The sequence below is a fragment of the Typha latifolia genome, chromosome 8, assembly GCF_019914945.1.
Source record: "Typha latifolia isolate L0001 chromosome 8, TyphaL0001v2, whole genome shotgun sequence".
NCBI lineage: Eukaryota > Viridiplantae > Streptophyta > Magnoliopsida > Poales > Typhaceae > Typha > Typha latifolia.
The window spans coordinates 7,481,988-7,724,628 of NC_133093.1; the positions used below are offsets into that span (position 1 = coordinate 7,481,988).

The 242,641-nt window shown below is 35.8% G+C and overlaps 17 protein-coding genes, 3 non-coding genes and 1 pseudogene across 35 annotated transcripts; 7 read left to right on the forward strand and 14 right to left on the reverse strand.

Moving 5' to 3' along the window:
- Positions 1 to 2,390: 2,390 nt before the first annotated feature.
- On the reverse strand, positions 2,391 to 9,467 carry LOC140793745 (glucose-1-phosphate adenylyltransferase small subunit, chloroplastic/amyloplastic). The gene is made up of 9 exons (XM_073145423.1): positions 9,025 to 9,467; positions 7,435 to 7,731; positions 4,837 to 5,106; positions 4,506 to 4,685; positions 3,835 to 3,938; positions 3,618 to 3,729; positions 3,259 to 3,357; positions 3,067 to 3,186; positions 2,391 to 2,735 (listed from the first exon to the last, which is right to left on the reverse strand). Exons 1-9 carry the CDS (start codon positions 9,271 to 9,273, stop codon positions 2,619 to 2,621), a joined length of 1,548 nt encoding a protein of 515 aa, XP_073001524.1. The 5' UTR covers positions 9,274 to 9,467; the 3' UTR covers positions 2,391 to 2,618.
- Positions 9,468 to 24,145: 14,678 nt separating this feature from the next.
- On the reverse strand, positions 24,146 to 25,018 carry LOC140793755 (uncharacterized). The gene is made up of 2 exons (XM_073145438.1): positions 24,571 to 25,018; positions 24,146 to 24,330 (listed from the first exon to the last, which is right to left on the reverse strand). Exons 1-2 carry the CDS (start codon positions 25,016 to 25,018, stop codon positions 24,146 to 24,148), a joined length of 633 nt encoding a protein of 210 aa, XP_073001539.1.
- Positions 25,019 to 25,775: 757 nt separating this feature from the next.
- On the forward strand, positions 25,776 to 27,059 carry LOC140793756 (uncharacterized). Its single transcript, XM_073145440.1, has 4 exons — positions 25,776 to 25,913; positions 26,034 to 26,146; positions 26,222 to 26,552; positions 26,748 to 27,059. The coding sequence occupies exons 1-4, from the start codon at positions 25,776 to 25,778 to the stop codon at positions 27,057 to 27,059; spliced, it is 894 nt and encodes a 297-aa protein (XP_073001541.1).
- A 10,353-nt stretch (positions 27,060 to 37,412) lies between these two features.
- LOC140793325 (uncharacterized) lies at positions 37,413 to 39,726 on the reverse strand. The gene has a single exon (XM_073144739.1). The coding sequence runs from the start codon at positions 39,698 to 39,700 to the stop codon at positions 37,760 to 37,762; it is 1,941 nt and encodes a 646-aa protein (XP_073000840.1). The 5' UTR covers positions 39,701 to 39,726; the 3' UTR covers positions 37,413 to 37,759.
- Positions 39,727 to 41,859: 2,133 nt separating this feature from the next.
- LOC140793268 (uncharacterized) lies at positions 41,860 to 50,848 on the forward strand. Of its 6 annotated transcripts, none has more exons than XM_073144642.1 (23): positions 41,860 to 42,059; positions 42,754 to 43,293; positions 43,639 to 43,747; positions 43,845 to 43,929; positions 44,444 to 44,524; positions 44,667 to 44,801; positions 44,911 to 45,032; positions 45,239 to 45,403; positions 45,489 to 45,594; positions 45,751 to 45,856; positions 45,960 to 46,073; positions 46,284 to 46,456; positions 46,559 to 46,676; positions 47,416 to 47,640; positions 48,364 to 48,554; positions 48,651 to 48,818; positions 48,950 to 49,055; positions 49,177 to 49,314; positions 49,432 to 49,590; positions 49,683 to 49,886; positions 50,000 to 50,194; positions 50,286 to 50,357; positions 50,454 to 50,848. In XM_073144642.1, exons 1-23 carry the CDS (start codon positions 42,009 to 42,011, stop codon positions 50,565 to 50,567), a joined length of 3,477 nt encoding a protein of 1,158 aa, XP_073000743.1. In that variant the 5' UTR covers positions 41,860 to 42,008; the 3' UTR covers positions 50,568 to 50,848. The 6 variants fall into 6 exon arrangements, with proteins under 6 accessions (XP_073000743.1, XP_073000747.1, XP_073000745.1 ...); XM_073144646.1 differs by having other exon boundaries at positions 46,293 to 46,456; XM_073144644.1 differs by having other exon boundaries at positions 45,963 to 46,073.
- A 6,994-nt stretch (positions 50,849 to 57,842) lies between these two features.
- On the reverse strand, positions 57,843 to 71,322 carry LOC140793831 (uncharacterized). Of its 2 annotated transcripts, none has more exons than XM_073145563.1 (5): positions 71,194 to 71,322; positions 70,563 to 70,868; positions 62,743 to 63,983; positions 61,003 to 62,373; positions 57,843 to 58,143 (listed from the first exon to the last, which is right to left on the reverse strand). In XM_073145563.1, exons 1-4 carry the CDS (start codon positions 71,197 to 71,199, stop codon positions 61,014 to 61,016), a joined length of 2,913 nt encoding a protein of 970 aa, XP_073001664.1. In that variant the 5' UTR covers positions 71,200 to 71,322; the 3' UTR covers positions 57,843 to 58,143; positions 61,003 to 61,013. The 2 variants fall into 2 exon arrangements, with proteins under 2 accessions (XP_073001664.1, XP_073001663.1); XM_073145562.1 differs by having other exon boundaries at positions 57,843 to 58,183.
- A 13,598-nt stretch (positions 71,323 to 84,920) lies between these two features.
- On the reverse strand, positions 84,921 to 87,479 carry LOC140793292 (putative 4-hydroxy-4-methyl-2-oxoglutarate aldolase 3). 2 transcript variants are annotated; one of them, XM_073144684.1, is made up of 2 exons: positions 87,339 to 87,479; positions 84,921 to 85,553 (listed from the first exon to the last, which is right to left on the reverse strand). In XM_073144684.1, the coding sequence occupies exon 2, from the start codon at positions 85,537 to 85,539 to the stop codon at positions 85,039 to 85,041; it is 501 nt and encodes a 166-aa protein (XP_073000785.1). In that variant the 5' UTR covers positions 85,540 to 85,553; positions 87,339 to 87,479; the 3' UTR covers positions 84,921 to 85,038. The 2 variants fall into 2 exon arrangements, with proteins under 2 accessions (XP_073000785.1, XP_073000786.1); XM_073144685.1 differs by having other exon boundaries at positions 84,921 to 85,539; positions 87,339 to 87,476.
- Positions 87,480 to 90,290: 2,811 nt separating this feature from the next.
- LOC140793235 (ultraviolet-B receptor UVR8) lies at positions 90,291 to 94,661 on the reverse strand. Its single transcript, XM_073144603.1, has 4 exons — positions 94,250 to 94,661; positions 92,584 to 92,800; positions 91,576 to 91,885; positions 90,291 to 91,198 (listed from the first exon to the last, which is right to left on the reverse strand). The coding sequence occupies exons 1-4, from the start codon at positions 94,573 to 94,575 to the stop codon at positions 90,717 to 90,719; spliced, it is 1,335 nt and encodes a 444-aa protein (XP_073000704.1). The 5' UTR covers positions 94,576 to 94,661; the 3' UTR covers positions 90,291 to 90,716.
- Positions 94,662 to 96,539: 1,878 nt separating this feature from the next.
- LOC140793231 (chlorophyll a-b binding protein 8, chloroplastic) lies at positions 96,540 to 97,800 on the reverse strand. The gene is made up of 3 exons (XM_073144598.1): positions 97,523 to 97,800; positions 97,382 to 97,443; positions 96,540 to 97,289 (listed from the first exon to the last, which is right to left on the reverse strand). The coding sequence occupies exons 1-3, from the start codon at positions 97,667 to 97,669 to the stop codon at positions 96,674 to 96,676; spliced, it is 825 nt and encodes a 274-aa protein (XP_073000699.1). The 5' UTR covers positions 97,670 to 97,800; the 3' UTR covers positions 96,540 to 96,673.
- A 1,333-nt stretch (positions 97,801 to 99,133) lies between these two features.
- On the reverse strand, positions 99,134 to 105,287 carry LOC140793626 (uncharacterized). 2 transcript variants are annotated; one of them, XM_073145214.1, is made up of 8 exons: positions 104,645 to 105,287; positions 103,302 to 103,466; positions 103,009 to 103,104; positions 102,825 to 102,923; positions 101,667 to 101,768; positions 100,946 to 101,083; positions 100,566 to 100,862; positions 99,134 to 99,795 (listed from the first exon to the last, which is right to left on the reverse strand). In XM_073145214.1, exons 1-8 carry the CDS (start codon positions 105,140 to 105,142, stop codon positions 99,508 to 99,510), a joined length of 1,683 nt encoding a protein of 560 aa, XP_073001315.1. In that variant the 5' UTR covers positions 105,143 to 105,287; the 3' UTR covers positions 99,134 to 99,507. The 2 variants fall into 2 exon arrangements, with proteins under 2 accessions (XP_073001315.1, XP_073001316.1); XM_073145215.1 differs by having other exon boundaries at positions 100,572 to 100,862; positions 104,645 to 105,248.
- Positions 105,288 to 106,445: 1,158 nt separating this feature from the next.
- LOC140793625 (phosphatidylinositol/phosphatidylcholine transfer protein SFH13-like) lies at positions 106,446 to 115,510 on the reverse strand. 5 transcript variants are annotated; one of them, XM_073145212.1, is made up of 15 exons: positions 115,315 to 115,510; positions 114,560 to 114,686; positions 114,141 to 114,462; positions 113,767 to 113,866; positions 112,509 to 112,775; positions 112,244 to 112,321; positions 112,070 to 112,171; positions 111,934 to 111,983; positions 111,754 to 111,853; positions 110,997 to 111,095; positions 110,757 to 110,870; positions 110,162 to 110,330; positions 108,626 to 109,005; positions 107,416 to 107,490; positions 106,446 to 106,836 (listed from the first exon to the last, which is right to left on the reverse strand). In XM_073145212.1, exons 2-15 carry the CDS (start codon positions 114,564 to 114,566, stop codon positions 106,816 to 106,818), a joined length of 1,884 nt encoding a protein of 627 aa, XP_073001313.1. In that variant the 5' UTR covers positions 114,567 to 114,686; positions 115,315 to 115,510; the 3' UTR covers positions 106,446 to 106,815. The 5 variants fall into 5 exon arrangements, with proteins under 5 accessions (XP_073001313.1, XP_073001309.1, XP_073001311.1 ...); XM_073145208.1 differs by having other exon boundaries at positions 110,162 to 110,339; XM_073145210.1 differs by lacking the exon at positions 115,315 to 115,510 and adding an exon at positions 114,893 to 115,032 and having other exon boundaries at positions 110,162 to 110,339.
- Positions 115,511 to 122,388: 6,878 nt separating this feature from the next.
- LOC140793371 (elongation factor Ts, mitochondrial) lies at positions 122,389 to 145,660 on the reverse strand. 3 transcript variants are annotated; one of them, XR_012109945.1, is made up of 10 exons: positions 145,312 to 145,658; positions 134,900 to 135,207; positions 134,633 to 134,805; positions 134,142 to 134,231; positions 132,116 to 132,290; positions 127,878 to 128,062; positions 124,768 to 124,893; positions 124,264 to 124,352; positions 122,971 to 123,097; positions 122,389 to 122,747 (listed from the first exon to the last, which is right to left on the reverse strand). XR_012109945.1 is itself a non-coding variant. In XM_073144813.1 (9 exons), the coding sequence occupies exons 2-9, from the start codon at positions 135,186 to 135,188 to the stop codon at positions 123,052 to 123,054; spliced, it is 1,173 nt and encodes a 390-aa protein (XP_073000914.1). In that variant the 5' UTR covers positions 135,189 to 135,207; positions 145,312 to 145,660; the 3' UTR covers positions 122,799 to 123,051. The 3 variants fall into 3 exon arrangements, 2 of the variants coding, with proteins under 2 accessions (XP_073000914.1, XP_073000915.1); XM_073144813.1 differs by lacking the exon at positions 122,389 to 122,747 and having other exon boundaries at positions 122,799 to 123,097; positions 145,312 to 145,660; XM_073144814.1 differs by lacking the exons at positions 122,389 to 122,747; positions 134,633 to 134,805; positions 134,900 to 135,207; positions 145,312 to 145,658 and adding an exon at positions 134,303 to 134,483 and having other exon boundaries at positions 122,799 to 123,097.
- Positions 145,661 to 146,625: 965 nt separating this feature from the next.
- Positions 146,626 to 157,708, forward strand: LOC140793370 (uncharacterized). Its single transcript, XM_073144812.1, has 15 exons — positions 146,626 to 146,817; positions 146,900 to 147,263; positions 150,114 to 150,195; positions 150,297 to 150,400; positions 151,217 to 151,343; positions 151,433 to 151,527; positions 151,826 to 151,949; positions 154,260 to 154,340; positions 154,858 to 154,956; positions 155,033 to 155,218; positions 155,371 to 155,464; positions 155,552 to 155,628; positions 155,709 to 155,780; positions 156,901 to 157,044; positions 157,237 to 157,708. The coding sequence occupies exons 2-15, from the start codon at positions 147,223 to 147,225 to the stop codon at positions 157,429 to 157,431; spliced, it is 1,521 nt and encodes a 506-aa protein (XP_073000913.1). The 5' UTR covers positions 146,626 to 146,817; positions 146,900 to 147,222; the 3' UTR covers positions 157,432 to 157,708.
- Positions 157,709 to 159,601: 1,893 nt separating this feature from the next.
- LOC140793397 (probable calcium-binding protein CML21) lies at positions 159,602 to 169,587 on the forward strand. Of its 2 annotated transcripts, none has more exons than XM_073144855.1 (5): positions 159,602 to 159,827; positions 165,627 to 165,870; positions 167,605 to 167,804; positions 168,435 to 168,609; positions 169,038 to 169,587. In XM_073144855.1, the coding sequence occupies exons 2-5, from the start codon at positions 165,675 to 165,677 to the stop codon at positions 169,133 to 169,135; spliced, it is 669 nt and encodes a 222-aa protein (XP_073000956.1). In that variant the 5' UTR covers positions 159,602 to 159,827; positions 165,627 to 165,674; the 3' UTR covers positions 169,136 to 169,587. The 2 variants fall into 2 exon arrangements, with proteins under 2 accessions (XP_073000956.1, XP_073000958.1); XM_073144857.1 differs by having other exon boundaries at positions 159,666 to 159,827; positions 165,627 to 165,846.
- Positions 169,588 to 169,589: 2 nt separating this feature from the next.
- TRNAM-CAU (transfer RNA methionine (anticodon CAU)) lies at positions 169,590 to 169,661 on the forward strand. Its single transcript has one exon. It is a non-coding gene; the product is annotated as a tRNA-Met (tRNA).
- A 966-nt stretch (positions 169,662 to 170,627) lies between these two features.
- Positions 170,628 to 186,635, reverse strand: LOC140793396 (myb family transcription factor PHL7-like). Its single transcript, XM_073144854.1, has 7 exons — positions 186,294 to 186,635; positions 183,677 to 183,903; positions 177,135 to 177,211; positions 177,003 to 177,045; positions 176,800 to 176,857; positions 172,261 to 172,330; positions 170,628 to 171,475 (listed from the first exon to the last, which is right to left on the reverse strand). The coding sequence occupies exons 2-7, from the start codon at positions 183,891 to 183,893 to the stop codon at positions 170,966 to 170,968; spliced, it is 975 nt and encodes a 324-aa protein (XP_073000955.1). The 5' UTR covers positions 183,894 to 183,903; positions 186,294 to 186,635; the 3' UTR covers positions 170,628 to 170,965.
- A 19,212-nt stretch (positions 186,636 to 205,847) lies between these two features.
- On the reverse strand, positions 205,848 to 210,457 carry LOC140793899 (protein PHR1-LIKE 2-like). Its single transcript, XM_073145668.1, has 6 exons — positions 209,907 to 210,457; positions 208,314 to 208,390; positions 208,134 to 208,188; positions 207,230 to 207,299; positions 207,039 to 207,108; positions 205,848 to 206,428 (listed from the first exon to the last, which is right to left on the reverse strand). Exons 1-6 carry the CDS (start codon positions 210,070 to 210,072, stop codon positions 206,123 to 206,125), a joined length of 744 nt encoding a protein of 247 aa, XP_073001769.1. The 5' UTR covers positions 210,073 to 210,457; the 3' UTR covers positions 205,848 to 206,122.
- A 9,679-nt stretch (positions 210,458 to 220,136) lies between these two features.
- LOC140794531 (small nucleolar RNA R11/Z151) lies at positions 220,137 to 220,227 on the forward strand. Its single transcript, XR_012110145.1, has one exon. It is a non-coding gene; the product is annotated as a small nucleolar RNA R11/Z151 (small nucleolar RNA).
- A 221-nt stretch (positions 220,228 to 220,448) lies between these two features.
- Positions 220,449 to 220,551, forward strand: LOC140794532 (small nucleolar RNA Z152/R70/R12). The gene has a single exon (XR_012110146.1). It is a non-coding gene; the product is annotated as a small nucleolar RNA Z152/R70/R12 (small nucleolar RNA).
- A 1,045-nt stretch (positions 220,552 to 221,596) lies between these two features.
- LOC140793759 (probable ADP-ribosylation factor GTPase-activating protein AGD13) lies at positions 221,597 to 223,084 on the reverse strand (annotated as a pseudogene).
- Positions 223,085 to 226,144: 3,060 nt separating this feature from the next.
- On the reverse strand, positions 226,145 to 238,997 carry LOC140793918 (bifunctional aspartokinase/homoserine dehydrogenase 1, chloroplastic-like). The gene is made up of 19 exons (XM_073145689.1): positions 238,838 to 238,997; positions 238,541 to 238,603; positions 236,226 to 236,293; positions 235,356 to 235,730; positions 234,152 to 234,240; positions 233,774 to 234,077; positions 232,772 to 232,824; positions 232,457 to 232,671; positions 232,283 to 232,370; positions 232,094 to 232,207; positions 231,831 to 231,929; positions 231,480 to 231,674; positions 229,471 to 229,553; positions 227,762 to 227,987; positions 227,487 to 227,632; positions 227,161 to 227,296; positions 226,874 to 226,957; positions 226,705 to 226,797; positions 226,145 to 226,570 (listed from the first exon to the last, which is right to left on the reverse strand). Exons 1-19 carry the CDS (start codon positions 238,921 to 238,923, stop codon positions 226,325 to 226,327), a joined length of 2,763 nt encoding a protein of 920 aa, XP_073001790.1. The 5' UTR covers positions 238,924 to 238,997; the 3' UTR covers positions 226,145 to 226,324.
- Positions 238,998 to 242,641: the final 3,644 nt, after the last annotated feature.

The following is a 242,641-nucleotide window of genomic DNA, read 5'->3' on the forward strand; positions in this document are numbered from 1 at the left end:
TTTATAAAAATAAGTCTAATATTAAATTATTTTTGAGTTAATTTAAATTAATTTTTTTTATTATTTATAAAAATGAGTCTAATAAATTATGTATCCTAAAATATAATTACTCAAAATTATATGCAACAAATGATGATGTTTAAATTGGAAAAAAAAAAAAAGTTAGAGCTACGAGCTATGCAATTGAATATTAATCGTGATCGCGAGGACAGAGAGATCTTGTCAATTGATTTAAATAAAATTAAAGATCCGAATGAACGTGCTTTCTTTCAAAGAAAAAGACAAGAAATTTGTAGAAGAAGCAATATTCATTAAAAAGTTGGAGGTTCATCGCAAGAAGGTGGACACAGTCAAGAAAGAGAAGGTGGCTATGGAACTGGAACCGGTGGCTACGGAACCGGAACCGGTGGCTACGGAGATGACTTACCAGAATATTAAACATCTATTGCTTTTATTATGTTTGGTTAATTTCTGCTTATTTTAGGTAATGTAATTTTGATATTTTTAGTTAATGACATGTAATGCTTATTTCGATGCGTTTAATTAAAAAAGTAGTAATTTAAAATTATTTCTAAAATTATTGAATATTAATCTTATTTTAAAGATCTCGATGAGAGTTTTCTAACCATATATTTTTTTAATAAAAAATAATAACGCTAAAATGATCTATTAAGCAATTTAAAATAGCTAATATAATAATATATATTATATTATTTTATAATATATATGGAGTGCACTGGGCTCTTGCTCTATTTTTGGCTCCATATTTGGAGGAGCAAGCGGAGATGCTCTAAGAGAATATTTCTTATATAAAATGCTGATTCAATCAGCGTTTATCTTAGATTTTTTTTGGTTGGTGAAATCACTATCTCAAAATTCACTAACTTAAAGCTTATATATTTTAAAATTCACCTACCGGGGTATTTATTTGAAAATCGACTTTCTAAGTTATTTAGGAGAAATATAAGAGGTCAACTATTCTAAACATAAACAACTGCTATTCTTCATTATTCTATTTAACCAGCAGGAAATGTTATCATGATCCATGTAATTCTGATAATTTGATTAATTTACTAGCTTTGTCTTAAGTTAACTGATCTCGTTGGCTTTGACTTTTGATTGGGCACACACACGAGTTGAGACTAAAATGTGATTTTAGCGAGTAATCTGGCCGTTGGAGGTAATGTGGTGTGCATGATCGCTAAATAAATATTTATTTATTTATTTTTACTCTTTTAGGGTTAAATATATTTTACTATTATGTATTTATGCTCAAATTATTTTACCGCATGTATTTAAAAAATTCTTAAACTAATTTTTATACTTATGACTAAAGTGGAACTGGTGTCATAACTATTTTAGTAATTTAGTGGCAGTATTTCAGAGAATTGCATATTTTCTCTAGCAAACACAATATGAGTATTTTAGTCATTTTGATGCCTTTCAATTAAATTTAATAGAAAAATTAGCAGCCCCACTTTAATTATTAGTATAAGAACTAGTATAATTTTTTTTAAAATATAGGAAGGGATAAAATAATTTTAGACATAAGTGCATAATAGTAAAATATATTTAATCCTTTATTTTATTACCTTTTCATCTCCCTTCTTGATATGTAATGCCTTTCAAATCTGTGGTAGTTCTTGTTTAGTTTCTAAGAAGTAGATCAACAATTTTCAAGAGTTTTTTTTTTGGTTCTTTCTGTGGTTTTGGGGTTGTCAAATTCAATTAATAGATCATAGAGTTCCAAAGAAAACCCCGTAGTTCATAATAAGTTAAAGAAAAGTTTGACGAAATTAATAATTGTCTAATTAGTAATCACACAATCTCACCATTTGAGTGGGCAGTTTGGTCCTTCCATGCAGAGAAGAAAATAATATTATTATTCCTTTGATTGGATATCATCAGCATCATCATGCACATCCAATTCATCTCATCTTTCACTTCTCTTCCTTGAAGGATAAAGATGTTCATGTGATACTGTCAGAACTCTGAACACAGCAAGAGTAGGTTGGAGATGGCAATAATAACCTACTGAAAGAAAGAGCTCTACAGATCAAAGTGTTAAAGCCTAATAAGAGGCTTTGTAAGTCTTTACATCACTACATAGATTAGATAGATGAATACTATGGAGCTACATAGCTTCAAAAGCACAAATGCAACTATGCACTAGCAAAATAACAAGCATGAATGTAATAATGTCCACATATATCAGAGATGTGGAAGAACACTACATTGCAGAAGATTGTCAGAGGCTAAGGATCATTTCAATTGACCAGGATTGTTAATGGTAGTAGCCACATAGCAATCAAGAGCATATACCCTTTTGCACACTGTAACAGATCTTTTCAATGCTCTAGCTTTAGTGTGCATTTCGCTAAGTCACATGATTCACATTCAAGGCACTTCATAACCAGCATTAAATTTGATACCATGCAAAATAAAGTCAGAAGCCTTATTACATAGTAGAAAGAACAGGTGAATCTGAAAGAGGCCACACTCAGGTCCTCCTTACATCAAAGCACCATAAGCTAGAACGAAAACAAAACTAGTTACATATACCTAGAAAAGGTGAAAAGAGCCGGAGCCGCCTTATTTACATGGTGCTAAAGCTGAGCTCATATGATAGTCCCAGTAGGGATCAACGCATCCTTGATTACCGTGACGATACCACTCTTGATGAAATAGCCATCAGTCTCCCTTGCTGCCTCTTGCACATTATCAGTATTGATGATCTGGAATAGCAAAAGAGGCATTAGAGTGGGTCATTTAACATCTATTTATCAAGCATGCCAGAGTTCATTAGCGAATCAGATGGGATGCAGTGTATGGGAAAAGAGGCTTCACTACTGCAATAGGGGATCATATGAATTACAGGTGAAAAAGAAAAAAAAACTAATGATGATTTTATTATCAGAACTACTTTAGATGATTATAAACACCAAAGTTTTAAAAAAATTCCATTTGTAAAATAGAAAACAGATTTTCTTTTCTTATACAGAAACCATGAATATCAAACAAAGAAATTTAGAAATAGGAGAATTAAGCACTGTGCTGCAGGATTACCATGACATTATCTCCGATACGGGCGTTCTTATCAATAATAGCTCTCTTGACATGAGAATTCTTCCCAATGCCAATTGGAACACTACCTTTTGCAGCTAGGAACCTCTTATCAGCATCAGTCTGGCAACAAACAACGATACATAAATCAACAGCCTTATGTTATTGCTTGTTTGAAATTTGTGAATGCAGTACCTCATAGTAATCAGCTCCCATGAGTAACGAGTCTTCTATTATTGCACCCTCAGAGATACAGGAACGGAGCCCGACCACAGAATGGTGAATCTTGCAATTCTTCAAGCAAGAAAAGATAACATTACACATGTCTTGTCTCAAATCGTATTCAGCAGAATTAATTGTTCTAAAAGAGTGAAAATGAAACTGAAGATAAGTATCTATATAAGAATATAAGCTAATAATAATACAGCATCCATATTCAGAGTTAAGATAATGTTCTACATAGAATAGCCCTAAAAAGATAAAAAGGCTTAGCAGACAAAAGAATTTATCTATTGTACAACTAAAACTACAGAAGTAATGCAAAATCAACTTACTTTAATCACACATCCCTCACCAATAACACTGTCAGTGACATCTGCATCAAGCATCTTAGAAGGTGGTAAATATCGAGCTTGTGTGTAAATTGGAGCGGAACGATCATAAAAGCTGCATACATAATCCAGATTTTTGTTAATGCTAGGTCAGAACTAACAGAGCTAAGTCACATGATCTATTACAAAACACAGTTCTGAAGCCATCTAAGAGATTTACCTGAAATCTGGAACTGGCTTTTTTGTTATTCCCAGATTTGCATTATAAAATGCCTCAATGGTACCAATGTCTTCCCAGTAACCATCGTACAAGTATGCTTGTACCTGTAAATGTTTATGTGCACGAGTATCTGAAGTTAGATGCCCAAAAATGGGACTTTTCAACAACAACCAGTACATAAAAATTGGAATGAACAGTCTAAATGCTACAACTTATTGATGCTTAAAAGCAAATTACATTGCCGTATCGTTTAGGCCACTCAGATTGAGACAATATAGGAAATTAAAATTTTATAAGTACTTTTGGACTTCCCGAACATCTAACTGACGGGTTTCAAAATGATTAGTGGCAGCAGTATCCAATTGAAAAGCCCAGCCAATTGACCGAATATCTAAGATTTTCTTTTAAGCAGAGATAGGAACAAATATTTTAAATGCCAAATAACACAATAACAAAAGAAATCTAACATCTGCTGCATGAGTTGAACTATGAAATCAGAATGTACATGGTTACCAACATCTAAAGAAATAATGATACAACTTCTTGCTGCTCAAAAGCAATCTATTTTGCCATAAACTGTTGTCCTTCCTGAACATGTAATTGACAGGTTTCCAAATAAAGAGTAGCGATAGAAGTATGCAGAAACAAAGCATACAAACTACTGTACGTACCCTCTTGCCAATATTTGTCGCACCAGGAATCACTTCACTTCCAAAGTCATTAGCCCCAGGGAACTTGTCACGAAGTAACTGCAACATTATATCTTTGCTAATCACATAGATACCCATACTAGCGATGTAAGGCATCTCTTTTGCTCTCTCATCATCAAGGCCTAATATAGTGGTATCCACCTGCAAGATAGAGAAATTGAAACAAGGATATCATGATGGACATTTTTTAGATCCTTATCTGTTGCATGGGAAGAATGAGCTACAAGTATTAAAACAACTTAATGACATACTATCCTCGCAGATATCTCAAAGCTTCTTAAATTGTTCTTACCTTCATTGCTTTTAGCTGCTCTCCTTTAGGCTTCTCTGCAAATTCAATTATGCGCCCTTCTTCATCAATTTTCATTAGGCCAAAAGCTGTTGCACGTTTTTCATCCATTGGCAATGCAGCTACAGTGATATCTGCATCTGTTTCTCTATGTGCTTGAATAAACTTCTCATAGTCCATTCGGTATAAATGATCTCCAGCAAGAACTAGATATTCCATAACATTGTGCTCTTCAAAAAGCCACAGATATTGCCTTACAGCATCAGCAGTGCCCTGCAAAACACAATTCAGAAAGAAATGCACTTAGCTATGAAGGTCTCAATATGACAGAAATATAGCTTCTACTGAGAGAATTTGGTTGTGTTTGAAATGACCTATACTTAAGCATCAAGTGACCAACAGCTGAATAAAAATTTCATAAGCATACATGCACATACATACACAGAGTGGGAGAGAGAAGAATTAAGATTTAGGAAAATTTGCATATATAATACTCTGTATGTTAACAAAATTATAGTTTACACTCTACATTTTTACTATTTATAAATCAAGCTCTATAATTTAGCAAATATGTGTAGAAAATACCCTATTGTTAGATTTATTAGTTAAATTTAATCAAATATCTGGGTGAAATTAACTATATTAAAAAAATTACGAGATTACCTTTAATCAAATCATACTAAAGGCATTTTAGTTATTTTATAAAGAATGACATTTTAATTATTTTAGAAATAAAATATCTCTACTTAATAGAATATTCTCACTGTTTTAGTTCAAATTTAACTCATAGTATTTTTCGGATATATTTGCTAAATTATAGGACTTGATTTACAAATGGTGAAAATGTAAGGTGTAAATTATAATTTTGTTAAAAGATAGGATGTTATATGCAAAATTTTCAGAGATTTAAGATAGACTTTTATTTATAGAAATGAAGCGCCATCCCTATTGAAAGAAGGTCAAAATTGGGAATTTCATATTGACCATTCCACTTATTGTGATCTGAATCAATGAAGATGTGTATGGAATTATACAATTGAATTCAATTAACTGTGCAGCAAGTGATGTGACATAGATAATCTTAATAGTGGATATGTTGTTTCAATCATCAATATTAGTCTAGAAGCATCCTGTCCTATTGAATTTTGGTTCAGACAAAAAGCATCGATGCATAAACCTTATCAACATATAAGATATGCTATGACATTTGTATGCATTCTAGAACTTCTTGCTATCCATTTTGCATGCATTTGATGCTTAGGAAGGAGATATCAAGAGGACACTTGGTACATAGCAATGATCTAAAAGGTGGCCACCTATGCAGGTGGCCAAGGGATTGCATAGCATATATGCAGTATGCAAGCAGAAATGTTGATGCATGTAAGCTCAATATTAGTAATCATTAAAATGATACATAATATGCAAAAGAATAGAAGACCTAAATGATAAATATGAAAGATAGAAACCCCTCTCTTCACAATAATTTGTTGTGCAAGGCTAGTAAAAGTTGTAGTTAAAAATTTGACATATTGACTCCAACAAGTCATGTGGAGGTCCTATGCAGCCTAACCCTTTGTGGGATAGAGAAGGAAAAGCAACCACATATGCGGTCGCTATGCGGGTGCTGCATTTTAGGCTGGCAGCTCCGAGACAATTTTAATCTTTAGATCATATAGGATGTTTCTGAAAATTGGGACGTCTTTGATTTTCCACTGGTACCATCGAGTGCCGAATCAATAAAGCCAATTCCATATATATATATGGAATGCATGTATTTCATTGGTTCGCTACAATTTAGACATGAAAAACAACATCTCACAGAGTATTTTCTTTTACAATTTTCTTTTATCTCTTGCACTACTTGAATCAAATGCACCAGTTCATCGTGTGGTAGCCTATGACAGTATAATTTTCCTATATGGTATGATGCATAAGAATATAAGGAATTTGTTAAGAGGCTAAGAAAACAGAGCAGAATGAGATTCCCAGAAGCTTCAAAGCTGCTTCAGTACCAAAACAAATTATTCCTGCTAGCAGACTACAGCAACTTAAGCCTGAATTTGCGGACTCAGTTTTACAACCTGCAACCTTAATTTTGTTGAAGCAATGAAGCATTAGATAGATGAAGCATGATCAGGGTATGAACTCGTTTAATGTATGAAGTTATGTTTGCTGCACTGAGTACTTATAGGTTTAATATAACAAAGAAGTACTTCATTCTGTATGATTATCTTGGTGACCTTGGGCCCTCTATATTGCTCAAATTTGTTGCCACTTACATTATCATGGAATTTTTGGGGAAAGGCTTAGACGGCAAATCCTCTAACAACAGGATCAAACATGCCATCTTTGGCTCTAGAGCGTGACCATTGACTACACGTTGTTTAGTGGGTTATAGATATTTTAGTACATAACCCATATATAAAGAAGATGAGATAGCGTGAACCCCAAAGAAATATCAACATGAACATATAGAGTTAAAAGACTATGTCAACCACAATATTCTCTTTAAAGTTAGGTATATATGTCCTATAATCACTGAATTAACTGGGTGCACTAGTGTTGAGAATAGAAAAAAATTTTGTGCTACCCTTGTAATACCTGAAACCAGTTGGGATTCTCTGGACTCTGTTGTGCAGCAAGAACTTCCACAAAACCTTCATTCTTGTATCCGCCCATGTTACTTCCATAAGCTCGTGATAGATGACGGTTGAGTGAAGCAGAATTAAACTGTGTCAGCACATAAATCTTTGAAATATTACTGTTCAAGCAGTTGCTGACAGGAATATCTATCAGCCTGTAGTTGGCACCTAAGGGAACTGCTGGCTTTGCCCTCTTCTTTGTTAGAGGATACAACCGTGTCCCAGCTCCACCCCCAAGAATTATGCCCAAAACACTCTACAAGGAAAAACAAAAAACATCCCTTGATACTTTCTGTAGTGCAGCTTCAATCAGTTATTAGCAGCTAAAATCAGAAATACGGTTCAAAAAACATCCATTGATAATTTCTGTAACGAGAAGCAATGAATTTATGGATGGTACTTTCATGTGGTAAGCATGACGAAACTAGTAAATGCAGAGACCATACATTAAACGAACATTTTGTGCTTTTGTTATATGAATCTAGGATTCAGATCAACAACTTGTCTACAATGTTCTAACCTAAATCCAGAGAATGTACGAGTTTAATAGGCAGATAAATTGTAGAGTTGCAATCAGATGTCTGCCTTGAATTACGAACACATGCCGGCTTGTGTGTAGTAATCTGGATAGGGCTCCATCCTTTGCTGCCATAGGATACAAAAGGGAAGATGCCCTAATCATGTAAAATCTTCCAATCTTGTTAGGGATGGAACTATGTAAAAGAAGTATTAACTTGGGAAGCCAACGTGAAAATTTACTCTTCAAGAGATCTTTTTTTTTTAACAAGAAGAGTATCATCTAGTCTTCAAGATAACATTAAAAAGAAGGGATATAATAAATTAGATCGATTTCTGTATATCTTAATTAGAACTAAACGAATTCTTTCAATTAATACAGTCATCGATGTCCCATCTATCCTGGACTTGTTTACATCAGGCCAAAAACTTTATATAAAACAATTTGGCAACCATTTTTAGATATTCAATCGTAATATAATATTAATAAGCCTTTCAACCATGCCAGATGAGTAACTTTCTTTTAAATTAAGCAAGGTATACCTTGGCATCTGCAACACTGGTTCTGGATCACTTATTTTAGTGGTGAAAAAAAATCTTACTTAAGACTCATAATTACTTCTAAGATCTACACAGATCAAAATCTAACATCGAAATACATCCAAAAATAAGATTTCATCAACCGCAATTATAGATCTTTTACTGCATTCTGGCAGTAGCTTCTGTTCAGTATCAATCATTTAAACATCAGACAGCTGAAAACGAATTTACCAAAAGTAATTTCGATGTCATCAGCAAAAACCATTGATCCCAACCGGAACTTAAATTCCAAACAGCAAAAAGGAAAAATAAAATATCAAACTTTTTAGCGCAACGGCATCTCAAAAACCCAGATTACTCCGCAAGGCAGAACATTTCTACCAAATCGACCAAATCCACGTCATGATCGTAGGGGAAACCACCAAAAAAATCTCAAAAAGATCAGTAAACTCGAATTTCCTCAAAATTCGGATAGCACAGAGCAAGAACTCACCCGACTGGCGTCGGGATCGAGGCATGTCTGCGAGCTTCGGGAATCGGAGACCGCCTTCGGGGAGACTACGACGGGGGCCGATCTCCGGCGACGCCCGAGCGCCGCCGCCGAGAAGAGGAGCCGCTCACCTGCGACGTGGGAGGAGGAGGATAGCATCGCCGCCTTGGGTCTCCTCCGATCCGAAGAAGGAGACGACAGCGATGGGATTAGGGTTTTAGAGCTCGTCGGCATTCTCGCTGCCATCGCCATTGCTTGGGAGTGAGCTCTGGAGAGAGAGAGAGAGAGACTAGAGAGGAGGTAATTTATCGGCTCTTCGGTTCACGAGGTTATCGCGATCCGAGAAATAAGACCTTCGTGGCCTCACAAAAATGGGCGCTGGAATTGGTCTCAAATTACGCGAATACCCTTCTTCGAAAGAGTTCGGGGGACTTCATTCCGTATATGGAAATAAGATAGTGGACCACTCCATAAAATAAATAATAGTTGTTTCATGCCACCAAAGATATTTATTGGGAAGTGAAACGCTAAATGCTTTGCGTCTCCTCTTAATACACTTGTATTTAATATAATCGGGATTAAAAAAAAATATAAACATTAGTAAAACTATTATTTATAGCATTACCAAAGGCTTTATAATGACAAAAATACCCTTATATTTATTTGTTAGAATGGAAAATAAATATGAAAGTATAGGCATAGTTGTCATTTTACTTTAAGATGAGGTATTTGGGCAAAAAGAAAAAAAATTAATTTTAAAATAGGAAAAAAAGAAATACTCCTGTGCTCGTAGTTTATGTAAATTATATGTATTTTAATATAAAAATAAAATATATTAATTTTAAAACCAAATATCGTCTTTTATCGAAAACAAAAAAAGCAACTTATTTCACGTTTCTCGTGACTTCCCTTTTTAGTTCACGTTGAGTAATGCATTGCTCTAACCAGAAGTAGTAGGAATAACCTTTTTTTATGTAACGTTTCATCGTCACATCCTAGAACAATGAACGTAAGAACGTTTAATGTTTCTCTTTCTATTTCTTTTTAGAAAAAAAATATATATTTTGTTTTTAGAAAAAAAAATCAATGAAAGAGAAACATGTTTTTTTGGAAATTTATATTTTACTCCTTGTTATTCCGTATAAATTCACTTTATTTTCTATAATTTTATTTACGCCACGTTATCCCCTTATAAAATTATAATTATATTCAAACTAAAGCGATTATTTTTTTAACATGTTTAACTATACCAGAAATTGAATTTGAAGATCCTCGTTATAGATCAAGTTATATAGAAATTTGATCACTATTATTGAACATGTAAAATAATATGGATTAGATTTTTAAAATATGGCAAATATATTGAATATATATAATCTTTTATTATAATTTTGTCATTTGAAATTCGATCGGTATTATTTTAATTACTCTGAAAAAATTATCTAATAATTTATAACTTTGTCTCTAGTAATGATCTTCAAATTTGATATCTAGTTTAATCAAATGTGATAGAAAAATTTAATAAAACTTCCCCATTTTTTAAATCTCAAAACTATAATAAAAGAGAAAAAAAAAGAATGTCTTACAAACGTGAGGGCGTCTTTCATACAATAAACACAAAAGGTGGGGTGTAAATTAGAAAATGCATTTGAGACATCGTTCAAACTTGAGAACACAACAACAAGATTAATAAATAAATAGGCCACCAAGGTAGGAGATTAATTTGGTAATGATGCAATTAAAATATAGTATTAGGGGCATTCCAGGACATCCCTCATTTATTCCAAATTCCTAGGAAATGAATTAAATAAAAGAGGGGGCCACTCTTTGACCGCAACTTGATAGCCACGTGTCAAGCAGTGGACGGTGGAAGCGAGATTTTCATGTGTTCCCATCACGTGTGCCGGGGCCCGCACGCTACCTTTGGCACGGCTCGTGTACGGTGGAGAGAGGATCTCGGTTGCATCACCTTTTCCGGATCGTCTGCAGCAAGCGATGCAGGAACCTGCTGCAGGCGTGTATTTGACCGCATTTCCTGCAATCTGATCCGGCGGTTGAACTGGTAAGATGCGGACCTTTCAATTAATTTAGCAGCCAATCTTCTGAGTTATTTTTTTTAAATCCTTTTGATTAATTCACCTTTAAATTCTGTGGTTCGTTGAGCCGTAGAGGGAGCTTTGCGAGTACTTGCAAACCTGGTCGGATTCAATGTGCCTCTTGGGTCATCGCCAGGGACTTCAATGCGTTCTTTTCTATTCATAAGAAGGAGAGCTTCTGCTCCGTGAAGTTAGGGCCAAAGTGCAAGAGGCCTTTGCAAGTTTTGTTAAGAATACAGAGTTACGTGATGTTGATTATGACGGCTTACCATACACGTGGCGCCATATCTGGGTGCACTTAGATCGGATCCTTGTGAATGTTCACCGGCTTGGCGAGCACCCCCTTTGCAAGGTGTATCACTTGGAATGGACAACATTGAACCATGCTCCGATCTTGTTCATGGTGCCTTTGTCTCCTTGCTAGATAGCCTGGTCATTCCAATTTGAGTTAACTGTGGCTGGACTATGAGGATAGTGATCAATGGAGAAAGTGTGGACTAAAAGCTCTCATGGCAATCAACTTCATGCCTTTCATGCATAAGGTTTGCTCAGTTCGGAGTGCCTTCCGCATGTGGAGTATGGATAATGTGGGCAACTTGGAAAATAATCTACAACAAGCTTCTCAGCTTATACTTGATCTTGATCTTGAGAGGAGAGATGCCGATGAATAGCTTGATGAAGATGGATTGACCAACTTCAAATGCTAATACTACCGCAATACCTCTCTCAGTTGTTAGATCAACATCAAGTAGTTGCAACGATCAAGGCTTAAATGGAAGCAAGAGGGCGCTTTGACCTATTTACAACAATCCCCTGGCAACGCAACCATATTCTCAACATCATGAAGGATGATGATTCTTAGGTGCATGAACCGGTATAGAGGTGAACATGGAGTTCACTAACTTCTATCATAAATTCTGGGGACTGGAAAGGGAGCCCAGCCTGGCAAATGAAGGTTGGTCGACACTCCCTACAATCTCTAAGGATGATGCTCAAGCATGATTGCATTAGTTACCAAAGAGGAGAGATCAAGGCGGCGAATGGAGCATGTGATGTGATACGGATCACACTGAGTCATTTCATGTATAGAGCATGTGATTGCGGGGAGGTTGCGTTTGAACGTTCCTTGCGAACGTCTGCATACGTTCGCATCGACAAAGAATGTGAATTGCGCATTCGAATGCGCTCGACTTTATTCGAATGCGATCGGTAAGAATTTAATGTTTCTAGAGTTATTACTTATTAGTTTTGCTTGTTATGTTAGCCTCTTAAGATGTGAATGACAATTTAGGGGATTATTATGAATGAATATTGAATTTTATTCCCTTCCTTTTTTACCCTAACTCTTCTCCCTCCTTTTTTAAGCCCTAGTCGTGTGTCATCTCGGTGCCGGTTACCTCTAATCCTCCTCAACTATCGAGTTCTCCTTCCTTTTTGAGATATCGACCAATTTCTCCCCCATCATCCTTATCCCTTCAACACCACGTGCCACCAAATCTATCACCATTATCACCACTTTTATCACCATCATTACTATCACCTATCATCTCCACCTTCACTGCAATATTGCATATTCTCGCCCCAAGTCAAAATATGAAGGGTGTGAATATAAAAAACATAGATAAAAAATATACGGAATGATCACCACTGTTTCATAATTTTTTGACTACGAGAGAATATTTCTCCTCCGATTGCGCGGATTGCTTCCCTATATCCGATCTTGATCAGAACAGATGCACGATCCATAACAGCATGCCCCCAAGGAGAAGGCACTTGGATCGGACGGGATTTCGATAGAGATTTTCATTTGTTACTGCCATATAATTGAAGAGAGCCTTTGTGAGGCTATTAGATATATTATTTTTCGTTGGCTACTCTTTGGGTGCAAGATTATATGTTGATAGCATTGTGCAATGTAGCAGACAAGGTGATAACCAAGGTATTAGTCGGAAGACTGAAGGACATACTCCCTAAGTTGGTCGGGTTGAAATAAGTTGCATTCATTAAAGGGCGCAACATCATGGATAATACGTTGGCGGCTTAGGAGGTTGCACATTTGATTCTCTATGACAAGAGTAGGCTGCTGATAATGATGGTTAAGATGGACATTGAGAAAGTGTATGGCTAGGTGAGTTGGAAGGCAGTGTTGGGCATGTTCGCACATGGGATTTCTAGCAAGATCGTGTGCCTAGATTTGGGCATGCATTAGCTCGCTAAGGTTCACCATCATCATCAATGGCAAACCGACATATTGGATAAAATTGCATAGAGGTTTTCGGTAAGACGATCCATTATCGTCGTACCTCTTTATACTTATTTCTCAACTTTTATCAAGGCTGGTCAATGACAAGGAACACAGTAGGGATCTTGTTGGCTTCAAAGTTGGACACAAGTAGCTTATGCATTTGTTGTACGCAAATTACCTTCTCATTACGGCCTAGATTCAATGCTATCTATTTATTGGCTTGCTTGGACAGGTTATTCACGTCTCTTGAATCAAAGGATAAAATTTTCAAATTTGCGTTATTTGTCCTTAACTGACTGGAATAGGATTAAGCACAAAGGCTACAGAATACTCTATGCTTTTGTGAGGAAACTATGTTATTCACTGTTATGAACCGACCTTAGCTATCCGATCAAGCTCAGATGCGGAAAATCAGTCAACGCAGTCAAAGAAAAATATTTATTAAATATTCTTCCGTAGTCTAAAAATTATGAAATTAGATAGATTCGTTCTATATCTTCCTGACCTACATTTTTAATATTCATACCATTTGTAGATTCTGACTTCAACTAGGGGAAAAATAGGTCAAGTTACGATAAAGGTGGAGATGACGGGTGATGGTGATGATGGTGCTGATGGAATAAATACAGTGTGCTAATATGGGCTGCTTCAGAGCCTTGTCCAAGTGTGTCTACACTTCATGATGAAGTCTGAGCTATATATCTATTTGGCCATGGGGCTAATTGAGAAGGATTATAAGCTAATCGTGGAGACCAATTCCAAGAAAGCTATTAGAATCCTTCGTGGAGAGGCTAATGCCCATGAAAATGTAGAAGCAGCTAACCAAGTGAAGGGTTATCGTACAGAGGAGGTATTATAGGGGCAAATGACCCAATCCCTTAGTACTATGTAACCTTCTTTCTTGTGATACTCCTTCCATTACAAATGGAAGGGTTTTAGATGTGTATACATCTCCCTTTTTCAAAAAAGAAAGTGTAAATTCTATCAAATATATTGTATTAGAATAAGGAGCTTTGAGGGAGTTAATTTGGGAAGACTTTAAATAGATATGTGTTTAATATAATCAGGTTTAGTTTATAAAGCAGTTGCCCTGCTTATTTAATTATTAAAGTTACATATAGCACTTTGATAGAAAACTATGAATATCAGTGCCAAATCCACGAGAGATATTCATTGGCTAGTAATTGAGTTACAATGAATGTCCGGGTAATTATATTTTTGGAAGCATATGACATTAAAATAGGAGGTAAATAAGTTACAATGAAATGAGAAGGTAATTCCATCTCATCCCATTGTTATGTCTTCTTCTCTACGACGATAACTCTTACTTCTAAGCCATGCTAATCATCTTGTTCTGATTAAATCTGTGCTATCCTCGATTCCCATATTCTACATGTTGATAGTTTCTTTTCCTAACGGTCTTCTAAAGAAACTCAATGCGATACTCAGGAGATGGGATCTTATTTGTCGACCTAAGAAGAATGGCGACCTAGGGGTATATTCTTTCGTTACGATTAACAAAGGTTTGATTTGTAAGACGGCTTAGCGCCTTATTTCATCCTAGGGACTTTGGACTGAGGTATTGACCTAGATATTTTCCACATGTTTCTTTTTAGAATACAACTGTTAAACAATCAGTCTCCTGGTCATGGCAAGCTATACTTGGTGTTCGGCATGTTATCAAGCCTTATATTACATGGGTTATTGGAGATGGTGCAGTTATACCTATTCAGTCCGATACATGGCTTTCGGGGATTGATCTTATTCATGTAGTTGTCCCTCTGAATGTTAGAGTTGTTCGAGATCTTACTACTCTTACAGGAAGCTAGAACCTACCACTTATATTCTCCCTTTTTGACCATATGGTTGCTGAGAAAATTGTGCATCTACTGCCTCCTTATTCCTCTCAGTTTGGAAGCTCACACTAACAAGACTATTTACTACTAGCTCCTCATATCGATTAGTTGCAGACGGGTTCAGAAATTCTTCTACTTCTTCACTGAATCTTAAGGCTATGTGGAAGGCACTTTGGAAGACTAAACTCAACCCTCCTCGAGTCATAGTCTTTTATATGGAGATGCTCAACAAATGCACTGCCCACCAATGAAGCTATGCATGCACGTTGGAGGGGTATGAATGCTAGTTTTACAAGATGCTTTACTGAACCTGAATATGTTCTTCATATACTCTTCGAATGTCCTTATGTCAAAGCTACATGGTTCGGTTTGGGATTTAAATGGCCTACTTATCCCTGTTTTAGCAGTTGGTTAACTGAGGTGCTTAACCATGTTAATATGGAAGCTCTCCCTTCTTTGTTTATCTCAATGTGGTGCATTTGGAAAGAATTCATGATTCATCAGCTATGGAGAATGCAACTTTGTGCTGGGTTGACGCTAATTGGAAGCTTAGTTCGGATGCTGGCGTTGGTGTTCTCTTAAAAGTTAGGTCGCAGATTATAAAGTTGAAGAAATTTATACCGATTTGTGATTCTGCAATTGAGGGTGAAGCCCAAGCTCTCCTTGCTAGCTTATAGCTTATTTTGGATCGTGCACATACAAGCTCTGCTTACCTTTTCACGGATTGCAAAACCGTTGCAGACTCATTCAATTCCTTACCCTTGGATGATATGCCATGGATTATTTGACCATGTATTCGTGAGTTCAAATGGTTCGCTATGCAATGCTCCTCTATATCAGTATATTTTACTTATCAAGCAAACAACGCTCCTCATCATAACTTGGCGTGTGACTCCCTATCATCTAGGAGCTCACAGGTTGATGTAATTCTCGTGCCGCAAGCACATTCTTGACTACGGTCTTTCTCTCAAAAAAAAATAAAAAACTTATATAAGTCAAATTTTGTTAATCCATTTAAGTCCTATAATATATTTGTAACCTGAATAATTGATTTATGATCTAAATAACCTGTTTAAAAATCATATAAACTTATTTAATTATTGAAGTGTGTTCTTATTTAATATTATAACATGTAACTAAATTAGTCATGTTTGTATTGACGTAAAATTGATCCGAATCCGACTACATTTTGACCCAATTGCCATCTCCACTGAGTGACATCTTAATTATGGTGGGCAAGCTTTATCGTCACACCTTTTGCTAGATGTGTATATTTTGGCCTTATTCTAGATAAAGACCATATTTTAGATTTAATATTACTTTAATAAAAACAATACAAATTTAATAGCAGGTTTAAAGTATTTATTAATATAAATGTCTTTCTCCCCACATGGACTATGGGAGACAGAAAAATCATTGTGGTCGCAATTTAACATGCTGAAATTTTCAATATTTTTAAAGATGTAGAAAATTTCGGTGTTTTCTTTCAAGTACGTTTTCTTCGAAGTTCTTGTTAAGTTCCAACATTCCCACGTACTTGAATGGAAATAATGAAAGTTTATGACGTTTTAAAATACCCTAAACTTATGGGCCCACTTCCGTTTTAGCCTAAGCTTCAAACTTGATTAGTTAGTCTTATTTTTTAATTTTTAATTTTATAAATATAAAATTTAGTTTGATACTAAAAAATAAATAAATATATGTTTAGTTACTGAATTATGTTAGAGTTCCTTTAACCAGTTTCGAAAAAATCTCTGAACTCAAAAGCAAACAAGGCATCATTGTTTTTATCTAGGAAATCTAAATCTTTGGGAGTAGGATCATCTCTCTCTTACACAGGGAAGAGAAACCTAAACTAGAACCTTAATTAAAGCACGTTTAAAAAAAATATTTTTTAAATAAAATAATATTAAATTTAGAAAAAAAAAAAGTCTTGAGAAAAGTACAACTGCCTTTCATTTATTTTGGGGTCAAAATCTATGGCAATTTAGTAGATGGAGTTCTGAGTAAATTGGCCGGATGGAGTCTGGAAGAGTTTTCCACATTAATTCCACTCTTAAGTCAATCCATAATTATTGGCTGGCTTCCTCTTGGGCTTTGGATGCTACTATTGATTGGATTTCTAGCATTGCATGATAATTCCTGTGAGAGAAAGGGAGTAGAAGGAGAGGAATACACAACCTATTGGATGAGATAAAACCTGTTGTGCCAAAGCTGATAGATGGTTAGCTATTGAAAATCTCAGAGTGGCCAAAATGACAATGAAATGAATTGTAAGTATGGGCCTTTTGTTATTAAGGAGTTAGACGTTGGGGATAATTCTGAGGAGGATGATTTGATATGGACTCTTGACCCAACTGGCAAACCGTAGACGTTCTCTATATCTAGGGGTGGCAATCGGATCATGATAAGCGGGTTCGAATCGTGTTATATTTGGGTCGGATCAATTTTATTCTAACACAAACAAGACTCGATTATTAAAAGGATTGCATTTGGTAGACACTAACACAATCCATTTATTAAATTGTTACACAACATGACCCGTGTAACCTATTTAATAAATAGGTCGAGTTAACACAACAGGACCCATATAACTCGTTTAATAAACGGGTCATATTAACACAACACGAATAACACTATAATATTTAATTATTTACTATTTTACCTTATATAAAAATTAATATTTACTAATTTACTTGATATAAATAATATATTAGACAATAATCTCTTTTCAACTCAAAATTTGTACAATATAAAAATAATAATTCTAAGCATTAAGACGCTAACCATACATTCAATCTAACACAAATACATTCAATCTATTGTATAATAAACTCGTAGTTATACAAGCCATTAATCCACAAATCGTAACACAAATCCATTTTTTTTATTACAATAGTAACAACAACAACAAACATTAACTAAATTTTAGTCCCAATTTCGACGATGAACTTCCACTCATTCGCATACGGATTGCATTGCTCGATGGCGGAGATCGGAGACAGAGATGGCAGAGATCGAATGGTGGGAGGGTAGGAGTAGGAGAGGTAGATTGAGTGACTGAAAGCAATGATGATGGTGTGAGCGTGGGAGAAGGATGGTAATTCGTCAAAGATCTGAGGAGAGAAGGGCAGTGATGGAGGCAAGGTCGCGGGAGGGAGGATCAAAGGAGATCGGGCCTTGAAATTTCAAAGAGGGTGAGAGGGTGGGAGGCCCATTAAAGATCTAAGGAGGCGATGGTGGAGGCGAATGCCCATCGAAGGAGATCGAGCCTTCAGATTTTGAAGAGGGTGAGAGGACAAGAGGGTGGGAGGCTCGTTAGAGATTCGAGGAGGAAGGACGGCGGTAGAGGAGAGAGGGAACATGGGAGGAGATCGGTGGGCCTTGGGATTTTGAAGAAGGTGTGAGGTGGCTGGTGTGAAACAGTGAGAGTGAGGGTATGAGAGTGAGGTGTGAGAGTTAGGATTATAAAAAGTTTAATATTTATATAGCATTGGGTTAGAGGGTTGGCGGGTTGACCCGAGCTGTATACTTAACGGTCAAATGGGTCAACAGTATAAACTCAAACATAATTTATTTATGAATTAGATTAGGCAAATTGACCCGTTTACAATCCGAAATTAATTAAATTAAATCCACGCCCGATTAAGAGCCGGGTTATTGTGTTCTGCACCCTATGTGGAATTTTTAGGGAATCATATTCTGCACATGGGCTAATGAGCTATGGAGCATGATGGCAAACCAAAGCGGATTACCTATTAGTATAGTCTTCGAGACAATGAAAAAGTATTGGGTCATATAGCAGGGAGATGATGGGTGCAGACTACTAATACATGGCAGCATAGTTTTGGACACTTCGAAAGAAGAGAAACCATATTGTGTTTAAAGGCAGAGAACTCCAACCAAGATCTTGCCTAGAAAATGATCGTAAGTGCTAAAAGTGACTAAGCTTGTGGAAGCTTTGCTCCGCAAGAAGTGTAAGCAAACGAGCTCGAAACCCCGCGAGCTCTATGGCTGGGCGAGACGAGGGGGGAGATGCTCTCCTTCGGCGAGCCTCCTCATCGAAGTCTACCAGCACGTCGGAGCAGCAACCTCCAAAATCGTGGGCTTCGGTAGCTGCAGGTAGGCAAAGTCCTGCATCCAAGGTGGGACATATTCCAGAAGAGGTGATGGCAAAGATCAAATCTAGCCTTGAAGTCTCGGTGGTAATAGACCTAGAGACTCTGGAGAATTGTAGAGCTTGGTGGAAACTATTTCTATTTGGTAGGTTCCTAGGCAGGGGTATACCGCTGGCAAATCTCAAAAGCATTCTCGCCAAATTATGGAATGGCATCGAAGGATTCTCAGTCTCGGATATGGAGGAGGGATTTTATGTGTTCAGGTTTGAGAAACAAGAAGACCTGGACTATGCCCTTACCATGGGCCCTTGGACAATCCTAGGGAAGGTGCTAAACCTCATCCCATGGAGAAACAACTTCAGGCCATCGCCGGCGGCGTTCACGACAGCTCCTGTCTGGATCCAACTTCACAACCTTCCCAAAGAATACTGGGAGTTGGAAGCTTTAGTCCAAGTGGCTACATTCTTTGGCAAACCTTTGAGGGTTGACGAGACAACTCTTGATCACTCTCGAAGTAGATTTGCACGAGTATGCATTGAAGTAGACCTCAGCTGCTCGCTTAAGACTGCTGTGTGGCTTGGACCAAAAGAGGACCAAGTGGAACAAACTTGCTTATATGAAAATGTTCTCAAATTCTGCTATGTTTGCGGTCGCTTAGGCCATAAGATGGAGATGTGCCCAATGTCGCAACTAGGTTCTAACTCAGAGAAGGAGACTTGCCCACATCAGATGCCGCCGAAGCAGCCGACGCAGCCGGCGGAGTCCGGGCCTCATGAAGGTTCAATGGAGGAGCGGAACCCATTGCTTGGTCCATGGTTCACTGTCCAACGTAAAGCCGGAAATAGGGCAGGGCCTAATCAATCTAGAACCACAGGAGCGACAAACAAACCTGCCGGAACAAGGAGGGAGCCGCCTCGTCAATGACCTGGAATGCCTCAACCACAGTATAAGAAAGCTGAAGAAGGTATCTTTAGAGATGTAGGCAAAAGGCAGGAGATACTCCATACCAAGGAAAGAAAAGAAGATCTTCAGAAGATAGGAAGGAAATCTACAAATGATATGGGGGAACCTCGTCAACCTCTGAAAGTTAAGGTTGGCATGGTGCATGAGAAAGTGAACCCTTCTGTTGGGAGAAAAGGAAAATGCAAATTAGACTTGGGGGGCACATCAGCTGGTCAACATCAAGGATATAGCCAAACTCTCCAATTATCTAAGAAGGATATGGCAGACCACTCATCAAAAAGTAGCGGAGGAGGTAATGTGTGTCAATACCAATCGGACACGTTGGAGGGGCAATTAATGTCTAGCTCTGGTGGAGAGCAGCTAGGCAAGGACACGTTCGAAGTAGAAATCCTGGTTCAAGGCCTAGCTTCTGCCATAATTAATGGCCTATCTATAAGATTGGGTACTGGCATGCAATGTGGAACCCGATCCTCTTACGTAAAAACTGTTAAGGCTAGAGTTTCCCACCCAATGCATGCAAAGCTATACCCTGTGGACGTGCACTAGGGAGGCGTTGCTTCCGCCAAATTCAGGCCGACGGAGGAGGTGGCAGACAACCTTGTGACCAAACATGGAGAGATTGTTATGTCGCTTAAGCAAGCTCTCTACCAAGGGAACATCGAGGAGCCCCGGGATATCATGGCAACCGACAAGGAAGCTCTTCAAATGGTGGTGGTGGAGTACACTCCAGCAGGCTGTCCAGAGACTGAAGTAGATAAGATGAAGTAGATAAAAACTTTTAAACTTTTCTTCATATCCTTGCACAAGATAAGACTACATATATATAGTGGTTTACATGACTCTTAGTTATCATATATAACTCTTTAATTTCCATCATCTAGAGAATCCAAAGATTACTATCATTTAAAGACATAGAAAACACCAAGAGTCACCTCAAAATCAAAGCATTTTTCTTGAATTCTACACTAGCCAATTAATCTAATTGACTAGTCAAATGAACTAGCTTAATATTCTATCACTCTCCTCTTAAGCTAGACCATTTCCACGCCAAGTTTCTTCTTCAATTTGGTGAAGGTATCCATCTTGAGAGCTTTGGTGAATATGTCTGCTAATTGATCTTGAGTCTTGCAATACTTGACCTCGATCTCACCATCTTTGACCAAATCTTGAATGAAATGATACTTAACTCGAATATGTTTGCTTCTACTATGGAAGATCGGATTCTTTGTGAGTGCAATTGCTGATTTATTATCATAAAATAAATTTGTGCCTTTTCCTTGTGGATGCTTGAGTTTTTTCAAAATCCACCTTAACCATAATGCTTGACAACTTGCTAATGACAAGGCAATATACTCCGCCTCTGTAGTAGAGAGAGCGACAACATCTTGCTTCTTTGAAGACCATGAGATTACACCGGAGCCGACATTGAAAACATAGTCGGAAGTACTCTTGCTATCGTCGGTGCTTCCACCCCAATCACTATCACAATAACCAACTAAACATGAATTGTTAGTACTTTTGTAAGTAATACCTTCATCAAAGGTACCACTAATAAATCTCAAAATTCTTTTCCCAGCATTCCAATGACATTTTCTTGGCGTTTCCATGAATCTGCTTAAAAGACTAACAGAGTACAAAATATCTGATCTTGTACCTGTTAAGTACATGAGACTACCAACAAGATTTCTATAAAGAGTAGCATCTACAAATTTTTCATCATCTTGCTTGCTTAATTTTAAGCCAACCTTCATTGGTGTGCTTATAGGTGAATCACCTTCCATTCGGAATCTCTTCAAGAGATTCGTTGCATACTTCTTTTTGAGATGAAAATTTTGTCTCCACTTTGTTTAACTTCAATGCTAAGAAAGAAATGTAGAAGTCCCATGTCTGTCATCTCAAATTCATGCATCATGCTTTTCTTGAAAGCTTCACAATAATTTGGACTATTGCTGGTGAAGATCAAATCATCAACATAAATGCATATAATTAAAAACTCACCATGTGTACCTTCTTTGATGTAAAGAGTATGCTCAAATGGACACCTCTTGAATCCATTTTTCAAGAAATATCCATCTATGCGACTATACCATGCCCTTAGTGCTTGCTTTAAGCCATACAAGGCTTTCTTCAACTGGCATACTTTATGCTTTTCACCTTTCTTCACATAGCGTGGAGGTTGATCAATATAGACCTCCTCTTCAAGAACACCATTTAGGAATGCTGATTTGACATCCATTTGATGCACTTTCCATTTATTTTGAGCTGCCAATGCCAAGACCATGTGAATAGTCTCAAGTCGAATAATAGGGACAAAACCTTCGTCGTAGTCAGCACCATACTTTTGATTGTAGCCTTTTGCTACCAATCGGGCCTTGTGCTTCTCAACTTCACATTTTTCATTCAACTTGGTCTTATAGATCCATTTAACACCTATTGGTTTGTGCCCAGTGGGAAGATCTATAAGATCCCAAGTACCAATTTTTGTGATAAAATCAATTTCATGATCCATAGCATGCCTCCATTTTTGTTAGTCTGAAGCCTCCTCAAAAGTGATAGTATCTGCATCAATAAATAGTGCAAAGTTGCTCATATCTTCATATGATACTTCTCTTGCAGCTTCATAGATCTCTCTAATGCTCTTTGTCTTTCTTGGTAGAGACTCCAATGATGAAGATGTTGACGATGACGTGGAAGAAGAAGACTGGAAAGTAGGCGGAGTCCTTTTTTCTTCTCCAAGATCATCACCTTGACTTTCTTCTTCACCTGCAAGAATAGAATATTTTCTTTTCTCTTTTCCATCCCACCCCCAAGATTCTCCTTTATTAAATTTTACATCTCTACTTACAATAACCTTCTTGGTAAGGGGATTAAAGAGTTTATAGGCTTTGGACATTTCAATATAGCCTATAAGAATACATTTTTCAGATTTGTTATCCAATTTCTTCCTCTTTTTTATCAGGCACATGCACATATGCAATGCTTCCAAAAACTCTCAAGTGAGCAATACAAGGCTTGTGTCCACTCCAAGCTTCTTGAGGTGTCATGTCATGCACACTTTTGGAAGTTGCACGATTCAAGAGATAGACTGCACATGCAACGGCTTCGGCCCAAAATGAATTAGGCATCCCTTTTGCCTTTAACATGCTTCTAGCAAGCTCCATAATAGTCTAGTTCTTCCTTCCTGCCACTCCATTTTGTTGTGGTGTATAGCGAGTAGTAACTTGCTGTTTTATACCATGCTCTTTGAAAAAAGAGATAAAATCTTGTGAATTATATTCACCTCCTTGGTCGAAACGCAAAGTTTTTAAGATATATCCACTTTGCTTTTCGACTGAGGTCTTGAATTCTTTAAACTTGTTCAATACATCTCTCTTTTCTTTAAGAAAATAAATCCATCTCTTTCTACTATAATCATCAATGAAGGTAAAGAAATAACGATTATCTCCAATGGATGTTGTGTATAGGGCCACATAGATCGGTATGAATAAGCTCAAGAGGTTTGGATGCTCTCTAAGCTTTTCCACTTGAAAAAGAGTCTTGGTGATGCTTTCCAAGTGCACACCCTTCACATACTTGATTATGTTGATGAATATTTGGCATGCCTCGTACCATATGTTTCTTGCACATGTGAGAAAGAGAGATAAAACTCAAATGATCATACCGGAGATGCCAAAGCCATGACTCATTCTTTATGATGGTGTTGAAGTATGGAAGAACTTTACTTTCTATCTTCAAGGGAAACATCTTGTTTGGTGACATCTTCACTTTGGCTATAAGAATATTGTTCTTGTCCTTGATTTCACATGTGTCTTCCTTGAGGAGAACATTATGACCCTTGGAAAGAAGTTATCCAACACTCAAAAGATTTTGCTTAAGATCTGGAACATAGAAGATATTAGTAATGCATTTGACACCTTTCTTTGTTTTGACAAGAATGTCACCACTCCCTTTGACCGGTAGCTTGTTGTTATCGCCAATGCGAACCTCACTTTGGATAGATTCATCCAAAGTGACAAAAGCACATTTGTTCCCTGTCATGTGGTTACTATAACCACTATCAACGTACCAAATATCATTAATAACATCTTCTTATACATTACAAATAAGAAAGAGAGAACCATTATCCTTATTTTCATCATTTTCTTGAGCATAGTTCGCATCTTTATTTTCTTCCTCGGCAATTTTTTTTCTACACATTCTTTTTATGTGGCCATATTTGCCATGATGATGACATTAGACATTTGCATATCGTCCTCGTCTTCTACCTCTACCTCTAGTTGAAGTAGATGTGAATGTATTATCATTTTCATTTTCTTTGCCTCTTCCTCCATTGTTTCTACCTCTCCCACGGCCAAAATGCCATCCTCCTTTCCCTCTAGAACCTCCTCTCAATGAAACTTGAGATTGAAAGGCTTGCTCTAAGGAAGGAGAATCAAATTGATTCATACGATGTTCATGGGATTGGAGTGATCCCAATAAACTTTCAATGGAGAGAGTATATAAATCTTTAGATTCTTCAATAGCAACAATATTATGCTCATACTTTTTAGTTAAACTTCTAAGAATTTTTTCAACTACTCTTTGGTCTAAAATTTTCTCACCATTACTCCTCAATTGGTTAATAATAGAGATTACCCGATTGAAGTAGTCTTCAACTACTTCGGAGTCCTTCATGTGAAGAGTGCCAAATTCGGCTCGAAGAGTTTGAAGCCGCACCATCTTCACCTTCTCCTCTCTTTTGTAGGACACATTGAGTTATATCCCACGCTTCTTTCACTGTCGACACGGTGGAGATTCGTTCAAAGATTGCCTCGTCCACCACTTGATAAATGAAGAACAATGCCTTCTTGTCCTTCTTGCGAGTCTCCTTTTAACTCATTGAGTTGTTGTGGGGTGAGTGTTGTCACATTCTTTGGCTTAACATAGCCTTTCTCTACAATATCCCATAGATCTTGGGATCCATAGAGAACCTTTATTTGGATACTCCATTGGTTGAAATTCTTTCCGGTGAAGCGAGGAAGTTGGGGTTGCAACAAGCTATTGGAGGCCATTGTATTGTAAGGAAATTTAGCTCTGATACTACTTTGTTAGGAGAAGGTGATGGAAAACTCAAGAGAAGAAGATTGTTCTCTTAACACAAGATGAAGTAGATAAAAACTTTTAAACTTTTTTTCATATCCTTGCACAAGATAAGACCACATATATATAGTGGTTTACATGACTTTTAGATATAATACATGACTCTTAGTTATCATATATAACTCTTTGATTTCCATCATCTAGAGAATCCAAAGATTACTATCATTTAAAGGCATAAAAAATACTAAGAGTCACCTCAAAACCAAAGCATTTTTCTTGAATTCTACACTAGCCAATTAATCTAATTGACTAGTCAAATAGGCTAGCTTAATATTCTAATAGAAACCCATACGAGTTGGGAGGACACGAAGAAGGTGGCCAGATCCCTTGGCTGGACATGGCAATTAGAACGTCGGGTGGCATCATTGTTCTGTGGAAAACAAAGCTTGGCTGGGTGGACATTCTCTTGGTCTCCCGTTATGCTGTCCACTGGGTGCTAACAACTCCCGCTAGTGAAACTGGGCTGTGGATGGCAGTATACGCTAGTAACAATATCTAGGCCCAGAAGTTTCTTTGGGAAGATCTCACCACCATATCCACCCTCTGTATCCCATGGATACTTGGTGGCGACTTCAACGCTTTTCTTTCAACTCAGGAAAAGAAGAGTTCCAAAAAAGTGGAGTTGGGCCCCAAAAGCAAGCAGTTTAAAGCCTTTGTCGAAGTGACCGGGCTTTGCGATCTTGGCTATGAGGGTTTACCGTCCACCTGGTGCAATAACTAAGGGGGCTCAAGCCAGATATGGATTCATCTAGATCGCTTCTTGGTAAATCCGCTTTGGCTTAGCTCTCATCCTCACCACAAGGTTCTTCATCTCGATCGTTCTGCATCAGACCATGCCCCTCTTCTTCTAGCTATCCATCCCCCACTTGGTAGAGTTGCCCGCCCTTTTCGGTTCGAGCTTCACTGGCTTGAGTATGAAGGATGCCGCCTTACTGTGAAGGAAGTTTGGCGCCGCCCAATGCTCATGCAAAAGGTGTCCTATCTGCAATGTGCATTACGTCGCTGGAGTAGGAGTGTGGTAGGCAACCTAGAAGAAAACTTGGCCACCACTAACCAGGATATATCCAAGCTGGAATCTTTGGATGTTGAAGGCCTCTTGAATGAAGATGGATTGGTATCCTTACGAGGCCTATATAACAGGAAATCGGCACTTAGTAGGCAAATCAACTTAAAGTGGCTATAGAGGTCCAGACTCAGGTGGGTGCAAGATAGGGATCGCAATACAAAGTTCTTCCATCTTACAGCTACCATTCGTCGGCGATGAAATAGCATCCCTGGCATTATGTCCCCGACCAAAGAATGAGTCCAGGCTAAAGTTGAGGTAAGCGATAGCTTTACCTCCTTCTTCACCAAGCTGTGGAGCGCCGAGGAGGAAACCACTGTTGATAAACTTTCATGGCCACAGATCTCAACGCTTGTACTTGACGAAGGCCATGCTCTCACTTCTCCGGTTCACCCCGAGGAGATTAAAACAGCCTTATGGAATCTCCCTCGTGGGAAAGCGCCAGGTCCGGACGAACTTCAAGTAGAGGTATACATGCAATTCTGGGACACAATGGGTGACGACCTTACTCAGGCAGTTGAACACTTCTTCTCCATCACCACCCTGCCGAGCCGCTAGGGAAATACCTTTGTCATGCTAGTACCAAAGAAGGACCATCCCACTAAGGTCAAGACTACAGACCCATAGCATTATGTAATGTTGCATACAAGATCATTACGCGAATCCTGGTGGGCAGACTGAAGACAGTGCTCCCAAAGTTGGTCGGTCCAGAACAAGCGGCATTCATGGTGTAACAACCCAATCATAAAAAAAAAATTTGCATGGGCATGACTACTGTGGCCGGCCTCGTGCCCATGCAATGGGGCAGCGTGGGGGAGGTGCCACGCACCCGCCTCGCATCGCCGCAGCTAACCGACTGCGGCCAGCTAGCAGTGGCGGGCCCCAGCGCCGCCGCAGCCATCGGCAACCCCTCCAATCGCCTCTCTTTCTCCCTCTATATATATATCTCTCTTTCTCTCTCTCTCTCTCTCTCTCTCTCTCTCATCAAGGTCTTTGGAAACCGCCGCCGCCACCTCCACGAACGTCGGTGAGCTCTTTCTCCTTCTCTTTCTTCTTCTCTCTTCTTCTCTCTCTCTCTCTCTCTCTCTCTCTCTCTCTCTCTCTCTCTCTCTCTCTCTCTTTTTCTTACTTTGGGCTCGGGCCCGTCGGAGCCGAGCCACCGGCAAGAGGCCGGCAGCTGGCTGGCCACTAGCTGCCGGTGCCCTCCCCGCTGGCCCGGGTCCGCATCTCCCTCCTCTTCCTTCCCTTCTTCTCTTCTGTCCTTCTTCCTTCTTCTTCCTTCTTCTTTTCTTCTTCTTCTTCCTCAGCTGCTTCTCCTCTTCTTATTTTTCTACAACAGTGCTGCGCCAAGCCAGCACTAGTACTAGTGATCCATTATTCTTTTTAATTGTATTATTTATTTACTTAGGTATTTCTGTCTTAATTAATACAAAATAGATTTAGACATTATTTATTTTAATAATAATACATATTCATCATTATGATTATTATTAATTAAATTTTATTGATGATTAATTAGGTTATAAACTATCACACATAAATATAGGTAATACTTATATTTATTTATTTATTTATTTACTTATATGTATATTAGATTAATAGATAGATTTGTAAATTATAATTATTAGATTTATATTCTAATATTCTTATGATATACATTTTAAGTAATTCTATTAATTTATTATATATTGTTATTTTTATAACAAATAGAATACTAGGCTTATGTATTTATTTATTATTTTATAAAGTAATCTCTAATTAATCAAGATATAATTATAGTTAGGTTTTCATCTATATTTTTATTTTTATTTTTATTTGTAATTAAAAATCTAGCTAGTTATAAAGATAAGTAAAAATTTTAAAACCTTCTAAATCATCATATATTACATGAACGGATTTTAATCAGATAAACGGCTAACATCATACTATTTAAATAATTTCAGATTCTGACTCCCCTGTTCAAGATCCCGTGGACTTAGCTATCGAGGCTTGATCATTGTCGTAGCAACGTGAATGAGTGGTTGTTTGGTATTTGCAGTGGTGGTGAGTAGTCTTATCCCCTAGACGCCTTTCTCAAATTATGTTATATTATATATTATGTACATGCATGTTTTGGCCTCCAACATTATTATATGACCTTATCTAGAGATGATTACAGTCGAGCATATTTTATCATGCATCTGATTAGGTTGATTTAGGATATGAGCACATTGGTGATATATAAAGATGATGAGAGATGATTATACTATTATAATGTTATGTCCAGTTGATCTGTAGCATGAGTATGCATGTTATTGATTAGCATGAGTATGCATGTGTTGACTACATGATCGGAGACTATATTGCATTATTTTTCTCTTGATTCCTGTTCCACCTAAATTCCTATTATGCATTGATTTGTTATCGTACTGGATATATGCATATGATCTATCATTTAGAAGGAAAGCATAAAATATAATTGATAGGATAGTTGATAGAAAGCATGAGGATACCCGAGTGGGCGCGAGAGTTAGGACGCGCTTGGTGGATGATTGATCGCTCGACATAGTCACGATCCTATTAGCCTTACGTCCGAGGTCATTAGTCTGTGTGCGCAGCAGACATTCGGACATATGCCGTTCGCTAGGCATATGTGGTGAGTTATCCTCATGATGTTTCTATCAGTTAGAATGGTGCCCGGTCTGGATGGATGTTGATACCCTAGCGGGTGACAGGGTATGGTTATATTTGAGATACTCTTGCGGGTGGCGGAATATGCTCTGAGCCTCCGGGCATGATGTTGAGACTAGGTACCAGGTGTTGACTGTGCACAGTGGTCTAGTATGATGATATTATATCAAGATGTCGGTGATGATTGTAATGTTGAGAAATGCATATGATTTCATTATCATTTGGTTACCTGATTATCGAGTGATCAATATGCATCATATATGGTTGCATTTGATGTCATAGCATGGTCATGGTCGGCATGCATCATGTGTCATATTTGAGAGAGAGAGTTATGATGATGATATGACATGGAGATTTATTTATACATTGTCGAGGATTATATATTTTATTAGTTATGACATGACATGTTATCTTATTTTTATTTATGTATTATTGAGAAATATTCATATACTCATTCATGTCATGATGCTCTTTCTGATTCATATTATCCAGTACATGATTTACTCTCTATTTGGCATCACTGATTCCGAGTAAGGTCTATTCACTGAGTCTTTTGCTCATGACTCTCTTTATTTCTTTTCTAACCCTCTTAGATATGTGGTACGTGATAGCGACTTGAGATATCTTGAGAAGATATTTTAAAGCGATGATGAAGTGAGCTATATATGCGAGACGGTATAGATGATAGTTTATATAGGAATTGAGTTGTAATAGTATTTGATATTTGTACTCTTTTGTATTAGACGATGAATTATATAATACAGGTCAAATCATAGTATAGTCTTATATTAGTCGTTTTAGTTGTATCTTGATGGTTTGTTATGGCCTATGTGAGTCCTGCTAGATTATGTAGTAGTTTAATGTATATTATTATGGACTGGAATATTCATATGTTAACATGTTTATTTGGTTAATAATATGATTTATATGGTGATGGATTATGTGTTCATGGATAGGTTCGCATGTTTTATTTGATGATGTCATGATTATATGTGCACATGAGAGTATTTATGTGTGACGGGCCCCACTCGATTTGTCGCATGCGCCCTGCGTGCTGTGTGGGCGCGTGGGCATCCACATGCCCGTGCTGGGCGAGGGCGTTCCACGTGGCTGGCCAGAGTATCGTTGACAACACCCTGGCGGCATAGGAGGTCGCCCACTCGATGGCTATAGGGCAAGAAGTTCACCGTTGATGATGATCAAACTAGACATGGAGAAGGCATATGACCGTGTTAGCTGGACGACTGCCATGGGTACCCTCCAACGTATGGGATTCCCACCTCGATGGTGCAACTGGATATGGGCATGCATTTCCTCCCCACAGTTTGCCATCCTCATCAATGGCGAACCCATAGAGTGGATCGACCCACAATGGGGTCTTCGGCAGGGCGATCCCATATCACCTTACCTCTTCATTCTAGTGTCGCAAGTTCTTTCGAGCATCTTCAACGAGAGAACGTTGAGAGAGGACCTAAAAGGATTCCAAGTGGGCGATACCAAGTTATCCCACTTATTGTACGCCGATGACTTACTACTAATAGTCTAGGCTACCACCTCCAACGTGGTAACCATCATGGAATGCTTAGAGAGATATTCACTCCTTTCTAGTCAAAGGGTGAACTTTTAAAAATCTGCTGTCTATCTTCCGAGCTAGATATCCCCTACTCAAGCAAAGCAACTCCAAATAACACTTGAATTGCATACTGCAGACTTACCCTTCACTTACCTAGGCGTCCTCATCTCTAGGCGCAGAATCAAGGTGAAGGATCACAAAAGGATAGTGGACCGGGTAGAGAAGAACCTGACTGGGTGGAAAAGAAGCACCCTCTCCACAGCTGGGCGCTGTATGTTGATCAACTTGACTCTGCTAGCCATTCCATCGTATTGGTTAGGTAGTACTTAGCTATTGGATTCAGTTATTGAAGCGATCACCAAGAAGGCGAGAGAGTTCCTCTGGGAAAATGGTCATGACAGCAGAATTCACTTGGTGACCTGGGAAGTGGTAACGCGGCCTAGGGAGGAAGGGGGTTTGGCAATTAGGAACCTTCGTCAAGCTCATACAGCCCATATTGGTAAGCTAGTGTTTAAGGTTCTCAACAAGGCTGACTCTCCATGGGTGAAAATTCTACTCAACAAATATGGAGATTTGGACCTTTGGGATCATAGCTCTACAACGAATGGTTCATGGGTCTGGCGTGCCATCAAGAGGATTGCAAACCAACTTAAATTGGGTTGCAGGAAGCTGATAGGAAATGGATGTAGTACAAGGGCAGCTCTAGAACCATGGTCATCGTCTATTCCATGGAATCGGCAAGCAACCACGATGCACTTGGACCTTCTTGACGGGAACCTTCTAGTTTTCAACCTTATGGACAGTCAATAGTGGCCAGCAGAGTGTATCATAACCCCCGGGGGAGTGGATATAGCTTTTGAGATCTCCTCAAAGCTCGTGGGGAACTCCTCCTTAAAGGACTGCTGGATATGGGGACCAAACCTGCATGGCATCCCTACATCAAAGTCTATCTATGAGTTCCTCCGACAACATCAGTTGGAGAAGTGGGCGGGATGGAAGGCTATCTGGAAATTGCCGATCGCTCTGCGCGTCCAGGCTTTCTGCTAGAAAATGGCATGGGGTCGTCTCCCGACTCGGCACTATATCCACTGCCTACGGATAGGCCAAGAGGAGAAATGTGCGCTCTGTGGTTTGGAGGATGAGACGATCACACACCTTTTCTTTGAGTGCCGCTATAGTTTGGAATGCTGGATTGAGGTAGAGCGCATCTTGGGGAAGTTGAAGCACCGAGTGGAAGCAGGCTGGATTATGTAAAGATGGCATGAGGATAAAGGACAAAATCAATTCACCAAGGCGGTAATTGTCGCAACCATGTGGGTGGTGTGGAAGCAGTGGAATGCCAAGGTCCATGAGTCAAAGGCTAATTGTCCGAGAGCTATTGTGCAGGGGGCTATTCAAATGGCATTGGACTACGCTTCAAAAAATGGCAAAGCAAGTGAGCAGATAGAAAGATTGAGCTTCAGGTGGGCCATGCTAGATAGGGGCTGGCTCAAACTAAACTCAGATGGATGCTATTCTCCCCAATGCTACCAGGCGGGGGTGGGTATCATACTGCGCAATGATCAAGGAACCCTCATAAAGATAGTGTGGGAACCTTGTCCCAGCGTCTCGACATTATATGCGGAGGTATGGGCAATCCATTTTGGGTTGCGACTTATATCCACTAATTGTAAGATAGTGGTAGAGACCGACTCCTTGTGATACGATCTCCCCTTAGGCTAAGGTTCGATCTCTTCAAATTTCTTGATCTGAACTAGATCTGGCACGGAACTTTGAAATAAGATCCCGAAATATGCTACCATTGGATAGACGTGAAATTTTGATATGTTGTAGCCCCAGAAAAGATCTATCTAATACATCTAGTTTTAGGCGAATCTAATGTGGGGATCTTGAGATATCATCCGATTAATGAACAAATGTCAGGGTGGTCTATTTTGGATCCGTGGATGGAGGCACGTGATCCTAGGTGATGGTGGTTGAAGGTGGACCGGCGTTAATGGGGTGGCACCGGTGAAAAGTGGTGGGGGAAGGGTTATGGTTGATGGAAGGGTTAGGGCAAGTGTTGGATAGATTGGAAGAAGGGGGAGGAGAGGGCCACCCCTAAGGGACTAGAGTGATTGGTCGGTCGAGGGAGGTTAGAAGCGGCGTTGCCGGGGATTGAGAAAACGAGAACGAAGAAGACGAAGGAGGCAAGGCAAAACTCAATTTTCAATAATCAATAATGACTTTGGTTATCATCCACATCCTTTTAGAGGCTAACCAACAACTCAAAATTAACCATAATAATACAATTTTCGCCGACCGCATTCGAACACGCCCGACCGCGTTCGAACGCACCACTTCTCTGGATTTGCGAACACGATGCAGACATTCACAGTGCATTTGAACGGGGCGTTCGAACGCACAATGCACACTCTTCACCCACATTCACAAACCCCGTTCACAACCGCATTCGAACTCACTCCACCCGCGTTCGAACGCGACTTACAAGAAACTTATTTTCATGAAAATTAAACACTAAAATATGAAACAAAGACACTCCTAAAGTGACTCTATGCTTGAGACGACATCGGTGAAATTCGAATTGTATCACCTTGGAGGTGGTTCGCTTGCTGTGCATGGAGGCTGCCTGTCCATGGGTAGTTAGGAATATGATTGCGGAATGTAAATCACTTTTAGGTAGATTTCAGGCATACAAAGTGGTTCATGTATTTAAAGAAGCTAATCGAGCTGCTGACTGGGCGGCAACTCTAGGTAAAGAATCATCTACTTGCATTGTATTGGGGCCTTCGTACCCCCTCCCCTAGGCCTCTGTAACCAAATTTTGAGCGACTCTGCGGGCCAATTACTTGGGCAGCGGACGCATAGCTGAATACAGCTCTCCTTCTCAAAAAAAAAAAAAAAAAAAAAAAAGATCTTGCCTAGAAGGACTATTCATTTTGCAGAGGAGTGCAACAACAATGAACGAAAGAGAAATAATCCATATGATAGGAAATTCTTTCCTTGGAGTGGATAGAACTTAACTAAGATGGTGTTGTGACAGGGAAGTAAAGAAGCCCAATGTGGGCTTTGTGGTTCTCATCATGTTGGTGAATATTTTGATAAAGGGACAACCCACCCGGGAACATGAGGAATGTTATAAAAATAATATTAAAAAGAGTATTAGAGGGCAGCTAACTGGGAGACAAACATAGATAAATGAGATTTTCGTTGTATCTGTTATGAATACCTTTGTCCCCATGATTTTTAGGCTATCCTTTAATTTGATATTTCTAAGGCACTTTTTGACTGACTTTTTGTACTAGCTTTTATAACTAGCTGATTTGAAGGAACAATGCCAATTGAATTGAAAGGAGTCACTTATTTTATATACTAGTTTGTCTTCGGTATATCACAAGTTGGTACTAGATTTTTAATCCATCCCATGTCCTAGATTTAGTTGGTAAGTAGGTTTGGGAAAACATTTAGTGGTAACAATGGATTTGATCAAATTGACTTGATCTGGATTTCATAATAACTCTTGAGATCATTCTGTAATGCTATCAAGAGAGATGTAGAGTTTTGACATATCACCTAAATAAAAGCTTAACATGCTTGTATAATTATCTCGATTCAAATTGAGGTGATTATTGTCATGCAAAATTTACCAATTCATAAATTGGTAAAGATTCATAGCTAAAGCTGGATTTAAGTCAAAACCAGTATAAAGATGGACAAGTGACTTCTTAGACTCATTTTAGTATTCTCTAACAAAGATGGAATACTAAAATGAGTCTAAGACAAAAATAGAAAAATAAAAATAATACTAACCTCAAATTATTTTATTCTTTTTATTATTCCTAACACAACTAGTACATTCTAGAGTAACTCTGATTAATAGATTATCCTTGGACATAATAACTCATGACTCTTAATATCTTTACTCTGCATTATGAATCTACTTTAGACCACGCATTGACTTTTAATGCTTCAACAATCGACCCTAGCTCTACTTGGTTTTCTCCTCTTTTTCCTTGTCTTTCCATGTGTCTCTTTGCCGCCATTGACGGCCTTTGCCCTCTCCCTTCCCGTAGCAACGTTGTCTAGGTGGAGGGAAAGGCTTTTTCGCTCCCCTAGCATGAGTGGCGGTGTGGAAGCATTTTATCAACAAACTCAATGTTTCATGTCTTTCCCACCCTTGGAAGTTCATAGGGCTATGAGTCTCATGCTAATTTAGGGCATTTGCGCTTGTAAAACTTGCTTGGGTCGTACTTTATTTGATTTATATTTTTCAATGTATTGAATGTGAGTGATAGGTAGTCATCCCATTTCCTAGGTGAAAGGCGGATGACACTAAGGCAATCTAGTAATTTTAATATGTAAAAAATTTTAAAAATTATTATATATGATGCATACTATATGTTAATATAGTGTATATATATATATATTTTTTAATTGTCTACTAAACATAAAATCTAAACAGAGTCCACTTCCCGCCTCAAATGTGGCCTTCTATTATAGTTACAGTAACGAGGGCAAAGAGCTCATATAAGCTCCTCTCACACGCTTTCCCTTTGATCTGCCCTTGTTTTTCTTCTTCCTCTCAAATCTTGTTGTTCTTCTTCTTCTTCTTCTTCTTCTTCTTCTTCTTCTTCTTCTTCTTCTTCTTCTTCTCATATCTATTTCCCATCCCACCTCTCCTCTTAACTCCCTTAGATCACCAAGCTCTGGAGTCTTTGTGTGCACTCGTTGTTCGCCTTGACATCAATGGCTGTAAGGTTGCTCGTCACTCCAATGCCTGAGGGGGCTGCATGCTTGCCAAGCAGTATGTCTTCTGTCGAACGTATTGATGATCTAAGGGGGAAGCCACCAAAAATGCTTTCAAAATCATGATATATCCTTTGTCTTGCTACTTGCTTTTATCTGTGGCACTATCTACAATAATCAAGTATGGGGCTTGTGTTATCTTATTCCTCCTCTTATTGTATATATTAGGTTGTAACAGTTGATTTAGTCTTGAATTTAATAAAATTACCAGCCAACATACGAGCATTCCCTAGAAAAAAAAAACTTAGTGCTTCTTTCTATTTTGATCTCATTAATGAATAGAGAAATCAATAGAAGTTTCTTCCTCTTCTAATCAAAAGATGACAATTTTATTCCCCTTAATGCATTCACACGGAAAACAACTTTCCACCTTCCAAAGGTTATAAATAACAACTACTACTACTACTAGCTACCACCAAGAACCAAGAATAGCGGTTTGGACTCTTTTGGATATGGGCAGAGAGAGAGAGAGAGAGAGATGAATAATATAAGTTTGATAAAATAAGGTGATGGCAATTCACATGTTTGATAAGATCAATCTCATGTTAATTTTTTTAGTAGTTAAGAGCCACTATATATATTTATATATGTATGTATGTATGTATCTATCTATCTATCTATATGTGTGTGTGTGTGTGTGTTAATATATAAATTTAGGACTCTACGAACGTTGCAGTAGAATATTAAAGTCGTTATCTATCAGTTTAAACTTCTTAAAAAAAGTGGAGAATTTATCATAGCAAGAGATCCTGAGTTAACTTTAATAGTTTTTCAAGTCAATCTCTTGGGCCTATAAAAAATATCAGCTATTATTGATGGATAATGTTAGAATGTAAAAGTAAATACCAAATAAATCCATCATTCTTAAAACAAGTCAAAAGAGGCTCATAAAACAGCATCAAAAGCAATAGTACCTAGTTAGGTAGGGAATCATTTGGTCTCAATGGACAGTTGATAATAATTGAGAAGGAGCATATATACCTCCTCTCAAGAGCCTATTTATACCCCCCAGCAACTCATTTGATATGAATAAAGCTAAAATTCTTCAATTAGAGTCCGAGGCAGCTGTTGAAGAAGACACACAGAAGAAAGTCCCCATGTCATTAGTTTTTGAGCATGAAGGCGGCAGCGACACGATCTTCTACGTGGTTATCATGTGTCTAGCGATCATTTCCATGGTCATCTTCACATCCGTAGATGATCCGACCCACCACCAAAGGCGGTTCACCGCCCATGGGTCGGTGTTTGACGGCGAGGAGGGCCGTCAGTGTGGTGGTTGTGGTAGTGATTTTTGTGTTTGTGGCACTTATCTATATTAGTGCAAGAAGGCAAGATGATCCTTTTAAGAGTGGTTGCTCTTGTTCATATAATGCAGCAGAAAAGATTGAAGTCCTTTTAATTTTTGTTACTGATTTCCTATTTTAATCCTTATGTTATTTTTCATGCACTTATTATGAATAAGATGAGGCTTTGCATGTGGAAATTTGATGTAATATTATCCTTATAATGATATATATCTAATCCATACATTGAATAGTATCAGGTACAGGACAATTAGAAAAGTGGACCAATATTTCCTACGGAAGGACACAATTGATGACTGTTATCATTGGCACTAATTGTGAGGTGGGTGGCATTAATTGTGAGGTGGGTACTGGGTAGTGTTAAGTGAATAGGATGCCCTACCTAATATGGGGATTGTATTACTGGGTAGCAGTTAAATTAAAGACGGTGAGTTACACGTAAATTAATGTACACGCTGAGTAATATACCAACTTAGGATAGAATTCTGGTCGAGGAATTTTGCAGGTAAACATCAATAAAACTGCAGAGCGGCAAACCATGAGCATCAGATCCAAGTATTTTGCAGGTATCCACAATAGAAAGCTAGCTAAGATAAAGCTTCTCCAAAATATTGTATGTCATCTATGTCAGTCGCATAATTATAAGTTTACATAATAGATTTGTTAGACTAACATCCCTCCCTGCATGCCTTGAGGCATGATCAGGTAATGCATGCATTTAACATTGATATTTGAATGACAGCGTCACTCGGTTTGCCCTTGCGAGTTGCGAGTCCAAGTTGTGATCAGACTTTTGTCCATAATATCTGATCATCAAAGTTCTTGATCTCGTATTGATATTTTTTTTTCCATCCAATCGGTACTGATGGACCGAGTGGAACGATGGAGAAGAATCTCTTTCAGCATCAAGCATGAACAGGTTGAATCATTTGGAAGCTCTCCGTTTCTTTCATTTGTGGGAGAAGGATCTCTTTCAGCATCTGATGTATCTCCTTTGCTTGTGGATGTGTTTGATCTCCTACATAAAACACATGGTTCTTCATGTTTACATTGATCTGACTAAAACCAGCAACCTTTTTCACCTTCCTCTCCTTCATCTTCTTCCTCAAAAGCGCCACATCGTTCCATTTACCATGTGACGCGTAGACATTAGCCAGAAGAGTGTATCCCCCTGAGCTTGATAAGTCAAGATCAATAAGCTCCTCGCCTACTTCCTTTGCAATCTCGGCCTCATTGTGCACCCTGCATGCCCCAAGCAATGTCCCCAAGACAACCTCATCCCGCTCTGTAGCAGGCATCTCATCGACCACCGCCTTTGCTTCATCGATGTGTCCAGCTCGGCCTAGTAGGTCTACCAAACACGAGAAGTGCTCGGCCTTTGGCTCAAGATTGTAAGCTCGAGTCATGGAGTCGAATATCTTTCTACCTTTTCCAACTAGGCTTGCATGACTGCAAGCAGATAAAACACCGATAAAGGTGACGCAGTCCGGGAGATATCCATGTTTCAACATCTGCGAAAAGGCCTGCAGTGCATAGTTACCGCATCCATGGTTTGCATAAGCTAGTATCATTGATGTCCATGAGACAACATCCTTACTATCCATTCTCTTGAAAGCAAGCCAAGATGAACATAGATCACCAGCTCTAGAGTACATTGTCACGAGAGCATTGCCAAGTGAAATCTCAGATTGGAAACCAAGTTTAATAGCCAGTCCATGAATTTGACTTGTTTCAGTGATGCACTCACATATGATTAAGAAGCTTGTTAAGGTAGTCTCATTTAGCTTCACTGATGAGTGAAGCATGCAAATGAAAAGCTTTAAAGCTTCTTCTTTATGCTCATTCTTTGCATACCCATCAAGGACAGTATTCCATGTCACGAGATCTCTTGTAGGAATTACGTCAAAGAGTTCCCGTGCCTCATCCATGAGTCCTTCATCAGCATACACTTTAATCATCGCATTCCATGCCGCAATATCCTTCTTCGGCATTTGATCGAAGAATTCTCTAGCTTTAACAATAAATCCATTTCGGCCTAGGCCAGTAATCATCGAAGTCCAAGAAATCTCATTTCTTTGAGGCATCGCTGCAAACAACTCAATCGCCTTATTTGGCTCCTTACTGTTCAAATAACCAAAAATCATTATATTCCAAGAATATAAATTCCGATGCGGCATTCTTTCAAACAAATCCATCGCCTCTCCAACCTGATCATTATCTACATATCCCTTGATCATAGCGGTCCAAGCGACAACATTTCTCTCCGGCATACACTCAAATAGCTTCCGAGCCTCTGATAACAAACCATTCCTCGCATAGCCCAATACCATTGTCGTCCATGACACGACATTCCTCACCGGCATTTCATCGAACAGACGCCTGGCCTCATCGACCCACCCAATCTGGCAATACCCAGACACCAAGCTAGTCCAAGACACTACATTCCTTTCACCCATTTCATCAAACAACTTCTGGGCTTCCTCTATCTGCCCAGATTTGATATACCCATCAACCATCATTGAGTCGATCACGACAGTCCTTTCGGGTACCTGTCGAAACAGCTCCTCAGCTTGCAAGAAGTCGCCGCTTTTGAGATAGAGGTTGATCATGGTGGCGTAGGAGACAACGTCTCGTTGGGGCATTTCATCGAAGCGAGAGCGGGCTTCTTTGATGCCATGGGTTTGAGCGAGATTGGAGAGCAAAATATTAGAGAAGTATATGCCGGAACTTTTCCTTGGGTTTGGATTTGACGGGCGTGGAGGATGGGAAGAGATGAAGCGAAGGAAAAGGCGGGAGTTTTGGAGGAGTGGAAGAGAGAAGCGTCGGAAGCGAAGTAGACGCTTCATTTAATCCAATGTGTACTCCTTGTTAATTTGCTGACTGTTATAACGGGCCTTTTAGTTTTATTTCTGGAAACTTTTAAAATAACACCCTATATTTGCACTATTTTCTGATTAACCCCTTAATTTCCTTATAATTTTTATCTAACACTTTGATTTAACCTAACAATTCCTAAACAGAAGGGTATTAACAATGAAATATTATGTTAAAAATATAAAGAGCGATTTCTAAAATATCAAGATTACATGTTAGAGTAGGGTGATTAACTCTAGAATTTTTATTTTTAATTTGGTGGGGTGGGTTAGAGTGCAGTATGGTTTAGAAAGGCGTTAGCATCATAATTTTTTTTAAAAGTATTTAGTAGTTTAATTAGTAGAGTTAGATAGATCATATAACATAATTAATATCAGTTAATCAAAGGAATGGTAGGGGTGTTATATAAAAATTACTCAAAGATAAGGTGTTACTAAAAAAATAGTAAAAAACTTGAAACTTTCTCTTATTTTTTTCCATTATACACCTTGTATTATGGATTTATTTATTTATTTATTTGCTTTGTGCACTATATTTTAGATATTTGTAATTCTATCCATCTACCTACAAGAGTCTAATTAAAACTAATGAAACGAATTTTCTTAATGTTTTATTATTTTAAGAATACAAAAATAAACTCATATGTTGCATGTTGAAATCATGCCATTAGTTTAGTTTTCTAATCTGAAACAGATCAGGTCGGATCATATCATGTTGAGTTGATTATCTTAACTTAGTTAATTTCTATTCCAGTTGAGTTGTTTATTATTTCAGCTTGTATTAGTTAAGTCATTTGATTAAAATTAAGTCATTGGATTACTCGGTTGAGTCAAGTTAGTTAGGTTTTGTTAAATATGTGGAGTGCAGTCAGATTAGAATATGCATAAATTAATTGACTGAGTCCCTTTATCTCTCTCTCTTACACCTCCTCCCCCTCTCTCAAACTCTAATCGTTAGCTAGCTCTCTAGGGCTAGTCCAACTATAATTCATTATACTCGACCTCTATATATAGAGGGGCCGAGCTTTTTTTTATTATTCATCTAAGCTTATCCAAGCATTGAGGAATAATTAAGTTTAATTATTTTTCTATATCGCATTTACTATTTTATCACACCCATTAGATCATTTTTATCTTTATAGGAGTATATTGTAATCGTAGAACCATTCTAAGCATCCAAATCTTAGCCACCATTTTTCACCATGAGACACCCTACTATACAATCGTCTATCATCACTCTTGGTCGTCCGCCATTCTTTGACGATCGCCATAACATTAGATATTTACCAATCTGTCATATTCTGACCTTTCTTTGCTATTTTATTTATATATTTTCAACCCGACTTTCGATTTACGTAAAATCAAAACTATTATAACTCTAACTTCAAGGCCGCCATACAAATTAGACTAATGACTCTCGGAGAGGTACATTTGTTGGTAATTCATATCCACATTATTCACTATAATGCTTGTGTTATATTCACTAGTAGGTGCAATAGTTGGTTTATAAAGTTTTGCATGATTGTACGGATAGGGTTCAATCTAATCCACTCTATATTTCTATATTTCTGTAAACAAATTAAAATATTATCATAGTTGCCACAACAATCTTTAAAATATCATAATTCCTACTAAAATCTTTTTAACTCTTTGAAAATTAACAATATGGCTAGTTCCTTAAAAGAAATATTCCTAAAAATTATTGGTATTTTTAAAAAGAGTAGAAAGATTTTGGTGACTATTATGATATTTTAAAAATTATAGTGGTAATTCTAATATTCTGAAAGTTTTTAGTGGCAAATATGTAAAAGTCCCAAAATGTTTTAGGGGATTTTAAGCAATTTTACGTACATGGTATTAATTGGTATATACCTACACATATATGTGAAAAATCCAAGACGTTGATCAAGATCAGGAAACAGATCCCGAATCTCGAGGCATGATCCCGATAGTCTCCATTTCAGGCAGCACTTGTCCAAATCGAGACACCAAACGCGCTAAGCTCTGGTAGACCTCCGTAATTTACTCGAAATCCGAGGGCAGTCCTTGCCGAAACATTCAAAATCCTTCCCGAAACTAGCCGTTATACTCTCCCCCACCCTCCTCTTCTCCTTCCACGACCAAATCCCACGTTCCCCACCACAACCTCTCTCTCCTCTCTCAGCTCGAGAGCTCTTAAAAAAAACCCTAATTTCTCTCTTTAGCACGCTCCTCTTTCCTCCAATTTGATCCATTTTCATTTTTCTTCTTCTCCTTCTCTCTCTCTAGAAGAAGAGATTCGATGATGTTCACGGAGGGGCTGGATGAGAAAGCAATCAATTGGGTCAAGCAGGTGGGTAGAAGCCTAGGCCTCCTTGGTTTCGGTAGAGTTAAAGCAAGTTCGAACCTTTTCGTGTTCTGGTTCCTTTCTTGATACCTCAAATTGGTTTTTTTTAAAATTTTTTTTTAATAAAGATGTTAATTTTACGGTTTGTATTTGATACTTTTGGACGGATGTGATCCCTGGATCTTGGCGATATTTGGCTCTCCTATTGACGCTTTGAAATGGATTTGTTGTGAATTTATTCTTTCTTGATCGGTTCTTCAAAGAGTTTTCCGGATTCTTTGTTTGAGTTTTCTTGGGGTCTTTAAAATCTTTTAACATGGAGAGCTCAATTTGAAGTGCTTTTTTTTTTCTTTTCTTTTTTTCTTTTTACTTTTCATCTCTAGGAAGATTGGTTTCCATCGACTTAGTTGTTCGAATGGTAACCTAGTCATTCAAGTCCTCATTTTGGTTTGATTGGAACTATTTATGTTGGTCAGTTAAATAGGATTATTTGGGCCAGTTGAGTATTAGTTTGATTAGTCCTCACTTTCCTTTTTCCAGTTATTACCGTGGTAATAATTATTTACAATTGATTAATTCTGGTGCTTGTCTTGGATTATAATATAAATCTTAATGATTTCTCGATCAATTCATTTTTGAATAAAAATATATGATTGCATACTGATTAATTTAAATTTGCTGCGTTTTTTTTTCTTTGAAGCAGGGCTCAGATGTCGATCAGCAGCCGCGCTCTCCTCTCATTGAGAAATATCCCCTGGATGCCATCTCGAACCAACCCTCGTTGTACAAAAATAACAGCTTCTTGTCGCCGAAAGTATTGCCACCTGTGAAGTTCCATTCCAATTTGCTGGGGCCTCGGTCTAGCCTCTTTGTCGATTCAGATGGAGAAGAGAGCATAGCTTCGGTTCCAGAAGACTACTATGCAAATTATTCCGACGCATTTGAGGAGGAAGGTCTGGGATCTAGTGACTCTGATCTGTTTGAGAAACCAAAGAATAAAAACAATGAGGAAGAGATCACATCCAGAGCAAGTTTAAGCCTTGACTCGGTCAAGGGACCGGTTAGTGGTGCACAGCGGAGTACCTTGGTTCGAGGTCTGTCAAAGGAGAATTTGAGGGTTCAAGTGGAAGCAGTTGATGATACATATCCAGACGGTAAGGTGAATGCCATGCGAATTGGCGACAAAGGTTCCTCCATCTTAGGTGCCATTGCCCAGGACCATGTAACCCAAAATTCTCATGTAATGAGTCACTCTTATCTTTAGCCTTTTCCTTCTTTTTGTCATAGTAACAATTAAATAACTTACCTGGAAGAAGGTTCACAGATACCGTGGCAAGTCCATCACTTGCTTAAACAGCCAGTTGTGTGGATTCCTGATCATTATTTTGGAGCCTTCTCATTCTTGAGTTGTGCACTTGCCGTCTCGATATTGTTGTGACTTGCGAGAAGGCTTGTATAATGATTATAATCATTTTCTACTTTCAGTAGCTGACTGTCCTTTGCTTGTTTTAGCGAGTTTGGACTCTAGAAAAGGTATTCATGAATGATCTAACTGAAGTATATATTTTTTTTTTTTCGAATGTAGGGCCATTTGTTTAATGAGTACATGGCTCAGACGTTTCAAGAACTAGGAACGCCCAGTGCCCCTCCTATTGTGGGAAGTGGGAGAGAAGAAGGTAGCTTGGATATTGAGGGTAAGCAATGTATTGATTTTGCAATTTTACAATGACTTGCAAGATGGTTTTTTTTAATGTGAAACAAAGAAAGAGATAACACTATGATGTCTTACAGCTGAAGCACAATCGAACTTTGGAAAAACTGAGATGCCATCAGAATTGGAAATGAATTCGCAAATGATTGATGAGCTTCCAGCAAGGTATATACATTCATTGACATAGGGATGGATAATAACATGGCAATAGGGCCGAAAATGGGTCAGATAGAATCTGACATAATCCAATTGCCAATCCAAGTTTTGCCGGATATGGGTCAAAAAATTTCTATCCGAATTTGTATCCATATCTGGATAGTCTATGCGGATGCAATATGAGTTGAAAATAGTGTCTAAATCAATATCTGTATACCATATAGTTAGAAATATTTTGAAAATAGTGTTTTACCTTTCTTATATGTTTACTTATTGTGCAAATCCTTGTGGATTCAAAGAATAAATACAGATGTAACTGATGTCCAATCTGTAACTATGTATATACTTCATGGACACGTAACTAAGTTCACTATCCATAGTTGTATCCATATCCAAAAAATATATGGATACAGATATAATTTTACCGTTATTTGATCCGTATCTGATCTATTTCCATACTTACATGGCATCCTCCGCAACTAACATCTTTGTTGTCTTATTTCGATATGAAATGTGGATTTAGGTCAATTGCTGAAGAGGAAGATGTGCACATGTCATCTTGGCAAACCAATTTATCAGCTCAGATGCCAAGCTACACAACCAGGTTTGTTAATTATACCGTGGTGTAAAGGCCCTCCTCTAACACCTTTTCCAACTCTAGAAATCAAAAGGTTTCCTAATTTATTTTTTCAATCCGCATCTACTAATACCTTTTTCTTTATGGGTCTTTCTATCTAATGTAGCAGTGTTCAGAATGCATGGCAAACGTTTGTTGCATATGATGCATGCTTCCGCCTTTGCCTTAATGCATGGGCGAGAAATTGCATGGAGGCTCCAGAATTCCTTCGTGATGAATGCATGGTTCTGCGGAATGCCTTCGGGTATGATATTTCTTGATTGATGCATTACCTATCATAGGAGGTTATATGTTATGTAATTCAGTAATGCTTGTGGTTTTTACTTTCTGAAGATGATCTTGTTAATGAACAGAATACAAAAGTTCCTCCTGCAACCTAGGGGTCAAATGCTTAGTGATGGAAAGTATGTATATGATAAAGAAGGATCTTGTACCATGAAAGGAAGAAAAGTGATTAGAAAGATTGAGGTGGAAGGTGAGGGTCCATGAAACATGAACTTTACCTTTTGACATCCTCCTAGTGATGCCTATGGATTCTCTTAATGCAGTTGTTGCTATACAACTGGATAGAATACTTTTAACTGTTGTCGAGCCTAGAATGTTAAGAGAGTGAATGTGATATACTTCATTTTCTTGCATCTTAGTTGGTGAGTAACCTATCTTTGTCTTTGTTCATAACAGTGAAAAAGGTACGCATTATACCTCAAAGAATGAAGCTTCGGGCCACCTCTTCCTTTAGAACAGCTTATATGCAACTGGGTTCTGAATACGTCAGACATATTTCGAAAACGCTGAAGAGTCACATTAACATGTTGTCATCAACTTCATTTTCAATTGCTCCAGAAGGTTAAAAAATCGATTAACTGCAATACCCTCTCAATATTTACTCATCATTAATTGCCACTACCACTGACAACATGTCATATTGCAGAATCTCTTACATGCTTGCTACAATTAAAGAGCTCCTCTAAAGATGCTCCTGCAGACTCTAGTTCCCCTGTCTACCTGCAGTCTGGGACTGGTGAATCTCACTGCTTGTAAGTCTAGCATAAAAACCTACATTCATGTGCTTGTTTTCTGCAAGAAAATACATCCTAACCATTCTCTTGCCTATATTTCTTTTTACGTTCATTGATATCCATTTTTTGAGATATCTCATATGAAGGAATACTAAGATCCAAATCCTTTTCCAGTTATCCTGAAAGTCAAGGAGATGACCTTTTGATAGAAATTCAAGATGATAGTAGGACTATTCTTGGCCATGCCACAATTCAAGTTTCTTCTTTGTCTGATTGTAACGTATGTACTTCCTCTTCAATCTTTTAACAATTGTCCTTGGGCAACACTTAAAGGCATCAACAAATCCTAATATAATTATTTGTTACATGTTGTTATTATTTAGCAGAGGGAAATTCTCAGGTGGTGCCCTCTATACCTTGAAGATCAAGGATGTGTTGGGAAGGTTCAGCTTTCAACAAATGTATCTATCTCTTCTGACAATTTTGGCTCTACTAAGGTCTGATTGCTTATCTTTTCTTTTCTTCCTCTTTGAATTTTAGTGTGCATGTACATTTGAAATTATTCCATCATGCAACTTTAGCATATATTGTAACTTATAGCGTCCCAGGGTTCTTATGCACTAATGTGGAAGAAGTCATTTGCCACATTAAAGTATATCAACTTAGTGAAACTTTGCACTTAGACATAGTGAATTTTTGTTGAAAAGATGTTGCAGGGTGGTCCAGCTGTGGAAACGCTTGTATATGATCTGGTTCTTGAGGCAGCAATGAGAGCCCAAGATTTCCACCCAAAAAAGTTGCACATAGTTGGTTCATGGATGTGGCTATTGAATGAATTTGCTGATTACTATGGAGTATCTGATTCATATAGAAAGTTGAGGTAAGTCATTATTTACGTCCTGAATGGGTGCGCTTGCTTAGTTGTGGTGACAGTGATAATGTTAAAATTACTGTAACATCTATAATATTGCAACTGTCTCAGGTACCTGTCATGTATTATGAATGTTGCAACACCCACAAAAGACTGTCTGCAGCTTATATATGAGTTGCTTTTGCCAATCATAAAAGCTCGGGGGGATAGATGTCTAACCAGACAGGAGGTACTAATCATTGCAGAAGCCAATTCTTCTCCACTGTGACTGTCAAAGAGAACTTTCTTACAGTTGTAAAAACAATTCAGCTAATAGCTTTTCCATTTATCTCAGGAAAATCAAAATTGTCCTTCCATTACTTTTAAGCATTCCTAAAGTTATTCTTCACCAATAGGCAAATTTTGTTTGAGCCTTCCTGATATGTATAAAAAAATTTATATGGGAACTCCCAAAGAAAAATCTAAAACTTATTAAGATCTTACTAAAGTATTGAAGTCCTTCCCTGATGATTGAAGCTGATTCTTCTCTATCCCAAAGGTTTGAGAAACTATTTTTTGCATTTGTAGAATAGTAAGTGTTCCTTTTAACAATACAATCCATTAATTTAGTGTTACCATTGCTTTGTAGGCTCTTATTTTGATGAAAACAGAAGTAATAAGATAATATCTCCTAATATACACCATCTTATTAATATCTTCATCATACGGAATAATATTTCTATTTGATCATCCACAACGAAACATGTAGAATTTATTTCAATATTAAAATCTTGTAATGAAGTTTAAAATATAACTTTGATGATGTATATTACAAGTTCTCTATATTTCTAATGCTGGAAGATTAGTAGTTGCTGCTATCATTTATTGCAATTTGTCTTTGTATTTTCTGTATCTCAGCTCTTAAGGAAAATTTTTTTGTTGTAACATTAACTTCTTCTAACTGATATTCTTCTGATTTTATTCTGCAGAGAAGCATACTGCTAGATTGTGAAGATCATATTAAGAATCTGCTAGCAATTACTTTTGAAAACTACAAGTCACTAGATGAGCTTTCTGCCACGGGCTTAACTGACTTGTTTGGGCCAGTTTCTGACTCTGCTGCACCATCTCTGGTTCCTGCTGTACAGATATATAGCCTTCTGCATGATATACTCTCCCAGGAAGCCCAAAACATATTAAGAAATTATTTGCAGGTTGCTCTATACGTCTGCAAAAGCAAAATTTTATTCCTATTTTTAAAGTTTTCATCCTTTAGAAAAGCTAATTTATGTAAATTGGTGCTCAGTTACAGAAAAGATTTTCCCTTTTATATGCCATCTTATACTTCATTATTTTTAAGTGTTATCTTCTCTACACTTTCTGTTCACATTATGTATATTTTAATTTCAGGAACTTTCATGAACAACTCTGCTAGGACATTTTTCTATCTTATCAGATTTCTCGAAGCATGCTCACTCTCTTTTTAGCATCATGGAAAGGGACTTTGCCATTAGAAATAACTCTATCTTTTTCATTATATGTTGCTAACTCATCGTAAAGCAATTGAAGGGATTCTTGATGTTTCTTTGGATGTGCTTGGAGTGTCTGGGATATATGTTAGCTTAGTGCACTGAACTTTAATTTACATGGTAGCAATATTCTCTGTTTCCTCTTTATATTTTGACATCTTATTTCATGTTCTAGTCCCAAAGTTAATCAATATTACTCTATCACAAAATTTGCTAGCTCGTACGAAGAAATAAAACTCATGAAGACAAATGTTTCTTAAGTATCAATTACATGAAAAATGCTTATTCCTGAGATAGAATATGTACTCTGTACACCCTCTAACAAATAATATCCTTGAGATATGCTACTTGCTTTAAATCATCCTTCCATTAATAAATGTAAGCAAAACATAGCAATTTTCCTTCCAGACTGCTGCTGCAAAGAGGTGCAGGCGACATATGATAGAGACTGATGAATTCATGTCAGGAAACTCTGATGGACTTCTCATAGATCCTATAACCATATCCACAGCATACCTCAAAATGAAAACATTATGTACAAACATAAGCAAAGAGATTCAAGCAGATATGAAGATTCATAACCAGCATGTACTTCCAAGGTATTGTGTTGTCAGATAGATAAATATGAAGAATTAGTTCTACTTTGATTGATTACCTTCCAAAGTTTATAAGTATTTTCTCTCCTTTGCTCTTAGCTCTATAGATCTGCCAAACATCACAGCTTCCATTTACACTACGGAGCTCTGCAAAAGACTTCGAGGCTTTCTTGCAGCTTGCCCTCCATCTAGGCCTCTTCCGCATGTAGCAGAATTGCTGATTGCAACTTCTGACTTTGAAAGAGATCTTGACTCCTGGAATATCAGGTAACACATACTTTAGTTAATGAACTTCATGGATTTGTCCTATTGAATCATGTAGTGTTACACTTGTGGACCATTAATTGTTTCTAAATAAGTGTTACACCTGCTTTACTACTTTTAATTTTCTGCACCAGGCCTGTTCATGGAGGGGTAGTTTCAAGAGACTTATTCCATAACTATATCATGGTTTGGGTCCAAGATACTAGGCTGCATCTACTTGATCTTTGTAAAGCTGAGAAGGTTCTCTTTCAACTAAAACATAAACATTTTCTTGTTCGCCACTAACCTTCTTAAGTCTATTGAAAATGTGGTGGATCTGTAACAAATGATGGTATTTTTATTTGGATATCATTCTTTTCAGCTACCATGCTCTGTAGAATCAACACATTGTTCAACATCCCCATTTGTCGAGCACATGTACAATCAGATAAGAGAAAGCATAAATGAGTACGAGGTGGTCATCAATAGATGGCCTCAATACTTGATGAGTTTAGAAAGTGTAAGCTATATCTCTTCTTGCTTTAAATAATGCTTTTTGTATTAACTATAATCTTTTATCAATTTCACTTGAATAACGTTTTTTGGGAAAACCAAACAATGTTTGAATCCATTCTAGACTGTTGCTGACGTTGAAAGAGCAATCATGAAGACACTGGAGAAACAATACAGTGATAGCCTAATGCCTCTGAGAGATGGAATTCCAAAGATACTCGAAAAGCAGGTGCAAAAATTCAGAAGAAGACAATCTACATCAACTTATGTTGTACCCAATCAAGTAGGATCCTTCTATCAATACTTCAGTTTGTTCAAGAAAAGAATTATTAATATTAGTAATTCATTTACTTGGCTTCCTTGTTTCTTTGACAGTTGGGAACTTTCCTGAACTCCATCAAAAGGATCCTGGATGTGTTACACTCCAGAGTCGAGAATATTTTGAAATCATGGGCAGCATATTTGACAATTGCTGATGGAAATGCAGTTTTTGGAGAGCAAATGAATGCAATCACTGTTATGTTGAGAAAAAAATACAAGAAGTACCTGCAAGCCATTGTGGAAAAGCTAGTTAGCAATGTCAGGATGACTCAAGATTCTTTACGCACTTATAAAAATCAATTTCAGCATCTTATACCATCACCGATTCTATTTGTGATCAATGCACTAAACTATTTCATCACTGATCTCAGACGCAGGATAACCGAAGCACTAGGCTAAAGAGAATTCTTGAAGAAACAAAAGAGGCTGAGGGAGAAAGTGAGATTCGCGAGAGGATGCAGGTCCTATGCATGCAGATAACTGATTCTGTATGCAATCTGCATGATGTCTTTTCGAGCAGGATCTTTGTCGCAATTTGTCGTGGTTTTTGGAATAGAATGGGACAGGTGAGTGCAAATGCTTTCCGAGGGCAATGCTCAGTCCTCTTTGAAACTTCTTCATGGTTCTAATAATGTATCTCTCTTTGGGTTTCATTAGATTGTGCTGAGCTTTCTTGAGAGCAGAAAGGAGAACAGGATTTGGTATAAAGGATCTGGTTATGCTTTAGGGGTAAGCTAAAAATTTTACATAGAAAAGGAAAGCTACATGCAAACTCCATTGCACTTTGTGTATGAACTTATATCTGAAAGTTGATTTAATACGCAGATTCTAGATGATGCTTTTGCATCAGAAATGCAGAAACTACTAGGGAATTCTCTCCAAGACAAGGACTTGGATCCACCTCAATCAATGATTGATGCGCGGTCAATTCTTTGCTAAAGGCAAACATGCGAACTCCATTGCACTTTGTTGACATTTGCAATCATTGCAGCTGGAAATCTGATTGAAGAACTAATCTGCTCTTCCTGTGCTTCTTGTTTGTGGAGTCTTTGTAGTAGTGCAAATTTTATGTCATTAGTTATTCTTTGTTGTGTATAATGTGTCGATTAATTGGAAAAGAAAAACAAATAAGCGGAACTGCAGATAGATTGTGTTTCTCAAGGAATATCTACTTATAGTTTCATCAAATGACAGTAATTTCTGGGTCATTTCATGTAAAAGTTTGCCAACGTTGTGTTAATATTGCTCCTTTTTTTGAAAAAAAAAATTGATGTTTAATTGTCGAACTTGTAAAGATTAATTTCAGAAATCTGACTGACTAAATTACACACCATTACCATTGGTGATTTTGAGAGAATCTGAACTTTCTTTCATATGCATGGGTTGAGTTGACTGTTTCTTGAGAATTGATTGGATAAGAAGCATTACAGCCACAAGTTGCCGGTACTGAAAGATTCTCTTATTGTAAGACAGATATGTTTCCTTGTTCTAAAATACATCCTCACAAATCATCATCTTTCACTGTAAGCTTCAGTTATGTTCTCCTCCTTGTATTTTCCCCACATATAGAGTATTTAACCAAGCAAGGCCTCCTTCCAGACTTACTCCTTCAAAGAGATCTGTTTTGGGCACTTCTTCAGCCATCGCATGGGCCCGCCGGATAAATACTGAACTTATCAGCGTTTTAATACTAATCTCTTCGGCATTTTACATAAGATGTATTATATGAGAGTGAGGATGATAAGAAAATTTTGTTCTGTATTTATCTTATCCATATATGAATTTAATATTATTCTCTGATTTGTCTGATTGTAATATGATAAACCTCTCTAGTTCATCTCTAGTTTACCAAATTAACGCATAAATACAAATTTAAGAACTAATTTTTTTTATTTCATAAATGTATCCTCAGTAGGAACAAAGCATCAAGAGTTTAATATAAAAAAACTTGAACTTTAGTGCTTTACAACTTACATATATATAATGCTGATAAGTTCAATAATTTTTTGTTAGGACAATAAAATGGCAGCAAACATGTCCGAAGCAAATCCCATTTGGTATAAGTTTAGGGGGTGGAATATTTAGGTAAATAAGTATCCGATGATGTGTAGTTTGGTCAAAACTCCCAAATATAAATTGCAGCAAAATAGAAGATTGTTCTAAGTTTTTCATGGAATAATTCTGAATTTGTAATGGTTGCAAACTAGAAACAATGATGTTATTTTCCGATAGCAACACCCTTTCCTCTTTTTTTGGCGAAAGAAGAAAGCCGCATAAATAGAGCAAACTCAAGAGACTTCTAGTCTGTTGGCCTAAACTTATTTTCATTGTCATCTCAAGAAAAAAAAGTATTTGAACACTTGTCAAAAAGTTTTAACTTCGTCCCCACTGCTGAACACTTATAGTAACTGAGGTTTCTTTGAATAAAAAGTAGGAATTTTTTTGAAAAATCCTATATTATAGACTTGAACCATTATTTCGTGTCCCTAAAGTGGGTTATGTTGATGGATGGATAGTGGTGATGATGATTGACACGGATAAAGGAATAGTGGTGATGAGGGTAGTAACGGTGGATTTGAGAAATGAGAGGGGAAGAGAAGGGAGGAGAGGTCAGCCCTACAGGTCTAGTGAGGTACAACAAACGAGGAGGGAGGGAGGACGACAACTATGGAGAGGATGGCGGCCTAGATTGAGAGATTGAGAGAGGTACAAATTGAGAGAATAGGGAAGGAGGCTAGAGGAGGAAGAAGGTAGAAAAATAGCAATAATCCTAGAGTGGTTGTTCTTATGTTCTGTCTTTCGAAAGCCGTTGGTTGGGCATTCAACCACATGACCCTGATGCTAGAAATTCATTAAAAACAGTAAACAACTAATACTACGATAAATAGGTTTGATCCAATGAATTCAATCTCCCTTGTGAGATGACTCGATTAGGCTCGGATCACATCATTTTATCATAATTCTACCCACTTTGTCCTCAAAATAAAAAATTAGGAAAGCGGTTATCCATGGCCTTGAGTTAAGCTGTCGATGGTCATGGCAACTCCAGCGCGTCTCTATCCACCTAAGGTGGTTTAAGCAACCCCAACATATGCAATAAGTCTTTGTGATACCCAGTTTCGGGTAGCCCTACCATCGATTGCAAAGTGGCGCCAGTTCTTTACTGAGTTCCATCCATCTTCATTTCCTACCCTTCAGACTTGAATTCCAACCACATATAAGTTAAATGTAATTGGACCCAAGCAAAGAGCCATTGAGTGTCTAGCACGACAAACACTCATGAGAGCCAACAACTAAAGATTCAATACCAATATATATTTTTAGAACTTTATGTTACCTCATGACACACACTATCCTCGAAGGGTGGCGTCATCTCTAATCATTACATCAAAGCCTAATAAGATTGGCTCCAGTGCCAACTCAATCTTCTGGACTAGTCGCTCATTTAAGAAGTTATATGTACTTCCAGTATCAATAAGTATTAGTATAACATAATCTTTAATGGTGCCATAAACCAGGATAGTAGTTGTTGCGGCAGATCAGTTATAGGCATGAAAAGAAATTTCAGCATAAACTTTCTCACCATCCTCCATTTGTCCTTGAATAACAATTTCTTTATCTACATATGTCTTCTCTGGTTCAGAATATCATCTTCATTCGCCTCACTTAATAGCATCACCGTCACAACCTCTTAGGCACATTTGTGCCCTGACATGAACTTTTCATCACAATAAAAAATACTACCCTATTGCCCTTTTGCCCTTCGATCTTATACTTAGACTTGAGTGAGACATCGTACAGGGGCCTTTGAAGGTTCTCTATCCTAGTTGTTTGTGGTAGGCTAGTCGGCATGATGGGTGTGGCTAAGGACTATCAATGTGCATCCCTCGCCTTCGGTTCTATCCAGCCTGACCGTGTTGCGTTCCGAAGCTCTCTAAGCTTCTCCTCCATTATTTGGGCTATAAAGAAAGCCTCTTGCAAGGTCTATGGTCGAGTGGCTTTCATGTCGGCTTTTATGTCCCATAGAAGATTGGTCAGGAATGTGCTCTTTAATTGTGAGTTCATCCAAACTTAAACTATCTAGCTAATGCCTTCGAATTTCTCCTAATATGCCCTTACCATAGTGTTTTGGGTGGGCTTGGTGAGGGCATCTTAGAAGTCTTCATAATCGAATGGCCCACACCAAACACATATAGCCTCTGCAAACTCGTTCCAAGACAAGAATAGTTGTGCTTTGTGGAAGACTTAGTACCATCTAATGGCAGTCTCCTCTAGATGAAAAGACGCCAATAAGACATTATGGGTCTCTAGTGTGCGCTGGTACTCAAAGAACTGTTCCGCTTGATAGATCCAATCGTGCAAATCACTCTTTTAAATTGAGAAAAATTGAGGTGCATGGTTTCTTTATAAATTGCAACTTTCTCTTTGTCCTCTAGATGGAACGCCCTTTGTCCTCTATAATTTTCTCTAGCATCTCCAAAAGGAAGATGTTGGGGCATCGATTCTTCAAAATCTACTCATATGTCATCCTCCTCAAAGCGAGTAGCCATTAGTGCTCAATTGCGGTGAATCGCTAGGGCCAATTCAGTCCTTCTCAAATTTAGGGTGGACAACAATGGGCTTCTCATTTGAGCACCCATATATTTTGCATGATCCACTACAGTACTTGCGTTTCCAACAACGTGGCATGCATTAATGTCATTAGTTCGACCAGATCTTGTTGTCAAGTAAGGTAGACGGTGGTGCACCCGTCGATGGACTGGTGATTGGATTCATCTCCTCAAAGGCATTCGCTTCCGCCATGCTGATAAGCCTTCTTGATAGTGGGATGTCATTGATCTCATTGTGGGCATTGGAGTTCGAGGAACGATGGCTCTGATATTAAAATATTATATCCCTGGTTAAGGTGGGTTATGTTAGTGGATGGATGGTGAGGATGATGATAGACACAAAATGAAGAATGGTGGTGATGAGGATAGTAATAGTGAATTTGAGAAATAAGAAGGAAAGAGAATAGAGGAGAGGTCAACCCTAAGGGTCTAGGGTTATAACGAACGAGAGGGGAAGGGAGGATAACGACCTTGGAGAGAAATTGAGAGAGATAAAGATCGAGAGAATAGGGAAGGAGGTTAGAGAAGGAAGAAGGTAGAAAAATTACAATAATCTACAATAATCCCAAAGTAGCTCCTATTATGTTTTGCCATCCAAAAGTTGTTGACTGGGCGTTCGACCACACGAGCTCGATGCTAAAAGTTCATTAAAAATTATAAATAACTAATACTACGATAAATATATTCGACCCAACGAACTCAATCTCCCTCGTGAGGTGACCTAATTAGGCCCAAACCACATCGCATACTTTTATCTTTATTTTTTTAAAAGAAAAAAGCTATGACATCAAAAAAAAATTATCCAAAATAAAATCATAATGTTACCACTTTTGAGAGCGGTGGCTCGGCCCTAGTTATATTTATTAGGACAGGATGGATTTACAAGGAGAGGAGAGAGAGGAGAGATCAAATAAATACCAAAATGGGAAAGAATGGAGGAAAAAATTCAGGGCCTGGTCAAGTTCTGGCCTTGTACTAGAAAATTCTCGTCATGCACTTTTCTAAAGAGCCACCGAAGAGACCCAAGTGATCGAAAGCATAGAAAGGAATCATAGTCATGCATGGTGAATGGACTCCAATGTGTCGTTGCAAAGTGGACAACCTAGAGGATCATTAGAACTTTTAATACATGGCAAATCATCATATGTATGGACCTACTAAAATTGCCTAACTAGAGAAAGATTTTAATGGGAGAGAGAGGTCTTTCAAAAGTTGCCACCAATCCACCCTTAGTGATGCTCGAGTAAAGAATGTATGTTGAGGAAGAGGGTGGAGAAGACATAGGTCATGGTCATCCTTAGGGGCGTAAATGAGTCGAGCCTGAGCGAGCCGGCTTCGGCTCAGGCTCGGCTCAAAATTAATTTCGAGCCTTAGAATTGGGCTTAAGTTTGGCTCAGCTCAACTCGAGCCAAGCTTGAGCCGGGCCAGACCAAGCTCGAGCCAAGCCAGACCGAGCCCAAGCTGAGCTCAAGCTTGAAATAAGCCTATCATCAAGCCGAGCCGAAGAAGAAGAAGAAGAAGAAGAAGAAGAAGAAGAAGAAGGAGGAGGAGGAGGAAGAGGACGAGGAGGAGGAGGATGAGGACAAGGCGAGGCACCACGGGTCCGTGGCTGCTTGCTGCTGCCGAAGGAGGAGGGGTGGAGCATCGCAGGTCCGCGGCTGCTTGCCACTGCCGAAGAAGGAGGGCAAGGGCATTGCGGGTCTATGGCGGCTTGCTGCTGCCGAAGAAGAAGAAGGAGAAGGGGTGAGGCACCGGGGGTCCGTGGCTACTTGCCGCTGCCGAAGGATGAGGGGTGGGGCACCACGGGCCCGCGGCTGCTTGTCATTGCCGAAGGAGGAGGAGGGGCGGGGCATCACGGGTCCACAACTACTTGCCGTTACCGAAGGAGGAGGGAAGAAGAAGAAGAAGAAAGCCGCTGCCGAAGAAGGAGGAGGAGGAGGTGCACCGTGGCGGAGGACGAGGTGGCACCAGCGCACCTCGACGGAGGATGAGGTGGGGATTTATACCGAGCCTATCGAGACGAACCTGAGCGAGCCAGCTCTAGCTCAAGTTCGACTCAATATTAATTTTGAGCCGGTTTTAGCGGCTCGAACTCGATTCAGCTCTGACCAAGCCGAGTCGAACTCAAGCTTTAACAGAGCTGAGCCCGAGCCAAGCCCGAGCCACTCGTTGAGCTTAACAACCCTAGTCATCCTCAACAAAACAAAACAAAAAAATTATCATTAAAGTTTGTCGATGGAGAAGAACTCGTAGAAAAGCATACCAGAATATCCTATTCCCTAGCCATAGACTAGTCCATCTTTTTTGGGCTTTTAGAGAGGAACATTTAAAAAGCTCAATTAGTGAGAAGCTAAGAAGACAAGGGAACCATTATAGGGGTTTTTGACCAAACTAGACCTCTTTTAAACTTTATTTACCAAAATATATTATACCTCAAACTTAATACTAAAAGAGGTCCATTTCACTGTACTCTAAATAAAACACTAAATGTTAAGCATTTTTTCTAACCAAAAGTAAAACCCTGATCATATAATAAACTTTTTTTTCAAAAGAAAAACATTGAACAATTTAGTATTTTATTAGAAAAGATGATACATATATACGTTGAAAAGTTAAGTATTTTATTATTAAAAACACTAAACAAGAAATAGTAAAAATATAAAGAAAAAGTTTGTAACATTGAAACACGTTGAAACTTTGTGCTTACTTATCCATTTTAGTGATAAAATATATCGTTAGTGATAAAATATATCGTTGTGAAGATATGAAAACATTTTATAAGTTGGAATCACATAATTGTTTCTCATCGCTAACTTCGCTCAGACAAAACATTCAACTCTTCAATGTTTTCTAATATAAAACGCTGATATGGTTAGCCTTTTACTTTTGGCTAGGTAAAATGTGTCACTCCAATTTTGGTATTAAAGTTAAGGTAAATTTCATATAAAAATATAAGTTTTAAAAGAGAGCTAGTTTGGTCAAAAGTTTCCATTATAGCACCATGTTGGTACCATCACAAAATTGGGTAACTATACTGTAAAAATTACCCAATACCCTTGCTAAGAGCACAGCCTGAAAATCATTAACATAGGAACAATTTGAAACTAAAAATATAAAAAAGAAGAAAAGAAGAATTGGAAAAAAAATACCAATTATGTGACTTAGAATTATGTGGGTTCATTGTAAAAATTACCTCACAGTTTACTTCTTTTCCAGAGAGAAGAATAATCAGGATACTGTACATTGCGGTAACAACAAAAGACTATTAAGAGCAAATCAAAGTTCATGCTAGCATCTCATGATAGAACACCAATCTGGCATGGCAGACAACACATTGCTTTTGTGTGTGTGTGCGAGCTCGTTTTAGGTGCATTTATTGCATCCAGCAAGATTAAGAGAATATACCCTTGGTGAAAAGAAAAAATCATGTAAAACTTCTAAAAGACAAAAATAGTCCTCTTCCATGTAACCCCTTGCTTCTTACTCATATATTCATTTCTTTTTCCTGTCTTCAGTTTGTTTTCTAACCTGAAGCCCTTGTCGATAACTTAGACTCTCAGAAGAAATAAGATTCTTCTGATGATATAAAAGAAAAATTCATAAATTAAACATAAACAGAGGAATAAATTAATAGATCTTATGAAACTTTGCAATGTTCCAACTCAAGTGAAGCAAACTAATAAAAGTTGAGTTCCTCTACATCAGCAAAAGAAAAATAAAATGGTTGGAATGCATCACTACCACCACTCATCAATCATGAAGCTAGGTGTACACATGCTCTAAAGCTGACTTTGACATGAAAATTTTAGCCACAACAAAATCTCCCTGATGCTGAAGTCGGAAAATTGGAATCATGATTGGAAGAGTCTGGGATATGCTGCCTGATTGACTTTATCGGCACCCAACTGATTCAAGGACATAATTATGCAGTTGAGAAGAGCTTCCCTAAACGGAATTAGGCAGAGCTTCAGCGAAGTTTACAGTAATCAAACGAAGCATAATTTAAACTTAAAAGAGATAAACAGTGAACTATGATACGTGCAAGTTCACGCAAAACAAAGTAATAAACATGGCCCTCCTAAGATTGTGCATGGCTTGTTTGAGCAACAACAAATCTATGATAGTGCGATACAATAAATTGTTTAGCAAGACTAGATTTCTTGCTCCAGTATGTTAAGCAACATAATCACAGAAGTTCACATTCTTAAGGCCATCCTAGGTATACACCTACCATATCCACAAGAAATAACAAAAAAGCAAACTTAATTTGAATACCATAATTTCAGAGAAACTTATTCTCTCATGTCTTCTTTAGCCTTTCAAAATAAAGGGGAAAAGAAAAGCCAAAAAGATCACTAGTATTAACTCCAATAAGATTCAAGGTTTCAAAGCTAGATGTCAAGATTCATGGGAACTATGATCAATTAGTCAATAAAAGTATCAATGACTTTCTAGTTTCTACCATATCTAATATTAACTTTCTTTATCTTCTACACCGTTTAGAGTAATCAATGGACCTTAAGCGTTTCCTCAAATCTGCCTTCTAACAGGAGGAATCAGAAAATGCAAGATAGGTTTTAACAGGCAGTAAGGATTACAATATCACATGATCAAGTGTCAGAAGATTTCTTTCGTCCATGCTTCTTCCCCTCACTTCAAGTTCTAATTTAATTACCCAGATCATTTTCAAGGAAGAGAAGCATTTTCACAGGAATATAACAATTGAATAATTAAAGAAAAATATATGCAAAAAAAGAAGGGAAAAAAGTAGATATCTCACAGTATACGTGTATGCTAGCTTCTAATTAGTCATTTAGCAATACATAATATAATTATCAGAACTGGACCAGACCTTGACCTAGTCAAAAGTTGGGTCATTGGGTCATCGGTTCAATCAGTGATTTACCTAGCCGGATCACTAATTTTATTTTTTTTAGATATATAAATAATACATAGATAATTTTAAATAATTATAAAAATTATAAAAAAAATATATAAAAGTAGTATAATTGTACGTAACTTTGTATCCCAGCCAAGCCATGCCAACCAACATAAGTGTGTGCCAATATAGAGCATTTTTTTATTTTTTTTCTATTTTCATCAATCATCATCAAATAAAGTCTTTAATCCTAACTCATTTTATGTTCAACTAAATATTATTTTTAATTATTAAACTATTATCAATTAATATTATGTGTTTAATTATACTATGGAGTATTGAATTATACTATGGAATGTTCAATCATTAATATTAGTTTTAATGAATGTATTTAATTATATTATGCGTTGAATAATACTTATAATTGACTATTAGTTTATCTTTAATAAAATAAATTATTTACAAAAATAATCTAAAGATAAAACACTATAATGTAGGTTTTAATATATATATTTAAATCAAAAACTAAAAACTGACATACCGAAGACCCAAAAATATCTCTAAATATTCAAAATTTTGTATTGAAAATATGTTAAATGCGTATCATTGATAAGGCTAACAAAATAATCAAGCCGGCTCTAGCTCTGCTCGATAAGGCTCGGCTTGAAAATGAGTTGAGCCAAGCTTGATCTTCAAAATATGCCTGGAAATAATTTTAAGCCAAGTTTGATCATGAGCCAACTCAATCAAATAGGCTCAATAAGGCTCGAAATAATTATAATGCATATATGAGTAATACTTTATATACTATACTATAATTCTATTATATTCTAAGATTGACTTAAATGGATAGTTATGTACTCTGAACTATAAAGTTTTAGTTATAGGTATTGATCATATCTTATTTTTTCTAAATACATGGATATTTCTATTAGTTTCTACTTTTGAATAAGGTCTTATTTTAAGCTTAATTCAAACCAAAATCAAGCTTAATTTAATGCAAGCTTGATCAGCTCAAATTTTAGCTTGAATTGATTAAGTCTTGAAATTGCTTATTAATCTGCTCGTTTTGGCTCGAGCTCAAAATTAGCTCGAATTGATATGATTTCAATCAAACTTGATCGCAAATAAAAGCTTGAAATTAATTTCAATTCAAGCTTTGATCTGAGCTTAGCTCGATTACACCCCTACCCACTGGCACATCGGGGAGTGCCGTGTTGATGGTGGCACGACATAGCCATCGTTGATGTATACCTCTCAAAATATATATTATCTATATAGATACCCTCCAGATTACTTTTCAAGCTAAGTTATTTAATGGAAAAAAATAAAAATAACCATAACTAAAAGATACTTGAAAACTAAATAAGGATATGTTTATCTATTTACGTTTAAATTGTTCAAATATCTATACCAATTTACTGCAAGAGGAATTCATACAAAAAATAAAGATTTTAAAGAGTATATATACAAAAATTGTGTATGTTGAGCGAAATTTATGTAACAATGAACTTTAAAGGGGATATAAGCAAATACGGATTTTTTTAAGGGCATATGTGCAAAAAAAAGTAATTTTAAAACATAAATATGTATTTGACTAAAATACCCTTAGGATAAAGAATATAATAATTAGAAACTAAGAAAAATCAGATGACTGTGCAAAAGTAATTGACCCAACCAGTTCGTCATAGGTTGCATAGGTCACGAGTTCAACTGTCGGTTAGTCAATTTTTACCGGATCAATTGCTTCTCTGGTCTAATAACAAAACCAAACCGTTTTGGTAGTCAGTTCACCAGTTTGATCACCCAATTTGATCCGGTTCTGATAACTATGATATATAGTCGAGACCAAAATCACAAAGAGAAAAACATGGGAAAGAATTACCTAGCGTAGATCTAGCGCTGGTCACCAGTCTTTGATTGGTTTTGTATCTGTTGAAGTAGGGCTGCAGCCAGCTGCAATGTTGCCTGCAGACGCTTCTCTGGATCAGGTTCAGTATCATCTCGAGTGGTATTTGTTGTCTGCTGGCTACTCTCTTGGCCAGCATTAACTACTGGCACTGAAGGAACATTAGGTTGTTGGTGCTGATAGTGCTGAGCATGGGTAATCTGGAAACCTAATGAACCAGAAGGAGCATGGGTAGGAAGCACAAGATGGCTAGGAGGTACAGAAGCATGGGCTGGAGGAACAGAGGCTGGGACATGTGACAGAGATGCTAGGCTTTGTGGGACAGGGGCTGCAGCATGCAGCATGGAAGCATGCACATGGGAACTGGGAATCTGTGAAAGACTTGGCTGTTTCTTCTCTTCTTCCATTGATAAAGCTGGTCCTTTTCCAGGTTGTTTCTGTTGCCCAAGAAGAGCGGCCAACTGCGCAAGTTGTTCTGGTTGCAGAGGAAGTGGCATAGATGAAGAAGACTGAGGTCTAGCTTCCAGTTGAGGGGGAATTTTGGTGGTAGGTAAAGGAATGATACCAGAAGTTTCAGGAGTATGATTGTTTGAAGTGGTTCCTTCAGCCACCCTGGTATTAGAGAATGGAAATGCTCCTGTAGAACTGTCAGATGAACGAGACACACTGAGACTAGTGAAGGAAGGGAAGTTCTCAATGTTGGAATGCACGTTATTAAGCCAACTTGAAGAAGGGAGTGTAGGATTTTGTTGCTGAAGTTGGTCTTGTCCACTCTCTCCACAGAATTCAGACAGTCTTTCTGGTGGATTAAGAGAACTTGAAAAAGAAGGATTATCACCAAATTTTCGTTGAGGAGGAAATGCAGAAGTAACTGGAGTTAAGTGTGCCAAAGATGAGCTGAAATAGTTTTGACCCTGAGAGCTTGTCCTGAAGTCTGGAGAATTTGGTTTTCTAAATGTTAATTCATGAGCACCGATGTCAACATTCAGCTGTTGTGCAAGGGGAGGGACATTCAATTCTGACTCTTCCAATTGATGAAGAGAATTGAAGCTAGAACTGGGCTGCTGAAACTTCAATATGACACCAGAGATACTAACTTTCCCAGGTACTTTCAGTACCTTTTCAGAAAATTCAGATGGTGGTACAAGAAACAAGGTAGTCCTTTCACCTAGTTTAGCAACTGCCGCTCGCTGCTTCTCTCCAAGATAATGCATAAACTCATTATAAAATGTAATGTCAGCATCTGTTTCTGGAACAAAAAACACCACCCAAGTACTTGAAGCTTGATAATAATGTCTGGCAAGCATGTCTAGACCTGTCCTAGCAGTGCAGTTTAGAAACTCAGGTCTGCAAAGCAATTATTAATTAAGATAATCAGCCAACAAGATCAGGTTGACAACTATTAGAAGAGAACTTGAACCTTAAAAAAGAAGAAAAGTGGCATGATGATCAGAATCTGGATTGTTGACCTTATTCAATCAGATATATCAACTAAAATACCTAAAAAACCAGAGCCTTTATCCAATTGTTGACAATGGTAATGAGCTACCCAACCACGAGGGAAAAAAAAATTTGGTAAAGGAGCCTCACCAGTGTATAAATCTTTCAAATGTTTGATTCATTAGTAAGTCATCAATTAGTAAAGCATATTTAATTTCATTAATGATGTGAAGCTCAATCTCAATTTCTATCATAACAAGTTGGTTGGTAACTTACAACATGAAGTCAAGTACTTTTCCAACAGGAAAGCAACGAGCTCGACAGACTGGTGTTCCTCCCTTTGCTATTGTGCCCTCCCATTTCCACACCTCATTGTGGGGAAGTTGCTGAGGTTCAGGATTTAATCTTTGCAACCTGCCAGTGGTAATGGGAAATCCACCAGGACCTGCATTGAAACTATCATGCGCCATCCAGGAATTATCAACTTCTGCAGGTGGACGAATTGGATTCCTTGAATGATCAAGAACACTTTTATGACCAAAAGGAATAGAATCAAAATTTCTATTACGAGAATGAAATTCTGATAAGCCAGGCAAGTACTTTGGCATGCCAGGATCATGTTTCTCATGTTCAAAGTCAGAGAATGGATACTCAGGGAGTTCCTTTTCAGGAATTTGATCCGACTTCAATTTCTTAGATAATGGAAAAGACATGTCCTCAACACCCCAAGGGTCTTCAAAAGGTCGTCCTTTTCGAGTTCTCTCAAAAGGGAGATCATGCCATGGTGCACCCCTCTCTAGAGCAGGACTACTTCTGTGGCGCTCATATAAATCCTCAGGCATCCTTTTTTCTGAACCTAACTCTTGCAAACTAATACGATCAAAGGTGGCACCAACATTGGGTCCTGGTGCAACTCCAAGTCGTTCGGAACTGTTCCTACCAAAACCCATATCTCCAGATATCCTGTCAAAGTTTGATGTAAATCGTGGAGATCCCATGTGAAACTCTCCAACAGGACCATCAAAATTCTGCTCCCATTGACGAGTCTCAAAATTTTGTCCACCTGGACCAGTTTGAAAACTAGGACTGAAGTGGGGGAAAGGAGCACCTGTTGAACTCCTACCAAGTTCAGCTGCAGCAACATCACTCTTGGCAAAGCTTATACTTACTCGTGGATTATTGAAAAGGTTTCCTTGTAGAGCTTCTTTAGCCCTGCAAGCTGCAATGATACTGCAGTATCGAACGAATGCATAGCTGCGACCAGGAAATGTCGTTATCTTCATGATTTCACCAAAAGGTGAAAAGGCCCTCCTTAAAGCTGCTTCGTTGATATTCAGAAAAGGAGGAAATCCTATCCACAACATCTCACTAGGTTCTGCAATTTTATTCCCCCTAGTATTGTGTGATTTTTCAGGACTTGGCCGCTGTGGTCTCAAGTCTCTTCCACGTTCAATAAAATGCCTTTCATCACTATTTTGTGGATATTCATCATCCTGTGGTAACCCTGCAGCCCTGTCCTGTAATTCAAATGTTTACCGGATAAATTGATGTGATTATCATTTATTATTGTACAATACAAACTTAAAGACTAGATTGCCTCGATAATATATAAATTGTGAGCCTTAAAATGTCGACCTATTGAAGATTTCACATAGAGAACCTACGCTCCTAGCACATCAGCAAGGACAAAGAAGAGATGTCAATGTGTCTAACAAGGCCGAAAAGCACACAGCAGTTGTCAAATACAAATGACATCATGAATGGCCCTGTGGCATTTTCCAACCACAAAAGACCACGTAAATTTTCTAGCATTCAGATATTTCCAGATTCTAGGGCATACAATCTGATGTTTATTGATACAAAGCCCTTTTTAGGAACATGAAAACCAACTTAGGTCTCATATACAAATAATTTCAACATTTGTGTTTACCTGTGGGAAAGACTAGACATGAAAACTGACCATGAACAGCACTCTCTTAATCTCTTTTCCTTTTCCCCTCCAGTGAATATTACCTTGTTTTACTTAACGAAGGAACACAAGGCCTAAGCTAATAATTTTAGGGTTTTTGCATTTGACATATCACTAATATTATAAGGCTTCAGGTAACAAAATCAAGGAACTGGTGAAACACATAAGGAGACACCTTAACCAAATCACAAGGTCTTCTACATTCTTTTACTTGGCACAATTCATATCATTCCAAACACGAAGGAACAAAATCTTGTTAAGGAACACATTCAATTTTGCTTATGTTTCTAGCTATTCACAAACTATAGCCGACCAAACACACTAAAATGGAGCTTAAACTTCATCCTGTATGAAATAACTCAGTATTATCTATCTGTCCCTTTCCCTGCAAAGCTGATAACGCTCAACATAATTCCAGTAGCCAAATCATGACAAGTGAGGAGCCAAATGTTCATAGGTTGCACAAAATATCCCAGATTAAGTTCTACCCAGGTGGATTTCTGACTTTAAGTTATAGACATTCAACAACAGGAAGATTCAGTTTCATGTGAAAAGGGGCAAACGAATGCGAGTACAATTTACACCAATAAATCTTACAAAAGACATTTGCTTTACCAAAATGTGTGTGGTATGATCATAATGAGCAGACTAAAGTAGTCACTTCAATTTGAAGACAAAGAAACTACGAAGATAGCTGAAAGTAATTTATCATATAATAAAATGTTTGTAGGCTGATAAAGTTTGACACTTAAAGGGCAGGAACAATAACAAGCTGTTCATACTTTGTACAATAGAAAAGATATGTTCTTATTCAATTAACTTAAGGATATCATTCACAAAAACTAGTAGATAATATTCATTTAAATATGCATTTTCACCGTTATGATATACACTATAAGGCTTCAGATTAAAATGCCATGGAATGAAATAAACTGTTTCTGGATCTTGTAAGGAGAGAAATCACCATTTGCAAGAAGACAAACATGCAATTTTTAAGGTTGCCAAGATACTATGCATAAATACTCACTAAATTAATACATTAGAGAAAGAGTATACCTGACAAACTGCAGATAACAATCATTGAAGACAAGATTCATTAGAACTATTTCAGATTGTTGGAGATGTCCAACAAAAACCACAAAGAAGAATAAAAGATGAGTGATTATATAGAATGGAAGACCAAATTTGAAGTGGGTAAAAAGAAAAGTGAATACATCACTTAATTTGAGGGAGAACCTCTCATGAGACAGCTAAATGAAGGAAAATGATCCATATGGACAATACTAATCATTTGACTAGCTGCCAAATTTAGTTGGCTGTCTTCTAACAAAACTACTCTATCTTTTAGTTATATCGAATGACTAAACAACAAACTAACAGCATAGGCGCATACCTTCAGTGCAGTCTTTGTTAGTTTTCACCTTTCTTGGCACATGTTATCAAGATATGAAATTTCCTGAGTTACTTTGATATTGAATATATGAGGGATATAAGAACTATTATGAATAAATATACTAGCAAAACATTTATAGTCTACCAAAGGCCAAAGCTTTAATTAATATAAAAGAGGAACTGCAATTATTGAAGAAATGTCTCGTACAACTCTATAAGTCCTATTTCTTTCCCTCTCACTTTCCTGGCTTTCTTTTCTCTTCTTCACTACAAATGATCCTCTACCAGAATTATACTACAGTACAAAGAAGTGTTGTTTTGAATCAAGTCTTTCTAGTGGCTGCAACTGAAGGATCCGCAACTCCAAAAAGTGGATTCTATTTATTCCAAGAATAAACCCTGAAGCCCTTGTATTTAGACCTAATTCAGAGTTCATTTTTCTGTCTTAAAAATTCTCTTCAGTCTAGCTTATTAGAATCAGAACCCCAAAGGCTGTCTTTAAGACCACCATCCATTTTCAGATCTTAAAGAGCTCACAATCAGAATTTTTATAAGATGTGTATCATGCTTTCATATCAAGGTATGATTTGAAGGTAAGATGAGAATTCTTCTTGTCATTGTTGCTTCGTGAAACCTACAAAGCTTCTTCATGCACCTTTCTATGCAGCATATGCAAGGCATTTATACAAAAAATCGCTTTAGTTTTCAAAATAGCAAAAGTGGGCCCTTGTGCACATCTCTTATATAAATTGTGTACATTTTATTATAAAAAATTAAGCATTTAGTATAAAAAATGATTGCATTTAGTTTCAAGAGTTCAATCTTGCTATAACTAAATCTAAGAGCTTTTTTCTACAAATAGCCCCAGCATATGCTCACCAATTTATTTATTTATTCTTCCTTTTTCTTTTTTCTTTTTTCTTTTTTTCTTTTTTGTCTTCTCTTTTTCTTTTTCTTTTTTTTCTTTTTTTGTCGTCTTTGTTGTTGGCATTGTTGTTGTTGCTGTAATTGTTGTTGTGTTGTATGTCTGAGATTTTATTCATCAATATGCTAATTACCTTAGCTTCGATTTCTTTAGAATTCTTGTTGTGTTATGAAAATCATGTAGTCCTGCTATTCTCTTTGATGGTTTGATATCCTGTTCCTATAGATTGAACCTTAATTGTCATCTGGTAATGTCTAATTATTGAACTTGAATTAGGAATCTTCTATTACATGGTTAATTTATCGAAGAGTTAATTTTCCTAATCATATCGTGCTAAAATTAAGCCAATAGGTTGTTCCAATAAGGCACCAGTGCAACTTCTGTTTCATAATTTGGTATCAATATACATCTATTGCATTAACTGATATCAAAGCAACCTGTATTGCATGGTCTTGTATAACAGAACCTGGTGGATCAAGAGGTACTAGAGCAATTTTGATCACCAGCGATCAGTGGGTTGAAATGTAATTTTATATTTGATTACATGTCCTGCTATAATAAGCGTCACATAATCATTATTAGGTTCTCAAGTGCTTATTTACGTAAAATGCATCCCATATTCTGTCCAGCATCTCTTAGATTACATTTGCACTAATGTGGCCCATATCTAGTCTATTTTTTTGCTGTCAAGTGAGTTTCTGCACCAACATCAGGTTCGCTGTCTTTAGAGTGTCTTTCAGCAGTTAATGTATTATTTGAAATTCTCAACCAAAAGCCAGTTCTCTTGCATTAAATGACTGAACAATCACGTAGAATGCAAGCACACCCTCAACCGCCATAACTTAGGTACATAGGAGAAGCCAACCACACCACGAGAAAATGATTCAAGTATGCATATTGGACAAAATGAGTGTTAAGAAGACATAAGTAGTATTAGTGGTGATAACTGTACAGATTCAACGCCTGATTGTGATGATGATCAGCCGGTAGGAGGTGGTCAAATTGCTGGAATGAGTAAGTCAATGATCTAATAAGAACCTTCTTGAGGCTAATTTAGTTTAAAGAAAAAAGATCCATATTCAAGACTTGCACTCTTAGAAAATAAAGATCCTGATAGGAAATGAACTATTGTCTATATTCAGGTGACTATCACCAATTTCAGGCTTATTGTGCATGTTCCTTGTCATGATTATTTCAAGATTATAAAAGCTGATTGCAATATTACCTGTATAAAGTAAACACTTTAAAAACAGTGCAAATCCTACACATTAAGCCATTAACATCATTATAGGAAAAACACAATAAGTGGCACACAAAATATGATTGATGTTACATTTGCTCCAAGAATAATGGTTGTTTTACTTAATAATGGCTTAGAAGTACATGTTGTACACGAAATGCCAATTTGTTTGTACGCAATGAGATTAGAATATAGATTGTAATAATGTGAAATCGTGAATCTTATTTAGCGATACTGATTTAAGATCAATCAATCTTAGTGTTGGTGAAGGTCAAATAGAAAAGAGACCAAATGATCGAAGTTGTAAGGGACCATATTGCATAATACATTGTACAATACCATGTTGCAACATAATCAAAGAATAATAGAGTTCTTATAGAAGACAATGGGTTGTTGAGGTAGCTACTTTGGTGATCGTATTATTTTGTATGCATTTTGTTGCTATACTCCTTATTTTAGAATTTAAATTGTAGTGTGGTTTGGCTGTAATAAGAAAATGATTGAAGTTCCATGTCAATTATGTTAATGACCAAACAATAAGACTCAGCAATTGTATGCAAAAAAAAAATAGCACCTAGACTGGGCTTTGTACAATCAAGTGAAGAAAAATTAGTTTTCAGTTTCCTTTTAGCGGTTCACTTGCCATTGTGGAGGTCAAAAAACAAGCAGCACACTTAACTTCATTAAAAAGTTTTAATGATCACTGCAAGGAGATTAATTAGTTGGAGAAAAGTAGAATTTCACAACCATGCTGAAGCAATTTGCTTCACTTGTCTTCGTTTGCAGGTTAAATGTTTTCAAGCTATGATATTTTGAGCCATGAGATCCTTATTGATCCAGCACATATGAAAGCAGTCAGCTTAGTTTAATTTTATTCTGAAAAGAGACAATAGTTTGTGGCAATGACAAAATCATTAGAATGAAATTTCTCGTCAAAACTAATATGTAGAGAGGGTTGACTACACGGTAAAAAAGGTTTAGAGTATGCCTAGTGAATTGTTTGAATACCTGTAAAGAGAAGAAATCTAAATTGGAACTCATTGTTATTTAAGGCTCTTTTCGCTTATGGAATAAGGCTAATTCTAGAAGAACTATTCTAATTTCTTATACTAGAAGAAGACTACTAATATCGGTATAAGTTATTCTAATGTTTAGTTATATTTTGGTATAAAGTGTAATAATTATATTTAATTCGACATAAAATTAATATTAAAGTAATAGAGAATAGTGGAATGAAATTGGTGGTCTTATATTGAATGACCAAAATACCCTTGATTAGACTTTAAAAGTATTAATATTTAAAAAAATCTGTATTTGTGGTCATTTTTCATTAATAAAAGTGCAGACTATATACATCATATACCCGCACTACATGGTTACAAAGAGAAATCCTTCCTGCACTACCAAAAGTGTAGACTATATACATAAATTGTTGTTGGGTGTTGTCCTATCAAGGCAGGCTCTAGAGAGAAGAGAAGAGAGAGAGAGAGAGAGAGAGAGAGAGAGAGCGTCTGACTAATATTGAAGTGATGATTAATGGGTGTTGTCTTATCAAGGGGCAAAGTAGTAATCTCATGTTATTACTAAATTGAAATAATTTGAATGTGTGAAGAGAGAGGAAAGAGAAATAAGAATTAGTATATCAAAATAAGCCTAAGTGACTGATTAGTTGTTATACCGATATAAGAAGGCTTAATCTACGAGTGAACAAAGGCTAACAGAATAAAATCTAACATACTAGCTGGAAAGCTGATTTACAGATGCTAAAATGTCAATTATAAGGACCGTGCCAGTTTTTCTGCAGATGCTTTGTGTTATTTATTCTTTGCAAATTATGTTGCATATTCTTGTATGCTAGAAATTTTCTACTACAAATAGGTCAAATAAGTATGGATTCATCAGAATATATAATATGTACTTGGTAATACAAGATTTATCCCATCTTTCTTGGCCAAGATTCCCATCTGATACTGCATCCTTATTTTCCTAGGATAGATGGTGAAACAATTTGAATAATCAAGTGTAAGTCATGAATGCAGTTTCATTCTACTTGCTGGTTTATGGTATAGTTAAAAGACCTCGATGGACTGATGATCATTTCAAACTTTCATCCTTTTGGTCAACTTTATCTCAATTTTGCCTCTAATAGCAGAGGATTTTTATTGTAATATTTACATTGCATTTGCAAGGGATAAATGGAGTGAGCAGCTATTTTGCACCGGCATGTCATGAATCATGACATGCAGGACTTCAAAAGAAGCCAATAGTTATGTCTTGCGCTTATAAGTCAATCCTATAGAACTTTTATATGCAGTACACTTCAACTTTTTCTCTAATTCTTGAGTGAATTTAATCAATATCGCCTTCTGATGTTCATATTATTCATTAAGAATTCCTTTAATAGTGTAATCTATTAAATTGATGTTCATTGGTTATGGTTCAATGAAATGTATACGTCTGGCAAGAACAATTCCATGGAAAACACTACACGATTCAGAATTACAGGAACACCTCGAAGCAAATAAAGAAGCGCGAGGAATCGGTAAGTAACAAAAAATTTCATGACTAACCCCCTTTGCAAACTCGATCCTAAGAGGCATCCCTGCGACATTGAAACCTTGCAGCCCCTTGAGAGCGATGATGGCATCCTCCTCTTTCTTGAAATTGACAAATGCATAGCTACGGCCAGGGACATGGGAGATATTCTCGACATCCCCAAATCTCAGGAACTGCTCCAAGAGAGAATTTTGTGACGCATGCTGGCTCAAATTGCCAACCCAGAGGCGCCGCGAGGGTGGGGCAATTCCCCACCCCGAGCGACGTTCCTTATCTTCGAATCTCGCCTCCCGCTCCCTTCCGCCGCCTCCCCTGCCCAACTAAAATTGACCAAAGAACGGATTCATGTCACTACCACTCCTACCACCAATAACCCTCGAACTAAACAACTCTAACATAAAACAATTGACAATAAGAATTTAAAATTAAAAAAAAAACACACACACACACACACATGTGGATGCGAGAAAACGATTAAAATTTGGTAAGCTGCTTGAAATCAAAAGAGCAACGGAAAATTCGAAAAACAAAATCAATAGTAAGAACAAGAAAGATTGCATCCGTTTCACGAATATGAAAGACAAAAGCTAAAAAAAATTAATCTACAAAGAGTAGAAACTGAGAGAGGGGAGAGACACAACTGACCATCATTTAGGGTTAGGGTTTTCGGAGGCCGATCAAGAAGATTAGGGTTTTCTTAAGACGTCTCTCTCTCTCTCTCTCTCTCTCTCTCTCTCTCCCCTCTTTTGGACGAAGAGTCCCCAATCCGGTCGGGTTTTCTTATTTGTGTCGGGGGAGGGATACCGAAGAGTGAAATAGTAATCGGAAATTACAGTTACACCCCCAGAATAATTGCCAAATATCACACAGACCCCTGAAAATGAATTAACACCTCCGAAACTGTGACAAAAGGAACCACGATCTTAGCACGTGACTCTTTTTTGGGCATCTAATACATTAATGTTAGTCATTTTGACCAAAAACTGCCACTTGCATAGCACGTGACTCTTTTTCTTTTTTTGGGCATTTGATAACCATACTAATATACAATCCTCCTTCCTTATTAATTAATTGACTAATATGCCCTTCCCTCTCTCCCCACTACTGCATCCATTACTTTTTTTACCCCTGGAGCTAGGGTTCGGTTATCATCTTTCTTCTCGGGTAGGGTTTTCTCATCGCTAATGACATTCCTCCGTCCCCAATCCTAGTCCAACTCCCTCTTCTTCTTCCCCCATCTCTCCTTCATCTACTTTGTCTTTTCCTTTTCTCTCCCTCTTTACTTCTCCTTTTACATGGTAGGTGATCTGTGGTTGCTCGAGTTCCCATCATTGGGTCTTATACAAGGGGTGGGGGAGCTTGATCCAAGATGGTGAAGCCCCTACCACCATCTTGTACTCCAACTCTTGCTCTCCTTCTCCTTCCGCCTTCATCCACCCTTTCCTACTCTTAGTAGCATCAAAACCATCTCCACCATCCTCCTTCCATGTTACCATAGCTAGTTATGTTTTACCATCTTTCCTTCGCTAACCTCCTCTCCTAACTTGCCTTACTCCTTCATTTACATCGTCGTCATCTCAAGCTACTCCTCTACTCCACTATTGCTCTTAGTCGCTAAGGCTGCTAGCCCAACTACTCTGCCTAAACCTCAAGCTTTTTGACCTTTGTCAACCTTGTTTTGCTTAGTCACTCTATTACCTTGCTCTGCTTCTGTAACACCCACAACCCTAAACACGTGCATGGCACGAGCCCACGTGGCATGTGTATGGCATCTGACTATTTGGTTAGTTACTAACAATCAAATAAATATGTATCAACATCATAAATTTATCCACAATATCTAAACTAATAATAACACAAGTCTAATTGTTAATAGTACACGGATAACCTTACTTAGGCTCTCACACAGGTCACAACACATTATCAAGAGCTTTTCACTACCATAATACACAACGGTGATATATACATAATTATACAAGTATAAATACCTACTAGAATATAAGACAAGGATAAAGACATGCTTTGGAAGATGTCCACTAATATATCAAATAAGATAACTCATCTAGCGCATAACACTAACCACACACTACTTTTCACTCACTAGCAAGATCCCTAAATGAGTATTTTGCTCCACTCGTTCACCTGGATTTTTGGAAAGGAGAAAATAAAGAGAGTCATGAGTTAAAGGCTCAGTGAATAGATCTTACCCCAAATCAGTGAAGCCAAACAAAGAGTAAATTATGTACTGGATAATATGAAATAGAAAGAGCATCATATTATGAATGAGAATATAAATGTAACCTCAATAATATATAATTGAATTGTAGATAACATGTCATAACTAATAAAAACATATAATCCTCGATAATAAATAAGTAAATATCCATGTCATAGTATCATTATAACTCTCTCTCAAATATGACACATAATGCATGCCGTCTATGACCATGCTATGTTATCAAATGCAATAATATATGATGTAAATTGATCATTTAATAATTATGTATTTAGATAAGAATAAAATCATATGTAGTTCTCAACATCTTCGTCATTAATATCATCTCTATATGTCATCATCATACTAAACCACTGTGCACAGTCAACACCCGGTACCCAGTCTTAACATCATGCCTGGAGGCTCAGAGCAACTTTGCCATTTGCAAGGAGTATCTCAAATATAATCAAACTCTACCATCCACTAAGGGTATCGACAACCATCCAGACCAGACACCCTTCTAGCTGATAGAAACCTCGTGAGGATAACTCACCATATATGCCCTAGCGAACAGCATGTGTCCGAATGTCTGCTGCGCACACAGAATAACGACCTCAGACGTAAGGCCAACAGGATTGCGACTATGTCGAGCGATCAATCATCCACCAAGTGCGTCCTAACCCTCGCGCCCACTCGGGTATCCTCACGCTTTCTATCAACTATCCTATCAATCACATTTCATGCTTTCCTTCTAAATGACAGATCATATGCATATATCTAGTACAATAACAAGTCAATGCATAATAGAAATTTAGGTGGAATAGGAATCAAAAGAAAAATAATACAATATAGTCTCCGATCATGTAGTCAACACATGCATACTCATGCTAATCTATTATATGCATACTCATGCTACAGATCAACTGGACATAACATTATAACAGTACAATCATCTATCATCATCTCTATTTATCATCACCATACTCATATCCAAGATCAGCCTAATTAGATAATATTATGGACCAGATCTGGAATGATCCGTCCATTGGATGATTATGAAAATTTAAATGGAGGTAGCCTCTGAGTTATAGTTCTAATGGCTCTAGTTTAATCTAAATCGGAGTTCCAGATGAAAAGATAAAAATAAAATAGTGGAGATAGGTCAGAGAGCGTAGAACGGTAATTTTCGACGTTGTGGCGGTCGTCGGAGGGTGGCGGACGGCCAAAGGTGGTGGTGGATGGCCGTATTGTAGGGTGACTGCTGGAGGTAGGAGGTGGCTAGGGTTTGGATGCTTGAAGGGGATCTACAGTTATGATCTACTCCTATAAAAGTAAAGACAATCTAACGGCTAATGAAAAAAAGATAAGGACGAGAATAATAACTAGCTAAACTCGGATTTCTCTCTATTCACTTTCAATACATGTCCACTCCTATTTATAGAAGTAAATTTCCATAGCGGATCGGATCCACATGCGGATTATCCGATTTATTTGAAATTCAAATAATAAGATAAAGCTAGCTAACTAACTAAATCAGCCTTTTTTATCTTTCACAGATTTATCCTTCGTTTTGCGATAGTTAGATTCTGAATATAGATATGTTGTGAATACCAAAGTTGTAGATCTAGAGGTTGACGATCTTATCCAGCTCGTTTGATATTATTCGAACATCTGTAGAATATTCTACGAATATTTTTCCAAAACTATACAGAGCTAAATTTAGCTAATTAAATAAAATCCTAACCTTCTAACTAAACTAAATAAGCAAATAAGATAACTAGACTCAATCCATTAAGTCTAATCTCCCCTTGATGTGATTTGATCTGACCCGGTTCGCATCAGATGCATGATAAAAATATGCCTGAATGTAATCATCTCTAGATAAAGTCATATAATCATGCCGGAGGCCAAAACATGTAAGTACATAATATATAATATATCCTAATTTGAGAAAGGCGTCTAGGGGATAAGACTACTCACCAACACTGCAAATACCAAATAACTACTTGTTTACGTTGCTACGACAATGATCAGGCCTCGATAGCTAAATCCACGGGGTCTTGAATAGGGGGGTCGGGATCTGAAATTATTTATAACAAATAATGTCAATCTTTCTATTCATTAAAATTAACCCGGCTAAAAAATAATTTCTTATTATAATCATGTACTCTTAATTTCTATATTTTATTTTGTTATTTATTAACCATAATTATATTATTTAATAGTGTATTATAAATATAATTATATGCCTATTATTCTCTTTAATAATTAAGAAAATAAGAATTAAGTTACTGCAAATAATTACGCAAGAATATACGTACATAACCCTAATAATTACTATTACCTACCTAGGATTAAAATAGTATTTATGTTGCAGGTATTTTGCTAAACATGATATAATTAGATTTATTAATTAACTATAATATAATTATATTTAATTTATATAAATTAAATACATTAAATTAACTAAACTAATTGAATAATTAATACATAAATAAATATAATTAGTAATCAATAATATGCATATATATATATATATATATATATACAGTGCTGGGCTCAGCCCAGCACCTTCCTCTTGCAGGGTGCAATCCGAGAGGAGGAAAGAAGGAAAGGAGGAGGAGGAGAAGAAGAAGAAGACGAAGAAGAAGAAGAAAAAGAAAAGGAAGGAGAAAGAAAGGAAAGGGGGTTGGGCCGCAGGGGAGGGGTACAGCCGCTGGTGGCCACTCAATGGCTGGCCTCTCGCCGGCGGCTCAAACCTCTGGCGTCCCGAGAGAAAATTGACAAAGAGAAATAGCAAGAGAGAGAGAGAGAGAGAGAGAGGCTCACCAGCGGACAGAAGGGCAAACGATGGCTTTTTCTGGCAGCCGGTGACTACTAGTGCACTAGATGGAGAGAGAGAGAAAGAGAGCTAGAGAGAGAAAGAGGTCGGGAGAATGTGAGGGAGAGAGAGAGAGAAAAAGAATATTAGAGAGAGAGAGAGAGCTAGTCACACAGCGATGGCGGAGTGGCCGGTGGGCCGGGTCCCACCTCCACGCGTCGCCGCGGCATGTAGTAGCATGGCTCGGTGGTGGTGCGTGGCACCCCCACTGCTGCCACAGCATGCTGTGTATGCTAGGCATGAGGCCGGCCACAGCGTGGCCGGTCGCATCGTGCCCAGCATTTTTTTTTACCCTACTTGGGTTATTATAGCTTCGCCATCTTGTTAGTATTTTTTTATACTAGTCGTTATTGTCATGGGATAAATGTCAATGCTATGTGATTGCCTCTTAAATGGTTTGTCTGGTTGCTTTTGATTTTGTTAGTTTGTTGTAATTAGGCTTGTTGGTTGGTTGCATTGATCAGTTAACCTACTTGTGTTATTTTATTCTTCCTTGCCCCGATCATCATCTTCCCTTCTCCGTCTATTTCCTTGGTTCAAGTCATTATATTCATTCTTTTGTGGACAAGAAGAGTCATAGGATGTCGACTCGCAAAGTATTGCACTCTATGTTCAAGTCTCTTACAACTGCTCTTCTTTGTTGTGCTACCATTGAAGGCTAATATGGAAGCTTGTTATAGGTTAATGCCATATCTTCTTTATTTCTGTTTTGCTTAAGTACGTGTATCTTTATTATTTGCTTGATACCTCGATTCACTATTGTTCAGTTTGTATTCAGTCAAATGTGGGACTTATTCTAGGATTGTCCTTTTTTTTTTCTCCTACTATTTATGTGTATCAAGAAGTAACTATTACCTTGAAGCTTATTGAATTATCTATCTATGGAATTTCATCAGAAAAAAAAAAAAAAACAATCTCTAGCCTTCTCCTGTCATATTCTCTTCTCCCTTCATACCACAAAGCTTTCATTATCTTTAAAAACTAAACTTACCTTCTCTTTCATTCTCTTTTAAATGTTTAATATAGTTTATGGATCGATGGCCTCCTGACAACACTATCAACAACTATTAGTCACAACCAGTTAGAAGGAAAGGTGTATTGCCGCTATGAATTAAAGATTGAGATAGATAACTTCTTTCACCAAGAACAATTTTAGAAGAAAGTTTTCATGTTGTGTATTTCAATGACCGATAATCTGTAATTTGAGAAGAAAAAATTGGAAGAAGTTAATGAGAGACTATTAAAGAGTAATGAAGAGTTGCAAATGCAAATTGTATCTTTTCAGAAAAGGAAAGGAGAATTTTTGTTATTTGTTATATATTTTATTGTGTTGTTTTGTTGGTTTGTACTAGCAATAAATCAAGTATATCAAGCATGCATTTGTTGTGAACTTATTATTATGGGGTTACTGTAAACTTGTTACTAATTTTCAATGAATTGAAGCTAACACAAAGCTTCTAAAATTGATGCGAACTTGTTACTAGATCGCAATGAACAAAAATTATAAAAATTATAAAAATTTAGTTGTTGTGAATTTTTTATGATCTTACTGCTAGTTTGCAAAAACTAAAGTGCAAAAATTTTTTAAATTGTATTTGCTATTAAAGTTTTAATAGTTCGCAACAAGTGAAGAAGTGCAAAAAATCGTAACAAAATACATACTAGTTATATATATCAAGATAGACATTTAAACACCTTCTGTTACGTATAAAAAAAACTCATTTATTATAAATTTTTAAATAATTAACAATGAATAAAGAAGTGCAGAAAAACTATATCAAGATACACAATTATTTTTACAAGAAGCACATAAAATCGCATATCAAGAAAAAAAAAATCATTTAAAACACATTAATTATATATCAAAGAATTTGTGTATTAAGTAACTTAAATATTAAGAAACGCATATGATTACTAAACTATCATAACAAGAATGTTATATGTTCATATCATAACAACAATGAAATTTCTCTAACCACAGCCAACCGCACTCGATTTTATAATAATTAGCCAGTAGAAAGCAAGAATTAGACAGACACCTTCTCCTCCAAGCTCGAGATAGGAGCTAATTTATATTCCTTAGATCACCAATTAGCTATAAATGGTTAGGGGTTACAAATATTTATTCTCTCACATCTATTTTCCCTTTCCACTAACTAACTGAAATCAAACATTTACATACATAATCGCCAGCATGTGCGAGGCATGAGCTAACTTATGAACTCATATATAAACTCTTACGAATTAAACAAGACTAAACTAAATAGTCCTTTATATCACTAGTACGGGGCAAATTTGTAAATGATCATTTTGTTCAGCTCCAACAGCTCTCTTAGCTCTGTCCCGGTCATGACAAATTACCCTTACCCACCCTTTGAGATCTTTGTCCTCAGGGATCCAAAGAGGGAAACTAGCTAACGAGAGCATGATAATCATCCCATGGTTCCCTCGTTTGATCATCCAGTAAGCTAAAATTATCTTTGGGTGGAGAAGACAGACGCTCCCTAGTCCCAGATGGTGCTTGAGTTGTGACACATAGAAAATCGGATTAATTTTAGATTTCAAAGGTAGAAGAAGACTGTAGGCGAGAGTTTCTACTTTGGCCATCTAATATGGTCCATAAAATTTTACCCCTAGCTTGAAGTTTTATTTGATTTGAATAGAAGTCCGTCTATAGGGCTGTCACTTGAGATACACCCAATCACCCATTTGATAGTGTCTTTTGGTTCAATGGCGATTAGCAAAAAATTTTATTTTAGATTGAGCTTTGGGCAACTACTCCATCTATAAGATTCCTACAATTTCATTGAAATCACTAAGGACACAGGATCACTAATAGAGCAAATTGTGGAGGCGCATACCCATAAAAAGCATGGAAAGGTGTGATGTAGAGATTGTTGTGGAATTTTGTATTATATTACCATCTAGCTATTTGTTAGGTTTTTATTTGTTGGCAATTGTGTACAAAATATTCTAAGTATATTTTTTCATGTATATGAGATTTACACAAGTCTAGAATATCTCTGGTTTGAAGAATTGCAAGATTATTGGAGAAAAGCTGTCGAGTTCACACCGCGTTCACAAACGCGTTCGAATTAGGATACTGCGTTCACACAGACAGAGAGCCGCGTTCACAAACGCGTTCGAACGCGGGTACTGCGTTCACACAGACCAAGAGCTGCGTTCACAAACGCGTTCGAACGCAACCTGAAGAATTCAAGCTGTCGCGTTCGAACGCACTCGAGCCCGTTCGAACGCACCAACAAAGTTTAAGAATATTGTACTTTCGTGAGTACGGATAATATTAGGATTTAGCTCTATCTTGTACTTTCATGAGTACGGATAAGATTTGGATTTGGCTCTATCTTGGAGATCATATATAAGGATTGTGAAACCCTATCTCTAGGGAGGTTGAAGAAGCATTATTGAAGGAGACTTCTTGAGGCTACATCGGTTCTTCAACTAACAAGGTTCCACTCATCTACAAATCTTAATCTATCGTCTGAAGGGCTATCTAGACGAAAGATCAATCTCGAGGGTTACTGAGATTGGACTTCAATCACGAGAAGCGGTGAATCGTGGGTTCTAGCGAGCAAGACTAAGAGGAACAAAGTCGTTTGGATCGACGAGTTGTTTTGAGAGTCAGTCTTGTAACTGCTACTATTCTAGTGATTAGTTTTGATCCGAGTTTGGATCCGTGGTTTTTTTCCGTTTAGGTTTTTCCACGTTAAAATCTTGGCGTTCATCTCTGCTTTCGTTCTTAATATTTCTACGGACTTTTACTTAAGCGAACGAGTGATATCATTTCCTAGTATTTAGATACATACTTGTGTCTAGGGGTTTTTTCACCATTGATAGCCAATTATCTCATATTTTTGGTTTGGAGTTAGTCATGCAATAGAGCTATGATTTTAGACAACTATTTACTCACTTTATTTGATCATCTGATTATAGGTGATAAGTAGTGATAAATTAAAGCGAAGTGAAGTCCCTAACCAACTGAACAGCTACTTTCAGAATTTACTAAGAAAAAATAAGCAATCACTAACAATGGTAGATACTAGCATGTGCAACTTATTAATATGATCAATGGTCATTTGTGGGGTTGGATAAGGGTGAGTCAAAGCTATAGAATGGGCAAATTTAATCTATCCACTACCACCCATATGACTTCCTTTGCCATCTGACTTCAAAAGTCCTTCAATAAAGCTCATAAAAATATTAGCCCATAGTTGTGTTGAAATTAGCAAAGATTGTGTTGCTAGCATATATCATACCTTTGAATATATTCAATAATTTATTATTTCAATCTAGGCTAATAAAAAAATCCAACTTAGCTAGTAATTTGGAGGCAAGATTATTATTAAGATGGGAGTTAGAGAAATTTACAAGCACACAGGTGTAATGCTGGAAATTATAGTGAATGAGTAATCTCCTCGGGCAATCGTGAGAGTGCATCTGTACTTTTATTTAATCTCCCCTGCTTATAATGCAGTTTGTAATCAAATCCAAGAAACTTAGAAAGACATTTTTGTTGTAATGAAGTATGTAACTTTTGTTCTAAAAAGTATTTGATAAGGTTAAATACATTTTATCACTCTGTACTTATATCCAAAATCAGTTTACCCTTATGAACTTCAAAAAGTCTCAAATCAATCAATCTACTTATGATTAAAGTGAGATCATTAATTTTTTCGTTAAATCTAATTGAGTGTCATCACTATTTTGATAATATAGTGGTATTTTCTTAAAACCCTGGGGATATTTTAGTTATTTTGGCGGTGCTTAGTTAAGTTTGACAAAAAAAATTAATGGTCTCACTTCAATCATAAGTATAAGGGCTGATTTGAGAGTTTTTAAATTACAAGAAGGTAAAATTATTTTGGCACTATTTGATATTTTAATAATCTGTATGTATCACAAAGTGAGTTCCTCCCAAATAAGATTTCCATCAGGTGATTGCCATGACAATTGCTACTAATTTCCTCTCATGTACCGAATAGGATATGAAATTTAGTTCAAGAGCCTGACTAAAGTAAGCTATTGGATGGTCAGATTGGTGTTAAACAACACCCACACCAAAACCACTAACATTTGTCTCCAATTCAAATTGTTTAAAAAAAATTCAAAATAAGGCTAGGACAGGTGTTGAGGCCATGGCTTTTATAAGAGTTTAAAAAGTGCATTTAGCTTCACTAGTCCAATGGAAACAATATCTTTCTTCAAAATATCAGTTAATGGCTTAGATATCAAACTATAGTTATTGACAAACTTCTGATGGTAGACGATAAATCCTAAGAATCTTCTCAATTGCTTTAGTGTAGAAGGAATCGACCACTCAAGCATGTATTGGACCTTAATTAAGGGTGCTCATGGACCAAGTCAGGCCTGGCCCGAATAAAATAAAGTTAGGCTCGGGCTTGGACAAGGTCTGGCCTAGTCCATTACTAGAATAGTATTAGACAGGGTCTGAGCTCAGACCTGGTTCAAGTTTTCTGACTCGGTCCAATCCATGCCCATGTTCTTAAATAAGTCAATTGTGAGTGGATAGATAGAACATGTCTAATTGAATCTAAGTACTTAGAAATAATTTTTTATATAATAAAAAAAAATTTAAATGCCTTGAAAGAATATTTTTATGTAATTCAAAATTTTCTAAATGTTCTCACTTTCATAATTATTTTCAATCTCAACCAAATTAGTCACAATCAAATTTTGCGACCGTTGCTAATGCTCCCTAACAAGCACAATAATAGAAACATATATTTAACGTTTAAATAATATAAATAATTAAATAAGATTTAAAAATTTTAAATTTAAATCTAACACACATGGGCCCAACTAATTGGGAAAGGACATGCTACAGCTCAAAAAACAGGCTATTATCTGTAGGCTTTAATGGACAGTCTAGGTGTTATGGGCTCGGGAAGGGTTAGGCTTGGACATGGCTTGACCCCGAGCTGTCCAATAAAATTTTGGATTGGGTCGGACTCGATCCAAAGCAGGCTTAGGAGGGCTTCAAACTCATGGGCTTTTTGAGCTTCCCTAACCTTAATAGCATATGCAGCAAACTATATTCTCAAAAATAATGTGTCTCAAATAATCTATTTTATTCACAGTTATGGCACACTTGGAGAGCTTTGCAAAAAGGAAAAATTTTCTAAGGATTTTCAGATTAAAATATCATCAAAAAATATTAGGACAAACTATTTAAGGAGGGGTTGGAAGAGGGAGGTCATAAATGATTGAAATGTGGTTGGAGCATTGCAAAAGACAAATGACACAACCCCAAATTCATAGTGGTCCAAATGAGTTTAAAATGCTAATTTTTTTTAATATCCAACGGGTGGGTTCTAATTTGATGGTAATTTGATATTAAATCTATCTTAGAAAAAACCTTAACCCTATGCAATTTATCGAATCACTCCTTAATTATAAGTATAAGATATTTGTCTTTGATAGTGAGATCATTTAATCTCTTATAGTTCACACACATCCTCTGATTGCCATTTTTATTCTTAACCAAGATAAGTGGTAATGAGATAGGGCTATGGCTTGGTTCAATCACCCCATTATTCAGCATTTCTTGAACAATTTTTTTAACTACAGCTTTTTGAGCAGACAAAACTCTGTGTGATCATAAATTAGGTAGAGTGGCATCAGATTTCAAACGATCATGATGATCTTGATCCCTCGGTGGGAGAAGCTAAGTTAGTTCTAAGAAAATATATAAATATTGAGCTAAGAGTTTCCTAAAATGCTTGGTTAGCTTTTTAATAGATGGTTGTAGCCCAATCTCTTAAGAAAATAGTTGTATTATTATAAGCACAATGCCCTTTCTTTATTAGTTTATGAATGGAAGATTCAGAGATGAAGTGACAATGCTACTTAGAATCACTTTCAGTAAGAGTAATCTCATGTCCATCTTTATAAAAAGAGCATATGAGTTTATTAGACTATCGGGCTATATCTCTTTGTCCAATCCACAATAGCATCATGTTACACACACCTAGCTTGAGAATCCTCACATCAACTAAAAATTTGTATTCTTGGATGATCCAAGTCAAGTCAATTCATTTAGAAGAACTCACCAACATTTACCCATTAGCCATTATCACATAAAAATGTATGATATACTCTAAAGTAAATATCCTTCTTGTACAATGAAGCTATGTGTACTTATCCTATTCACTAATACGCAAAGCTTTCTTTTGTTAAGGTATTCCTAAATTATAATTGTATTAGGAGAAAAATGGCATTATAAAGTATGGAGTGATATTTCCATATTTGAATTAAGATAAGAATGTCATTTTCTATAAACTCTATTATAGTTGTAGCATAGACCTTTATCCCTCTATACTCTCATTTCAGCATGGTTCAGTTTATGAATAAGAAAGCGAGCTGAATTGATCATCGGTTGCACATTTAGTGGTTGCTCAGCATTAGCTAGACATGTTGAAGAAGCCTGAGAAAATAAGGGAGCTATAGAGATTTTAGTAAAATGAGCAGTAGAGTTGGAGCTATAATGTTAGTAGCTTGACTGTAGAATGATTAATAAGGTCTGAAATAAGAGGAAGCTCCACTTATCATCCTTTTTGCCTTGCTAGTAGAGTCCATAACATTTTCTTGCATTTTAGTAATAAAAATAATATACTGAAAAGTTTGAGGGTGAATCATGTGTATAATAGTTTTGATATCATCTCGAAGCCCACAAATAAAACTCTAGATGTAGTAGTCTTCAATGAAAAACTTATTCTTGATCATATAAGTGACTTTATCTCTTCGGAACATTCTTGATATACAATGGCAGTGCTCTCTTGTTTTAACTTATTAAATTCTCCAATGACATTATCATACCCCAAGTCATAAAATCTTAAACACAAATTCTTTTCAACATTGTCCCAAACTAATTTGTGCTTTGCTTCATGATAGTCCAACAATGATTTTGTCTTGCCCTCCAAATAAAGAGAAGCATAGAGTACCTTAATCATCTAGAATAGTTGTGAATAGGAAATCACATGCACAAAGATTACCCTATCAAAACGGGGCAATTCCGCTCTAGGGATCTAAAGAGCAGTACATGTTCTGTCTTGAAGTCAATCAAGACAAAACTACATCTTTTGATCTAGAAATTCCTCCCTCAACAGCGATTATCCTTCATGGACTTTCGGAGCAACTGAAGCATAAAATCGGGGAGTACTTTCTACATCAGCATCCCTCTTTTTTATATGTAGCTCATTCATCCCTCTATATAGGGCTTTGAGATTGAAATTGATCCATCAATTCAGAGTGGTCTGAAACTTTCGGCCAACTCTTGGATCCTTTATTTGTTACTTTAAGAGAGTTCAACTAAGATAGCCAAGCGCATCGAGGAAGATGACAAAGTGACTTCTATGGGGGTATTTTGGGTATTTTTATTTTGAAATTAACATTATATTCTATATTTGATCTATTATTTTGGATTAAATTTAAGGTTTAATTGCACTAACACCTGCTGCACTATAGAGTAATATTGCAGTCAACCCCTAATATTTAAAATGCTACAACCAGACTCTCTAAACTAATCGGACATTGCAGCGTTCCCTTCCATTATATCGACACTCTATTTTTTGATTGAAAATAGTCACGGTTCCACGTGTGGGATTCATAACAAATATGCCTTTAGAATATATTTGTATTAGAACATAAATGCCCTTCTTCTAGCTTCCTTTTTTTTTTCTTTATTTCTTCTTCCTCCTCCAATGTTTTGCAAAAAAATGAGCATCCTACAAATTTGGAAACCAATTTAGGACAAATGCTTACAATAGCCTAACTACTTATTACTTTTTCTATTGGCAATGAGAGGAAATATTCATTTATGATAGTCCGCTATTAAAGGTTTTATTTTTTGAGAGAAAGAAGCGAAAATTTAGTGGTATCTGCGTAAATAAGGATGCTGTTGAGATTCGAATCTAAGAAGTCTCATATAATATGATCCTTTTTAACAACTGAATATTATCTCCATTGGCACAGGTTGATGAAAGCTATCATAATTTTCAAAGCATTACAACGATTACCAGTTAATTTGGTTGCAAATAATCAAAACGCATCATTAAAAGATGATGATAAACCAATTGGTAATTTATCTTCAGCAATGAGACAGATTAACCAATAATGAAGCTCAAAAAAGTTTACTTTTATTGTCATACTAAAAATGTTTAAGTATTCTGCATTCAACTAATAGCACGCCATTTTAGTTTAAAAGCTAGCTAATCTTCTAAGAGACAAGCATAAGACTAGTGAAATACATACGACTTCTTCAAAGAAACATAAGCTGCGATTCTCTTTAGAAACACAGCAACAAGTAGAATTGTTATCAATCAGTGTTTCTCTTATTTGTTCAGCAACATTGGAATCAAACAGATATATCTGACTTTGAAATGAGAATGCCATCACTATCAGCATATAACCACTCTCCATCTTGGATCATGGTGCCACCTATGTTAACCAAGACATGCTTCTCGCCAAGTCCCTTCTTGTTTGACTTCAAGGGATTGCTCCCTAAGGCTCTAACTCCGATATCGCAGCCATTGATTTCGTCGACGTCTCTGATGCAACCGTTTACGACGATCCCAACCCAACCCATGTTCTGGGCTAACTGTCCCAGGTTGCCTCCAACTAAGGCACATCTCATACTCCCTCCACCATCTATGACAAGCACTCTTCCATGTCCTGAGGTCTCAAGAAGCTCCCTGACCAGTACATTGTCCTCGTACACTTTGAGTGTGACAACTGGACCGCAAAACAACCGGCAATGGCCGTAGGCATGGAAGATCGGCTGGAGAACTCGCAACTCCCCATTTGCAATTAGGCCTGGATTTGCATCGCAAAGTTCAGCTGTTGCAAAAGATGCCATCTGCACCAAGAAAGCTGAATGCAATACCTTCTATATTCAGCAGATTCATGGAAATAATAGGGAAAAACATAACACTATGGCTGTTATTTACTCCACTCAATGTTTGCTCAATAAAGATACTCATTAGGTTCATATATTTGACTGTATATAAATCATTCAAGACCGAAACATTTATCAGATGAACGCGAACAAAAGTCAGAAACAATTGTTGTTGCCATTAAACTAGAAACTTCATAGAGATATATGAGATGCCAACTTCTCAAAACAAATTGAACCAATGAACACTCTAATATTCATTGGCATGTTATACTCACATTAATCCATAACTTCTATAACAGGTTGTTGCAAACACTTTTCTTGGTTTCCTACTCTAGGTACAAGTACTAAAAGTATTTGTAGGCATCCTAGTGTATGGTAAAAAGTTTATAGGTCAATCTGCATGCCATATAATCTTTGATTCTTAATCATATGGAACTCCAAACATTTTGAAAACTTGGATAGTTCAGTTATTGAGGTTAATGCCATTAATCAACAACAGGGAAAAGTTAAAACAAAAACGATTAATTTCTTCTAGGTTGATTTTGAAAGGAAGCTAGGATGAACAGGCGAAAGGTAATATATTTTGAAGGATAAATAAGTGGAAGTAGAGCAAAAATACTTCCAGGTAAAACTGAATCATCTAGGATGGCAGACCACAGATAAACAATCTCTCTTAGGCACCTCAAGAGTTTTGACAAATAAATGAATTCTTCATATCCCTGTGTAGTTAGAAAAAATTTGTAAAGATGTTTTAGTTTAAGAATTCAAATAAAAATTGAATTAACCATTTCGTTTTTAAAATTAATAAACTTTCATCATTTATAATCCAAGCACAGATTAGGTGGAGGTCTCCAAATTATAAAAAATTGACATCAAAGCTCTTGCTTCCCTTGACTAGGTCAGCTAATCACATACAACTCCAAGTGCCAATATTTTAGCAACCATTATACTTTTGAATGACTCGAGACCTTTCTAAGCAAAAATCAACCAAAATATTATCATCTACATATACCTTCGATCTATATATGCACATGCAGGTCACAGGTCACTATAACAGCAGAATTGATAGAAACTTATGGGCCTTGTTGCGAAAATAGACAATTATAATCCTCAAGGAATGACTGCATGAAACATCACCAACTCAAATGCTTCCCAACAGTTAGCTAAGGGTACAAAAGCTGCTAAAAATAGGAAGAAAAGGCATCTTAAAGACATCAACAAGGCCAAGTACTTTTCTCATGCAACAGTTTACATGTATCCAAAATTTTGAAACCTATTCCCCTGTTTAATTATCCTAGTTCTTTTTCTTCTTAAAATTAGCATCACTTTTGTATAGAGTTTCTTTTCTTTCATTTTTCATGTAACACATCAAGTCATGAGCAGAGGAGGACGCAAAAGAATATATAATCTGAGACCCTTCTGTCAGATGGAATAGAGATGATTAGAGGGAAAAAAGGAAAGACTCAAGTTCCTGACCCTTAACTGGGACATAAGGGTATGTTTCTTGTAAGTAATTTATCCCCATAATAGAAAGAAATAGCAGAATAAACATATATCTCTTTCAATTAATTCAAATAACAGTGCTCGCCTTACACAACAAACTAAAATAATTGCATGAGATTTCTACTAAGGTTTACATCTATAAATAATTGAACACACTTACTCCATCAAAAGCATCAAAACATCAAACAGTTAGAGTGCACCAAAATAAAATTGAATTCAGAAAATTCTAGTAGGAAAGGCTCCATTTTGAACCGTACCCAGAAATCAAAACAGATCCAACAGAGGAAATCGATGGGTGTTCTATCACTGCGCCGCCATCTTGCCTCTTATCACTGAGTTCTTGGGACCTGTGCCCAATTTGACAGAGGCTGTTAAAGGGGATTGGAAACGGCATGTGGACGACAGCGAGCGAGCGAACAACGCAACCGGGAAATAACCCAGAAAGATCAATTTGGATGTGATCAAATTGGATCCACCACCGAGTGCGCAATTTGGGAGGAATTGTTTAAATAAGAGGGGATAAGTCCTCAAAAGGATAACATATTCCCTGAAATTAATATAATTTTAATTTATTGTTTAAATAGCATAACTAAATAAATTATATTATTATCCTCAAATAAAGAAATATAGTAACGTCAAATATTATTTTAAACTATTATTGATTATCTCAAACTTAAATTCTATTATTAAATCATATTATATTATATTAATTATAAAAATTAATCATGTTCAATTCAAAATAATCAAAATTAAAATCAGAAATAATAAAAAAAAATACTAGAATTAGTTATATAAAAATGTTTAATAATAAACATATAAAAATATAAATTTTTTAATATAGCACTATTTAAATAAAAAATAAAATATTCACTATTAATGAACAATAAAAATAAAGTTTGAGTAACTAAGATTGTTAATTTTGTTATTTATATATTTAAATTTATTATTTTATATATAAGTATAATATAGTAATAATGTCCTTTCCATTCGGGATATATTATCGCACCCTCTATCTCTTTACAAGGGATATAGCATTGTGTCTAGACTTCTAATCTCATCTATTAATTTCATATCAAACATAAGATTACCTAAAGCTCATAGAGTAACTAATCTAATTTCTAGGGAAATTATTTTTTAGCCCAAATTTTGGTTTAGCTTAACTCACTGTGAGACAACCTTGAGCATAAATTGAGCTTATTTTCAAGCAAAGTTATTTTAAGCCGGACCAAGACTTTGATCCAAACCTGAAAAGATCACTCTCAAACCAAGCCAAATTAAGATAAAAGCCATTGCATCTTTGATCCAATGGTCAGTATATTTTGAGTCGAGTCTGAGCTAAGTCGATATGGCATTGGGTTGGTAAGAAATAAATTTCAAGCTCAAAATATTACTTAAGCTTGGCTCAATTGGGCTCAAGTCGAACCGAGCCCGAGCCTAACTCTAGTTGAACTGCTCATTTATTTTGCTACCCCTATGAAAAGAAATATAATACTTTTTTATACAGTAATACTTTCAAAATACACAATAACTTATCATTGGTTGTACACATATATATATATATTGATAAATTTGAACCAATCACAACTAGAATCTAGGAAGTATTGCTCATCTTTTCCATACATCCTCTTGATTGATATCCTCAACTATCAAATATTTTTATTCTGAGCGATATTAACAAAAAATATTAAATAACTACTTTTTTCTAAAACAAAATATGATTATTAAATGTATTCTTTTTAAGAAAAATTCATAAGCATAGTTTTCATTCATTCATTAAAGACTACTTTGAAGATGTACTACAGTTCATGAGAGTCTACTAAATATAAATATCCCAGGCTGCGGAGTCATAGGGGGTGAGAATATATCTATATATATAGTGAACTTTAGGAATGGAAGGCCATTCTTGGAATTGTATATAGTAATATTATAGTGATAAGATAGAGGAAAGTAGTATGCAGTGAAGCATTTGGATTCCACCATTCCCTTTTGACAATTATATATATATTATAACTTTGCACCTAGAATCTAGTGTTTATGTTTATTCTATATGAATATTTGACAAAGTTCTCATGCATGCATACATATTCAATATTGATGGGCTAAGAAGTATATCCATACCTATCAATTAGTCCACCATAGATGTGTATGCTTTATCAACTTTCCATCACTTCTAGCACTGATCACTTATCTCCCTTTAAAAATAACAAGTTAGAGTACTTAAAATGCTCTCATTCGAACATATTTTTTTTTTGTTTATCTTTTCTTTCCCTTTTTATTAAACAATTTACTTAAAAGTTGCATGCGAGGGTCGAATAATAAATATATCTATATGATAAGATTACAACGATGGCGAGAACTCAAAAATGGATAGATTGAGATGTTCACATTCATATGTTTATTCTGAGCTTAGCTTATACTAACAATTTAAGAAATATAGCTCGGATAATTTCAAAATGTTCTCAAACCTAAATTGAAATAAAGAATACCAGACTCAACTCTAACCAAAAAGAAAATTTGTAGTAATGAAGTCAAATAAATTTTAAGCAAACAGAGAATACCATATATTGGGTTTGATATGAATCAGATGTATTTTGGCAAAATCTCAAAATAGATAATTTAATTTATAAATAGTGAAAATGTAGGATATACTGTACTATCATCTAAAGGTAGAGTATGAAATGATATTTTTCTTAAAACTTTTAATTCAATGGCCTCATAGAATATATTTAATATCAATTCTCTTGTTCAGACATTGCTTTTATTTCTAACAGTATGATTTTGCAATAGGTAACACTTCTTAATTTTTTTAACCACATATAGCCTCTTAACTAAAAAGTAATTTAGTTTAAAGATCTGTATAATTACATTTTTTTCTTAATTTAAAAAGGTATCAATGAATATTTTTCTTAGTTCAGTATAAATGGGTAATAAAACAATTCACAATGTATATAAACAATAGGGATAATTTAGATGATCAAAGTGGAATCATCCTTTGTAATAAAACTAGTTTATACAATAGAAAAGCCACGGTCTAATGACATTTGAAAAGTTTAAAGGTTACTGGCAAATATGAATGATTGAATCCTCTGCATTACAAGCATGATTAAATCTGTAAGTTAACTCTGATCAATGATAAACCAACCCACTTTTCTTCATCTCTTAAAAAGCTAAATTAAAGATTTGAAATAAGAAACACACAGACATGCATCAGAAAAAATTACTCACATGCATTCCTTTATTTACCTTCGCCCTAAGACAACACCCACAAGTATATCATGAGAAAGGAGACATATGTTAAAAGAAATTCTAAGAAAATGCTTCCAGTTGGCTGTGGGTTCATAAATTCTCTCTCTTTATTCACATAAACACAAGAAAACATGGAACTCAATAACTCAGCAAAGGAAGGGGAAAAGATGAAAGGTCTGTCAAAGGAATTGCCCACACAATAAAATGGTGCGCCATACTACGTTCTCCAGGCTGCCTCAACTAATCAGACTTGGATATTGTTTCTTCTTTTCGGGTGAAAAGGCTTCAATTATTCCCATGGTCAGTATTCAAGAAAGACACCAAAATTTCTCCCAGCAAAGCATGCTACGATGTGGAGAACTTATCAGAAGAACTGGGATCAACTCTAACTATGCAGAGACCAGAAGTAGATTATGGTCGAACCCTGAAACTGCTTGCAGAACCTCTTGCCCTTCGAGACACTCCAAAATAGCTGGCTCCACCTCATCAATTGAGCTTCCTAATCCTAGCCGACCATTTCGGCCAGACCCCCATGCCCACACTTCTCTCTTCGAGGTGAGAGCAATTGAATGAACTCGACCAGCTGAAATTGACACTGGATTTTCTCCAACCAGACCCTCAACCAATGCAGGGGTATCTTCCTGACCCTTACGTCCGAGCTGGAAGCTTCTATTCCATCCCCATGAGGCAACTCCTGTGGCTTCATCAGCAACCTCAGATGCAATCCGGCACAAAGCCAGAGAGTGACCAAGTCCTGCTGAGAGAGAGAGGGGATGAAAGATCGTGTCAACTGGCAGCAATTCTGATCCCTTTGCTTTCCTGCCCAACTGGCCATATGTATTGTCCCCGCCGCTATATAGAGTCCCATTACCTAATAATAAGAGAAATGTCAAGTATAGGTGTAACCACAAACATAAAGTTGCAGTCAAGCAGTTTGGAACGACATGACCATCAATCCTTCCTACAAAATCTGCTATTAGATTGCAAGCTTTTACATTTCTCATAAGTTTCTCTTACACAGATTGCAAAATCAAGTAACTTTAATTAGTCAACCTACTAACAGTTGGTTATTATAAAGCCGTGCATGATCAATAGTTAACCCTTTTTGAAATCAGAAAAATGATAAATGAATACTACCTACAAAGAATGCAAGCATATGAATAGGCTTCTTTGAGTTTTGTTGGGCCAATGGACAAACTTATCCACCAAAGAAAGGAAGTTGGGCATATTTTATAAAGGAAAACTTACAACAGAGCACCAGAGAATGATCGAGCCCACAAGATACATCAGACACTTTAAGATGATTCAGTTCCTGAACGATACATGGTTCCCAGATGATAGGCATATTCTCCTCTTTCTCAATTTTTTCTGCAACTAGTTTCTCAACATCTTCTAGCATATTAGTGAACTTCATTGGTTTGTCAGAACCTTTAGATCGAGCAAGAGGTCTGCTAAATATTTGCCCCATCTTTCCTAACCTTCCATCTTCTGAATAACCCCAACCAAATAGTTTGCCATCTTCGGTCTGTGCCATTGCATGCCCCCATCCAAATGAAACCTGTCATAAATACAAAGCATATCATATTCTATCACTCAGCTCACAAATAATAAAGTATCTCAATATTGAAATTATGAACAAAAGAGTTACACAAATTCTCTATTAGAAACTATCCAGAGGCTTAAAGTCACAATCGTACATGGCAGCTCCAATAAAGCATGGAATAGATACTTGATTAATAACTAGTAGCAAACTATACTTACAAATTCAAATGAGCATATTAATTATTGAGAATATTAATTGCACTAGCTGGATTTAAGTATTGGGTGACACATTCGTGCCACCGAGGCATCTCATGCCGTCAAATAATCAACACGTGAAATAGGTCCCAACTCCCAATATAGGAACTTGTTCCCATCTGTGCCACAAGCAGTCTTTAAGTTTTGAGTTGGCTTATGTTGATAGCAGGCAGCAGAGAGCAGTGCGCCAAAATGGACTTGTGATTGCTCAGTCTGGCATGGAGATCATATGGCTTGTACCAAGTATAGCAAACAACACATCTGCCCACCAGCTGGCAGCATGGGGCATGCCGCCTGCACCTAAATCCTTGGTACTAACTAGTGGATGTACTGCATAAATTTTCCAATGTCATTGCTTTAAAGTTTTACTATAGTAACTATCAAGTTCTCTTTCACATAGCTTCTTTACCTGAATATTCAAAATAAGTACAATTACATTTCTTAGGGAAGCATGAGCACCTTCACTATATCATACCCCTTGAGTGCTTCTACTTTAGAAGGTTTTGTAGCTTCAGTTACATCTCGACCAAGACCAAGTTGGCCACGCTTGGATCTTCCCCACATCCACAAAGAACCATCATCCCCAATGGCTGCAGAAACGACACCAGATGCAAAAGCAGCTCGCACTTTCACGTCATCCAACCCCATAACCCTCTTTGGCCTACTCCATGTATCTCTGTGATCCCAAAAAAAGTTGGCAAAATCAATTTTTTTATATATATTCATCTCGTTATATTGCAAAAGAAATTATGACTCTAGATGTCTGTCATCATATTCATTAATCACTGTTTATGTCGCTTTTTAGATTCTAACCTGGCTAGCTGGAAAGTTTTCTCATTTCCACTCCTGCCTCATAGATTTAAGTTTATTATAGACACAATAACATTTATCAAGGCCTTACAGGCTTACACAACTTTAGCTAATTGTCATTTTCCTCAAATGTTGTTTCCATTGTTAAAACTGCATCTTCATTGAAGAAGTGGGTTAATCCCTTTTGATCTTTTAATTGTATTTAAGTATTAAACAAAAGTAACAAACTATGCCACATGACTATACAGAAACATCCTTGTGCACCACGAAGGATTCTTTCAGATAAAATTATCTATTAGAAAGAGTAACCTCTTCTACATCTCAGCTTACTTCCTATAGTAAGTGCAAATTGTACTCATAAATAAAGATAAGAAACAGTTGAATTACACAGAAAAGATTAATTGATGAAATGTATAAAGATTTAATACATTTTTAGTGAACTTGTCAGGAGATTTGCTCTAATTCAGGTGGAAAACACTAGAAGAGATAGGAACAACAAAGGCTTGGACAATATTAACAATACACAATGATATGTTGATCATTCCATTAGAAAATGAGAGTACCCAAGATAAGAGCAGAATGAAGAGAAAGGATCGATGTAGCCAACCCCATAATTGGGATATAACACTCATTTGGATGTAATATACCAAACATTTTTCATTTAACATAAAAAAATTAACAATGCTTTCAAAGTATTTACAAATCTAAATTTCTCACTCCCCACATGGGAGAGAAAACAGACAATGTGGCATTTATGTGCCGTTACTAATTAAAAATGCTAAAAGTTTTAGAATCTTTAAAAAATGCAGAAAGTTTCAACATTTTCTTTTTCTTTAGAACATCTTCATATTACTTACAAAGTTTCAGTGTTTTTATGTGGCGTACATATTAGAAAGAAAATGCTTTTCAGCATTTTTATTAGGACTGCCACTTTGGTTATTCTCTTCTACAGAAACATAAATTTGTAAATACTTCAAACCCGATATTAAAATTATATATATTACTAAAATGTTATAAATCCAAAAAATGTCTAATATACCCTAGAAGAGATCTTTGCATTCCATTTGTATGGAAACTAAAGAATGTCTACTAGTTAGATAATTTTAGAGAAAGTCTATTGAATGCATAAACTTAGACAAAAGAAGAGAACATGCAACCAAAGATGTTAGATTTCAATTTTTACGCAAAAATACAACTTCTAAGAATCAGAACATGGAAAATTTCATCTACAAGCATATCAGTTATTCCTCCAATCAAGAACTTGGTATCACCCAAAAGGATATGATCAATCCAAAAAATCTAAAAAAGGAACGACCTTGGCGTCGCAATTCCTCTCCCGAGCTGTCCCTCCTCGTTCCTTCCCCACGCCCAGACCTCCCCATCGGCGGTGACGGCGAGAGAGTGGTAATGGCCGGCGGAGACGGAGACGACCGAGGAGGGTAGAGATGAGAGCTCGGTGGGCTCGTAGGCGTCGAGGAGAGGGGAAGGGAGGCCCACGGCACCATTGCTGTTATCCCCGAAGCTCCAAACCGAGCCCACCTTGGGAGAATCCAACGAGGAGAAGGATCGAAGAGTGAAGTTGAGGAGAAGGGGAGGAGGAAGAAGGCGACGAAGTGATGAAATTCTCGGGAACGAAGGCATCGGGGGAGTAGAAGAGAGGGATGTGTTTGGTACTCCGGGGTCGAAGTAGGAGGGAGAGAGTCACACGTGCGATGCACCTGAGAGACGAAAAGGGCAAAGAAAACTTACATGTAATAAATACCCTATAATTAATAATTTTAGCTCTTTTACAGTTCACACCCTGCTTATCACTATTTGTCATTCGTCCTAAAAATATTCAGAAATTACCTCACTATTTTTATTTATTTATTTATTTATTTATTTTTTGGAAATTTGCACCAAAATTTAAAGAAAAAAAATACTGTTAGATTTTTCAATTGTCACTCCAGCGTAATTTTTTCATTTTCATTTAAAGTGTCAGTAAATGCTATGTGACAGTATGACACTCTAACACAGAGAAAAGTAACTCATACCTTCATCATCTTTTCTTCTTTTTTCTACTAATGCTGTGGCTACTTCTTCTTCTTTCTCTTAATTCTTTTTTGTTCTTTTTTATATAAGTTTTTATAATTACTCTTTAATTAATAAAATAAAAGATTAATTAGAAAAAGTAGTGAAATAATTAAATTAGTTAAATAACTAAATGCATATCTCTACATAATTATTATTTAATTTTTTATAAATTATAATTATGAAGTATATAAATTTTACTGTGTATAATTGAGAATGACATTAATTAAAAGTCAAATAATAAAAGTTATTAATATATTTATAAAAATTATTATTATATTTAGGAAAGCTGTTAATGTCTTTCTTTCTTTTTTATTTATTGTAATTGCTTCTTCTTCCTTACTGTAATCGTTTTCTTTTTTTTCTTCTTCTTCTCCTTTTCTTTTGCTGCTGCTTCTTCTTCAACTATCTCTTAATCCCTCTTTTTTTTATATACAAGTCTCTCTAATAAATTTTTGTTAATAAAGTAAAAAATGAATTAGAAATAGTGATGAGATAATTAGAACATTAGTGAAATTAATCGCTCTTTAATTAATAAAATAAGATATTAATTAGAGAATAAAAAAAAGTGTGGGTCACTTCTCTCTATTCTTACATTCTCCCATTAACATTTAATGAGACTAAATGACAGAAGAACAAACTTTGAAGAAAAAAAAAAAAAAATATATATATATATATATGAAAACCAAAAATATTTTTGAATGACAAAAACAAAAACTTATTGTGTTTTTTCAAATTTCTATTTTTTCTTGTTAAGGGTTTATGCATATATTCCAATGTTGGTATTTCGACATATACTCCTCAAAATATACAGTTTACCTTTATTTTTTACATGAATATCCCTAAGAGCATCTCCAATCGAACTTTTTTTTTATATTAAATTATTGAGACTTAATCTAATATTTATTAGAAAGTAATCGAATGATATCTATGCAAAAAAAAAACATATTTTAAGAAATGTACATCTAAATATCAATTTTAAAGGGATATACACACATATAAGCAATGTTTTAAGATTATACACGCAAAAAAAAAAAAATATATATATATATATATATATTGTAGGATGACTTATAATACAGAGTATGGTTTGTGACATAAAATATAGATTAGAGAATCCATTTTGTCTCTATAACCGATTGAAAGCAAAGGAAACTAATAAGCTCAATAGCCAACTTACTTGTTATCTTAATAAAATTCTGGTAAATTTATAATAGGTAAGCTTTGAGGTGAATTCAAATGGTAAATTTTTTATGCTATAAATCCCATAATTCCTCCTAATGTGATATAGAAGTTTTGTGGTGGTTCTTTTGTTTATCCATTTGAGCTTTTCTTTTGGTTTTAATAACTAAGTTTCTGGTTTTTTTTAAAATAAAATAAATAAAAAGTATAGCCCATGCTTGTGTTAAACATAATCGTGTTAATAATCTCTCACTGAAGTTCTATTAGGTTATATTTCCCATCTTTTATTGTCACTAATTAATGAAAAGATTGTAATTAACAAAGAGAGGGAGTACATAACCATAACTCCATAATGAGAGGGCTCAAAAGATTTCTCATATCATAGACAATAACCCAGTTACATTATCTTAACAACAATATGTTACAAGAGGGGGAGAGAGAGAAAAAGAGGACCAACCACCACAACCACTCTCATCAAACCCTAACCCTAGTGGAACTTGAGGCTGGTCAAGACATTGTTGTTGACTGGGTCAGCCAGGTGGTCCAGCAGGTTCTGGTAGGGCCCCACCCCAGTCACCAATCCCTGCACAAAGTAGCCCAAGATGGCCAACATGGCCAACCTCCCATTCTTCACCTCCTTGAGCTTCAACTCCTTCATGGACTTCTCATCCTTCCCAAAGCCCAATGGGTTGAATAGTGGCCCACCGGGGTATGCCGGGTCTCCGGACCCGCCTAAGAACTTCTCAAACCCTAAAAAGTACTGCTTCCCCATGGACCCAGGCTTGGCCCAATCCTGGAACCGACGGTGCTCGGCGAAGCCCATTAGGGCCATCTCAAGCACAAACAGGGTGTACGAGTCGGCCCAATAGTTATAAGTTCCGGCCGGGGGGATGACGCCGGTCTTGAACCACGGCAGGGCCGTCTCGGCCGGAATTAGACCGAGTTTGCCGAAGATCTCCGGTGCGATCGCACCTGCCGCACCGAGCATCGCAAACCGTCCGTTGATGATCTCACCGTAGGCAAGCCATTTGGGCTCGATGAACCCCCCAGTCCCCTCGGGGTCCGACAGGCCCAATGGGTCAAATCCAAAGTCACCAGGCAGGCTGCAATTTTTACCACAATTATTATGTTACATAAGTCTAGTATATATAACTTTTGCCACCATGCAAGTGACTATGGTTGTAACAATTTTTACCTTCCATCTAAGTAAGTGAGAGACTGTTTGGATGCAAACCATAGCTGCCTGTCTGCTCCTTGCTGAAAGAAATCATTCAATTTAATCATATTTTTTTTCCATATTAGAAATGAATTAGAGACTGGTTGGATGAAAATTAACCTTGGCAGGAGGTGTGGAGGCTGCTCTCACAACAAAAGAGGTCCTTCTTGGAGACCCAATGGATCTACTGGCATTTGAGTGCAGTGGTCTCCCTCCTAGGAGTTGTCTCCCAGCCTCCATGGAAGAAAGAAGAGCTTGGCTTGCCATTAGCTTTTCTTTCTTTCTTTCTTTCTTTCCTCCTCCTCCAACTCCTCCTCTCTCCTCTTGATGCTAAACAAAGTACAGGATGTACTCTCTCTTGTGTGAAGAGGAACCAAGAAAAGAGGAGCAAATATGGATGGAATCTGAGAGAGCAGTGGGGGCAAGGAAATCTAAATCAGATGTGAGGTGGATCCTTGGGAGATCTAGGGACCCAGTAGGAATGTGACACATGGCAAAGGCGACTAGATAAGGGGGTTTGGTTGATTGTGGCCATGGATTTGGAAGCACCCATGGCCATAGGTGTTGATGGGTGGACCCATTGGTTTAGATTTCCTTTCAAGTCTTTGTGGTGGAAGAGAGGATAATTTTGAAGGGAATTGTGGCTCCTGTGGACCTTGCAAGAGATTAGAAACAAATGTTTAGATCTTATAAATATATCTTGGCTAGATGAAAATTTTGAGTCTCTCAAATTTTATTTGTGTCACTTAAACGTTCCTATAATTCTAATTTACATGTAACCTTTAATTTTTCTATGTAAAACTAGTGGTAATAGTAATTTTTCATTAAAACTATTAATTTTTTTTTTATCATTTTGTTCTTTGTATTACTTTTTTTTAAGATTTTCAACGTCCAAAATGTAAAAATGAAAAAGATTGTGATGAAATAAGCTTAAGCATAAGACAAGGATTTTCAACCCCCAAAAAAAATCCTAATTTTCTGTTAGAAAATAATAGGGCATTTTAATTATTTTGTATTTAAATTAATGTTTATGAGACAATTGTACAAAAGTGGAGGTACTTCAAATTTTTGGCCTATTCAGATGGATGTAAATTATATTTTCTCATATATATATATATATATAACTAAATCTGCTCATGAAGTATGTAACATATTGAAATGTTGAATTTAAGATTGGTTAAGTTAATATATTTTCAGAAAATAAAAAGCATAGTGGTAATCTGAACTATAATTAGTCCTAGTTAAATTGCACATAATAAATAAATTCACAAATTGTAGAACTATCCTAAAGATTAATGCTGTTGCATCTCCAGCTAAAGATCAATGCATTTGTGAGTATAAGAAATCATCACATTGCTACTTGTTGCAATAATAACAATTGAGTGGTCCTACTTGTTGCAATAATAACTACATCTTCTATGCCACTGATAAAAATATAAAAAAAAATAATAATAATAATAACAACTTTCGCATTCAATAGAATTTTAAGCTTCAATCCAAAAACATTACTCAAGGGTTGATATAAGCACTGCATTGCAAACTTTCAAGAGCAATTCAAGAAACTATAAAAATCCAGCAAGTTTTTTATTCCATTTCACATGCACAAAACTATAATGTTGTGTTTCCCTGTCCTATAATTCAGCAATAATCTCTTAGGTAAATTGATTTATTGAAAATTTCAAAAATTGGTTAATGGAGCTAAGCAGCCCTAGTTACAGAAAATTCATGATATTGGGAAAGATGATGTTTATTAAGCTATATATAGTACATAAGCACAAAAAAAAATCCTACTGCAACATTTGGATGCAGGATTCTAGGAACATAAGAAAAAATTGTACTCGCAAATAAGGAAAATCTGAACATAAAAGCTATAATTAGAAAGAGATTGAAGCATATAGTTTGCACATATCTACACCACTGTTATTCCTTAAAGGCCTCCTGAGCATCTATATCAGCATTCTTTCACATAAAATTAGGCTGTCTATTCTTTGTCTCCGCCACTGCCTCACAATCTTTCAGAAAGGAGATCTTTGCCACTTTTTTAAGTGCAGGTAGCCATCCAGACGAAATAAAGAACCTACATAAGCTAAAGACATCTTGAGAATCTACATCAGCATTCTTTCACATAAAATTAGGCCGCCTGAGTCTATTCGTTGCCTCTGCCTCAGTCTCTCAAAGAGGAGATCTTCACTTCTTTTCAAGTGCATGTAGTCATCCATATGAAACGAAGAACCTTTAATCCTAGCAAGAGAAGAACTGCTGCGGGGGCTTCCTACTTCTCCTAACTTGCTTTCTGTTTTCTTCCTAGAAAAAGAACAATCATTGCCTTCAGGGCTCCAACTCCCACGGCTGCTTGTTATGTGATTGCTCTCACTACATGCAGCATTTCCTTCCTGCATTTTTTTTAAAATTCATGAAATACTATCAATATACAGTGTAAGGAAAGATAGTTTACTGCATCAAAAAGCTACAGTGAGTTATAAGATCAATGAGATTACTCAATAATATTATATGCCAAGCAACAAATCAGCTATTCATCCCCATCCAACATAATAGTCAACACAATATGACAGTATGTACAGGTATGATACCTGGTATGCAGTGGTACTACAATAACAGATGAACTATTGCTCTCTTTTTTTAGACCCCCTCATTTGTTTTTTCTGACACATTGACCCCTTAACTATGTAAAACATCTAAAATACTTCATCTAATTATTCATTAGATTTTTCTGTTAAAAGGAATGTCATGTGATCAATTTTTGAGTCTTTGAATCTCTAGAGACTATGTTACCTTTATTTTAGAGAAAAAAAGGAGAAAAATGGAGGTTAAGATGATCATTTGACATTTTCTGTTAACACCATTAGGAGCAGTGGGAGATATAAGATAGTTGAGGAGGTCAAATGATAAAATTGTCAATAATAATAATAATAATAATGGGGTCTATGTGAAAATGGGCTAGAGTTCAGTGGGTTGGTGTAGCCAAATTAGAACAACAAAATGTCAGAGAGAACTCTCAACACAGTTCAGACAAGTACACACTTAAGGCCAATCATCAAACCATCACATCTTAAAGAACTATGATAGGAAAGAAGTTAGAGAGAAAATATAACAAATGAATAAAAACCTTTGCTGCAGAAAACAAATTGTTTCGGGGTATTACCATCACCTCCATCTTAGCTCTGCTTGGAGAGCGTGATGTATCATTGCTAGTTTCCCATTGCAACCATGGGAGGACAACACCATCTGTCTCAGCAGGCAGAGAAGCAACTTTTGTCAGATCTACATGTGCTTCTGGTAGAGTACGTATTGCAGCATCTCTTCTGGTTGAACTAGCGTCACTTCTTTCTCCATCAAAAGAAGAAAGATCAGTATCCTCAACATTTGAAAGAAAATCTTCAAAGTATCTCTCTGCCTCTTCAGTCAAACGTTTAGACACCCTTGTTCTATCTCTGCTCCTCTGGGATATGAATCAACTTTTAACCTCTAACCACATGAGCACAAGAATGCTGATATAGGATGTTGTAAACAGTGCAAACTTACTCTACTGGACCGTGCTTGTCTGTCTGGTGCAGCTTTTTGGGCTGAAGGAAGCAAATCTTTAACTATTTTAGTGAGCTCCTGACCTCGATGTTCTTCTGCGGCTAACTCAGCTAATAATTCCTGCTTGCGCCTCTCTGACTGAAAATATATGGGAATACATCATAATAATGCATTAATGCAGAAGAGATGTCTAGAGAAGAAGCTAATACAAAATAATCCACATAGATTATCATATTCCAGAAGACAGCACATTAAACTATGGTAACAATAAATATTGAATTATATGTGACCAAAACAATCAAAGTCTGCAAAAGTATGATAAGTTGATTGACAAAAGAGGAGCATCATAAATCAGGACCAGATAAATAATTTATATGAATTCATGACTCACAGATGACAGAAGATCATGCCCAGTCTGGCATATTGAATAAGAGACAAGGACACCTGATAAATTCTGATACTCCATAAGTTACAGAACAAATGAATTGAAACATGAGGATGGCATAAGTGTATAGTGTCAAGAACTTTTGGCATATCAAGCAATCTCTCATTTATCAATGATGGAAGGTTTTCAAGAGAGAGAGACATGTTGAACGTGTATGTCACAAGAGGTTGGAGAAACAAACAGAATGCTCTGAATTTTCAGAAAGATTTTGACAGGTCATAAAAGAACTTTGGAGATTTTCTCTCAAAGAATCAAAAGGAACTATCTTGTTCAGACCTCTTCCAATTTGCTGGTGTAATTTCTCCTGAGCTCCGAAATAACTTTGACCGGCTGTATGTCATTATTGCCAACCTTAGTTGGTTCAGCTTTCCCTGAGACCTGTATAAAGTAAGAATACTCAAAGTGTTAACGATTAAAAAAATCATGGGGTTTTTCATGTCTAACATAAATAGGAACTAAGTACAGATTGATCATCATACTAAGAATGTTCAGTAAAGCTTGTAAAGTTAATTGTTGGCATAAACATATTGAATGGACAAAAGTATATGGCCTTTACATCATTAAAGATAAAATTAAGTGAGAGTATTTAAAATGAATTAAAGTGAAAGAGGGGAATGTTAAAGGAATTAGGATGAGTTCCTCATTTGTAACATACAACAGTTATTTCTTTTCACCCTTCTATGACATTGATACAAGACAAAATAATAATAAGGGGAATGTCTGTGTCAAAACCATAGCCATAATGTTTAAAAATGTCGCATTTTGCTCAAGTATAGGTTGTCTCATTAAAGATCATGACAAGAGATACTGAAAACATTGTTTCTTTGTTATTAAGAAGAATTCAACTGACTCATCAGTTCCGTCCTAGTCAACCGACTTATTTGCAGTAAAATTGTTGAGAACCAGTTATAATACACTATAAGATTAGTTGACTGTAAGTTTAATTTCAAATAGTGATTTGAGTAAGTTCTCTAAGTGTATCATAAATTGAGTTGGCATCCCATATTACAGCAAAACAAATGACACTTAATCAAGAATATTTCGTATTTCCCATCAAAAACTAGTTAGATTCAGAAGCAGCAGACTAGACTACTGTTACAAGAATCAGCTGTACCAATCATAGTTTTAGTGTATAACCGCTACTCGCTAAAGAAAAATGAATGTACCAAAATGTATAGTTAAACCATTGACAATGGTCCAATAGATCACCTATAATAGAACTTAACAATGAATATCAAAACCTCAAGTGATTTCTCAAATAACTCTTCTTTTCCTTGCTCCCTCTCAAGGATCAGCTAGATCCCCACATTCCTTTTAATGATCTTCTCAAATAACAACAGTTAGTTAAAACTTAAAACGTCAACATACAACTACATAAACTCAAGGCGAAAAGAACAATTAAAGTTGAGACAGATTTGGCAAAAGTTGAAACACCTTTTCAAGTTCCTTCCTGATCTCTTCAACTGCATGTCTCACTTCCTTTCGCATCACTTCATAGAGTTCAACCCCCTCCCCATCACCTACGGGATGCTCCTGAGAAATGCAATGGCATAAGAAAATGGCAGAAAACCAAATAAAACTATCAGGATAAGAACTAGCAACTAATTAGTAAACCAACCTTCTCCTGAGCATAAACTGCCTGAATTGTCCTTTCATTTCTGTTTTGATTTGAGAGAACATCCCGAGCTTCATCATCAGTTAATGAAGAATGGCTCTATAAAAGAAAGGGAAAATTTTGCAGATAACTACGCATTCATGTATAAGGATACAAGGAAACGAGGACAACGAGACACACAAACAGAATAAGCAAATTACACATGCACACAAACATATATGTGTGAGTTTACAAACAAACATGGCCCACTTTAAACTTTTCTGAAGAATAGCTCTACAAGGAAGAAAGAATATTACTGAGTAACTATCTTGTGAGAGGAAGAAATTTTTTTGACTCATAGATCTCCTCATAGCATAGCCAGTATTTGTTGGCTTCTGTGATGCAGTATGTCGGAAGTTTCCCATGCCAGATCTTCTCAACGTGGTCTTAGGGTTGTAGCCATTAGAAACATCCAAGTTATTCTGTGTTCAAGACAAGCAAGAAAAAAGAGCTTACATGAGCTGCACAGCTATAATTTACCTGTGATGAGTGTGTGAAGAATAATTGTATGACAACAAGAATATTGATCCAGCATAAGTATAACAAGCTGGTAGAATAGAAGCCTTCTCATACAACATGATGTTATCACATACTCTGCAAGGTCCAAAGGGCCTAAATGAAGCCATGCATCTCATAGAGCAGATGCAAACCTAAATCCAAAATAAAACGGTGTATAACAGAAAAACACTAAGGACCACAGTGTATACAAATATACACAGCAATGAATACTAACAATTGCAGAAACCTTTCGGTCTAAGTTACCATCTTTTCCATATAAAATATATCCTAGCAAATGTTCTTGAGAAGGGTTTCTCTGGCGGTCATACTTACTAAGCTTTCCTATGTACCGTCAAAGATACATTGGTTCTTAATGTGTCCAACAATATAAAGCTCTAAAATGTCTACCACCATTTGAAAGCCACACAAATAAGAAGTTTCCTTGAGACAACAATACATTCTTTCTGCAGTTTGCAACAGATTGTTAGGTGACAACATGCATTTTCAGATATTACAAAACCTTCACAAAAGCTTGCAAAATATACATTCTACTTCGAGATTATTGGACACTATCATGCTTTCACATGTTAGCAGGAGACTGCATTAATCTTAAGTACAAAATTAAAGAGACTTAAACGAGAAATAAGCATCGCATATGACCTAATAATTTGATAATCTATATCCGCTGACATCTGGATATCCACCATAGCTGAGTTTATTGTTGACCATCCCCTTGGTACCTGTTTATCTATTTCTTTATATGTACACAGCTATATTGACGAACCTTGAATTTTCATCCTAAATATTTCTTGCCCGATGTACTCCAATCATAAGGACCTAATGGAATATATAGTTGTCTAGGTCATCGATAAAACATTCTCAAAATTGGCACACATTCACGAAAATCATATTGAGGACAAATTGACTACGTTCTCACTATCACAAGTTAACCTTGTGACCTGATCTTATAAAAGAAGACACATTCTGCAGAGTAAGATAACAACTAAGTATGAAAGAACTCCAATTTATCTGCAATAATCAATTTTTAATGAAAAAAAGAAAAAAAGAGCTTTCAAAATTGGCGACTTCGTAGAGAAGTTACCTCAGAATTGATAAACCGGTGCGGATCAACTGAAGAATACCGCTGCCTCCGCGGAGCACCACCATTTGAAACTACGCCGTTCGCCGTCACGCCCCGGCGATCGGGCGGCGGCCTTGACACCGACCTTCCCCGCCGTCTCGAGGCTTCCGTTTCCATCGCATACCCCGCGCCGGAACTCCGGCGAGTCGACCTTCCGTTCGCCGGCAACCTCCCCCCAGCGCCGTCCTCCTCCCCATCGGACTCCGCCCTCGCCCGGAAGAACTCATCGGCGAGATCGTCGAGGCTGATCTCCGGGGACCCGGAGCCCCTCACCTTGTTCACGAACTTCCCCCTCGGCGTCGGGAACTCGTCGGACTCCGGCGCCGGAGGCGGGAATCGGCTTAGACTCCTCGACCGGCGGTGGACCCCACCGCCGCTGCGGGTGGAAGAACCGGCATCCTCGTCGGCGCCGCCGCGGACAGACTTCCTAGTCGTCGATCGGAAGGCGGCCGCGGCCATCTCCGGCGAGGAATCGGAGGGACAACTAGGGTTTCCACAGCTCGAAATCGGGGTTGCCTTCTTGGTATGAAACGAACATTTTTGGGGTTTTTTCAATTTGATTTGGTGGAGGAAGTGGGCGGAAGGGTCGAAGATTTGAGCAACAACGTACAAAATTAATTATGATAAATATACTCCCTTATTCAAAATATCCACGCCACTTTCCTAGGTGCTAATGTGCTATTATTATTCATTCTACAAAAGGGGATGCGCGGTTTAACAAAACTGGGAGTAAAGATATAGGCAGTGGGATTTTTCGAGGACAAATTTACCCTGGAAATTGGGGAGAATGACTAAGACGGCACCATGCTTTAATTGCTTGTAACTAAAATTCCAAGTAAGGTTTACAAGGGAAGGATGCGGATTCCTTGCACCATAGGGATGTAGAAATTGTACTTCGACTAACTAGATGTTAGCTTGCTATAGGCTAATATCTCCCTCTGAATTTGCTATTGCCCATCTGAAATTAAATACGATTCACCCAGCGAGATAATAATATTCTAAACTTAGTAGGTAACTTCCCTATGACCAAAGAGATCATAAATTTAATTTCAACCCCAAATAATATTATACAGAAATTACTTGATGATTTGATGATTTGACTTAACGGTTCGACTCAGTTGATGGCTCAATAATGTGATGACTTCGAGCAGATCTAGGTTGCTAAGTACTGCTATCATTTGTGATACTATATTAGAGTCCTAATAATGTGAAAATAGTCAATATATTTCAAATATTATTGAAAAAAAATTATGATTAGCTAGTATAGAGATAAAAGTAGGTTAACAAACTTATACACCAATTCCTTAGTAGGTGTACCAACTCTGGGCCCTAAAACAATTAAACCTAGTTAATACAAAATTTAGATAATTAAATTCCCATATGTAAACTCGTGTACAGGACTTTTACAATTTAATTGCAGTTATTTTTTTCAGAATAATAATATTAGATTTTTTTTAAAAAAAATTAAGTATATATATTTCCTATAGTTGGCTTATTATTGGCTATAACCCTTCCAAATTCATCGTTTTGTATGGATACAGAGCTCGGGTGGTATTTGCCTGTTAAAATTCATCTGAAACCAAGCATGCATTATACTCACCTGCATAGAAGTACTTCTTATGCAGGAGAAGTAATTTTTTAGCTTTAAGTTTCACATGGAAAGTAGGGAAAGAAGAGCTATATTAATGGGTGGCAGAGAAGTATGCAAACAAACCATTATTATAGTCAAGTAATCAACGCAATGTTCTCACTGGACTCATCATTGTAAGATTTGTTTCTTGCATTGTTAAGAGTAATATACTAACCAAAGTGTTAGAGAGAGAGAGAGAGAGAGAGAGCAATGAAGAACACAAAGAACTCCATAAATTTACAGTAAAAAGGATTTTCTTCTTTTCTCTTTTACCCCCCCCTTTCAGAATTACCTCTTCCCTCTAGACTTCCTGTTTTAGCCTGACAAACTCCATATAGAAAAAGTAGGAAACTGCGCGAAGTAAACAAAGAGATAACATGAGCAAATTTGATCCTGGTTTAGCAGTCCATGAACTTGTAGCAGTGCCTGCTTGATATTGCTCTATTAGTTCTGCGGCGGCTAACTCACCACATCACGTCAGTCGTCTCTCTTATAGCTTTTCTTAGGAACAAAATCTTCGCCTCTGAATCAAGAAACAGATAGAAGCGTCAGAAAAGTAGTGCTTCAGGTAATCAATATAAAACAAAAGGAAAGTAAAATATGCAAGGAAGGGTTGAATTGTCTGGTAGTTTGTGAAAATCCAATAGTTTTAAGGTAAAGAAGCAAGCCTACCAGATGTATTTTGTTGTCGTCAAAGAAGAATACTAAAGATCTGAGCAAATGAGCTTGAAAATTTCGACGCCAAGCTTAATTATTTCATCAGAGAGAGATAAAGCCAAAGCCTTCACAGTTCCAGACTGTGAGACTAAGATGGAAGAAGAGAAGCTTTCTAGAAATATCAGGAAGAAAAGGACAAAAATGAACTGAAAGTTCACTAGGTCATTCAAGATAATTTTCCATAAGAACAGGTATTTTAGATCCAAAAGGCAGCTGAGCAGCTGATGTGCTGTCATTGGCATTTGGCAATACCATAAAGTTCCTCATTGAACTCCACATATATGCAGTACCGCAACTATTGCAGATAGCGTCATTTCTTTGTACAAAATGAATAAGCAAACACATAATGCTAAGAGGCGGATTGTTTTGAAATGATAAGACTTACGTTAAGGTTCGAAATATGTACTGCTTCCAAGGAATCGGCAATCTCCAGCTGCTTCATTACAGTAGCTTGCAACACCTGAAAGTCAAGAGAAAAACAAAATTCCCAACAGACAGTAAGGAACTTGACCAAATGACAGTATACATAATCTTAAAGGATAGTTTGCAATACCCAGACTTAAAACAACTGGCAAACCCCACATCATGTAACACATCATGTTTCCTTGTTTTTACAACTGAATAGAAGCTGCAGATGATACTAAACTAGCAGCATAACACGTTTGAATCATTGATATGGTATATTTGAACAAATGCAAAGCCATGACATTGCCATATGCAGACTCACATGTTGTCAATCATTAAGAAACTGTTACTTTATAATATTTTAGTACAATATATGCTTTACCAGATCTGAAATCAAACTGATGTGCTCTACTTTAAGCTTCTCGATACAATATTTCAAGACAAACATGAATTAAGCATCTTCCAGCATGCCTATTATGAGTACAATACCTTTCCACCAAAAAGTACGCACCAGTTTAGTACATCAATGTATATATCATCACCTCTCTCTCTCTCTCTCTACATATATATATAGAAAGTTCATTTCATGGCAGACCTATCCAATATTCACATTTAGAGCCCCATGTTTTAGACTTCATTCTCAAAAATATTCCACATTAACCAGAGTTAACATAAAGGCATTAGAAAAAGGACATTTTGTTAGAACCAAACTTGATTTTCTCAAAGTACCCCATCTTTTAAAGAGGAAACTTCATTTAAAGAGATGGAAGAGGGTGTTCTCGAAAAATCTAATAGAATATTTTTCCGATACCTTGCTGTCAGCCATGGTTACATTTGGGTGCATCTGAGAATAAAGTTCAAAAAATAAGCTTAGGAATTTAAAACTGAAAAGGCAGGCCGTGAACTGTAAATCCGAGAAAATATTAAGTGTGAATTGTAAATCCATCAAGATGTAGGATATATAATATCGATCAAAGTTGGAAGTTCAACTTCACAATTAAAAGTTGCATTCTCAGTGTTCTGCTTCTATATAACGTGAACAGAATGCAAAGGAATACAGAATTTGCTGTAAAACATTGTGTTACATAAGAAATTAAAGGTTTTGGTCACTCTGCATAAAAAGATCGTAATCCCAAAATATTGGCATCAAAGAATTAAAAGTCATATAAAGGGCAACTAGAGAAGCTAACCTTTTTTGTCTTCTCCAGGTCAAACTCAATGGCCTTTATTCTATCCCAAGATTCTAGAAGAGCGTGCTCTTTCTCTAAAGGAATCTCTGCGGGCTTGCTGCTAAGCTCATCAAACCTCATCTCGAGCCTTTGAACGCGCTCTAAAACAGGATTGATATGGTCCTCGTTAAAAGTTTCTACAGTTGGGTGGTCATCTGGTGTAGGATCAACTGGAACTGAAGGTGAGATGTCAACAACACTGTCTTCTTGTCTGGAGACTGGAGTCTGGAAGTTGGCTAGCATTTTAACCAGAAAAACAAGTAATAATCTTGCAAGCCATCGAAAAATTCCTTCACCCAGAACTTCCTTAACAGTAATATGGCTCTCAATGGTTGGAACACCTGAAAAGGAAGAAAGTGAATCACGAAGTTTAATTGAGCTGTATGTGGATGCTGATATGATGATACACATGTCCATACATGTAAAATACAGATGGAATCTCTTCTTATTTTGCCCAGAAATTTATTGTTCTTTTTCTTAATTAACTAACTAATATTAAGCAACCACACATGGCTAATGACAGACAGAGAGCATTGTGGTATGATGACTCTCCATTTGCTCAATTGCCTGTAATATCAACATGACCAACAAACAGAGAATGAGGTCTATCCAATTCTCAGGTTCCAAAGAAGACTAGGCTTTTCTCTGTTTTCAGTTTCTCAAAATAAACAATTTTTCCATAGTAAATCACTCATATAGGCATTATTTCACAGAAGCAAATAATGATGGATGAACATAGGGGAGATAAAAGTACATATAGAATAAAATCATCCATTCCACATGTCCATATTCTGTAAAGCATAAACTGTAGAAAATTACAGAAGAAATTAAACAAATATACATTAATTGAAAGCTAAAATTGGTCTATTGAAGTTAATTTAACTCTTTAAGAAAATCTATACACTTTTTAGCACACAAAAGGAAGATTCAGGTAAGTTGTGCAAACCGAAACCTAGCTTTTGGCTGGCCCTACAGATGAACTGACCTGCCCAGCTAAATCTGTTGATTTTTCTTTTCTGAACTAGTTGTCACGTTTTAGGTCAGATTACAACATAACAATTGGGTAAATACAGAATAAGATTTCAACTTGAGGCCAGAACTTAATCATTACCTTTCTATATAAGGAAAGACAATTTCTGCATAGACAATCAGCTACTAATGAGACTGAAAAACTAATATTTTCCCCTAAATTGCACTTATGTGGATGACATAGAAAACAGTTTAACTGCCAAACTATAGTTGAAATTCTTCTCCAGAACGTGCACTATGAATGCGAATAAAAGAACAGATATGCCTATCAGTTCAAACATAGAAAGGCAGCAGTAAGACATCAATGTTTTGACAGAAGACTTTGCTTTAGTGATTGTCAATTGTCTGATTTTCACAAGAGATAGAGATTTCAGTAGTTCATGTTAAAACATATTGGTATAAAATGGACTTTGTTGAGTCAGCTTAAAGGGCACCAAAATTTGTTTGCATACAATGAACAGCCCGTACCTCGTGAACTTGATGTTCCACTGCCATTAGAAGGTTGCCTTCGATCTCTTGTATCTGAAGGTGGCTTCCTATCGGCTACTGATCCTCTTCTACCATAGTCAACCACCTTATCAACTACAACAAAATGGTCATCACAACTGTAGTAAGCTGTAGAATCTCTTGCTCTGACCTGCATGTACTAGAATTGCAAATAAAAATATAAGAAAGTACCCACTAGAAAAAAAGATACACTACAATTATCAGTCCTGCTATCTCTAGAAAAGTGCAATTTGGCAATTTGCTAACTGCAACTCATATAAAAAGAAAATTCTCAAATATTCTAATCCAACATACAGTGTTATATTCGTGTTTCTATGGAATACAGCTATGCTCGATTGATAGAGACTAATCCAGATTAGCATTTCCAACTAATATCTGAAATATTACAAACTAAAAGAAACCTGTTGCAAAAAGGATGCCAGAAAAATGCAGGGTTCTAGAGATTAAGATAAACAAAAACACATGACAATATCTAGTGAATAAAATTAACAATCAAGCTAAATCCAGGATGAAAATCCAAAGAAGACACAATGAGAGATGAGAAAAAGGATCTCACTTCTTCTCGAACTGGAGCCAGACGACTATATTCAGCTGTTCTTCTTAAAGTAGGAGAACCAAGATCATCAATGTCTGATCCAGATTCAACAGTTGATGTGTCACTGTTTCTTCCCTGTTATTCAAAAATCAAAACAATGTACGAATGATAAGCAAAAGAAAGTGTTATCAAATAGCTGTGCAGATATGGGATTAGTGCACAAAACCAATCAGTGTTGCGTAAGGAAATTTGAAACATTACCTTCAAAAGATGCAACCTTGTGAATGAACTTCTTTGTCGTTCTATTTCGGATAGACGTCTAGTATGCCTCAGAAATTTTGCTTCAGCATCATGCGCCACCTAGAAGCAAAAAAGAAATAATTACATGTAAGAATTCGGCAGCACTATTCCCTTTCCATTGTTTGATCAAGAAATGATAGACATATGTGCTGTTATAGATTTCCCACTGATTCATATATCCACTATTCAGCTAGAACCAAATGTAAGGCCTTTCTACATGAATGATCATTGCCTATCCCTAAAAGCCATTGTTTGTGCCATAGCTCATTGGTGAGAACCAACTTTATAATATCTATCTATCCATGTATAGTATAGAAACAAGAGCCTTGTTGTCAGTAGATTTTTAGGAGTCACAGGCTACATCTGTTAATGACTCAATTCAACTGGTATTGAAAAGTGAAAACATGCAGTATTATAAGCTGAATTTCTTTAACTTCTCATAAGTTACAAAAAGTGATTGTGTGACATCATTCCATGCATTGGTTATGATGGTTGTGAGGAGGGGAGAGAAAAATCAAGGGTTGCTAAGATGCCATGTCATCACTTCTTGTAGAATGTTTGTAAAGTGTTTGTAAGCACAGCAGTGTTCATGAAACTTGCCATTGGTACTTATTTTCTTGTACCAGTTATGGCAAAATTACTAAATCAGGAATTATTGCAGAAAAGCTTCAGCATATGAGCAAAAGCTTCTAATATCTTAAGTGACAATATTTGTTACCTTCATAATGCTAGGATCATTCCATGGTCCTTTATTGGACCTGAGACACCCTCCTTCAGCAGCACATGAGCATGAGCCACCCAAGAAATCAGGTAGTTGGCTGAAACATAGAGAAATCTTTATCAGAAACACCACAGAGTGAATGAGTCTACTGCATTACAAGAAATAATATATGCCAACCTCGAGTCTATAGCTTCAAGTAATCTATTCTGGAATTTTGTTCCTAGTACCTGCACACACAATACATTGTATAAATATTTCATGTGAAGATGAAAAAGGTAAAAAAGAGAAAACCCCTTCCAGTATAAGACCTCACATGTATCTTTGCAGTAGTTTTGGGGTCAAGGAAGCCCTTTACAGTGTTCCAAAGTAGCTTGAAACCGTTACCAGCATTAACAATGAACATTTGATTTAGAGTCTGCATATGTCAAGGAATAAAGTTATCGAACATGAAGGATGAGCAAAGTAGGATGTTATAAAATTTAAGTACCTCAGGGTAGTAGTCGCCATCTATTTTCTGCATGTTGAGCAACAAATCTCTGGCGGTCTTGCTGAAGTTCTTAAGACCCTGCATTATGATAGATGAAAGAAACTCTGTGAGTTCAATCATATAAAAAAGAAAGGAGAACAGACCAAAGTACCAAATGGCCTTATCTCTAGAGCATCTAGAGAACATTAAAACATAGAAATTTAGAGGCTATCTTCTTGGTTCTTTTACGTATTGAAACATGTAAAATAAGAGGACATAGTCATACCACACCATGCACATCCAATATGGTCGTAGTTGAATCAATGTGTCGTTTGGCTGCAACCGAACATGCGGGGAATTTATCACGGAAGGCTTTCTCAAACTCTTGCACATGATACTTAATATAGCGCTCCACTGTCGTGATGTGCATTAGCTTACTTGGCTCAACTTTCCCAAGCCTCTCTATGTATACAGGTCTTCCCTCTTTGTCAACTCCATGGTAACCTTGAGGATAATGTTGCAGGACCTCCTCCAACTCTTCGAACTTAAAATTCTTGTATCCAATAACAGTTGTGTTGTGTAGAGTGTCAGTATTTATTGATAAAGCTCCATCTAAATAAAAATGTCAATCTTAAGAAAAAGAAGAAAAGAAGAAAACACAGTCTAGTAGTTGGAAAATATATAAATTTAATAATTAGCGTATGGTAAAGAAGCAAGGACAAGTGATTATAATACACCATTGTCAAAGTCAGAGAATCATTAAATATGCAAGTTGACAGGGGAATGTAGCAGACAAGCATGGAAAATATAGGAAAATAAAGTTTCTTTTGTTAAAATATCAGGAGTCCAATGCTTAAATAAATATTCCCTCTTACATTACAGTGAAAAATGGAAATTCCACCTGTAATAAATATGCTTCCCCACGTAAATAATTCATATATAAGTAAATCATAATAAGAATAGTATATTTATCTTTACACAGAGATTGAACTAGTTCATGTAAAAAAACACAAAATCATAGACTTTACATTTTGTTAGATATATCATATCTTAAATCGACATATGTATGCAGTTCTAGCATTCTGCTAATTGCTAGAAACAAAAAGTATGACTATATTCTATGGCATCCATATAAAAAAAACTCTTACAAGGAATCACTGAAATGTAATATTGGTGAAGTTCAAGTCACTTGAATCAGAATACTATAATGTTATGGAGACACAGGAAAAACAAAATGTTTGGATCCTTCAATAATATAACAAACCTGTACATGTCTTTTCCAAAAGTTATCACAAGAGAGGACTCCGAGATAGCAAGGAGTTGGAGCAGAAATCTCTATCAGCAATAAAGTACCTTATGATTTTAGTCATTTTTTAACTTTACATGTCACCTCTATAAAGTAAGCTACTCCAAGAAACTTATCCACTTCTTAATTTTCCAGTAATCCTTTGACTGGTACATAGATGTTGTCACCTAATGGACATCCATCCATTTAGTTCTTTATGTATCTAAGAATAATGACTAACACACTGAGGCAGATTTACCTCCAATATGATATCAGCTCCAAATTCTTTTCTCCATTGCAACATTTCCGCCCACATATGCATAGCTTTGTCAATATCAAATTTCCTCGCTTTCAAGAACCTGCAGAAGGGTGATCAATGGACAGGAAATTGAGAAGTCAACCATGGGTCTAATTGCAAGTAGAGGAAAAGCAGAAGTAGGGATTCATCTCTCCACTTTTAGACAGACACAAATGCAAAGATAAATGTAACATCGATGCTCCTCCTCCAACACGTCAAACTCAACTGGATCAAACTCAAATGAATTGGAATATTTATGATATGCCCGACTGCAATAGGGACTAGCGAGCACAGAGATTTCGAGAAATTGCGAGGCATCAATGACAGGAACCAACCTGAGTAGCATATGGTAGTCATTATGCTTATCAGGCAATAAATTCCTTGAGATGAGCTCTTGCTGGAACGCATACACAGCACGTTCCTCCTCCTCATCTCTTACATCCTCGATGGAGACTGAAGAAACCCTGTAATCGGCCTTTCTCTTCCCTCGCTTCTTAAGAGAATGAGTCAACCTACTAGAAGCACTCAATGCCTTCTTCTTGAGAGCTCCAATTGCCGATCTCCTCCTCTCGTCTTCCGAGTTCTCCACATCTGATCGCCTTTCTTTTCTCTCGTCGAAAACAAAGAACCCTTCAAGGCTGTCAGATCTGCGACGAACTACAATAAAGGAAAAATGCACAAAGGTCAGGAAAACATAGGAGCCATCGAAGGTTACATGTTTACATAGATCAACAAGCAGCAAAATAGACTTCACCTGACATTTCCCTAATTAAATCAGAAGACAGAATTGGTAAGATCTCAGGCCTCAAAAGAAACCAACTTCAATGGGTAGAAAACCACCAAAGAATTCGATGACGGTCAACAAGTTATGATCTTTCCACCTAATATTCAACAACAAGAAGAAACCCAGATCATTTTCATTGTGATGCTTGAATAAATTCATCAGTAGCATATACCCTATGTAACTGCTGATGTGGGTTAACTTGTCTAAACATTCAAGAAGAGGAAGAAGAAGGATCTAAGTTTAATCACATCATATTCCAGAAAACAAAAATACCAAGCAAAGGATCTCCCAAATGATCAGTACTTGTATGTGAAGTTCTGTGAAAGGTCAACTATTCCGCATCAGGACAATCCAAAGATCAAAACTTTCGCTTCTCCATGATCAATGAAAACTTATTATCTAACGCACCAACACCAATATCTTAATCTTTAAGACGAGAAAACGCCAGAAATCGTCAATAAGGTACAGTTCACGAATCTGCGGTTGGATCCAAGGTTACGCAACACAAAGAGGATCCAATAGCATTCAATGAAGCCCACCGAACCGCATTAAAATCGTACTAATAACCTCCATTAAATCCATTCGAAACCACCTAATCACCTCGACCAAACGAAGAACACCAAAACAGGAAACAGAAAATGGATCTCGAGTCATACAGAACACAAATTCACAGCTCAAATGCCCATCTCTGCTCGATTAAACTTCTTTTTGCGGCAAAAATTCACCTTTTTTTGCGCCCTAACCGGAGCAAGCGGTGGAGATCTCGATCAGCAAACTGAGATTTCTTATAATTTCTTTAATAGATAAATCCCTCTTCCCCTGGTCTTCCAAGTAGTAAGCGCCACTTCGACGCTTCTCCAACTGCTTCGCTTTTTATAGTGGAAAAAATGACCGGGATTCTTGACGACACAAGGATCTGACGAGGATTACAACGAATGCTAGTCCTAGCTATAGTAGTAAGTAAATTTACTATTTGCGGAGCAATTCTTTAAGAGGACAAAAATACCCTTTTGGACTTTGGACTGTGGACTGGAAGAGCCTTAAAAAAAGACATTGAGAATATAAATACAAAATACATACATATATTTTTTATAATAAAATGCTCATAAATTAAAATTTTAAATATAATTAATTTGCAAAAGCCTCTTTTTCTATCCAAAGATATAATTAAGGACTTCTTTTTAATCCTTTATCTTATTTTTTGAGATGATTGCAATCTTAAAAAAAAAAGTTTTAAAAAAATTAGGTACTAGAAATAAAGAAAGTATAAGATTCATCGATCATTAGAGGTATCTTTTTATTTTTATTTTTAGATAAAAATGTAGATATTAAATAGATAATAGAGTCGAAAATGGTGAATATTAATAGAGAAAATATTTGCTAAGTAAATACATAATGCTATTAATAATTATAATATTATTAACATTTTAAGATAAAATCTCTATAATAGGGGCATGTTAACTTAAAATATATTACAGTTGTTTACCTTGTAGCCGAATGATAAATACCGAGATAATACGATGTTAATTATAAAATAGGGTGTAATGTAGAAATTTGACTAATATAAGGGCCAAATTGCAAAAAGGTATAGGTATGAGCTTTCCTCCTCGCTCTCTAGGATTTATGTCGCCCGAGGGAATCTAGGGGGGTGGGGACAGTGGGGGAGAGGCTCGGATCGGCGATCTGAAAGCGAAGGAGGACTCATCATCACTGCGGAGCGGGGTTTCCGAGGCGCGTGTGCTTTTATTTTAATATTTTTAAAGAATATTTTCTTTTCTTTTCGTCGAGAAGAAAAGTAAAAGCGGGAGAGGAGAAATCCTCCCCATTCATAGCAGTGGGATGCGGTCACCTGCTGTGAGCTTAACGCTTTTACAGGCTGTAATCTGAGTATTAAAAAGAAAAAGGGCAAAAAAAGAAAAGAAAGCTCATCTTTGACTTTGACGAGTTTTTTGAACAAATTAGTGCTTTTTTTATTTATTTATTATTTTACTGAAATAAGAAAAGCCGAGTAATATTAGAACAGCGGAGAACTCACTTTTTACTTAATTTTCTTTATCCAAACTCATAAAAATAAAATATTTTAGAAAGTTGCCACTCTCTTTCTCTTACTTTTATCAACCAAACACGCTCTTTAATTACCTTGAACTATCATAATCTTCTATGTACACACCCAGTTGAACTCTTAGTTCGGAGAGTCCATGTAGAAATTTTTATATAATTGTTACTAAAAGTTTTAAAATATCATAATTTCAACTATACTTTCCAAAATATCATTATTACTCTTCCAAAAATAATATTTTGTAAGTAAGTTTAATTAATCAAGATTTCTATTTTGTCATGGTATAAATTATCTAAAATAGTTCGAAAACTATCTAATACTCATAGTATAAAAAAAAAGGTATTTTCTTTTATGATAAAAGTCGTTGATAGATATTTCAAAGTTTGGAATGAAATATATGTATTAACTACTGTGATATAAATATACCACTATAAACTAGAAAGATTTAAAATATTATAATGAAACCTACGAAAATTTAAAAATATTAACAATAATTATAATATTTGAAATCTTTTTCATCGACAATTATATTAAAAAACTTAAAAATCTAATGAATAATAAAACAGAATGAGTATTTCACAAGCTCCGGATAGCTAAGGTTAAGCGAGGAGGTTCATCAGAGAACGACAGTTTAAATTTGAAAATATAAAAAAAATCCTAGATGACTATTTGCAAATATATCTAAAGAAGTTGGTAAATTTGGAAAAAGGCAGGGAGGTAGTTTAGTTTCTACGATAAATTAAAAATATAGGTGGTTATTTGCAAAAACAAAAAACATATATATATATATATATATGTATGTATATAGAGAGAGAGAGAGAGAGAGAGCGGTCGGCTGGTCACCGGAAGGCGACAAGAGGAAAGCGGACGGAAATAGTAAAAATTTGGGTGGTCAAAAAGGCAAGGGAGGAGAGACGGTCGGACTGTCCCTCTTGGAGAGGAACCAATGGGGCCCGCCGACTGCACTCTTAGGTTAGGTTGGATCCATCCTGACTCAAATTTTGTAGGAATTTATTTGCATTTAACACCCTAATTTATTTATTTATTTATTATTTATAGGAAATATTTTTATTATTTATAAATTAAGTACTTTGTTTTATAAAACACTCTCCAGAAATCCAGATAGTTTTGTTAATTAAACTTATTTAAACTCCTAGATGAACTTAACTGCACTAATAAAATTAAAAAAATAAATATACTTAACTAATCTAAAAATACTAACCCAAAAACTCCATTCTTCTCAACATATCAAATCCAACAAAAAATAAAACGGTTTTCTTTTTTTTTCTTTTTCACTTTTTCTACTTGTGTTAACCGAGTCAAATGTTGCTCCACCGTCCGATCCAAACGGTCAAGATGATGATACGATTCGATCTATATTGGCTCCACGTGTGATATTGGGTTTATAGGAATTAGCCTATTTATCTAATTGAGCATGTAGAAGCAATAAAATCAATTTTTGTCATGGTGCATTTGAACGCATGTATCACGTTCGCATCGACAGAGGACGGAAATGCCGCGTTCGAACGCACCGCGGCAAAAGTGTGGGTTTTGTAAGGGATTGTTAGGGTTGTTTGAAATGTTTAAGTTAATTAAAGAGTTCTTAGGGTGAACCTCTATATATATGCGGATGAAATCTTAATTGATGTCTTATCTTGTTATTGGAATTGACTTTAGTCTTATCTTCTTCTCTATTTGACTCTTGGCGCCCTCTCCCACCTCCTTTTTTCCACTGCCTAAGTCTTTGGTCGGCCTCTATCCCCCACAAAGCCACTAATGAAGTTGTTAACATTTTTCTTAAGAAAAAAATTAATAATTTTCAAAGTCAAATTTCAAAATAATTATCCCAACATGCCAATATTTACTAATGTAAATATAAACCAAACAACTATTATTAGAACTATCAAATTATCGTAATGCCTCTGTTAACTTTATCCCATAGCTTGTGTGACAGTAAATCTTCTGCTCATGTTTTGAGATGAACGAGATGTTATTTTATGACCATATACTTGAGAGGAGGTACATAATGATAGAAATATATTAGATAAGATTTGAGACTTGGCTTTATGTAAGAGGATGGTAGAAGATATATAGAGATATAGCATCATGTTGTAACATTGATGACTATATTGATAGAAGATAGATGCAATGTTTGATATATTTTTTTAAGATTTATTTTTGTCGAGAAATCTTGCTAAGAGTCTCATTTCAAAGTTTGTTTTTTTACATGTTCTTAAGTTTGGATTGGAAACGTTACATTTTTGCATTAGTTTAGGCATAGGTGGAGGGGAAGTGATATAAATACAAGTATAGAGAAATAGTTTGATTTCGGGCATCATTTAAAGTGGACCACGTCAAACATGCATGCATGCATGCATGCATGCACTACGTGGGAACACCGTATGCTATAAATATATAAAAATATCCACTAAATTATATATCATATATATATATCCTGCTATAATTTTCAAACTAGTTAGTACCGATACATAATGTAAGTTATGATATTAGAGATAGAAGTATTTGGTCAAATTATAAAATAAATAAAAAATTATATCCCATGACTTCATAGTGATTTCTTTTTCGGTTGTTTTACATGTTATTTTTTCCGTCATTTTTACGGTTCAAAATGATAGCCGAGACAAATTAGAAAAAGGAAAAGAGAAAACACTAAGAATATTATCTTTGAAGAAAAGAAAATTTGCACAAAAAATATAGTTAACTTTTAATTCTTTTACTCATCTATTTTTTATTTTCTTTGGTATTTTCTTTGTTGATTAAACAAGACACTAAATTAAAAAAGAAAAAGAAAAAAAGAAAAAGAAAAGAGAAGACACCAAGAATATCATCTTTGATTCAATAAATGAGAGACTTTTTTCTTGAGGAAAAGAAAAAGACTAAAAAGTCTAAAAAGTTAGGTGGTAATGTGCAAAATAATTTTGGGGGGTCCAGTGGGCTTTGTAATATTGTTTATAAGGCGAGGGCAATTTAGTCCACGTAAAAGTTCCTTCCCGGTAATCTAATTCCCTCATTTTGTCGGGAAAAGTGAGCAACTGTCAGTGAGATTCTCGCGGACTCGATGCCTCTCAGACCAATTTCTCCCGTCCCCAAATAAGAAGGGACCACGTGGCAGTACGGAGAATAGGAACACGAACCAGGGGCACTCTGGGTATTTCATGAGGAAGCCGGAGAGTGGGTGGGTCCCACCTCTCGTGCTATTCGCACGCCGCCTGCGCCACCGCCTGCGCTTTAACGAACTTTTGGGCGGTACTTAAAGCGGTAGCAGTTGGCATCTCTCCTCGGCAGTTGATCGGCGATCCTTAATAAAGATTCCCTTCTACATCGGTCATCAGTCTTTTCTTTTCTTTTATTTTTTTTCCAAAATTTAAATCTATTATTATTATTATTATTTTCAGGTTGATTCATTAACATTTTATTTATGCATTCCTCTCAATAGTTATTCTTATATTTATTTGTATTTTTAAATAATAATATAATAATAATTTTAATGTGATTTAAAGTGAAAAAAAAGGTGTGCTGATTTATATAAAATTACTATGAATACTCTTTGATTTGCTATAAAATAAATTAATGAGATAAATTTTAACGTTAAACTAGTAATTACGTTAATATGTGATATAAAATATAATTTTAATGAATAATATTTATATTATAGAATTGGGTTATTCTGGTGTTTCTCTAGAATAATGGGTTGTATTCTAAAATAAGAAAAAAGTTATTCACTTATATGCCACTCTAATGACTGATATTTGTATATATATTTTTCAAAACATATGGTACTTGTGTAGATATCCTTCTTATAATTGCCTTTTTCAAGTCAAATCTAAATAATTTAATACCCTTAACTAGGAGAATAATAAATTTTATCCTATTAAATTTAAATTATGTAAATTTTAATAAGGGATTTTAAAAGGGTATATATATATATATATATGTGCACACAAAATTATTCTTTTATATTTTAAAGGAATAGGTGAGTTTTGAAAGTAATTGGTTTTAGTTAGTTTGATGCCCTAACTAATGAATTGCTATCATACCTACTAAAACCTTATACGACAGCTCAACTTCAAAGCTCTCACCTCGGTTGGCTTTCTCCTCATGTTCTATTTTATTTTCCCCCCCTTTTTAATCTCTAACCTCACTTTCTTTGTAAATTCTTCCATTTAATCTCATAATTATGTATGTTCCATTATTTCTCAAAAGAAAATTTTCTTATATGACAGCTTAATATCATATACTAAGATCAGTCTCGTGCAACTAAATAATTCTAAATCAATAAAAAAGAAAAAGAAAGAAGAAGCGTAGAATTGCAATTCGATAATGAGGAGTCCATTTCTACTAATTAGAAAATTGAATGACTTTTTACTATAAATCTTCGGAAATATCTCACTCTTTAATGATATAAATGAAAATTATTAAACGAACATCTGTCCACAAAATTTCTCTGCTCTTTCCTCTAAAATAAGGGTTAAATGATATGTATAAGGCTTAAAATTGATCACTTGTGAGTCGCTTGCATATCATTTTTTTTAAAATCTAGATGATAACTAAACGCAACGAGCATTTTGAAGGTTTTTCATAGCTAAGGGAGTTAATTTATTAAGAAAAAAAAATCGGTCTATATGAAAATAGGTAATAGTTTGTGTTTTTGTTTAAGCTAATATGACATTGGATGTTGATATTTAATACTAACATTAGGTTTGGAAATCATTAGATATATTCCAACTCGGGTGTGTACATAATTGGGATCCAAATATAATAAGCTCCAACTTTTTTATTAATTAAACCAAGTTCTTTGTTTAATAATCTTTCTTTCAGCTAAACAAGATGCTTAATGATTATTGTGATTATGATTTCTTGTGACTGCTTGATTCATACTTAAAGCTCTGCTTATTGATGACTAATCGCCTACTTTTGTTCTATAATAGTCAAAATGATCCAAATGAGTATAGATCACATGCTTTCATCTCAATAGGGCATGAGATAAGCAAAAGGAATAGTAATTAAATTGAAAAACTCTTGAGTACATCATTAGTCATGACAATGATACATAATTTCCTATAGCTTAATCAAAGTAGAGAACATGGTGAGAGTATAAATTAAAAGGTGAGATGCCTTCCTCAAAAGAGAGCAGGCCAAAGGAGATTCTTAGAAAAAGGATGGCATATTAGGAAGGTCAAGAGATTATCTTCTAGTGGAAAAGGAGGATCATGGCTGTTACTGAGCATGTTCTTCAATTAAATAAACATCAACTTTGTGGTGTTTAAACAAGCAATATTTCTCCAAACAAGAAAAAGCAGCAGCAAATATCCACATTGGTGGTATCAAAGTGGTGTTTTCTAAAGAGAAATTCAAACTTTAATAGTATTCCAATTAAACTGAAGTCTGCTAAGATTCAAACTCAGACAATACTAGTACAAACATCAACCATTTTAACCTTCTGAGCAAAATCTCATTTTGTTTTTATTAATTCTCCCAACAATGAAAGAGTTATCAAAAATAGCCCCAGGGGTATCAGACGCAAAAGTAATGCGTTTTGAAAGGCATAGATGCAAATGAAAAATTTACAACAGTCAGTATGCACACAAAAGGAAATTGGAGGGTATACATGCAAAAACCCTAATAATTTACATACCTGAAATATCCACAGGCTACTTACAGCTTACTACTTTAATGTCAAAGAAGTAAAGAATTTAACTGCAACTTTATTGTCAAAGAATTAAAGAATTCAACTGCAACTTTATTGTCAAAGAACTTAAAGACTTCAACTGCAACTTTATTGTCAGAGTTAAAAGACTTCAACTGCAAGAGTCTTCAAGCAGGTGGATAAAGGAGCCACATGCATTGGCTACATTACCTCTACTTTTCAAATGTTCACATGAACAAGCTTCTAATAGTAGTGTGATATAGAGTTTTATTATAGTCCTTCTAACACTTTGTTTATGATCATCTGGCTAAGTTACCACCAGAAACACTCCACCTGCTCATGTGATTGATCTCTTCATGAGCTGTACTCAAAGACCCCAAATGGGTATCATGACAATTGACCTTAAATTTTTATACCGAATGAGTCAAAACCTGCAATCGCAATAACTAGTATCCGAATCATCTCAAAATAAGGAAAAAAAATTATGTAAGGCTCATTTTTAGAAATTTATAGATAATCATATTTCGTACAGAAAACAGTTTATTCCTGCAAAATTTATCTCATTTGATTACACTGATTGAAACACAAAACTAAGCATGATGTAGACAGTAGAACCAGGCAACCAAGTACAAGTGTTTAATAAATCTAATGCACCTGCAAAGAGAAGCATCCTTCGCAGGTATAAAATTGGGGGTATACTCTCAAGATAATATCCATCACATATTCCCAGAAAACTTATGCAGCATTCACTACATTTCGAGGTGCCTCAGAGACATCAAGCCTGCAAAATCATTGCATCATCTTCAGTATTTCAAAAGTGATTAAAAATGTCACAATACATAAAGGATAAGTGATTAAACCTTAAGGCGAAGACGAATATGTGAGCCTATATAATCTACATAGGGGTGTAAACGAGCCGAGCCTGAGCGAGCCGGCTATGGCTCAGGCTCGGCTCGAAATGACTTTCGAGTCTTCTAATTCTGCTCAAGCTCAGCTCAGCTTAACTCGAGCTGGGCCAGACCGAGCCCGAGCCGAGCCCAAGCCTATTATCAAGCCCTCGTCTCCTCTCTCTCTCGCTTCTCACCACTCAAGTTACTACCCAACCCACGGCCCGCAATGGTAGAGCAGAAGAATCGATGGACGTGGGAGTTGCGCAGGTTCGAACCGAGAAGGCACGAGGAGTTTCGCACTCGTCTCCGCCATCAGGAGACTCCCCGTCCCGCCGCTGTCGCCCGTTCTGCTCTCCGAGACCTCAGCTTCCTTGATCTCGTGACGCCAGAGATCAGGACGCTGGATGGTGGAGGAGGAGAGGGGTTGACGGTGGGGAAGGAGGAGGAGGGTCGACCGTGGGGAAGGAGGAGGAGGGTCGACCGTGGGGAAGAAGGAGGGTCGACCGTGGGAAAGAAGGAGGAGGGTCGACGTGAGGAAAGAGGAGGGTCGACGTGAGGAAAGAGGAGGGTCGACGGTGGGGAAGAAGGATTAGTTTTGGTGGCTTTGAGAATTTGAGATTTGAGCGATGGAGGTTGTTGGGATTTGTTGAGATTTGGAATTTTTTAAGATTTAGGGTTTGATGAGTTTATATACTGAGCCTATCGAGCCGAGCATGAGCGAGCCAGCTCCAGCTCAAGCTCGGCTCAGCTTGGGCTCGGCTCAGCTTTGACCGAGTCGATCCGGACTCGAGCTTCAACCGAGCCAAGCCCGAGCCGCTCGTCAAGCTTGACAGCCCTAAATCTACATAATCATCTCTGCTGGCAACTTATTTAGATACTGCAGTCCCCTCTACCCTTCATTCTCAGCTAGTTAATAATTCATAAAAAGCAGATATATTAACCTATATGTCTAAAGGTTTTAGGTGGCAAATGTAAATTTCAGATGCAATAGTAATATTCTTCTCACAACCAACTATCTCTGGTATAGCAGTTTTGTAAATTAACCAACATAATTTACCTCTGAATTCCTTCTCCAATCTCCATCCTGAGGAAGTTACCAATCTTTACACAAGAGCCGATTTCTTTAGATAACTCATTCAACACCGTCTGCAGGAAATATCACGAGAATCAATACCGTGTGATAATTTCTACCATAAGAACCCCTAATAAAGTATCTATAACAAAAAGTGAGTTAACACAGAATCCAAAAAGAAAATTAAAAGGCACTAAAATTGGAAGCTGCAGAAACATTATAAAACAACAAGAGATCTATCTTCGAAAAACTTAGAATTATAAATGGCATAATAGTGCACAAGGCTCTCACTACTGTAGGGTCTAGGGAGGAAAGATATATGCACCTTTACCCTTATTACTGAAGGGGTTGTCTCTAACTAAACATCATGACATCTTAGATGCAAGAAAAAAAACATTACCAACTGATGCCCTCGAACACGAGATAACAAATAATAATAATAATGGAAAGTACAGGGCACAGACCAAATAGAAGTTGCCTCTCAAATACCTTGACATTAATACTGTCATTCACAACAAACTTTTGCTCCAACAACACAACTTCTTCAAAATACTTCCTCAAACGACCTTCCACCATTTTTTCAATGGCCATTTGGGATTTCCCTGAACTTTCGGCCTGGTAAAGAATTAAAGAAGAAAGAAGGAAAGTTAGAAACAGCCCTAATATTAGAAAACATACACGTAAGGAGACGCATGCTTGCTTATGTTCTCATTAGAAGAGCATAAACAACAGTAATTTAACATAACCTAACTTTTAGTTCCCTGGGCAAGGTTTCCTCGATCAATGTTGTTGGGTGGGAATGTGGGATGAAGAATGATGAATTTGGTTCCTATTCATTTCATTAAGGAAATAGAACAGCCCTCTTGTATTTGGATTCCGGAATGTCCTCCAGTGGAGCATTACTCATGTGAGGTAAGTAATAAAGTAATGTAATTTACATACTTACATACCACAATGTGTCCAAATGTGTAGTAGTTACCTTGAACAAAGAATTCAACAGCTACCTCTTTTGTAGCATACCCTCCAGTTGACAAAATATGAACAGGAGAGGGCTAGTACTCATGAATACAATCACGAATCAACTTACAAATTAGTGAACAGATTTAGTAGGTCATCAGATGACGAAGTTAAGCTATCTAAGTCAAATAGTTCAACTGACTCTGTAGTTACAAGGTCAAAGAAAGTAAGATACACAAGGAATAACTAATAGCTTGACCTTAGTTGTCTTACCGTCTTTTGTGCTGACTTCTCTCCATGTACTCTCAACCTATCCCAGATATTGACCATTATCCGTCCAACAGTGAGTTCAATCACCCTCATTAGGTGCTAGCCACCGTCGAATAATGAACAAGTAGTTTTGCAAATTTTGTCACAACTTAATGATGCAAGAGGTAGGATTTTTGTTTGGGGTGCAGGGTGGGGGCTGGTGGTGGGGTTTAAATGGGTGTGGGTGCACACATTATCTCTCCTACATGCTAGAAGTACATTAATTTGTGGCATGTGAGTACTTAAACAAGCCATGAGCTACATATATATCCTTAGATTAAAAGGCCCAAACTCTAGCTAATAATAGCCCCAGTATCACGATGAAACATATTTAATAATGCTAGCCTTGACGCTTGACAAGTAAAACATAATCCATAAGCATTATAGCAAATAATTGACTCAATTTTTGTAAGTAAAACATGATCCATGAGCATTATACCAAATACTTGACTCAATTTTCTAAGTAAAACATAGTCCATAAGCAATATGCCAAATATTCTCAACAAATAAGTTTGAACCTTGAAGAGCAAAACGAAAAAAAAGTGAAAGATAATTATTAAGAGATATCTGTGTGATTTTTAGTTTTTAAAATTTAAACAACTATGGAGAATGAAAATACGAGGACAAATATTAAAAAAAAAATCCAAAAATACTTGTTTGAAATAAGAAGATAGAAAAATAATGGCTATCATTTCAAATCACATGAGTGTAGTGACATTTGAGAACTATTTGTCTTCCCCCGCAAAATATCATAGACCCAAGCTTCTACCAAGAAAAACCAAATACTTCAAAAAATTTCGCCACACCTTATCGGATACGGTATTCCTCGAGTGCTTCACGAATACAAGTTAAGTACATCCTTTACATATCCTTTTTTTTTCAAATTAAAAGTATAAAAAGTTACTCTGAGATACTGTCAGGATATTTTTTAGACTTTATAGAGTTCAAAGACAACTCAGATTAGATGTTTTCTACTAGGTTAGGAAGGTTCTCTTTGCGACAAAACTGATCCTTGATGTTACTTTATTGTGCATGATCTATGAATTTGAAGGGAAACAATATTAGGAATTCATGCTACAGATGCATAACCAACTCATGGGTAATAGATCAATATCTTTGCTCTTAATATAAGAATCTAACAATTTGTTATACATGATTAGCTTTATCACTGGATAAGTTAAAGATATGCTTAGAGATACACTACCACAAGTAGTAGTAGTAGTTATAATAATAATAAAAAAATAATAACCTTAATTTAATATAATACAAGCATGCACATGTATATATATTCTTTTTGTTTGTAATATATGAGTATATCTATATATATATATACACCCTACATATCCTTTGCGTATTTGTATCCTTTTTTTCTAAGACTTGTAGTATCCACGTATTCATATTGTGTCATATCTGTTCTATGCTTTAAGCTTTCTACAGATTAATGTTATCTATAAAAGAAGTCCTCAGCTTTTCCATTTAGATTACACTGAAACCTTAAACAAGTTATCCACCAGGCCAGATTTCTAGAGCTCGACTCAACAATAATGCAGCATTATTAGTATCAGGAAACAAAAAAAAGCCTTTTAGGCACAATAAATTGCATTCACTTGCACAGACGCAAACCCCCTACTATCTAGATTAATTTTGGGCAAAACACTTTGCAAACTAAGATCAGTTTACATATCCTGTCACCTCAGTTCATTGCTATTTGTACTTTTCTTCCCCTTATGTCATCTTCAACCTGATTTATCGTCCACTCATGCAAAGTACATCTGTAAGGAAAATGAGTGAACCAATCTAGTTCTATATCTACCCTGTCGAACACAAATAAAAAGATCAAAGTTCCTATTTCAATATTCAGTAACTTTTTTAATAAGAAAACTCATTTGAAGGAGTTACGAAAAGAGTAGTTCATAATGCTATGAGGAATAGGTTGCAGCAATGTGAAGACTAGCATACTGTGGATAAAATGAACCCAAAAGGTATCGCTGATTTACAAATAGAAGGTACACCTTAGGCTTAGGAAAACTTTCACCCTATTATATCTATAAGGACTATCAAGTGTGCAAACAAATGCCTTCATCCAAAGCAATTATCTACAAATGGTTTAGGGTAATTAGAAGCTTCAGAAGCATATGATCCTAAACTTTCAGTTCACCTTTTCCACTAAACAAGATAGTGGGAATATATTGATGAATTAAAATAATTACATGTTGCATGTGTTTACAGTTCTTAGTTCTGACAAGGCTATCTCTAAATGTGTGAAATTTATTTTCTTTTATATGCCAAGTATATAACAAATTTTTTCATCCTAAGTTCCCAACGTTAATCACCTGAGATTTATTTATGTCACGCTCGCTCTGGATTGCTTCATCAGGAACAAGTTCCTTTGACAAGAACAATGGCTTTGAGGCCACTATGTGCATTGCTATTGAAGAGCCAACACGCTGGAGAGCATCAAGTGAAGCATTTCTATCATCTACCTCAAGGGTAAGCAACCCAGCAATACGGCCCAATCCTGAAGAAACAAAAATTAAGGTCACATGACAAATATTGTTTAAAAGCAACGTACAGAACTGAAATGCAATAAAGCCTTACACCTTAGTTAGAGATAGAACTAGATAACAGGAGGTACGAAGACCAATAGTAAGACAAATAGAAATACAAAAATTGAACCATGATAAGTCACAATTTTCAGTATGATAGGAATGGAGGTCTAACCACTCCATTATAGTTCACTTATTGGAGGAGACAGCAGCAGATGGCTTGTGGAGGAGGATAATCAGCTGAAGACTAGCCGGGTGTTCGAACACCAGTTCGTCTTTCGCCTGGCTCATACAAACAAGTCCATGATGTTTTTACCTGAGAGAAACTCTCCAATACATTTGAACGCCCGATGGCGAATACCTATGTTAATTTATTTATTTTTATGAGTTTGTGTTGGATTAGGATTTATTTTGGATTGTTTTCCTTCCCTAAGTGATTAGTCCGATTGGAAGACTATTTACAGGATGTTTTACTTGAGTTTAGCAAGCAATAAAGTATTTTCTTTTCTATCTCTTACCTCTCAAGTCTAGCCAGGGGGTTAGGGTTTCTTCTCTTTTTATCCATTATTTGATAGATCTATCGGGTCATATCCTATCACAGCATATGCATTCTTGCTAGGAGAGGTCCTATACTTATAGCAACAACTTTTAAATTAGAGTTTCTACTGTCAAGGAACTTGTACATTCCTTCTCTAAACTTCTGTTTACCTACAACTCTCCAACTTTTTCTTATGTTTAGCTACAAAACTATAATATAATATTTAAGCTTTATCAGAAAATATAAGGTCATAAGCAGCTCGTGGATCCAAATTATTTGGGGTTGCTATTCATTTGTTTGAGCTGAAGCTGCAAACATAACTCTACTCACCAATTCGACATGTAGATTTTTTTATATCAAAATTTTGGCATGATTTTATAGGAGATTGATTCTGGTTGCAGAAGTTCGTCAATTCTTCTGAGAGACTTCTCAAGTTTGACAGGTCCCATCTTAAGCAAGCCTGGAAAGAACTTGGATGATGATGTTGATGACAACGATAGTGATCTTAACTCTTCAGAAATAGATATGCATCACATATGAGATACATTAACAAGAGCTACTGTTACTTCAGGTAGCCTTCTTCTCAAATTAGCATTGACAAAGCAAAACTGCATCCTAAATAGTTGTCACATGCTTTCCTTAATCTTGTGGTACCGATACTCCAATAAAGCTTTACCTAAATCTCTACTGAACTAGACCAAAGTCCCTTCATGACAATGTTTAGCATCCTCAATTTGTGAGTATTGGACCTATTGGTTCACTTGATTTTTTGTATCTACCTTTTTCCTTGTTCTTCAAAGACACAATGCCCTTTCTTGCTCTTCTCATCCTTTTTCAAGCATTCTGCCTTAGTAACATTTATTAAAGAAATGAATACACAATTAGTTGTACACTTATTTCTACTCAGTTCCTTAAAAATCTTGGTACAAGGAATCGTATGGAGCAACAACATATCCTCTTGGCAAAGGTTCTGGCCCAACTGCCCATGCCCGTCTCGGCTCGAACTTAGTTTGGCCTCAACTCATTCCTAGCACGAATTGGCAATGGGCGGCATGGGTCAGCCCTTTGTCCACCCGTAGGCCCGACCCAAAAGCCCGGTTTGAGGCTTGGCCAGGAAACCTGCCCATAAGCCCAGCCCTTGCGCTCCTCTAATTCATCTCTCTCCCCTCTTCGAACCAAGGCAGAGCAGCTAGCTCCTGATGGGCCTTGATCTTACTTATCCAACAACTCAAATATCATCAGCTCACCCTAGCCGCCTACCTTAAAAAGGAGTTGAAGAATAAGGGGGAAAGTAATGAGCAACATAGATCTCTCATTTGCCAAGCAGGGAAGTAGAAGACGAAGCAAGGCATAACATGTAGGCTGAGAGAGAGCCTTTGAAAAGAGAAACCCCCATTGTGGTTTCTCATCGGCTACTAAAGTTGAGCGAGCTACCACTGAGCAACGAGAGAGGTCTGTTTTGTCGGGTCATGGCTCGCCTCTTCAATGTCACCACCACAGATCTCTTCAAATCCCGCGAACCCAAGCACCAGCACACAAAGTAGTCCAATAACTAAGATCCCAAGATCAAAGAGAGGAAAAAAAAATCTAGGGTTTAAAGAAGGCGACAAATCGGAAGAGAAGCAGTTGTAGAGGCTGAGAAGTATGACGAGAAGGACAAGAAGCGAGCAGAACATGAGAGCAAACACTAACAGCAAAGCACCTCCACCTCTACCGTTCCTGAGATCACTTACCTCCAGAGCTAATGAGGGTGCAGCCGTGCAGATGAGGAGATGGTGAGAGGAGATGGAATCTAGCTCTCAACGGCTCCCTAATCCCTACACCTTTCTCTCTCTACTCCAGAGACAGGCAAAAACGAAGATGGAGCCATGAAGGAATGAAGACGACCCGTTCAGCATCTCACCCAACCCACCCATTAAGCCCGACCTAACCTGTCTAATATGAGCCTGCTCTCTCACAGGCCAATAAGCGGTAATGGGCTAGACAATTTTAGTCCGGCGCAAACTTGACCTAGCCCACCCAATGATCACCTCTACCTCTTGGCCCCAACTTGTAAGTCAAAGGTCATGCTATCATGTGATAACCAAAGTTCACAATTTTACATCATCAAAAAAAGAGAGGTAGAAGGCACCGTAGCAAACAAGGCTCCCTCCATTACAGGGTCTAGGGGCACTAGGAGAGTAAGATATATGAAGTACCTCCATTATTGGAGAGGTGGTTTCCATGGCTTGAACCTTCCTCCACATGGAAGAAGGTAAAGAAAAATTAGATCTTATAACACCTAAACTTTGTTAATCTGCCTCTGCCTCACATAGTGACCAAGTGGACCAACTTTCCATACAAGGTAGATCCATCTTACATTAAAATAAGACAACAAAAAATATTTTGCCTATAAAAGGTATAGGAGATTGTTCCTTTCTTGTAAGTTCTTGTTGACATGGTGTAATATGTAAAATTTACAAAGTGGTACTAAATCTTCCAAAACATTAACAACTAATCATCTGAGTCCAAGCACAAATTCACTATTAACTTAAAAGTTAAAACACACTTCAAAATGAATAGCCTCACAAGTCCCAATTCGGACACTAATATATGAACTATCAACTAAATTGTGACATGCATATCCTTTTCCTCAATTATAAAATTCAACATTAATGTCGGGGAGTAGTTTGCTTCCAACTGCTGGTTGATATATCTAACTACAAGTTTGAGAATTATAAATATATAAAGAAATGACACATTTATTACAAACAATAAGCAACCAAACATTTGGCTTGTGAAGAATAAACTACTCACTAAACATTTACTCCACAGCAACTGATAGTATGTCTACTGTCTAGTGTATTGGTATAGCTTTTGGTGTCTAACCAATAGCACAAAATATCAGAAAAGAAAAGTTAAGATGTCCTTACCTCAACTTATGTCTCATTCTCCCCCCAGATCTAGGTTTGCATAAATTTACCCATACACAATTGGTTTTTGCGAAGAAGCACCAACTAGTTTCCTTTGGGAACATGGTTTGCTATCTCAACTAGACTAAAAAAACAAATCGCCATCTTCTGGAACCATTTTCAATGTTGACAGAACTCCTCTGAGATAGCCATATATACTGTTACTTAAATTGGCTAGGTAACACTGCCAATAGTTGATACCTTCCAATAGTGTTAATCATAGCTAAATAACATGCTCTGAAAATCCATATATGCTTTGAATAACAGCATCCAGAAGGTCATAAAACAAGGTAAATATATTGTTATAAAAATTTTAATGACAAGAAGGTCAACTAACAAACAATCTGCACCATCCAGACTGATTAGTCATAAATATATGAGGTCCAATTGGTAGGAACAAGGAAAATGTTAGATATGCTATATAAGTCCACAGCAAGACAATAAAAATTTTCTTTGGGTGTGAATCTTGGTCTATTCAGATGGAAAACACTAATCAACTTGCCCAACATTGTTACCACAATAAATAATGGAATTACCTGGCTGAGGACAATTATGAAGATAAGATGAGACAACACCATGCGAAGTTGTAGACAACACGAAACCTCTCCTGAATTTCACGTTCTCCCCAACCATGGCAGAAACTTCTGTAACTGCTCCTTGCACATTTGTCTCTCCACTAAGTTTTGGATGGTCCAATTTGATATTCAAGTTCTGCAAATTGGAATAACCTCTGTTAAAACTTCCTGCATTTACACTAAGAAATAAGGATGGACTAAAAAATAAGCAACTTTTATTTTGGATGATCTAGTGTATAAAGGATGACTAGATTTATTTTACGGTCTTTTGTGTGTATACCACTCTAAAGCCCTTATTTGCATGCATGCCCCTCTAAATCGATATTTGCATGTATTCCCACAAAAACCTTGTTTTTGCATTTATACTCCTCAAAATCATTGCTTTTAGCATGTGTATCCTAGGGTTATCCTTAGAAAATAGAAACAAAATAATCAAAATTCATTCTCTCTTTCGCTTGCATGTAACCCCACAAATTGTAGAATGAAGGTACGCGCAAATAAGAAAAGGCACATCTAGAAGATGGAGGGAGATTCTTGCAAGAAAAGGGACATTTAGAGTGCAAAGACGTCTAAAGGAATTAATTTCAATCTTCAATTTACCATAGAATCCCTGAATAGTGCTAATGAAGAAAGAAAAAGGAAAGAAATAAGAAAAGGAATAAAAAGAGGGGCTAGTACATTTCAGCCAAGTTTTTAAGCCGTTTATGCAAGTATTGTGGTTTGCAATTGGGATAAAATGAAGCAAGTTTCCTTATAATGTTACCCTACACCTCTTTAGAGATATACCACTTTAGAGATAGCCAGCTACATGAAGAAGTAGCCCATAGTGATAAGAAAGATAATGATGAAAAACCTAAATGTGGGAAAATAATCAAAGCAATATAACTCCTTTACAGGCATTAATATATGATGGAATCCAATGCAAACCGGATCAAATCGGATCACATTAAGGAGACATTGGGCTCGATGGATCAAGTCTAGTTATTTTATTTATTCTGCTAATGTGGTTTACTTAGAATCTAAGTAGGTTAAAGTTTTTTTAATTAGCTAAGTTCAGTTCAGTTAATAGGCGCAATTTTAGAAAAATATTCAGAAGATATTTATACGACATCCAAATATTATGAAACCACTTGGATAAAATCGGTAAAATCATGATCTACAACTTTCATATTCAAAGTTTATTCAAATTCGGACTCAATCTATGGCAAATCGAAGAGCAAACCCGATGCTGAATTTGTTTCGTATTTCTGGACATGTTTTCTTTATATTTGGAATCTTTAGGGGTCTTTCGGACGTGAGCTAGCTTATAAATATGTGTCTCGGCAGCCCCTTTTTGATTAAACATTGATTATTTTGAGGATTATTTGTCTTTGTCTTCATCTCTCTCGCTCTCCTTCTCTTACGTTCAACTAACTCTAAGTTTTGGCTGATCTAGCTTCAATCATTTAGTAAACTACATCCTTTGCCCAAATCTCCTCCACCAGTGCATTCTTCTCATCGATTTAGACTACTCCCACACCCAAATCTGCCACCGATTTCATATTCTACGGCTTGCCCTAACCTAACTATACATAAATTCCAAAATTGAAGTCTAGATCGATTGAACCCCAATACATTCTTAATTTGTTTTGCCTAGGTGCCCGTCTTAGTGAACTTTATCATGTTTTACTTTACCTTGATATTCCAGACCAGTTGTCTTAGATGCTGATAGCTTTTTGGATTACAATGGTCTATTATGGTTACTGCTTATTAGTGGACTGCAACAAATTATTATTGATTTTATGTATTAATGTTAACTTTTCTTTAATATTTTTTTGGTTTATTTGATCATTTCTAAACTGCAGATTCTGGGATTTCCACTTGGACACCACCAAGTGCCTGGGCAACAAGTGGCACTTTGCCTGCTCATTTATGCCTACAATCTTAAAAATCTTGTGAGTAATTAAGTGAAAACAATAAAAGACCAGTGAATCTGGATATGTTGTACCTCCAGGTATTCAGGTCCAAAAGGAAAAGCTGCTTGAATATGTTCAACAGGACGTTCAACTGATAAAGCAGTCCTGGCCAAAGATGAAGCCTGCAAAATAAAGAAAGATGAGCAAAAATCTAAGATCGCAGGAAATCTAATAGAGTGAGAAATACGCTTACCTGTGCCACAATAGCAAACAAGAATCTAGTGTCTTTTGGAAGCATGAGTTGGAAAAGAAGTTACATGTAAATAAGCTCTTCCTCTCAGAAACATGGCTGATATTAAATGAAGCAAAAGCAAGAAGGCAGAGAAAGAATGCACAATGAAGAACAACAATTACTATTACTACTGCAACAACAATTGTTACTACTTGGTGTTAGTTAAAAGCAAAAGTTAAAATCTCCTAGAAAAGCAGTCCGGCAATGTTAAAATTCAAATTTATGACTAAATAAAATATGCAGAAGAAAGACTTTATAACTTATTAAGATCATAAAGAGTCCATTACCAACCAGGTGTTGGAACACTTCATTCCTCGCAACAAAGTCTGTTTCGCAGTTAAGTTCAATGACAACAGCCCTTTTATCATCTTGTGCGACTGCAAGTAAACCCTCAGCAGCAATCCGTGACGACTTCTTTCCAGCAAGCACCACACCTCTCTTTCTCAGGTCCTTCAGTGCAGCCTCTGTATTAAGCCACTAATCAGTACGGAACTGGGCATTTAAGGATCTACATAAAGACTCACAACATGATCAAATTAAAAATATATATAAATTTACCAATATCCCAATTGCAACCAACTAGAGCAAATTTGACATCTTTTATAGGAGCACTTGTACGCTCCCTAAGCTGTCTAATTAGATTCATCTGCTCCGAGGCTGAAATATCGGTACTAAATCTTCTAGAGAACACTGAACGCAGAGGATCCCGGTGTTCCATCCATTTAACTTCAGATAATTGATCAGCTCCATATGCCCGACAGAAGAAATCATTCTTAGGTTGCCTACGAGCATTCAGTTCCTTAATTAGGAACCGTATGGGTCTCCTGGCACCTTGACGAAAAGCCATTCTTGAAAAGAACACCACTCTAACATGATAAGAGTGATTACAGTTAGTATGCTAGACCATTGAGTTCCATCTTAGAGCAAGTAAATTATCATGCTTAGAGCAAAAAAAAAAAGAAAAGAAAATGAAACATAATCATAAAAGAAGATGAAATTGGAGTAAAATCATTAGTAGATAACTCAAAGATCGCCCCATAGTAAAAGCAAAAATCGGAGCTTTTCATGAGCGGCGTTGAGGAAACAAAGAAGAAGAGAGACAACCGTCTCTAATATCAACAATCCTCAAAAGGAGAAGGAGAAGAAGCTCAGACAAAAGAACAAAGACATTAATATCACTAGCATCAACAAATCGTTGAGAAAACTTGAACCTTCCACAGATACAAAAGAAGAAGAGAGAATTTACCGACACTTGAAATAATCAATTAAAACCCTAAACCCTACGAAATCCACCTTGTTTCCGCTGCTTTAACGTCGCGCAGATCGAGCGAGGGAGAGAGGGAGGATTTTAGATTCGGGGTTTGGTTGATGAACCCGATGGTCGTGTCCCGGGTTCGGACCGGGTTTAGTTTCGGAAACCCGGACCCGGCAGAGGGCATACCTCGTCAACGGGCGGGTTGAGTCGGGTCAGATCAGATCAAAGTGTTTGGATAGATTTTCCTGGGGTATAAAGACTGTTTGTCACCTCCCCTATCCTATCTTGATAGCCTTTAATAAACAGTAGGTTTTTGAATTTATCACTCAGACCCATCTTTGGTTTGCTTTGCAAGTGCAATATTTTTTATTAGCTCACATAGTTAATTTCATATTTGGGCCGAGTTCACCGATGTCTTGTACAAGTAATTTGATCCAATCGGGTATGACAACTCCCATGCTATGCTCGGCAAGGTGTGCCAAAAGATGTTGGATGGTGGCCTACGTGGAAGAGTTCGAGCACATCCATAGCCGATGTGATCCACCATGGTCTGATATTTATCGATAGAGCGCCTTTTTATCGAGTATTCGCGGTGATATCCAAGCCAACGTCAAGACCTTTAGGCAAAGCACCGTGGAGGAGATGGTGGAGGACGTGTTGCTAATGGAGGAGAAGCATTAAGAGCTGAGGTTGCACCAATGGATTGGTTGGGACACGCGCCAAGCTAACTAGCCGAGTGCGCCCGCTAAATTTTTCCTTCCAAATTTGTATTTCTGTAATTTAGTGCATCATTAATGTTAATGAGACACTATAATATAGAGAGAAGTAGTCTCATATTCTTTTTCTTCTTGTTGTTCTACTACTACTTCTTATATCTCTTAATTATTTTCTTTCTCTTTTTCTTATACAAGTATCTTTAATCACTTTTTAATTAATAAAGTAATAGACTAATCAGAAATAGTGGTGAGGTAGTTAGAATTATTTATTTAATAATTTGTTTGACTTGCTAATAAGTATGCGAATCCGTTTAGCTATTTATGAATTTCGTAGTTAATTTATAAATTTCACAGTTATATTTATAAATTTTGCAGTTAAATATTAGCAACAAAAAGAAGAACAAAAGAAATAGCTTTGTTTCCTCTAAAACATAACTTAATCTATGTTGCTAAAATAACCAAAAGCTATAAGCAATCTTTCAAAAATAGAGAATTGCTTAATTAAAATTGTTTGATTTTCTCTAAAAATACTTAATCTACACTGCGAATAAGTTGTAATATCTAATTATGGATCTATAAAGTATTTCTAAAAATTTGAATAGGGTAATATCTATTTCACTCATGTTCATTCCCCTTTTTTATCTGATCGTATTTAATAGTCAATTTACAAATTTTATAAATTAATTACGAATTTTGTAAAAAATTATGAATTACAATCAGAATTTTATATTTAATTTATGAAATTCATAGTTAACTTATGAGTTACGATAATTAGGAAACAAAGGGCTCTACTAGGTTTCTACTTTCTATTATATAGAAAGGGACGCAAATGCAATGGAGAAATTTTATTGATAATTGAAACGATATATAGTGGATTTGAGCTTACACTTTATATAGGGACTCAAGTTTTTCTAAATAAATTTACTTGTATAGATCATAATAAAATAAACAATTGCATACCTTGCAAATGTAAGCTTATAGTTGAATTTTCGTATATCAATATTTTCAAGCATATTTGCCTATTTTGATGTTGCTACATTAATTGTGTGTTAATTGAAGTTCTTGGCTTGTCAATCAAAGATACTATACTATTTTGTTAGATGTTGTGCTCAAGAGGAAGGAGAGAGAGAAAGAAAGAATGGAAATTAACTTTTTTGATACCTAACTTATCTTGCAACTATAGATGAGATATATATACAGCTCCGAGAGTTTGTTACAACTAACTTGAATGTAACCTCTAACTAACTAACTTAACTGACAGTGATATGACGTCTAACTAACTAGGCTTAACTAATAGTGAGTTAACTCACTTAATACATCTTAATATTTCCCTTTAAGGTGGCTCATAAATATCTTTAACAATCATTTTGTATAACAAAGGAAAGAATATAAGGAAGAGGTTTAGTAAAGATGTCAGCAAGTTGATATTGAGATCAATCGACAAGAGTTTTATGAGGCTAGAAGCAACTTTGTTATACATAAAATAGCAATTAATCTCTATATGCTTTGTCCTCTCATAGAAGAAAGGATTAGATGCAATATGAATGCTAGCTTGATTATCACATAATAAAATAACTGGAAAAGGCACTTCTACTTGAACATCTTTAATTAGCTGTTGAAGCTAAGTGATTTCACTAGCAGTGGGAGATAAAGCCCTATATTTAATTTTAGCTGTAGGTAGAGATACCGTTGTTTACTTCTTGGCTTCCAGAAAATAAAGAAATCTCCAAAAGATCTTCGAGTATCAAGATAGGAGCCCCAATCAACATTAGAAAATGCTCAAAGTTGTAAAAAAGAAAGAAGAGGAAAAAAAAAAGCCCTTGATTAGAATTGTTCTTCAAGTATCGAAAGATATGATAATGAATTACTTGAAGATGAGGTAATATAGGCTTAGATAAGAATTGAGTTAATTTGCGAACAACAAAGGTTATATCTGGTCTGGACAAGGTCAAATAGAGAAGACGACCAACTAGTCTTCTATAGTGAGATATGTTAGTAAGTGGATCATCATCAGTGGCACTTAGAAGCACTTTAGGATCCATTGAAATAATAGTATGTTTATAGGCTAAGTATTCAGTATTCTCAAGTAATTGCAAAGTATAGTAGCGCTGAGAGAGTACAAGACTTTGCTAAAATACTGTAATTTCAAAGCCTAAAAAAGTACTTAAGACAACCTAAGTCCTTCAGCTTGAACTTAGTTTGAAGAAATTGTTTTAGGGCAAAAATAGCATAAGGATTGGGACTAATGATGATTATATCATCCACATATATAAGTAGAGCAACAAATGAAGAACCAGTCCCTTTGGTGAATAGAGAATAGTTTGACTTGGGTTGCACAAAACCAAAAGTTAGCAAAGCTTGAGAAAAAGAGTGTCATTGCTTTCAAGTTTGTTTAAAACCATAAATTGATTTATTAAACTTGCAAACTAGCTTCTCTCCCTGTTTAAGATGCTCCCTCTAACTGGTATAAACAAGATGAAGATCCATATAAACTTTTTCGAAGATATCACAACTGAAAAAAAATATTATTGATATCGAGCTGAGCAAGGTGCCATTTTTGAGAAGCAACAAGAACAAGTAAAATTTTAACAATTACTAGTTTTGCAATGAGAAAAAATGTCTCAACAAAATCCAATCATTCTTGTTATGTAATTATGGTTTGAATTGAAATGAAATATTCAGATAAAATTTCGATGAGAGTTAGAAAGACCATATAAAACATAGTTGGAGATTTGATATTTCATACCAAAAGTAAAAATTGCTAAGCTCGTAAATAATGATAATCTCTTAGATAAAAAGGTAGCTTGGTGTCACACCCTTCCTAGAGATATGACATGCTACGTAACCTCAGAAAATAATCCTAAAAAATATGAGCCAATAAAAGCAAAATTTATTATAACTAGAATAAAGTCAAAGATTTTAATTTAAAAATTAATCTAACTAAAATAATATTTAAATAATTCATAAGGTTCAACAATTACTAATCTGACATGAAAAGAAAATCTAAATAACTAGAACTAATCCAAAGACTCCTAATGTTGAGGATTTCAATCTTGAGCTTGGTCTCCAGAGTCAAAACTTTAAATTATTCTAATCTGCTCCTAAAAAATAGATGTTTAATGAACTTGATGCTCAAGTAATCTTACTCTATCCATGAATATATCTAACGACAAAAAAAATCAACAAGTGATAAATATAACATAATACACAATGAATGGTAACTTATATATAACAATTTTGTCAAAATAAATATATTCTTCAGAATTTTTTCAAAATGCATGAATTATGAATATTGCAATAACTTGCAAATATGAACAAATCACTTTGAAAATAGAATCTTGTATACTCGACAAAACTGATAAAATATCATATTTTCTTTTAAATGGGTATTCTAACCTGTGGCCACATCGCAATATCTAGTCACTATTAGGATAGCGCCCGAAAATTTTCTAGATAGCCAATCCATCTAGGGTCACAATGGATATTATGCATTGTCCTACCGACTTTTCCACTAGCTATTGTGTAAGGTTAAAATCACTGGAACGAAAATCCTAAAATCTTTTCTCTAATTTCGCCAAAGTCACTTGATAGCATACCGCAATGTTACATTCTAAGAATCTTTTTCTAGTACTTATATCTCAAAATAAGTTCCAAATCAAATCATGATCATACATTTCTAGATTCATAATTTTTATCAAAAATTCATTATTCATAAATTAAATAATGCATATATGACAATACATTTTGAATCAAATAATTTAAAATTCATATACCACTAATATCATGATCAACTTTTATATCCTATTTACATAAAAACAACATAGGGTAAAGATCTAAAATCCAATCTATCTCGTTATTTAAAAGAGATTATTCTAAAAATAAATTTCTAAATCTTAATCACAAATACTAATAGTAAATAAATATTTATATGAACCAAAAAAATTTAATGAACCAATAAAATACAATCATGAAAGTCTAATTAGCACTATTTTTAATGAATCAATAAATATACTTAAAAGAAGAGATCATAGAGATTTAAACATCTTTAAACAAATTTTATCTAATGAAAGAAAATTACTACTAATTTTGTTGGATTATAAAACAAAATATGAATGAGAAAATTTGATTTGATGCTTATCCAAATAAATTCTGATTTTTAAAATTTTCTTTAAAAATCACTGTTTCCGAAGTCATTTTTCTTCCCTTCTATTGACTTTACTATTGCTGCTACAATACCGTGTGTACTGTAGCCGTAGACATCTTCTCTTTTTTTTAAAAAAAAAATCTCATTTTCTTTTCTTTCTCTTTCACCTCCCTTTTCCTTCTTTCTCCGTTCTTCTCTTTTCTCCTCCTTTCTTCTTTCTTCTCCTTCCTTTGTTGCACTCCTTTGCCGCTGATGCTAAAGTCCGTCACCTCTACTGAAGTCCGTCGCCGACGCCAAAATTCACCGCTGCCGAAGTTTGCCGCCGACTAAGTCGGTACTCTCTTTCTCTCTAAAGTTTAGGGTTTTTTCTTCTTTATATTTTTTTATTGCCTAGTGTATATATAAGGAGATAAATTCTAAAGAGATATGGGTATAATTTTTTTTTTCTATTTCCTAATAAAATTCTTAGATTGATTAAGGATAAGTGCATTATCACTCTCATCGTTATTATATGTCTTTATTTATTTATCTATTTATTATTTTATTTTATTCTTGGTTATACACTTGGTAACTTTGGTAGTTTTTCGAACAGGAAATTCTAGATCAATGACATTATGATATTGATCATTCATAGAAGGGTTATCAATTGGAGAAGGATTTGAAAAATTAGAAGTATGTGCAGTAAGAGAATCATTATCTTGAGCTACTACAAAATTTTTAGAAAAATCAAATTTCTGAGCCGATGAAGTATCAGTAGAATCCAAAGAGGAATGTCGCAACACTAAATTTAAAAAATGATCCATAAACTAATATGAAGCTGGCGCTGTGTAAAAGGAAAAAACTTCTTCATAAAAGATAACATCCCGAGAGACAAATACTTGTTTAAAAACCAAATCATATAGTTTATATCCTTTCATACTAGACATATATCTAATAAATACACAAACCTTGGCTCGAGGTTGTAATTTAGTTTTGTGTGTATTTAAAGTTGAGATAAAGGCTAGACATCCAAAAATTCAGAACATGAAGTAATTTGGAGAGGTATTGTATAAAAGATTATATGGAGTATTGTGTTTGAGCAAAAAGGAAGAAGTTTTGTTTATCAAATAAGCAGCTGTGAGTGTTAATATTTTCTTTCCATAATTGAATTTTGTTGGGGCATTACAATACAAAAAAACTGATGTAAAACTTCTCTTTCACTAAAAGAAATTAGTGAATAATAATTCAGGAGCATTATTAAATCCGAAGACTTTGATTTTTGCATTAAATTGGGTTAAAATTATATTAAAAAAACTTAGGTATTATAGGAGCAACATCAGACTTGTGTTTAAAAGAGAAACCCAAGTATATCTTGTGTAATCATCCACTAAAGTAATATGTGTTGTTTGGCTAGAGGGCAAATATAGCAATGATCAATTTTATTAGTTTAAAAACATCACACTACAGTTGGTTTTTAAAACTATTAAAGTTTCTTGAATGAAATATGACCAAGTCTATTATGCCAGATATAGGTTGAGAGATTATTGACATATTCTCGAAAATTGAATTCAAACTTTTAGTGTTTAGAACATAAAAATTTTCAACTTCATCACCCATGCTAATCATCTTCTTGGTATTGAAATCTCAGATAACAAAATATTCAGGCATAAAATTGATAGTAAGATGAGATCCAGTGATTAAAGTACTCATAGAAATTAAATTAAACTTGAAGTAAGGGACAAACAAAAATCTTTAAGTAATAGTGTAGAATTTAATCAAACATCACCAGATAATTAGATTGGAATTTGAGTATTATTAGGTAAAGTAATTGTGGCATGCTGGATTTTCTTCAAAGAAATAAAGACACTTGTGACAAATATGTGTCTAGTAGCACCATATTCAACTATCCAAAATTGATTGGATGAAAAAATATAATTCAAAGATACAAAAGAACATATACATGTAAGATAGGTTTTATGAGAAGTATCTTGATCACTATTGATTTTAGTAGAAGTATTGAGATGATTGGAGAGCATAGATATTAACTATTGATGTTGAGTAGAGTTGAGATTTTGAACAAAACCTCTAAAAAAATTAGATTGATCATCCTTGCCTTCAGCAGCAAAAATCTGATGAACAACAATATTAGAGGCATATCTAGATTTTGGTTTGTAACCCGAAGAATATCCATGTATCTTGTAACACTTGTCAATAATATGTCCACGAAATTTACAATGTGTGCAATATAAATGATCTTTCCTTTGGCCTTTATAGCTATTATAATTAAAATTCTAATCATTAGAATTTGCATTAGAAGACTAGTAGACTTATTGAAATCAGATTTGACCGTAAATGTCATATTACTAATAGAATTATTATTAAAATGAGCTAAATCAGAAAATTTTCTCCGATGTTCTTTTCAGAAATCAAAGAGAAAACTTTATTTGATAGAAGGGAGGATCCGTGAGTAGCAACTATCCTCTGATTTGAGAAAAAGACTCATGAAGTCCCATAAGAAAGAACATGATACATGATATATTCTATTTGATAATAAGAATTCAGATTCGTAACACCTTTACAAGTGCACTTTCCATAATTACAAACAAGTCTATAATTGCTCAATTTTTTCCATATATTTTCCAGTTTTGTGAAATAAATACCAACAAAATTTTGATCTTGATGTAGCTTTATTAACTCTTGCTTTAATTGGAAAATTTTAGGACCATCACATTGTTGAAAAACGTTCATTTAGATCTTGCCAGATTTTATGTGCAGAGGAAAAAAATAACGCTAGCAGAAATTTCGTTTGATGTTGAGTTCAGAACCCAAGAAATAACAACATTGTTATTTTTTATCCAAGAATTAATATGATCTATATTAGTACCTTTAGGTTTTCTGATAGATCCATTTACAAATCTCAGTTTGCTTTTCACTGAAAAAGTGATCAACATCGCATGGCTCTAGAAGGCATAATTTTATCTAATAAGCTATTATAAGAGAAGAACTAATACAAGACTATTAGAGTGATGAAGATAGTATAGATTTGATGACTCTTCAATGTCAGATATACTTAAATTGTTTGTAGCAAGAGGATTATTCATGGAAGCTAAAGAATATTTCGCCATAGAAAAAATATCAAGAATAATCAATAAATCGATCAAAAATCACAACAAATAAGATGGTTTGTTCTTATACCATGTTGAGCTCAAGAGGAGAGAGAGATAATGGAAATTAGCTTTTCCATTACTTATCTCATCTTGTAACTGTAGATGAGATATCTCATCTAGCTCCAAGAGTTTGTACAACTACCTTGAGTCTGACCTCTAACTAGCTTAATTGACAGTGATCTGATGTCTAACTATTTGACTTAACTAAAAGTGAGTTAATTCACCTAATACATCTTAACATTGAAAAAGAAATTAAGCGGATGCTAAGAAAGAGAGTGGTGAAGTCTTCCACCTTTGTCCCAGGCTCCCGACTCTAATACTATTTAATTTTTAAAATGCCAATTTTGCCATACAAAAGCTTAATCTAAAATTTTAAATTTTGTTAGTATCATTTGTTAAATAATTTAGTTAGTTAAACTGAGTATATAATTAGTTTTTAATAAAAATATTACCATTGGAAAGCTCTAAGTGAGATCTTTAAAATGAGTCTAATATTAAATTATTTAAGTTATTTAATATTTTTTATTTTTATTTTGTGTAATATAATTTCGATGCATATAATTAAAGAAATAGTGATTTAAAATTATTTCTAAAACTATTAAATATTAGCCTTATTATAAAGATGTTGATGAGAGTTTTCTAATAATATATTTTTATTAAAAAAATAATATCAAGATGACATATTAAATGATTTATAATATATATATATATATTATATTAATTAAATAATAAATATAGAGTTCGATCCATTGGAGTGAACATGGCCGTTAGCTCTATAACATAGAGCCCTCCTTCCGGATGCGCCAACTAATTCCAACTCACTAGGGCAGAAGGAAGCAATTTTTGGGCCATTAGGGTAACCCTACACTAGAGTAATAAGAGAAACTTTTGCCTTTTGGCCCTGGCTTTGTGATGGCATGAACAGGTAAGGATCCTTGTACCTAATATCTACAAGAACTTATAGAAGATTGCTCAAGCTTATCTTCAGTTAAGCATTGAAGATAAGCTTGAGCAGCAGTACTAGATATCCATGTATCATCCATTTATTGAGTATAATGGAACACCAGTAGATTTAAACAACCTAATATCTACAAGAACTTATAGAAGATTGCTCAAGCTTATCTTCAGTTAAGCATTGAAGATAAGCTTGAGCAGCAGTACTAGTTTTATACTTATAGAAGATTTATACAACCTAATATCCATTTCAGTATAAGCTGTTTTATACTAAGTATATTACTAAACAATAAATTATCTCAGTACTAGTTTACTAATATCTATTTCTCTATTATTTTTCTTCTTCTTTTCCATCAAATATTACTCTTATTATCATTTCAAAATGTAACTTAGTCAGACTATCTTTACACCACCGTATCGGTTTACAAATTACAACTAGACGATATAATAATCTAAATCAGTATAAGCTCTCTCATTAAAAATTAGCATAACTAAACTAGTACCCCAAGTAAAGTACATGACAGTACTAAATTAAAATGAAACCAAACTATAGGAGGTTAAACTGCAATTTACCTTTGTTCTTATACCGGGTGTGCACCTATGCAATATATAATTCCGAGAAATTGGCAGACAGGTTAGTTTCTCAAACTAGTAAGTAGAGAAATCATGCCTAATTCAGAAAGATTAAACTGCCCTTAACATTAAAATGATATAGAAAGTATAATACTACAAACGAGTAAGTAGAGAAATCATACCTCTTGCCGGTCGATGGAGGAGGATGACGCGGCGGCTTAGAGAAGGAATGGTGAGGCTACGAGCGGCAACGGCTTGGAGAAGGGAGGTGAGGCGACGACGCGACGACGACGGCTTGGAGAAGGGAGGTGAGGCTGACAACGCGTCGGCGACGGCTTGGAGAAGAAATGGTGAGGTGAGGCTACGATGGCTTGGAGAAGGGAGGTGAGGCGACGGCTTAGAGAAGGAATGGTGAGGTTACGACGCGGCGACGACGCCTTGGAGGAGGAAGGTGAGGCGGAGCTTCGCGGGAGGAGAACGATGCAGCAGCCGACAGGAGTTTTGGTCTTTTGGAGAAGGAAAGTGAGATTTGGGGATTAGGGTTTTATTATTCACTTTTATACCGAGCCTATCGAGCCGAGCCTGAGCGAGCCGGCTTCAGCTCAGGCTCGGCTCGATAGTGATTTCGAGCCTATTTCAGCAGCTCGGGCTCGGCTCAGCTCTGGCCGAGCCGAGCCGGACTCGAGCTACAGTCGAGCCGAGCCCGAGCCGAGCCCGAGCTGCTCGACAAGCTTGACACCCCTACTTAACTCCTGTTATGGTGGTAACTAAATAAATGGATCTAAGGTGAGAAAAAATAAAACCTCTCTCTCTCTCTCACCCTTGTGTTGTACAAAATATATTTATGTATCATTTCATTACATTTAGTCAAATTCGCTGTTAGAACTCTGGAAAGTGTTTTGGGTCCTTTTAAAGACAACGATGTTTTATGGGCACATGGCTCAAAACTCATCCATTAAATTCCTCATATACCATACGCTATCCCTAAATTCCTCAAATGACCAAAATGCCCATACTATCATCGTTTTCTTCACCAAATGATCAGGATCCAACGGTCCACACCTACCATCGGATGGGGGGGTATTTTGTCTGGGGAAGAACATACAGAGGGGGATATTGGTGTGATCAATGTGCTGATCAAAGCCGGTCAAAACCGGTCCTTGCATTAAATAAACTCCAAAACTTAAAATGCACCCATTTGTTTTCTACTTGAAAGTTTGACCCTTTGGAAGCACTGGTGGGGCCTGGATACAAGTGGAGGGCTTTTACTTGGGTGCATAGGAGGAGAAGAGCTCACCTAACCATAATTTAAAGTAGTCTTAACGTACTATTTAACCTTTTAACTTCTCTATTACGCAATCTCAACAACTCTGCACCAATAAAATCCTTCCTTTGAAGTGGGTCCCACTGTTTCGCTACTCATTCGAAGATAACCTTAGGATAAGTTGTCGTCGGAAAGTTGATTAAATTCAATTTACCTCGCTTGTCTCTTTTTTAACGTTCTTATTTCCCACGCCCCCCATCTCTTTCGCTCCTTCTTGTCGCCTTCTCACTCGCCCTTCCATTTGCTCTCTCTCTCTCTCTCTCTCTCTCCCACCTCGACGCCCGCTCTCGAATCGCCTAATCTGCGCCGCATTCAGTCGATTCGTAGGATTCTCCTTCGATTCTTTCGATTCCTCGAGTCTCGGGTACCAGTTCGAGCCTCGGATCTCTGTTAACGGCTCCGGATTCGCTTGTTTCTGGGGATTTTAGGGTTTTGTTGTTTTCCAGATCTGAAGTGGTTTTAGGTGCTTGGATCTTCGGCGAATTGGCTGCTAATCGAGCTTGGGAAGGGACCGACGTGGCTTTTCTTGGATATTATTGAGAAGTGGATCTTGACGGTTGGTGGTGATTCCTACGGTTTCGTCTCAAGAACTCCCATATCTTTCGGATATGGGATGTGGAGGGAGATGAATTTGGTCTGGGGCTTGTTCGAGGGGCTTCTTGTGGAACTGATGGTTGCTGGAGAAGTCAGATCTTGATGATTCCGGAGACGCTCGGCTTTTCTGCGAGCTCTCGAGGCGTAGTTGCCCGGAGGGTTGTAGAAAGCTGAGATGATTGAGCAATTCATCAATTTCGTTATCCGACCTCCTAGGTATTTTATTTCTTTTGATATTTCTATAACTAATTGCTTCTCGTCTATTTATGGTTTTGATGCAAATGGGTACTTCCCCTGATGACTCCTGTTCTAGCTTAGTTGGCTAACTGTCAAAATGCTACATGCAATTACACGTTAAGTGCTTTTCAATTATTATGATTAGCAATAGTATCTTTTACTTCTGCTTTGTTTATGATTAATGAGACACATAATTAGAATATCGTAAACAATTTCTGATTAGCATTTATTTAACTATGTTTTGAAGCTGTAAACTGGTGTAGTGGTCATAATTAGCCTACTTTTATTTACTGAATGTTGAAAGTTGTTTTAACATTTGGCTAGCCTTTGACGTCAATAGTCATTTATCAAGCACAACCAAAGTCCAAAAGACTGCACACGTGAGAAAAGGAAAAGAAAATTATTACAGACACTTGATTGATATCTATAGCGCAAATTTAGGGATAAACGAATTTACTTACCTAGTAGAGGGCCATATTAGAATCTATGGAAAAGTTCCATCGGATGTGCAAAAGGAACAGTTAGACATTGAGGATTTGTATAGATTTCCATCCAAATAGAACATGCAATCCAGGTTGATGATGTCAAAAATCCTGTAAGAATTATCTCCAGAATATGTATAACTACTTGATAATTTGTGTTGAATAGACTTATCTTGATGGTTGATGAGGTCAAAGGGAAGGTAGTTCCTTCTTTCTATTAAATTGTAGGTATGTTTGCTCATAACCAAATTTCCCAATTTTAGCCGATCCTAATTTAACGCTGATCCCAGTTGAAAGATTCAGTTCCAGTCAAGGATTGGCTCAAACTGGGCAAAACTAAGCGTGGATTGGTGTGATTGGCAGAAATGACTGATCCTACCCGTTGGGTTAATGGTTTGGATCTGGTCTAAATTGACCAAATCCGACCCGATATGACTGTGGAGTGTGGATGGACATCTCTATTTACCTACTTTACCCTTTGTCTTCCACTAGTCATTTTCACGATAGTGATTGGTAGCGTGATGTTTGGTGACATCCAACAATCGTCTCTGATGGCTTCCACAATCTCCGACGACTTTGGTGAGTCCTCATTTCTCTCTCACTTTATGGTTTTAAACCTTTTTTCTCTCTCTCACCGGGTCTTCTCTTCCACCTCTCTCTCTCTTTGACAACCACCCTTTCTCCAACGATCTCTCTTCCTCTATTATGCCCTCCCTCCCCCTCTCTGACTCTCTCTCATTCTCTATCTCTAGCGTTCTCTCCCTTGCTCTCTATTCTGTCTGTTGCAGCAACATAGGGAGAGAGAGAATCTGCATGCAATAAGTGAAGAGAGAGAGAGAGTGAAAGAGGAGAGAGAGAGATGAGAGATAATAGATAATAAAACGCAGTATAAGTGACTATACTTAAGAGAGAGAGAGAGAAACTAGAGAGCTGTAGAACTCTCTAGAGAAAAGGAAAATTATTTTAGTTTTTCAGTTTTCAGACATTTGTTTTTGAGAAAGATGGAAAATTCCATTGACTTCACATAGAATAATTTATATTATCCTATTATATTTTTTAATTTTAGTATTTTCCTGTATTTTGCAATATTTTTAGGATTTTATGTAATAAAAAATTTAGTCCAATATTGAAGTGGCCGTTACGCATAGTTGATACAACTGATATTGCTGATCTGTGTCATTTTATTGAGCGACTAATCCCAATTCTGATATATTGCTGAATTGTATCGTTTTTCCAAGCAATCAATCCCAATTTCAATCCCAATTTTGATATATGGCAACTAACTCATGAACAAAGGTAAAAAAGGGCCATTATATTTTGGAATATATTGTAAGGAACCTATAAGAGAGGAGTATACTAGGATGGATGGGGATAACATATTACTATGTTGTAACGTGAATCTATTTTGATTTGAGACCAGACGTACAAGATTTCTTATATGTCCACTTTTTTCAAATAATTTTATTGATCCAGTACCTTAACAAAACAGATTTTGTGGCATGTTCTTGTGATAAGCTCAGTCTTTGGGTCATTAGTGTAAGGAATCATAAATTCATATTACACATGTTTGACAAATCAGGCAACACTAAAAAGTCTATACAAGAGTGAAACATTAGCTTTAGGTAGGGAGCGGTGTCATCCTATGCGTATATAAGTGAAGAGCTAAATATAGTACTTTTCTATAGCAGAAGATTCTTAATCACATATACAATTTATGCTCTACAGTTTTTTTTTATATGTGATTATGAATCTTTTGCTATAGTTTTTTTTCCCTCTTGTAGGCTTGTGGCATCTCAGTTGCATGTCTTTGAGCTAGAGTGGTCTCAAAAAGTTGTGAGCCATTCATTTTCCCCCTTTTCCACACTCTTTACTTTAATTTGCATGGGCATACATGTTAGAAATAGAATTGTCATATTTATTGCTTCATTATACTGGTTTCATTTTACAATGTGTTCTAATGAATTTTTCTTGCATGTACTAACTGTTCTCATCTCACCATTTGGAATTATTTGTTCAATTTAGAAGAGTTTTAGGTTGAGACATTCACTTTTCTAGCCCTCTCCCTACAATATTACAGATAGGGTCTAAGTTCCACATTTCCTGATTGGCTTCTCCAATATATGCTGGAAAATGAAAGCAATAAAGTTCTTTTGTTTTTCCTATCCAAGAAGTGTATATTTGTGTACTTTATGTGCACTGTTTTGATGTGCATATACTACTATATGGAATTCTTTTGTTCAAATGCATTCAGAGTTTCAAATTTCAAAATGTGCACTCATCAAATAACAACCATCAACAGATCTAGCATTTCAACTGATTGTACACTGCTTAATATGGTATAATGCAGGGCAGAATATGATCCAAGTCAGTATCTATGGGAATCTGAATTCACTCTTGCAGGAAGAAAGTACAAACGTCTAGACTTGGAGGCAAGTACGGAGATCAATTACCGAGGTTTTTTCTGTCTTTCTGTAGTTAATCATGAGGACTTTGATGATCATTGTAGTTCTAATATTATTAAATCTGACAGCTTACCAATGGAAGAGGTCATACCTTGCAGTGCAGTCACTATGTTCCTTCTGTTATCCCAGTCAATATTGCTCTTCCCTGTGTGATTTACTGCCATGGGAATAGGTTATTACTCTTCTTACTTTTCTTTTGGCAGGTTTATTGTAGCTCATGCATATTGTTGTTTCATTGGGTGCAGACATTTGCCATTTTAATACTTTGAGTTCCATTTATTTATATATTTATGAAAAAGCTATCTTCTTAACTGTGTGCTCAAATTCTATATTAAATAAAAGGGGAACATCACCATAGCCTTCAAAAGGAAAACAAATACTGGTGTAATCATTTTTGAATGCAATGAGATCTTTGGGCTACCTGTTTTTGATAATGGACCAATACCAAAAGGTGCTAGGACATCAATCGGTTGAGATGGAAAGCTGGAGAGAAGTTGAAGAACTGCCATTTTCTGTTAGTTGTTACACACCAGCCCTAATTGACTAATTTCAAGATATCAGTCAGTACAATTCTGAGATTGCAATTTGTTTGGATATTGATTTTCAGTTTTGGTGTAAATCATTCACTGTGTTATATCTTGCAATATATTGCTAGTCTAGGTAATGTTACATTGTCTCACATATGTGACATCAATATGGGCATGCCATTCATGTAAACTTATGTTCACAGGGGAAGACTTGATTTTTCTTCTTTGTTCATACATTATCTCTTTCTTTCTCAAGACTGCTGTAGTACTCTGAGTCTCTGACAATGTTGATAAGGCCTTTAATGGTTACCCACTACATGGAGGCTGTGTCAAAGTGTGCTTGTTATGATTTGTGGGTATTTTCAGTTTATTGTTTTCCTATGCCTATTGCCCTTTTCTTGCTAAACTATTCGTATATTCGAGAATTGTAATTCCTTATTGCTTTTTGTTCACAAATGCAGTGGATGTAGAGCAGATGCAAATGAAGCGGCTGCAATCCTTCTTCCTTCAAATATTACTGTCTTCACTCTTGACTTTTCAGGCTCAGGATTATCAGGGGGAGATTATGTCAGTCTTGGTTGGCACGAGGTACGTTAAATGTTGTCTTGACTACTGTGGGCCACTCTTATGTGCTTGCAAAAGTCTTAACAATCTTATAATCCTAATAACATATTCAGAAAGATGATCTCAAAGTTGTGGTCTTGCACCTACGAAACAATGAGCAAGTTTCCTGTATAGGGCTTTGGGGACGATCCATGGGTGCTGTGACAAGGTATTTCCTTATTTACAATTAACGATTACACTTTATCAGTGCTTAAATATATCTGTTGAATCTCTGGTTTTGTTACTCTTCTCCCAGTCAGGGTTGTGGAAGCACAATCTCTTTGTTGTTTATTTGTAAATATAAAACCATTGTGGTGTGTGTTTAGAAAAATGTCATGTGATCCTTGAAGTCAATGTCATGATATGCCTTTTCACAAAGCATACCCACACATGATATGAACTTATGATTTTGTTTTTATCCATCCTCTTGCTTATGGTGATGCATTTCTCATGTGAATGCAACACAGCCTCCTATATGGAGCAGAAGACCCCTCCATTGCTGGCATGGTGTTGGATAGTGCCTTCTCTAATTTATTTGATCTAATGATGGAGCTAGTTGATGTTTACAAAATTCGGCTTCCTAAATTCACGGTATCCTTCTGCCCTCCAAAATGTTATATATTTTTGGTAATGCTATTACTTGAGTAATCTGACAGATATATATTGTATTTTTTATATTTTGTTTGACATGCTGTCACTTCTTATATTTAAGTGGTAGCTTGCGCTTAATGAGGGTGGCAACTTTTTCCCTGACAAAAATTGACCCATTAAACCGACCAAAACCAAGGCCTCTAAACATAAAACGGACTGTGCCACAGACAGTTGACCATCTCACCCGAATGTTAAATTGATTGTGTTTTCTTTTCTATTAAGTGGATTGTGTTTGTTTGTGTCACAAACGTAGCACTGAGCTAATGTACAAGAATCCCATACTAAGAAACAATTATGTAGCTCAATCAACAGGCTTGTCATGTACTATATTTATACCTTTTTGCAGTGCTTTTAATTCAGATGCATTAATCTAGCAAAAGCCCAAATGTAGTTGTGAGCCTCCTCTTAAATATCTGACCACACTACCAGGTCCAAAAGTAAACAGATGCGTTACCTGAATCAACTTAAAATTTTGAGCATTAAATAGCAAACAAATGAACTCTATGGAAAGGGAACTGGAAATAATCGTGTTGCTGACATCATATTCTGCCTATTGAACCATGTGTGAGACTGAAATAGTGAAATTAGATTTTTAATCTTTTTGCTGTACCATGAATGTTTCGTGTAACTGCAAATATGTCTATTGTAAATCATCTGAAAAGTCTTTTCTGATTGCTAATCAGTTAGAGCATAACTTGAAGTTGAGAAGGCCCCATGGAAGCATAGAGCAATTTCTTCAATAGATAATCATATATTCATAGCTGATGTCAACACTCTAGAATTGTGTTTTTTTTTTCCTGGCTTTACCGGTAGTAGATAACTTCTTAGAGAAATTAGTACTGTTATTAAGGCCGACTAGAATAGAGGGAATATAATCCTTGCATGCTCATATGGTTACATACACCTCATAAAATGAGAATGTCTGGAGTGTCTCAATGTGTTGTTTGAATTTGTGCTTCTGACTTCCCCATGGAAACGAGCCACACATTGGCCAAGTCTACAACCCACAAGGCTGATTTTCCAATTTGTTCTGTGCTTAATTCCTCCATGCAGCACACAATTTCAAACTCAGGACAAACCAATAAACTAGTGGTCGGGACTTCAATGTACTCTTCTTTTATTATGTATTATGTAGGTCTTTTTGTACTATATGCTAAATAACTAGGTGACAAAGTGAAGGTATTTGTGGTATCTAGCATAACAAACTTCATGGATTGATCAGGGACCACGGCTACTAATTAAATGTTTTATCCTCTGAATTAAGCATGTTGCCTTACATGCCTATGCTATTCTGCTATAACACCAGATATCATGTCTCATTTTCGTCCGATCTGATATATTATGCTATATATACTATTAATTGTTGATCACTATAAATATTTCATGACTAATTTCTTTTGTAGGTAAAGGGTGACTTTTGAGAATGTTCTATTTTTCCAGTTATGATTGACTGGCAATACTTCTGTTCAACTAATATAAAACTGCAACCCTTGTGATGTTATAACATGATATTTTTCATCAAAAGAAGTCTTAATCTTGAGAGTTAAGAAAGAAAATGGCTCTCTTGTCGGTAGGGCTGTCAAAATAAATGAGCGGCTTGAGCTCAGCTTGGCTATGGCTATGACTATGGCTCGGCTTGAGTTTAGCTCATTTTGAGCTGAACCAAGCCTAAACAAAAAAAGAGCCTCAGGCTTGGCTCGATAGGCTTGAAAAATAGTTTTTTTTTAATATATATATATTAATATATGTTATGTATATGTATATTCAAAACAATTAAATCTTTGATCCAATGGCTCATTTAAGGCTTTTGGGCTTGTTTAAAGCTTAGGTTTGTTTAAAGCTTGGGCTCATCTAATGCTTTTGGGCTCATTTAAGGCTTGGGCTTTTTGAGAATGTGCTCGATTAAGGCTTGAGCTCGGTGAGGTGTGGCTTGGCTTGGTTTGAGCTGAGCCAGGCCTAAACCAAAAAATAGGGCTCGGTTACACCCCTACTTATCAAGAATCTTTTGATGAGTACCATATCCAACTCACATGATGTGGCGACAGAATTTTGAAGTTTACATGCAGATTAGTTTACTGAGAACTTTTAAATAGTTATTATTCAGATACTTTCTGATTTTGATGATTGATGTGAAATATCTATTCTATCAGGTTAAAATGGCTCTTCAATACATGCGCCGTGTTATTCTATCAGTTATTATTCAGATACTTTCTGATTTTGATGATTGATGTGAAATATCTATTCTATCAGGTTAAAATGGCTCTTCAATACATGCGCCGTGTTATTCAAAGGAGGGCCAAATTTGATATTATGGATCTGAATGCTGCTCAGGTTCATTACTATTGACCTTCCAGTACCTTTGTTAATCAATTTGTATACGACAATCAATTTTCACAATGAGCTGCTGTAATCTTTTCTAAGTCCACTGGTGTCCAGTTCAATCTCACATTCTTTTGTGAATTGGCCCCACTGCATGATGTGGGAGCTGCAATTGAATACAATTAGTATCCAGGTACATGATGACTGGACAATGACTGAGTAGAAAGAATCTGAATTCTTGTTTGCTCAATTGAATTTTCACTGCCCAACTTTTCTCCAGATGTCTGCACAAAATGTTCCAAACCATAAGTTCTCACAATGAATAAATTGGTAGTTTGTGTTAAGCATGAACTCAGTTGGCTAGTAATTTCTTGTCAAAAACAGAAAATCTGAAGGTCTAGTTAAGTTGTTCTGATATATGGTTTCTGGTTTAAGCCATGGCCCTGCTAACAAGAAGTTGGAACATCCGGAAGGTTGGTGTGTTAACTCCCAATATACAATTAATCTGTTTGTTGTCAACACTATGCAGTTTGCACCGAAGACGTTCATTCCCGCATTATTTGGACACGCTTCTGAGGACATATTTATTCAGCCCCATCACTGTGATCTTATTTACCAAGCATATGCTGTAAGATTTACTATTTTCTTTCATCATGTTGGTGATAAGAATTTTGCATCTGAAGAGAGTTTGGGTTTTTGTGCAGGGGGATAAGAATATTATCAAATTTGAGGGTGACCACAATTCCCCAAGGCCACAATTTTATTATGATTCTGTTTCAATATTCTTTTACAATGTCTTGCGTCCACCTCAAATTCCTTCCATATCTTCAAGTAAAGCAGAGAGATACTATGACTTGGGTGGTTTGAAAGTCGGTGCTGGAACAAATGAGGTGATTACTCTTCTCTCTTGAAAGAAATTAAAGGCTCTGAATGATATTTACACTAGGACATATGTCAAGGATTTACATTTAGCACTTCAAATGCTTGGCAAATGACCCTTTTTTGTTAGCAATTAATATATTGATCTGTGGCCTTTTTCCAGAGTTTGTTGTATGAGATCATATCTGGTCTACGTGCAGCTGGCACTGGCGCAGCCAGTTCCTCATCAGCTTTAACTAACATTCCAAACGGTGCAGGCACGATTCGTAACTACTATAAGTTACCTTTTCTTAATTGTTTGGTGATAATGTATGCCTTCCAGTAACTCTTCTGTTACATCACAGGTTCATCTGCAAAATCAGTAGTTGAATTGCTATCAGAAAGCGTATCTCAGCTGTCCATAAATAATGGTAATGATTTGGTAAGTCTGTTGTTGCATGCAGTTTTGTTTCATATGCAAGAAATTGTAGTTATTTAAAATATATGTTGATTTAAATGCAGGATTTTCTTCTTGATCACGAACATAACCTCACTGAAATTGAGGGGGATAGTACTGAAGAATCACATTTGCAGGTAAAAGTATTTCTCTATCTTGTACCTCCATTTGAGTAAATGACTGAAGAATTCTGCTAATGTTATCATCAATATTTTAATCCTGAGCTGCAGTGTGGATTTAGGCTCGTAATTTGTTGCTGCACTGTTCCCACTTTTTAGCAGCTAAATTTTTTCTTTCACCATGTTGAGCATACTAATCTTCTGACCCATCTTTAAATAAATGTTACTGCTATGGCCAATGAATGATGAGGAAATGGTTACTCGCTTGGATTTAAGACTACTCTAGGTAGTTCAGAAATGGAGAACAAGCGGAACAATATATTAGGATTATGTAGTTTTGGCAAAACATAGCATTTAATTCTGACGCTCATAGTACATATGTTGAATTGTGGGCTGAATATAAAACGGGCTATTGAAACTGAATATATTCATTTTCTATATTAGATGCATATCTTTTTATAATGAAATCTACATAATTTACGTTAGAGATGTGCACAAAAGTTTATTTTTGTTTTTGAAAACTAAAAGTTTTTTTATGCAAATGTTTCATATAAAACACCGGAGAATATAAGCTATTGCTCATGCAATAGTTTTCCTTCATTCTTCAAAGGTTGTTTTACATCAGTTGAACAGTGGAGCATGTGCTTTTAACATCTGACAGATTTTTCCTTTTGTAGTGTCAACTATTTTATATTCTGACTCTTCAAAAAGCATTCAGTGATTTTCAAGGACGGCTACATCCTTGGACATCCTTTAATAAGAAGTTATTGCTTTTTGAAGCTTTATGTGGTTTCTAAATTTAAAAATCATCCTGATTGAGAAATAATGCATTACTTGGTTGCTTCTTGTTCACCTGATGGAAAAAAGAAAAATTCATATTTCTTATTTGCCTGCTGAAAGAATTAGAGTGCTTCTATTGCTAGCAAGTGCAAATTGACTACCCTATTCTTCTGATCTGGTTTCAATTTTAATTTTCCATCTTCGTTCCAATTATATAAAAGCATACTTCTAAATTTTTGTGGTCTACCATGGAGCTTCAGCCACCTTTCTTAAAACTGTGTGATACTGTGTGCTTGTGAGGAACGCCATTCAAGAATAAGTTGATACAGAGGAATTTATTACATCACCTGCTTTTCAGGACAAGTCAATTGAGCAGAACGAGGAGTTCTGCTCCTATTCAAGCTCCAACAGGGAAAGTTGGGGAAGATGTTCTTCACTTGGTGGAGTTAGTGAGGGCTCATCCTCAGGCGAGTGCACTGGAACCTCCAATGAAAAACATCAGGTACAGTATTTTCAAGATTTCTTAGGGTCCAACACCATACAATTCTAGCAATCTTATGTCTAACTTCTCTTTACTCTCCCTTCTTACCTTGTTATCTCTATGATCAGATCTAGTTATTAGACCAAAATCTTTCTGGCATAAGAGAGCAGCTAGAACTCCTTTTTCTTACAAAGAATTTACTTTCATTTTCAGCAAATAACTCTTGAGGTCCTTGCAACACCTTTAAGACCGACCAAACCATCTCCTAAGCAAAAGGAGAAAAAGAAGCGTACCTCCATATGGAAGAGAGCAAAGCGTGAGAAACTGGAGAAGGGGGAGACTCTAAGCCAGCGCTTACGGCTTTGCATCCTTGGAAGGGCCAGCCACAGGCGACACCGGTCGTCTTGACTACCTGGAACTCTGTAACATAAGAATCATGTTTGTGACACGGTTTGTAGGAGTAAAAGGTTTCTGATGACTGATGCCTCTCTTTCTCTCTTTGTTTCCTTTTCATGTAGTAGAAGAGTGTAACCTAGCACACACAGTTGATTAGTTAACTTATTCTGACAACTAGGTGGCTCTGTAAAACCAAAGGGTCAGTATTTGCATTGTCTCACCTTTGTCAATGCTTTTCTTGTTTTACTTTGTAAATTGGAACGGTTTGAGGAATGCCAGAGTTTGTTAAGTGACTGCTTTTTGTCTATAATTTCCTTTTTCTTTTTCAAGTTGTACATCAATAGTACACTCTGGATGGAGTTTCTCTTACATAATAAGTTTGTCAGGGTGGTGCAAACTGGGCAAATTTTCAGGACTAGGTTATGCTAGCAGTTGTACAATGGGAGAAAAATTAAGTTTTAGAAAGATATTTGGGCTAGGGATTGTACTCTAGCTGTGAAATTTCCTTCATTGTTTAATGTCATTTGGGATGAAAATGTGGTAATTACTGAGGTGTGGGATGAAATTCAGTAGGAATTGAAGTATTGTAGAGCCCTAGATGATAGGTTGACGGTGGAAGAACAGTAGCTGATTAATTTTGTGCAGGATAAAGTTTAGATGGGTGAGGGAGAGGATATTCCATGTCGGCGGTTCTCTTCAAATGGAATATTCTCTGTGAAATCTTTATATCGGTTTTTGAACAATAGGGGCAGTTGTCAAATTTTTTTGCCTGGTATTTGGAAGATTTAAAATTCCAATCAAGGTGAGAGTGTTTTTATGGCTAATGTGTAATAATAAGATCCTGATTGGGGCAATTTGTTTCGAAGAGGGTGGATAGGACAGTAGTCAACCTGTGTTTTTTTGTAGTATTTCTGTGCTGCCGAAACCCTTAACCCTAAACCCTAAAGGAAAAGTGTTTAGTTATAATAAGATGCCAAGATCTGTTATGGAGGTGTTTCTCTGGAAGGAGAAAGTGAAAAAGAGAGAGGAGAAAGTAAAACTTTGGAGGGGTTTTTGTGGCCTGGATATCCATGCTATGGTTTTATTTTTCTATGCTGTGTAGGTGATGGATTGATTGTTTGTGTGGGTGTTACTAATGCTCTTAGTCTTAGTAGAACTGGAGCATTATAACATCTGAATGGTCTTTTTTCAGTGAAGTAGCAGAAATTTTCTCAAATAATATTAGATCATAAATGCATCTGAGGCTGTATTACTTTTTAACTCATAGGTCTACACAGTGCTTTTGGGAACCCAAACGGCCAAGCCCCAAAGCTAAAAAATGATCAATAAACATTGTTCTCAAGTCTGGCAACTATGTTTCCTTTTTGGCAGTGAAATTCTTGGCTTACTTTCCTTTTCTTTGGCAAATTAACTTCTTCCAGCCTAAGTTGCCATTATTTTTGTAAAAGGAAGAAGTTAATGGTACTATGATATCATTAATTCTTGGTACCATGATATAATAACAACTATAACCTTTGCTATGTATATATATATATATATTTATCTCTTTCGACTTATTTGATGGGTATTTTGTTTATTTTACAAAATCATTTTTAAGATAGTTTTTTCCCTACTATGTAAATAACATCACCCACTCTAGGAGTCTAAAATCTAATAACCTAATTAGGGCTAGCATGAATAAGAAATTAATAACCTCCATGTAATTTGGCTTAATTTTATAAAACTCGTATGTACCATTAATTTAAGCACTTAACCACCTGTTGTTTTAACTAAAATAAAATTATTATCTTTTTCATTATATTTGATCAAACTCAGGTGAAGGTAAGATGTTTGTTAGAGACAAAATTGTAGAGTTGGATAAACTTTCTAATTCATATAAAATAATACAAATAGATCTCAAAGTATAAACATATGATACTCTTGGTATTGTTTTAAATGAGTTGCAAAAGTTTATTTAATTCTCTGTAACTTTATCTCTAATAAATTTTTAAATTTGAATTTTGTTTGAATGACAGAAGAAAAATAACCATTAGTTTTAATCAAAACTATACAGGGTTAAGTGGTTAAATTAAAAGTACATAGGGTGTTATAAAATTTAGCCAAACCACATGGTAAAGTGTAATTAACCCTAATAAGAATTAGTTCCACCTATATTGCCTACGTGGTGGGCAAACCATAAATCACGGGCCTTCTTCCCAGGTAATTAACGGCCCAAATAAGCCAACACATTGAAGGAGAGAAGCCCTACCATTCCCTTTGCTTTAATCCAACTTTCCACCTTTCCAATCGTTACCGGGAAGATTGAAGAAAACCCATCTCGGCAATCCTGATATTTCTCTTTGTGGCCAAGTATTCGTGCATCTCCGTTGTGTCTCTTTGAATGCCTCATTGAGGCATTGACAACCCAGGCAAGTAACTATATTGATGTATAATTGTTTCGGATTAGCTTGAAGGCATTTGGGTATTTAAATTTTGCCCATTTGGGTGTTTGCTGATCCTATTTTTCTATGTTTTCCTTTGTCAGACGTGTAGAGATTTAATAATATGATATTTATGTTTACAAAATTATTCGACATATAACTTTTATTAGCTAATTAGTCGATGGAACTCAACTTTGGTATGTGAAGTTCTGATAGGTTCTATTTATCCAAGAAAAAATCTTCTAATTTCTTAGTATGTATTTTTTTTTCTTCTAAGTTTTCCTGTGATCTTGAGTTTAATTTCCAATGTTTGTTTATAACCCATGCCCAAGTGCACGACTGCATGCTTTCTGTTGCTTCCTGCTCCGGTGAATCTTGATTGTCATGCCCCAATTTGAGAACATGATGGCCGCAAATCTTTATAATAAAACCTGGAGAAACACGGAATCTCAAATAATAAACAAATCTTAAATATAGAATGACATAATGGAAATGATACTCAACATGCAGAGTCCTCACTAAAGCTTCTTAGATTTCTGCAAAATAACAGGTTCTCATGAACTAGACGCTTAACAAATAATCCAATTCTATCTATGAATATGTCTAATGACAATAAAATCAACATAGTGCACAAGGGATCATAACTCATATAAAATATTTTTCTCAAAATAAATACATTTTCAGAATTTTTCTAAAATGTATGAATATGAATATTGCAATAACTTACATTTCTAAATAAATCATTCTGAAAATAGAATTTATATGTATTGAAATGATAAAATATTGTATTGTCTCTTTAATGGATACCCTGACTCGTAGCTACATCGCACTACTAGTTACCAAATGATTGCCAGAACTTTTTTAAATAGTCAATCCATATAGTGTCTCAGTAGGTATCTTTGTAGTGCACCACTGATTTTTCTACTAATCGTTGAGTAAAATTAGAGTTACCACAAATGAAAATTATCAATAAAAATTTGATAATTTTTTCATAATCCTACTAGAGTCACTTGGTATCACGTCACAAATTACATTCTAAGAATCTTTTGTTTGGACTTATCTCTCAAATTGAGTTCCAAATATCTCTTTCACCAGCATAATTCATATTGAATCAATCCAAATCAAATTATGATCATTTACATCTAGATTCTTAATTTTTATAAAAAATTCATTATGCATAAACAAAAATGCGTATATGCCAATATATTTTGAATCAAAAAATTTTGAACTTATAAAATACTCTAATATCATGAAGAATATCTTATTTGCTGAAAATAAAATGAGATAAATATCTAATAATTGGATCTGTTTAATTATTTGAAAGAGATCATCCTAATATTAAATGTCAATTTTAATCATTAATACTAATAGCAAATAAAGCATTTGATATAAAAGTCATGGTATTACTGTTTTTGTAAAACTAAAAAAATTTACATACAAAAGAGATTATGAACATTCAAGCATTTTTTAATAGATTTTATCTAATAAATGAAAATTACTACTAATATTTCTAGATTAAATAAAAATAAAAGCAAGAAAACTTGCCTCTCAAACTTATGCCAAAAATCTGATTTTCAAAATTCTCCTAAAAGGTACGGTTCTCAAAACAGTCCTTATTTCTACTCTCCTCACCCTTAGATTGCTGCTTTGCTCTCTCTTCTTCTAGATTTAGTTTTATCCTTTATATTTGAGGATTTAGATTAAATCAAATTAATTTTTTATGTATATTTTTAGGAAATTTGTATATAACATCCTGTCTTTTAACGAAATTGTGGTTTACACCTTATATTTTTATTATTTACAAATCGAGCCTTATAATTTAGCAAATATATGGGGAAAATATCCTATTTTTAGATCCGTTAGTTAAACTTAACCAAACTACTAGGATAAGTTATTTATACTAAAAAATTATAAAAATGCCCTCAACTGAGTTATATTAAGGGTATTTTAGTCATTTAAAAAATAAGAGCATTTTTAGTTATTTTAAAAATAAAATATCTCTATTTAATGGAATATTCTCACAGTGTTAATTCAAATCTAATCCATGATGTTTTTTTGCACATATTCGCTAAATCATAAGACTTGATTTGCAAATAGTAAAAAAATATAGGGTGTAAACCGTAATTTTGTTAAAAAGTAGGGTGCTATATGCAAATTTCCTTATATTTTTAACTAAGAGAAGGTATCCTAATGGACTCTTATTATATATTCATTTAATTATAAAAAGAGTGCATAGAAGAAAACCCTAAGTGGGAGTTTAAGAGAGAGAAGGTTGGGGTGACACTTTACATATCAAGGTGAGAAAAAAAAACAATAGAGATCGTACATGAGAGAAAAAAAACAAAAGAAAGGGAGAATAAATCGTACTAGAGAAAGAGAGGAGAAGAGAGAAGAATAGAGAGAGCAAAGCAACAATCTAAGGGTGAAAAGGTGAAAAAGAGAGTAGGAATAAGAATTACATTGGAAACCATGCCTTTTAAGAGAACTTCAAAAATTAGATTTTGGGATAAGCATGAAAGGCAAGTTTTCTTGTTCATATTTTTATTTAATCCAAAAAAATTAGTAGTAATTTTCTTTTATTAGATAAAATCTGTTAAAAGATGCTTGAAAACTTAGTAGTAGTTTTCTTTCCTCTATATACTTTTGTTAAATTTTATAAGTGTTCAGGTTATGATTCAAATATTGAGAATTATGCGAAAAATCTTTAGAGGAACTGAATCAACAAGTTATATATTTGATGACAATATTTATTGATTATTGCCAATATTTATGAATTATGATCATACCAATTCAATTTTCATGAAATTATATAGAAGATCCATGTTAATTAGTTGATTAGCTTTTGACCGTTATTTTGATAAGAGAATCTATTTGGATGAGCAATAGAAAAAAATAACAAAAAAGAAGAAATTTAGACTTATGAAGGAAATTTTAAATTGCAAGTTTTCATTGGAAGAGAAAGAGAGAAAAACTCTTAATATGGTATTATTTGGATATTTAGTTAAATGAGAATAATGAGTTATATGAAAATTATTTGGCATGTTCATAAATTTTAAGTATTTCGTAGAAATTTGATATATTTAGTAGAATGTTTTAACTAAGCTGACTCAAGCTTTAATACTATAGAAATTGATTGATCATGATTATTTATAAATTTTAAGTATTGTTTATTGAGGTTGTGAAGTTTCGAGGACCAAACTTATGTTTAAAGAGGGTAGAATGTAAAATAAATAAATAAATAATTAGAGATAATTATGTAGATAATGATAGATTTAGTTTTATCCTTTATATTTTACGATTTAGATTAAATCAAATCAATTTTTTAGTCATATTTTTAACTAAGAAAAAATATTAGAATCCCTGTCCTAGTAGGACTCTTATTGTATATATTTTCTTAAGTATCAAAATAGGGCTTAGAAGAAAATCCTTACCAGGAGTTTACGAGAGATAAGGTTAGGGCAACATTGTATGTATTGAGACGAGGAAAAAAAATGGGCATTTATAAAATGCCACTACATATTTACCGACAATTAGTGGAATGACATTAAATCTAATAATATTTATCAACATATGTAGGGGAGACTGAGAAAGATGATAGGGATTGCTAATGATCATGGAGAGAAAAAAAAATCTAAGGGTGAAAAAAAGAGTAGGAATAAGGACTGCATTGAGAACCGTGGATTTTAAGAAAATTTCAAAAATCAGATCTTGGGATAAGCGTGAAGGCAAGTTTTCTTGCAATTATTTTTATTTAATCTAGAAAAATTAGTAGTAATTTTCTTTTATTAGATAAAGTCTGTTGAAAGATGCTTGAATGTTTGTGATCTCTTTTGTATTTTAATTTATTGGTTTTGCAAAAACAGTGATACCATGATTTTTATATCAAATGCTTTATTTGCTATTAGTATTCATGATTAAAACTGAAATTTAATATTAGGATGATCTCTTTCAAATAATTAGACAGATCTGATTATTAGATATTTATCTCATTTTATTTTCAGCAAATAAGATATAAAATTTCATCATGATATTAGAGTATTTAGTTCAAAAATTTTTTGATTCAAAAGATATTGACATCTATGCATTTTTGTTTATGCATAATGAATTTTTTATAAAAATTAAGAATCTAGATGTAAATGATCATGATTTGATTTGAATTGACTTAGTATGAATTATACTAGTGAAAAAAATATTTGAAACTCAATTTAAGAGATAAGTCTAGGGAAAAGATTCTTGGAATGTAATTTGTAACATGCTACTAAGTGACTCTAGTGATATTATGAAAAAGATTTTCGGATTTTCATTCGTGGTGATTCTAATCTTACTCAACGGCTAGCGAAAAATTAGTAGGACACTGTAGAAGTACCTACTGTGACACTAGATAGATCGACTATTTAAAAAAGTTTTGGGCGTTATCTCGATGGCAACTAGTAGTGCAATGAGGCCACGAGTTAGAGTACCAATTAAAGAGATAATATGACATTTTATCAGTTTGTTGGTTATCTAAGATATAGATTTCAACAGATATAAATTATATTTTTAGAGTTATTTATTCAAAAATGCAAGTTATTGCAATATTCATAATTCATATATTTTGAAAAAATTCTGAAAAATGTATTCATCTTGAGAAAAATATTTTATATGGGTAATGATCCCTTGTGCACCGTATTATATTTATCACTTGTTGATTTTTCTGAAAAAATTCTGGAAAATGTATTCATTTTGAGAAAAATATTTTATATGAGTTATGATCTCTTGTGCACCATATTATATTTATCAATTGTTGATTTTTCTGTTATTAGACATATTTATAGATAGAGTGAAATTACTTACTGAATGTTTAGCTCATGAAGACATGTCATTTTGGAGGAATTTAAGAAGCCGATTGGTGAGGACTCTGAAGGTTGAATACCATTTTTGTTGAATCAATCTATTTTTAGGATCTGATTATTATTTGGGCTTTCACGTTTCTCTATATTTTATTCTAGAGATTTGCGACCATCATGTTCCCATATTTAGGCATGACATTGATGGTGACTGTGAAGTTGATATATTAGAATTTCTAGGATGAACATATAACATAATGAAAAATTAATTGCTTCTCTCTTCTCGCACAACTTGAAATTTTAATGATATTTTTCTTGTCTTATACTGTGTGCTCTTCATGCTTTTCTCTATTCTCTTTATTATCCTATTCATGATTGTGTATTGTTTTGTGCTCTTAAATTCAATACTAGGTATTAGAAGGTCTCATTCAAAGTAATTGATGCACTAAATGATAGTTTAGTCTTGGGAGAGCAAAGTTGTATGTGGAAACTGAGAAAGCCCGGCATTATTTGGTATGACATTAATGGTTTGCCCTGCACATTCAGGAAATCATGGGTTTAAGTCAGTCTAGAAGTGTATATAAGTAAAATGCTATGAATATATAAGTGTATATAATTAAATAGTGGAACTCATAGGGGTATCAAATTATCAATGCTATGTAAAACAAGGGTTTGAGGGGTATATATATCCTAATATCACATCTAGACCTATATGACTCGCCATTTTTATGTAGATAGAGGTTATTGAATGCAAAAAAAGAAAAAGAAAAAGAAAATAAAGGAACTAATTTCATAAAGTTTTGTCAGATAATTGTGAAAAGTTTCTCACTCTTGCCATTACAATGGTAGTTTGAAAAAAAAATCATTCTTTTTGCAGAGTATGCTTTTTCTTATATACAAAGTTAGATTAGCTCTATAACCACTTTTACCTCTCATACTAATTACTTTCATTAATTTCTAGATACCTATAATTGGCTAATCTTGTAAGCACATTACTTGATCTACTAAAATGGGTGGTGCACTTGGGAGGAGTGACTCATCAAGGCGTGGCTCACCGGAATCAAAGCTAGAGGCAAAGATGGTTGAAGCCATGCAGAGAAGGGCACTGGAAGGAACTTCCATGAAATCATTCAATAGTATAATCATGAAGTTTCCAAAAATTGATGAAAGTTTGAGAAATTGTAAGACAATTTTTGAGCAATTTGGTGAGTTATCTTCCGTGTTATGTTTTTTTTTCTTCGTTACTATTTCCAAAATTATAAAAAACGGTCACCTTAGATGAACTCATCAATCTGGTGGTGATGAGTTACTGGATGTTGAGTTAAGCATCAATATCTCCAAATAAAAAATTCTATACATTCTTTTGTAGGTAATTATATCAAAGCTGAAAGAGTGACAATTCTACAAAATAGGGGTGAAAATTGTTGGATATTATATGTGAATGCCACTACCATATCTAATTTTATCAGGATATAAAATGACTTCTGTATCCAGTTTGCATCCAGACGCTGGTCCGGATTTATGTAGAATTATCTGGTTGAGAAGATAGGACTTGGTCTTTTAGATAGCTTATGATAATAAAGTTTTGGATATCTCTATGACTGAGACAACAGATGAACCATAAATGGATAATAACTTACATTTATAAGTCCATAATATATTTCTTTAAATACTCAGTTCATTTGTTCATATTTTTGCTTATGCTTTATTTATATTTCTATACGTGTAAAACTAATGTGGATACAGCTGATACTCGTTCAAGCAGGTATCTGCGTGACCAAATGTGGCCACAAAATATTGTACCCCTTTGTATCAGTATAGGTTGCCTTGTTTGGAGAGAGATATAGTTAGCACTATTGTATCCAGATCTTATTGTGATCTGTTTTTACCCATCGTTCCATTTCATTCTTGGAGAACTCAATAAACCACTTGGAGGAAGGGTTCCTTCATAGAGAGCGAACCAGTTGGGTCAGATATGATTGATCTTGTGACCTACAAAATTTAATGGAATTATAACTTTGAGCATAATCGAGAAGAAAGTAACATTTTTAATTTAGATCAAAGTACGTGATGGTATACATTAACTGTCACCTTCTGGACAAGAAGCTCTGAACCTGGATTATAAGAAAGATGCATTTGAGGTGGAACCTTATGTGCATAATTCTAGACAGAGCACAACAGATACCATTTCTGCTGACCTCTGTGATATGTAAATTAACCTTATGTGCATAATTGACAATTCTGCTATTATAGTTTTTTCATCTACTTGGAAGTGATATAAATTTCATATTTACATTTATTTGTCCAGCTCCACTTGTTAAAAGTTAATTTGATCACTGGGTTTCTTTTCAATAAAGAACCTTATGTGCATAATTCTAGGCAGAGCGCAACAGATACCATTTCTGCTGACCTCTGTGATATATAAAGTAACCTTATGTGCATAATTGACAATTCTACTATGAGGGTTTTTTCATCTACTTGGAAGTGATATAAAGTTCATATCTACTGTTCTACATTTTATTTGTCTACCTCCACTTGTTAAACATTTAATTTGACCACTGATTTCTTTTCAATAAAGAGATGTAACTAATGTGAGAAAAACATGTCTAGTTTGTAACACACACATGGTAACTAGGCGGTGCCCCGGTTATGAAAACAAAAGAGTTTGCTCCAATATTTTACCAGGAGCCGCCAATAGCTCAGCATATTTGGTAGCTTTCTAATTTTTATTCCACATGAGAGATGGCTGAGACTATTTCTTCTATTTCTACACACTATCCTACTTCCCAACATATATTCATAGTTACCCTCATTTAATTTGGTCTTATTTGACGTCATCCAACTATTAACATCTTTATTTATGACATTTGGGACTTTGAGTTGCCTTTACGTGTTCTTTTTCAAGATTCATATCTAATAATTGTATTTCACCTTATCAGATGAAGATTCCAATGGTGCTATAGATCCAGACGAACTGAAACATTGTTTCAAGAAGCTGGAAATCTCGTCTACAGAGGATGAGATCAGCGGTCTCTTTAAGGCGTGTGATATAAATGAGGACATGGGAATGAAATTCAATGAGTTTATTGTACTTCTGTGTCTTGTTTATCTTCTGAAGGAGCCAGCGGCTGGACAAGAAGTATCCTTCATAGTTCGTATGACTACTATTTACCATGATTTCATTGTTTAGTTCTTCTTTGGCGTTTGATATAGCAATGGAACAATTATAGTAACAACGAAGTAAGTTTGAAATTGTTGATTAAGCAAGTTTTCTAGAAAATGGTCTAATTGTGATTATCTTAGCTCACTTTCTATATAAGTACAAATTTGTTGGTTATGTTCTAGTCTCTTCTCATCTGCCCATAAAGTTGAAATACGCCGCTGATTATCACAATTTAAAAGCTATTATAATCTGGCAAATAAATGAGTTAGCACTGAATTAATCTTTGTGCTTCAATGGGAGAGCTTAGATGGAGAATGATGTGACACCAAATAGGACTGTTCATAATTTGTCACCATGGTTCTCAAGTTTTGATGAATTTAAAATTAAGGGATGATGATGAAGATGCTATTTATAAACATTTAGGCTAATCCATTTAAAATTAGTTAGTTCATTTAAGTTTTTTTTTTTCTTTTTTTCTTCCTATAACATAAAGTATGTTATTTTGGTTCTGGTTTCTGTATATGTTATGACCTTTTTGGTTAATTTAGATCATGGCTTTCTACTTTTCTTATATATATACTACCATTTCCATGACCAAATGACTAGACATCACAGATGGGATTTGCAAATCTTGGGGCAACTTTTGAGACGTTGGTTGATGCATTTGTCTTCTTGGACAAAAATAAGGACGGATATGTAAGTAAGAGTGAGATGATACATGCTATAAATGAGACTACTTCAGGGGAACGCTCTTCAGGACGCATAGCTATGAAAAGATTCGGTCAGTTGTTTCCTCATTCCCTGATATCTTCTCTTAAAGGAACAAATGCTTGTAGACAATGAGATCCATTTTTCTCAAAAATTTCTGAACCATGATAATGTGCTAATGCTGCATCCTTCTTTTCTTTGTTTCTTTGTTTCTTTTCTTGTGTCAAGGCTGCAAGGTATTAACTCTATGGTCCATTACAAGCCCCTCCTCTATCCTGGTTTTCCTGTCTATTGGTTCTTGCAATTGCATGTGAACTCAGCATATATATTTTGTTCCTTAAGTTTTCTTAAAGGTTGAATAAGAATACGTAATAAATCCAATATTTGACATCAATTATGCTATTTTGAGATTCAGTGCTAAATTATATATTAAAAACTTGGTGGCCATCTGACAGAAATATCTCAGTATGCATGACAAACTGTTTCTTTGTATCAAAACAGAAGAAATGGACTGGGACAAAAACGGAACAGTGACCTTCAAGGAGTTTCTTTTTGCTTTTACTCGTTGGGTTGGTATTGATGATATTGAGGATGATTGATGAATGAGTCTATGTTGGACACAAACGTGGTGATCCGCAACAAAGCAACTGATGAACAAAATCAATCCCTGCGGAAGTAGTCTGAATCATTTCTGCAATAATGACAGCTACAGGTCTGAAAACAGAGACCAGTTCATCAGCTCTCTTGTTGAGCCTGGCTGTATCTATATTAATGAATAAATGAAGCTTTGAATTAGTTCCAAAAAACCGGACATGTTTAATTTTATCCATATAAGCGAAATGCTATATATATATACTCACTCGGCTTATATTGACAATTTATACTACCGCTGTAAAATTTTCTTCATTCCGTTCTTCAGATTACTGTAGATAATTGGTATACTCTTTGGAGATCAAACAAGCTTTGTAGTTTGTAATCCAGCATTTTGATGTGGATTGTATCAGACCTGGATCTTTATATTGAATAAAATTTTGGTTATAGTATTTATCAACCATCAGAGTGGCGCAGCGGAAGCGTGGTGGGCCCATAACCCACAGGTCCCAGGATCGAAACCTGGCTCTGATAATTAGAGTACTTTCCGTATAATTATTCTTTTTTCAGTTTATTTGTAGGAAAATTCTCAAATAACACTTTAAAAAAAAAAAAAAGAAGTCATTTAGCACTCCATCTTTTAAGCTATTTGCAATCTAATATATATATATATATTTTTTTTTTTCTATTATAAAGTTTTATGTCACACACTGGTTTATTAAAGTCTAAATAAGGATTTCCATTTCCCCAGGATACTAACTTTATACTTTTTAAAATATTGAAAATGCTCATTTTGTCTTTCCTTCTCATTCTCATCTAACTTTTACCTATAGTACCCTAAGTTACCAAAGTAACAATATATGTTATAAAAAAAAATAAGAGGTCGGATTGCAAATAACTCAAAAGATCTCTCTTCTTGACTCCTAAATTTGGTTTAATTGATCTCTTGCATTAGTACTAAGATCCAACCCTATACCTCCATCTACATTGATTTCGAATCAAATTGCTGATATTTTTATTGGGTTAATTGCATTTAGACCATTTGAACTCTCTTTTTCATATACTTTCTAAGTTTTTGTGACATATAAACTCCATAAACTATTTAAAATATCTCAAACATCCCTTTTTTTATGTTTTTAATTTTTTTTTTTTCATTCATAAAGTATCACTTGCTAATCATGTAAGCTGCCATATGACAAATTTACTTTTACATTTTGGAGAAAATAAGAAAGAAAATTTTTAATGTACCAGAATATTCTTACCTTCTTAAAGGGATTTTTTGATCTTCTGACTTTTTCCATCTACAACATCTCGGGGTAAACCATTTCAATAGTTGAGGAGGTTTGTCTCAAAATAATAATAAATTTTTTTTTAAAAAAATGCAGGGAAGATATATAGAAAAGAATGGTAGTTTTTAAAAAAAAAAAAAAATCTAAGTTTAATTATTATTATTGTTATAATAATAACGCCACATTAGGTGGAATGCTAGTTACAACCGAGTTGTCAATAAAAGGTCTCATCTCATATGGAATTCATTACAACTTCATACATCCTAAACAGCCGTATCAAGTTCTAGATCCTGTGTTACAAGACAGTGAACAAGAAGACACTAAAACACTCGTCCTCAACTCTGAATTCAAGCATTCCTCTCATGAAATTGAGATGGTAGAACTGTTACAGACATAAAATTATCACATCACTCTGGAAACACCTACTCTTCCTAACAGCAGTATATCTCTAGAGCATAACAATAAGCCATCATCTAGTGAGGAGTGCTACTACATGTCAATCTGATTGTACATTGCTCATTGCTCTCGAAATGTTCAACCATCTCATATTTAAGTGCTGGATGAATTAAAGTTCCCGCCATCAGCTGGAAACATTGAAGATTGTTGATGAAAGTCGGAGCCTGAGCATGACTCCAGTATATGGTGTGCAAGGACCAGCTCTTTATTCTCTTGGTCCACCACGCTGTCTACCCGCGGCCTCTTGCTTGTTCTCTCATTCTTTGGGCTCCCAGGCAGGGAATCAGCACGGCAGCTGGAATCGGGGGTTAGCGGCTCATGAAGGGAGGAGAAAGAATCATCATGGGAGAGGCTCTTGAAGAGCCCATTTCTGACCCCGAGTTCTCCACTTGGAGCCTTGTCTTGGATTGGTGATTCGGAAGTTGGGGCAGGGGTTGAAGGGTCGGTCTTGTCGGAGTCTGGGCAATGATCAGCTGAAGTCAGGCCAGGATTGCCCGAGCTGGGCGATTCAGCCAGCACCCCGCTGAGACGCTGCTGTTCTTCGATGATCTTTTTCAGATACTTGCCTTGGGCTTCTATTCTCAATTGCAGCTGCCTTTGTACCTATAAAACGTTTTCTTATCTCAGATTGTGTATATAGCTTCATTGAGTCCTAGAAAGCTACTACCATATAGAAGACAGACATTGTGCATTGTAAAGACAGACATTGTGCATTGCATGTCCTCACAAAAAGCTGAGCAGACAGGACATTTCATGTTGAAGATATTGTTGCCATATTCCTAGCTAAAGCCAACACATCCAAAAGAAAATAAGAAAAGAAAGAAAAAGGAACGTCAGAAACCTTAGGCCAGTTAACATTTCGGAGGAGTAAGTGGCTGCAATTTAAATCAATGCAATGAACCAGCAAGTAGATGGAAAAAAGAGGTGATAAGTTTCGATGTAAAAGCAATAATTATGTTCAGAGGATGTATGCTGAAATATAAAGCCATGCATTCCCATATCATCTGACAGATTCATATTCAAAAGATGTAAAATCAGCTAGAGAAGAGCATAAGCAGAAAGGGACCAGCAGCACCACTAACAGCTAGGTTTAACAAATCTAAATCTTCACATATCTTTGCATGACTATGAATAATTTCTGAAACTCTATTTGCTGAAATATTGGCACAGAACTTAAGTTGCAACCAAATAGAATATGAGACAAATCTGTTATCTTAAATGTAAAAACAGAAGAAGTAAAATAGAGGTTCTTTAAGCTGCTGTTCTATCATTGTTCAACGGCTGTTGGAGTAGCATTCATGCACCTCTAAGCAGGGAAACTTTGCAATAGGTAAATATGAAGGCTGATATTTTAAATCAGGAATTAGGAAAAATATAATATTTCATGCCTCTAATTGTTCGTGTAGCCGCTTCTGCACCTCCATCTGCAACTTCAGAGCCTCAGTTATTTGCATCCCACTGGCACAACAAGGAAAGTGACGCTTTACCAAAGTCAGTATTTAAAAGAAACAAAAAAAAAAAAGAAAAAGAAAAAAAGAAAAACAGGTGAGCCATAACTATACTTGATAATGGAACTGCAAAGAACATATAGAGAAGAAAAAGGACAGCATCAAAAGGGTCCACACAAGTAAAACATCTGAACACACCAAATTTTTTGAATGTTCCTTGTACATGATGTTATAACCATCTAATAATTAAAAGAAAAGGTCAAGTGCATTGCACGTGATGTCTTCTCCCCCTCAGCTCAGCCATTGGGCAGGGAGATGGGTGCATGATCTCGGCTTTCCAAAACAAATAACCCTACGAAATTTTTCCCCCTTTAGAAACCCTGGTCCTCCTCTTTCTCCCCCACGTTGTCACTTCTATTATTCTTCTTCAACTTCTTCCTACTTACCTTGCCAAAGTCATCATTGCCAGATCCGGCCGGAGGAGCATCGTCAAAGCGAGCGAAGACCACCCAGTGACTAACCAGTGAGTTTTCTCTCATCTCCTGCAATTAATTTCAGTTATTTGAGTATACTGTTGTGTAGGCTTGCTTTTAATATTCTTCGCGGGCAAAATGCATTGGTCGACGACTTTGGGTTGTACTGGACAAGCCCGGGAAGCTTCACGTGGGCAGCCTCATGCAATGGTACCCTTGACAGAACTCTAGGCTTTCGGGACACCATGAAACCTCCCACCGACGAGCTTGGTACTCATGTCTGGCCACGGCCATCAACAGTGGTAGCGTTCGACCTTCCAGACAAGTTTCCCTTTTGGTAAGGAGCCCATTGATACCTTTTGTTGTCGACCTTCCGGGTCTAGTTGGTGAGATAGTGCACCACCATGGCCATCAGCCATGGACAACACCCTCTTCAGTGTTGTTCGCCCCGATCGACCTCCTTCCACCTTGTGTGGGTAGCCCAAGTCATGAGGATCGTGTTGGCACCATCGATTGGAATTGTTGAAGGCCATTGACAGCCACCCTCTGGCCTTGCTCTTATTCCCTCCTCATCCCTTGCAACCCCTCTCCTTCGAAGGAGAAGAAATGAGTGTGCCCAATTGTCGGTTGGGTTATGGACTAGCTTGTTTAAGTTTGCCAAGAGTCATTCTCAACCTAAGTAGTAGTTTCATAAGGATAATATTTATACATGTCGACTGGAAGCTTCTAATAGAGGACAACTCTTGATAGAAGTATGAGACAAGAGTTGGCTCCTGCCCATATGACAACTCCAATACTTACTTCAATCTCTACTTTCGAGCTAATGACCACTCCTACCCTGATACGATCTAAGTTTGATCGGATCGAATCACGAAAATATTGGGCTCGATGAATTGAGCATATTTATCTTTTAATTAATTTATGATATAAGCTCTTAAGACAAGTCTAATTATATTACATAAGCTCTTAAAGCAAGTCTAGTTAATTCATGTAAGTCACTAAGGCAAGTCCAATTAAGTCATGTAAGTTTCTAAGACAAATTCTAATTCTAATAGGACTTATTGTATCTAACTTCTATATATAGATGAGTTGTGCTTCTTTGTTTAAACATCCAAGCATATAATGAAGAAATAATAATTATATTTTAGCTTTAGACTATCTTAGGAGTAAAAATAAAACAATCTAGAAGTAAAAGTAAATTAATCATAGCAGTTTAATTTTTTAAGAGTAGATCTAACTTAGAACCCTAATTCTACCTCCAACTCATAGCTATCATCATCTCCACAAGCCACCCTACCTTAAAGCCGTCCTCCGATGACCGCCACAACGTCGAATAGTTACCAAACTATCCAATTTCGACATTTCTTCACTTAATTTTATCATGTGAAACTAAAGCCATTAGATCCGTGACTTCCTAGGCTTTCTCCCATTAAAACATCATAATTTTTCTTACATCCAGATCATTCCAGATTTGATTCATAATAAGGAAGCTTCACATGGGCAGTCTCATGCAATGGGTACCCTTGACGGAACTCTAGGTTTTCAGGGGAGGTTACACCATATAACCTCCCACTGACGAGCTTGGTACCTTTGATGAAACTCTAGGTTTTCAGGGGAGGTTCCAGACAAGTTTCCTTTTTCATAAAGAGCCCATTGATAACATTTATTGTCGGCCTTCTAGATCTAGTTGGTGAGATCGTGCACCACCATGGCCGTTGGCCATGGACAACGCCCTCCTCAATGTCGACCACCCCGGCCGATCTCCTTTCATCTTGTGTGGGTAGCCCAAGTCATGAGGATCGTATTGGCAACTTGGCATCATCGATTTGAACAGTCGAAGGTCATTGACAACCACCTTTGAAGGATAATATTTATTCGTGTCAATAGGAAGCTACTGGTGGGAGGACGACCTTTGATGAAGTATGAGACAAGAGTCGGCTTCTGCCCATAGGACAACTCCTATACCTACTCACTCTCTACTTCCGAGCCGATGACCACTCCTGCCCCTACTATTGATCTAGTTCTCATAGTACTTCAGACTTTGGTATAGGCTATTAGTAGGCAGACATTGCAGTCCCAAGTTACATTTGAGACTATGCTCCTTAGTCTAGATATTTGAAAGTTTATTAAGGCTTCCCCACCCTCCTTCAAGGGGATGACTAATTTAATCGACGCAAAGGCATAGCTGCTTCGGATTGACCTATTTCGTGATACTACACCAATATCTAAGACATCTTGCAAAATGATGCCAGCAGGACTTGGGGCTTGTTGGCTTGAGTTCAGGGAGGGTTCCTGAACCATGGATGGCCACGCCTCTTGTACAAATAATAGACTCAGTTAGCATTAATACTGGAAATAGTCGAGTTCATCAGATCTAGACTCTAGTGATAGTTATTAAAGTCAAAAATAACAAATTCATCACAGGGTATGGTATAGATATGTTAGAAACGAAATAAATATCCTTCCAAAGGGCTTGAGGACGTTGGGGCAATTTTAAAACACCAAAGTTTCTCAATGGTATCTGGATGCTAGTAAAAGCCAATGTTTTAAAAAGCGGCCGCGGGTGGCAGGCGGTCACCCCACCGCCTAGCGCCTAGGCGGAAGGCGGGCGACAAGGCGGGTGACAAGGCGGTCTAGCATTTCTAATATAAATAAATAAATAAGTATAGTATATACAGAAATTTTAATAGTGCACTAAATCAAAACACTAAATAACATAATCACATTGGCTAATTTCTTATTAGTGATAACTGAATAACTAAGATATCTATTTACTAACTCTAGTTTATTCACATGAATCACATTTCAAAATCCTCTAATCAGAAATTATATACTTAAATAGTAGGCAATTAGTAATTCCCCCAATTAATAATGCATGACAGTGAAAAAAAATTTCTTCTCTGTAATCTTAATTCAATAATTCATAAAGCAATTAGCAATTAACTCCTCTAAATTGGTTAGTTTTATTAAACCTGGTTCGCTATAAAACTCGACCCGCTCACTAATAACCGCATCTCGACTTGGCGGGCCGAAGCGCTAGCCCACCAAGTCGGGCTAGGCGGCCCACCTAGCACTATTTAGCACCTAGGCAGCCCGCCAAGGCACTTGGCTGTCTTTTGCCGACGCCTTTCAACATGGCGGGGCAGCCGTCTTTTTCGCTTTTCAAAACAGTGGTAAAAGCAAAAGATGATTAAGAATATGAAGTGCTGGTTGAGAATGTGATGAGTTGCTTGCATTTGGTTTATTTGGGTGGATAGGAATCAAAAAAATTTCAGCCAAATGTACATTGTCGCCCTGAAATTTAATTCACCGAAGGGCTCTACCTAGCTGTTGTTGATGACTTGGAGAGAATCATCTATTTTGTATTTTCTCTCTGATTTCTTTTTTCTGTATGCTTGAAGAAGTGTTGGTCTTGCTACTTTAGTGTGCTACTGTTGCAATTTAACTTGTGTTGTTTGTGTATTGGTTGTGAAACATTTGTTTTTCTGCTAGTAGTGTACTTTTGCTAGCTTTTGTTGGGGCTGGTTGTAGGTTGTCGGAACTTTTATATTTGCTTCTATCTGTGGATAGGGCAGGGTATATGATTGTTGAGTTTTGAAATGAAACTAAGCCTTAGGGCTTCCGTTAAAAAAAAAAAAAATCCTTTCGAAGGGAAGGTTATTAAAGATATGATATTGGCAACTATATTCAAACCTGTATTTTATTGTATAAGAGATATTAAAGATACCTTGACGTAATACACATCAACTTAAAAGATGTTGATTGTCTCTTCCACATGCATGCGAGTGACCTGAGGTCAGAAGGGTGTGTGTGGTTGGGGAGGGAGAAAGCATGAGATTAATTAGCATGTGAGCATAGAACATGTACTTGGTGCATGCCCAATAGTTATTGGCATAACTAGCAAAAGTGGGAAGCTGAAATCCCTTTTTGCCAGTTTAAAATTACACATTTTGGCAGTTTCTTTTTCCATATGAAATGAATGTATGATTAAATATGTTATACTTACGAAGAACTTTCAAGGCCCGAAAGCAGATCCCCCGGATCTTTCTTTTCAGACTTGGTACCTACATGAATGAAAGCCTAATTAGTCAAGTCAGCAGGGTTACTTATCCCCTCAGCCCATGTACGAACATAAAAGAACTGCTTTTAGAAATAGAAATTCTAAATGTAAATAATTCTTTCATGTAGTGGATATTTCACGATACTTACCATCAGCCGAAGATTCAGGAATGTATTTGGCAAGCCGATATTTCTGAATACAGAGAATACATTCAATTAGGAAAGGAAAGAAGCATAATATTGAATGAATCACCGAGTCTTTAGCATATCAAATTGAAGTACCTGTAAGTGACTTTTCACGTGGTATATGGTTAGCCCTGGTACACCCATAATTCTGAGAACCCCTTTAGGAGTAGCTCCTATCATATATTAAGGATATGGATTAGTATCCTTTAAAGACAGTTTTATCTATAACAGCAATCTGATAGGTGAAATCTGAATTTTAAAATTGATCATAAGCTAAATGTTGGCCCTACTAGTTAACTTTTTCTAGGTTTTGAGTAGACAAAAGTGCCTCTTAAACAGATGCAACCAGCAATTGTGGAGTACTGAAAGGTGAAAGGAGGTATAAGTAAATAAAAGATTATGTAAATACAGCCCAAACACACTTTGGTGTTTCCTCTTAAGCTAAAGTATTTTCTCCCACCTAGTCATTGTAGGCTTCAAAAATCCTTATTACCAAGAGAAATTAATAACTAATAGTATGCTTTCATTACAATTTAGGTGCTTCAACCCCTTTTGTGCATAAAGGAATATACAGAAGTAATTGAACAGTTGGACCATATCCTTATTTGCCTCGTGTATGTATAAGACCAAACCATACACTCTGCTTTTATAGACTATAAGAATATTTAACCAAACATGAACAAATAATGAATAACTTCAAGAATAATAAAGAATACATTGCGACTAGGATAATGAACCTTTGATTGTCTTCTACATGAAAAATGCAGAATTAGTTGATAGAAATATACATCAAATACTATAGTTACTACTTACTACTGAATCTGCTGCCCGTCAGCTCAATATTTTTGTGAAACGCCATTCAATTTGAGGTTATAAACCCTCATCAGGAAAATGTTCCTTGAAATAAATCGCTTGATCTAAGTTCATAGAGTTACAGGAAGAAAAAAAAGAAAGATTGAGTGTTATGTAACAAATTGACTTAATTTTGGGTTGTTACACAGTAGACTAATAATATATATTATATCTTAACACATCCCCTAAGTCTGAACAATAGATGTGGTCACATGATAGATAACAAGACATGCACCCTTCTACAAAAGGAGGTTGACAAGGCTCCCAATGCTAGAAAAGTTTGAACTCATGAGTCATGACATCAAAAAAACCTAACTTTGATATCATGTTAGATAGCCAATTGACTCAAAAGTATACATTATCACATGATGTACCAATAGGGGTGAAAATGGATCGGATACGGATCAAATAGTGCTCAACCCATATCCGGATCCGTATTTTTAGTTCGGATACGGATATTGGACGGATAGCAAAATTTAAAACCATATCCTAACTAAACGGATACGGATAATTTTCAGATAAAGGATCGGATTTTAAACGGATATTGATTGAATTTAAAATAATTATAATATTTTATTTAAATATAATTAACATAAAATTATTAAGAGTTTTACAACAAATAATTTTTTTGTATGTCAAATATATAAAAATTAGAGAAATTAATCTCTGTGAATGATATATAACGTATTATTAGTAATAATATTAATATTTACTATTTAAATAAGCAAACTAAAAACTGTAAATCATTTAAAAATATATGCGAGTAAACGGATATCCGATATCTGTATCCGAATCCGAAAAATATATCCGACCCGTATCCGAATCCATATCCAAATTTTTTCAAAAATTCTATCCGTATCCGAATCGGATAGAAATTTTTTATCTGAATCCGATCCGAGTCGGGTCGAATAGCGGGTCGGGTCGGAGTTAACCCGACCCGTTTTCACCCCTATGTACCGATAATGCATATCATGTTTTATCAAAAAGAAAAACCAAACAACAAAAATTTCTAGCATAATTCAACTAAAAACCTACATTGACAATCTTACGAATCCTAAATCTTAATTAGTAGAAGATAAATAATTTAATCTTTCCCAATATAAAGTCTCTTTGCAACCTCTCTCCTGCTGAGAGCCTGAAACATGAAATTTGACCCCTTGTAACTTAGGGGGCCTCATAATTCAATCACTAGCATGATATAGTGGTGTATGTAAGCAGGCCAACCTGTATGAGCAGCTCTCACTCAGTCCAGGCTTGAGACTGATTGAGAACTCATCTTTCTAACCTTCAATTCCTAAATACAAGACATGATTGAAATACTTCCTGCTGAAAGCTACATCAAAACTACTCCAAACTTATTCAAATCTTTCACCATGACTTTCTTCCAAAAGATGTTTGATCCTCCATTTGCAAAGATATTCCTGCAAACATTTGAGCAGATTTCAGGGATCATAATACAAGCACATGCAATCTAAGTAGGTTCATCCTTGCTCGTCCTTGGTTGTAGAAACTCATATATGTACTTGACTCAATTTTCCACTCAATCTTTCATAACTATGTAAAGTGTAAACCAAGGATTGTTGAGCCAGAGGCATGTGCCGTGCCACTATTTTGTCAGCACAACCTATGCCGACTCAGCGCGTGCCTATGTTCTAATGGCATACTATCATGTCTACTGGCATGCATTGGCCCCACGGGTGTAATCTAGCAGAGCTTGATTGAGCCTATATTTGTGATTAAGCTCCATCAAGCTCGAATTGAAATTAATTTCGAGTTTATATTTGTAACTAAGCTTAAATTGAAATTATTTTAATTCGAGCTAATTTCGAGCTCAAGAACAATAAGCAATTTCAAGCCTTAATCAATTCAAGCTAAATTTTGAGCTTGATCAAGCTTGATTTAGATTTGAATCAAGCTTAAAATAAAGCCTAATTTAAAAAGTATAAACTAATATAATCAAAATTTAGAATAAGATCAGAGTCATAACAATCCACTTAAATAAATTTTAGAATATAACAGAATTATAATATAGTATAGAAAAAATTACTCATATCGTATATATGTTATAATTATTTCGAGCCTTATCGAGTTTATTTGATCGATCTGACTCATGATCAAGCTTGGCTTAAAATTATTTTTGAGTCTATTTTAAAGATCAAGCTCGGCTCAACTCAATTTCGACCCGAGCTTGATCGAGCCTTATCGATTGTTTTGATAGCCCTAATTGGCACACTTCTAATATGTATTAAAACCTTCATTAGATTTTAATCTAACCAAGGTTCCGAGTTAAATAATGGGATCGGGATTGAACATCTAGAAGAACTGTAACTTTATTTTATTGGCAATAAGTGAACAAAATCTTATTTTATTTGTGTTGATAGATTTTTGTAAAGAGCATGATACAATAGAAAAGTTTAAAGTCACTAATACAGTGTTCCAGTGTTCAGGCGTTCGAACGCAATAGTCCGAGAGCAGTATGCTTTAAAAAGCATTAGAATGATCCCGGATGCGTTCAAACTCATTTTCCCAAGACAAAAGAAAATAATAGGTGTTCGAATAAGACCGTTCAAACGGCCTCGGCTACTTGGACTATTTTTGCTAAGTGCGTTCATGCGTTTGAATGTCCTGACGAAGTTAATTTATTTTAGATCGACTTAAACTAAGTTTCTCATCTCTCTTTGGAAACCTATATGTCTTTAAAGCCTAGAAGATAGGAGGTGATTGAAAAACGTGAATTGAAGCTTTAGCAAAGATTTGAGTGGAAGTTCTTCATTAATCAAGAAGCTACAGGTTTGAGCGTTCAAAGATTGTTCTTGATCGTTGCAAGACAAGATTTATTCGATCTCAATGGTCAAAGAGATTGGTGCAATCAACCATTAGAAGCAACTCATTGCAGGGCCTAGCAAATAAGAGATCTTTAGATATAGCTGTAGGTCTCAGTAGGTAACTTGTAAGTGATTCTTGTACTTACTTTTGATTAGTAGTTGATTTGATACTAGTAAAAAATATTTGTAGTTTTTATCCTAGTTTGGGGTTTTCCATGTAAATCATACGTATTTGCATTGCTTACGATTTAGCTTTCATATTTATCATCAAGTTTACTCATTTAAGTTCATTTAGTTGAGATTAGGGTTTACCCAAGATTTTTTTTTTCAAAAACAATAACTATCAACCATATCATCGGGTTCAGTCGATTGTTTCAGTCAAAGTTTCACGTATCAAAATCAAGATCGGGATCGACCATTTAAAAAAAACAATACATATCGACTATATTGGCCGTATAGGCCATCCGTATCAATTTGTATTTTAAAATATAGAAAAATTCTAAAATGAAAAAAAAATAATGATAAGATATAAATATAAATAATTCATATACAAATCTAAAAATAAAAAATAAATATTATTTTCTTAATTTTTATCTCACTTTTTCTACCACTCACTCTCTCTCCCTCACTAAGTCTCTTATCAAACTCTCTCTCTCTTATAAATTTTCTCCCACTAACTCTCTTATCAAACTCTCTCTCTCTCATAAATTTTCTCTCCCACTAACTCTCCCTTTCTCCCACTAACTCTCTTATTAACTATTCCACTACTACTCCCTCTCCCTCACCAACTCCCCTCTCTCTCTCCCTTTCTCCCTCGCCGACTCCCTTCTCAATCTCTCCCTCTCTAATTCTCTCTCCTCTCTATCTCTCTCCCACTAACTCTCCCTCACCGACTCCCTTCTCTCTTGATCTCTCCTCTTCGATTCTTCTCGGGCAATGCTTCTCTGACAAGTTCGGATGAGGTATTTCTCTTTTTCTCTCTCCCTTCGACAAGCTTTTTTATCTCTCACTCACTCTCCTCTCCTCTCTTTCTCTGTCTTTTCTTATTCTCCTCCCTCTCTTTCTCCCTTTCTCTCTCCCGATTTCAATTGATTTCAGCTGATACGGCTGATCTCGACCTGAAACGGATCGGGTATCGATTGATTCGATCGATACTAGGGCTGAAACCAGTTTGGGCCTAGATCAAGATCAGCTATAGTCGACCTCGATCCGTTTCAGCCGATTTCACTCGGGATTAGCTAAAACTTGGAACCATAGTTTCAGTATTATACTTTTTAAATTATAAAAAATTAAAAATTATTATAAAATTTAGAAAAATGGTAAATAAAATAGAAAAAATGACATCCACATGTTTGAACATTAAGAGGAACAAAAAATGATTATAATTTACTCTCTTTCTCTTTTAGGAATTGCTTTACTCCACTAACACCTCTCTCTCTCTCTACTAATATTCTCTCTCTTACAAGCTCCCCACCCTCTCTTTCTATCTCACACACTCCTCTCTCTGCTGCACAATCTCACTATTCTCCATCTCTTCTTTTCTTTCTTAATTCTTACTCTCCTCCCTCTTTCTCTTTCTTTCTTACTCTCCCTCTCTTTCACTTTCTCTTCGCATTTCAGCCAAAACTTGCCCAATCCAAGGTAGGATCGGGATTAGCTATAGTTGATCCCGATCCTTTCTGGCCGATCTAGATCGGAACGACTGAAATTGGAAACTTGAATCTAACATGTTTTAGCTGAAAAATAGTAAATTTTGGGTCCAAATCATGGATTGAAGTTTCAACTAATCTCAATCTATATTGCCTAAGAAGATTGACCAATATGGCCGATCTAGACGATCTCTGATCTGAATTGTCCAAAATAGACAATCGATACTTATCTTCTTTCAAACGGTCGATCCCAATCATAAAACTGATACTTAGAATTTTACTTCAAATCAACTCATACAAAGTTAATCTAACTTGTTCTTGTAATAATTTTGACCTAATTTGAATGAATTTGATATATTAATTTTCAAAAATTTAGGAAAAAATTTGGCAAATTTATGACAAAATTTTAGCTAAAAATTATAAAATTTGGCTTCAAATAAACTCATATGGATTCAACATATTCTTATACCAAATTTGACCTAATTTGAATAAATTTGACATACTACTTTCAATTTTTTTTGGAATTTGGGGGAAAACAAATTTCTCTTTTGATTCCTACATTTTAAAGAGTAATTTTCTATAGATCTAGTACCAAAATACAGATCTTTACATAAAGACTTGCAAATGTAGATCTAGCAAAATTAAGAATGACTAGATCTATCATTTGTGCACTCAAACAAAATTTAAAAGTGCAAAGGAATTAAGAAATATTTAAGAGATGAAATAATATACTTTCGGATTGATTTGAAGAAGAAATCTTAGATCTTTCCTAAATATCCTCTATTTCTCCTCTTTCTTCTTCTCTAACTTTAGGTTTTTCTATTTAGTAAAGTGACTACCAAAAAGATCCATTTGGATAGCTCTTAACAAGTTTCAAGCGACACATATTGTATGCTGCCCGATACTCTACCTATGCCAGTTAGCATGAGCAGCACAGGATGACACGGCATAATATGCCACACCCTCAGCTGGAATCTCACCAGCACAGCCATCCTTGGTGTAAATATTAATATCATATTCTAATCTATCACAAAATCTTGTACCGTAGCATCTCTCTCCCCCAAATATCACTTTTGTTGTAAAGCACACATCATATAAGGCTAATTAAGTACCTAATCACCGCTCCACCTGACCAAACCTAGTAATAAGAAAGTTCATGTGATATTGCGAGAAACTGACAACAAAAACATGTCAGTTTCCTGGAATATTTTACAATCAACAAGATGTAGAGAAAGAAATGATACAGTGATAAATGTCAAAAGGCAACAAGAAAGAAAGTCAAATCTTCTAGATTGCAGCTAAGTGAACTTACTATCTGGCCCACCAAGTTGTGTCACTGCATCAACAAATCGATCATGAAGTTCATTTGTCCACCGTAAACGCTGCCTTGCAGCCAAACTAGGGTTATTTGGATTGTTCCCACCATTGTTTGTGCCCATATTGTTGCCAGCTAATCCCAGGTGGGATTCATGAGCAATGGTATTGTTGTCAACTGGGGCAAGACTAGAGATTGGTTTTGGTCGATACATATGTCATTATCTGTTAAAACAGCAAACTACCAATAAGTGTCAAGATTATAAATAAGAAAACTGGAAAGAATACATAGAGAAATTAGAAATAATCATATTGAAATTGAAAGGATAATAATTTAAGATAACTGCAGCAATACTGGGATAAGTTGTAGAGTGTTTTCTTATTCTGTCAATGAATCAACCCATATCTGGAACTCTGATTTCCACTAAACTCATGCCATGTACAGTACATCTCACTTGCACATGTTTAACTAAAATACCAACTTACCAAATTGACTTGAAAGAATTAAGAACCTCGAGAGAAAATGAATGGTGGTAAGCATAGACATGTGCCAGTTGCATGTCATTGACTAGACCGCATGCAGATATCTACCAAGTTGGGGTATACAATAGCACAGAATTTTCTCCATCATAGCCGTGTTAATGGGGATACAACAAGAAGTACTTAAAAGACCTTGCTGATGATTCTTTGTTCACTCATGAACTCCAAATATCAAAACTCAAAACTATGACGAACTAGTCCAATATCATATCTTTATATTACTCATATACAAAGTAAGACACTTCTTAGCTGATCATTAAGTAGAACAAGAATGCTACTTGGTAAATACTCTTATGTCTTTTGAACTAAGTATGTCCACTTAAATTGAAATTCTCTATTGCACAGAAACAAATGCAATCAAATGATTTGATATGTTTAGACTTTAGAGGATCAGGAAGAATGCTTAATGCCTTATGAAGCAGAAAAGAAATTTCAGAAATAAAGCATGTCAGGTAAACCATCCACCACAAAGTCAAGTTTAGGCCAGCATTATTTTCTAAGCCTCATGCATTTTGCCAACCCATAATCCAATCCCATGCCTAGGGGGATCCGAAATAAATGTAAACAGAATTACAGACACACTTTCACATTCAGACGCTCCTTGAAAGTTGAAACTATCTACATGTCACCTAATAAATAATAAAAATTGAGCTTCAGTGCTTAGAGGACGAGCTCAGTACATCAAACAACTGTTAGGTCAAATAACTTATCAAAACTGCGATTCACCAAAATATACTTGGCAAACAATATAAAGAACTACATTACCAGCTCCATCTAACAAGAAATACCAAATTGAAAATGTTAAGATGTATCTTGTTTCTTTAGATTGACACTTTGGATTCAGGCCCTACAACATCCACAAAGTTATCTAATGCTCACTGGGCCCCACACTATACCTAACTTATACCCAAACCTACCTAGTTAAGTGACAATGGTGACAACTGAGGTTTTTTCTTCCGACTTCAATATTCTCCATTAGATTCAGGCAAATCCCTATGTAGCATAACCAGCTTAGAAGTATATGCAAAATAAACCAAACAAATGCAAACCTTAAGTCCTAAGATGTTAAGAAAAAGTTTCCAATGCTCATTGGATCCTGAAATAGTGAAATCTATCTGACAACGGGAGAAATTTCCTAGTTAAATTCTTAATGGGTGTCACAAGATGCAATAATAAGCCTTGCCCCTTGAACCCCAGAGGTCATGAGTTCAAATCTTTGAAACAAACCTCAAGTCCATCCTCCAGGGTCAAACAACGTCAAAGATTAACCACTAACTTGGGTAACATAGCGATCTATTATTTACAGCCTCCATATACTGATCAGATGATTAAACCTCTACATGACGTTATGAAGAGTGAGAGATTATACCATATGGAACTTTGAGTTTCTATATGTAACCCCTTTTGGTTTACTAAGCAAAAAGGAAGCTACAAAGCTATACACCCAGTAACCGCACTTGTTCAACAGATGAAAGCACGAGAACCCAGGTAAAAGAGATGGAGACTAGCTATACATATGCAACACCCATTAGCAACTAGCAACTGACCAACACCAACATAATGACAGAAATCATCTGAGCTGAATTAATTTAGCTCTTAGTCTCTTACAGATCCATTTGCTTGCAGAAATCTGACCACCTAAACGTAGTAGCTGTAAAATACCTACTGTCTGATGGCTCAGGAAGGTTTTGTTGTCCATAAAGGTAATGTGATAGCGAAATCACCCCCAAGTTTTCTGATTGCCATTTATCAGGCTTAGGTTTCTGAACCAGCGATCATAACCCTTTCTTGTTAAAACTACTGCATACCAAAATACCCAAAAAGGAAATCTTGGGCCAAGCTAACCCATTAACCGCAAATTAATGAACCATCAACCACGAAATGGCATCTGGATTTTGTCTGAAACCCCCTAAGTCTTTTCTTCGATGAAAGAAAAAAAAAAAAAAAACTCAAATCCCATAAAAATTTCCACCCAGAAGCACAATCTCACTGATCAGACCCCCAAAATCATCCAATACACCCAAATATGCGCCAAATGCACCGAACAACTAGAAAACAGAGGAAACAACACATACCCAGATCGACACACTTCGGAAATCCCCGACTTCCACGTCAAGAAGGGACCAGAATCACAAATTCCGCTGAGTCTACAGGGAGAAAGAACTGGATTTGACTGAAAGGAAGAACAGGAACAAGCTAGTGAGAGTAGATCCACGTCGCGTCCGCTCACCAAGGTCGAATCTTTTCGCGGGAAATCGAGGAATTATCGCGAAATATTTCTGGATTTCGATTTTTGTTACTCGGCTCAGAGATTCGTCGGGCTCCAACCAATCAGAGCCTCTCTCCTCTCTCTCCGTCCACGGAAATGAAGGAGAGCTGCCCGCGGGCAGTCTCATGGGCTGCCCGAACTTAAGACTGTGTGTGGTTTCCTCCCATGGTTGTTCCTCTACTGGATTCCCTCAAATGGGGCACGTGGCATCTCTGAATTAATTAACAGAAAAAAAAACATAAGAGTTCGGTAATTTACCTAAATAGCCCAACCTTTAAAGTTAATACCAAATAGGTCGGTTATGGAAAAAAAAAAGCTTCAGAAAAGTGTAGAAAGAATGAGAAGATTATTCATCTATTTATTTTTATCTGTTAATTAAATAAAAATATTTGTTATGTTATAATGTTTAAAAAACTAGAAAAAAATATCAAATTTAGGTTTAGATAAGATAGGTATAAATTAATTTGTTATTTAATTTTTTAGATATTTTTAAATTTATCGATACTTCTCAGATAAAGCACTAAGGTCTTATTTCATTTGAGTTTATGATTTTTTTTTCAACAGTAACCAAACATAGTTTTATCTTTTTTTCATATCTAATTAAAGGTTACTCTACAGAAAATTAAGACTAAAAAATAAGAGTATCTAATCGAGTTTGGGGCTTAGCTTCAAATTAAAAGCCCGAGAAAATTAGTATTTTATATTTAAAATAAACTTTGAACATTTCAGTATTTGTTTTTTATTCGGCATATCTAATGCTTCCACAATTAATTTTTATTAATAATAAATTTGAGAGATGAATCATTCAGGTAAATAAGTCAGCTACAAATATTTAGTCAAAAACTAGAAAAATTACACAAGATCCTTGATTGGTCGTGTCTTACGAGAAGAATTTATTTATTTATTTTTGGTCTTTTAGCATTTTTTTTTTAAAAAATTAAAACACCACCTTTCTCAACATGTTTGCAATTCAATACCTCTCTTTTATTTCAACAGAATTCAAGAAACCAAGTTTGACTTACTAATTAAATTATATGACAAAGATGTTATGACTTGTGAGGAAAAGGATAACGAGAAAAATATTTTAGCAAGAAAGATGAGATATACCAAGCATATTCATTATATAAAGGGGAGAGAGCTTTCCTAAGTATATTTGAAAATTAATTCTTTATTTTTTTTATAAGTTGGAAAATATGTCAATACTCATCTGATACAAAAATAATGAGGCCTTAACATATATTATCAAGCAGTCGTCTTTTTTTAGTACACACTGACCTCCTAAATAATAAAAAATATCTCACTTCTAGACGGTGTTATATAGAAAATATTTAATAACCTCTCAATTTTACTCTCTTTGTTTTAATCTAAGATAATAAAATGATTCTTAGAGGATATAAAATTGATCACGTAACACTTAATAGTAAAACTTAATGAAATTGCATTCAACTGGTTCTCAATAATTAACGAGATCAATGTGTCACAAAAAATAAATGAAGGGTATATGCATAAATAAACAAAATTTCACCAAGTCTAGGTTTAATTATCCCAACTTTAATAGCAAATTTTTTTCATGAAAAGCAATTTTACCTATATTTTGGAAAAATATAGAAACTCACTTGTTTATCTAATAAATTTAGCTCTTTTTATTTTAGGAAAATATTTTTTTATTCCAAAATAATATTATTTATCAAAATTATATTTTATACTATACACCAACCTAATTATTAATTCACTCTTAAAATCTATCCCACCAATCTACTTTATATCAAATCAAAGAGTATTTATGATAATTTTATAAAATTAAAATATATTTTTCTTATATTTTTTCTTTAGTTTATATAACATCAAAAATAATTATTACATTCTTATTTTAGAATACAGATAAACATAAGAATAATTATTCTTAAAATAAAAATATTATTTTTAGAATAACATAGATGAATACGTATTCTAAAATTGGCCTAGTAAACTAGGTTTAGAGAATATTTTTTTAATCTAAATTTTATAGCATCCATTGTAAAGCATACACGATTATATTGGGTGTTGGTTTTGACTTTTGGACTTAGGAGCTGGATGAATACACGAGGTGATAAAAGGCGGATTTACGTACGTGGAAGTATTCGGGCGGCATTAAGGAATATTCGATGAAGGTGCCGCTTAGACGCATGGAAATTTCCAGATTTGGTCGCTTAGTGGTAGCCTTCAACAAATAAATTGTGGGATTAAAGATTAAACAATGGGATTAGTATTAGCCTATTAGGGGGCTGGGTTATTAAAATTAAACGGAATAACTAATTAAGTAATTAAGTAATCTCTAGGGGTGAGATCGTGTGGTCCTCGTGTCTCCCGGAGTCCCAGTCCTCAATTTTTTTTAATTAATTTTAGTGGAAAGTTAGTAGGGAATGGGACACCAATTAGGGCTGTCAAAGTAATCAAGTCGGCTTGATCTAGATGTAGCTCAATTAAGCTCACCTCAAAAATAAGCTGAGCTAAGCTTGATCTTCAAAATATGAGGAGAAATAATTTCGAGCTAAACTTAATCACGAGTCGGCTCGATCAAGTAGTCTCCATAAGACTTGAAATAAATATTATATATATATATATATATATATATATAACTAATATTTTCTATACTAAAATATACTTCTATTATTTTCTAACATTTTTGTAAGTGGATTGTTATGTACAGTTTCTTTTAGGAGGAGATCATCCTGAGCGCTTTTGAGCCTTTGCTCTCTTATCTAATCACTTTTGGTCTTCCACAACTTGGATATGAGAGTGAAGGCTTCTAGCATTCTCTTTTGCCCACTTTTTCATTTAGTTAGTTAGGAGGTGGAGATTAGTAGAGAGTCCGAGCAAGCCTTCGGATACTCTCCTATGCATTTTTACATAAGCTTGAGAAGGAGACAATTTGAAGCCACTAGTTCTCAGTTTTGAATCGGCACTTGTCGAACCCGTTGCGAGGTTGAGTGTCTAGCAGTAGAGGGTTATGGTCACTTGAAATTGCTGGAAGGTGAAGGATGCGGGCATAAGGGAATCTATTGCACTAGGCAGAGGTTGCCAGCCCTCTGTCTAGGCATTCTCTAATTAGTTTACAAGCTCCTCTTCTATAAGACCAGGTGTAAGCTGGCCCAGCGAAGTCGAGGTCATGGAGGTATGAACTGCTGCTTATCCAATCCGAGAAAGCCGCCATTCTTCACTCGTTTGGTTGGTTGCCTCCATCTTTTTCATTTGCATAAGCTATCTAGTTGAAATCCTCTATTATGCAATAGGGAGCATCAGGGTTCACTACAAAATTGCTGATAAGATCTCCCATTATGACTAAGGTTCGATCTCTTCCAATTCTCAGATCTTGACTAATTCTGGCACAGAACTTTGTAAAAAAATATCGAAAGATATCGTCGTCGGATCAATGTGAAATTTTGATATATTGTAGCCCTAAGAAAAGAGCTTTCTTACAAATCATGTTTCAGGTGGATCGAATGTGGGGATCTCGAAATATCGTCCAATTAGTGGACAAACATCAAGAGTCTGATCATGATCCGTGGATGGAGGCACGAGATCCTAGATGATGGTGGTTGGAGGTGGATCGACGTTAATGGGGTGGCACCAGTGAAAAGTGATGGTGGAAGGGTTATGGTTGATGGAGGGGTTAGGGTAACTGTTGGATAGATTGGAAGAAGGGGGAGGAGGGCCGCCCCTAAGGGACTAGGGTGATTGGCCGGTCGAGGGAGGTTAGAAGCGCATCGCCGGGGATCGAGAGAACGAGAGCGAAGAAGACGAAGGAGGCAAGGCAAAAACTTAATTCATCAATAATTCCTCTAGGGTTGCCATCCACATCCTTTAGAGGCTAACCAAACAATTCAAAATTTATCCTAAACAGTACATTTTCATCGATCGCGTTCAAAAGCACCTAGTTCGCTCTTCTCTGGATTTGCGAACGCGATGCAGGCATTCGAACACGATGTAGGCATTCGAACGCGTATCCAAACGCACTTGTTTCCCATTTCTCTAGATTTGCGAACGTGATGCAGACGTTCATAGTGCGTTCGAACGCACAATTCACACTCTGTGGATGTGCGAACGTGATGCAGGTGTTCACAATCGTGTTCACAACCGCGTTCGAATGCACTCCACCCGCGTTCGAATGCGACTTACAAAAAACTTATTTTCTTCTAAATTAAACATTAAAATAAGAAAATAAAGACACCCCTAATATGTATTTGTGCTCGAGACGACATCGGTGAAATCCGAATCGTATCAATCCACCAGGCTTCTGCAACCTTGTCCTCAAGGTTTGAAATTTGGGAAGCGATCCATGATATCTGACTCTAGCTCCCATATTGACTCGTTAGTTGGTTTGCCCAGCCACTCGATCAGCACTTCGGTCTCCAATCTGGATCCATGGTGTCTTATTCTGCGGCCTAAGACTCGGACCGGTTCAGTTGGGCCATCTTCTTCCATTGGTTCGGATAACGCCGAACCCACCACATGGTTAGGCCCGATCTGGGCCTTCAATGCTGATACATGGAAGACCGGATGTATCCTGGTTCCCTCAGGTAGGTCCAACAAGTAAGCTACTGGACCGATTCGTTGTAGCACTCGGTACGGACCATAGTACTTCTAACCCAACTTCTGGTTCAAAATTGGCCTCAATGTGGATTACCGGTACAGTTGAGCTCGAACGAACACCCATTGATCCACCTCAAACTCTTGCTCATGCTGGCCTTTATCATGAGTCTGCTTCATGTGGTTTTGGGCTGTTGCTAAGTGCATCTTGAGTTATCTCAAGGTTTCATCTCTATTAGCAAGTTCCAAGTCAAGCTCAGTCCTATCTGCCGCCGCAAATCTATCGTAGGCATGCAAGACAGGGGGAGTGCAACCATAAACCGCCTCAAAGGGGGTCATCCTCAGTCGAGCTTGGATACTTGTACTCCTATTGGCCCAAGGTGGAATTCGGGTCCGTCTACATTGAGTCCACTTGGTCTCGGGTGGTCGAACCAATTGACTTAATGCCAATTCAGCAATAAAAATCTGGTGCATTTGATTGCGCTCGGGAGGTCGAGTTAGATGTAGTTGGTGGATCCAGATTAAGTCTTCCAAGTGACTCGAGTTAGGTTCAACTAGCCGAACTGATTATTGGTTGTGCTCATAATCGTTCTGCCCACTCCATGGATTAGGATCCAAGTCAAATGTATCCTGGTATAAGCAAACTCGTCTTAAGTCAAGTAGAGGGTTTCTGATCATGTCCCTTATTTGACTTAACCGAGTCCCGAAGTCCAGAGATGACTCATGCTCGACTTGACCCCTTTGGCTCATAGGTCCAGCCCAGCTCATGTCTAGCAGTTCCACCTGGTCAAGCCCAACCAAGTAGCCATCTTGAAATTCTAACCACTTAGGGTTTTCAAAAAAAATTGAAACCCCTAATATTTCTCCCATAATTTCACCTCCATCAGCCGTTGCCATAGGAGTTGCCTTGGCACGTGGCAGCCTTGGCTGAGTAGTGATCACCTCCAGTAGTTGCTTTAGTAGGGGTTCCCGACGATGTGGTGTCAGTCGGCGGCGATGGAAGGCCGAAGTTGGCCCAAAAAATGAAATCTTCATCTCCTTCTTCTTTGTCCTGTCGCAGCCACGGCAAGGAGCCTTCGACCGTCTGGAATATGAAAATAGCTGCTGGTGAGGTCCCTCTTGGGGTGGTGGCGGTTGACTGTTGTGGAAGGCTAAGGTTGACAAAAATAAAATCTTCATCTCCTTCTTCTTCACTTAGTTGCAGCCATGGCAGGAAGCTTTCGGCCGTCTGGGTGAGAAAAGCAGCAGCCCGCGAGGTCCTTATCGGGCTGTCAGTAGTCGGTGCTGCCATGGGTGGAAGATCGCGGCCTTCTCCTTTGAGTTGTAGTTGGTGGGGAGCTGCAACGTCATCGCCGGTGACGACGCTTTCGCGGTCGACTGTCAATTGACCGAGGAGAATGGTGGAAGGTCGCTGGAGGCCATATGCGATTTCTTCCTAGTTACCGACTCGCCATGGTTGCAAAAGGAGGTGGTGTAAGGCGGCCCAAGTGTCGAAACTCGCGATTTCGGATCATCTCCCTCGCCACTGATAAGGATTCCCTCACCACTGATGAGGATTCACAATCGCATTCGAACGCACTCCACCCACGTTCGAACGCAACTTACAAAAAACTTATTTTCTTAGAAATTAAATATAAAAATAAGAAACAAAGATACCCCTAATGTGTATCTGTGCTCGAGACGACATCGGTGAAGTCTGAATCGTATCAATTGCTTATCAGACCTCATAGAGAGGTGGAGAAAGAGTGGTAAGGATCACCATAAACACCACAAAGAAACCAGATTTGGAGAGTGTTCCTGCACTCCACTTTGGCAATGATGAAGCTTGAGGAGCTTTCCAAGACTTCTAATTTGAGGCTGTCGTCCCAAAAAAGCCATAGTCTGCCTGAGAAACAGACCGAGGGAATGATGATTTTGTTGCGAAGAGGGAGATTTCTAGAGATAGCTCAGGCTTTATTCTCGCTACACTTTGTTTCCAAAAAGAAGGCGAGGTTAGCCCCCATGTTGTGGAGGATCTTTTTAAGGTTTTTGGCTGTCGAGGCGCCTTCATACCCTCGACAGTTCCAAGATAGTAGCTTCATGATTGGTCATGCGGCACCTTTGGCACTGCCCCCCCTGGCCATTTTCTTGGGGGTGTTTGTTTCATTCTTTCGTAGTTTGAGAGGAGATTTAGATGGTCTAAGGTTTATCAGCTCTACTCCTTTCTTCTTCCTCAGGGAGAGGAGTTTTGCTAGGGGAGAGGATGAACTGTTAGGTTAGGACTCAGCCACGATGGTGGCCGTAGGTAGGGAGGGGTTGTAGTAGGATTTGAGGGAGGTATTAAGATTTTTCAAGCTGTATGTAGTAGTGTTTTCAATGGGGGTTACGTTGATTAGCATGAGGCATTCCTATATGGGTTGGGTCTGCTGCCTAGATACTAATTGGATGTTGGCAGCTGTGGTGATTTGACCTATAAGCACATTTATTAGGAGGGGGCTTGGAGGTGGTAGTTGTAGGCCGACGTGTTGGAGTGTCTTTGTTAGGACACCTCACGTTTTGCCAGTTGGAATGATGCCTTGGGCAGCGGTCTTCGAAAGGTGACAAAATGGGGGATGGGTCTAAGAGAGATGACGTGATACACTTTGCATGTAGTGCTCCCTTAGGATTGGCTCTAGGGTCGACAAGTCTATCTCTTCTAGTCATGTCTCATTAATGCTTGCATGTACCTTCTTCAGCGATTGATTTTGATTGCTGGAGGGTGAGCTTTCCACGAAGCTTAGGCAATGGTGGTCATACCGGCCTTCGTCGCTAGACTTCTGCTCCAGTGAGGGGGAATTAGCTCCCAACTGTGAGAACTTGGCTTTTACCATTTCTAGAAGCTTGTCTTGCATGCTAGGGGGATAGTCTTGCTTGATTAAGTTTTCCACCCTACCCTGGTGAAGGCAGTCTTGGACTTCATGGTCAATGCATCCATAGAAGCAACAGTAGCACGGCAGGGGCTCATCTTTGACTTGAACCACCGTCATTGTGCTATTAAGAAGGGTGATTGACAAGGAGCTTGCAAGTGGCTTTAAAAATATCTATCTTAACTCTCACTCTTTTGTATCTGGACCACTTCTCTTCCTCCATGGAAAGCGTCGGGATGAGAGTCCCCACTTTGGCCGCTAGCTTCTTGGTCTTCGAGACAGAGAGGTATTCTAGCAGAAGGCTATGGAACTAAACCTAGAATTCCGCGTCGTAGAAGACCCAGCTCTCAACTAGCAGGTTCGACTGGAAAGGGTTGAGCATGAATGGATCTCTATTGTAGGACCAAGGTGAGCGTCCAGATCCACCATCTATCCTTCTCCTTTTCAAAAGATAATAGGAAGGTGTTCCGGCCTACCTTCGTAAAATCCATGCTTCCTTCTAGTCTTTATGCCTTCATGAGGGTGGCTTTCAAACCGCCCGCATTGAAGGGCTTATCAATCATAAGCTTCCCAGTCAGGCAAAGATTTGGGTTGCGGCTTGGAATGACATTGTCCTCTAGGAATGGAATGGATTCTTCCATATCATTTTCTTCAAGCATCTCAAAGAATCTTTATAGTAGCTCTTCTTAATTATTTATTAGGAGAGAGAAAGGGGTGTATTAACTGTAGAGGAGAGGATGTTAGAAGAGAAGGGAGAGGGTGATTGTCTTGGGTAGGAGTATTAAGTAAGAGGGAGGAGGGCTGGGGGAGAGGTTGGAGATGGTAACAGCTGAGGAAGAATGGCAGTAAAATGGGGAAATGGAGGAAAGTTCCTTAGGAAAAACCCTAGCAAAGCTAGGTGGAAAAAAATTATACAATTCTTATTCAAGGGACTAAAAAATATTGTTATGTACCTTGATCTTGTAGAGTTTAGTTGTGAATTCTGATCTTAGCATATATTTTTAAATACATAGAAATTTCTAATAGTTTATATTTTTATAATTTTTTTAATTAGGCTAGTTTTAATTCAAGCTTGATTATTCGTAAAATTTGACTTGAATTGATTATGGCTTGAAATTGATTATTGATCGATTCTTTCTATCTCGAGCTTGAAATTGACTCGAATTAAAATAATTTCAATTCAAACTTTTTCATAAATCTAAGTTCAAAATTATTTTTAATTCAAGCTTGATTGGAGCTGTACTCGAACTAGTTACAACCTTACCACCAATGTCTAATAACTTTTAAAATATTACGATTGCCACTAAAATCTTTGGCTCTGTTTGATTTGAGTCCAAGTCCTAAACACGATTAAAAAGTTGTTTTGGGATTTTTTTTCCCTCTTTCAAGTTTTAAATTTTTCCGGGCTTACAAGCCAATAAGCTTACAAATCCTTTTCTTTTGGTGCACTTCGTGACTGCAAGCCAAATATGGGATTATGGGTTTTTTTGGGCTTGCGTGGAGTAGGGTTATTTTTTTATTTTTTTAAGTCTTAGTACTTGTGGCATTGTTTGCTTTGAGTTCACGGGTGTCCTTGAACTGATTCAGGGACCCCTAACCTAGTTTGGTAACCAAACAGTAAAAAAAATTTCTTAATCTAGTTCAATACCTACTCCCTAAATAAATACTAATATATAAATTTTAATATCATTTCAAATTAATTTTAATTTTACCCATGACTTAAATTAGGGGTGTCAAAATAAACGAGCAACTCGAGCTCGGCTCGGCCAAAACTCGGGTTCGGCTTGACTCGACTTGAGCTTAGCCAAGCCTAAGCCTTAACTTTAGGCTCGATTTGAATTTCAAGCTGAGCCTGCAGGGGTGTCAAGCTCGTCGAGCAGATCGGGCTTGGCTCAGGCTCAGCTCGACTGGAGATTGAGTCCGGCTCGGCTCAATCAGAGCTGAGCCGAGCCCCGAGCCGCTGAGGCTCGCTTAGGCTCGGCTCGATCGGCTCGGTATAAAGCTAAATTATAAAACCCTAATCCCCAAATCTAAGTCCCATATCCCCTCCCCTCCTCCTACCCCAAATCTAATTTCCCCTTGCTCGTCCCCTCGAACTACTGCTGCCTCTTTCTCCTCCTCCTTCGACACTCGGCAGTCGGCAGTTCGAAACTTCAGCAGTTGGCACTCGTGCTAGTCGTCTCCTCGAGCTGCCGCGGTGCCGCCTCGTCAAGCTACCATGGACCCACGGCAGTCGTCTCATCTAAGCTCCGCCTCACCTTCCTTCTCCAAGTCGTCGTCGCCGCGTCGTCCTCCTCCTGCGGTAGTGGTCTCCTCTAAGCTCTGCCTCACCTTCCTTCTCCAAGCTGCCGCCACCGCGTCCTCCTCCTCCCGCGGTAGTCGTCTCCTCTAAGCTCCGCCTCACTTTCCTTCTCCAAGCCGCTGCCGCCGCGTCGTCCTCCTCCATTGGCCGGCAAGAGGTATCCTCTATTGTCCTCCTCCATCAGAGTATTTTTTTTCTTAGAGTATTTTTCTTTAGAGTATTTTTTTCCTATTTCTGGTGGTATCAAAATCCTTACTTATTGACTTTTTTTTTATATTTACAATCATTGATTTGAACCAGATAATATCTAAGATACAAAAATAGGGTCCAGTGAAGAGGGCATGGTGAGAAGAAAGATAGATAACTTTGCATGAGTTAGGCTTTCGTTTTTTTTCCCACATATTGAACAGGGTCTATAGTAGAAGATAGAAACTCCCGTATGCCCTCTTCACTGGTGAGAAGAAAGATAGATAACTCTGCATGATAATGGCTTCCGTTTTTTTTTCCCACATATTGAACAGGGCCTATGGTAGAACAGTGGCTTTAATTTGTAGAACAGTGGCTTTAATTTGTCATGTTTGTTAGAATAGAGTTTACAATTGCCTATTAAATTGCTTTGCTACTCCTAAGTCTTCCAATTATGAACATCATGGCAATAATTTATTTTATTCTATTAATTGTCCATTGTTGTATCTGTCATATATGTTTTTGTTTTGTACTAATTAAGTATTATAAAAATTTAAGCAGTACTTCTGTTTTTGTTTTTTATTTTTTTATGTAGATGTTAGAGTCAGTAACTAAGAATCTTTCTGATGCTGTTAGTGAAAATGAACCTATTGAAATTAATACTGGTGAAGAGGATAATAAAACTAAAAGGAAGAAGAAAGTAATAGTCAAAATAAAGGGAGAAGAAGAACTTGTGATGTATGGTTGTATGTCAAGCAGGTTAAGGTGAAAGAAAATGGAGAAAAGGTAGAAAAGTATCGGTGTAATAATTGCTCGTCATTATTTAATGTTCCTAAACAAGGCACCACTTCACACATAAAAAGACGTGAAATTTTGCACAGGTTTGGAAGGCAAAGGACAAAAAAAATTCCTTTTGCTTCTGCATCTAGTGTTACTGGGACTTCAAATATAGAAGAAAATTATCTCAAAACTATTTCATCATGATACAACCAAAATGTGGTGAGAAAAATAATGGCAAAAATGATGATGGTACATGAGTATCCTTTTAATATGGTTGAACATACATGGTTAAATATTCTTCTGAAGGTTCTTAATCCACGTTATGAACGGATTTCTAGAAATACAATGAGAAGTGATGTCATGAAAGTATATGAGTCTGCAAAAGAAGAAGTAAAATTGCTTTTGAAAGAAACTAATAGAATTAGTTTGACTTCATATTTGTGGACCTCAAATCAAAATATTGGATACATGTCTTTGACTGCTCATTTTGTTGATTCTGATTGGACTTTATAAAAACACATTATCAACTTTTGTCAATTGGAACCTCCACACACTGGAGTTGTTATTTCAGATGCTATTATTGATTGTCAATTGGAACCTCCACCTTCAGAAAATGATTGGTTTAAAGCTGCAAAAGTCTAAATTTTTGAAAAAAAATTATGATGTTACTCAAATTATATCGGGAAGTTCATATTCTACTGCAAATCTATTTTTTATTGATTTATGAAAAATGAAAGAAGCTTTAAATAAAGGATCTGAAAGTGAATTCTACTTTTCGAAGGATATGGCTATAGAAATGAGAAATTTGATAAGTATTAGGGGAGAATGTGATATATTGTTGGTAGTGGCAGTAGTATTAGATCCCCGATACAAAATGAAGCTTATTAACTTTTGTTTTCCAAAAATATATTGCTTTGCAGAAGCTCAAATAAATATACAAAAGGGTCCACAGAGTGTTGTATATTATTTTTGAATCACATGAACTTGAGAATGCATCAGGTGAAAATAATAGAATGAATGATAGATCTCAACTTGATAAGAGTGATGACTTGATTGGTGCTAAAGGATCAGAAGGTCAAGCAGAGTTTAAAAATTTTTTGGAATCAACAAATACAGTTAAACCTCTGAAATCTGAATTAGAAATATACTTAGAGGAGCAGACTACAAGTTTGATTGACAAGTTTGATACTCTAGAATGGTGGTGACTAAACATGTTGAAATTTCCTATTCTTTCCAAGATGGCTCGAGATATCCTTTTGGTTCCTGTTACCATTGTTGGATCTGAATCAGCTTTTTGCGCTGGCAGTAGAGTTCTATTGATTTTCGAAGCTCTTTGTCTTCCGAGACAGTGGAGGCTTTGATATGTAGAGGAAATTGGATTAGAGAATCATCAAAAAAATGAATCAGCTCCTTTAGGGTATGTGTACTATACTTCTCATAATAAATTTTTCTCATTTTATGCTTTTATAAACTATTGGTAACTTCTTTTTTATAATCTTATTTTCTTTAGGTATCGGCAATGGAAAATATGTTTGTGAAGATTCCAAATATAGTTTGATCTTTTGGTATCATACATTGTATGTCTTTTCCATTTGTATAGCATTTTCATTTTGCATAGATGATAGAAGAGGCAAGGATATATTAAAAATATTTTGAATTGAGAGCAATGATGTTTAAGTTAATTAACAACTGAAATTTCTGAATTTTCCCATCATTGTTTGTTTATACTGGTTGCAATGATGTTTAAGCTGCAATTAACTTGTTTTCTTTTTTTTTTGCAGTTATAGGATGAAGCTTCTTTTTGGTGTTGAGACTTGAGAGTGCCAAATAAATTTAGTTATAATATTTGGCATGCTATCAGATTTTATTGTAATATTTGGCAAGATATAAGTTAAGTACTTTATATTGTAATATTTAGAAAGTGATAGACTTATGATTTGGATGTCAAAATTTGGATTTGCTTTGAGCCAAAATTTGATGAATGGTACTATTGGTGTGATAATTTGGTTAGCTTTAGTAAAGTTCTGTATAATTTAAGTTAAGTTCATTTGGTTGGCTTTTGTTATATTTACTAGTAAAAATTTGGAAATTGGTGTGATTACTTTAAGCCAAATTTTGATGAATGATACTAATTAATATTTTGCAATTGGTATGATAATTTGGTTGGCTTTAGTAAGATTTTGTATAATTTAAGTTAAGTTCATTTAGTTGGCTTTTATTATATTTACTGGTAAAAATTTTGAAATTGGTGTGATTGCTAATCACTAATTAACTTTAAATTTTATAGTCAATTTGGTTGGCTTTTATTTTATTTACAAATTAAATTTGTTATTAAATTTTAGTTTTTTTTCACTTTAAATAGGTTGTGGCTCGGCTTGGGCTCGAATTGGCTCAGTCTAGCTCGAGCCAGCTTGGCTTGAATGAGGCTTGATAATAGGCTTGTTTCAGGTTCGGGCTCGGCTCGGGCTCGATCAGGCTCGGCTCGAGCTGGGGCGAGCCGAGCCTGAGCCCAATAAAGAAGCTCGAAATTAATTTCGAGCCGAGCCTAGGCAGCAGCCGGCTCGCTTAGGCTCGGCTCGTTTACACCCCTACGAGCTAGAGCCAGAGTTGGCTCGCTCTGGCTCAATATAAATTATCTTCCAAAATTCAAACCATAAACATTCACAAAACCCATCTCCAAACCAACCCCTTTCTCTTTCAGCTGCCAACCCATCTTTTCCTCCTCCGTCAGTATGTCAGCATCGCCTCCTCCTTCATCGATAACGATAGTAAGTCGGCACTGTCTCATCCTACTCCTTCGTCAGCAAGCCTCCTCAAGCCATCGCCACCTCCTCCACCACCTCCTCCTCCTCCTCTTTCTCCTCAAGCCGTCACCGCCTCCTCTGTCGACAAGCCTCCTCCACCGCCTCCTTCGTCAGCAAGCTTCCTCCACCACCTCCTCCTCCACCTCATCGTGGTTGACTAGTTTCAAGCTTGGGCTCAACTCCTGCTCGATCCAACTACGCTAGTGTATGGCTTGATAACAAGTTTCATTCAAGCTCGAGCTCGGCTCGAGTTGAGCTGAGAAGCCGAGTTGAGCTGAGCCGAGACTAATTCTCAAAATAGGCTCGAAATTAATTTCAAGCCGACCCTGAGTGGAGTTGACTTGCTTAGACTTGACTTGGGTCATTTACACCCCTAACTTAAATCTATTAATTTTATATCTTATTAATCTTATCTCTCATCTCTCTTTCAAAATATTCATATTTTATATTTTATAATAATATCAAATCATGTCCAATTGAGTCTCTCTCCTATCTAAGGTTATATTTTTTTTCTTAAGTTCCTAATATTACAAATTTCATTCTAAAAAAGTAAACATAAGTTATTGCAGATTTACAATAATTTATTAGTTTAAAAGCCCTAAAGCCTTATAAGTTATTGCGTACTTAGTATATTTTAAATTTTTTTAAAGGAAATTATATTTATTTTGGAGAAACATTGAGATTATATAATAGATGATTTGAAATAAGAGTGTCATTATTGACATAAAAAATAAAAAATATTTACTTTTTAGAAAAATCAAGAATATATCATGTATATCAAAATATTATTATTAAATTTATAAAATATAAATATAAGTCATTTGAGGACTAAATTTGTAATTTGAGAAGAATTTAAACTTAGACTCATTTTATCTTTTTCCGTCCTCTCTCTTCTTTTGAACTTGGTCAGAGAAAAAGAAAATTATTTGATTAGTGAACATGGTTAGTGGTCCCTAACTAAATTCAGAGAAATTATTTGGTCTCAAACGCCTAACTCTTTCAGAATTATCATTACAATTAATTTTTGACAGACTATTTATAAAATAGTCCAAACAAATAATTGCTAAAGTTATTAAATACCTTTTTTTTTTAAGAATTCAATTATATTTATTTTTTGCGATTATGATAATTTGAAGAAGTCCAGTAATTATTATGATAATTTCTTTCAGTAACAATTATATAGAATTTCAAATAAAATTTAGAGAAAATTTATCATAAGTACTTTATCTCTCTATTACTATTTACAACTCGAACACTGTATTTTACTTTTAATACCAAAAAGACACTCTAATTAATTCTACCCTAACACCAACTAACGAAACTGAGAATATTTTTTACTTTCTAAAATAAAATATTAAAATACATAAAATACCCCTCATTTGGCTCTATAAATTAATTTCCCATTATTTTTATCTTAATCTAAAAGAACTTATTCAAGGTTATTCAAGAGTATTAAGATTATTTTGTATCAATAATTAATGACTACTCTAATGGTAGTGTGTTTTTAGATATTTTAAGCAAATTGTAAGGCAAGTGATAGATATTCATGTGGTAGGAAGTGAATGATACTAGAGACAAAATATAGTGTGTTATTAATATCACCTTTTGTCATCCAATGTTATAGGAAGGATTGCTAGTCATATAGGTAAGCCACTCTATATTTGCATAAAATATTAGAGGAATTTGCACCCAGCCTTATATCTCTATTTTTACTATTTATAAATTGAGTTTTATAATTTAATAAATATGTGTAGAAAATATTGTGTTGTTAAATCTATTAATTAAACTTAACCGAACTCCTAGATTAAATTAATTATATTAAAAATATTAAGAAAATACTCTAGGCTAAGTTATACTTACGTAAGATATACTTAACTCAATCAAACTCAATTTAATCTAATCTGACCCAATTCAACCCAAGTATTTTACTTTCTTTTTGAAATAATTAAATTTGATGAAATATTCTTATTTACCCAAAATAGTATTTGTTTAAATTTAATATAGAGTATTTTTTACACATATTCGCTAAATTATAGAGTTTAATTTATAAATAATGCAAGGTGTTATATGTAAATTTCCTTAAAAAAATTTATAAAAGTTCATAAAAGTTTGGTTTGAGAGTAAGTTCCGAACTCTATTAGTTAATCTCAATTTTTAGTCTTAATTTTTTATAAAGTAAATTTGATTAGATATATAAAATAAAAAAAGATAAAAATATATTTGGTTACTAAACCAGTTTCCGTTCCCTAAACTTAAAAGAAAATTAAGACCTTAGCTTCTATCTGCAATCGATTAGAAAAGACTCATCGGTGTTGATTTTGAACGAAGTTCTTCATTTCATGCAACTTCTACCTAAGCGCGCAGGGCGAACAATATGATGAATAATTTTTTATTTGTCTGGTAGGAATCTAAGAGCTGGGCCAATCTTTTATACCAAGCATTGGTAGGTTTCCAGTTCCAAATTATCTTAAGAACAAGATTGCAGTTTCCATGCCATTGGCCATCTATTGTAGACCTTAAATTAGTTGGGAATGTACTGTACTGATAGAAGGAAGCAGTCAAAAGGCCAGAGTCATCCGCTTAAAGAGGGATAGGAACAGAGCAAATGCTATGACAAAAGTAAGCAGACGAGCTAAAAGAACTAGAGAAGATCCAGGGATCATCTAGTAGAATGCCCATCCTCAATGGATTTATGGATGCCAATTCTTCAAGCTTAAGAAAAGAGTGACTTCTTCTACGTATCAATTCATTTTTTGACTCAACAAAGGACAAAATTGAACAGTCTAACCTTTAGTTTGGTGGGTTGGAATTGGATACTCAAATACAGGAAGGTATAAGACCCTGACATATATTAAGGTTATTAGCTAAAGAGAGCCCTGAATTCAATTAGGAAGATAAAAAAAATAATAGACTTGCCCCAGTTAGCTTGTTGGTTTCTAAGTAAACAACATTTATCCAACGCCGAATTAAAAACATCACAATTTATGGTATTTGGCTTAGTAAAGATTAAAATATCATCAGCAAATATGAGATGATAGATGTGATTATTGTTAGCAATTTTAAAACCCTCCAGCATATCATTGTTGAAACATTCTCAAGCAGACACGTGCCTCTCGCGTGAGGTTGTATGTACATGAGATTCACGTGGGAGGCTAGGAGGGTTAGCAATATATGATTAATATTAGATAAGACTAAAATAACAGAAATGAAAGAGATGTGCACAGGCCGCAACAAATTCATCTATAATACAACAATATAGGTAGAGTTCCAAATACAAAAGTGCATGTAGAAAAGAAGGTACAATAAGGGAAATTTTTTTTACAAAATATAAATCATAAGAAGGTAAAATCAGTCTACTCAAATATATATCAGACTAACGCTTAACAAATAGCACTATAACTAGCAAAATAACATAAATATGAGTACACCTAGTATAAAAAATGCATGAGTATCTAAACAGCTAAATTATTATAACAATAATTTCTAGCTTAGGATAAAGGGTTGGCGAATTATATTATATTATTATATTGTAAGACAATGCTTGATGTCTTAGTTTGTAAACCCCAAGCAATCAAGCATGTTATTCATGGAATGATAGATGATTATTTTGTCAACTAATGAGAGTCAACCTTTTGAGGTATTTAAGTTAGAAATTGAAAAATAAAATAACATAGAGCTAGCGATACTTGATGATGCAAGATGAGGGTGTCCTTGAACGGCGGTGCATCATTTTTTTACACAGGTGATTCAATGACATTGAGCTGAGGGCTTGGGTGGGTAGCATATAGGTGCGATACTAACTCATGATGATGCGCCTACAACTGAAATCCTTAGTCAGTGATGACAAATAAGCAGTTGGATGTTTGTCGGGCAATATGCAAGTAATTCTACCACTAGGGTTTGCCCTCGTTTGGAGGTGTTTATGTCAGACGAGTATGGTGATAACCGGTGGGCTTAGTGTTAGGCATGTTGAGTAGTCTTGATGAGGGTGAATAAAGTGTGCATCAAGTTGGATCATGCTAATCAATGCATACAAATTTGTATGCACAACTTAAATGTAGAGGCTACACCATTCATAGTGCTAGTGGCATGATATTATGTAATATAGTTAAGCTCATATGTGCTATCATATAATAATATGCTAATGAAAATGCATAGCAATTATGGCAAAAATGATCATACCAACTATTAAATCAACATGTGTAACTATAATATTCAGTCTACCATATTATATGTAATTATTTCAAAGTATAACCTAGCACATCATATCAAGCAATAATAGTAAGGGAAAAAAAGTTCACCTGCTCACAAGAACACCTTGATCTAAACTAGGTTTGCTTAGGGATTCGTGCTGGTCCAAGGGATGCCTACAACAAAAGCTGAGTTATCACAACCTAACTATTAACACTTTGCTAAAACCTAACTATAATGGTGTTCCAGATTCTCAAAATGAGCCAAAAGAATTCACAAGATGATTATAATACTTTGTATCTGGATCTAGTTTTAAGGGGAAGTGAAGCATTGTAAAGATAGGGTTTCCAGGAGTCCAATTACATGTACCACATATAATAATCATCTTTAGCACTTTGATTATCTTTTATTCTTCCTTTTTTCATTCTATTTTTTTTTTCCAAAAGATTTATTCATTCTTATGCCTGCTTCATCCAATTTTCCCAGCAAATGAGTCTATCAAAGAAGGCCTTCTGGTCGCTGATTACTTACTCATGATCATAATGAATGTAATCATAGATTCATAGCCATTGAATATACATAATAGCATACCATGAATATATCCGTAAACTATATGCATCCAAGTTGATAGCCTAAACAAGCATGTGGATGTGGTTAGGGCTGTCAAAAAAGTCCGTGGCTCATAAGGCTCGCGGGTTCAGCTCGGTAAGAGCCTAACTCAAGCTTGACTCGCTCTAAATGAGTCTGATTTGCTCGAGCTCGGCTCAAGCCCAAATCCTCTCTAGCATAAAGTAGACTCCACCGAAAACCTCTCCACTCTCCATCTCTTAGGTCACTCTAGCCCAAACCTCTCCACTGAGACCCTCTTTAGTTCGGCGACTAGATATCTACTAAATATCTCCTTTCGGTCCCCAAACCTTCTCCGTGAAAACTCAAAAGGCATCTCCATCTTCACCACCAAGGCACTAGCCACTGAGGCATCTTTCAATTGATCAAGGCATCTTTCAATTGATCAAGGCATCTTCACCATCGACCAAGGTCAATTATGATTTATTTTAATGTCACCACTGCGGAGCCATTAGAAGAAATCCAAACTCTAGCATCCACGTCCCGGAAGACAAAGACATCTCCCCAGTCCGACTCAAGCCTCATCGAGCTGGGCTCGAGTTGAGCCAAACTGAGTTTCCCTAGCTCGAATCAAGCTCTAGCCAGGTAAAAATACCTATTAAGCCGAGTCGCGCTGGGCCTAGCTCACTCAAGCTCTGCTCCATTACACCCTTAGATGTGGTACATAAAAAATAACAAATAAGTTAACGAGCATGTTTTAGGAGTTGGCCAAGCTCAAGGTACTCAGGAACGATCAACTACTTAGGAGAGCCAATGAAACCCTATTCCTACATAGTTATACCCTGTAGAATGAAGACATGACATTAAAAAGCCAGAATTTGCGTCCATCTCATTGAAAGAAAGCTACCAACTTTGCAATCAATCATTTGCAACTTAGAGCTTCAATTCCCTAGCTCAATGTCAGATGCCATTATACCCACCAAACATCAAGTTAACCACTAGTAGTATCTATCTAAGTGAAGATTATATCCATACAACTGAGACTATAAAGTGGAGCACCAAATAACATGAGCAGATAACGAAAATAAGCATAAGAACCTTACTTTAATTACCAGAAAGGCTAGGCTGTTTCTCTGACTCGAATCCGTGTATGTCCGTGTGAATATTGAGTAAAAGAAAATAAGTTAAAGATCCTCATTTACTGAAACAAAGGACGTCGACATGGGCAAAGAGATGGTACAGGATTAAGCAACTTTCCCCCGATTCTCATCAGAAGACTTTTCACCTTCAAATTGCTTCAACTTCCAGCAGAAAGGTGTCCCTAAAGGTCTTTTCAAAACAAAACGATATTTTAGCACAGTTTCCGCTTTAATTCAGATGGCTTCTGGAAGAAGAACTGGCTTTCTATAGCTGATGAAGTTTTGCCCCCTGGACTGTGCAAACTGATTGATCCCATAGATAGCTGGTGAAAGACAGACGGGCTCAAGGGATCAGATGACGAGCATGTGACACCAGTTGATGGGTCTGGAAGGTCGTGCTCAGCGATGTTGAAACCACTTGATGCAATTTGCTCTGAGGCGATTTTACATGCCTTCTCTAATAAAGAATCAATGTACTTGCGGTATGCTTCCATTCGAATCTGCACGTGCTTCTGAACCTGATACAGAAAACAAAGCAGTTAAGCAAGATGAACTGCACTATTAATATTCCAAATCATCTGCATTCATTAATGTAAAGTATAAAAAGTTTGTCTCCTCATCATACAAATTAGAATGACATAAATGGCATGGAAATAACAAGGTGAGTTTAATTTACAGATTAAATCTCTCAGTAGATCAAAATATCTATTGGAGTAAATGCAACAATTCCGAAATATCTTCCTGATCCAGAGAAGTCAATGTTAGTGAAATCACCCCAATTAAATCCCGTAATAAACATTCTATCACTGTCATTTTCAGAGGAAAGGGAATAGATGTCATGCTTCATTAAAGAAACTAGATAAAACCACTGAATAAGTCGTTCCTTGTGCATGGGGAACAGAATATGATGTCAACAAGAGGACAAGATAACCTCTTTCAACATCTAAGGTAACGGAAGAACGTGCAAAAAATTTTAGTTCTGAAACAAAAAAGAAAAGATTGTTGTTGGGAAAGAAAGAATATGGACATTCTACATCAGCTAGAAGACGCTAGTTAGGTGACAAAAAAGGACATAAATGAGAGAAGGAAGAAAGAATCAAAAGGATATAGGAGATGTAAAGGGGTTACCTCCACTTGTTCATGCAATCTTCGCTGCACTTCCATTTGTGCTCTCAGTGCCTCTTTGACCTCTTGACCTCTAGAAGCAGAGTAGTGCACCATGTTAGTGGTTTTCTGGTCTCTGAGTTGCTAAACCATATCCAAATAGTACAAAATAATCAAAAGATAGATTATCAAGGAGACTAGGACTCTTATCTTACTCATTAGGATCAGGAGCAGGAACTTTTGGAGACAAAGCACCGGCGCTTTGTGCTTCTAGAAGATAGGTAGCTGAGATTTCAGGAAGCAGACCAATAAGGAAAGATCATGTAATGCTCAATATTTTTAATCTCTCTTTATCGCACAATTTTAAAGAAAATAATTCTTTATTCCGGTTTAAAAGGAAAACATTAGGCCAAGCCTCCAACCCGGTAGGTAGCAGTTTTTGTGTTAACGAAATGATATCAGATCAAATTTAAACGAAAAACAATCAGAGAAAAAAAGAATCATATGATCTTATATAGTTTACTTTGAAATGCACCAAATGATCATTGATAGGTGATAAAATTTATAGGTGATAGCTTGTATTTTTATTTTTTTTCAGTTGAATTACAGACACTCAGGAAAGTCACTGCTTGCCAGACAGAACATGAGCATCCAAAAGAACCTCCAATATTCATATCCAGTTCTTATTTGCCATTCTTGGTTACTATAAGGAGAAGATAACACTAACAATTGAGGGTCCAAAAGTTCCTCTAGTGCAAGATAGATGGATGATTTGCAGCAAATTTGTGTCAGCCTTTTAGAATTTAGCTTTGTAGACGGTCCGTTAGACAACAGAACAAGTTACCTAATTCTGTAAATGTTATTAGATTATTATATAGGTTTATAAGATTCAACTAAAAGGAAGGCACCAAATTAGCATGGGTGCAATTTGTTAAGCCTCTGAACATTCTACATAGGACAGTCAAATGTATAGGAAGTTGTTATTTTAGCTTGCCACACCATAGTTTACTAAATCTTATCAATGGAGGTTTCACCAAGATCTCAGAAGCTGGTACAGAAAAGCATGCATTGCAAACATAAATTAAATTAACAATGGGAAGTGAAGTATGCTAAACTTACCATCTTTGGATTGATCAGTCATCTCTTTGCCAGATTGCTTGCCTAATCTGTATTTCTGGGAAAAATAAAGTGCTATCGCATGAAAAAGCGTTTAGCCAAACAGTAGGTCAATCGAATCAATATGTTTAAGACATCAATTAGATTGCAAAGGAGGCTGTACAACTATGCAAGCATAGATACCTGAAGATGACTCTTCAGATGAAAAAGAGTGAGACCCTTTACACCCATTGTTCGCATGATGGTCTTTGGCGTTGCTTCTGTTGGAAAAGTAAACAATGTCCTCAGGTACAAATAAAATGATCAAAGTTTCAAATTCGCACAATTAGATTAACTTTTGAGAGCAAATTCTAGGTATTAACATTCAAAATTTGTTGTTCAAGGATCTCGGAGAGAGATCATAATAGAAAAGAGATATATGTTAAAGACGTGGCATCATAATCACATTCATATACATATTCTAGAAGATGAAATGGGAAACAATGGGCACTTCAATAATTTTATTCTTAAGATAATTAATGAGAACAAGAATATACCTAGCTCCATGGAACTATCAAATACGTTGGACCACAATGTACATGTAACTACTAGCACGAGATGCCCTTCCTTGATCTTTAATCATTTATCATGTTTGCATCTACCACAGTGCAACAATACATGCTCTATGAAACACCTGATATAAAAACTTGCAAATAGGAATACACTAAGACACACACAAAATGGGATCAAACACATGTTCCTTCAATTTTTTGAGTAATGTATGGACTTTTAAACCACAGAGAGTAAGGAGGATCCACATGGTTGTACTAAACATCAATGTCAAATTCCAACTTGCTGAATACATAGCGATAGGAGTGAATTAAGTCATAACCTCCTTTTTCAGACCACTCATCTTTCAGGGAAGGCCACAATGCAAGTATGCAGCAAGATCGCAAATACTATCTACAAATATCACTAGAATCTTAAAGGTATGACACACATTATTTGATTGAAATCTTACATCTTAAGCTTTTTAGGTTAACCAGTTATCTAACATGGCATCAGTTTTGACATGTTGATCTTTCTTCTATCAACCATGTGAATATGTGATCATTGATTAACAGATCATGTAGGCATCACACATTTCCAGCTTGCTACTGTTGAATATAGAAACCATGATAGAAAAATTTAAGCACAATTTTTTGCATTTAATTCCTGTAGAAGTTCTGTGCAAAGTATGAAGAGGAAAAACTCGAGGTGATCAACCCCAGGAGACTGAGATAAATGCAATATCTTGTACAAATAATAAAACAACTGAGCACAATTAAAGATAAAAAATTAATAAATAATGCAGGTAATAAACACCAGGATATATCAGGGGCATCAGCAAAGATACATTTCATTGACTAGAACGTGGGGTTCCCACAATTTTAAGAATAGAAACTGCATTAATGACTCCACTTGAGAAAAGGTACACCTTTGTGATGTAATATATAACAGGAATGATGGAAAAAAGAATTGGAATGACAAGTTACCACAAAGCAACAGCTAAAGCACCATCCAATGGGCAAGAAGTAAAATCTAGTACAAAAGAAAGAAAAAAAGGTAAATTCTCAAGGAAATCCAGATAAGAAGCATTAAAGTCTCCGACAACAACCCAAAGCTACCAAATTTAAGACAGAATCAAGTAACATCATCACAAATAAAGAAAACCCTCTTCAGAAAACCAGCCATTTCACTGGTTGTCTTAGATTACAGCAACAAAGAACACAAAGGAGGGGGTTAAAAGCTACAAACTTTCTGGTCCTCCGAGCTGCGCGACGGCATCAACGAAGCGCTCATGGAGATCCGCCGTCCACCGGAGGCGGGGCTTGGGATCGGCGGTGAGGACGAGGCTTGGCCCATGGGCCTCCTCTGCGGAAGGAATCGAAGCTTCTTGCCGGTGGATCAAACCGGAGAACATCTCCTTTTGGGAAAAAGAGAGAGACCCAAAAGGCAAAATCCTTGAAAGAGAGGAGTAAACAAAAGTTCGGAGCAAAAGAGAACAAGTGGAAATGGGTCTTTCTTTAATGCTTTCACACACACATACAGTAGGTGTAGAGAGAGGGAAGAGAGATAAAGAAAGGGAAAGGAGTTGTCTTTTTGGCTCTTAGTTGTGGTTATATTTTTTTGTCTCTGAAGTCCATCATCGGAGCTTTGGACCAATAGGACTAATAGGATCAAGAAAGGTTGGATTTTCTTTTTTATTTTATGGGATTTTTAGTGGGTGATGGAGATTTTTGTGGAGGAGTTGAGATGAGGTCTTTCCTCTCTCTCTCTCTCTCTCTCTCTCTCTGTGGCTTTACTTTGCCTTTATGCTGTTGACTGGTAGATTTCAAGAGTCCTGGCCTTACAACTTGACAAGACAGGAGTTCATGAGGGCTTTGGATTGTGTGAGGATTTTGGTTTCTCTTTTTGTTAGAAAGAATGCTTTATTGTAGTTTGGATCTGTACTTTTGTTATCATTACATGAAGTTTTTTCATCTTGTAGAACATATTTAATAATATCTATTTATATATTAATTTGACCTTGCCCCCTAAGATTATTAACTATTAAGTGTTTTTTTTACAAAATAACAACCTATAATTTGTCTATTTTATGATACACATTCCATCTTTAAAAATTTTATAATTTGACCCCTTTTTTTTTATTTATTTAAGATTCTAAATTAACTTAGATACTACTAAAGAAAATATTTTATTATAATATCTAAAATATCTCCGTCTTCTTCGGTTCTACTCCAAAAAGAAAAGAAGAAAAGGAGAAGAAATAGAGCGAGCGAGCAAGATGAGGAAAGGCGACATGACGGTGAAGAAAGTAAGTGAAAAAGATGACTGAGAGATTTAAAAAATAAGAGAGAATGATGAGATATTTTAGCAAAATCAATATCTGAAAATAAAATATAATACATTTTTAGTAGCAATATCAATTTTCTCTACTTAAATAAGCAAACTAAAAAATATAACTCATTCAAAAATTTTGCGATTAAACATATATTTGATATTCGTATTCGTACCTAAAAATTATATCTTACATATACTTGTATCCTAAATTGTATTCGTGTTTTTTTAAAATTATTACCCGTATTTTGTCGAGTAGAATATCCGAATCAGATCAAGTCAGAGTTAATCCGACTCGTTTTTACCCGTAGATACAACTCTACATACATAGAGATGCTTGATAATTTATGAATGAAAAGATAATAAAGAAAAAAAATTGAAAAGATTTTTAATAATTTAAGGGATCTATATATATATATAATTAGAAATATACGTGAAAACAAACAATATTTTAAAGTGTTTAAATAGAATTATCTCTTTTTATTAGATCCGATAGGCTAATGTGAGCAAATCGAATTGTTCCATATATAAAATTTCTACGCATATTTGTTACAAACAAAAACATGATTCATTTATATTTTAGTTGCAATATTAAATACTAGCAAGACTTATTTATTAAACAGATTAAATAAGGTAGACTTAAGTGGGCTAGACATGTTATTAGGATTTGCACCAGTTATTATGGAATCTTAAACAAATAAACAAGTCCTAATTCATTTAATATCTGTTAGGTTTTTTAGTATTGGCAAATATATATAAATTACTCTAAGTATTTTTATTAATTTATACGAGCATTTCTACAAGTTTTGATAAAGTTCACATTAAAGAATTTCGAGTTTTGAAGCTTTCAAGTCGTAGCGTTTGAAGAGCGTTTCAAACTTCTAAAAGCATTTGTTGGGCATTCGAACGTACCCTCATCGTTTGAAAATTTTAAGACCAGTTTTTGGGTGTTCGAATGCAGTCTGTACCCGTTCGAAGTGCATTTGTAATCTAGAATTTTAGGAATCCAAATTTACTTTTGATTTAGCTTTATCTTATTAACCTATGAGGTTGGTGATTACTTTTGAAAAGAAGTTCTTGGAGTTATAATATACTTTCACCAATAAAAGGTCCATCTCATCTCCAACGCATCAAACTTTGTCTTAAGGATCATCTAGAGGAAAGGACAATATCGAGGGCTACTAAGATTAGAGATCAATTAAAAATAATGAATTGCTGGCTTTAGCGAGTAAAACTGAGTTAAACAAAGTTGTAGAGTGTAACAACCGAACTCAGCCATGCAGGGCTTACCCCTCCCCGTGAGCGTCACGTGGGGGTGAGGGGGTTTGGAGCTTAACAACACGTTGGAACCTCTCCATGCCGCATCAGACTAGGCAAAAGTCGCTCATGACAAACAATATATTCGAAAGCCTAAAAAATTGATCCTTGATTTATGTTCCGCAAAATAACGTTACTTATTCAAGTATTATGTTGTTCAACGATGAAGTGGATAAGTGCATTAAAATTGGTAGACATAATCTTTATATGCTATAAAGTTGATTATGTTATTTATCAACATATTATACTATGAAATATATCATAGGAATAATCTATTATTTAAAGAATTACATTATTGCTATATTTTGGTAGTGGTTGGCTACCTTAGATCTACTTCTGTTATACTTATATAAGTTAAAGTTTTGAGAATAGATAAAATAGATAGATAACTTAAAGATTACATTCGAAGTCACTTCCGAACATACAATTGAAGATTTAATTAGTATAAAACGGAACATAATCTTCAACGTGACGTTATTATCTTAAATTCCGAACTTTATCTTTTGGGACTCTTCTTCGATAGAGGTTGGAAGGAATTCAAGAATGCTTATAATCTACTCGTTTGTTACTTGTTAATGTTTGTGCATGTCCAGCTTTCATCATCTTCTTTAATGACACCTTGTAACACAAAATGTAATATTACAAACAATCAATATTTTCTTTTCCTTTCATCATAATATAAAAGTACTGATTCAATTCTTCAAATGAGTACCTTCTCCTTTCCATCCATTTTGATAATCCTAAAAGGTGCTAGTTTGGATTTGTAACCTTGTTTTGCCATTTTAAAGTTAGGGCAATGATAGACAAATATGATATGCAATGCAACATTTTTATTCTCCACAAATATGATCTTCCAGTATATATCTTCTCTTTTTCTCTCCTGGATCATTTATGACGACTATATTATATTTACAGATTTATAAATTAAATATATTTTATTTTTTTGTACTTATATTTAAAATTATTTTACCTTCTTGTAATTTAAAATATGTCTTAAATCAGTTTCTATAGTTATGACTAAAGTGATACTGTTAGTTTTTTCATCTAAATTAATGAAGTGCGCCCAAAAGATTTTAAAATTTTGAATAAAGGCTTGAATTCTCTCCATTTTTTATTTTTTATGGACAAAAAGTGCTCTTCTTCTTATATATAAGTATTTTTTAGTTATATCACATCTAAGAACAAGACAAATATTTGATTAAAAAATATCAAATCATAAACTTATCTATTTTGACTAATAAACATGAAGGAGTATTTTGATAATTTGGCGCTCTATTAATTTTGACAAAAAAATCTATTAATTTTGACAAAAAAAAAATCAACAGTTTTATTTTAATCATAAGTATAGAAACTGATTTAAAACCTTTTTTTAAATATTGATATGCGATAGCAGTGAAAGTTATTGAAATTAATGATAGAATATCAGCCTATATTAAATAAGTAAAAACGCTATGTACAACTTAGTAAATGCAAATGAAAACTCACACTTTAGTAGCTTCAACTCCATATCAATCAATCCTCATGTGAGAGAGTTGAAGACCATGCAAGACTATTGTTGCATATTAGATGGGAGAAAACATAGATTATACTTGTTCTATCTAGCCATCACAGTTGTTTAGTTTAAGGCTAAGTTCTAAACTCGATTAGTTAATCTCATTTCTTAGTTTTAATTTTTTTAAAAATAAATTTACTTAGATAAAAAAAAATATTTAATTACTAAACTAGATTAAGAGTCTCTGAATCAGTTCAGAAAGAGTCTCTAAACTAAAAGCAAATAAGGCCCTATCTACAATAGAATATCTGTCGAAGAGCACTTATAATATCTATATTGTTCTCTCTCATTCTCATATTCACTAACTTCCTATTGTTCTCTTCCTCATATTATTATTATTATTATTATTATTATTATTATTATTATTATTATTATCTCCTCGTCTTATCTTCTATTATTCTCTTTTTCTATCTTCTCCTCTTCCTCCATGGCCTTTATTCTGCTTTCCTCCACCCATATGTTGTTTGAGGAAAAACACAAGGACCATGGATGGATCACCAGTCTTTTGAAACTTCTTCCTTTTGGAATGAGAATAGAATTTGCTCATTAAGATAGTAAGTACTGTTGACTTCTAATACCTCCTCGACTTTAATTCACTAATAAAAAATTTATGCTCATATGAGCTGAGCTCCAGTTAACAAGGCCTCTAAAGCCAATTTGTTTCTCTTCGTGTTTTTTTTTTCTTTCTTTAGAATGGTGCACCATAGTGCAAAATAACTTCTAAAATTTATTTTGAAAATAAGAGAAATAAATACTAATATATATATATATAAAAAATACAACGGGTTGTGCGATTATATACAACATACTACATGTGTTATTAAATGCAAATATTATGTTACTAGATACAACCAAGAATTACGTTATTAACAACAATAAATTACACTAAATATAGAGCGAATTATGCTAAAAATATTTGTTAATTAATACCTCGTTATTATTTTCTTACGTTATTAACAATGGTTGCTCTGACTTCCAACATGTCGACAAAATATGTGCCATTCAAATTCAACATTGTAACGCCCCCGTCCGGCACTGGCACGTGCACGCCCACGCGCGCACGTGTCACGTGACAGGACTAGCGGGACCCGTCACGCACAGATACACTCCTATGCATATACAATCATGACATCATCAAATACTACCTATTAATATATCCATGCTCACATAATCTAACATCAAATAAATCATACTATCAACCAAATAAATTTATTAACATATGAATATCCAAGCCCCACAATAATATACACTAGACCACTACATAATCTGACAGGACCCAAACAGGCCACAACAAATCATCAAAATACAACTAAATAACTGATACACAAATACACTATAATCTGACATGTATTATACAAATCATCGTCTGATACAATAAAATATAAATATTAAATAATGGTACAACTCAATATACGATCAAACTATCTTCTATACCATCTCACGTCTATAGCTCACCTCATCCTCGCTCTAAAATATCTCCTCAAGATATCTCAAATCGCTATCACGTATCACATATCTGAGAGGATTAGAAAAGAAATAAGAGAGTCAAGAGTAAAAGGCTAAGTGAATAGACCTTACCCCGAATCAGTGATGCCAAACAGAGAGTAAATCATGTACTGGATAATATGAATCAGAAAGATAATCATTTCATGAATGAGTATATAAATGTTTCATCAATAATATATAAAAGAAAAATAGATAACATGTCATGACTGATAAATTGTATAATCCTCGACAATAAATAAATAAATATTCATGTTATACTATCATCATAACTCTCTCTCAAATATGACACATGATGCATGCTGACCATGACGATGTTATGATATCAAATACAACTATATATGATGTATATTGACCACTCGATAACCAGGTAATCAAATGATAATGAAATTATATGCATTTTTCAACATCTCAGTCATCAATGTCAGCTCTATATGTCATCATCATATTAGACCACTGTGCACAGTTAACACCCGGTACCCAGTCTCAACATCATGCCCGAAGGCTCCTTGCATACTCTGTCATCCGCAAGGAGTATCTCAAATATAACAATTCCCTGCCATATGCTAAGGGTATCAACATCCATCCAGACCGGGTATCCTTCTAGCTGATAGAAATCTTGTGAGGATAACTCGTCACATATGCCATAGCGAACGACATGTGTCTGAATGTCTGCTGCGCACACAGACTAACGACATCGAACGTAAGGCCAATAGGATCGCGACTATGTCGAGCGATCAATCATCCACCAAGCGCGTCCTAACCCTCGCGTCCACTCGGGTATCATCACGTTTTTTATCAACTATCCTATCAATCACATTTCATGCTTTCCTTCTAAATGACAGATCATATGCATATATTTAGTACGATAACAAATCAATGCATAATAGAAATTTAGGTAGAACAAGAATCAAGAGAAAAATAATATAATATAGTCTCCGATTATGTAATCAACACATGCATACTCATGCTAATCTATTATATGCATACTTATGCTATAGATCAACTGGACATAATATTATAACAGTATAATCATCTCTCATCATCTCTATATATCATCTATAGCATAAGTATGCATATAATAATAATAATAAGAAGAAGAAGAAGAAGAAGAAGAGAGTATGGGAGCTGAGGGAAAAGAAAGGAGAAAGGAAGAAGAAATAAGATATAAGAAGAAAGAAGAAGAAGAAGAAGAGAGTATGGGAGCTGAGGGAAAAGAAAGGAGAAAGGAAGAAGAAATAAGATATAAGAAGAAAGAAGAAGAAGAAGAAGAAGAAGAAGAAGAAGAAGAAGAAGAAGAAGAAGAAGAAGAAGAAGAAGAGAAGAGGAAGAGAAGAAAGAGAGAAGGTGAGGGAGGGGGTTTGTAGACCTGGGCCGATGGGGAGGGCACTGGTCACTGGTGGCCATCCAGTGTCCAGCCTCTCGCCGACGGCTCGGCTCCGGCGAGCCCGAGCCCGAGGCAAGAAATAGAGAAAGAGAGAGAGAGAGAGAGAGAGAGAGAGAGAGAGAGAGAGAGAGAGAGAGAGCGAGAGAAAGAGAGATATAGAGGGAGAGAGAAAGGGGCGGTGGCTGCGGCGGCGCTGGGGCCCGCCACAGCCAACTAGCTATGGCGACGCAAGGGGGTGCGTGACACCCCCTCACGCTGTGCCCTATGCAAAGATTCCCCATGCATGGCACCCCCCCCGCTCCCCCCCCCCCCCACACACACACATTGGCCGGCTAGGTCGTGCCCATGCAAAGATTAATTTTTTTTTAAGGATAGGTTGTTACAAACATAAGCTTTGGCAATCTATTACAAACTTCTTTTACACCTCTTCGATCACCTGTGGAATAACGAGAGAAGCACTTGTTGGCGATAAGAGCTCGAAGTTTTGTGACAAAGATTATATATGAATTATTTGAATTATTGGTACATTACTTATAGTGAGCTCTAAAAAGCGCATATATATATATATTGAATCAATAATAATAGGCTTAATTATATTTTGCCCCATTGTACTTTAACCCTGTATCATTTTACCCCCTGCATTATAAAAGCGTACAAATACCCCTCCTATACTTTTGAAATGCTACAACCCCTTAGACGTGGTTTACATAAGCCCTAAAATTACTTTTTTATCCCTTTATAGTTAGAGTAAAATATTAAGATTTATTACCTAAAGATGTAAATTTACTTAACTACCCTTACTTACCACCCATTTGACTACTCTGCCTCGCACAGTCATTTGAAGTAATTAATTGAAGTAATTATCTGTTGAAGAAATTAATTAAAGTAAATTAGTAATTATCTATTCATTTGTATTATATATATATATATATTTATTTATATTAAAAATACTAAATCGTCTTGTCACCCGCACAATGGGGTAACTGCTCGCCACCCACAGCAGCCTTTCAAAACATTAGAACCAAAAGACTGTAATTGTATTCTCAACTAAAAAAAAAATCAAATTTCAGTTAAATTAGTAGAAGAGAGATAGGTCAACTTATGGTAGATACAATCTTTTATGGATGAAATAGGTGCTAAAAAACTACATACGAGTCTACCCACTTTTTTAAAATACAACTTTTTAAATTTAATATATCAAACAAAATAATTAAAGTAAATTAGTAATTATCTATTAATTTGTATTATATATATAGAAAATCAAATTTCAGTTAAATTAGTAGAAGAGAGATAGGTCAACCTAGGGTAGATACAATCTTTTAGCATCCACTTGGATTTTGGCTTAGTAGGGCGGCGCACCGGCCGCCCCGCTAAGCCAAAATACGCTAGCGAATGGTGGGGGGACGCCTTGGCAGGGTCCCTAAGCGAGCTAGTGCTTCGGCCAGCCAATAATTTAAGCTGATAGATTAGCCAATCAGATTTTTTAGTGGATCGGGTTTAATAACTAACATATAAGTAAAAAAACCCAACACAATCACTCCTCTCTCTCTCACACACCGACGAACCCTAAAAAAATTCCTTCCACAAACGGTGACAACGAATGTAGTGACTAGTCTCTCCCACAGCGAAGTCGCGAGCGGCTGGCGGCAGCGGGTGGCAATCTCTCCCACTTTCTCAGTTTCTCTCCCACAACGGACGATACTCCACAGCCCCTCTCTCTCTCACTCCCTCTCTTTCTCACTCCCTCTCTCATAGTCTTACTTTATTAGTCTCTCACACTAAATATAAATGATTTTTTTAATTTTTATTTTCCATTGATTAATTTTGTCTTAATATGTTAGTTCTTAACTTCTTATTTCCTAATTGAAGTTGGTCAGTGTCGGTTGAAGTAATTATATGTTGAAATAATTAATTGAATTAATTGTCTGTTGAAGTAATTAATTGAAGTAATTATCTGATGAAGAAATTAATTAAAGTAAATTAGTAATTATCTATTCATTTGTATTATATATATATATATATATATTTATATTAAAAATACTAAATCGTTTTGTCAGCCGCACAATGGGGTAACTGCTCGCCACCCACAGCAGCCTTTCAAAACATTGGAACCAAAAGACTGTAATTATATTCTCAACTAAAAAAAAAATCAAATTTCAGTTAAATTAGTAGAAGAGAGATAGGTCAACTTATAGTAGATACAATCTTTTATGGATGAAATAGGTGCTAAAAAACTACATACGAGTCTACCCACTTTTTTAAAATACAACTTTTTAAATTTAATATATCAAACAAAATAATTAAAGTAAATTAGTAATTATCTATTAATTTGTATTATATATATATAGAAAATCAAATTTCAGTTAAATTAGTAGAAGAGAGATAGGTCAAAATAATATAAAACAAAATAATGGTTTTTAGATTAGACACTATATTTATTAAACCAACATTTATAAAATCCTCCAACCAAACAGCCCCTAAGTGGACCTCAAAATAAATTCTCTCAACCTTTAATTTCTCATTTAAAGAAGATGCAAGATTTTTATTTACATTGATTTCTTATTTAATCCTATAAATACTGCATCTTAGAATACATAAAACTAAATAATAATTAGGCTTTTTGCACAAAAAGCTACTCTTTGAGACCACACCTATTTGCAACCATTTGCCTTTCTATGCTAAAGTAAATTAACAATTTGTCTACTTTAGTTAATTTAATTTTATTGAAAAATTGTAAAGATATACATGGGCATCTGATGTACTTTGACTCAAATTTTATTTTAAATTTAATATGACTCATTATAAAACATCATCTAAAGCATGTTTTCATTAGCAACATACTTATTAATCAAATTTTACTATCCTCGGATTTCATTTGGGTTAGTGCAATCAATACGTTAACACATATCCAATAATTACCTAAATCGATCCCCACATATCAACCCGCATCGAAATAGTCTTGATCCCACGATAGGTCGTACAAGAGCCAAACCTAGAGAACCCATTTAGCATTTGGATCTTGCAAGGGTTGGATCCAAACTCAACTATTTTATAGCACATTCTAGTGAGCAGTGACTTCTTGTTAAAAAAAGAAAGAAAGAAAGAAGGAAACCTTATAAAAAATATCAGTTCTATTGGACGGCCAAGATTAGTTCACACACAGGGTTTCAAACTTTGCATCATTTAAACCCTAACCCTAACCCTAACCCTAACGCCGCCGTTCCACTGGTAAAACTACTCTATATAATGCCTCGCCCGCATCACTACCCACTCTCACTCAGTACTTTGCCTTGCGTCCTATTCGTTCCCAAATTTCTTCAAACCCTAAACCCTAGCCTCTTTTATCCATCAATCTTCTTTGTTTTTGTGTGGTATTAGATCTTAGCGGCGGCTTATGATGATTGATCTCTCAGAGATCTTAGCGGATTTCAGTGAGCGTGCCGATGATCTGAATCTTGTTGTTACACACACTGAAGCCCTTTTTCTCTTTCTTGAAACTTGGATTCTTCTTTTTTTTTTTTTTCTTCTTGTTTTATCGTAATTTCTGGTTGAAATCTCGGATCTTTCTTTTGCTTTTCATAGGTTGGGTACATTGGAAAAGCTATGATTCTTCTTGATGATCTGTTCTTCAAACTTTGTTGATGTTTTTGTTTTCGATTCGAAGAGAAAGGATGAAGTTAGGGCAAAGTTTGGATTGAGAATTGCTATGATGATTTTGATGAAATAGGTGTGGGCAGTGGTGATGGATTGATCACCGTGAGCCTCTCTCACCAATCAAACGACTTCTCCTTCCACTGAGCATTCGATTCAAACCCCCTTCCTTCTGCTCTGCTTCATATTCTCTTTATAAAGTCCATGTTTTTCTTTTTAAGAACTTGAACAGATCTAGAAAATAATTTTAACCTCAATTAAAATGGAAAATGGAAGCAAAATTTGGTCGGCTTGGATGAATAAAGCTCTTTTTATATATAACTTAACGAAATTCATAGAAACAAATTGTATAATTTCTAACCGAATAAAATTTAATCTAAGCTTCTGAAAAACTAAATTGTAATCTTGCAAGCGTTTGTTTTGTTTTTGAGAGAAGTGGTGAATAAATGGTAAATCGATATTCTGGGTTTACTTGTACAATATGAGTCTATTTTCTAAAATAAAAGAGAGATATTATAAATTAGTTTTTACAAATTAAAAAAAAGTAAAACGTATTATTTGAATGGAATAACTTGGCTTTCACTTTCTATACCATTAGATTTTTTTAAAAAAAAAAGTATAGATGAACTATAAATTGTTATTTATAATTTTCTTTTATTAATTATCATAGTAAATAGTAAAAAGAAATTGTGGATTTGAGTTTAAAGCTGTGGCTGAGCTTGATAACTTGGTTAGAAATCTCCTAATTATGTTTAATAACCAAATAGAATGAGAAAGATGAGAGAATATAAATAATAATGTTTTCGTCTAATATCATCTTAAATGAGATTTTGGTTTATTAATTATACAGTTCATTTATGATGGGTGCTTTGCACTATAAATCAAGATAATATTTGATTCTGCCAAATTATTTATTTTAATTTTACTTTGCAGTCTGCCACAAACTCCCGCTCTAACTTTGAAGATATATCCTCAGATAAAAATTCTTGTAAAATATATGCAAGTTTATAATCAAACACGAAGTGTTATTAGCCTAGTTCAAACTATTTAAACAATGACTGAAAAATGGGGCTAGCTAGCCCGTGCTAGAGGGATCCATTCCAGTTCCAACAATGTTAATTGTGCCATCTTTTGCGAGGGCATAGGGCATTGTCTTTTGATTGCAGTCATTTGCCAATCTGCATGTCTGCAAGAAGGTCAGAGTACTGTTCCGACCATCGGCCGGAGATCGACCTCAGCTTCATCCATTAAAATCGTCAGCTGAGAGCACATCATAATCAAACACTTGCTGATTAGAGAGAGAAACTAGAGCAACTACTGCTGTTCGTAACTAATATTGCGTAAGCTAGAGATATGGAAGTGTTCGATCCTCGTGAGAGAAAGTTGACAGTGGAATTGCAGGACAAGTGCCAGAACTCAATCAAGAAGATCTTATTGTTCTTGCGGCTTCTTATGTATATATGGTTTCTCATAATGAAATATGGTGGCAGAATCTACTGTTGTAGGTTCCATGACAAGCATTTAATAATCCACCAATCTAGCAAACAAGAAACAACATATATATATATATATATATACCTTCCAATGAAAAGAGGTCTGAACTTTAAGTTTAGAGGTTGAGGAACTGATAGTTTGAGCTCGTCATTCCAAGCAGGATTTAAATTGCTCTTGATGACGGTAGTTTGTACTCTCTGCAAATTGGATCTTGTCAAACTCAGGAATGCAGAACATAATCTGAAAAAGAACATATTATCCAAAGAAACGAAGAAAGCAACGCAGCTTCAGCATCAAAATGCTGCAAATTTCCTCTCTTTTTTTCCATTAAATTTTGTCTCAGGATTGACTGAAAAGCACAGTTTTTGAAACACTTTATAGGTCAATTCAAATAGACAGAAAATTACTTGTTGCACGAGAGTCAAAACGATACAAGGATCACTACTTCGCACGCCACTGATAGTTAGTTCAGTTCCTTTTAGCACTTTAACCTTAAGAATTCCAATGAACTCCACCATTCCTGCTTGGGAACCAGTTATAATAGAATGATTATGTCGACCTACCGAATGATTATAGTGAAAAAAAAAGGAAGACATGAGACTCAACCTAGCACTCTACAGCAATGTTTTCATGCGAGTTACAACAGAGCACATAGAATGTATATAAGACTTCTGAAACATCCAACAGTATAGAACTAGGAAGTTATTGATATATAGTAGTATCTTACTGTAATCTTGCTCCGTGAACCACAACTACCGCCATTACAAGATTGGAAGGAGTTCTTTGAGGGAACTAACCGTAAACTTGGCTTCAGAAATTCCTACAGTTCGTACTCTGACCTAGAAGATTGTAAGAGTGGATGTGCATGACAACTCGCTCTATTTCTTTTTTGAGAGAATAATGATATGCCAATTAACATTTACCTGATAAAATTTGCCAGTTCCTCATAACTTGAGTCTGGATTAGGCTTAGAAAAATTCTTCTGGAAGAAAGGCCTCATAGATTGCATTGGCATAAGAGTTCCCACCAACCCCTACCATGGACTCAATTTCATCATCAGTCCAGTTATCTAATGTCACTGATTGAACCTGGACAACAATGGTCCTAAATTAGATGAGTGATTACTCCAACATTTTTATCAACATCAGCACTTATCGTCAACATCATTCTGTCATCACCTAGTATTTCCATTAAAATTTGCTAGTGATAAAGCAACCATTCAAAGGTGAGATGACTCCATGGAGCGGAAGCTAGTTCATGAATATGCTAACGAAAGTCAACCATGTATAGGAGAAAGATTCCTAGGGGTGACCATCTCCATCAAGGAACTGCTTGGAAATTTTATAGGTGGAAAGGTGTCAAAATTAACCCAGTATAAATCTGTCAGTATTAGGTTTGCTACACTCAACTAAATGGGTCCTGGAAAACATATGCAGCTTTTGGTGGTTTTACGCAGTCTTTTGGTAGTTTATTATATGAATAGGGTTCCTATAAGCATATCATCAGATGACAATTAAAAATATGATGCTAGTGTTTTCTTTACTTTTTTATTACCTTCACCGTTTGTAGGTTGTAGTTTTATATATTTATTAAAACTGAGTCTTCTAGAGTGGCTGTTATATACAAGAGATAGCTTTACTTATCAAATTAAAAATCTCAAAAGTCCTTATTCACGTAGAAAAGTCTATAAAAATACAGCAACAATAAGTACGTAGCTTTCAAAAAATATTTGGAGCAACTAATTGACAATCTATATTAGAAAGTTAATTATATGAAGAAGACAATTAGAGGAGACAGAATGTTAAATGTATTAAGAATACAAGTTTATAGAGCAAAAAAAATGCTTTACAGAAAATAGAAGGAAGTCATATGGAGCAATATAGGAAGTTATGAGATTATTGTGAAGTGCTAGGAAAACAAAATCGTAGAAGCAAGATCATGTTACAAATTGATAGACCTACTGTGGATGTGTAACCATTGTCTAGATGATTTTTTTATTATGTATGACGCATAATTTTTTGATAAATGTAGACCTACAATTGGGTTAAATACTTGTCATTTGAAAAGACCATATAGTGGGCAACTATTACATGTTGTAGAGAATAATTAGATGTATCTATTAGCTATATAAGTAGCTAATAGTTGTTAATTTTTTTTATCCCAGATAGATAAAATGTGTACTTTATATAATTATCTATCTCCACTTGATAAGAATGAAGAATTAAATATATTTTTTCTATTATTACAGGGTCTGGTGTAGAATTTTGAAGAGCATATGCCTAGAATAGAGCACATATATTATGCTAAACACATATATATATATATATATATAAATTTTTAAAAGTTATCCAAAGGGAAATAATAAAATAATGTGATGTAAGTAGCTGCATCAACCTATACAACAAATAAACTTCAAAAAACTGGATGACTTGAAGTCTCACAACCAAGATGCCTACAATTGGTTGATAACCCTGCCTACTGGGCTAGATCTAGGTAAAGCCTTAGAAATAAGTGTGATAGAATTATAAATAGGCAAATACTTCAATGCACCTTTAAAAATTATAATCTTAATCCAACGGCTATAATAGCCAGTTTTCATACCTGGTACCGGTTCCAAAACCACATTACGTAAGAAAAAAAAGTATATTAGTTAAGAAGATTAATTGCGTGTGCCTAACTTCCCAATTTTCTTGTTATACCCTTGAAGATCTTAACCATTAGATTTTCATCAAAGTGATTGATAAACAATTAACTTTACGGTACAGAAAAAGCGCTCTACACGTTTTTTTTTCTTCCGTTAAAATTTCTCTCTTAAATATAATTATGCCTTAATTATAGGAGATATCATTTAATATTAAATAATTTAAATTTGATTATTTGGAGATAAACTTCAATTTAAATATAATTCTCTATCTCTATTTATTAAAATTTAATTTAAATCAATCTTAAACTATTGGGAGATATATGTAAATAATAAAAAATAATCAAAAAGATAAAATGTAATTAAATTTTCATCGAGTTAATTATAAAAGACATCAATACCCTTATTTTGATATATATACATTACTCTCAATTAATGATATATATGCCTTTTACTTAATAAAATATTAAGATAATATAATTGTTAAAAAATAATGTGCAAAATGATATATCTAAAAAAAATTATCTACTAAACCGGTAATATCTTTCATTCCTATTATACCCTTAAAGATCATAACCATTAGATCTTCGTCAAATTGATTGATAAAGAATTAATTCTATTGCACGGAAGAAACCCTCTTATAAATAACATAAGTGAAGTATTTAATGTCATCTTAAAATATGTCAGTAATAAGCCAATCTTCACAACAGTAGATGACATTAGAACGCAGTTAATGATTAGATATCAAAAGAGGATGCAATTGGAAAGGAAAATGATTATAAAGAAACCAAAGAGTGAGAAGTTTTCATAGACATATTATTGTACCCAGAGAAGCTAAGATGGTAGATAGCATGTTTTGGGAACTCAAGAGTTAACTGGAAATAAATAACATGTCTATATGTTTAAATGTGTTTTACTTTATACATTGACAATGTCTAGTGTTTTGGATGTTTAGGACTATGTCTCATATGCTATTTGGATGTGTTTAAAACAATGTATTATGTTGAAAATCTAGATATTCTAGATATGTTTTGGATGTGTTAAAGATAACGTATTGTGTTTAAGATAATTTATTTTCATGTAATGACAATTTTTTTGCTTTGGATATGTTTGCATCCTACAAAGGTTTTCATCTGTTTTTTTGTTGTTGTTGTTTGTATGTTTACAATTTAGAGTTTGTTACTTAACTGCTTACAAATAAATGGCAGCAGCTGAAACTAAGCTTGGCATTAATTGTCTATACTCACTTTGAAATTGATAATCCTAAAAACCTTCCCCCAAGATTATTTTTTATAAATAAAGTCCTTAAAACAGTTTTGATTTCACAATGACATCTAACATCTGTCATATGATGAGTTTGATAGCTATTGATAATACTATCATTAAAAGCTATTGGGGATAAAAAGATTGGTTGAGAAGAAGGATTTGATTTGGATTGAGGTTGAGAAAGAAGGGTTAGCTTCGAACTGGGGTAGAAGAAGAAGAGCTTAGGTTTTGATGATTTGGTTGATTAAGAAGAGCATCTTGGATTTTGGAAAGAGTTGGAGGAAGAAGGAAATGAGAGATTTCAAACAAAAACACTAATTTTACACGCAGACAAGGTGCATCACTAAAGGGAAGACGATAGATAATTCCATACTGTGAAGTACTCTTCAAGTTGACATTTATGCAGTCTAAGAATAGACAAACATCGATTAACACCTCAAGGTTAGAATTCTTGACATCTAGAATGACAACATAACCTTCGAAAAAGCAAGTAAGAAATCATTAGCAGAATAGCTTCCAGACCATTAAGATGGTGCGCCGAGATATGAAGCCAACCGCAATATGTCGCTGAAAATTCCACCAGCAGTAACTTCTGCGCCAGCTCCAGGACCGCGGACAATCAGTGGTTGATTCTTGTATCTTGAGGTAGTGAAAGCTATGATGTTATCAGAGCCCGAGAGCTGAGCGAAGGGGTGCTCTTTCTTGTATCTCCTCAACTCCACAAGGCCTTTCTCATTAGTTACATCGACCACCCCAACATATCTCAATACCTTCAGATAGAAAAGAGTTCATTATTGTTCAATTGATGTCTGAACTTTGAAACATCTACAAATGGTAGACACACAATTGAGATTATTATTATTATTATTATTATTATTATTATTATTATTATTATTTGGCTCACCTCTCCTGCAGCCTCGGCATCATTTCGTTCCTTTGCCAAATCCTTGTCGAAGGATGGAAGCTGCTGCATGAACTCCTCAGCTGATGAACATGCCTAAAGATAGAACCACATCTTTCAGAAACAGTGTTTAGCGTTACAGCATAATTGCTTCATGTCTGCATGTACTTACTCTTAAAGGCTCCGGTACAAGACTTCGCACAGGAATATCAGAAAGCTCGAGTTTCAAACCTGATTCCCTAGCAAGGATAATAACCTGTACTTGACAACAATTGAAATTACTGATAATTTGTTCAGAAATAACCAACTATTGCGTAAGAAGAAACAAAGAAAAGTTTGGCAAGCCAACAGATTGACAAGATAGCTATTTGACCAAACAAAACCAATAGATCAGAAGAAAAGGCATCTAGCTTGACTTCTACAACTACTACTTTGCATCAGGAAACAACAGGAGTTCACCTTTCTGGCAACATCTGTTCCAGAAAGATCATCTCTTGGGTCGGGCTCAGTGTAGCCAGCCTCCTTTGCTTCAGCCACGACATCACTAAAAGACCGTGTTCCTTCAAAATTGTTGAAAATGTAACTCAAAGTTCCACTGCAATATTACCATTCACAAAATTTTCAATATTGTCAGGTCAGGATATCAAAATGAAAGTGCTTGCTTTTTTCTTACATTAATTTTCATCAAACAGTTGTGCTGTGTACTTGTATGTAATGAAACTCGATGAAAGGAATTCTATTTTCTTGATACAAATGCTGCTTAGATATATATCCAACAAACACACCTGAAGATACCCTCAATGCGCAATATTTTATCACCAGTTTCCAGAAGACCACGCAAAGTGCTGATGATTGGGAGGCCAGCGCCAACTGTTGCTTCATAGAAATAGTGGGTGTATGATAACCGCTGTAGAGTCCTCAATTTCAGATACTATATGTTGCAAAAGAAAGTGTTAGCTCCTTTTCAACAAGTAATAGATGCTAGGAGAAAATGTAAATGAAACTTCTCCTAGAATCAAACGGACTATGATGAAGCATTTTTGGCCAAAGAAAACTTTACTCTCTCAAGTGGCCCTGAATTTGCTTTCTTGTTTGGTGTAATAACATGAATCCCCTTTCGTAACCAATCGTAGTAACGGTTTGCAACATTTGTATCTGCCGTGCAATCTACCAACACTGTGTTAGGGAAAAAGTGATTTTCATGCACATGTTGAGCAAATCTATCCAGGTCAGCCTGTTCTGCCTTTTCCTTTTGAAGCTCTCTCCATCTGGTTAAGTCTATTCCCCTAGAAAAGGATAATAAAATAACTAGAATGTTTGAACTGAAGTTGAAACAGATGGGTACTTTTTAAAATATAAGTATATTCTCTAGGAAAATAAAGAAGAAACCAGGAACAAAATCCAAAAGAGATAGCATATCAGGAGGGTAGACATACAAGTAGTATTTTAATTGAAATTCAGTGGTAGGTCAAATTAACTTCTAAATTCTACTAGCCTCTTGAGTCATAACAACAAAAATAAGAATTAAGTAAATTAAATTTTTAGTAAATAACCATTACCTCAAGAAACACAGAAAAATAAGACTACCATGATGAACTAAAAATCACTGCAAAATTATGCAGAACTTGTCTGTTGATACAACCCGGGTTAATGTGGTTGGATCTGCTTGGCTCGGTTGCACCATTGTTGCCCTTGATGGCTGTTTTGGTGTAGAATTCTCTAGTTTGCAGATAATGAAAATAGAATATAGATTGAAGTAGAGGAAGAAAAAGATAAGAGGGAGATTAAGGGCTGATCGAAACCATTCCAATGGAATAGGTGGCGCAGTTGGTAATGAGGGAGGAGGGAGGTGTGGTGACCGACAGCCAAGAGAAAGAGGGAGAGATAGAGGGCCGCAAAATCAAGCCAAAATAATCCTTCATAATAAAATTAGAGCCACACTCCATATATATATAGAGGCTAATCTTAAACCGACTTAGATTTGTACTTGATCAACTAATGTAACTTGGCTAGTCTAAGTCGAACTCGAGTTCATGATACATATCATGACTCGACTAAAATAATTAATGGACTTGACTAGACCTAGTTAACGAATTTATAAGTTGAATACATATTTCCCAGGTACTTGAGTTCATGGCCCAACCACAATAGCAAGTACTACAAAAACTAAATAGCTAAACTAGATAACTAAGCTCAATCCAGCGAATCCTATGTGCCGTGAATGGGTCCAATTCAACCGAGTTTGTATCATGTGTCAACGGATGAAGACTACAACCATAATCAACACATATGATGAGGGTGGAAATAATAATGTAATAACTTTGATGATCATCTGTCATGGATCTAGAATTCATTTTAGACTGTAGAAATAAATAGTAAGGCAAAATTAGGCTTCAATGAAACTTAGCCTAAGGTCTAAAAGCAGTTGAATCCAGGCAATGCTCGCTCTATGTTACTTAGCAGATATACATCCTAAAGTTTGTCAACTTACATTTCCCCTACTAGCTAGCTGTTCTGCAGTTTTTGTAGAAAGAAAGAAATTATGGTTCTTCAAAAACAGACCCACCCAATGAGCCCAAGCAGATCTTATGCAATCATAAAAGAAAAGGATATAAAAACAGAAAAGGGAAAACTCACATGAGTATCCTTCCAAAAAAAAGAAAAAAAAAGAAAAGAGAACTCGCATGAGTATATTTTTAACTCAACTTTGACTCCGATGATGTATCAGAGAAAAGCAAATAAATGAAACATACTGAAGGAATAACTTACGCATCACTCAAAATCATTGTCCGTGAACCAGTGATTCCCATGACACGCAAATCAATATTAAACTTTTCTTTAAGAACTGCTGCCTGCAGAGAAATTTACCAGATTCATATAGAAAGACCATTATGCAAAAGGAATAATTAAGATAAAAAATAATCCCCCAACTTAAATCATAGATTCAGGTACCTCAAGAAACATGTTTTACCCCAAAATGCATGTAACTGAATGTAGAATGAATATAAAATTTATAAAAGGGATTTTGAAGCGTAATGATAGCAAATAAAGGTCTAAATATGGGAAGATATGTACAAGGTTATTACTAGATGATACAGGAAAAAAGTATTGCAGTACTTTATCTGGAAAAAGCAACCTCTTCTGGAGATTTCATGAGTTAATATTGTGAAATACTAGTCCATTTTCAGAATCCTAGCCCTCTACCATTGCATCCATCTGGTTGGTGTAAGGTGTTAACATTGACTTAAATCATACTATTTTCAATAATGTATAGAACCAGTCCACTAAAATGATGTACTGGTTTGAAGTTTCACAGAAAACAGAACAGTACTGGCTAAAATGTAACCTTGGGTTTACAACAAATTGGTATCATAGCAAATTGTTCTTACATCAGAATCAGGTATTGGGGAAGTAACGGGGTTGAGCAGAATCAGAAATTACAGAAAGTGGCCAAATTGGAAGGTTGCTTCCATTGCACAAATTGATATAACCAATGTTTGAGGTTTTGCCAAATCAGATCTGTTTGGCTGAAGTGGATCGATTTTTCTGCAGGAACAAGTCTAAAAGTAGGCTAAAAAACAGATAAAGGACATGTCTATAAGTGTGATGCAAAAGAATTGCACTTATAACAGATTTATTATCATTGGCAGTGATATGTAGCACACAACACACATTTAACTTTAAGTCGCTCCTCAGACCAAAGCTAGAATAGTCAAGCCTTTCTACATTTTCTGGACTACCTTTCTATGGATGTCATTCCCAACCTTCAAATAGTAGTTCAAGCCCAATAATGTAACACTGAAAATCATAATAACAAAGATCACATTAATTTCTTTCATTGACTAAAATCCTAAACTCATATAAACATATATGACTAAAACTTTTAATATGCCATAATTCATACTTAAAAATATCATAATTGCCACCACAATAATTTAGCTCTTTTAAAAATGTCATTTTGTTAGTTAAATCTAGATAATCATAATTAAAAGTGAACTTAGATTAAGAAAAGGCCAGCTCACCCTTGTATAAATAGTTTAAAATAGTTTGAAGTACAAACAAGGTTTCGAAAATCAGTATCGGAATCGGGATCGGCCGTCCAGAAAAACGATACGTATCAGCCGTATCGAAATAAGAAATAATAATTACTCACATATAAAGTTTAAAAAAATTTCCTCTCTTCTTTTTTATCCCTCTAACTGTTAGTCTGAAGTATCAATTCTATCCCACACTTTCTCTTTCTTTTTATCTTTTCCTCTCTCTCTCTCTCCCTCACCCTCTTTATTTTTATCTTTTCCTCTCTCTCTCTCCCTCACCCTTTTTTTTTATCTTTCCCTCTCTCTCTCTCTCTTCCTCACCCTTTTTTTTTTTATCTTTCCCTCTCTCTCTCTCCCTCACTCTCTCTTCCTCTTTCCCCCTCTCTCTCCCCCTCTATCTCCCTCACTCTCTCTTCCTCTTTCCCTCTCTCTCCCTCTCTCTCTCTCTGTAGCTGCTAGCTGCTGTTTTCAGCAGCAGCTGACAGCTGCCTGATGCAGCCGCCAGCAGCAGGCAACTGTCTGCTGCAGGGCCGAAACCAACCAACCGGCTGGTCTCGGCCCGGATCGGGATCGGCCGAAACTGGAAACTATGAGTACAAAGCACTGACTATCGTGACAATGATATAGATCAAGAAAAGGGCATGGAGAAGTTCGTCAACACAACAGAATTTGTCATAGACTATATGCCAATAAGAAAGGTCCAAGAACAAACTGAAAGGAAAAGGTACACTTTCTAGGCACCTGATCCCTAAGTTGGTCAAGTAGTGTGCCACCAATCAACCCAGGTCCAATGATACCAACAGCTAGTGTAGTCTGTGAGAGGTAGAACCTTGAGTGAGCAGCCCTTAGAGCCCTGATGCAATCTTCTTGCTTTAATACCACAGTGATATTGTACTCACTGCAACCTTGAGCTATTGCTCTTACATTGATATTAGCCTGAAAGATCATTGTAGCTGCAGGTTAATAATAAGATATCATCATTCTGTTTTTGTAAACAATTCTGTTGCTGATAAGGATTATATATCAGGGCTCTAAATAATGGTTCCCAATGTAAAAAACAGATCATTAATTTTTCTAGCAACAAAGAAATACCTTTGCAAGTGCATCAAAAAGAGTAGCACTAACTCCAGGAGTGCTTGCCATCTTTTGACCTACTGTAGCCAGAATGCTACAGTTGTGGACCACCTCCACCTGAAGAGAGTTTACCAAGTAAACGCGTGATAAACAAAATAAAAGACCGAAAATACACAGGAAAGGGGAGGACAGATCAAATTTACACTCTATACAACCAGATATAACCCCTAAAATCTGTCTATTACAAGTTTGGAAGTTTGAATAGAATTAAAACCAATTACCTGAGAAAGCCTCCCTGCCTCCAAAGCTTGACGAAATCTAGCTTGTAATGCAGCAGAAACTGCTCCAACCTCAGACTCTGGGACTGCAAAGCATACGGAATGCTCACTACTAGCCTGCTCAAGTCTTCTAGTTAGCAGGGAGATAATTTGTGCTGGTAAGTTATTAGGACCAGAATAGTTAGTGATTACCTGAGAAATCATGATAACATTAGCACCAACATCTTTCACAGCACTAAAAATAGCACTTGCTGTACCAGGAACACCAGCCATTCCAGTTCTGAACAGAATCGAAAAAACTAGCTCGGTAGTCCGTGCAGGATGAAAGTTTAAAATGCAATGAACTAGTTCACAATGGCATCTCACCCCTCAACATTAACAAGAGCCAGTTTGTCTATAGTAGCAAATGCTTTGACACAAGACTCCAAGCTACTTTTATCTCCATTTTCACTGGCATGCTGCTGGCAGATCATTGTCCCAGGAGCAGAGAGATTAAATATATTTCTAATAACTATGGGAATATTATATTTCATCACTGGTATGATCGTGCGCGGATGCAGAACATTTGCCCCAAAGTATGACTGCAAAGCCAAGGGAAACAAGTGAGCATATAGATTTTATTCAACAGATGTGTCTTATCTATAGCCTTATTAATTGTATAATCATTTATGGAAAGCTTACCATTTCCCAGGCCTCCTGATAAGACAGCGTCCTTAATATTACAGCCTCGCTAACTGCAATTAGGAAGACCCATTTAGCAATATATAAATACATAAATTATTTTGGGGAAATAATATTTTACCTCCATGTGATTAGGCCTAAATTCATTTCATTCCCTATAGTTTTCTTCATGTCAATTTACCCTCTTGTGGTTTAGATTAAGTGTAATTATTACTTTTTCCAACATATTTGACCAAATTATAGGTTTAATTTGAAGATTATCATTAGAGACAAGGTTGTAAAGAATTAAATAAGCTTTCTAATACATCTAAAATAATACTGATCAGGTTTCAGATAAAAATAATGTGACAAATATATTGAATAGATATATGTTTCTATTATATTTTTGTCATTTGAAATCCAATCAATATTATTTCAAATGCGTTGGAAAGCTTATGTAATCCTTTCTAACTTTGTCTATAATAAGTATTTTTAAATTCGACCTGTGATAAGATTAAATATGATGAAAAAAGTAATGGTTTCAGTTTGGATATAACCATAAGAGAGTAAAATAACATTGATAAAACAAGGTGGAGTGAAGTGAATTCAAGCCTAACTATAGGAGGGTAAAATAGAATTTTCCCAATTATTTTATTCTGTAGAAAGAAAGAAACTAGAACATAAGATTTTAATTTATAGACCAGTATATGGACGTTTATCATTTATGTGTATGATGGTACAATATATGGGTATATGCATGTATCCACATGCATATCTATGCATTTGAACACACAAATATATAGTAAAAATTTATACATACAAGAAGCTAAACTAGACTATATTTGCCCACTTATTAGTAATTATTGACACGTGTGCAGTATACCTACATACCCTGCCTACTAAATTTACAAGAACATTTATGAATACATATCTAAATTCATTACAGTACATGTCAAAGAACAACTTCATACACAAGATCAATTATCAGTTATTATTCATGCATAAATAAGAACAATACGATACCTTTTCTAGGGTCTGCACTGAATACACCATCAACGTCAGTCCATATGGTAACTTGGCGAGCCCTAAAAAGAGCACCTAGTATGGCTGCTGAGAAGTCGCTTCCATCTCTTTTCAAAGTCGTTGGAATGTTTTGAGGTGTACTAGCAATGAAGCCAGTAGCAATGATTGTATCAGCTGGCCTTTGTTCAAACCACTTATCAAGTCTTTTCTCCGATTCCATATAGTCAGGATCTACTTGATTGGAACCAGTGGGATTTACAATTAGGACATCTCTTGTATCCATCCAACTGCAAGGCCTTCCAGACTGCATCATAGATGCAAATGTTCCATTAAGTGTTCCTCAAATTCAGGAGTCAGTATAGAACTGTTTATGCGCACCTTCTTTATGGCATATGACAACATCTGAGCAGACCACAATTCTCCATGACCAACAACAAAGTCCGAAAAAGATTCTGTTGCATGTCCAGCTGCAAATTTTGTTCTTGATGTCAGGAATCATGGATCATAATTGTCATTATCTAGCCCAAACAAAGACTAAATAGGAAGTAATAAGAGAAAGATATTTGATGAAAAGGGAAACTACACTTAGACACAAACAAGCTACTCTACATTTTATAACAGGAAAGGAGAATGGTAGAACTGCTTAGAAAAAGAAAATATTTAAAGAGGCAATGTTAAGGTATGATGGAGAGCTTAAAAGAAGAGTTCCAGCACTGTGCGACTCTCCTTTGGTCCTTTACCTGGCAGCCAAGGAGCCAAATGGAAGCTTGTTTACTAAAAATAAAATTGAAAAAAAAGGAGAGAGCCTCGCTAAAACTAGATTAAGGAACTTAAAACAAAAAAGGTATCAGAAGAACTGCAGGAAAAGAGGAGATATGAGGTACACATAGATCTCCAAAAAAGACTATAACATCAGCAACTGCCAGTAATGTGGTGGAATTTAAACAAGAAAGAAATATATAATAAATTTATTATGGATACTATAGAGATGTATGCCACAACTACCACTAATTTATGGAGGAGAAAAGAATGAATTTCCTACAACAAAATTCAGTGTTAAGCACAACTTGTTTACACTGGTTAGATGCATTACAAAAATAAGATTCCACAGTGCATATAGTGTGCTGATAGCATTGTTTAATTGATACGTTTAAGGAGCATTAGGCTAGAAATATGGAGAATAAAGTTAAAAATCTAAATGTTCAGAATAAGTAGGTCTAAGAGATTAAAAAGGATTATATTGAATGAGTTTTAGTAAACTGAGACATCAAGATGGAGAAAGAATTAGTCTTCATAGACAAGAAATAAATGAGAGGGAGTATTTTCATTATCTTGGACCTATAGTTCAATAAAAAAAAAAAGAGGGAGATTGATGAAGCTAAAATAGAGATGTACATTATACTGATCGTCTTACACAACTAAAGCAACTTAATGCATAATTGTTAAAAAATGAATGATTGGTATCACTATAATCAGTATGCAACAAGAACAATAAAATGGATTTCATCTGCTGAACAGACCATATAATTACAGTTGCAAAACAGTCCCTTAAGAAAAGAATGATGTATGAAAAATTCCACACCTATGTAAATTGCACGAAGCATTGCTTTAAGGTTACTGATGTCATTATGCAGGTGAGATAAGAATCTAGCAAGATCCTCTCCATCAAGAAGTTCCTTTGCAGTTAACATATGCTTCTCAAAAACGTCGTCAATTGCTGACATATAAGAATCATCCCTTGACTGAGCCTTGTAAACAAGGTTGTACATCATATCTGTAACTTTGGACATTGCAGAAACAATAACCAGCTTCTTCTCAGAAGGATCGCTAAGAACTATATCTGCAACACTCTGAATTCTTTGGGAGGTGCCCATGCATGTCCCACCAAATTTATGAACAGACCACATTTCACCTTTAGGAATATGAGTCTTTTCTATAGTTTGCTCAAGAGAAACATCTGCAAGAACAATAAAGTAAGAAACAGTCAAATTAATTCATCCTTTCTAGGGGCTTGTATAGTAAATTAAGGCAGGAAGCAAATTGCCATCAAGAATCGCATTAGAAGATGGTGATTTACTCCATGAGAGTAAGAAAGTTCCCCATAAGAAAGTACATGTATATAACTTCCACTTCTGGAAATATCAAAATACTAAAGCTGTAAAGCTGAAGATTGCAATTTATCTACGAAAGGAAATAAATGAGTTGAAAAAAAATAAATGCAAGATAACACCTCATAGAAAATGGGTGCAGGTGAGGTGCAGGAGTGAGATACCAAAACACAAGCAATGAAAGAAGAAAATAATTTCATAAGAACAATGGTATAAGAGGTTCAGAAAGGCAAATCTACTACTCAGAACAGAGCTAGTAATTCTGGTTAAGATTCAAGAAGAAAAGTTGCCCTATAAACAAAAGTTTAAAAAGAGAACTCATCTAACCCAGGAAGCAAAATTACCAGCAACTGAAGCAAAAATGTGATTGTTGAAACCATCTTTCTTCAATGTCTCGGAAACACATCCTATCCTGAAAAATAGAGACAACAAGAATATAGCTATATATATCCAACAAAAAAAAATTGATCAAATTAAAATAATGTAGTAAAATAAAAGAGAAATTGTGTTGCACAAACTTTCAAGCTACTAATTACTACTAAAAGGAAACAATTCAAACCAATGAGTAGATTGACCATGTAACTTGCCCATCTTCACAATCCAAAACCTTCTCCCTATCTATGGGACTAGTAGAGAGATCCCATAATTGATAGCACCCAAAAAGATCCATTGTTGAAAAGTGGTCACATATACATAATGTGGTTCTCACAAAGTTCTCAGTATCGGGATCTGGATCGGTATTGGTCATCCGAAAAAACGAGACGCATTGGCCATTCATATTGGGTCGGACTATTTGTTAATTACGTAAAATTCTAAATATTATTTAAAAGTACAGAATTTTTTTAAAAAATGACAAGAAAATAAAATTTCTCAAGTATGAAGTCTAAAAACATAAAAAATGTATTTACTTACTCAAAATTCAAAACTTTAAAAAATTCTCTGTTACTTTTTCCCTTCCCCTACCCCTTAAATGTATAACTTATTTTTATTACTAAACCGCATATGCACTCGCATAACGCATCTGTGCTATGTCGTGACATGATCGCCAACATATCGCAGGCACTTTTCACAACATTGGAAAGAACTAGAGCTTCTCACAATTTGTCAGTTTAACATCGGTTGTCTCTGTCAAATTCCTAGGAAAGTAACAAGCCTAACATGAGTCATCTATCTTATTGGTAGAAATATAGGCCTAGGCTGGGAAGCACACACACGAGAATTAGTGAGCAATGACTTATCAAGTCAGGTTTTGCATAGGATTAATAGTTTAGCCCAAATCCACTAGCCCAGTACACTAAAGCCTTTCCTATTTTCACTGTACCATGCCCTTACATAACAACACAACTCAACACCCTTTCCTAACTACTGAATGTCGGTGGGAGACGGCAGCAGTAGATCTTCCATCCTTTCTAGATTAGAGAATGAGTGCATCTACAAACATTACTTATTTCTCTCATGTACTAACTATTGTAGGAATATATTCTACAATCTGTAAAGGTAAAAATATTCACGAGGACATTTAAGTCATTTAGTTCATCTTTTGCTGCAAAGTACTCTTATTACATTCAATTGAATTGCAATGTGTAAAATACATATTTTAACAAACTACATCTTAATAAATAGATTTACAAATATATGTGTAAATGTATACTTAATTTATTTATTCAACTAGTTGTGTCCTAAAAGGGTTGCATCCTATTTTTTCAAGATCTATCATCTCATTGTGCCCATATCATGTCGCATCTGTGTCTCTATCCATATTGTGCATCTTAAGGCCCCACACAACCTAAGAGCTGTCCTCCAAAGTTTCTCAAGATTGGGAAGGAAAGACAATCAGTAAGATCTTCCCAATTTGGTTTAAGAGGAAGTTGCTTAACATGTAAAGGGATGAGTAAGCCAAATTGCCAAATGAAACAAAATCCTATAAGAAAGAAAACCATAAGAAAACAGATATCGCAAATATGAAGCCCAAAGGGAATATGATAAGATCTCTATACCCAAATGAAGTACAAATTATTGAATCCTTTGGAGAATTTTCTATATGAAGAATAAACCAATGAGAAACCTGACCAACCAATATGGAATCAAATAGAATAGTTGTGAAGTTAAGCAAATGGTCATCGTTGTATAACTAAGATCTTATATGTAAAAGAGCTGAATTTTCACTAATATCTTTTCATAGCTATCCCCTTACAACAGTTCCCAAGATAGAGAGGAGGGTTTCATCAGGTAGAATGATGGTGTGGTAAGTAAAACTTTTGTCATGGGCCTCATGGCAACTGTATGATGAGTCTTGACAATTAATAGAAAAAAAAAATCATACAGCTAAGGAGGAATTATATGGCTAACTCAGTTAGTCAGGCAATAAAGGGGATAACATCAAAGTTCAACTTAAGTGAGTTAGGGTAGGAACTTAGCTTAACATGTCTTATCGTCAACGGAAACATCTATCTTTTTACAATGTCTGAAACAAGCACTTCAAGAATTATCACAAAAACAAACTTTCATCGTTCCAATGAACTTGAGAAATCAGAGAAACAATCCATCAAACTTCAGTATCCAACTCAACAAACAAGTTTAGAGCTTTAACAGGTCTCCACTACTTCGACCCAATCTCACAGCTAACTTTAACAAGCAAAAACAGAAGAAACTCACTCACCTCAAAGCATTTCCAAATAGACCCCTGCTCCAGCAACCCCGCTGGCATTGTGAAAACATTCGGCTGCAACAATGAACAACCAACGGAACATAAATCAAACACCGTCAAGACAACTTAATCCAAACAAAAATCAACGACAAATTGAACTTAACAGCAAAACAAAACAAAACCCAAAACAGATTTCCACACGTAGAACAAGAGATTGCAATCAAATTAGAATCTCGGTGCTGAAATCTATAAAAAATTAGTACTCGTACAGTAAGACTGCACAACTCAAATCTGACAGCAGAAACGAACCTAACAAGCGGAAAGGAGGGATCTTTCGAACGGCGGCAGAGAGAGGAGGAGCAAAATAACGGATTCGAGGCCGCAAGAGTCCTCATCTCGAATCCGGCGAGTTGAAATGGACTTCGAGTGCAGAGAGAAGAGAGATAAAGAGCGAGAGGGTTTCTATGTTCCAACTTATACTAAACCCTTTAGTGAGAGGCTCCTGGTGGGATCATTTCCAAGTTTGAACAGGAAACACCGGATCTATCCGACATAAATAAACCACGCAAGTGCTAGTGGTGTTGGAACTGGAAACAAATAAGATTTTCCTTTTCTTTTTCCTTTTTTTTAAATGCTACTTGTCTCGTGGCAATTGTGTTAGATTTTCCTTCTTGTCTCAATTTGCAATCTCTTTATGGTCTAACAGAGTTTTTATATTAGATAGTGAATTTAGAACAAAAAAACACTCAGATACTAATATGACTAATATATACATACACAGAGAGAGTGTTAGTGTGTGTTAGATTGGATCATTGGAGGAACCTCCAAGAACAAAAGGACAACATGGATGTTTGTCGTATTTGCTAGCATGATAATAAAGTAGAACTATCTTGTAAATTATTCAAGACTTGAGGGATAAAGTAAGAGTTAATTGATATTTAACTTCAATAGAATGTGGTGATTGTGTTAATGCTTATCTAATTTTCTCAATTATATTGTTTTGAGATAAATAAATTCTCCCAGTGTGTTACTTACCATAAAACATACTTTTTTTAAGAAGTCATGGATCGTAATTTTTCAAACCAATCTTCGTAAGAAATGAGAGTAAAACTGCATGCATATTTGTTTCAAATATAAGCAATCACAAGATTTACATCAATTACCAAATCTGAGATATAAACTGTTATGCAGATCAGATTATCCTCAGATTATATCTCTCCCAAAATCAAGATCTCTGAGAAAAATATATAAAGAAAACAAAAAAATCAAACCAAAACTCTTGTGAAATGAATAGAGTAAATGGATTAGGTCACCTCCTTGTTAGGTTGTTTGGTGGAGTCCATCCATCCAAGAGGTGTTCTTGTCCTCCTATGGCACTAAACACCCACATCATCAAAATTTTCATATAATATCTGCAGATATAAAGATGTAACGCATGTACCATAGTCGTGGATTGTGACGTTGCTGTAATTCTATATCTTAGACCAAACCTTGGTAGCTAGCTTATATCTCTACACTAGCTTTTTTAAAATAAATAAAAAAGATAATTTTACTTTAGACTCCAAAATTTTCACTGTTTTCACTGACATTTCCCCAACTTTTGTATCACCCATATAATATATCTCTTGAACTAAGAAAATATTCACGCATGCCTTCTTGAACGAAGAAAAAAATAATTTTGGCTCTTTAAGAGCTTGATACGTGAGATAATATTATATATATATATACTAAAATAAATATATAAATGACATATAACATAGTTGGTTAAAGCACACTTAGATTTTGGATCGAACTGCTAGCCTACGTAGGCCCATTAAGCCGTCGAGCTGAGCTACGTTTTTTTATTTCTTGAGCCGAGTTGGGCCCAACTCACTTAAGCTCGACTCATTTACACCCTTACTCCCAGCCAACTCTTTTTTTTTCTCTCTCGCAAATACTCACTTACACGTATTCCTCACATAGGTGATTCCTACGCAATTCACACATAATCTGATTAACATTTCCACACAATATTTAATGTAAGAAGCTAAAATTTAATAAAAAAATTTAAATAATAATAAGTCCAAATTATTACGGGTTACAACAAGTCTCTAGAAATACGTGTTCATATCAAAGCCAAAAGTGAAAAAACACCCACACATGAACAATATAACTATCTAGTCATGAAACATTAAAAAAAATTAAACTAAAATCTAACCAAGCATTTTTGTTGTTCCAAAATCTCGATGTTATTATTGATCTAAAAAGCATATTCCAACAAAATAGAACAAACATAAAGCCTATCAAATATGCATCTCTATAATCTATATTGTAACACATACTACAATAATATATGTCATGCTTAAATGATAGTATAATAAACTCTTAAAAACGTTGGCAATGGTTTATCATTTAATAATAGAGCAACATCATACATCATATAAGTATGTTCTCCGAGAGTCTCAAGATAATCACATCATCATGTACTCTCTTAGAGTCTCAAGATTATAACATCACAACAAATAATAATATCACATACACTTTTGGTGAATTAAACAATGATGAGGGATAGACATCTAGTGAAATATTGCTTGTATATATCTAGTGATATTGCACATGACTAATTAATTGTACATCACACTAAGGATCTCTGTCGTAATCACATCCTCAATCCTCACTCATCACTGCGAGAAACATAATCCTCTGGCTTTTAAAAGACATTCTAACTTTATATCATCAAGTACAACTAAATCTTACTTCACAGTTATTAATTTTAATATCATTAAATGCCTTACCTCCGTACTTGACAATCATCACATTTGCCCAAATCTAGTGTACAATTTATTTGATTGTCCTCCCCGACCAACGATCTAGTGTACAATTTATATTAGCGGTCTATACCTGAGGTCGTTAGCTGGTGGAGCATTTAGGTGATTACACTGCCCTAGTTGGAGACTAGTCTAGTATAATATTAGTAAAGATGATTGAGAGGTAGGGTTATAGTTCTAGCGGTACCCGATGACGTAGGGTCAGGGCGTCTATCGAGCTATGTGCGCTCTTACCCGCCGTATGTGATGATTCTGCTCTGTGCGATGATTCTGCTACAAGTAATAAATCTGCTATGTGCGATGATTTACTAGAGCAGTGTTGATGGGCCTACGACTGGGGTCCTTAGTCTAATGGTCACAGACAACCGATCATATGCAGCGTCGCCAGGCATGTATGGGCGATAATACTGCTAGATGACTAGTCCCCCTCGATACTATGTTGCTTTGTGAGACATGTCATTAGTGACTCAGTTTCTGTATGAATTTTTTTATGTAATTAAGCTATGATGATGAAAATTATTAAAAGTTATACTATACACATCTCCTTGATACGTTTATAGATTTACATTTTTATTTATCATGCAATATAATATTCATAGATTACTATTGGGTTATATTTGCTAGGCCTCGTGCTCACCACTATTTTGGTGAAAATATTTCAGAGCTAATTATGGAGGACGCGGATCTCGAGGAGTAGCAGATTTATTTCCCTATTTAGTATTGTTTATTTTATTATTTCTAGTTGGACATAGCCCGAGAGTTTTTATGTTTAAATTTGTGTATGAACTTGTATTTCTAGAGACTTGTTGAGGCCTGTGATAATTGTAACTTTGGATTATTTGTTGGATTATTATGGTATTTTTAGACTTATCCAGATACTTTGTGAGATTATTTCACTGACAGGTCACGTGAGAATCACGTGAAACTCTCCATGTGAGGAATACGTGATTTTTGGAAGTGGGTGTTTTATAAAGTTTCCAGTTTATCTAAAAAATCTCAGTTTAATAAACTATCCAAATGGCATCGCATAGTTTATTTGTTGTGATCTTCTTCTCAATTTGGATAATTCATACTCATTTCTTATGCATGAAGTATTTTCTAGAGATTCTCCTACTGTTTTCTAATACTTTTCTTAGTGATTCACCTACTATTAGTATGATGAAATTCTTGCACTAGACTATGCAGGTGATATTCCTCGAAAACATTGATATATCCAAGTGGTTTGAGTCAACGCACAATGTCTCTTGCTTAGTTTAATTTTCTCTACTGCTCATGGTTTCTCTCAGTTGAGAAGATTTTCCATATA

Bases quoted from the DNA above. Each gene is read 5' to 3' on its own strand.
- LOC140793625 (XM_073145208.1), bottom strand. The intron at 113,867-114,140 runs GTTGGTTCCTGT...ACCCTTCTGCAG, and splicing joins GACTACCATATGCTACTCAG to GTTCTTGAAAGCGAGGAAAT. The intron at 111,984-112,069 runs GTGAGGTCTTAT...TTGTGTGTGCAG, and splicing joins AAACTACTGCAAAGATACAT to GTACTAGGAACAAAATTCCA.
- LOC140793755 (XM_073145438.1), bottom strand. From the start codon at position 25,018: ATGGTGCGGCTTCAAACTCTTCGAGCCGAATTTGGCACTCTTCACATG. The intron at 24,331-24,570 runs GTAGAGGTAGAA...ACCACATGACAG, and splicing joins CACATCTACTTCAACTAGAG to GGAACAAATGTGCTTTTGTC.
- LOC140793397 (XM_073144855.1), top strand. From the start codon at position 165,675: ATGGGTGGTGCACTTGGGAGGAGTGACTCATCAAGGCGTGGCTCACCG. The intron at 165,871-167,604 runs GTGAGTTATCTT...TCACCTTATCAG, and splicing joins GACAATTTTTGAGCAATTTG to ATGAAGATTCCAATGGTGCT. The intron at 167,805-168,434 runs GTATCCTTCATA...CCAAATGACTAG, and splicing joins AGCCAGCGGCTGGACAAGAA to ACATCACAGATGGGATTTGC.
- LOC140793325 (XM_073144739.1), bottom strand. From the start codon at position 39,700: ATGAAGCGTCTACTTCGCTTCCGACGCTTCTCTCTTCCACTCCTCCAA.
- LOC140793396 (XM_073144854.1), bottom strand. From the start codon at position 183,893: ATGTATCGACCAAAACCAATCTCTAGTCTTGCCCCAGTTGACAACAAT. The intron at 177,046-177,134 runs GTACTTCAATTT...CTCTGTATTCAG, and splicing joins ACGTGAAAAGTCACTTACAG to AAATATCGGCTTGCCAAATA. The intron at 176,858-177,002 runs GTAAGTATCGTG...TCATTCATGTAG, and splicing joins TCCTGAATCTTCGGCTGATG to GTACCAAGTCTGAAAAGAAA.
- LOC140793235 (XM_073144603.1), bottom strand. From the start codon at position 94,575: ATGCCTTCGTTCCCGAGAATTTCATCACTTCGTCGCCTTCTTCCTCCT. The intron at 92,801-94,249 runs GTCGTTCCTTTT...TTGGGATCACAG, and splicing joins AGAGGAATTGCGACGCCAAG to AGATACATGGAGTAGGCCAA. The intron at 91,199-91,575 runs GTAAGTTTTCCT...TCTTATTATTAG, and splicing joins TCATTCTCTGGTGCTCTGTT to GTAATGGGACTCTATATAGC.
- LOC140793231 (XM_073144598.1), bottom strand. From the start codon at position 97,669: ATGGCAAGCCAAGCTCTTCTTTCTTCCATGGAGGCTGGGAGACAACTC. The intron at 97,444-97,522 runs GTTAATTTTCAT...GATTTCTTTCAG, and splicing joins CCTCCACACCTCCTGCCAAG to CAAGGAGCAGACAGGCAGCT. The intron at 97,290-97,381 runs GTAAAAATTGTT...TAAAAATTGCAG, and splicing joins CTCACTTACTTAGATGGAAG to CCTGCCTGGTGACTTTGGAT.
- LOC140793899 (XM_073145668.1), bottom strand. From the start codon at position 210,072: ATGTTCTCCGGTTTGATCCACCGGCAAGAAGCTTCGATTCCTTCCGCA. The intron at 208,189-208,313 runs GTATCTATGCTT...TATTTTTCCCAG, and splicing joins ATCTGAAGAGTCATCTTCAG to AAATACAGATTAGGCAAGCA. The intron at 206,429-207,038 runs GTAACCCCTTTA...TTTCTGTATCAG, and splicing joins GATTGCATGAACAAGTGGAG to GTTCAGAAGCACGTGCAGAT.
- LOC140793268 (XM_073144642.1), top strand. From the start codon at position 42,009: ATGATGTTCACGGAGGGGCTGGATGAGAAAGCAATCAATTGGGTCAAG. The intron at 43,930-44,443 runs GTATATACATTC...ATGTGGATTTAG, and splicing joins ATTGATGAGCTTCCAGCAAG to GTCAATTGCTGAAGAGGAAG. The intron at 46,677-47,415 runs GTACTAATCATT...TTTATTCTGCAG, and splicing joins GATGTCTAACCAGACAGGAG to AGAAGCATACTGCTAGATTG.
- LOC140793756 (XM_073145440.1), top strand. From the start codon at position 25,776: ATGGCAATTAGAACGTCGGGTGGCATCATTGTTCTGTGGAAAACAAAG. The intron at 26,147-26,221 runs GTGCAATAACTA...GCTTTGGCTTAG, and splicing joins GAGGGTTTACCGTCCACCTG to CTCTCATCCTCACCACAAGG. The intron at 26,553-26,747 runs GTATCCTTACGA...GAATGAGTCCAG, and splicing joins TCTTGAATGAAGATGGATTG to GCTAAAGTTGAGGTAAGCGA.
- LOC140793918 (XM_073145689.1), bottom strand. From the start codon at position 238,923: ATGAGGACTCTTGCGGCCTCGAATCCGTTATTTTGCTCCTCCTCTCTC. The intron at 235,731-236,225 runs GTAATTTTGCTT...TTGTTCTTGCAG, and splicing joins CATTTTTGCTTCAGTTGCTG to ATGTTTCTCTTGAGCAAACT. The intron at 231,930-232,093 runs GTAATTGGTTTT...AACTCTCTTCAG, and splicing joins AGGCAGGGAGGCTTTCTCAG to GTGGAGGTGGTCCACAACTG.
- LOC140793745 (XM_073145423.1), bottom strand. From the start codon at position 9,273: ATGGCGATGGCAGCGAGAATGCCGACGAGCTCTAAAACCCTAATCCCA. The intron at 3,939-4,505 runs GTACGTACAGTA...AAACATTTACAG, and splicing joins CGACAAATATTGGCAAGAGG to GTACAAGCATACTTGTACGA. The intron at 3,730-3,834 runs GTAAATCTCTTA...TTATGTATGCAG, and splicing joins AAGCCAGTTCCAGATTTCAG to CTTTTATGATCGTTCCGCTC.
- LOC140793626 (XM_073145214.1), bottom strand. From the start codon at position 105,142: ATGGCCGCGGCCGCCTTCCGATCGACGACTAGGAAGTCTGTCCGCGGC. The intron at 103,105-103,301 runs GTAATATTCTTT...TTTCTTTTATAG, and splicing joins TCTCACAAGATAGTTACTCA to AGCCATTCTTCATTAACTGA. The intron at 102,924-103,008 runs GTTGGTTTACTA...TGCATTTCTCAG, and splicing joins CAGTTTATGCTCAGGAGAAG to GAGCATCCCGTAGGTGATGG.
- LOC140793292 (XM_073144684.1), bottom strand. From the start codon at position 85,539: ATGGCATCTTTTGCAACAGCTGAACTTTGCGATGCAAATCCAGGCCTA.
- LOC140793371 (XM_073144813.1), bottom strand. From the start codon at position 135,188: ATGGCTTTTCGTCAAGGTGCCAGGAGACCCATACGGTTCCTAATTAAG. The intron at 134,232-134,632 runs GTTGGTAATGGA...TTTATTTTGCAG, and splicing joins ATGAAGTGTTCCAACACCTG to GCTTCATCTTTGGCCAGGAC. The intron at 123,098-124,263 runs GTAAATTATGTT...ATGATTTTGCAG, and splicing joins ATTGGAGAAGGAATTCAGAG to GCTTGATGTCTCTGAGGCAC.
- LOC140793831 (XM_073145563.1), bottom strand. The intron at 63,984-70,562 runs GTTAGTCATGAA...TTTGAATTACAG, and splicing joins GGATCGAGTTTGCAAAGGGG to GACAGGGCTGCAGGGTTACC. The intron at 62,374-62,742 runs GTAAGTTACCAA...ATTGCTTTGCAG, and splicing joins AAAGTACTTGACTTCATGTT to ACCTGAGTTTCTAAACTGCA.
- LOC140793370 (XM_073144812.1), top strand. From the start codon at position 147,223: ATGATTGAGCAATTCATCAATTTCGTTATCCGACCTCCTAG. The intron at 147,264-150,113 runs GTATTTTATTTC...GGTATAATGCAG, and splicing joins TTCGTTATCCGACCTCCTAG to GGCAGAATATGATCCAAGTC. The intron at 155,781-156,900 runs GTAAAAGTATTT...CCTGCTTTTCAG, and splicing joins CTGAAGAATCACATTTGCAG to GACAAGTCAATTGAGCAGAA.